The 243,537-nt window shown below is 41.8% G+C and overlaps 10 protein-coding genes across 16 annotated transcripts; 3 read left to right on the forward strand and 7 right to left on the reverse strand.

The window, feature by feature from the left end:
- The first annotated feature begins 240 nt into the window (after positions 1 to 240).
- Positions 241 to 15,488, forward strand: LOC139211661 (synaptosomal-associated protein 23-like). 2 transcript variants are annotated; one of them, XM_070841983.1, is made up of 8 exons: positions 241 to 374; positions 5,261 to 5,375; positions 9,445 to 9,486; positions 10,018 to 10,066; positions 10,908 to 11,025; positions 12,383 to 12,556; positions 12,722 to 12,866; positions 13,152 to 15,488. In XM_070841983.1, the coding sequence occupies exons 2-8, from the start codon at positions 5,319 to 5,321 to the stop codon at positions 13,212 to 13,214; spliced, it is 648 nt and encodes a 215-aa protein (XP_070698084.1). In that variant the 5' UTR covers positions 241 to 374; positions 5,261 to 5,318; the 3' UTR covers positions 13,215 to 15,488. The 2 variants fall into 2 exon arrangements, with proteins under 2 accessions (XP_070698084.1, XP_070698083.1); XM_070841982.1 differs by lacking the exon at positions 241 to 374 and adding an exon at positions 442 to 581.
- Positions 15,489 to 15,615: 127 nt separating this feature from the next.
- Positions 15,616 to 60,083, reverse strand: sptb (spectrin, beta, erythrocytic). Of its 5 annotated transcripts, XM_070841977.1 has the most exons (38): positions 59,796 to 60,083; positions 58,426 to 58,497; positions 54,128 to 54,399; positions 43,556 to 43,707; positions 43,286 to 43,459; positions 41,502 to 41,599; positions 40,237 to 40,317; positions 39,959 to 40,074; positions 39,707 to 39,819; positions 39,443 to 39,630; positions 38,595 to 38,712; positions 37,605 to 37,763; positions 36,562 to 36,864; positions 36,329 to 36,479; positions 34,916 to 35,786; positions 34,599 to 34,736; positions 33,279 to 34,038; positions 32,845 to 33,047; positions 31,800 to 31,890; positions 31,209 to 31,355; positions 30,160 to 30,426; positions 29,529 to 29,753; positions 28,874 to 28,963; positions 28,210 to 28,500; positions 27,709 to 27,839; positions 27,267 to 27,471; positions 26,391 to 26,614; positions 26,043 to 26,193; positions 24,800 to 25,044; positions 23,862 to 24,000; positions 23,417 to 23,501; positions 22,240 to 22,436; positions 22,030 to 22,112; positions 21,741 to 21,807; positions 21,093 to 21,349; positions 20,006 to 20,179; positions 19,291 to 19,333; positions 15,616 to 18,835 (listed from the first exon to the last, which is right to left on the reverse strand). In XM_070841977.1, the coding sequence occupies exons 3-38, from the start codon at positions 54,273 to 54,275 to the stop codon at positions 18,644 to 18,646; spliced, it is 7,077 nt and encodes a 2,358-aa protein (XP_070698078.1). In that variant the 5' UTR covers positions 54,276 to 54,399; positions 58,426 to 58,497; positions 59,796 to 60,083; the 3' UTR covers positions 15,616 to 18,643. The 5 variants fall into 5 exon arrangements, with proteins under 5 accessions (XP_070698078.1, XP_070698079.1, XP_070698077.1 ...); XM_070841978.1 differs by lacking the exon at positions 58,426 to 58,497 and having other exon boundaries at positions 21,741 to 21,804; XM_070841976.1 differs by lacking the exon at positions 58,426 to 58,497.
- A 3,233-nt stretch (positions 60,084 to 63,316) lies between these two features.
- On the reverse strand, positions 63,317 to 101,702 carry stard9 (StAR-related lipid transfer (START) domain containing 9). Its single transcript, XM_070842432.1, has 33 exons — positions 101,656 to 101,702; positions 98,688 to 98,757; positions 96,149 to 96,265; positions 85,386 to 85,502; positions 85,130 to 85,162; positions 84,954 to 85,015; positions 84,211 to 84,323; positions 82,314 to 82,456; positions 82,066 to 82,133; positions 81,778 to 81,875; positions 81,339 to 81,563; positions 80,768 to 80,865; positions 80,601 to 80,678; positions 80,236 to 80,313; positions 79,250 to 79,429; positions 78,212 to 78,263; positions 77,768 to 77,893; positions 76,972 to 77,054; positions 76,642 to 76,703; positions 76,051 to 76,244; positions 75,391 to 75,847; positions 72,559 to 75,200; positions 68,400 to 71,658; positions 67,915 to 68,118; positions 67,508 to 67,691; positions 66,979 to 67,125; positions 66,699 to 66,798; positions 66,272 to 66,438; positions 66,088 to 66,152; positions 65,723 to 65,925; positions 64,802 to 64,881; positions 64,201 to 64,359; positions 63,317 to 63,769 (listed from the first exon to the last, which is right to left on the reverse strand). The coding sequence occupies exons 1-33, from the start codon at positions 101,700 to 101,702 to the stop codon at positions 63,668 to 63,670; spliced, it is 9,813 nt and encodes a 3,270-aa protein (XP_070698533.1). The 3' UTR covers positions 63,317 to 63,667.
- Positions 101,703 to 102,163: 461 nt separating this feature from the next.
- cdan1 (codanin 1) lies at positions 102,164 to 113,937 on the reverse strand. Its single transcript, XM_070842801.1, has 28 exons — positions 113,860 to 113,937; positions 112,641 to 113,374; positions 112,339 to 112,539; positions 111,860 to 112,050; positions 111,520 to 111,636; positions 111,332 to 111,410; positions 111,068 to 111,188; positions 110,488 to 110,597; positions 110,195 to 110,284; positions 109,992 to 110,067; positions 109,599 to 109,804; positions 109,116 to 109,248; positions 108,709 to 108,852; positions 108,335 to 108,501; positions 107,871 to 107,952; positions 107,676 to 107,765; positions 107,528 to 107,582; positions 107,181 to 107,317; positions 106,982 to 107,085; positions 106,422 to 106,571; positions 106,173 to 106,236; positions 105,907 to 105,985; positions 104,794 to 105,020; positions 104,398 to 104,505; positions 104,246 to 104,309; positions 103,895 to 104,106; positions 103,285 to 103,392; positions 102,164 to 103,174 (listed from the first exon to the last, which is right to left on the reverse strand). Exons 1-28 carry the CDS (start codon positions 113,935 to 113,937, stop codon positions 103,052 to 103,054), a joined length of 4,050 nt encoding a protein of 1,349 aa, XP_070698902.1. The 3' UTR covers positions 102,164 to 103,051.
- Positions 113,938 to 118,526: 4,589 nt separating this feature from the next.
- On the reverse strand, positions 118,527 to 130,460 carry ttbk2a (tau tubulin kinase 2a). The gene is made up of 15 exons (XM_070842768.1): positions 130,392 to 130,460; positions 128,409 to 128,556; positions 126,933 to 127,006; positions 125,240 to 125,380; positions 124,697 to 124,801; positions 124,491 to 124,556; positions 124,246 to 124,338; positions 124,011 to 124,136; positions 123,726 to 123,883; positions 123,378 to 123,585; positions 123,030 to 123,253; positions 122,394 to 122,940; positions 121,193 to 121,531; positions 119,418 to 120,397; positions 118,527 to 119,110 (listed from the first exon to the last, which is right to left on the reverse strand). The coding sequence occupies exons 1-15, from the start codon at positions 130,458 to 130,460 to the stop codon at positions 118,666 to 118,668; spliced, it is 3,723 nt and encodes a 1,240-aa protein (XP_070698869.1). The 3' UTR covers positions 118,527 to 118,665.
- A 6,227-nt stretch (positions 130,461 to 136,687) lies between these two features.
- On the forward strand, positions 136,688 to 143,748 carry tmem62 (transmembrane protein 62). The gene is made up of 13 exons (XM_070842136.1): positions 136,688 to 137,219; positions 137,630 to 137,741; positions 137,838 to 137,975; positions 138,525 to 138,570; positions 139,059 to 139,200; positions 139,295 to 139,419; positions 139,640 to 139,762; positions 139,983 to 140,138; positions 140,349 to 140,508; positions 140,685 to 140,883; positions 141,088 to 141,183; positions 141,441 to 141,559; positions 142,570 to 143,748. The coding sequence occupies exons 1-13, from the start codon at positions 137,019 to 137,021 to the stop codon at positions 142,888 to 142,890; spliced, it is 1,938 nt and encodes a 645-aa protein (XP_070698237.1). The 5' UTR covers positions 136,688 to 137,018; the 3' UTR covers positions 142,891 to 143,748.
- Positions 143,749 to 145,185: 1,437 nt separating this feature from the next.
- On the reverse strand, positions 145,186 to 148,558 carry ptgr2 (prostaglandin reductase 2). Its single transcript, XM_070842137.1, has 8 exons — positions 148,346 to 148,558; positions 148,126 to 148,244; positions 147,642 to 147,833; positions 147,342 to 147,512; positions 146,880 to 147,089; positions 146,417 to 146,626; positions 146,279 to 146,318; positions 145,186 to 146,183 (listed from the first exon to the last, which is right to left on the reverse strand). Exons 1-8 carry the CDS (start codon positions 148,380 to 148,382, stop codon positions 146,119 to 146,121), a joined length of 1,044 nt encoding a protein of 347 aa, XP_070698238.1. The 5' UTR covers positions 148,383 to 148,558; the 3' UTR covers positions 145,186 to 146,118.
- Positions 148,559 to 151,000: 2,442 nt separating this feature from the next.
- On the forward strand, positions 151,001 to 173,666 carry mideasb (mitotic deacetylase associated SANT domain protein b). Of its 2 annotated transcripts, none has more exons than XM_070842090.1 (13): positions 151,001 to 151,040; positions 153,630 to 155,494; positions 157,561 to 157,827; positions 158,421 to 158,760; positions 159,104 to 159,170; positions 161,194 to 161,336; positions 161,866 to 161,969; positions 165,325 to 165,400; positions 166,373 to 166,461; positions 167,198 to 167,341; positions 167,916 to 168,035; positions 168,994 to 169,184; positions 170,194 to 173,666. In XM_070842090.1, exons 2-13 carry the CDS (start codon positions 153,905 to 153,907, stop codon positions 170,429 to 170,431), a joined length of 3,369 nt encoding a protein of 1,122 aa, XP_070698191.1. In that variant the 5' UTR covers positions 151,001 to 151,040; positions 153,630 to 153,904; the 3' UTR covers positions 170,432 to 173,666. The 2 variants fall into 2 exon arrangements, with proteins under 2 accessions (XP_070698191.1, XP_070698190.1); XM_070842089.1 differs by lacking the exon at positions 151,001 to 151,040 and adding an exon at positions 151,197 to 151,446.
- A 9,819-nt stretch (positions 173,667 to 183,485) lies between these two features.
- Positions 183,486 to 188,796, reverse strand: crip1 (cysteine-rich protein 1). The gene is made up of 5 exons (XM_070842871.1): positions 188,634 to 188,796; positions 185,181 to 185,275; positions 184,247 to 184,304; positions 183,877 to 183,921; positions 183,486 to 183,729 (listed from the first exon to the last, which is right to left on the reverse strand). The coding sequence occupies exons 1-4, from the start codon at positions 188,671 to 188,673 to the stop codon at positions 183,881 to 183,883; spliced, it is 234 nt and encodes a 77-aa protein (XP_070698972.1). The 5' UTR covers positions 188,674 to 188,796; the 3' UTR covers positions 183,486 to 183,729; positions 183,877 to 183,880.
- A 23,903-nt stretch (positions 188,797 to 212,699) lies between these two features.
- On the reverse strand, positions 212,700 to 234,873 carry crip2 (cysteine-rich protein 2). Its single transcript, XM_070842544.1, has 8 exons — positions 234,739 to 234,873; positions 222,420 to 222,514; positions 217,560 to 217,617; positions 216,956 to 217,087; positions 216,034 to 216,102; positions 215,828 to 215,922; positions 214,399 to 214,456; positions 212,700 to 214,130 (listed from the first exon to the last, which is right to left on the reverse strand). The coding sequence occupies exons 1-8, from the start codon at positions 234,779 to 234,781 to the stop codon at positions 214,063 to 214,065; spliced, it is 618 nt and encodes a 205-aa protein (XP_070698645.1). The 5' UTR covers positions 234,782 to 234,873; the 3' UTR covers positions 212,700 to 214,062.
- Between the last annotated feature and the right edge of the window lie 8,664 nt (positions 234,874 to 243,537).

The following is a 243,537-nucleotide window of genomic DNA, read 5'->3' on the forward strand; positions in this document are numbered from 1 at the left end:
ATAAAACAGGATACATGAAAGTAACCAAAATCACATACAGTTGTCGTTTCACCACAATATGAACTTGCACTAAAATGAACTACTCATAATAATCCAACAATACAATACATACTTATTCTATCTCTGAATGGAGCCACCTTGCTTTTACTTTTTAAGAAAATGCATCAGTCCTTTTGCCCACAAACTAGTTTTTATTAGCTGATGCTTTGGAATTGCGATATTTCCGACAGCACTTAAAGGCACCAACCGACACACTCCGGACAGCCAGACGGTGGAAACAGTGAAGGAATCCAGAAGTTAGCAGATCCAAGTTCACATACCGCAAAGAAGGAGGAGTAACGAGGTCTTTTTTTTCAAAACAAGGAGGGTTAGCTGTAAGTATCGACTCCCTTGATAAATATCTCTCTGCCGTTTCTTTTCGACATAGTTGTTTGAGCGGTGGCGTGAGGTAGTTTGACAGGAAAGCGGAACTAGCTGTTAGCTAACTAGCGAGCTAGCAGCACATTAGCTCGGTTAACGAGCCTCCCCTGGATCCTGCCCTGTTTACCAAACTTGAGCTCAACAACAACTTTTCAGACAATGTAAGCACACTTCAGTGTACTTTCACAGCCATATCACACTGTTCTCTCTCTTTTTTAAATTGTTCACTTCAGTTTTGTTTTGTTTTGTTTTGTTTTGGGGAGCTGACAGCCACAACTTTTGTATCATGGGTGTGGGAAACTAGCAATCTTTTTTTTTTTTTTTTTAATACTTTTTGTTCATGTTTCTCAGCCTCACGTCTCCTGTTTATCAAGTGACTCTCGTTAAGCGGCTGCTCAGCACTTCACTTTATCCCTCTGTTTGTGATAACCAGGGTCAGGTGTGTGGGCACAGCATCGCAGCTATTTAAATCTAACAACGGAAATGATTAACCATCTGTCGTGTTTTGTCCAGTGTCTTCAGTGAGGATTGGCGGCTGTAGTGAAAACTGTTGACACTTGTTTTTATACCCTATAAATCATGCTCTGAAAGCAATAAAAGCAATGGTTAAGGTTTTGTCTGTGCAGCATAATGTCATTGCCCCCTTTTGGTGTTTGTTTTGGTCAGCATTTTTAGTCACTTTACATTTAACCAAACGAAATGTGGCCTCACCTTTGAGGACAGATCGTGGGCAAAATTGTTGAGAAAAGAAATATCCCCTATATTTGAATGTAAGTGGAGACCAAGGAGGAGGATATGAACACAACATGATGAAAATAAGACAAGACTTGAGTGTGTGGTGCAGGCAGATCTGGAGGAACAGGTTTGGGTAGAGGAACGAGAAATGCGTTTCCCTGTGGGAGCTTATTGTGTTAGACTCTTACTGTTGCTGCTGTGAAGAAGCTAGGACATGAACGGGTATGTCCTTTAGGCTTGTTAATTTAGTCTGCTTGTGGCTGCAAACACATGTATTATGGTGTCGCAGTCTTGTGTTGTTAACAAGGGTGAGGTGTGAAAATGTGCTGCTGACTGTTATGTGATGTTAGGCTCAAATTGCACAGGGAACAGAAAAATCTAGCTTGTGCTGCTTAAGTGTAACATCCTCATCATGGAGTTGTGAAGTTAAATCAATATCCAGCTATACAGAAGTCCGTTCTACTGGCACATGTAATTGATCTTATGGTGTTGACATGTTCATTTGCTCTTGTCGTGGCTTGGTATTTCAGAAGAGCACCACATGTGTGAATGAGTCCTCTCTCGGTGTTACAGTCGTGATCAGGGTCTTGCCAACTCCAATGATCAGCTAGAAAAAAGCAGTCAAGCCTGTGTGAACCAAGTGCCCTCTTTCTGGAAAAAAAAAAATTGCAGAGTCAACAACATTAAATCCTCTGAACTGTCTGCCAAGGCTATCTATTTTCCCTGGCCCTTGTTTTTCCTCAGGATGTTAAGTTGCTGCAGGTTTGAAAAGGAACCTTAAATTCGGAGGTTATTTGAAAACAATAAAATGTCACTTGAACTTTAAAGGGAAAGAGGAAAAAGGGAATAAAGCCGTGTTTCCTGGTCCCAGTGTTGGTATCTGTGAAAAGTCTGGACTTGGAATAGAGACAGAGCATTGTGTTCCTGGTTAACTTGCTCTGTCCTTGAAAGCACAGGCTTTCTGCATCACAGAAAACAAGCTTAAGTCTGTGTTTATGATGATCTTAATCTCATGTTACTTGTGCACCAAATCTTGTTAGAGGCTGACAGTACACCAGTCATTTCAGTGCATCCTGTGATGCTGGACTGCATGAAGGTCACTTGATGCACAAATCCCAATTTTTTTTATTTTTTTTTGATTGGATTTGTATCTGCTAAACCGTTCCCAGCTCATGTTGTGATCAGAATGTATCTCCAAACGGATTACCTTGAAAAACACAGTAAAACCACACCCATTACTCAGCTCTGCCTGCCTTTGCCTGTCAGTGTGGTTGTAGTCATGACAAACCAGCATCATTTACAACATATCCTGTGGAAAGTACTTCATGGATTACTCTTTTGCAATATTTCTCATACAATCCTGCTTTCACCTTCCTCTAACACATAGTGGCATTTAATTCTGATCCACTTCTTTAATGCCATGCTTTATCTTAACTCTAATGAAGTCCATTCCTCCTCTTGAAATGTTTGCAAATAAACTGAAAGCACAGTATAGTGTTCAATTTCACAACGAGCGGCCAACCACGATCAGCACTTCCTGCAGACAGTTCACAGTAAAAACTTCTTTGCCTCATGTCCGTCCTGTTGTTGTACATATTGCGCAAGATCACAAAATCAAAAGTTCAATCTGAACTCTGAGCCTGCATGGAGTTGTAAAATGTGGTGGTCCATTTTCAGAAGAAATACAAGATCAATAATTGAAATGTAGTATCTGTTCCTTTTTTAAAGTGAAGCTCTAATTGTTTTTTTTGTGATTTATTAACAGACACTGATACTTCTTCAGCACCCAGTCTTTACCATTACGGAACCAAAGCTGAACAGCAACATTTTTAGAGCTAACAACAGTGTATTTGCAAACCGTCCACCATAATTTCAGTCGATTAAGTAGGTGTTACGCATCACCTCTGCTGTAAGGCAGTCTCTATATCCAGTCCATAAAGATACTTGTTAGCAAGCTCTGTTATTGTGGTTGCATAAATATTCAAAACAGTTATCAATCAGTACTGATCCCGGTTAAGTCCTTATCATAAAGCCTTTGTTTTATAGGAAATTCCACATTTTCTGCCTAGTTCCTTTACTGCATGTCAATGAAGTAAAATGATATTTTGAGGATGAGTTTGGTGCTTTCAGGTAATATTTACATGCAAGAAAATTCTGAACAAGAGCATGAGTAGTGTTGATGATGTGATAAGTAGAGGCATTCACTGTTCATTTCACTCAATTAAAACAGTCAGGTTAGTTCATACATGTGCATAGCTAAACTGGTGAAGAGGCCTATCTTTTTAACAGTAAAGTAAGTGATACACTTGTTATGTTTTGTTTTTTGAATTTTGATAACTTAATTTAACTTTTAGAATTTCACCACTCTGCTAGTTTTTATGTCAAATTTGTCTTGTAGTAAACCTTGCTAATGTTGTGTACTACTGCCAGTCACCGATATCCAATCTTATGATTGAAATGTTCCTATCACAGCCTCGTTATCTCTGTTCCCTCATCATTAGCATATATTCTGCAAGCCACACCACAGCTAGGCTTTACATCAACATGGAACTGCTTTAGGCTCACTAGAAGTTTTGCTTCATCACTGAAATAGATTTTTGTTTCCTTTATCAGCAGGCCTGCTGTATGTGTTCAGACTCACACTCCTTCAGGGGCAGGAAAACAGCCTGATTTGTTTAGGTTTTGCATCTCCTCCTTATATGAGTGACATGAACATACACGGATATACTCATGCAGTTAAATGTTGGCTCCTTAAATGCATTCTTCATATATATGATTATACTCTGAAGAAACACCGCATTGAAAAAAGTATCAGAGCCTAATGTCTTAAATACTGAATTTATCATTATTTGAGATGGGGAAAAAAAAAAAAATCTCATAATTCAGAATCTGTAACCAGAAAATGTCTGACCTGGTAAACGTCTTTGAAGCGGCTATAGTCAATATTTCTATAACGGTATATGAAATGATAATGTTAAAACAGTGTGACAGAGTGAAAGGGGTTCCTCGTAGTGATTAACCCATAGAGATTTTTCACCAGAATCTGCATCGCTTCTCAGCTTTAACGTCCTATTGATTTTCACCTCATTGTTTAACTGTCCAACTGCAACCTTGCTGTACTGTCTTTGGTTCACTTTCACCACTCTCATAGTATTGTTTTTTTGTCATTTGTTTTCAGTGAAAAACCTCTAAAAACCAACTTTACATTTAGCTGCTAAAGGGACAGATATATCCCTCAGGATTTGGTAGAGACCAACAACAGCATAAAGCAAAACTCACAGAGAGGGCAGATAAAGAGACGGACAGGGCCTGTAAAACTTTATGGATTTTTTTCGTTGTGGTCCACCTCGGTCCACTGATGCAGCAGTCCACCAGGATTTGACAGAGTGTGTCCCTATTACAAATGATTTTAGAAGCTGTTTTTTTTTAGTTAAGGTACATAATGCTTCTTTAAAGAGAGAATCTCTTTGGTCTTTGAGTCATCAGGTGGCCAGAAATACATCATAACATAATGTTACTCCATATCTGCTGAATGCAGCAACTTTTTGCCATAGCACTTAAAAGTTGGTTATGTGAATGTTGTGAGTTCACAACTTCTCTCCACTGCTCCTAAGTGGCAAAAAAAGAGTTCACAAGTTCAGTATTTAACTGATTACGAAAACATTATTATTTTTACCAAGAATCTGCTGTACAGAAATCATCCGGTACATTTGAGGTCATTCAGAAATAGTGTCACAGTTTGTCATCAAATAGAGAGCACTGGCGAGTCAACCCTCAACTGTAAAATGCCTAATTCAGTTCAGATCTTGTTGACATTTTTAAATAATTAAACTTAAATTTATAAATGTATTTATAAAGGTATGTCATTTTTTTCTCTGTTGGTCTCAAACAGAGTATGTGTCCTTGACTGGTTAGCTAATGTGTTATTCAACTAATTTTTGCAGTGTATCTTTGTTTTTGGTTTTGTATGATCATAGAATATTTCTAATAGTGACCTAGAATAAAAATCTAGGTCTTTAGATTTGCCAGTCACAGAGCTTTATGATGATTGATGCCCTCTGATGTGACTTCAGTGTGTGACCTCTGAAATCTGCCCCTCCTCTAGGCCACAGAATATCGAGCTCGGTGCCACGGGGGGAGCCTCCAAACAGGACAGCAGCATAATGGAAGACATGAGTGTTGAACAGATCACCATGAGGGCCAACCAAGTGACTGACGAGGTATCACACACACACACACATAATGCCTCTCTCCTCCACTCACTAATACTCTTTCTCTCTGAGTGAGCATGAAACTTGCTAAAAGTTTAATTTTAAATTTTAATTTTTTTTAGTATTAAATACAAAACTGCAAGCAACAGACAGAAGCTGATGAAACAAGGAGTGTTTGGAACAAACTGAGCATACAGAAAAAAAGTGGGGTAGTGGATAATGTTGCAACTTTACAGCCACCTTTCAAACATGCAGGGAATGAGTATTTGATACTGAAAATGGAGATTTTGGGTGGAGTATCACTTTATTTCACGACAAAAAGGCCCTTACATAGATGCTAATTATCCACAAACAAGCAATCAGGACAAGAGGTTTCTCAGATGCAAAACTGCAGTCGTTCAAATTGAAATGTAGCCAAGCAACTGCTTAAAGGAATAGTTTGACATTTTGCTTATTTGCTTATTTCCCAGCTGAATTTGGGCGAGAGGTGGGGTACACCCTGGACTGTTATAGAGTCCAGGGTACATAGAGACAGACAACCTATAACACTAACTCCTATTGGCAATTTAGAGTCACCAGTGAACCTAACCTGCATGTCTTTGGACTGTGGGAGAGGGCTGGAGTACCCTGAGAACAACACCTGTGTGTAAACTCCACATAGAAAGACCCCAGGTCCAAACCTGGATTTGACTGGAACCTTCTTGCTGTGAGGCATCACCACACCACCGTGATGCCCAGCGTACACATGAGAGTGCTAGCGCATCTAATTCTCACCAAGAAAGCAAATCAGTGCGTTTCTCAAAATGTCAAACTTTTACTTGTAATGTCCAAAGCAGAAACACTCAAAACGGTAACAGTGTAGATAATCAAATGGCTGCTCAGGTTCATTGTGTAATTTGTGTCAGAATATCATTGAAATGTATGTTAACTTGATTGTAGCCATAACCATTGAAGATGGCACACTCTGGCTTAGTGGGAAAAGCATCAGTAGAGGGAAAAAATAACATCCTGGGGTCTCTTCAGCATTGCAAGAGCAGGGGGTGGGTAATTGGATTCATTGCATTCACAGTTGATTATCAAGCTAGGAATTAATAGGAAGTGCGAGAGGCTTTACGCCTAATTTAGCCTGATAGTTCGCTTATCCCACTGCGGTTTTGACAGTTTGAATGTTGTCAGCTATATCTTAGCATTTTATTATCCAGGAGATAATTGTTTAATCAGCACTCCAGGGCATCATATGATCAGCCATTTGATTCAGATGGAGGCTGTAGGGATGCTTTTCTATGGCTTCTCGTAATGAAGAGAGGACACCAAGATTCATTCAAGAGGTTTATGTAGGTTTTACGAGCTCGGAGTCTAACATCCCAAGCATAGATGAGACTAAAGAATACAGAGTAAAGCTTCCACATATATAGGATTCTGCAAGCAATATCTGGTTTCAGGTAAGTAGGGGGTACCCCAAAGATGGATTTCCATGGACCGGCCAGGAAAATAGAATGCTGACTTAAGGGTGACATATATACCATCTATGGTACATGTTCCTGCAACATGTTACATAAGAAAGACCTTAAAAAACAGAGGCAAATTAACTTAGTCTAGCCGAGCTTCTAGCTGTACATTTCACCTTACTGTAATTGTGACTGCACTAATTGACTGTTTTCTCTCTGTGTGTGCTTTCTAACTCTACCTGTGATTTTTCTCTTTTTCTCTTCTTTATGCTGCCGTCTGGTTTATTTAGCAGCTCATAGAAGGGACAGGGCATGGGAGGGTCCTTCTGCTAATGCTACTTGTCACTCTGACTTTAGGTAACCACTCATACCTGACTACCTGGCTGGTAATGTATCAGGGCAACATCGGAATTTGTTATATAAGAAAAAGGTTGTTTGCAGGAAGTCTAACACGAGCTGTCTTCATAGCTGTTTCTCATGTTTTCAACATTGTGTCACAGTTATTTAAGCCCATTATTTGAACGCTACTGTCCAGTCATCCTAGTATATTGCAGCCAATAAATACTTGTCATGTGTTTTTAATGCTTTTTGTGGTAGAAAACACTTGAGTTTTATGTTTTAAAGCCTTGCATGTTGTTTGCTGGAACCTGCATGTACCCTGCCTATCTGTGTTTCCATTTAAGCCATCTCAAACAAATGATAAAAATACCTCTCCGTTGTCTGTATCTCAAAGATTTGTCACAGCAACCCAATCTGGAAAATTTGGCAATGATAACAATTTCGGGCTTAATTAGCCAAGTTCAAGGATTTTTGGAGGTGTAGTAATGTAATGTTTATCCACCGGAGTGATGTTCTGGCTAAGCCAACAGAAACGTGGCTGAGCTCAACACAACCCTCTCGCCAATTCTGTGTTTGTCTTCTTCTCAACTCACTGATTAATGTATTCAGAGCAAATATAACACAGAGAGAAAGAGGAATTGGGTCCCCACTCTCTCTTGTTAACAGTTCATTAGTGATGGTAACAATGGAGTCATGCCCTGAGTCGCTTCCGTGCTTCGCTCCTTTGGATGCCCTCGTCCCTTTTTGGACTATTAATAGAGACACAAAAGCATAACTCACCTGAACTGACTGCATTCCCGTTTGTCGTCAACACTTGCCTCTGAAACTTGTGTGTTTCTGTCTGTCCTGCTCTATGGAGATCGTTAACTTTTGTGTCAGCTGTACTCATGCCACTCGATCAGGGAGGGTTTAGACACAGGGAAAGTGTAGCTGTGTCCCAAATCCACACCCCATGCTAATTCTAAGGAAGTTTTGGTATGTAGTGTGTTCACACTGCAGAAGTGACAAAATCAAGTATACTCAAACCTGACATTATGCATACTAAATAGAGATTTTTGAGAGTGTTCTCATGGGCTGAAACTGAAGATTATTTCAGAAAATGGTAAACTCTGAAACATTTATCACATAAGGCTTAGAAGAATAGCAAATGCTCACAGTCGACAGGCTGAAACTAGGGAATATTTTGCCTTTCGATCTTGAAAAATAACTCAGAAAATGAATAGTCCACTATTCTAATAACTTATTCATCATTAGTCAGTCAATTAATCGATTGACTGACTAATCTTTTCAGGTCTAGTTTTAAGGGCAAAAAATGTGGCAGTTATTTTGTCTATAGGAGGTATCAAATAGTGAAAAATACTGAACACAATTGCAGTTGTTTTATTTGATAGGAAGCCAAACTCCATAATTACATCCATAATTAAAATAATAGACATTTGTGTTACATAATTGTACTGCAACCTCTAAGCTTATATGGGCCACAACTAGTTAAGACCAGGAAATCAAAGTAAACCTGAATTATGATTTTATAATAATGTAAATGTATAATCGGATGATATCTATTGTTCTACTGTTGATGTTTCGTTGATGTGTCGCTCATCCATAGAGGACAGGCAGAGGATGCAGGGAAAGACACAAATGTAAATGTAAACGGAGCCAGAGACGATGCTTTATGTAACGGCAGATTTTAAGACTGAGTGCAGACATATAATGGATCTTACAGCTTTACACTCACACAGAAATGGTTTCATAAATATGTTGCCATCTCTTTTCATAACCTTCTGAATATTAATGGTGTAGCTTCCTCCATGTTTTATCACATGTATCTTTTATTCCCCCCATCCCTCTTATCTTGCCATCTTTGTAATTGTCTCATTGATTGATTCCTCCCGTCTGTTGCTCTGCTCTCTTCCACTCTGCCTGTCTCTCTACATCTACACCATCAGTTTTGTTCATGTTAACTACAAGAACCTGAAAGATGTAAAAATCTGGTCCATCTGTACCAGCACAAACAGTGTCCCAACTCTTGGAATAATCTTAGACACTTCCTGTCAGAATATGAGTTTCTAAAATCCTGTTTTAAAAAAACCAAAATAAAACAACCTGACACTTGAGTCAGCTTGTGTTTGGTTACATCTGGGCAGTTGGCGCCTGAAGGAGCCCAACACAAAAATGAATCAACGCTGAGGTCTGAATTCACTCTAGTCAGCCTTTGTCTTTCAAACTGCTGTTAGATAGGAAACTTGTTCACCTCTTTTTATCCAATAACGCCTCCTGTTTCGCCCCCACAGTCACTGGAAAGCACACGGAGGATGCTGCAGATGGCAGAGGAGGTGAGACTTTGACAATCTGCAGCTGCTGCTAACACAAAACCATCATATCATCTTACATGTAACTGCTTTTTGATGATCAGAAAGAGAGTGGACGTTGGTTTATAACAACGTGCACGACGATTTCAGCGATTTAGTCTTATTTAAGGATTTGGTAATAAATTAAGCAGTCTTTGAATGCTTGAGATTAGATTAGAGAAGAATTTTACATTAATGGAAGAAAGTATTGATGCAGTTTTAGTACCACTGTTAATAAAAAAAACGGTTCATGTTAATGTAAGAGTTTGACAGTAATATCATATTTTGAGAGAAGAGTCCATTTGAGAAGTCATAGTATTAATGAGAAAAGGTTGCTTCAGTTATTAATTTTTAAACATTTTTGTATTAGCCCCTCAGCTTTCAAATTCTGAACAAAATCGATATCCTAATGAACTCTTAAATGTATTCAACCCTGATTATTCTAATTCTTTATAATGCATAAATCTGTCTGTAATCTTTTCAATTGTTCTGAATTTGTGACTCTTGTATTTTCAGAGCAGACAAACCGGTGTCAACACCATGGTGATGTTGGACCAGCAAGGAGGTAGATAAAACATGACCACTGCTAGTTTTTTTTTTTTGTTTTTTTTAAAAGATGTTTCCACCTCTTTTTTCCCAGCTTACTAACCAAGTTTTATTTTATTAATTTGTTGCTGCTTTTTGTCGAAAAGAGTGAATGCAAATGGTTATGTTTATCTGTTGTTATGTTCTTCATTTGTTTTGAAAGAAACTAGTAATGACGTATACCACCCTAATGCTATTAGTCTAAATGTTTTTTTGTTTGGTTTTTTTGCAAGTTTTAGTTGCAGCTAAAATCAATAAGATGTCATTGTGCCACATTACAAATGTCATGCAAATGTTTTTCCCTTGAGGCAGTCAGGATCAAACAGGGAGGCGATGATAACTTATTGTAGAAAAACAGCAACGCTTCCCTGACAGGATGTGGTATCGAGTATGATTTTAAACATCAGTGTTTGTGTGTGTGCAGGATTGGTCACAGTGATCATGGAAATAATTTCAGGAATGTGAATCCCAAAATATCAGTGTGCCAAACTAGTGTTACTTCATCAATGGTCTTCAGGTTTTCTCAGGACGACTTTTGTCTATATTTGACCTGCAATGATATATTTTTATTGCCTGTAATCTAAAAAGTGAGTGCTGTACAAGATATACGTTCCCTGTAAAAATAGCAACTGAAATCATTTGTTGTACCACCTACAGTATGTTATTGATTTAGGATTTAGTTTAATTTAATCTATTCAAAAAGTGGATCAATGAAGGTCATAAACAAATGAAGTAAAAGGAAAATTCCTTGTGTATAAAATGTACCAAGATACCGAGAAGGCATGGTGTGACATGGTGTGGTGTGCCTGTCTGTATTTCAGAGCAGCTCAAGCGTGTGGATGAGGGCTTGGACCAGATCAACCAGGACATGAGACAGGCTGAGAAAAACCTGACTGACCTCTCCAAGTGCTGCGGCCTCTGTGTCTGCCCCTGTGACAGGTACACGGTACACTCAGAGCTACCGAAGCCTCCAAATCACTGTTGTGTGTCATGCTTTTCTCTACAGTTTTTTTTTTTTTCTTTGGTTTTTTTTGCTGTGCTTGTATGTATTTTGATAATTAACGGAACAGTTTCGTGGCTGGCTTTTAACAAACATTCGAGTAGGCAGGCAAGGAACCTTTCTAGAAAAACTGAAGTTTCTGATCACAAACATATTTTTCTTTGATATTTTTGCTTTTTATATCCTATATGGTTGCAAAACAGAGTTATTTCACATACATTTTTTCCACAATCAATGTTAAGTGACTCACATTTCGGGCACTTCTATCACTTGGTAGACATGAAACTGTCCTGGCTTAAATCATCAGGACAAGAGTTGATCCGCTGTTTTTGAAAACATTAGATTCTTTGATTTAAAAAGTTGACGATACTGTTTTGTGTAGTTTAAAAAGTAATTTTGGTTTAAAATTCTCTTAAAATCACTTCTAAGAGCTGTTGGAAGGTAACGGTGTTGTTAAAACTCCTAATACTCTATGCAACTTAATTCACAATACCCATTGGCACTGATGCCATTGGCTATTGTCCACCATGATTTCCCAGTAACAAAGGAGAAATAATTAAAATTGTCTGCAATTCCATTAAACTAAAGGATTGTTCCATTATCCTGTGTTCCTACTGTATGTTAAGTAACATTGATGATAATGTTACAAGAAAAAAATTGACACAGCAATACAAAATTGGGAAAACGTTTCCAGGAACCACCTGCCTGTACCTCTTCACAACTCTATTACCATGCGCCTCCATGACACTACTCTGATTCGTCAGGGTGATTTTACACAAACACAGCATGAACTCATAATATCAAAGTGTGACATGGAGAGAATAAAATACAAATTTGCATGTCAAATGTGAGTTCTATGGTCAAAGGATTGCTGCTACAATTTGTGAGCGTTCCCATCGGTTTATGAATGGATAGGGAATGTGACCGTGTTCTTACAGAGTCTCAAACATGACCGGTCCACTGCTCTGTACTGAGCACACTTGAAACTCTCTCCATCAAACCATATCGATATGCAGTGCCAGTGTGTGTGCATAGTAACATATCTAGTTCTACATATCTAAATGTGGCAAAATCTCCCCAAAATGCTTTCACTTTGGAGAAGAGGATTCTTTGATGAGTACCATAAGATAAGGTAGGGAATCTTTTTAACTTCTTTACGACTTTGTCACTGTAGTAATTTAGAGGACCATGTAGATGCATTTAAGTTAACATGCTGACATTGTATTTAAACACCTCTGGACGTCCTTGTTTGTAGTGAATCTTCATTTTTTATTTTTATTTTTTTTCTTTCTCCAGAGTGTCGTCAATCGAGCACGACTCACGATACAAGCGTACCTGGGGACTTGGAGGGCGTGATGGCGAAGGTGAAGCCAATGGGGCAAATGTAGTCTCAAGGCAGCCCTCTGGTGTTCGCAATGGCCAGGCTGCCCAGGTGAGCGCTTCGGCGCCCTCAGGCCCCTACATCAAGAGGTGGGTCCTGGTCATTTTGCTTCCCTCAAAATCTCTTAACCATAATGTTGTTAATTTGGAAACCACATATGATCTTCAATTGTGCCAGTCACAGATGAATTGTTAAGGCTCATTTGACAGAGCTGTTGTGGATAAATCAAACTTTTTTTTACATCTGCGGTGCAGGGTAACAAACGACGCCCGTGAGGATGAGATGGAGGAGAATCTGGAAGCAGTAGGCAGCATCATTGGCAACCTGAAAACGATGGCTATGGACATGGGCCATGAGATAGACAAGCAGAACGTACATATTGACAACATCACTGAGAAGGTAAGAGTCTGAGATTAATGACGTTTTAGTTCAGTTTGGTTTGTTTCGATCACACTAGTAAAAAAAAAAAAAAAAAAAAAATGTAAAAATCAGTTTTACAAATGTTTTACGAGGAAGGAAAAGCATTCAGCACATCACATTAATGTGAGAATGAATATCTCTGTAATTGTCTCTGTAAGAGCACATTATGTTGTTATATTTTGTGCAACTTCCTCTTTCCTTTTTAGATAGTGAATGCATTTAAGAGCATTCGATTTAAGTAATAACAACTTTTCTTTCTTTTAGGCGGAAATGAACAAAATTCGTATTGATGAGGCAAACCAGAGGGCCAACAAGCTCATCAACTAGACGTGGAAACCTGCTTCTGCCAGTTTTATCCATTAACCTTGAGCCTCTGTCACCTCATCCACCCACCGACACATACATACGCCGCATACCTACGTACATGCGCAAACACATGTTCTTTGACATAAAAACAGAAATTCAGTCAGGAAGAATGTTTCTGCCAGCAGTGTGCTAACCTTTTCTGCCCTAAGATGTAGATGCACAGTAGAGCATTTATATATTTTAGAAATTGACCACCAACAGTATACCTTTAGACTCATGCTGGACCTCAAGAAGCAGGAAGGGCATCAGAAACTGCACCAAAGAGGAAGTGACTTACTGCCTATCACTGCTGTTTGTTTCATACCAAATGTGCACCAGGCCTGTTGTATCATATCCCAACATTGACGGGAAGGAGCACTGGTTAGTGGCTTTTCTAATTTTTCCTGTTTTGCCTTTTCACTTGACATGATGTATGAACAGTCTCTCTTTGTGTTTTCAACTCTGGTTTGCACCAGTGAGGTCCCAAAGACAGCTGATGAGTTTGGATTTAAGTGATATACAGCACGGCGCTAATTTATTCATCACCTCCTGTTGGTCTTCTTTTGATACAGTTACGCATAGTTTAATCATAAATCCTTGACTTTGGTTCTAATCAAATCCTTATTGGCTCAATGTGTAATTATGTTTATTTGTATCATGTGTTATGTCGAGATGCTATGCTTATTTAATTATTCCTTATCAAGCAGAAATGGCTTGTGAATAAAGTTGTGTTTTTTAACACTTTGTTCTCATGTCATTTATGCCATTTCAGATGTTAAAGCTATTTCAAAAAATATCACATGTTGTGCTTTGGAGTGGGTCATGACAAATCCTTTCATGCTGGAATTCAAAGCACCTACTCCTGAATGATAGCAATTTAATATTGTTTTTTTTAATTTTCTGACTGCTGAGAAGTCAAGGTTGTTGTAACTAGCTGTAGGAACATTGTAAGGCACTCACTTGGTGTGAAGAAATGTAATATATAGCAATCACCTGCCCTTCAAATGTGAAGGAGGGTCTGTAAGCATCATGAGGAATGTTCAGCATTACCTACTTCAAAGCATCTGATGTAGTTTATAATAACATTGAATAATGGAAACATAAGAGTGGTTGAGTAATAGTAATTTTGTCTTCAGTGGACTGCTGTACCTGTCTTTTGAGGTTTTTCACTCGGACTACTGTGTTGGTGTAAATACTGAAACACATAGTAGCTGTTTCATTGCCTATAGTCATTCTGTTAATCTAATATCATTTGTCTTTCTTCATCACCTCCTCGTTAACAGATTTATAGCACCCAAGAGGAGATCGAATGGCCTATGCAGGGTTCCTACACAAGTCTGGTGTAGCAGAAATGTGCGGAAATTAAATTTCCCCAAATTTTGATAATTGGTCAGTATGGAAACATGTTCAGTTCTGAAACGTACGGCTGTGCAGTGTTTAATCCACTATCATTTCTCATATTGGCTCACTAGGTCATTGTCGTCATGGCACATGCAGCAGTTTTGTCATAATGAAAACAACCTAGAATAAATTAAATGCCCTTTTTATAGGTGATCCACAGTTGTGTTGTAACAGCTATTGTATCACAAACAGCTCCTCTTGTCTCTCTGTATTTGTACATAGCCAGTTTTCACAGCAGAGCTACAGTAAAGTGATAATATCGGATAATGGAAAGCATAATTTGTTTTGTCGAAGCCGTAGCCGGGCTGAGAAATAACCGCCAACAGCAAAATGCAAAAGTATACATGTAAAGGAATGATGTTTAAGTGGTAAATGTAGAATCAGAACAACCCCTGGCGGGCTCTGGTAAGGACTCGCTGTGGAAAATTGGTTAATGATAAAGTAACACAGTATGCTGAAAGTATCTCTCATGTGCATCTTGTTGAAAAATTATAATTCGTATGCTCTGCTGCAGGCATACACCTATTGAGTTTGTAAAGATTGAAATGAACTTTTATTCAGGGCTTTGTATTGCTGTAAGTGATCATCCTCAGCCCGTTACTTGTCAGCTGCGATCTAATTAGTTTAGCCTAAGACTGCCTCGCTGTCTTGAGGCTGTTTATTCATTGTTGTACCAACAGCCACTGGAATGTAAATCTCACCATTGTGTCCATTTTGAATATGTTCATATGCAGCGTGTCTTATCTGAAATTAGCTCTGTTAACGGATTACTGTTCAGCAAAGTAAAAATGCCTTTTGTTTCACGTCTGCCTTTTGTTTAATTGTTTGTACTCAATAAATGTATTCTGAAATTCATCTTATTGCACCTCTTTGATGTGTAATGAAGCCAGTGTTCAATCAAAATCGGCAAAGGTAAAACTGCGGATGTGAATTTTATTTGTTAGCAAAGCAGGAAAAAAAACAGCAAAAAATAAACCTAAACTGTATAGTTTCAGGACTTTATTTTAAAGTTTATTCTCTCAAAATGTATTTGATATTTCTTGTCAACACTTTTGGATATTTTACATAGCTAGAGAGTATAAAATGCAGATTAAAAACCACTGAACAGAAAAGCCCGGTAGGAAGGAGTGGAGGAATAAACAAAGGTGATGGAGGTGACAGAATCTGAGATACTGTAGATATAGTGACCAGTAAAAACAAGACTTGAGTACATGTGATGCAAGTTTCTCAAACCATTTCGAGGTGCGTTTATAACGGAGAAATTGGACAACTGGTACTCCTACCACAGACGTGACGTTCTTCTGGCCCTCTGCACACAGATATATCTGTATTTCTTGTTCAGACGGCCACAGGAAAATCATAATTTAATAACTATTTGTAATAACTTTGTTGTAAATCTAGACTGTGATCATCACAATGCTACCACGTTTCCTCTTGAGCTGAACAGTCTCATATCTTTCTACACCTGACTTCCATAATTTCAATGAGGTCACTAGAGTTGAATTGCAGTTCAGGGACGAAGCCCGCAGTACAAGGCAAGACGGCAGTGGGATAGTGTATGTGTGAGCCACCATCCTTGTGACAAAGTATCATCTAGAAATTCAGTTCCATATACTGTACACACTCTGTATTTCCTGTATGCGTGTATCAATTTAAATGTCTTACTCTATAATGGCTTTATTATTTAAATTCATACTTCCGTCCTTTCTTCCCCTACATTCATATTATAGACACATTCCCTCAGCTCCATACCGCTACTGTATGATCCTCGCCTTACATGCCTGGTCCTGTTGTGTGGTTTGGAAAAGCAGTCCAGATTCGTCCGACCCACGGCTTGTCCTAGACTTTGGCTGGCACTGTAAAACTCTCTGAATAAAGGTCCAGGCTCTTTTTCTGCTTTTATAAGAGCACCTGGTCTAAATTCTAGTTGGCTATAATTCAACACTTAACATTTCTTGTGAATAAAAAGTCTAGTTTGAGAGACCAGAGGGGTGTTTCATAAAGATTACCAGTTAAACCAGGCGTATTTTAGCAAGGCAGGCCTATGTCTTCATAAATAAGGTTTAAATAAGTCCTTGTCCTCCCAGAATAGCCTGGTCTTGGTCAGGTTAGTGTTGTACTCTTCACTTTGAGCTGAACCAGTCCATCTCTTGAAGGTTCCTCTTTACTGCTGCTCTGTGAACATGACTCGGGCAGAAAGAAAAGCAGCTGGCCTGTGCTACCTGAGTCATACTTACAGAGCAACACTAATAACAAACCTATGACTCTGTCCATGTTAAATTTAACACATGTCCCACTTTTGCGTACTTCAAATTTGAACTCCTATCTTTTCCAGTCTACATGTAAAATGTGCTGCAATTAAAATAAAGCAAAAAACAACTTCACTATGACAGTAGCATCATAGTAAGCAGCATTTTCACCATTTGTTCGCTCTTTAAATATCAATCATAGAAACAGACGGGGGCAGGCAGCCAGTCTTAAGATATTTTAACTGTTGTTAAAGATCATTTAACACTTGTCCAAACTAAGTTGTAAAATCATACTAATAGTTTCTAAAAATGCTAATTACCTTATTGTTGTGCTATAAAATAGCTGGACTCTTATTGTATATTTAAATGTTTAAATGTATTAAATGTACATTTTAGCTCTTATTATACAAAGAAAGTTTATATTAATCACAAGATGCATAAATTCATGATTACACAGTCTGATCTTTTCTACATTCTGTCAAGGATTTTTTTTTAATGGTGGTAGTTAATTTTTTCTGTAAAATTTACACTATGTGCTGCTTTGTGGCTAAAAATCTCAGTTTTGTCTTTCCATGTCAAATGTATTCATTAAAATTAGAATTGACTTTAGGGGACAGATTAATCCTGGTTCATTTTGATTTTAGTTTTAATAGTGAAAAGCCTAATTTTAAATCAGGCTCTTCACAATCTGACCTCCTTTTCTGAGCCACCTTTACAAAACACCCCTCAGGTATATGCTAACGGAATACATTTTCACATGTGTGTCACAACAAGCCAAAGTTGAAGACAAATAAGGCAGGTCAAGTTGGTCTTAATTGAAGGTTCAAGAATATCACAATAGCACCATATCAAACTTAAACGTAAAACATACTTCATGCATCTGCAGATATATAAACTGTATATGTATATATGTTAATGAATAGATATGAAATTTAGGGTTCAAGACACAAGTGTTGAATATATTTCAAGTTCACAGAAATAACTACTGCCACAGTTCAGTTGAGAAAACAGCCTGATTAGATCCATTTTCAAAACTGACTGATTGTGGTGTCTCATGACTGTGTGTCATCAGTTACCAATTTAAAATCTCAACAGTCAAACCCTTCACAGTGCATAGAGCATTTGGTTTGCATGCCTGCAATTACACTTGATGTGTGTGCACTGTACAGCACTGCACAACGGTTTACTCATCAGCAAGTCTTTACGCCGCATTTACAAAGCTTTTTAAAGCCTTTTAAATTCACTCTGGTTCTATAAGTAGCATTTAGCTCTCCAAATTCAAGCAGCACAGTATTACAGTTCACAACCATTGTATAAGGCAGATTAATAAAAGTACTCTTTAGTACTCTTGACTCACCCTATGTTCATTACAGGCCTTCATATCCTACATAACTATATCAAAGCATGCCAGACCAAAATTAAAAAATGCAGCAAAACAAACAAAAAGGTTTTAGAAACATTCTTTGGTTGAGTGTGAAAGAAGCATTCCTGTGCTTTAATTTGATGCTTTGAATTTGGCATTTGTTAAAAAGAACACAAAGAAAAAAAAAAAGTGGACCTTTACAATGATGCCCTGGCTTAAATACAAGCAAAACAGTGATGGCTTTAACCTACACTACAATATTTATGTTCATTCTTGGAAAATAATATTTAAAAAATCTAGTGATAAAAAGCTTGCTCTGACTGATTGTACACAAATACTACTTTCTCTTCCCAGGTTGCCAAGGCAACCCCCCCTCCCAATGGCCTTCCCATCTCTTTTCACTTCTTCTTGGCAAAACGACTGAACTTCTTCTCCTTGTCTTTCTTGGCAGAGCTGGGCTCAGGGAGGGCAGTTGAGGAGGAGGGAGCGGGCAGGCTGTGGGTTTTGGCTCCTGAGGGCCCCGACGCCTCCTCCGCTGCCAGGGGCTGAACGGCCTTCTCCATGGCCTGGCTCCAACGCTGGAGCTCCTCCTGAAATTAAACACAAAGACACAAGCACACCACAGCGGCTTACAAAGGGAAGTCCACCTCCAGAGGAGCAGTGTGTGTTTTCGCCTCTTAGTCACTTTGAGCGGAGGTGGTCACACATTTAACAATGAAACTTTACATAAGGTGCTTGTGAGGCTAAAACTCAGGACTATAGATGAAAACAAACAATTGTGTTTTATAAAATTACATGGATGAATTATTGAATGATAGGATAAATCTCTCGCTAGCTGAAGAAATATGACTGACATGTCAAAGTTTAACATCTTAAAAATTATAAATATATGGACAGCATTACATTCAGTGATTACTGAATTACTTTACATAAGGTCAAAGATTACACAACTGCTGGCTAAGTCCAGAACATTCAGTCCCATGTGATTCATGCAAAGCTGTTAAAAGTAAATGGTTGTTTATCTCTCAGTGGTTTAAAAACTCACCTCGTCTTTACACTGGAACAGATATTCACTGCCGTCTCCAAGACTGTCAGAGGGGAAGGAGAGGTTAAAATTTATTGTGTGGAGAAATACAAAAGGAACAAGTGGTTGTTTTATACTAACCATTAAAGTAAAATAAAGAGTAAACTAGTTTCCCCAAAAGTGATTTTTCAGTAATCTAAGCAACTGAGCTTGAACTAACTTTTTACACATATGAAAAAGATGCAATTATTTGCTAAGTGAGTGCAATTAGGGCTACTAACGTTACTGAGACATCTGTGGGTTTGCTTAGTTTAGCTTAAAAAAAAAGATCTACCTACTAAAGCTCACTATTTAACACAAGATTTCTCAACAATTTACTCCATATATAAAAAATAAAAAAAAGACTGGATGTGGTTCTACAGGAGGTTTATGTGTGGGACTATTTCTTGGCTGGGAGCAGTGACTTTCTGGCAGCCCCAGAAACTAGGAACTCCATAGAAATGACAAAATGTCATGAAGTCACTCCACCCGGTCAAAAGGATGATAATAAACTTTATTTATATAGCACTTCTCCGACACAAAATAAAAGAAATATTGCGACACATAATCTCCCATTGAGTTCCACGGTTAATCTTCTCATGGAGCTCTTGGCAAGAAAGTATATTTCCCAAATTGCTGAACTATTCCTTTCAAAGTAGGACAATTACCAAAGCATGACGTTGGATAGGATTCTTACCGCAGTTTGGCGACATGCTTCTTTTTCTTGTAGTTGGTGAGGATCTCCCAACTGGCGTTACTGAGGGACAGGGGGTCCTCGCCGTGGTACGTCACCCCATGACCAAAACTTTTGGCATCCTTATACGCCGAGAGCTGGCCTGGCTTCAGCACACAGTACAGGTTGTTCCATGACCTGAGAGGAAGAAGAGGATTTAAATATTGATCATTTCAGGTAGCTAATTTCTGGAAATAATGCAAAATCTATTTAATTTAAACCCAATTAGGAGAGCCACAACAACATCACCACTCCATTAAGACTTAATTCATATAATTAGAAATAAGGAGTGTAGTTGGCGCAGCTCACTGCTCTGTAACAACTGTAAATAGTTTTTTTTTCCAGCCAGATCTTTTGTAAAACAGCAGTCAGGTGGTAGGGAAAAACAAAACTTTGTGAGATGCTTGTGTATTAACAAACTGACTTGACTTTTAATTTATTTTTAAAACTCACAGCTGTCAAACATGTAACTTTTACTCATTTTGTACTTTTTTCATCCACACCATGCCAACACCTGCTGGACCATACCATGTGTGTGTGTGTGTGTGTGTGTGTGTGAGCTCGAGCTCCATAAAAACAGACAATATATGGTGTATAACATGCATAACATATCGAGTTGTGAATGGATGCTATGCAGTTGTAGATTTCTAGAAGTGATTTTACTTCCATTCAAGGCAGCCACTTGATTCTTTTCACTTAATTACAACATGAAAATAAATTAGAAGCCTCTTGAAATTAGCTTGAGTTGTTTAATCCATCACAGAGAAAATGAACTCTGCATTCAATTTTGTGCCATGGTCCTGCTGTTTAGATTGATTTGATTTTGAAGTCTGAGTGCAAAATGTGAGGGACCTTGAAAATGAATGCCGGCTTGATGTTCACTCTGATGGATGAAAGAGGGTAAGCTAATTGATTTTCCTAGCATACAGATATTAATGGTAGCAAATGAATGTCGGGAATGGGTAGCAGAGTGATGCAAAGACTACATTACATGTGGTAAATGGGCTAAAATGTGCAAAAACATAACTGGGGTCCTTTATCTTTTACCTACCTATTTGAAGTCTTCTTTCCAGAGCCCTCCACATCGTGTTTGCGGCCCAGCACGCCCTCCTGCAGCACAGCCTGGGCCCTGAGGGGCTCCATGGGCATGGTGGCAGCCCTCTCTGGTTCTTTCGGGGTCACCATAGAGACAGAGGGCTCCAGCTCCAGAGACACGCTCTCTCTCATTTCTGATACTACGGGCACCGTGGAGTCACCGGCTGTCTCCGCCAGAAGACGTGAGCTGGGCTCAACTGCACCAGAACCAGACTGGAAGAGGAAAAATAGAGAAAGAAGCATCGAAGGAGAAATAGAATAAAAAAACAGGTAAATCAACAAATCAAGCTGCACATTTGGAAGAGATAGGAGGGCAGATGACCCTGATTTATGCATCTGTGATTATTATTTAAGTGCCCAAACTGGGTAATTTATTTTTTAAATTATTAATTATTATTTTAAATTATTTATTTAGATTAAAAGTAAGAAAAGAGTTTTAGGTCAAGAAAGTCAAGGAGCTCTTTTCAATGCAGGAATTGGTAAGAAACTAGCACAGAAGAGAGGGTGATTTTCTTTTTTTTTTTTTTGGTTGTAGCATTCTTAAACAGAGGTCACAGGATGATAAAGTACAGAGGACATGAACTGAGTGAGTGGAGGTACTAACCAGAGTCTGTTCCTCAATAGTGTAAAGCTGTGAGGATTCCTCTACAAAGCCAGTGTCGTCTCTCCTGCTGGAAAAAGGGCAGCATGAGGTCTGCATAAGCGACTTTAAAGAGCAGCAGGGTGGAGAACAATGTGTGTGTAGAGAGCGCAGCAAAGTTTAAAGGACAAGGCTCCCAGTGTTATCTACTTCTGTTACTGTCAACAAATCCCATGAAAAGACAAAACATTGCAACTTTTGAGATGATCGTCACTGAATAATTCTGTTTGTAGGTGTTATGGTGTGTGTGTACCTGCTGTCCTTATCTGAGCGTTGCTCATCTTTAATGAACTGCTCCATCTCCTGTTGCTGCTTCCTCAGCTCCAGCAACTCCAGCTGCAACACAGTAGTGAACAATTATTTGCTTCAACTTAGAAACAATATGTGACGCATTACTTTTTCTTAGTCAATATTTCTGACAAGACTGCAGTGTTTATTGGATGTTTTTCAGCAGCTATAATACCGTAGTGAGGCGCTCCAGTGCGGAGAAACGCTCTTCCCAAGTGGCGGTGGATTTCTCGAAGGCCTCGTGCCTCTTGAGGAGTTTCTCGACCTCGTCCACAGTGTAGCCCAGGTCTTTACTGGTCACATAAGGCTCCTGAGCGATCAGCCAGGCCTCCGCCACCGAGGCGTCCCGCGCAAACTGGCACACCTCCAGCACTGGAGGTGGTAAAGACAAGGGTTACAATGTAGTTGTTAACTTACAGTATGACCATTTGAAAAGTTCCTTCATAAATATTACTTCATACTTCTTCTGTAGTTCAAATTACTGCTGGGTATTATTTGAACTACACTGTTCAGTCAGATTACAGGGACACACCTCCCATTTGTTAACAAAAGAGCTAAGACTTGGCTTTATGGTTAGATTTAGGTAACAAAGTGAGAACATTTGAGGCCATTTTTTGGAAAGTTGTTTGAAAAATTCTAGAAAATGTAGACATTATTACAAAGTGGGACCATTTCAGGAAAGGGGGGCTATTTTGGGCAGGTTATGAGTTTTTTTAGAAAGTACAGACATGTTTGGAGGTGAGGTCATTTTGAAAATTTAGGATTTTTTTTGGGATGGGGGAGCATTTTTAAAAAAAAAAGACATAGAGTTTTGGAAAGGGAGGACTTTTAAGGCAACTACATTTTTTGGAAAGTGGAGACATTCTGGAAACTAGACATAGTAGTGACATGATATATTTTCACAAAGTTAGGATTTTACATACATAGTGAGTTTTTTTTTTATTGAGGAAAATTGATAAAGTGATAACATGTTAGGTGGTCAGAACATTTTCCAAAGTGCTGACATTTTTTGGAATTTTGATTTTTAGAAAATAATTTATATTTTTATAAATAAAAATTTTTAAGCCAAAAATCGAGGATTATAAAACAGAGAGTTTAATTGGAGAAATAGGTTGGTGTAAAACACGGACATTTTTTGTCGTACGGAAATATTATCAGAGAACATCTTTGTTTTTTGTCTCAGATAGGTTTTTAATTTGCAACAAAAGATGCTTATTGGGGTCTTGGAGGCGCTTTGATAATCTAAAGCCACGGTGATCTTTTGTGTGCAACAGTTTGAACTGCTGTTTGTGACAGCATAATGTATGTACGGGATTTGTTTTTAGGTTGGAGGTTAGTGTGGTTTTACTCACGGAGTCTGAGCCAGTCCCATCTGTCGTCCCACTTGAACATCATCTCCTTCCTTTTCTCCGTCAGTTGCACCAGCTTCTCCTTGATCTGACAAGCAGTTATACAGTGGCAGTTACATATCAGCATTATTAAACAACTCCGCCCCAAAACCGGCTATTATCCTCCACAAATTAGTATTGTGAGGTAATTAACCGCACGTTAAATTCAGGCCAGGGTCAACTGCTCATTTAAATTCTTTTGGCTTTTCCATTTCTAATTAGTGTTTGCTTTATAGTCTCCCTGATGAGTGTAAGATGAGTGGAATTTTTTCTTTCGTGGCGATCCAATTGGTTCCATTGTGTCAGACAAGAACAATCACTCCCAGAAAAGTAATTAAATCTAATGAAAGCAGCAATTTGAGGCCCAGTTGAGGATGAAAAGAAGCTGTCTCTGCTGCCGAGGCCTTACCTCAGCAGAGTCTCTGTGCTTCCGTGTCAGCAGGGCCTTGCCGAGGTCCATGCAGTCGGTGAATTTCACTCCCCTGGCTTCGATCTCTGAGCGGATCCCCTGGTGGTACTTCTGCAGGAGCTCCACGGATGAAACATCCCTAATGTGGAGGAGGAGATATAAAGTGATGAACAGGTAATGCAAGAAGTTTATCTACCTCTGTTGGTAGGGATTGGAACTGCAACAGTAATGACCAGGATTACATTTTAGGATGAATTAAAGCTTTTGTTTGCTAGAATGGCACAAAAAAAATCACTTACATTGTTTAATAACCTGAATATTTCTAATTAAGGTTTTTATGATTTTCATGTCACATCTAAGTACTATTTAACACAAATCAGTGAAGACCAACCTCTGAACAATAAGTGTGAGAACAATAGCTACAATGACGAATTAATATCTTTGTTCATGGAGTGCCTTGACAGCCGAATGGTCACAGCGGATGCCACATGCTTGCAACTACCTGCGGTTTGATTCCAACTTGCAACCTTTGTTGCATGTCATACCCCTCATCTCTCCCATTTCGTAACTCTTCAATATGGCTATCCAATTAAGACAGACAAGGCCAGAAATGTTCACGTTTATCACTCTAATTATACAGTATATAATGTGAAAGATAGTTTATTTATTCAAGCCTACGTTTTACTACCTTGTTGAGAATATTCACACCGCCAAAAAGAAAAGAACACATTTTAGTGACTGTTAACATGGATGTGAATAAAAAGTAAAAGTAAAGCAGGAGCAAGGGCAAGGTTTCAGAATTGTCTTTCAGAGGTCTGAATCAGATTCAGGAAAAAAGCCTCTCACAGTTTGGACTTTGCACAGATCAATGTTGATTCTATGTTGAAATTTACTGAATGGATATCAAACTGTGAAGTTCTTGTTCGAGATGTGCTCACCTGGGTTTCTCCTGAGTCTCTATCTGCTGGATGATGCTCTCCATCCAAGCCATCAGGTCTCGCACCATGGTGAAAAAGCGGAACTTCTCAGCTGTGTCCACCAGTTGCGCCCGGCGGCCGTCACAGGCGTCCAGAAGGCCCTTCCAGGCTTCCATCACCTCTCGCTCTGTGGCCTGGATGCAGTCCGCACTGCTCCCTGCATACTGGGCATGAAGCCGTGACGCCGTCTCCTGGAACTGTTGAACCTGGAGGACGGAGAATCAAGAGTCAAAATGCTGATCTAAATTACAAAAAAGACGAGTCTTCCTCCATTCAAAAATATGTCTTATTGTTTACATGGATGTAAGGACGGATGACCTTCACTGTGCAGAATAATTACGTGCCAAGTTTTGACATTAGATGGCTGTTTTCACATTCATCTTCTGAAGGAGGAAAGTTTCTCTGAGCTCACCACAAATTAAAAGAGTTTAAGGTGTGTAGGTGTGCAGGATTTAGACACATCAAACTAGTGTGGCAGCCAGTTGTGGTCAAATACGCAACTTGCACAACTGTCACAAGAGAAAATATGAAGCCCCCAGTGCACACACACAGAAAATAGACATTCAGTGAACTAGGAGACATTTTTGTCCTCTATTTAAACTTCCAGGTAATTTGTGGGAAAGCCATATAAGACAAGGAGAGTATTAAATTCTGTCTGTTGGGGATTTTTGATTGGTTACATCATGAAATCAGAACATGACTTTGATTGCGAGCATTTCTCTCACTTACAGGTATTTCCAAGACATATTATCTGGGAACTGCGTCTTTGACCCTTGTTTTCAAATTACGAAACAAATGTAATTTTATGTGGTAAATATCTTAAAGAGAAGCTCCACTTATTGGACTAAAGTTCATGCGCCCTGATTTTTTAGGACAAGCTCTAAATACAGCAGTGACATATTTTTACATTATCAAGTTATCATAGCAAATGTGTTAGCTAACAAATGCATGTTTACTCATCCAGCAGACACTGAGCAACATTGGCATTTCCTTAGAGTAATGCTGTATGTCTGCTACAAATATAAAAATCCCCCTGCCACCCCACCACCAGTTATGGGTTCTCAGCCTTTGAGGAAATTTTTGACAGATGCCATAATATTGCAGCACACTCTCCCTCCTCTAGATATGAATCATCAAAGTTTGCCTCTTGGTCGCTGCCTGCTGTGTTCCCTCAGAGTAAAAGGGCTGATCCCCTGTGTTGTACCTGTTTGCCTAGAGCAGTGATGTCTCTCTCAAAGGCGGCGTGCATTCTGTGGAAGGACTCGGCTTTGCTGAAGTCCTCTCCCACGTCATCGGGCAGCTCTTTCTGCTTCTCCTGGATCTGTGCCACTAGCTCCTTCCCATCATCAAAGTACCTTAAAAAGAGAGATGTATTTCTTTGGCTCTGTGTGTATTATCCTTCCAACTATAATCAAGATATCAATATCATTTGCACTTGTTTGGACATGATATGTTGCATTACAAGATTAGACGTGAAGTCCTAACAGCATCAGTCCAGATAACTGGCTGTCTTTCAGCTCGTGGGCTGGTACATCAATACTGTTTGCCTTACTTCAGAAGTTCGTAAGATGTTGTGAGGAGCTGAGCACGAGTGTCAATGAGCTCCAGCAGATCAGCCCAGCTCTCATTGATGCCGTCCTTCCACTCCGCCATGGTGGCTGCCTCGGAGTGGCCGGCTTCGATCAGCTCGTCTATCGTCTGGTTGACCATGTCCACTCGCTCCTGACCCACCATCCCCGTCTCCCGCGCGAACTCTCGGAACTTATCCCTCAGAAGCTGATGGGAGAAAGAAAGATATGCTTTTAAAAAAATTGGAAACAACAGAGCGAAAACATGTATGTTTTGTATGGACGCTGGAATTGCATTTGAATTGAATTCTCACAGGATAACGTGCGAGTTGGGAGCCCATAGAAAACTAAAATAACCAAAAAATAGTGCAGTGTGATATTCGTAAACTACGCACATCGAGTGTTTATCAAAATCACATGGTCTGTGATCACTTTACACCAAAAGAAGCAAAAAGATAAAAGCGAAAGCATAAAATCTGCAATCTACCATCTGGTGGTTTTCTCCTGTTCATCACTATGATTTACATCCTTTATTCAATTTTTCAGTTCTGTTAAACGTATAAATTGTAGTGAGTAAGCATAATTATCATGTCTAAACTTCACCTCCAAAAAAACTCACATAAAAATCTTGCCACATGTAGCTAGTGGATATTTGAGCCCCTTCATTTCATACAGGTTAGCACATTACAAAGTGCTTTACTGACTGATCAGTTGATATTAAGACATTACAAATGTAAACAGTTTGATACCAACGAACCAAAAACAAATTAAATTTTGTGGCTAGCCTCTCTGTATTCTGCTGTAATGTTAATGTTTTTCTTATTATCACGTGTGTGTGCATGTTTTTGTGTCGATCATACCGTGACGTGGTCAAGGTCCTGGCCCATCTCCTGAGAGGAGGCCACCACATCTCTCTCTGCAATCCAGTGCTCCAGGTCCTCCACCTCTCGGCTCAGCAGGAAGTGGTGGTAGGTGTGGTCCAGCTTCTTCCTCCTGTCCTCCGCCAGCTCCTTCAGCCCAGCGTACTGCTTATCCACCTGGCCCTGTCGCCTGATGATCTCCTCACTGCAAACAAGGTAAGGGCACAGGATGGCAGGAAATGAGAAAAATGAGAAGAGATTGGATTTAGGTTTACTCTAGATGAGGTGCTTGATTAGGATTCAGGACTTATGACTTTTCATGCTTGCCTCGCTTATCACCCTAAACCACAACTGACTGAGACAACATGATTGAATTAGCATCCTTCCAAGGAGTTCAGGTGTAATTTTTTCAGTGTGTACATAAAATTATCAAAGCACAAACCCATCAGGATGGTCCTCGGCAAACATCTTTTGGGCACGGTCGGCCAGCTTCTGAATCGAGTCAAAATAGTCATCCACGGCTTGCTTAAGGATCATGTGGCGCTTCAGCATCAGCATGGCACTCTGCTCATCCTGGAGCGATGGAAGAAGAGGAAGAAGAGGAAGAAGAGGAAGAATAATGAGGAGGCAGAAGTAAAACAGCTAAAAAAAAAAAATATGCAAAAAGGGGACTGGAGTTTACACAGCAAAGCAAAACAAAATACTCCAAATGAGCGTTCAATAGAGGGTGCCGGTTATAAAACCCGTGTCAACTTAATTGAAGTAAACCCTGACCATGTAATCATGTTAATGCATGCAGTGCCACTTGTTATTTCGCACAACATGATATGCCTTGGTTTGATTTAGATAATAAGATCTGTGTGTCAGACATCTGCGGCCACTTCCCTGAGCTAATCAACCTGCTTCCTTGTCCGTCACACTCCGCGCTTGCTCTGCTCCTCACCTTTGCCTTTTCATCAGCAATCATGTAGAGCTCCTGCTCCCCTATCCAGGCCTCGGCCTCGTCCGCGTCGTTTAAGTACTGCTGGGCCAAGTCGGAGCCGTTCAGCCTCTCCCTGCGCTTGGCCATCTCATCCTGCAGCCGGGCCCACGCCTCCTCCAGCTCCTTCAGCTGGTCCATGATACGCTCCGCCTCTGGTCTGCCCTCTGCGCTGGCAGCCGCCGCCATTCTCCTCCCTCGTTCTAGTACCTCTTCAACGCGAGGCTGGTGGCCCTCAATCTCCCTCTGCAGCGTCTGATGGACAGAGAAGGAGACAGTGCTGCATCACCGGAGAGACAATATGAAGCTCTCCCTCTGCAACTGCTTTTTAAAAGAAGTTCATCAACTCATATTTACTTTTGTAGTATACAGAATCATAAAAAACGTATCCTTATGGTTAACAAGAAATGACTACTGTCTCCAGTCATTTTTCAAGCAAAAATAGTGAAAAAATACCAGCTTGTGGTATTTTGTGAGAGGCATTTTTCACTATTTTCTGATATTTTATAGAACGTAATTAAAACAATTAATCAAGAACATAGTGTCGGATTAATCAATGCAGAAACAATTGTTAGATGCAGCCCCACAAGTAGAGATTTTACAGTGCAGCTAACCACAACTCTCTCACCTGGTTCTTGTTCAGCAGCATTTGCACAGTCTGAAGATTGTGGCCATGCTCTTGTGACATTGCCAACGGCATCCTCTCCTCAATCCAGAGCTGAAAGAGAGAAGACAGAGCAGATGAAGAAAAAAAAAGATGATGACAAAGGAAAGAGAAAATAGTAGGGACTGATTTTTGTCAAGAAATAGATGTAGAGAAAGAAAGCATCTGTCTACTGATTTTTACCCCTTTAAAAAATGTCTCTAATAGTAAAAACCTTTCTCTAAGCTGTCTCCTCCAGCTGACTTAAGTGGATTATAGGCAGTGAAACCAATAAAGGATTAAAGCTTTTTACCAAGATTCACCTGGAGAGTCAATTTCATGGCGAGAGCTGGTGGTTTTATTATCTTGCATACGAAGTGCACATACTGTAATTGAAAACTTAATTTCTGAATTAATAACTTATCATTTTGGGGGGAAAAACACCCTCTGAAGTTCAGGTTTCAATATTTCTAAAGTGTAAGTCCCAAAAGGTGTTATCTTGCTGTCATTCAAAAGACGACATTAATCCAGCACCTTTAAAATCTAACATTCTTTATTCTAATTTTGTGCTATCAATCATTTTGTGAGAGCAGGGACTTTCGACACTTTAATTTTGCTCCGAAATTGGATCCATGCTTACAAGCTCATCCGCTAGGTCTCTGCAGAACTGATGGACAGCCTTGGCGGCCTCCAGCTTGCCCTTGCGCTGGGCCAGTGGTGTGAGGAGCCGCTGGAAGTCCCCCTGCAGGGCCTGCTGCTCGGCCTCTAGCTCCGGCTGGTCCTCCCTGCCTCCGCCGTGCTTCCTGACGGCCTCCTGGAGCTCCTCCAGCTCCCGCTCCCGGTCACGCACCTGGTTCTCTGTCATCTGGCGCGGGGAGATACGATTAGGAAAAAAGATGAATAGCCTTTCAAGAGACTAATCAGGATGTAGTGGAGGTTAAACCCACCAAAAGTTAGTTTGTCTTCTTGCTGATGTTCAAAACTAAGTTTCACAATGCAGCACAGGCTGTAATATAATTTAGGATACTTATGGCGTTCTCGTTATTCTTTACAATAAATAATATTTCAGATGAAGATTTAGACACAGATGTGCAACGACTCAAAGTTAATCCAAAGAAAGCACATAAGCTAAAGCTAAAACTATAATGTATTTACTGCCATGGTGAGTTTAAGTACATATGATTTAAAAGGTCCATGTATCCAAAGGAACTGCAGACTCAATAAGCATGCAGATCTAAAGTATGTACAGTATATGCTACAAAGACACAGACCTGATGCTTCTTGAGCAGGATGTTGGCATTAGTCAGGTCTTTGACCTCCTCGTCTCCACTCTGTAGCTGCTGCTGCAGCTCACTGAGCCACTTCCTCATATCAGTCAGGCTCTGGTCGAAAAGCTCAGAGCGGTTGGCATCAAACAGCAGCCGGGCTTTCTCCTGGGTTGTAGACTCCAGCTTGTCCCACAGCTCGTGGAGTTTGGCCAGGCGCTCCTTAACGATGGGCTCAAACTCAGGCTTAGACTCTATGAGCTCCTGACCCTCCTTTATCCACAAAAACACAGAGAGAAGACAAAAAATTTAAACTAAAACCTGATTTTTGCAGCTTTACTTCAATAAGTCAATAGAAGGTAAAGAAACAGTAGCTAAGAGTGACAAATGCATTATTAGTGTGAATGCTGCTGATTTGTTTAAATCTTGTTCTGACAATCTTTTAGAAAGAGAACAAAGAAACACTTCATTTTTGCTCCTTTAAAGGCACAGAAGTTAAAAAATAAATTTTCCAAATTATCTTGCGTCTCTGTGTTAACTTTCTCTTATTATATGCTAATTATGAAAAGAGAAAGTTATTATATGATTTGAGTATTTTCATAGAAACATCCCTGTGTTTCCTCTTAAAATATTTTTGATCTTGAACTTGGGGTGTATACTTATATGTATCCAGTCAAATGATTTGGGGAAACTGGCTACCCCACCAATCGGCATAAAACAGCTCTTCACTGCTTTTGGATTGGATCGGATTGTTAAAATGTCATTCAGAAAAAACTTTGGTTTACATTTCTCAAAGATCACTCTGTATTCACTAAGGCATGTCCTCTAAGCTATCCACTGAAAAATAAAGAATTTGACCAAAAGCTGCTGTTTTGTAAGCTAAAGAAACTATTTTTTAGTTATTTCCAAAAGCTAATATGAATAGAATAGTAGCTCTTTAGATATCGTAATGATTTGTAGTTGTTATTAAGATGCCACTATGCCCCTCTCTAACATATTAAACCACTTGACAGACATACACAGGTGGACATAGACACATACACAGCGTTACCAACCTGATCTACTTTGTTGAGCCAGTCCTTGTTGGAGGCCAGCTCAGCCATGAAGGCCTGATGTTTCAGCCATTTGCTGTGAAGGTTCCTGGCCTCATCGTAGGAAGTGTCCTGAGCCGTCAGCATCTTCTCGTTGATCCACAGAGTCAGCTGAAGCATGGGGACGAAGGGTGAATATTAGGGATTAGAGAAAAAGATTCAAATCACCAACTAAGACTCAAGCACGCATGGTTACAAAACTTGGAAAAGTCAAGGAAACATCAGCATTTTAAATTTGTGCAGAGGTGACTTTCTGTGAGCAGGATTTACTTCTTTATCTTTTGAAAACAGAGCATTTAGCAATTAGCCAAATGGGACCTCTATCCCCAATAGGGAAGATACAAAATTTAGTCTGAGAAAGTTTCATCAAGTACCACTGTGTTACAGTAAACAGAGCAGAGTGTGTTTGGCAAATTGACTACAATAATCAAGAAATAAAAAGAGGAAAAATACTGTGATGTCAAGTCTCAGTGTGGGAATAATTAAGCTAATAATTAAGGTACTAATTGATGTTACACAGTGATTACATGAACAGTAAGCTGACGGTGAACTCACATCCTGGGTGTTTTGCAGGAAATGCTGCAGGTCGCGGTTGTCTCTGAGCTTTTCTGACACCTCCTGGGCTCTTCTTTTATTCTTGTTATGCCTGACGGTCAAACACACAACCAAGAAAATACATTAAAAATACAACTCTACGCCGAGCTCCACCGTTTCATTCAAAACGTCTCTCAGTCACATAACAGGATGTGTCGCTGAACGGCCCGGATCATTATGAGCTCCTCTTCCACACAGGAAAAAGACCTGAGACAGTAACCCAAAACGGTCGTCTGTCACTCTGCTACACCGTGAAGAATAGCTCTCACTTAAAAATCAATACCCATTATTGCGGGCTCCTGTCTACCAAGCTGAATTGTGGGAGTTAATGGGAAAAGCTCTCATGCCCTCTCCACTGCTTTTTGTTGACACTAATGATACAGTGATAAGAAAGCTGTTTCACTGCTGAGTCGGTTGAAACTCTGAAGAAGAGTAAGTTAGAAAGAAGATCTATTTTCTGTACAAGATGAAAGCCGGTGTGGTATTCATCAAACTGCTCAAAGTTGTTTTTTCATTGAAGAAACACACAACTCAATGTAACTTCCCAGTGGCTGAAAAGAATGACCTTCTACTTTGCTTTTGAGAGGATAAGCTCTTTCACAAAAACAAAATGGATGGCATAATGAACTGATCTGACTGCAAATTGGGCTCATTGTTTTGGTCTTTTTTTATGTCTGTGGTGATTGCAATGCTCTCTGTTGCATGCGTGATGATGTTATTTATTGCTTTGTCTTCTTTCTTGTAAAAGACAATAAAGAGATGTTGCCAAAAGGGATAAAAGTAACATTTTGTAATTAAGTGAGAGTTTAGTTGGTTCAGAGTAGATACTCAGTGACTGCAGTAGAGAAACAGAGATGAGCATCTTCTGTGACATGATTGAACAATGTATCATTGATTATGGTGAGTAATCATATTATGTTATATATCTATTTTCTATTCAATAGCCTTTTTTTGACGACACATCATTGAAATCATACTGAGCGTAAACCACCACCAAACAACAGACCTGTCCTGGATTGAGTCCATTTTCTCCTGAACTTTCCCAGAGTAAAGGTTGTTGCTGTCTACCAGTCGCTGTCCGACCTGCAGAGCGCCGTCAACCTTGTCCTCGTTGGCCTCCATGGTGCTCACAAAGTCCTCGTGCTTCTTCAGAGCTTTCTCGGCCCCCGCCAAGGTGTCGGGCTTGTCTATGTGAGCCAAGGTGTACTCCTGCGACAAAGCGGAGAGAAAATTAACAAAGAAAAGACAGACAACCCTGAAGACACACAACCAGCTGACTACATTATATGACAAACATGCGGTGTGGTAACTAACCGCGCTGCATTCTTCCGTACCACATTCTTGGAAATACCTGCAGCATCACTAACCTCTTCATTAAGCTAACCCTAATTCTATGGTGGATGAAGACTCTTCCATTTAAAGACAGACAATGTTGAGTACCTGGTTGTTGAGGATGGCCTGTACAGCCTTTCCGTCCCTCATGAACTGCTGGAAGCCCAGACCCTGGTCCAGGAGGTTCTTGCGGCTATCCCACATCTTCTGCAGTTCATACCAACCACGATCCAGCCCGTTCAGCCTCTGCTCCAGCTGCTGGTACTGAGGATCATCCTCCTGACCCTGGGTGACCTGGGCACCGGTGTCTCTCACACGGTGATAGTCCTCCTCGTGGTTGTTTATGTCTTCACGCACAGCGTCATGAAGGCTGAGCTGCTGCTCGGCCTCTGGCAGCATGGCGGGCATTTCCTCTGACGCCACTGCCTTCTGGGTCTTGAAAAGCCAGGACTGGAAGTCATCCAAGTCTTGGAGGAAGGTCTGTAACTTGCTGACCTCGCCCAAAGAGTCCTCTCTGTCTTTCAGGGTCTTTCTTAGCGTGTCCCAGGCCGCGTCCAGCTGCCCTCTGCGGGCCAAGATGTCATCTGCGTTCTCCGGATGGTCCTTAGCCAGCTGGTCGGCCTCTTTCCTCAGGAAGGTAAGCTTGGTGTCGATGGCGGCCAAATCTCTCTCCATGCCAAACAGTTTCCTCTGGATGGTCATGACGGCTGCCAGGTCATTGCCCAGGTCCTGTGTAGACTCAATCACCCGTGTCTTGTCTCTGATCCAGGCCTCTGTCTCATCACACTCCAGCCCGTAGTTGTTTAGACTAACAGCAGAATCCACTTTCCTCTTCTTGTCCTCCACCATGGCTTTAAAGGCCTCCCACCTGAAAGAGAATAATATTCATTTAATGTTTAAATCACTATAATATCACCTGAGGGTGTGTTTTACCCAACCACGAGCCCTCAATATGTTTTTCAAACTTCAGATCTGTTAGTTCCCAATAATGTCCTGAGGCTTTCTGGAGAGAAGCATGTCATTTCATAATAATTATAGGGGAAGCAGTAATTTCTTTGGAAGAGCCTGTTCATGTACTGCAAATTCAAGTATATGTATTCATTGCATTTACTATTCAGTTATGATTGGAAACTTCAAACTTGTCCATATCCGTTGAACTGTACACTTCCCTGTGGATAAAGTTTACATTATTGTGTTGTGCTGTGCTGACCTGCTGCTTGCAATATACTGGAAATAATTGGAAGTGTACACCAATTGAAAATTTGACCAATAATTAGTGCTAAATTATGGACTTCTTTCCAGGAAATTTCTTGGAAATTATTAGGAAATTACAGACCTGTAAAATAAAGCATCACCAAAACATTTGATTCAAAATGTTGATGTGCAAAAAAACATGTACATAATAAATATAGAAAATATTCAAAGCACCTCTTATTCAGTCGCGTCTGACGTTCTTTTCCCTCTTTGGTGCGAGGGTGTCTGCTGTCCTCGAGCTGTTTCACGGCTCTATTGACATCATCAACCCTCGACTGCATATTTGCCATATCTTGTGCTAGAATACTCAACCTGAAAACAAGAAAAATGCTAGTTGAAAGAAAACCAGTACAAGATGCATAAACACATGAGTACTAGACCTGGAAAAAATAGTGCTACTTCAGGGAGATTAAAGCTTTTTAATATTAATTTGGTAGCACGATCGTCTCCAGATTTTTGATAATTATGATAACAAAATATGTCCTGTGTACCTATTCTGTACTACTTCCAGATCCTCCAGCTTGTCAGGCACCTCTAAACCCACCAGCCACGTCTCCTTCTGTCCCATCCAGAGCTCACAGGCATCTGTCTCACTGAAGATGGTGTACAGGGCCATAGTGTCATCTAGCTTCTTCTGTCTCAGGTCAGCCAGAGACATGAGCTCCATGTACAGGTCCTTGATGTCTTTCAGACGTCTCTGGATATCAGGGGTGTTTTGCAGCTCCTCTGGCAGCGCATTGGCCTGTTTGGATAGCGAATCTATGGTGGCTCCATTCTTGATTGCTTCATTCTTCAGGTTGTTGTGCTTTTTCAGTAGTCGCTGGGTGGTGTACTCGTCTTGGCCCACGTCATCGCTGCTCATCTGCCTCTTGGCGTCCAGCAGCCAGGCTTTGAGTTCATCGGCATCTCCCTGAAACTGGAAGAACCTCTGGGTGTCCTGGAGGTTCTGTTTCCGAAACGCAGCCAGCTCCTCCAGCTGCTGCCACTGCCTCCTGATGCTGTCCATGCCTTCTTGAACCTTCGGGGAGCCGAAGTGCTTGGACTGGATCATCTTTTCTCCCTCAGCCAAAACCTGTTCGAGGTGGGCACGACGGGCTCCAAGCTCATCCTCGAAGGCGCTGTGTTTGCTCTGGAGCACCAGCACGTTCGTCAGGTCCTTGCCATAATCCAGGGAGGAGAAAATGTGCTCTTTCTCCCTAATCCAGCTCTCCAGCTCCGCCACCTCCCACAGGAAGTTCCAGAAGTGGCGGGACTGCTCCAAGCGAGCCCTTCGCTGGGCCGCCAGGGCACAAACCTCCTGGTAGCACAAGTCAAGGTGCTGCACCCTGTCGCGGATCACCTGGGGATCACATGGCTTGTAGCCTGCGGGAAAAATGAAGGACAATATAATCGGTACACATATTTACTCATTTCACTTTCTCTGCTTGCTTAATTCTTCTCAGGGTTTTAAGATGCTGGTGTCTATTTCAGCGTAAACTTGGTAGAGGGCAGGGCATTATCATAGAACTAACACATGCAAACACTCACATTAAACTCTATGACCAATATCTGCAATGGGAGAAAATCTAAGCGAAGATGGGGGGGAGTAAATTCCACATAAAGGACCAGATTATGTGTTTATTGTGAGGTTACAGTTGTAACTACAGCTCATTAGATTTAGTACCTTGATTAAAATGAAACTGAAAATTAATTGAACTTAGTGTATTTTGGTGTAAATAGGTGTAAATAACGTTATTTTATCTTATGAAACACAAGACAAAATGTTTGATGATAACTTTCAGCCTTTTTGGACTTTTTCCATATTTAAAGCTACACACACATTTGGTAGGTGTTCAAAAAGTCGGCCCTCGTCAACGTCCATGGCGTGCACTCCATTCAGTGTCATTCCCACCCACTGCACTTACTATCTCCATTGGCAAACTTGAGAGCGGCAGCACTGGCGTTCTGCACTCTCTCAGCCTGCAGAGCGATGTCGTTCTCTAACAGAGCATGTTTCTGTAACAAGTCCTCCACTTCCAGCAAGTGTTTCCCAAAGTCAGGAGAGAGAAGTCGTGCCTAAAGAGAGGAGGCAACAATCTGATCAGTGTCTGAAGAATAAATGTTATTAGCTGATGAATGAATGCCCCCTGTGCTGCACCTTCATGTCATCTATCCAGCTGATGATGTACAGCATTTCCTGGAAGATCCTCTGCAGGGTCAGGTTCTTATCCAGACGCCCCCCGCGAGCCTTCAGCAGCTCCTGCAAGTAGTCCCAAAGACGCAGGATGTTGTCTTTCTGCACGTCGATCCGTTTGGCGTCATGGTATCGCTCAGACTCCAGCTCCTTTGAGATGTTCACCAAGGCTTGAACACGTTCTTCGTATGCAGAAATGTCTGTCTCAATGGCATCGTGCTTTTTCTTCGCTGCCTCCACTGCAGGCAGGTCGTAGCCAAAGTTATCCTGGGAAGGAAAGTAGAGAAGCACACATTCTTACTTTTTAGATTTTAAGAACATAAGTTAATTTTGCTAATGACACACATGAATGCACTTTTCTTGTAGTGCAGTATTTACGGTGTGCTCCTCGTAAATCATTTACAAGTCTGGTTTTTAAATATTTCAAATCCAGCATTGTTTACTTCCACATGTAATAGCTAGCAGTTTTCTTCTTCCCTGCCTTTGCTGGTGCACTGCACCATATGTTGGTGCATTACCACCACCTGTGGGTGTCAGGGGGACAACAAAACAAGGAGCCAGTCATACAAAAACAGTCATACAGAGCTACTGCTACACTCCACAGGGAGCCTTTAAGTAAAGAATTCTTTTCTGCTCATTTCAACATCTATTTTTGCTAATGAACACATGCATGTTTCTTTTCCTCTACCCAACTTCTTCTTCTTCTAAAAACAGATGCTATTTTTTACATGCAATAGACACATTTTAGTTGACTTTTTTCATGGCTCTCCATGTTTCTGCTGTTATAATAATCATGTGTACAAACGACACGCTGCAAATACTGTAAAAATCTGTACTTTTTAATGTAATTTCATTTCATTAGGTGGTGTAATTGCGACACCTCAGAATAGGTAACAGATAATCACATCATATGATGTCCATAATTTTGTTGTTGTTTCAGCATTTTTGGACCTTTTTCCATATTTAAAGCTACAGACACGTTTGGTAGGTGTTCAGAAAGTCTTTACCTGAGCCACTAGCCTCTGGTTCTCTATGAGCCAGGTCTTCCTCATGGCAGCCTTCCTGTCGAATCTTCTCGCCATCTGTTCCAGCTTCTCCTGTCTGATTAGCTCGTCTCTCAGGACGCGCTCCCGCTCGTGCTCCGCCCTCTCCAGGCGCTCCCAGGCCTGCATATTGATGATGAGATGGATGAGGGGTATGTAGTTTTTGGTACTTGGAAGGGGAGTTGTAGCAATCTGGTGCTTTTCATTTCAAATTTAGGGGTTCTTTGCTTGATGTCCACAAACAAATCAGAGGTCAAGGTCGACTACAGATTATCTTCTAAAGTTGTCTAAAGGTATTTAGTATTACATTCAAGGACGCTGTAGAGGAGATGTCTGCTGATTAATTGTTTCCTATTAATTCTGTTGATCTACTTATAGATTAATGAACCAATCTACTTACAATACCTGTGAATATGTTTCTCCGTCATACACCTTTCCTGTGCTAGTGACATGTCAGTGTTAATGTTCTTTCTTTTGAGCGACACATTTTTCTTGCTCCTGCAGTGCTGTCAGACCTTTATTTTCCTCAAGAGGTGCTTTTATCGTACAGTTTATTCAATTGCACTATAGTATTACCAGTATAATTGAATTTATTAGTGGTTTAATTGTTGCCTCGGGATTGTGCTTTGCTACATTAATGGATTTTGTCCATTTAACTGAGCTGAAAGTCAGAGCTTCAAACACAGTTTTCTTGTGTTGGTCAAAAGAGAGATTATCTTTACATTGAAAAAAAAAAACAAAGTAAAACATTATCTAAATGAAAACTGCAGCTTTTGGACTCCTGGTTAAACAATACAACCTATCTGAAGACATCACCCTGGGATTTTGCCAATTTTAATGCACGTTTTTTGTTATTTTCTGACATTTTATAGACTAAATGATGAATCAATCCATCATAATAGTAATAAAAAATAATATGAAGATTAATCGATAAGGGAAAAGGATCCTTCTCACCCTGTTGATATCCGCGACCAGAGCTCCCTCTTTAGGCGTGTAGACTCTCTGGTTGTTGGCCCTCATACGACTCTGGATGGTGAACAGCAGCACCTCCAGGTTTCCTTTCTCCTGGAACCTGACAGAAAACAAACATAAGAAATGGTAAAAATGGTACAAATAACTGTACATTTACTGCAGTTATGGGATCAGTTGGCATCAGAAATTCAAACCAATGTTGACATTTTGTAGCATTTATAACTTATGAATTAGAGACATCCTTCTCTACTTTACTCTTGCATGTATTCAATGGCAACCTTTTTTTTACCGACTGTATGTGGACGATCTCTGTCTTTTTACAATCCCTGAGTGATTCCCACACTAAGGTGTGAACCACATCCACCTCCACGCACATATATAGTCCAACTGGTTTCATTTGAAGACCTGTGTGTTTGCTAATCATTTCTTTTTATCTTTTACCACCATATTTATCAGTGCATTCTAAATAATAATTATTACAAGTTCCTCTTTTATATGTTGTTTTGCTTGTGTTCCAAGACGCTTTATCATGAGGTTGTTAACATGCATTTATTAAAACTGAAAACAGTGTCTGATTTGAATTACTTTAAACTATATGTTTGAACTTAAATAAAACAGACTGAATTTGGCTGGACAGACACTCATCATACAAGAAAACACACATCACACATTAGAACACTTACAAACCTTAACTTGATAATAACGTATGTTGTTATATACATATATTTTAATTTATTTTAATCTATTTAATCTAAATTATAAAAGAAAAACACTGGAAAAAGAGAACAAATTAGAACAGAGACTAATGTAATGCTATTGGCACGACTCACTTGGGCGGCTTCTCTACAGTGCGGTAGGTGTTGAAGGCCTGAAGCTGCTGCTGAACTCCAGTCAGAGAGTTGGCAAGTTTCCTATTGTTCAGCACGATGATGGTCTGCTCGATCCACGTCAGCAGGTCTGACGCCAGCGTCTCGTACTTATCAATCATCTTCTCCGTCTCGATGGCATGATCCAGAACCTGAGGAAGGAGGTCAAAGTCAGGCAAGCGGGCTCAACACATGAGTGCATATGCGTGCGTCATCTTTCCATCTCACCTTTCCAACTCTCTTGCCCTCGACAGCGAGCTGCTTCATCTTTGAGAAGTAGTGGTAAAATGCCACGACGTAGGTGATGATGGACTTCTCATCCGGGTTCTCTGTGAACACATCTGCAAAACAAGATGGCAAATAAGTCAGTCGCAGCCAAGCCAGAGACATCTCTGGTCCCAACGTCTTTTTTTTCCACCAGGCTTAAAGCTCATAAACATTTATTTCTACAGGAAGGCACAGCCTCCAACGGTCACTCGCCTTCTGGGTCTAACAGTTTGGTCACACCAAGCTTCTGCTCCGCTACGTTGAAGGCGTTCTGGAGGTTGTGGGTTGGGTTGGACCTCTTCAGATTGCCGTACTCCACTAGATCTGGCCTGTGAGAGAAAGATGGAGAAAGTAAGAGAGCAAAGTCAAAAAAAAAAGTGAGACGGTGAAAGAGATGAAGGAGAACGAGGAGGAGAGACACTGAGCAGACGGGTTTCGTGTGTTTACATTTCAGAGCTGCTGAGAGTGGATTTGGACATTCATCTCCTTACCGGTGTTTGTGTATGAGAGCGTTGAAGGCCATGCCGTCTTTCCAGCTGGTGGTGAAGTTTGTGATGTTGACATTGGGATACCTGCAAAACAACAGCCAGGGGATGTCATTGACTGTACGTGAGGGACATTAAGTTCCTGTTTTAAATCAGTGTCTGGGAAATGTTCTGCTCCTCAACACGTATAATTATGAAGCACTTATTCCTGCAGCTTCAGGCCTGAGCAGATGAAGTGTCTTCCCAGAATATTGGCATTTTGTGATTTGCTCCAAAGGTCACAAAAGACTTGGACATTTCAGAATCCAATTAAATGCCAGCAAATTTAAATCACTTTAAATTTAAAGAATAGTTCAATATTTTGGGAAATTTTCTTATTCACTTTCTTGCCAAGACTGGAATAAGTAAATTGATTTCACTCTCATCTGTACATTAATAAATATGACATTGCAGCCAGAAGCCAGTTAGCATAGCTTAGCATGAAGAAAAAGGGGAAACGGCTGGCACGACTCTGTCTAAAGGTAACTAAATTCACCTGCCAGCACCGCTAAACTAATTATAGGAATACTTTTTGGGGGGAAATACGTTTTTATTGTCTTTGTTTGTGACAGAGCCAGTCTAGCTGTTTTCCCACGTGTCCTTATGCTAATCTAAGACAACTGTCTCCTTCAACATCAGGCAACTTCATATTTAGCATGCAGACATGAGAGTGGTATCAATCTTACCACTTTACTCTCTGCAGGAGAGTGAAAAACAACATTTCCAAAAATATCAAATTAAAGAAAATAAACAACAAATAAACATAGTCTGTAAAGGGTAACGCAAACTGTGAGCATAATTTTGGCTGAACATTTACATAAAATTACTTCTTAATATCAAAGTAAAAACTAGACATTGCTTTATTATTTGCACAATGTATTTTTTGTAATTAAACATTGTGATAAAATTGAAAACTGGTGACAAACCATAAAGTTGAAATAATAAAATTAGTCATTGGTTTCATTTATAGAGCACTATTTAAGATATTCAATAATGTTTTACATAACAAGATAACTATGTTAAAAACCTAGAAAATTAAAACTATAAATTCAGAGTAGCGCAGAGTTTTAAGAGTTTTTTCAAAGTCAGTTTTGAACTGCACAAAAACACAGCCAAAAAATATTTTACCCACTAAAACATTTACAGCTGTGAATAGGAGTCGACTTTCATACCAATTCCCAAAGGATATTTACAACAGCTTGGTGATGCTAAAGGTCGCAAACCCCTCTTACCCTGCAGTTTTCATCTGACACCACAGAAGAAGAGCGTCCTTGGCTGAGCGCGTCTCCTTCTGGTCCGCCTGGCCCGTTTCCACAATAATGTCCTGGATCTGATGGAGAACAACAAGCACAGCTGGATGGTAAATAATGAAACTTAACTAATGACTGTGAGGTTTTCAATCAAACAAGAACAATTCACGATGGAGAACAAAAACCTAACTGATAGTAACAAGTCGCCCATTGGATGTAGCTAGACGGGAACATTGTGGCACAAATCCCTCTTTGAAATACATCATGCATTACTGCTTCCAGAAACATTAGGTTTTATTTGTGTACAACAAAACTAATCTCAAGTGATGCATCATCAGGGTTATTAGTCGACTGGATTCTCACAAATCTAAACCAGTTGATAGACCAGGGTCCAGTTGATAGACGGAGAGGTGGTAATTATTGAAGTTCTTATTTTCCCACACAGTGGGCCAGTAATTAGAGCAGCGATGTGATCTGAGAGACAGGTCCTGAGAGAGGGCTAAATTTAGCCAGCTTTGCTTCTCCTTGCTTTATGCAGACAGAAAAGATAGAGACAGGACCAAGTCAACTTCTTTCTTCCCAGTCTCTCTTTTTTAAATTCTTTTTTGAAAAGGCTGAATAATGCAGGAGGCCGTATTGTTTGAAGTAGCGTGTCTAAAAATAACGGTGATGCTGTCAAATTAAAAATAAATATATGCCCCCACCAGGAAGATAAAAGAGTCAAACAGACATGTTCTGATGTTCTGGATGTGCTTCTAACAGCAGATAATAATGGCTGGAACCTGAAGGCATCACGTTCGAGGAAAAAGAAGTCAAGTCAAAGACATCCCAAGGCTGCATGTTGAAAATGTTTCTGTGCTACATGCTCACACAACCAAGTGAGAATAATCACTTAATCAGAGACTACTTGTCCATCAAACACAGCTGGTTGTATACAATATAAAATATCATGTAGTTTTCAGACCGGAAGAGTAATGGTGACATTTTCAGATCTAAGAAAATCTACAGGAATGATGAAAAAGATTGTCTCTGGTTGTCCACTCTTTTCTTCAGGTGGTTTAAGTTTCACTACAAATGCGCCACTACTGCGTGGGTAGTGTTGTGGTGTTATGGGATGATTTAAATAGCTGAACTCACATTCATGTCATGTCACATTATGTACAACACATAAACTACTTCAGAATGACTCTTAACAGTAAGGCCTACATAAAGCTTGCAGAGGTTATTATATTTGCACAGCTTCGTGTACAAAGCACGATTTTCATTATTACTGCTTTAAATAGTTCTGTTTCTCTTCAGACTGATTCATGAACTGTTGTAACATGAATTCACAACATTTATTTTCTGCTTTATTTCGTAGAGAGAGACAGGAAAGGCAGGGACAGAGAAGGGATGACATGCAGCACATGCAGCAAAGGGCTGGACTCTCACCCAGGCCGCTGTGGTGACGACCCACCCTAAATAAATGGAACGCTCTCCTCCAGGCGACCTACTTCTCTCTTAGTAATTTATATTTAATTGTCCAATGTTTTTTAGCAGTCATTAAAGTAGAAACACTAAGATATACTTCAGAGGCTGTGCTTGTGCTTTTTTGTGCATCACATGAAATCACTTGCAAAACAGTAAATACTAAGTTTTGCTTTAACATCTTCAGCCTTTGATTGTGTATAATTAATATAAAAAAATGAAAGGGAAAAGTGATTCAAATCAAAACAAGTAAATAAAGGTCAATATGAGCTTTGAATGTAGCCAAAGACTACATTTACCTGGAAGCGAAGGATGATGGTCCAGATGAGACCAAGGATGAGGCGATGGTTGCCGTCGACGATGTCGTGGGAACCCATGTTCTCCAGGTGGACCCTCTGCTCTTTGAGGAACTGCAGAGCCTTGTCCACGTTCTCCAAACAGTGGATACGCATCCGGCCCTTAGTGGGTTTTGGCTAAAGACAGAAATAAGAAAGAAAGGCTGAACATATACAGGGGAAGTTATAAGAGAAAAACCTAAACATGTGAGGTTTGGTGAGGGAGCTTCTTACCAGGCGTTCACCGGAAAGCACCTCCAGCAGTTTGATGAGCATGCGTCCGTCCCGCAGGTCCAGGTAGAGGTCAGAGATGCGACAGCCGACCCGGGACAGGATCGAGTTGACCCATTTAGTGAAGGTCTTCTTCTGAACCGCCTCACGCTCATCTGATGGGAGAACAAAGTTAAGAGAGAAAGAACATGAGCTCTATGAATAATGAAATAACTTCAGATCTAAAGAACAGCACCATTGACTCTGGTGGGGATCAACTTCTGATAGATGGAGGACCCTGGTGAGAACTGAAGAAACAGTGAAATCTTGCAGGCTAAATTAATCCAATATACCCAGTTATCCTCATTAGCTAGTCAGCTTTGTCTGCAGCACATATGGACTCAAAAATGATTTTTTTTTTACGTCACTAATTTGATCCAACTCTCATATTAATAGTATTTCTAACCTTGCATCTGGTCTGCCTCCGACAAATATGATTTCCATAACCATGCATGGGCCAATTATGAGACAAAGCCCCCCCATATTGATATTTTGAAGGTTTACCAGAACTCTCTGGTGCTGCTGTTCAAAAACTGCACCTTAACTTAAGTATTTAGTTCATGCTGACGATGATAAGAGGCTGTCTGACTCCTGTCCAAAGCTTCCTGCCACAGCAGGTCCACACTGACACTCCTCTGCCCAGATATTAAGCAAATTACTACAGCACACTAAACAAAATGTTTAGTGGAAAACATCCAAGGGAACATGGGATGAGGGAAGTTCTATTTTCATAAGCAGAGCTTTTCTGCTGTTCTGATTTACCAATTTTACTGAAATTTCACTGTAGCCTCAGTGTGCCGTGGAGGCGTAATATGAGGGGAAAAAATAAACAAAAACAAATCTTGGATTGGATTTGTTTGGCAGATATTCAGCGTTAAAAGACTCTGATCCGGAGCAAAAAAATGTGATCACCACTAGTTTTAGCTGAGCTCTGCAAGTGTCCAACAAGAAACAGTATCAGTCACTTCAAACAGGGGCCGTAGGGCCGCTGAGACTCCCTGGTCTGTGCCCGTCAGTAATGCATCCATGTCTATGACTAAAACTTCAATTAGCCATTTAAATGGTCAAACTTAGCACAGTGCTGCCCTGCTGGCAAAGACAGCCTCGCTGTGACACTGTCACTGTGGTGTCAAATGAGGACATGTTAAAATGTGGCTGCTTTAAAAGAACTGGACCACATTATGTCCGCTATATACTTTTACTGTGCGTTAATTTGAATTACAGCAGTAAGTCAATCGATGATTTTACCCTAGTGGCACCATCACCTTGTTAAAATGGCAGTTTTGACCTTTTTGCTCAGCCTTTGGAGCAGGAGCGAGCTCTCCTTGGTCACTCCTGCTTCGGTTATTAAACAGCCGCCATGCTTGACAAGATTACTGACATGACTTTTTGTAGACAGGCCTCCTTTAAATTTGACAGACACCACCAAAATGGAGACTGCCAAGGAACCCATCTATGTCTCCTCATCCTCCCAGCAGAGCAGCTAGAGAAGTGCTGCTGCATAATAACATCACATGCATAAAAAGCAAACACTTTGCATAGTTAAGCGTAGGTGTACAGCACTTATGCTGAAATTCCTCGACTGCAGCTTTGCCTGAAAACTCAGGAATGACTGGGTGGAGAGATGCACAGAGTACGAACGTCAGACTTGGAGAGGGTTTTTGGGAGGAAGAGCGGTGCCCACATGGTGACACATCTTGCCGGGCTCATGCTCACACTTTAAATGATATTTTAATCCACGGCAGATGTGCCTCCCACTCAGCAGCAGAAAATAAAACAAATTTTGAAGGGACCATATGTCGGCATGACCCAATGTTCTATACTCTGTTTATTTTGTTTGCGGACACACTCGATGTGAATGGGAACGGGGGAGGTGTGAGTGGGTGTATACTTGTGACTGGGGTTGTATTTGCATTTTGTAAGCAAGCAAATGGCCAAAATCTACCAGTGTGATTTCAACTTTCTCTTTCTGCATGCCCAGTCAAGCACAGAATACAGTGAAGAATTAGAATAGTATAAGGTATGTACTGAGTCAATAGAATCGAGTTGTCATTGCTTTCACTGTTTCTGTTCTCAATATATTCATTTTACAGATGATCCAAAAGCTTGGGAACATCTTTAAAATCAATGCCACAATATTAACAAACACATAATAAACATATAATATGAACATTATAAAATCCTATAAAATGCTTGAATAGTTTCACATTTTGCATCAGAGAAGGAAAAAAAAGGCTTTTTTAAGTGGAAGAACAGTTCAAGTGTTAAATGAAAACATGGCTCATTTTGTTTGTACGTTTCATTACTTAATCATTCATTGAGCTCTCAATTAGTTTATTTAACAGAACAATACACGGGAAAAAGAAATGCAGCAGATGTGACGCATCTTGCTAAAAATAACTGGCAGTTTTATTTCAAATTAGCTGAGAATCATTCATTTGAACTGTAGAGTTTTATGAAACATTAACATCATAATTTGATGATATTTGATATGACTTAATGCCAGTAAAGGATCCTATTAAACTTTTTCAAATGTGAATACTTTTGATTTTTGTGAGCTTTTTAGGACTTCTTGGACTATTGGAAACTCATCGACATTTTTTACTATTTACTTACAATTTGTAGACCAAACAATTGATCTAATCATCAAGTGATTAATCTATAATGAACCTAATTAGCCCCAGTAGAGATGTAGTTTTTGAATGTCCAGGTGGGGTATATTAGAATAATCTGGCACTTGGACTGCACCCAAAACTCCCAGCAGCTCTTTACAGTTTAAAGAGACATTTTCCCCTCAGTCATCCCACCTTGAGACACGTGACTTCCCCTCAGTCTGCCTGCTAGAGTTTGCCCTGTTTATTCCTGAACCCAAATATGACTGCAAACCACAGAGTGCAAAGGACTGCATCCTTAATGACTCGTGTAATAAATGATTCAGACCCTGGGGCTGTGGAGAACAAGCAAGGAACAGCTTAAGAGGAGGAACAGGAGAAGAAGAGGGGGGAAAGAAAGGAAATGGGGGTAAAGAGAAGAAGTTAAAGATATTGGATTAAAGGTTAAGACTGAGACAGTAAAAGAGAAGGAGACAGAGAGACTGGAGCGAAGGTAAACCAGGGAAGAGGAGGAAGAGAAAAAGAGGGCAGACAATGGAGGACAAGGCAGATCAGACAGAAAGTAATGGGGAGAGTGACTGACTGGCTTGCAAGTTTAATCTACAGAGACCCACCCAGGAAAATAGAGCAAGATAAATTACCTACAGTATCTCCCCCTACTGCTCAAAATGACCCAGTAAGCACCAAAAAAGCTCCAGCTCCATTCTTTGCGTCATCAAGGAGCAGAAATCAGGGGTTATTGTATGTAAAACACATGGCGCAGCAGAGTACAGTAAATAAATCATGCTTTATTCTTCTCCCCTCAGCAGAACAACAGCACGCTCTGCTCCGCTACATCAACGCGAATAACCGCACCATGAAAAAGTAATGGAAATTAAACATGCAAATAACTCAAAGCTCCAATAAGCAGCGTTGATTTAGCACAAACTGTCACATCATTATCTGTCGGCAAACAGAGACAAAAAAGCATGAAAAATATGGCCCTGTGTGCAATAGATCCTGTGGCAAATGCTGCTGTCTCCACTATTTGGGGTGCGGCCTACAGAGGACTTTACACTGGAGGCAGAAAGAGGACAATTAAAGTGCATCCCTGAAACGCGCCCGCGGTTCTCCTGTATCGTCTCGCATCACGAGACCTTGAGAGGAGACAGAGTGCACACTGATGCTCCTGGCCATTTAGGAAGCATTGGACAGCAGAGTGGGAGGAGTGGGAGGAGGAAGGAGCATTGTTGCTCGCGTGCATCCCGCTGAGACGTCCCCAGATGAGTAGTTCAACAAGCTCGAAGTGACAACAAGACCTCTGTACGCTCGCTACTCAACAAAGCCCACAGCACTCGTCTGAAAACCCCCAAAATTTCCAGTGGAGGTTTTGTAGAGCTGGGCAGAAAAACAATCTCAAGCATCAGAGTGATCAGTGATATAAGATTTAACATCATCTGCAGTATGTTAGATGTCTTTAAGGCTGTGTTACAGGTTAATGATTACTTATTTATCACAATGCCACAACAAATCACCTTCCAAACCAGCCATTCCAACATTATATCTTTACATATTCATAGAGGCATGTGTTTTAAAGAATCACTATTTTGGTTCGTTTCCTATCACTAATTCACAGTTATTCCCTGTAAACTGTTTCTCAACTGAATTTCATAAAAATGTATGTATGATATGATGCCTTCAGTATATTATATTGAAATAAGGATAACTTCTATTAGACAGTGGGCACAAGCAGGAAAATACAGAATAATGATTCATTTGATTTTCCTTCATTTACAGGGATTCTCTTTAGTCAGTTTCATTAAAGATATCAAAATAACCCAGAAACCACTCGGGACCGCAAGCAGGAATTGGCACACATGCCTCCCGGAGAGGTACGTTGTGTTGTACTCAAATGTTTATGCATGTAAAACCATGGTGGAACAGCAAGAATCATTAAGTCTGCAAACATTTAAAGTTTGCTAACTTTATCTAACAGTACTGGTCCAACCAGACCAAGTAAAACTGCAGCAGCAAAAGCCCTCATTGTATGAAAATGAGCAGGGGTCCGTTTTATTGCTGATGAAGTAAAATGTTCTTTCATTTTATTTGAATGTGTCTTATCCTAAAGGTTTCTTAACAACGTTGGAGCACACGGAGGATTTTTCATCCAGAACTTCAAACTTCTTAAATAAATGTATATGAAAGCTACAACTTTCTCCCACTGCAGGACTTCCACTTCAATAATGTCAGAAGTGTGGTTGAAAAGGAGGCTTGGCTTTTTCAAAACAGTTGTGCATTTTGGTTCATGAAAAGGAAAGTGAACTGAGCACAACTTTACTGTATATTTAATGTTTGGTTGTCCTTAGCAACTCTGCGACAGAGGCTGCCACTGTCAAACTGTCTTTTTACATGAATTAAATATTTTGGAGCAAGTGCAGCAGTCATAGTAGTCACTATCCAACTTTTTTTTCCCATTTTCTGACAGCTTTTCCACACTGTGACTGGACTGCTGCAGCGGCTCGTCACTGCTGCCCCGCGTTCCTTTTCTAACTTCCCGGCTTCCTCATCCTGCATATCAGTACAAGCTTTACTAAACATTCCTCTGTTTCACATGCTTTTACTCTGTAGTCTCCCATCCACTCTTTGACTTAGCCCCATGACTTATTTATGCTGATGGATTTTCCCTGTATACAGCTTGATCTGTCTTTTTCCACAGTCAGCTCTTACTGGATGGGGCCCAGTGGTCCCACAGCCCCCTGCTACATGCCTGAGTCATGCCACTGCCAATGCTACCTGCCCTGCAGCCATGATACCATGTCTTTCTAAACGGGGCTGTCCAGGAGTTTAGATGAAACATCTCCTCTGTTAGCTTTGTTTACACGCTTCTTTAAGGCATATTTTCTGTCTAAGATGAGCTGTCTCAGCATTTGCTAAATGGATTCACATTCTGCAACTGCTGAACATCAGATTAGAGCGCATTACAGGCTGTCAAGGTTTCTTGATATTGTAAAGAGTAAAACAGACCAGTATTTTGACTCAAGAGGATTAAAGGGGTATGCTGTGAAAGTCTGTTTACAGGTGTTGGAAAGGACTAATGCAAATGTAAAAAAAATCTTGTAGAAAGCCTTAAGTGACATCACTTGAGTCAGCATTGGTTGGGGCTGAAGACTTGTGAAGTTTGTGTTAAGCAGAACTCTGTAGCCCACTCTCTGGTTAAACTGAAAAAAGACTCGAGGCTACATCGGCTCCTACTAGCATACCACGCCTGAATCAGAAACAAACCATCAGCAATCGAGTTGAATTGTAGGTAATGCAGGCGCCAGGTTTGGACCAAGAGGGAGAATGCATGGACTGAAAAGTGATGATGTAGAGACAGAGCAGGTATTCACAGTAATTAGTCCGTCAAACACATGGGTGAGATCGTATTTTTGAATGCAACCAGGAGAAGATTTAGGACCCAAAAATAATGGGGAAGATGTGCAGACAGAGCTGAGAAAAGCCGAAATGTTAAAGGTTAATGCGTCACAAAAAACAACTGGACGAGGTGGAATAAACAGCAGCAGAAACACCACTGAGCATGTGTCAAATTCCAAGAGAGACATAAGAACATGGATGAACAGTTGAAATCAATAACCCAAAACACTGACTGTTTTCCCTTTCTTCCTCTATTCATTACTAATGTTTTTCTGTTATTGTTGTTCTGTCCAACTTGATTCTACCGCCGTCTTGACCATATCTCTCTAATAACAGTTAAATTAGTAGTTAATGAAATTTCATGAAATCCAAGTGGTGGATCAATACACTTCTCTCCGTACAAGCTTCAAAAGTTTGCCGCTTCATGTATCACTTCCCTCTGCAGTCCTCAGAATTCGTCAATACTTGAAATCCAGCAGAGGCAGGAAAAAAAAAAAGTGTTTCCCTCTCTGTTCCTGCATCGTCTCCTCCATTTTCTTCCTCTCACTAATGCACTCCTGCCATCAGGGAGTTGGATTGCATAGTGCATAGCTAACAAAAATCCACAGTGACGGCAAACTGCTCTCTTAAAACCTTAATAACACACGCAGAGAAAAGTTAAACAGTCAGAGAAAATGACTGAACATTTTTTTTTAATGCCAGCAATGAAATCATTCTGGGAAAAAAAGGAGGTTGGGATCAAAACACATGAAAGCTTTGATCTTTGGAACAGTTTGTGAAGGGTTAGGGCCATATGGGGAAGAGGTGACAACGTAAAATGATTAATGTGTTTGTGATTTTAAAGAAAAAAAGCTCATAAGAGTGCACAACACAAGCTACCGATGAATGGCTTTGGTGGGAAAAACATCACAACCTTTTTAGGAGTTTTCTTATGAATTATTCAAAGCCAAGTCAGTGAACAATTGGGGCAGAACCACAGCTTCCTGAAAATAAATAAATGACTACCCTATACGTTTAATAAAAGGTCCACCGCTGTGGATTTCTTTGCTGCTGCCTTGTTCCAGTAGTCACAATGGAGTGACAAACTAACCAAACACTTTCTCACATCACAGCCCAACCTCCCCTGTGATTCCATCCTGGCCTAAACACAAACACAAGTTGGGGAAGGGAGGGAGTGTGATTGGAAAAGTCTCGCTCAGCTGTGAGGCAGAAGAGGATCTCTCTCAAACACACACAGACGCACAAACACACACGGCTCCTCCATCAGGACCCTGTACCTTGCAACTGCCTGAAGCGTCCATCCAGGATGGAGTTGAAACAGATGTTGGAGGTGCTGTAACTCAGCCAGCGTGCCCGCTTCATACTTTTCGCTGATGAGGAAGAGGAGGAGGAGTGGAGGGCGGGTGGAGGGTGAGGGTGAGGGTGAGAGACCCGCTGACGTCTGGGGGTGCAGGAGGAGGACGAGGAAGAGGACGAAGAGAAGGAGGAGAGTCCCACGGGGGCCACGGCGAGCGGGACATGCAGAAGAGTGCCGTTCTTCTCCAGGTGGTGTTCAGGCTCCTGGTGCTTCCCGCTGCTGCTGCTTCCCCTCGCCGTCTTCCTGCTTTCGGGTCTCTGGGCCCGGTGGACCGGCGGGGTGCTCCTGCTCCGGCTGCCGCTCGTGCTGACCCGAACGGGGGCCTCCTTCTCCGCATAGGGCCGGCTGGCTGCCTCCTTAGCCCCTCCGCCGCCGCTCCGGATGGCTGTGGTCTCTCTGCTGCTGGCCTTCAGGCTGATCTTGACCTCTCTGAGCCGGGGTTGGCTCATGGGGGCAGCGCGCAGCAGGCACGGGCTGCTCATCTTGACCCCCAAATGGCAACAACAACAACAACACGCAGCCTGGAGCCGGCTGAGGAGCTTGGCACTCCACGTCTCTCCTCTTCTCTGTCTCTTGGCTCTCTGTCCTCCTTTCCAGATCCCTCTTGTGCTCACTCCTGCTCCCTCACTCCCTCCCTCTCTCCCTCCCTCCTTCTTCTTCTTCTTCTTCCTTTCTCAGTCTCTCCTCACTGCTGCCGTGATGATGCTATGCCTCCACTCTCAGGCAGCACAAGGGCTCAGGCAGCCTTCAGTTCAGTTCAGAGTGGTTTCTCTAGCTTATCCATGCATACAATATGTCTCGACGAGTCCACATGCTCACACGATTCCCTCCCTCTGCCCAACACTCCCACAGAGTCGTGTCATCGCTGAATGCGAAATGTATGGTCGTGATTTCCTGTGCCTATAATCCAACATAAAACCATCTATCTCAAAGGAATGTGTCTTATTTTGGGTTTATGTGAGGATCAGTGTAAATGGGTGGAGACTCAAGACGTTCTGCATGTGCTTTGAAGGCAATCTGGGTGCATGTTTCTGAGTTGACAAGCAGCGGTCATCATTCAGAGCCTCTCTCATCTCCTGCCTCTCTCTTCACGTTCCACTCTCTCCCTTACCACTCTCTTTTTCTCTCTCTCTCTCTATCTCTCTCTCTTTCTCTGACAGGAAACACTGATTGCATTACAGAAACATCAGTGCAGCAGCACTCTAACACAATATCACCAACACCCACACAGAAGCCTCCATCACTTAAAGAGACAGAAAGAGACAGCGAGAAAAGTGGTGAGAGCACGGCCAGATAAACGGTCTGGACACGACTTTAAACATTTTGGCCACCCAGGTGTGGGAGGCCAAAAACACTGAAAACACTAGACTGAAAACTGGATGTTCAGACCAGTTTTTGATTGTAACTTGTAATGATTTTCATTATATTACATTTTTAACAACATCCATTCAGTGTGTTTGCACTCTGAAATTGCCTCTCTATTTCAGTCATCGCCACTTAAATCAAGATCATCTATAGGAAACGGTTATAAAGTTAGTATTAGTGGAAGAACCGCTCTGTTCTTTGAGGGAGAACAAACCTTAGATCTGAGTTAAGTCAACGATGCTTAAAACTCAGCACACAAAGGGAAAGTTGGGATGGGTGAGTGAGATGCAGCGGTAATAAAACACCTTTAAGATGATAACTGGATGGTACTAGTCGGCTGGTAGCCAAGCAACTGATGAATGAGGCAATGGCTGTGAAGCATGAATGAAGCAGCAGATGCCAATCAGCTAAAATAAGATATTCCTTTATTAGTCCCACGACGGGGAAATGTATAATGCAAGTGACATCAGTGGCCTGTACCTGAACTAATTTAATTCAATTAAACAATTCTTTATATGAAAGTTTTCATTGTTACTTGAGAAGCAAATATATAGTTAAATATTTAATATTTAAAGGACTCAATAACTCACTAAAACAGCTGGGCACTGTAGTTTTTAGCAAACATTACTCAAACAGCAGTAAATAACGTTTTTGTTGGGGACTATTTTCAGCTGTGGATTAATACATATCTGATGCTATACTAGTATTTACGGCAGCAGAATGGTGCATCTGTGACTGACTCAAAACAAACGTCACTGTGTGTGTGTGTGTATGTGTGACATTAATGTGTTTTTAATTATTTCCGGACAACAGTGAAGATCAGTGACACAAAGGAATAAACTATAAATGGTTTTGGTTATTTAGGTAATATTTGCTGGTGGGATCAAGTCATTTCTGGTTTTGGTCTTTTCATGTGACCTGTTAACAAGAATAATATAGAATATATAGAACATTACCAGACTTATCCTGTGAGGACTATCACTCATATAAATAGTTTGCTAAATTTGACCTTTTTTTACTCAGGAAATGTTCTTGTATAGCTGAAATAGCTAAATACAAAATGGTTAGTAGAAAAACATGTCAAGTAAAGTATCAAAAAAAGTTTCCATGTAAAAATTCAGGCATCATATCTGCACTAGTATCAAATGATTTTTAATGATACCCAGTGTTTCCCAGAAGTCCCTCCCCTACAGAGCAGCATTCATGTTTTACCACCTTGTCGCTGACCTCTCTTTTGTCTACGGCTTTACAGAAATGAACATTGTGTGACCCTCCGCTCCCCTTTTCTATTACGCTTCCTTCAACCACAGAAACACCGCTATTTTAAAACCCCAGGCAGCCGCCCCACAGGTGGGTCACAGCTTACCAGCTTAGCCAGTAATGCCAGAGATCTGTGCTATGGGAGGCTGACGGACGGGGCAGCTGTCCAGATCGGTCAGACAGTGGACATTCTGGGAATGTGCAAGTGATCCCAGTTACTTGCAGAGGGTGTGGAGCGGTGTCAGGGCTCAGCTGCTGGGGGTGTGTGACACTACGAGAACCATGCGCACACAAACACACATACACAACACAGGCTGCAGAGTTCTAGCTGAGAGCGTTGGAGTAAAATTAAAGATCACCTGCAGTGTGATTTTGTACTTTTTTGACTGAGTATAAGTGAAGGTCAGTGCCTGCCAAAGTTAAAGAGACTTCCATTATAGCCCATCCTTTCTACCCTTCCAACACTCTAAAAGAGGCACTGTCATCTCAAAAATCTGTCACATAAATGCCTCAGAAAGGACACAGCCTGTTTACTATGCATGCACTCACCTGCGAGGGCCTTGATGCGCGAGCGCTCAAACAGCCTGGCAGAGCTGTTGTCATTGTCTAGTTCCTCGTCACAAAGGTCGAAGCGGGTGTTGATGTGGCTGTACTGCTGTGTGATCTCCGCATTGTCAAAGTCCGTGGTGGAAGTCATGGCGGTAGCCAGCGTGGCAAGCAGGTGAGGGGACGGCCGTCAGCGTCCTCAGGTGGTCTGGGTGTGTAGGGAAATGAGTGGAGGAGACAAAATGGCAGGATGGACCTGGTTTTCTAGAGGTAGTCTGAAACAGAGGGGGAAGACAGGTTGGAGGTGTTACTATGATTGATTGTGACGATTAACTGGGATTCAACAAGTACAAGACTGAAACTGATACTTTTACAACATTATACCTGAATTCTACATATAAGCTGATGATATTTGAAGGGTCCCTTCTGCTCAGAAATGTGATTTGCTTATTATTATTTCACTTGGATGATTGAACCTCATTATGTGCAGAGATTGACTCTTGAAGGCATCTGTCACATTCATGTGCAGCAGGGGGAAAGGTTTTCTGTACTCACCTTAAATCTGACTGTACTGTACAAGATGATTTTATATCATAACAGTGGTCCAATATGTGATTTACATATTCATAGATTCTAAGAATATGAAGAGACGGAGAAGGAGTAGATATAACTTTAAGAATTTATAAAATAATAATTTAATTTTTTTGTGTAAAGACCTTTTCAGACACAAATTATTATTTCAAGCAGAGTATTTTAACGTCCTAAAACATGGAGGGGGGCTTTAAGTATAAACATATACTGCTCTCTCATTGATTCTCCATGCAACAATTAGTCAGTTAATCAATTGCTATCGTTACTATTATCTAATTTAATTTAATCTAATTTAATTCAATCTAATTTAATTTAGCTATTCAATGAATCACTTGTCAACGTTCTAGTTAAGAAAGTTGTAAGAATTTCACCTTTGCTTGATCTACATGACAGTAAACTTGACTGTTTGACATTACTTTGGTGTCAAGGACATTGTTGTAATTGACATTTGTAACTGTTTTCTGGTGTTTTATGGACAAATACAGAAAATAGTTTGTCGTAGTCCTACTGTTGGGACAAAACAGGAAAATGATGCTGAATCCAGCTTTCTCTGTCAGGAAAACTCTCTCGATGCAGTTTAGTTTGCATTTCTGTGTTAACTTTCAATTTATTAGTCTCATTGGGGAGGGGCTGTCTGTCATGAGAATGTCAGTTTGGCAATTTGAAGAATCTATGTGGTCTCAGATGTGGTGCTCAGGTATATTTTTTCACAGAAATCTCTCTTATCATAGCTTTCATATTGGCCCCACAAGCTCCTCTGGCCCTCACAATCTCCATTTTGTGAGTGTCACTTTGCTCAACTGTCACCCTGCAATGTGTCTGTGTATTCTTTGTGTGGAATGGCGGGTGAAGGGTAACCGCTCAGATAGCTCTATCTGGGTGCAGCATAGCTCTCTTATCATGCTTCACAGGGGGGAGGGCAACCCCTCTGTACTGCAGAAAATGACGAAAGCACCTTCTTTTGAATGATGCAGCTCACGTAGTTTGAACTGCGAGTTTGCATGTGTGTGTGTGTGGTTGCACGTTTCCATTAGTGAGTATTTGTGAGAAAATAAGCCCGTGGGGCGAAGAGAGGCGGGTCATCCAACTTGTGCTGATAATGTAGCGCATAAAGAGGAGAGAAAAAAGAACCTGACAGTGTCCTCCTGTGGCACTGACTAAGAATGCATACAACAATTGTTGAATATTTTTCATGTCAAAGAATTAAGTGATGACATTAATCCTAAAATTAGAGATAAAGCAAACAATCTGCATTTATTATACTGTTAAAGTATAATTCTACAGTGATGGAAAGTAACAAGGTACATTTACTCAATCACTCTACTTAATGTAAACGATTCTGCAGTCAGATAGAAAATATAATGAAAATATAATGTAGTTGAATAGAAATATAAAATAACATAAACGGGGGAAACGTAAGTATAGGTCCCTCAAAAATGTACTCAAGTAAGTTCATTTCCATCACTGCTGACATGCCTTCACAGTGTGCCCACAGATGATGTTCCTCCGGTGCGTTCAGAGAAGAGGCCCTCAGTGATGCACAGTGATGGCATCCTACAGGTCTCCCTCCTCCTCCAGCTCAGTATCAGCCCTCTGCAGACGGCTGTTATCGGCCGGGGGATGCTCCACCCACCACTGGGGATCCCCTTATCGCCTCACACACAACCTGGACGGGACTGCTACACAGCGCATTCTCACTGCACAAACCCTCTTTACAAACTGTACAAGCACGTACCCACAAACTGTCAGCTGTATACAAAACCTATAAGACTCTAATCGTATCAGAGGACTGACTGACTGACTATTTGACTTAGCTACCAAACACTAACCGCGGCAAATTAAGTGTGTGAGCTGGGACTTATGCTCTGTGATATTGTATTGGGCCCTGTTTAGGGCCTCCTGCTTATAGACAGGGCCATGACAGAAAGTTCACTGCCTGCCACAGCAAGTGTATGTGTCTGTCGATAGTGAGGTGTCCTCTTGTGGTGTCCTTGTGCAAGAGGCAGAAGTCTTACACACCTGCTCACTCACAGCAGGTCACCCTGTCAGCTTTAAGTTCCTCTAATGCAGAGTTAAAGTCTAAAAATGCCCAGTAAGATGCAGTCAGTGATAGAAAGCGCTGAGCGGGGCTATCAGTGAGCTGAAGCAGGGCCTGTGCATGCTTGTAGCTGTGAGGTGTTTCTTAAAAATTCATGATATTTCACATTTTGGCTGAAAACTGACTCATTACACTGTAAGTGGATGCTTGGTTCAGAACCAGACCTTTAAAAGAGGACTGTCCAGAATCATTACCGAAGGCCACTCCGTATCCACTAAGGCTACAACTGTTTATCAGCTAATGTTTTAATCATTTTCACGACGACTACACTCATAATTTAGTCTTTGAACTGCTGAACTGCTAAATTATGAAAAGCAAGACTGAGAGTCTACAGCCAAGCTAGCAGCTCCGTCAAGGCTGCACAACGGTGGTCTGAGCTAAATGCTAATGAACAAAAAAGTAATATGGAACATATCTCAGTGTCAGTTTTCATTGGACACTGAGTCTCTGTGTCTGTGCACAGAATCTCTAACGAAAACCGGAAACAACAACCAGACAACTCAGATCCACGAGCATCAATAAACCAAACACACACAGTCCTTCTTCATGTGCTGGTGTAGGCATTTATATACTGACAACAGCTGCTAATGGTGATTGTGTAACAAAGAAATGCTACTGCACGATAGCTAATGTTAAGTATGTATGATGTTTACGATCCATCATCATCATCTTAGTTTAGTTTCTCAACATGCTAACATTAGCGCTTAACACAAAGCGCAGCTGAGGCTGATGGGAAAGTCTTGCAAGTGTGGGACAAATTGAGCCAGCAGACAAACCAGCGCTGGCATCCTTAAGAGCTGTTTCTCCAGCGAGGAGCGAGTCCACATTCTTGAAATTGAATGTTATGTCCAAATAGCTGCCGAAAAACTCAAAAGGTTACTGATAAGACAAATGATATTTGGCACCTTTTGTATTTCTTTCTATGGCCTGCAGTAGATGAAGTCCTCAGCACATGGTCCAGTAAATCTAACACTGTTATAGCTGCACATTGTGAGCTGGTGAGCAAAAAGTGTTGGATAATTTCTCAAACGTTGTACAAATGTCAAGAGGGATAATTAAAATGTCGGCTGGAATTTCTCCAGATATCCAAGTGCTGCTTGACCTCTGAAACAAAGCATTACGTTTTCTTCGTCAAAACTCATGTTGCATTACAATAACGCGACATGACTTCAGATTTCTGTGAATGCAGCATTGTACGCAAGGTTTTGGAAATATGATTAAAAGGTGTGAATGAGATTTTTACTTTACTTTTTGCTGAGTTACAATATAAACAAAATCATTTCTTGTTTCTGAGGTGTGAAAAAAAAAAACTTTTCTTTGACGATAAGCTTTCCGCTGCTTGTGCTTTTAATTACTGCACACATTTCCTTCCTTTGCTGTTCCTGTAGAACATCGTAAACAAATACGTATGATGTAAAACCTCAAATCAGCACCTGAGTTGAATGATAAATTTAAAAACAAAGCTCCCAGCTGAAAATTCGCTCCTTGTTGATGCACTCTGAGGAGCACAACACATTAGCTGGCTGGTGAGCACATTATTCTGAGCAGCACAGAGTCAGATGGAGGGAGTGAAAGAAGAGATGGGTGCGGCCGAGATGTGTGTGTGACCTACAGTGTGTGTGAAACTGTAGCAGCAGCAACTGGACAGAGGAGAGGGAGGCCTGTGGTCCAGCAGACAGTAAATCTGAGACATAAACACAAAGTGGATAGAGATCAATATGGGAGGAGAAGGGGAGGGCTGACAGTTACTGGATTGAGAGACAAAGTCTGCAGATTTAACTCAAACAGCCAAAGCCAACGTCAGACTAACTACTACTTGTGTACTTTAACAAGATAAAAGGGAAAACACAGTGGAAACTGAGCGTGAAAGCACTCTGTGTACCATTACCCGTACTGGACATTGATTATGCACACGAGCTGTGAAAACAGTCCCTTTGTTGAGGTCAATATTGTTTTGACTGCAACAACACTGAGCCTGATCTTTTGAGAGATTGTGAGGAATCGATAGTAAACTATTCCTGGAGTGTGTTTACACAAAAGTTCCTGCTCGTCCAGACATGGCGACACACTTGTCCATTTAAGGGGAATGAGGGGGGACGTCTCCTCTGCTCTGGGAACATTTTATTTCTTTGTTATTTCAGAAGCCGCCACGCTGCTCTCAATCAGAGGGATGGACTAAGCATTGTTGGACGCTTTGAGAGGGAAAAATAGAAAACATGCAGCTGTGGAAAGCATTTTGGCTTAGTTTAACATCAATGGTGGAGTGTCAGTAAGCACATTTACTCACGTACTGTATTTAAGAACAAATCTGAGGCACCTCTACATGAGTATTTCCATTTTTATACTTCCTATCCACTATATCTCATTGGGAAATATTGTAAGTATAAAGTACTTAAGAATGCACAAAACATGCAAATAACCTTGACCAACCACAACATCATCAGCAACTAAATAATAATAATAATAATAATAATAAGTGGCATCTTCTATTCTTTTAGATATACTGTAGCATTTTGGTAGTAGCAGTAATAATACTTGTACTTCAGTAAATGATCTGAAAACTTTCTCAGCCTTAGAAACAACTTTTGGAAAGCGACGCACATACACGCGCACTGACGTCATTGTGCGCACTTTCAACGACCTGCTCACAGTTAAAGATAACAAACCGATAACTCAAGAATTCACCAAGATGTGGCTACATTTATTTTTCTTTTCTTTTTTTAAATGCCGACTTTTTTAGCGGAGAACATTTGTTTAAAATAAATAATTAGTCTGAAAGCTTTTGAAAACCACGTCATTATTTAAAATGGCAGCTCTAACAGGTGGTTTGGAGGAAACTTTAACTCCATTACAAACAAAGACAAACACCAGTAGTCCAAATGGAATGAGCCAGAAGTGACCGGTGACAGGAACTATTTGGCCAAAGATCAATAATTTCATATAGCAATGGCGCAATTAGCTGTGCCTTCAATTTACACTCACTTGCTTCTGGATGTTGTCCTGTCCCAAAGTGTTTATCTTGAGTCTTCTCCCTGCCAATAAACCAATTATAATCCCATTGAAGCAGCGGGGTCCTGGTCAGAGCGCACGGAGGTCTCCACAGCGCGAGGAGGGCACGGTCCTGCAGGGGGGGCGAGGGAAAGGGGCTGAAGGCGCCGCGCGCTCCACGGTCATTCCCGAAAGCCAGCGACTGACCCACCCTGCCGGGTTAAAAATAAAGTGGGCGCATCCAGTACATGATCTGTGCGCGCAGGGGACGGACATTCCTGACAAGAGCCGGTGACTCTAAATGGCAGAGACACTTCTGATCTCCTGTGTAACCCCCCACCCCCCCCCAAACTCCACCCCGCCCCGACCGGGCTCTAATCGCGCACACAACACCCACCCACCCGCCGAGACCCCTTCAGAAATGTCACCTCCACTGCTGCCTCTGCGTGCCATTTACATGCAGAGCAGAGAACAGAGGTCTGCACATGAGTCCTGCAGAGAGATCCTCACATTACAAAGGCAGCCCATCAGTCACACCCAGAGAGAAGAACACCTGTCAGATGATGTGATGGACAGGAAGTAAGACTTATACTCCACTGAATTCAGTAGAAAATATGGTACATTTTAGTGCACTGGTAAACTGCTTGCAGAATAAGACTAAAGCTAAATTAAAAGCAGTGTTAAAAATAAACCAGTGACTTCCCTTCGCATCAGATGGTTTCATTTAAATTACTGTTCAAGGACCGGTGAGGTAAAATCCATGCAGTATTTCACAAAGAAGCAAAGACCAAATAAAAGTTAAAAAAAATAAATAAAAAATGAATACAAATTTGTGCAGCAGAACATCTGCAGCAGTCTTTTCTTCTTTCCAGCCACATTAATCATCTCATGACCATCACGGAGCAGCTGGACGAGACCAGCTGCATAGAAAAGTACTTAAAACTGGCTCCACCACAACCAGCTACAACAGCAAAATGCAGCTTAAGACATTGATGCATTAGTATTTTCAGTCTAATAGTGTAATCTTATCATTTTACTTTTGGTACATTTTGCTGGTAATACTTAATAGGAGTTTGATGCAGTTCTTCATTGTATTGATACTCTGACTTAAATAAAAGATCCGAGCACTTTGTCCACCACTGCCTGTCAGCTAATTTGACACACTATGATGTGACAGTTTCCACTTGTTTGAGGATTTTCTGCGGAACAAGCGTCAGTCATTTAGGATCACAGCACTGCATTGTCTGCAAAACAATAATTAACTCTCCACTGAATCATTTTAAGGAACTACGGCAATGAAACAGATCTGCTGTTACATTTCTGTTATTTGAGTGTCTGTTTTAGAAGTTACACAAAGTACCACTGCATTGAAGTGTGTCGTTTGACTTTTTCCAATAATAATAATAATGCTGATACCATAACCTGGTTTACGATACCAAAATAAAAAGAGGTACATTTTTCCATACGTTGCTTTGGAGAACAGTTTTTTTTTCCCCATTTAACAAATGTTAACAAACTTCTCAAATATGAAATGTTGTCAAAATAAAAAACATATATATAAAACATTAAACATTAAAATAGGTGGATTTGAATGTAAGCAAACAGTCAATATCTTCTTTCGGTACTTGACAGTGTTCGATACTCAGAGCTAAAGACACATTTCAAATAGTATCACAGATACAAAGGTTCAATACCCAGACCTACTGAGACTTAATAACTCTGAGAACAGGCCTTCACACCAAGGGATGATCAAAAAAAATGGAAAAACAGCAATTCAATTAAAATATGGATTGTATTTATTGAAAATGGCCAAACACACAGGCCAAATAACATCTTATTAGCAACAGAAAGCAGAGTCTATAATGAAATACATTTTACAACACGGTCAAAATATAAATAATGTTTTTTACACAAGTTAAAAATCTGTAGATACATAAAAAAAAGAAATCAGTACAAGAAGTGTACTGTCACTGTGTTCCTTCACTACGTGTCTTCAGTATTTTCGTCTCTTTCTCTTTGGTTCCCCCGGGAACGTCTTTAGACCCAAACTGAGCGCTGCAGCTGCAGAGCCAAAACAGACCCGAACCTTCAACTACTGTAAATAATATGGCTTCATATCTGGATAGAGCTGACCCAGCTCTGACCGAGAACAGTCCTGGCTTTCGATCGGCTTCTGCATAGTTTCAACACTGTACAAACAAAAACAAAATCACTGTTTAACACGTAACATTAATAAATGCATCAACAGTTTTGTGCAAGCAGCTGCAAACACAGCACCGTGCTTTGCTCTTTAAAAAAAAACCCATCACAACTATAAAACACATTCAACACAGCATTTCAAACAGAAGGCAACAAAATAAATACGACAGACTTCAGAAAACAGGTGAGTAGAACAGGCCTTCAGACTAAGCTTATGCAGATTTGGGGTACCGTAGTGTGTTCATACCTTACCGCCACAGGGGCTCGAACCAGAGAGCTTTGGTTGATAATTTATGTGCCTACTGGCCCTTCAACTTTTTATATCCAAAAGGTTCTCACCATCTCCCTGTTTTGCTACATAACTGTTTTTGGACTTGCAGAGAATGTTCTGCTGAGTGGTTTCAAATTGGCAGTGTCCTCACAGACGAAAACACACATTACAAATAATTTCTGAAAGGTAACTAAATAACTGTCAGCATTCCTTCAGGAGAAAACCTGACTATCCAACACATATCTTAGGGACTGTAAGAAAAGTATTGGGGTAGAAAAAAAACTAAAGGGCCTCCCCAAACATTTAACAAGTTGCCTTTTTATTGTAACTATGTGTGTGTTGTATGTAACTATTATGCAAAGGAAGGCTGAAACAGAATAGTAATTTAGGACAGGAAAAAATATAAGACCATCCCCCACTCTACCAAAAAAAGCCAGACAATCCGACCTCCAGCCGAAGTTGGAGGACATTTGAAGTTCATTTTCTGCAGAATTCAGGTCTTTGAGTGGTTAAAATGTTCAGTGCCTGAGGAAATAAGTACATGCACGCACACTACGAATCAGTATTTGCAAATATCAATCAGCTTTTCGTTTCATCGTCATATCTAGCAAATGCCCCTCATTATCCAAGTAAGCTAAAACTAAGCATTTAAGTATTTGCAAAAACTGCTTGACCCAGATCTGGAACAAAGTGATGCTGCCTTCTGTACATCTAAAAGATTGTTGGCCTTGTAGCTACAAAGCTGAGTGTATCCATCTATCAGAAATAGATAGAACGTAAACATTGGGGAAAATGCACATATGTAGTAAGTATACATAAAATCAGTGTAACCTTGGATTATCTGTTTACCAGTTCTGCTACTAGGTTCTAAACTAAGGTTCTCTAGTTATCAAATTGACCTTCTTCACTAACATATTTGGCTGCCCTCGTTACAATACGGTGGAGATTAATTGACATCATATTGCTAACAGACAATTTCAGGGCTAAATTAACATGTTTCACCAAATGAATGAATCGATTAGGTGGGGGAACTTTGTAGCTTTGTTGCCTTGGATGATTAATCATCAAACTGTCTAAACTTAAATGTAAGACACTAAACGCTTCATGCCAAGTCATTTCCTTAGACTTAGAATCAGTCTTTGGTAAAATAGGATTACGATTGTTACAAGCATTCATGTACATTACAAATACAAAAATACAGTTTCAATATTTTATAAAAAAAATCTCTTCATATAAAAGAAGCTGCTTCAACTGGGAATCAATAAAACAGTGCTCAAAGAATAAAAAAAATAGTCAAGTAAATAAACTTCAGGTGCAAATTCAAAAGACAGACTAACTCCGTGCTGGAGCAGCTCAGTCCAAGTGCTCACTGCTAATATGTCTTCATGCTGTGGATTTACGAAGTGAGGAAAACGTCAAGATCGGCAATAACAGCTGCCTGTCTTCTGGCAACAGTGTTCAACAGTCGGTGAGGAAAGGACGGGGTTCCTAGGTCCACCTGGAGGGGCACAGAGCGCAGACAACAAACATAGTTCAAATATATCCTGGCTACCATTATCTCTACAGTTAGAAGTAGAAGTAGAAGGCGAATGACTATTACATTACCATTAATGACAAAAAGCATATCCAGGAGATCCCATTACGTGTTAAAAATGCCATTAAAATAAAGGTTATAATCTAAAAAAACTTTTAAGTAAAACAGTTTTAATAGATAGCTAGGCGTCTTTTTTACCTGCAAACCACCAACTGCTGTGTTTTTAATAGCTGCTCCAACAATAAACTTAAACTTTGGAAAGTAAAATGGGAAACAAGCCTCTGATGAAGTCAATTTCACATAGATTGCATGGTCTGCCACTGGTGAGCTGTAAAGTCGTCCTGCTACACAGCACATGTCAGTCATTGAATTAGTTTACAGCAACCATCTCTCACCTGTAGTAGGTAGGTGACTCTGGTGACTTCTTGCCCACTACGTCTTACTGGCTGCAGGACCCAGCAACTGGGCATCATCTCCCCTCGGACAGCATCCACACTGGGACGAGGCAGAGACTCCTCAAACACAGACTGCATTGCCAGCACGCACAGGCCGGCCTGAGGCAGACAGCGAAGAAAAAAAAAAACATCAATAAAACAGGCAGTGCAGCCTTTGATCAGCCAAGAGGCAACTATACCCTGACACTGATAACTAACAGCTGACACGGCGTCTTCCACACCCACTGCCTCTGGGTCAGGGTTGTTTTCACTCACTGTTGTTTCTGTGTGCATGACTGGTGTCTGAAAAGCGTGTTCTACATTTTTGTGGGTGAAAAACTCAATGTCACGCTGTTTATCATGATTTGGCTTTAATTGCAAAAGACGACGCCGTCTGATCCTGGTTTCCTGTCAGGCTAATGTGACAGTAAATGAAATTTTCTCTTTCAAACTTGAGCGTGACGTTGTGTGCAACTATGCAGCAAATGCTAAGGGGACCTTCCACAAGGGCAACTAGCAGTTAGCATCAGGACCGGCTGAATGATTTTGCAGCTGTGCTTACCTGCTTGGACTCAGTGCTGATGCAGCAGAAGTCCCGTGGCTGGCTGAGGTGGCAGGTGGACGGATCTGTTAGAATGTAAACTGAACAGAGATACAAGGATAATGGGTAAGATAGGCAAAAATGGTTGATGAAAAAATATTATAATAAACTATATCAGTGTTTAGACACAAATAAAATAAAACTTTTGATGGGAACAGAGTGGATGAAGTAAAGAGGACAACGTTAAATGTTAAAAAAGGTACTAAATGTGACAAGCTGCAGGTGAGAGAGAACGGAGTTGGTCGTGCAACACAATAAGCTAGTCAGTGATGAATGGGACTCTGTACTGTACTGTACTGTACTGTACTGTACTATACATAGCTAATGGATGCAGACGCATCATTTGAAGCAAATACGTTTGCAGGGTCCACAAACTCAATGCTCAACGAAAAAATATAAATAGTTTTGCAGCAAAAACAGAAGCATAAATATTTTTCTATATTTATTTTCTTGCAAATAGTATTTGCAAGGTAAACTCTTCTATCACATGAGGCTCATATTGCAAACAACTAGTAGTTATCAGCATCTTTTCTACTCCAACTTTCCTTAATGAATGTCTTCTCCTAATGTTTCTGCTGCTGGCTTACTATGACAATAAACTGGGATTTCAGAACATTTACTTTAACACTTAAGATATTTAAGATTTAAGATATAGCCTATAACAAACCTGTATCAACCAGTGGTGGAGAACATATTCAGATCCTTTAATTAAGTCAGGAAGTACACAGTAATATACCTCTGAATTGTATTTGAGTGTGAAGTGACACAAAAATGGAGTACAGTATGGCTCTTGACTGAATTTACTCTGTTGCATTTCACCACTGGTATCATAATATAAAGAAACCATGTGATGACATAAACTAAGCAGGCATGTTAGCTCACCCAGCTGAGTGCTGTCATCTAGTGGTCGTGTCCAGACAGAACGGACCGACTGATTATACACGTGGCTCCTGGACAGCTGGCAGATTATGTTCCACAGACTGTCCAGGGGTCTGTCCAGCTCCCCTGCCCCCAGGAAACCATGGACAGATGGGCTGGAGGAGGGCTTGTAGTAACACTGGATACCTCGTTCTTCTCCCTGGTGCCTAAATATACACAGACGTGATGCATTAATTAGGAAATTAATGATACTTGTGCTTTTGAGGGACTTAAGTTAAGCCTTCACTTTGCAGCTGATTAATCTCATCTAATCATACAGGATCAACCTAAAGATAGATGATTTTGGTAAAGAGAATGACTGAGCTCACCTCCAGCCTGCTGTGGCCTTGCCCATTAGCAGGTTGCTCAAATCCCCAGAAGAAGCTAATCGCACCTGTGGAAAGTAAAATTTACAATTGAACCAGATACAAATGTCTGAAAGTCACTCATGTTTGTACTGAAAAACAAAAGCAGTCTGCACAGAGATTTTCCCTAAACTTAGGTATGTGTTACCTCAGCCAGAGCTCGACCAAGGAGGCTAGATGTGATGTCCTGATAGGTTGTGGATATGGAAGAGGAGGAGCCGAAGGAGGCGGTGCGTTGACGTGTACAAGTTGGGGGTGATGGAGATGAAGTCATCATGGGCTCAAACATGGTGACAGGAGGCTCAAGGCGGACATCTAGCAAAGCACAAGGATGGAATTTCAGCACAGAGAATAGAGAGGGGGATGAAGTGCCACACCAGTGAAGGACTTCAGCAAAACTACTTTGGAAACTATGTTCAGGGGGAATCATATATGTTTATGAGTTTTTAAATTTAAAGAGATATCAATGGTTCTTTGCATTTCAATATTTTCCATTAAATAAAATTTGAGCATTCTTTCAAAGCCTGTTTTGCCCATGTCTGTTTGGTTTTTGTGAATCACAGTTCGGTCCTTACCGTGGGCAGACAGCCAGACTCTCTGTGTCTTCACACTTTGAGGACCACATATTGGAGGACGTGTCCTGACCTTCAGCCCTTCATCCTGGAACCCTGTGATCTGACCAAAAGCAGCAACGACGACAGTTATTCTTTGTGTTTCTCATTCAAAAAGAAAAATAACAAAAGAAATACATATAAACTATAAAATATGAATAAATATAAAGATAAACTATTTGCACTATAAAAATAATCCAAACAATCCTTGGATTCAGCTATTGAATTCTAGTAGTTGACAAACCTGTCCGGTCAGAAGTGGTCTGCTGCCGTGCTGTAGCTGGGTAGCGTTACCGCTGTTGTACCCTGACGTTGGTCCAGAGGAGAGACTCAGACTGGATCCTGTGCACAAGGTGCTGTTACTGATTCTTGTCCGATGCCTCAGGTCATCCTGCCCCACACAGAGATTGAGATACCAGTGAAATTATTTGCATTAGTGCGGTCTGTATATTAGCCTTGGCCCTAAAAATAACTTATTTTGTACTAATCAATAAGTCAATTATTAAGGAAAAAAAGCTGAATCTTTGGTTTTTTTAAATGTTGGTCCGACAGAACAATCAATTTCACAAAGTCACCTTGGACTCACAGAACTAATAATAGATTTTTCTACTATTTATAGATCAAATGATTAACTGATTAATTCACAATAATCACAAAAATGATCAATAATGCAAATAATAGTTAGTTGCAACCCTTATTTGTTCTGTCTGACACAGGTCTGAACTAAAACTTCACGCTGAGACACTTAAATTAGTTATGACACAAACACGGACCTTGGCTTCCTGAGACAGGGCCTGCTGCTGAAGCCTCCTCTTCTCCTGCTCAGTCCTTTCTCGCAGTCGTTCTCGTGCCTTTGCAATCTCTGTCCTGGCCTCCTCCCGGGCTCGGCCGTAGTCCCGTAACAGCTGCTCGATGTCAGACGGATACTGGCCCTCTCCTCGTGGGGGGTCTGGGACTCTGCCATTTAAATAAATCAGTGAGAACCCTGAACCTGAATACATTTGTGTATTACAGGGCAACTTGGCCGATTTTCAGCTGGCTCTGTGTCATCACCACGTGGGTAGTACATGCAAAGGAACAATGCAACTTTCCTCCAGGTGAAATACTTAATATTTAATACTTAAATTTAAGTGGTAATATGGCCATTTTGTTTTACCCCTTTGAGGAACCAATGTCTTACCTGCTGCTGTCTATCACCTCTTGGCGGAGCTGCTGTAGGTACTCTTTACGCCGACTAGGCATTGCGGCGGACACATTGGAGGAGGACACTGCCTCTTGTGAAGAGGAGCGAGGATGTTTGCTGGGACTCAAACTGCGAGCTCTTCTGTATGTTCGGAGACGTTCCTCCCTCTCCTGCCTCAAACCCTCAATGCTCCTGCGGTGTCTGAGAGAAAAGATTTACAGGAGAAGAAATTACATGAAAACCAATGAGCAATTTCTTAACACATTTAGGTAATTCAGCACTGAACCTCAGTACCTTTTCACTTAGAAGCCAAGTGTCTGTAGTCTGACTGTCAGGTATTGAAAGCTGGCATCAAAAGTGTGTTAAGGTAAGATTGTAGTCTTGTTTACTTAGTTATTCAACAGATATTTCCTGATCTAAGTTAGGAAACTGTTGTTGTATCATGTCAAACCAAAGCGTGTTTGGGTCATTTGTATCCTTACCTATCATACAGCTGCTGTTTGGTAGGTGCAGAGGTCGGCGGCTGCAGCTCTTCTCTGGACCTCGGGGACAGCATCTTTAACAGTGTGTCTGTCTCTCCAAGGCCGTAATGCAGCTTGGCCTCTGTCAGCTCCACGGTCAGCGGTGTCGGGTTCATGTTGAGACTGACAGTCGCCATCACCTGCTCTCTCTCCTGTCGCAGCCTTTCTATCTCTCTCGCCCTTCTGTCGCTCTGCACCACTGAATCTACATTCGAGCCGTAACTCTCCATCTCACCCAACTCAGCGCAATCTCTGCTCTTGTCTTTGGTAAGAAGTGTGGCCGGTTTGTTAGAGGGCTTTGATTGCTGATTGCGGATGCCCGACCAGTTGGTGAACTTGTTGTGCATGGGCAGGTCCTCTGGGTGTGTATGTTGGTCTTGACTGAGGGGCACGCTGGTGATAGGTTTAATGTTCACAAGGACGTCCGTGTTGCACTCACTGGGTGCCAGTGACACCATGTCGTCCTCTTGGAGTTGAACAGTTGGGTTGCTGACTGGAGATGGATTGTATGAATCAACACAAAATTCTACAGAGTCAACTGCAGGTCTTGTGTAGCTTGATGTTTTTCCACGTCTAGCTTTAGCCTCCACATCAGTCGGTCTTAATATGGGAGAGATGTGGTTCTGCATAGTTAAAGCTTTTGTTGAAGTCGAATTCCTCCACTGCTGAGAGGTCATCTGCCATTTGGAGCCCTTGTCTTTACAGGTAGCATTTCTCCTGTCGGTGTCCATATACCTATCCAGTGATGAACGGCTTACAGAGCACTTATCAGAGCCTTTAGGGCTTGAGCAACTCATTTCACTCACCTTCTCAAGTGATAATGATTCACAGGAGGAAACATCACAATCCTGTCTGGGCATTTGATCATCCTCTGAAACAGTCGTGCATGGCGATTGTTTACTAGAAGGCTCAGAAGGCACAGTAAAGGTGTCTTTCCCAGAATTATGGTTTTTATTTCTATCCTGATGTTTTGGAGCACATAGTGTTGATTGGTTTCCTTTCTGCTTCATGCGTAATCTTGCTCCCACAGTCAGTATGGGAGATGATGCACGGTCTATGAACGTAGCTTGTTTCTTTAAAGGAAGGGATGGGTCTTTTCTTAAGGAGGAACTTTGACTTTCTTGGTAGCCATTTTTTGACGACCTGCAGGTGATTTCAGGTGCCGCCACACTTCTGTGGCTATGTGTCTCGTGAGTGCTTCGCTTTGAGCCTCTAGAAGAAGCAGATCTTACTCGTCTTTGACCGTCACCTGCGGTCGTTAGAGGTGTTTTTAGAGGGCCATTCTCTAATTGTGAGGCAGACCTTTGGGCTACAGCAGAGGTGTTAAACCTCAGCTCAGGCATGCTCTGCATCTTATCATCTGCCTTAGTCTTCACCACGCAATGCACATTCTTGTCTTCAGACACACTGACAACCTCAGAACCAATCACTTTGACGATCACATTGACTTCATGAGATTTGGACCTTTCACTGGGTGTTTGGTGAACAGTGACCTCCTTCTCTACCGCTGTTGAAGTCCTCTCTGTCTGGATCCCAACATCTACAGCTGTTTGAGTTGAGCAGTCTTTCTTGGTGCAGTCATTAGAATCACTATGAAAAATGCTGATATTTGACAAGTTGACACTCCTCCTCAGACTGGAGCTGAGGCCTTCACTTGTTCTCATTCCCTGGACGTCCACCAGCAGGTCTGAGGTGCTGTCAATCAGCTTTGAGAGGTGAACCGACATGCTTTCCATACTGGCCCACGTCGGAGATTCTTTAACATCAGCTTTGGTTTTCTGCCTCACAGGTACATCAGTGTTACTCCTTTTGTGTCGCTCTTTCCTCTTTGGAGCACTTCTACTATTTACAGTCTGAGAGAGATGCTCAGTTTGAGTGCCATGTTCACATGTCCTCCTTTTTTGGGATGGTGCTTTGCTTGGCTGGGACTCGGAGTCAGACGAGTAAACAAACATAATTTCATCCACCTGATTGGAGTTGTTACCAAAAACACCGGGAGTGTCATGACCTGAAGAACTGCTGGTCACTGTCAGGTTAGCAAGGTTATTTTGAATATCAACAGATGCCTGTTCACATGGCATGAGCGGAGATGTTTTGTTCACTTGCTCTTTATAATCCTCCATACTGCTGAGCGTACTGGAGAGCCCTTTATTGGTAGCATAAGTGCTCAGATGGGAATTGAAAGGCGAGTTCTGCCCATTCAAACCATTGTCAACACTACAGCATCTTGTTATACGTTTCTCAGCGCTGTGCAACAGTGGAGACTTACAAGATAGGTCTGCGGCGCTTCCAAATGCTGGGTTTTTATAACAGTGCTGGTTTGAGTCATCGCCTTGCCACTGGTGAACAAAAGGGTTGATGTCACTGGAGGGAAAATGCATCGGGGTGTCCTGCGACTTCAGTGTGTGTTGTGGTTCACTTTTCTTTGCATATGGAATGATTTTTTCCACATTTGTCTTTTGTGTTACAGCTTGAGGGGATACAGAGTGTCTTTTTTGAGCGTAATCTCTACTAACTTTAACTTCACTTTTACCTGAAGCTCCTGCAGAGGAAGTCTTCATTTTAGATTTGTTCGCTGATGCTGCAGTAGAAATATCTGCATCGTTACTTCTGGCCAGCCGGACTTCTTGTTTGCCATTACTCTGAGTGCAAAGCTTTACCCATTTAGATGAGAGCCGACTGTGATGTACTCTGGTGGTTTTGTCATCTTCCTCCTCATCTGATGAGTTAAAAGAGGATCCTGAGGAAGAAGTGGGATGAGTCTGGATCTTAGACCTTCGGAACCTCTTGGACTTGACCTTTTTACACATAAGAGTAGCATTATCGTGTTGATCACTGGATGTGCTTAGCTCAGCCTGTTTGGGCAGCACAGATCCACTTCCATTTCTATTTCTGATGGCCTCTGCATGTGATATTCTGTGCTGTGGCTGACCAGAGCCAGAAATGCTTGCTTCATATTTTGACTCCACGGAGATCGCTGAAACATGCGCTTTAAATCGACTGGTCAACTCTTTGTCATTTTTCATTACACGGTCTTGTTTGCTGTCAAATTGAGTGTCTTTATCAAATTGGCACAGTGAATTTGACACATTTTGGCATTTGTTGTCCATATTGACCACACAAGTCTGAGCTTTGTTTGATTGAGTCTGTGGACAGCTGGACTGATCCTGTGCTCTAATACACGGTTTAGTTCCTGTTGTGTTTCCATCACAACCAAACCCTTTTAAAGAGACATTCTCATCAGTGTTGTGGTTACATATGATGTTTGTTTTGAATTGAAGAGTTCCTCCATCAGATAATTTTATGGCTCCAGATGTGTCAGGGCTTTTTTGGTACAAGTGACTGTCTTTATCTTCAACTCTGAATGTTGCTTCCATACTGACATCCTTTACATGACTAAAGCTGTTTTTGATTGCATCGCTCATTGTGGAAAATGTTTCATGGTGTATTTGATGAAGTTCTGGGCAATCAGGATTCACAGTATGGGCATTGTCCACAATGTTTCCATGAGAATCAATAGGTTTTCTTAGTGAAGAGGTATCACTCATTGATGACAAACAAATTGGCTGCAAAGTGGGGTTGCCTGTGTGCTCGCCAGTGTGCTCAGACTCTCCGAGGCAATTAAATGTCAGATTTGGCTGGATGATGTTTTTGGGAGAGGGGTTTTGGAAAACACAATGATCATTTACTGGCTTGCTTGATGTCGCATCAGAAGAGTTAAGAGCATTGTCAATCTTCTGTGTTACTTCCATAGGTCGATGCATGTTGTTCTCATGGCTAGTCTTCCATTCACTTGACAGATCTGATCCCACATGCTCACTTTCCTCCGCCATGTTTTCACTCCTCACTCTCTCCAGTGAAAAGTGTCCACAAAGGATGGCTCCTTCTTTTGCCTGATCACTCATTTCATCTCTCAGTTCTCTTTCTGTCCATCTATTTTCATCACCATCGCAGCCAAAACGACATGCAGATGATGACAAGGCATTCATGCTTTGACTCCTGCTCTTCTTTTCATCATCACTGCCAATCAATGACAATCTCATGTGATCTTTCACCACTTCTGAGATTCTCAGGTCAATGGCACTACAAATTGCATCTGACTTGCATGTGTGTTTCCCACTCTCTTGATGTTTTCGAGGGGTATCAGTTTGATATCCCCCCCCTTTCCCCGCCCTTTCTACAGCTACCTCCTTTATTGTTACATCTTCGTTTTCAGTTACCTTTGTCTCTCCTAAAGAGGTACCAGTCTGGGGACTATTGTTATCACATTCAGAGACAGGGCTGTCAGATCGTTGAGGACTAAGTTTTCTGCTCATGGGATCAGAAACTGGCGATGCTACTGAAGTCACTGTGTCTTTGCTAATGCTGCCATCAACACAAACAGAATCAAATCCGGGGCTGTCAGCTTCCACTGAAGACTGTTCCCCTTTTGAGTCACTGGTGTTATTATTGTCATCAGGCTCAATATGTCCCTGGCTGCCAAATGGTGCAGAACAAAAAGTTACAGACTCTCTGCTGTTGCTCCTTTTTGGAATTTTCAGGCTGCCCATGAAAGCTTCCTGTTGGTCTTTGTTCCTTTTCCTGGAATTTTTACAAGCTGATTTAACAAGATCCTCCTGTAGTGCAATGAACTGCTCAGTAGCTTTGTTTTCAACCTCATCTAATGTTTTGTCCCCTGTAAAAGGCACATATTTGGTATTCCCAAACTCATATTGTTGGATATTTTTCAACTTTTCTGTTGCACCATCTAGATTGCATAGCACTTCATCTCCAGTAGATATTTTAATGGGACATCCAGCATCAGAAATCTTGCTCAATACTTGACCGTTAGTAGGGCTTGTAGAGAAACTCATTGCTGATTGATAACCTGGCATACATGTTTCAGTGTCAGAGGACATTGTAATGTCAGCAGCCACTGTGTCAGGTGCCACTGTGGACACCTGAAGCAATTGTGATGCTTGTTTAGTGTCATTGATCTTAGTGGGTGCCACACAAGCAGTTTGAGCAAAGGTTGGTAAGGATGCTGGACTTTTCTTACTGTTGTTGTCTTGAGTATCTGTAACTGCCTTGCCCACATTTTCCATTTGTTGTTCTGATGGTTTTACGTATCCTGTGCTCTTCAGGGCTTCCTCTGGTGTGCTTGGAATCAGACAGTCTTGAAAATCGAATGCTTCTGATGTGCCACTTGAAATGTGAACACAGTGTTCCTGCACTGTTGCATTTACACCCTCAGTACTGGTGGACGTTGAGCTATAGCTTCTAGATCTGCTCTGAGAGTCTGAGAGGTTCATACTGGTTGGACTGGGACTGCTGCTGCTGTCTACACCAGTGAACATCATTCTTCTTTGGAAAGGCAGAGAATCCCTGAAAACTCTGGGACTGTCTGCTGCATCAGTGGAGGACCACGCATCGGTGAGTGCCAGCATGTTTTCTGGCTCCCTCACACTGCAACTGCTCAGGGAGCGTGGGCTGCTGGTCAGAGTGGTCTGCATGTTACCAAAGTCTTCAATCAACTTGTGTACAGTGTCTCTGCATCTGGAATCTGCTACTAATTGGTTGTGGGAAGGAGGCTTCCTTGTTGCACAACTACTCTGTTTTGATTGCGAGGAGCCTTGCTGGCTCAAATGCGCCTCTGCTGAGATTACCTGAGGTTTCTGACAACTGCCCCTGTCTAAACTGATCTCTGCTGTTGTATTATGCTGCATGGAAGAATGGGAGCAATCAGTCATCAGTGGATAAGTTGGCACCACTGTCTGGCAAAGCCTCTCCACTGTTGAGTTTTTCCCACAGCTATCCACAGTCAAGGAGTCTTTAGACATCTGACTGTCTTCGCTCTCTGCTTCACTCTGAGCTGCTTCCTCGTGTCTTAGCTGCTCTGCTAAGGCTGTGGCATAGGCAGAGGACAGGGAATCAAGAGAGAAAAGGCTCTCACAGTCTGATGTTGCTTCATCCCTGTCTTCTTGCTCTTCCTCCCATCCAATCAATCCCTGCTGTCTCTCCACCCATCTGCCCGTTTTGTCCATCAGAGCTTCTGTACTATGCCACCGCCTCTGTCTAACGTTCTCAAATGTCCTTTGGTCAAGCTCCTCACATGAGACTGCTGTTTTAACAGTACATTTGCTTCGGCTCATCTTGGTATCTTTGAGGCTCCTGTCTCTTCTTTGTCTCCAGTGAAATTTGCTTGCTATCCTCCCCAGAGGTTTCGGGCCTCGTCCTCCATTTGCACCTAAAGGTGGTTTCCTGAACACTTTGGACAGAGCTGTTTTTAACCGGGGCCCCACAGAACGAGAGAAAGTCTTCCTGATAGTTTCTAGTCCAATGTTACCTGCACAGGGTTGAGTTACCTCATTCATGCGAGGGAAAATCTGAGAACTGGGTTTGTGTGTTGTGTGTTGTTGTTTATTTTCTTTGCTGGCTGGCTGCAAAGTAGTTCCAATAGGTGACTTCAGTGTAACCGCTGACTTCTGAACCGATCTGTTCTTAAAAGACAGGTCTCGGTTTGGCAGCAGAGGTTTTCTTTCTGGTCGTTCCTGAGAGGGCAGGGATTGAGGCTCCTCTTTGGCAGCCTGTCTGACGTTTTCAGAGGACCTTCCTCTACTCCTGCAGGCTTGACTTTGTCCTGAGAAGGACGAACTGGAACAACTCTGGGTCCTTTCCCGAGGAAGACACTCCTCTGAAACCCACTTCCTGCTGCCAATGGAATCAGAGGTTTTGGAGGAATTTGAGGTCAGTTCTGTGGATCTGTTTCTCTTGAGAAAGTGTCTGTCAAGGAAAGGAAAATAAAGACTAATTTAAGATCTAGATTTAGGAAAGTATTAATATATAGGCAATACCAGCAACACCCAGCAAGAAATAACAGCTGAAAGATGTTGTACTTTATTAGCCCCTGTTGGTTAAGCAAAGAGGACTGCTTCCTGCCTTACTTACAGGTTTTATGACTCTATGGACTTACCTGAAGATAGGGGTGTTCTGTGGGTAGAGTCGGGACAGAAGATCTGCTGAGAATGAGTGTCTACGAGAAACAAATGGTCTTCCCCTGAGCTTTGTGGGGGATCCCAGATCAGGAGACTCAGGACTGTCTGATCCTGAAGGCAGGGCTCTTTCCAGCCGCTGCAATTCCCTCTTAGCTTCCAACAGATGCCTCTTGCGGGCGATTCTCTCTAATTGGTAATGCAACTTTTTCCGACGGATGCGGCTCTCGGTACGGCAAAGGGCGTGATGCTTCAGTAGCTCCTCCTGCACAGTCTTCTTTCTGGCCCTTACCATCTGGGATGGACAATCCACTGTCTGACTTATCAGCCGCTCCAGGAAGGGCAAGGGGATGTGGTCTGTTTGAACGCCGGACTCTTGGGTGACTCTCTGCTCTACAGCTGCAAGGTGCTGTTTCTCCTGCAAAATCCACTGCTGGACTGTAAAGATTTGCAGAAGGGGATCATAAGGGGTGGATATGTTATGCCTGCATAACATTTATCAATATAATAAATATACTATGTTGTTATCCACTTTGCTATAAACTATCTAGAATTATGGCTAAGAGTTAGAACAAGTTGACAGGTATCTGCATGAGCAATAACCCTTTTTCTTGATGCGAGTGTGTGGAAAGACTACTCACTCTCACTGTGCTGCTGTCGGAGGTGGGCCTGTTCCCTCTCCAGTTCTCTCTCAGCCCGTCTCTGTTCAGCCTGAATCTCCTGTCGCAAACTCTCTACATAGCAGTGCTGCTCCTCCACACACTGCCTAGCAGTAGGCTCCTCACCGGGGGAGAGACAGGCACCCAGCTGCCCTTGGAGCTCCACTTCTTCGACACTTGAAGACACACAGATCCGGGATAAAATACAGTGTGAGTAACTTTGATGGGAAAAAGTAAAGACACAACCAGAAAAGGTAGACTTAATAATTAAACCTCTCGTTGGTACAGTTTTATGTCTAGAGTTTGGCGGTGGCAAGTTTAAAGTAAAAGCTGCTGTTGTTAGTTTTCAGGTCAGCGTCTCACCAGTAACCAAGCAACATCTGAGCTTGTCTGTAAACAGCTAACTGGGACTATTCACAAGGGCAGAGGGTGATGGAAACACATGCCATCTGCACCGGCCGTACTGAAACACGCATTAAGCATTGTCCTATTTCTTCAGCATGAACACTGGTGTTCACTGGTGTGTGTACCCCACACATATACACAGACCATTGAGTATTATGAATTTTTTACCTGTGGTCAGGGGTCGAAGGGCAAAGGTCAATGTAGGTGCAGGTCATGCTAACTTCACTGGCCTACGAAGAGTGAAGAAAAGATCAACTGTAATATTAACCAGAAATAACAAAGAAGCTACTACCACTATCTGTACTTTAAACAGATATAGCGTTTATTGTGAAAGTAAATCAGACAGAAAGCATCAAGCATCATTTATTCACTTGTGCTTATCACTAGCATAACAGTATATCAAACACAGCACCCCAGTCATCTGCACATCATGGACATTATCATGATTTCCATCATAAGCAATAGCATCATTTTCATTTTCAGCTGAGCAGCACCTACCCGTCTGCGTTCCCGGAGGACAGCTGCTTCTGCTGGGTGGTTGAAGCGGAACTTGCGCACTCCTCCCAAGGTGATTACCATCCCTGGAGACAGAGAGACACATCCTTCATCACAAGCTGTGCTCATCCTGTACCACTGTGTTGCTGTAACCTGAGGGCAGCAGGTGCTGCTGCTGCAGTGTATGAGGTGTTTGTCTATATGTTTTAAATCTATCTGTGCATCTTTTAAATGTGCATGCACATATTATTGTACATTAACCCATATGCATCCACATCCATCTTTTTATCTACAATTACAACACAAATTGCTGACAGTATACAGTACAGTAAAGTATACATTTTTTTCTGCTGTAGTCTATATATATATGACTCTTATTAGTTACTTCTCTATGTAGTAGTTTGCATTGTCAGTATCACATTGACTGGTAGATGAGTTAGTTTGAATGGGACTCTGGGACTTGTATTATTAAGATGTTTTTACCGTCTTAATAATAACAAGTAATGAAAAGTGCCGGCAAATCAACCACTACTTAAATCTTATGGATCATAACTTTCTCTTTCTACTCTCTCACAAGTGTCATGAAGGTAACAATAGCTGCTTACTAATAACAATCACTATTAGTATTTATCAGTCAAGTAAAATTGATATGTACATCCATGAGGCTCAGATCAGATATTTAAAAACATGCTACAACTTTCTTTTCAAGGTTCACTTTGACTACAAAATATCCAACCTGTGTCACATGCATGTAAAAAAATCCAGTGGGAACGAGACAATGTGAACAACATGAGCTGACCTTGAGCCAGTCTGCAGGAATCTGTGACCTCTCTGTCGTTGAGCAGGCAGACACAGCCCGGCAGTGGTCTGAGCGTTACCACACCTCTGTGGTTTTCGATCTCACAGCTGGCACTGCCCTGCAGAACTGCAAGCAGCATGCAGAAACACAATCACACATACATTTAGAAAGCTGTGCTGATGCAGCTACTGTATTGCTAAATATATTCAGCGCCTAATGCAGCGAACAGTCCACTTTAAGATATGTTTGACTCTGCGTTCTCATTTAATATAACTGTATAACTTCTGCCATGTTCCAAGTTTTCTGCTGCATGTTTTGTCTAAAGTTGCTGTACTTCTGTAACAATGCTGGTTTGTGAGATGCTTTGAAGATTTCCACTGTTATAATGTACAACACCTGAAAAAAAGTCTTGATGAGAAACCATGGAGAACAAATAAATAATACCTATGTGCGGTTCTTCAAACTGTTCCTGAGGTCCAATGTGGGTAACTCCTTCCTGTAAGCAAAAAAACATTACGTAAACATAACAGCTATATTTGAAATCTACATTAACAAAACTATCGAAAGAAACAGCCACTGTACATAATAGACATTAGCTGGTTGTGCTCAAAACACAAGCAATAGTAGATATAATGAACACAATTTTACACAGTGATCTTCAGAGAACTATTGTCCTTTCATTTCTAATCCTCCTCTTAGCTGACACAAAAAATATCATTTGTTTGCTCTGAAGTTATATTTAATGGGATTAAAGGCTTTCTTATATGGTGTCAAGACCACATGTGCTCCCAGGTGGCCTCAGCTCTTCACATGCAGGAAACAGTGTAATTGTCAGGCCTAAGGGTATGCTTGTCATTGTCAGAATCAGGACAGCTTAAGCTCCCCTGAGCCCTAGCCTCAGAACTAAGAGCCTCTTATCCAACCGAGCTTCATGCATTGTGGAAGACGCACACACACACACATACATACATAAATAAATACATACATACAGAGATGGGAGATCGACAGGACAGTGAAAAGGGTAGAGTGAAAAAGAAAAGAAAGTAGAAACGCACCTTTTCTCAAGAGTTTTTCTAGCAGAACAGAGAGATACAGTAGGAAGAGGAAGAAGAATCTAGTAGAAAAAAAGATTTTTTTCAGTCAAGCTGATATTTTTTGCATTTGCTCTACTTTTTTACAACTCTGAAGTTACTGATTTGTCAGTTAGTGGGAGTTTGCATCATGTTTGCTATTTTCAGTGTCACAGCATGTTAGCAAATGAGTGATGGTCTCTAGGGATGAAAAGAAACGAACAAAGAAAGAGACAGCATGTTAGTACACACTTAATACCATCCAATAAAACTAGCATGTATCCTATACTCCTATACTTATGCTAGTAACGAAGAAAATACCTCATCAAGGCAGACAATTAAGAAATACCAAAATAAAACAACATTGCTGTTTATGGACACTACATGCCCATTTGCCTTTTCGTCATCATACCCTGAGGTGATAGAAGACGACCCCGGTGCTGAGAACATCTCTATCGAGAGTAACCAGGTGTGGTTGGAGGGAGTTAATGAGGAATCCGGCCCGGTCTCTGTTGATGTCCACGCTGTACTGCTCCAGCAGCTCTTTCTTGTCTCTCCAGCTCTCTGACCAGTCCTTGGTGAGCTGCTCCACCTGAGGAGGATGGAGTAAGGTAATAAAGAGAGGGCAATGAAACTAGAGTGGTAAATATCTGCCGTCAGGGAGAAGATGATGGCAACAATAGCTGCCACAACCACTACTACTACCACTGCTACTACAAATACTACAACCACTGCCACAAATATATTAAGTAATAGAACATTTTTTACTATATTCAGCTGTGTTACACAGTATATTTGTAAATGTCAACAGTTTAAACCCCAATGTTTCCCTTAAATTTCCTATCTTTCTTTTATGAAAGACTTCAAGGAAACATTTTTTTCTATTTTCTATTAGAATAGTCCCTCTGCAGAAGTTGACAATCTCAAAATATGCAGAAATGAACCTCATCTTAATACAGTAAGGAGAGAGTTTAAAAAAATGTTTAAGATAACATGGGTGAACTGATCCTTGAGCTGTATACAGTGTGCATTTACATATAAATCACCATGACATATTTCTATCTTTCTATCTTTTCTAAAACCTTTTGACCTGACTAGAGTTTAAAATTCAAGACCTGTCAGTTTGAATAATGCTTGGCCATATACGCAAGGGAATGTCAATTCATCAGCCAGTGAGGTTAAAGATGTCAAAGGGGTGGTTTTTGTAGAGTAGGGCTTTATGTGGCTCGATAGGTCCCCAGTCTTCTGATTATAAGCTGCCCTGTATTTCTTTATAGTGACGTTTTTGACAAACTGATGAAAAACATTCAACTGAACACGAAAGGACACTGGCTCGATGTGTCAAGGACTACAGTATCGGTCAAGTAGATGCAACCATGGGTGTCGACCATGTCTTACCTTTAATTCATTCTGTAGCACGATGTCGGAGAGATTTCCATCTCTCTCATCGCTCAGGGATGGACTGGGATTACGTTGCTGTCAGTCAAGAGGGTAAAAAAAAGAAAAAAAAAAAGATCAGTTAATATACTGTGCAAAACGAAAATGTCACATTTGTTACAATGCAATTCAGTCCCAGTGCCACCCAGGGGATTAAAAGTGTCACAAAGACACAAAGCACTGTATTAAGCCTTTTCTACACACACTCGTAATATGGGAATCTCTTAGATTCAAAGCCTTACAGTACTAAGAGGTGTTTTAGGGGGCAAGTCCCGCGGGATGTATCCCTTGGAGCACTATGCTATAATGATAAAAGGTCACCATACCATCTCAAAGCTGAGCAGCATGCTCTTCAGCCTGTCAATCTCCTCCCTCAGTTCTCTGATCAGCCGAACGTTGGCATCCTGCACAGAAATCAAAGCACACATGAACCCACTAAAAACATTTATATCAAATATAAAATCTTGTCATCAGACTCTAAACAGCCACTGACCTCATTAACCCGAGGCTTGTTGACAATATTTCTGGCATGAGCAGCATAGCGCAGGGTGCTTAGGGTCTCATTGTAACTGCTGGCAGACGGTGAGACCGCTACAATGCAAACACACAAGCAAAGACACACACACACGCACTGCAATTACCACTCATGTCATAAGAAATAAGTATATAAGTTTCACAAGTGAGACTTAAGGGACCAGTGGTTTTGCCAATGTGGTCTTATTACTGCAAAACATTTTCCAAAGCACAACCACTGCTTTTTAAATGTAATTTCCGATTGTCAAGCCAGCCATTAGGTAAGAAAAAAACAACTTGCAGACAAATTAGAGCTGCTTGAGATATTGTCAATACATTTCTTTTTTTTTTTTAAGTAAAAAAGAAAAAAATGGCAATGTTGTGACACTGATACAAAACAGATTACACGACTGCAATGACATTCAGCAACCAACTCTACTCACTCACCCAACCAACTTTCAGTAGAAATATGCTTTTTATTATTCGTGAAACAGCATGAGGCAAGATCACCACCGTGGTCCTTTCACAATACTGACATCTCTTACACTTACTTGCAATCATTATGGTCTTGGAGTTGCCACCCAGGCTGTCTTTCAGCAGCCAGGTTAGGACCGAGTCTCTGTAGGGGATGAAGCAGTGCCTCCTCCCACCTCCTCCTCCTCCTCCTCCTCCCCCTCCAGACAGGGAGCTGCTGTGGCTACCCACCGTGCTGCTATCGCCCTCAGAGGCCATGCTGTTGATACTCTGACAGCTGCTGGACATCTGGGAGTTCTGGGCTGTGCAGGCAATGGGAAGAAGAGGTGCAACAGTTGAGGGATTTATGGAGATCTTTTCCAAACATGACTCAATACTGTACAAATAGAGGACATGTGGAAAGAAAAATAGAAGTTTGTGGAGGTCTGTGCTAGATTTAATTGGAAATGAAAACAGCTCTCTTAGACATCATCACTTGAACTTCAAAACTGAATCATCAACAGTATCTTCACTTACCAAGAGCAGATATCACGATGCCCAAAGTGACCAACGACTTGTTGATGTTAGAGCCCTCTGTCAGTCTGTCCCTGCAGTAGTGAGGGTCTGCTCGCTCGCTGTCACACACAACATCGACACAACATGACGTGATTTGCAATGATAAAACCTAATTAAAAATGTGGAATCAAGAGAACTTGTAAAATCTCTAGGCAGTAGACAAGATCCACTAGGGGGCAGGTTTGTCAATGACTTTAACTCAAAGGATGTTGAGAAAAAACACACAACAGAAGGAAATATTAGTTTCACCTCCCAGCCAAGTCCACCAGGTTAATCTTGCTCACAGTCTCTGAAGGACGGTTATTTTCCAGGATTGCCTGTGGAGAAAAGCCAAGAGTAATCAGACAGGAATCTGCAAATAATGATAAATGTACCACCTGAAAATAGATACTAACGATTACTAGCAAAAACCTGAAGAGGAACATTAGCAGATTGACTCATTAACAGATGGATGTAGCTGTACACAAGCTGGCTGGAGTGCTCAGAGAGGTGATAACCTGTGTGTACTGGATGGTGAAGATGGCATGGGATCTGCTGCTGGCATCATGGTTGTGGGTTGCTGCAGTGATGCGGTTGGCAATGCCTTCCTCTAAAAGGCCCAGGGCCTGTTTACAGTCTAAGACGACATGCTGTGACAAGTCTAGTTAGAGAGAAACAGACACAGAAAACACAGAGAAAACTCAGCACATACTCTACGTTATTGTTTTATATTAACCTCAAAATGTTCATTAGGTAAATTCTCACAATGGAAGTAATTCATGACTTGGAGTGGGAAACTCCTGTGCTTTCTACTGTTGGGTATCAAGATGCATATTTTATGATTGTTGGAAACTGAAAAAACACCTAATTTTACAGAATCATCCAAAAAACACAAGCAAAAGAATGAAAATCAAAGAGTAATACAGATCAAGATTTACATTTTCAGGTTAGGGTTGTGCATGGCTGCCTTGGGAATAAGGTTACACTGATAAATTGAGTAAAATTTCATAAAACTGCACTGTTTAATGGTTTCTGAAAACATTTTGGAGGGTTTAAAATGTTAACACACAGTTAACGGATGACACTGCAGCAAACTAGAAAAAGACGTTCAGAAAGATGAAGAAAAGAAGCAGAGAGATTGAGATGTAAAATAATAATAAACAGGAAATAAGTCTCATCTACACTTCTCACACTTAATCTGTAATATTTTCCAACTGCACTTAGCAACAAAAAACCTCAAACAATGTCCTACTTGCAGACATGAATCACATATCCTCAGAGGCTGTAAAAGACAATCACACACATATATTACTACAAAACCTCTTGGTGTTGTAGTCTGTGGTTGCTTATTGCTTGTTTTGAAAATTACTTCAGGAGTCACAGTGAAACACTGTTTGGAGGGCACATGTTGATGGACAAAAAAGCTGGGAGTCCTAAATGTGCTCCTGTATGTGCGCTGACGCGTTCTCCTTGGAACCACAAGGAAATGACTTCACTTCCTCTGTCCAACTGGGATTTCTCCTGATACAGACAATGAGTGGATGTGGGGCTTTAAACATAGAGGCGGGTGGATGAGACGGAGGGAACGAAAGAGGAGGAAAGGATGAGGAGACGGACAGAGAAAGGGAAAGAGAGAGAGAAAGTAAAACAAGCTAAAAGAGGACTCTGGATTAGCGCCAGGACAGCAGATTCTGGACTAAATCAAAAGCTTTACAACAGAACAAAATTCCACCACTGGCCACATACCGCAGTGACTTGTAAACTAAACTTACAAGACACAAGCATTACTCAAAATACTGCGAGGATTTAACCTTCCACTCTCATCTTCACTCTCTTTATACCAAATGTTTCAGGCAGATTCTTTACTATATGATCATCTCCTGAATGTTTGTATACATCTGTTTGCAAAAAGGCTGTATGTCAGAGAAATAAGGTTCCTGCGAGGTTATTTCGAAGAATGTTTTTCCTGTGCACAGATTTGGTATCTTGGTGAAATTCTCCTAGTAGTGTAATGAGAATTTGCAGCCTTTGGACCCCTAGTTATATATTTAAACAGTAAGAAAGATATAATGAGACAATGACAAAGAGCAGAAATGATCTATTAATTTTTTAGCTCAACATTTTGTGTAATTACACCTGGAACTGTGGGGTCCTGTTTGAATATTCCCCTTAAATTACAATTCTTTTAATACCTTTTAGGATAGGTCGCTGTAGTGTATATAATATTATACATATACATATATGATTGTCTCCATGTATTTGTGATCTCGTTGACAATTAGCATCTTATGTATCCTGTTCTTGCTGAAATGGCAAAGGATGGTTTTCAAATGTAAAATGAGCTTAGCCCTGGGAGGTACAGTTCATGCTGTCTGCCACTTTACAAAGTGTAGATACAGGTGCCTCGAACACTCACCTTGTACATAGGGTCCTTTCTCAGGGTGTTCTCGAACTCTCAGAGACGCCCTCTTCTTCTGCTCTCCTCCTCTCAGCAGGTCTCGCACACGCTCGTTATAGATCTCCAGGAAGCTGCAGGAACAGAGGAACAAGACAACATCATGCTATGTGGACACGCACTGTAGTGCCAGAACTGGATCATTCAATGACCTTTTTATCCATATCCTCACCAAGATGTATACTACAGTCCTACATATAGGTCCATTACATATAATGAAAGTTGTTTTATATCAGTTCATCATGTGCATTTTCCCCAACATGATCTTTAACTTACCTTTCTGGCATTTTGCCTTTACTGAAAAGATGACAGTACAGAGAGACAAAGGGAGGGGGTGACATGTGACAATGGCTGTATTTGAACCGGGTCGTAGTCATGGTTACACGGTTTGCGTTTAGCTAAACGACCCAGAAACACAATCTACGCTATGGAAAAATATAATCTTCAAACCACAAAAAGCCACATTTTTCCTTGAGAATGAGTGGCAGGGAGAACCCAGAAAGAATAACATCTGCTTTGTCACATTAGAATTCCCTTCAGGAAGTTAGAGGATGCCTCCAACACGGACAAGAAAATCCAGTTTGTATTGCCTGCAGTTTTGCAGCATAGTTGTTCAATAAGTATCCCTCTAATCTTATTGAATTTCAACATCAGTAAAAGGCCCAACTGCACCATTTAAAAAGGGAAAGACAATCACACAGTACCTGATCTCTACTCTGCTTGAGTTTTGCTCATCAGGAAAAGTGTCTTCAGACCTAAAGAGACCCTGTAAGGAAAGGAAAAATGCCACTTACTTCATACTGTATTACAACACTCTACACTCCTGTGGCTGAGTTATCAGTGTGCTCAGTGCTATGAATTTTACAATCCACTGACGTACCTGGCAGATCCGAGGGGTCAAGCCAATGGAGTCCTGACAAATAAAACAGAGAGTGAGTGTATAGTAGTATCATTTTGCCAATTGCCACGTAGAATTGGGTCACAGCTAATTGCTTTTCTGAACACGGTGTTCACATTTGCATATTTTCAGTGCAACACGGTTTGGGTTTATACTATTATCAGTTGCATTGCCTCCAATGTGCCTGGTGAGATCAGTTGAGGCCTGAAATATGTATGACATGCATTGTTCTCCTCACCGGTGTCCCCATCATGGTGTACGTCTTTCCAGATCCTGTTTGGCCATAAGCAAATAGACACACATTGTAGCCCTCAGAGGCTCCGGACAGCACCGACACACCCAGGTCCTGGAACACCTGAGGAACATTAATACGCACACCCTAAATCACAAATACACAACGAAAGGCTGACTAAGACAAGTCTATGAATAACTGGGCGGAGTCAGACTTTCCCTCCCTATTTTTTCAAAATGGTTAGATAATTAAGTGGGATATTGATTCAGGGAGGAAATCAGTTCAACTATACATGTTAATGATGGAGTCCTTTAAATAAGAATGACAATGCTCGCCAATACACCTGAAAACATTTTTGCTCTTGTGGGCTGATGAGGTGTTTACAGTGTAAGCCGACGATCTTAATCACATTGTGTTTTTGCAAGCGTAGATTTACACCAAGGTTTCACGATCACAATGCTGTGGCACTAGGCCAGTGGTAGGGAGGTAGCACTGCTTCCTGCTGAGGTGTTTGGGTAAGGAGCAGGGAGGTCAGCTAATACTCTGGGTAAACAACTTTGCAGAATGTGTATGTGAGAGAAACAAATGAGAGGGTAAAAACACTTTGAAAAGAGATTGGGTGAGGAAAATAAATCTGGCCTGAAAGTGCACTTGTGAGATGGGATCTGGGAGAGTCACACTCAAAACAATCAACTGAGGCCTTTTTTTTGCCTTATCTGTGTGTCTAAGAGCCCAAGTCTAAAGATTATGGCAAAAAAAGTTTTGCAAATTACAATATAAATAGTTCATGCCTACACTCAAATAGCTAATAATCTAATAACATACACCTATACTGAAACATACAGTCATTGAGTGTGCCTAGCTAAAACTAATGCAGTCTAATACCTGCAATAAAGTAAGTTTATCGGTTAAGTTCATAATTTTCCATTTTATTAAAACCATTTTAGAGGTATTGACTGAACTGTTTGATAATTTTGGTCGCTGCAGTTCGGGGTGCTGTTGATTTATCGTTTCAGTTCTACATGTGGCACCAGCGTCAAACGGTGTACCATATCAAAGAACCAATTACAGGCCACTTCCACTGGTCGGCAAAACTGGTGCCAGGGGAAAGAAAGCAGACTTAATTCACTTTTTAGAGCTGCCAAACAGCTATTAGACCCCCTGTGTAAATGTGGCAGCAGACCTGTTTTTCCATGGCATCACAGAAACACAGTATGTGCAGATACATATTTTCAAATGGGTTTCAAAGTTGTGATAAGAGCGAATAATTAATGGAACACCTTACTGCACATGAAACATTGTGAATTGTGAGCAACGTGGGTGTTTTCCACTCATTTAACATAGGTCAGCAGTATAGCACTAATAGTGCTAATGGTTAGAGGGAGAGTAAATGAAACAATTAGTCTCCTCTACTATTATCTTTCCTTTGTTCGTTACTGATAAGCAAAATGAAACTCCATCAGAATGTGTTACTGAGGACATGTGGCCTCATTGGCAAGTCCAAAAGCTCAGTCCAAAAGCAACACATGCCTTGGGGGGGCAGCAACCTGATCTAGACCAGACCTGAGACACAGCACATTCCCCCCCAGAACCATAACACACCCTGGAGATCACTGAGGGGTCCCCTCCCCTGGCCCCTGGCCCCAGGCCTGGGCTACAGATACTGGTGGCTAAGTACATAGAGGTGAGCGCCTACCACGATCTTCGAGGATCAAACACAGGAATAATGTCAACATACCTCCCATGTTTGTGAGTGTGTGTGACTACCAACCACGGTCACAAGGGATAACCTGGAGCTAAGCCTGTGTATACTCCAGCCTTACAAAACGGTGGGAATAAGTTTAGGTTGGATGTTGTTGAAAGCTCTTACGAAAGGCCCGGGCCTTGTGAAAGCACCCTGAAAAGATTCAGTGGTCCTCTGGTTGTTCTTAGAAGTGTGTGAATCTGGTGTGTTAATATTTAATAGTCTAGGGTTTTCTCTGAGAAAAGTAAAATGTTCAACACTGACATGGTGGAGTGAAGCTCACAGAGAGACCAACGTCAGTAACCAACTGATAAAAATGCAGAGCAAACCAACTCCAAGGTTAGGACAGAGACAATTCAAGTCCAAGGGGCAGTCCTCAAATAAGATGTCCAAAACCCAAAGATATTCAATTCAATATCATAGGAAACTGAGAAAATCAGCAAATACAGACTAACTTTTTTTGTTAATGGAGTGATTGAATTATTGATTCATCCTTTTAGCTCTCGTCCATTTTAAAAGCATAAAACTGCGACTTTGTTACTCTGATTTTTACTTACATGCAAGTATTTTTTCTTACATTTAGATGACTTAAAAAACATTTTACTTTTCATCTGTTTCTTCACAACCCTGCAATACTAGTAATGACAAGGATTACCAATAATTCAATTAAAAGAAAATTAGATTTGATAATAGAGTTAGCATTTACGTCATATATAAAAAGCAAAAATAACAAACACTCTCTGGTTCCAGCTTCTCAAATGCGAGGATTTGCTGCTTTTATTTCATTGTAAATGGAATATCTTTGTCTTTTGGACTGTTGGATGGACAAAACAAAATTAGAAGATACAGTTTGGACTCTACAGACTAGATTGTTTATCAAAAAAGAACTGTGCAGATTAATCAATACATAAAAAAAGAAAACAACTATTAGAGGCAGCTCTAAACCCTCCAAAGACAATATTTCATTTTAATCCGTTACGCTGTAGCCTAGCCAACCATGTGCAGACAACAGCCACGTGTAAGTGGTAAAAGTGTTGCCACAATGGCTGTTACTCAATGACCTTATAAATCACCCAACAGGCACTGTGGTAGACTCATCGAACACAGTGCACATCTAATACATCATTCCCATACATAGCAATCCATTTAACAGTAAGTATAGACAGCTTTTTGATCTTACTACGGCTAATTATTATTTTCATTGTCGATTAACCCACAGGTTATTTTCTTGAATAATCAATTCATTGTTTTATCTAATAGAAATGTCAGACAATTGTGGAAAATGCTTTTATACTGAATAAGACAACATGACTTATTCAGATATTCAATTTACCAGCATATGCTTCAAAGAGCTGCATAATATCCTCACATTTAAGGACATGAAAACAGAGAATGTTTGGTGTTTTTGCTTTAAAAAATGAATGAAGCAATAAATTAGTTATCAAAATAGTTACTGATTAATTTTCTGTCAATTGACTAACCAATTAATAGACTTATTGCCTTAGCAGCATTTGTGACAGAAATTTAACCAACATTATGCACATAAACCTGTGCAGAGGGAAAAACACCTGAATTTGTGCCAGCAAAGTGGAATCTATTATCTAAATTTTATTCTATGCTAAGAAAAACAATTGAAACCTTGAGTTCCTTATGTAACTGTTGCCCACTGAATAATAATGTGACAAGAAATGTCAAAGTGTGCAGTCCCCTGGAGTCCAGACCACCAACTGTTGCCCCCTGTCTCTTGGCTGAATGGAGGCTTAAACATGAAGACAAAAAGCAGTGCCGCCTCTGTCTTGTCCTCATCCTACTATTCAAAAACAGGCACAGACACCCTCTCCTCCCTCAAACACAGAGAATCAATACAGCCCTTGTTAAAGTTGACCCTCTTAAATTCACTGTATGGGGGCTACAACAAGGCTGAGGGTCCCTCCAGGCTCAGCACAAAGAGCAGGAACTTCACTTCAATTGTGCGTCTCTGAACTCGACTCTCTCTTTTTTCTCACCGCTTCTTTAGTTTTCTCTGTTTCCATCAGGTTGTGTGTGTTTGTTTTTTATTAAAAAGCCTTCAAATGACCACCGAACAAAACCACTAGAGGAAGCACGAACTTATTTCAACCTCTTAAGAGAATTATACTGTATGAGTTTGTCTAGACAGGCCATATTAGGCAACATTAAAACGACCCTATTGTTTGTCATCATCACTGTCAAACCAAATTTAATCAGTAGATTGTCATATGTGCCATTGTCTTTTGGCTGTTTTGATGGACGTAAAAGCCCTTTGCCACAGCCTACTTACAGTTTGCAGCGCACTGCAGCATTGGAAGGTATTTTTGGACAAACAATGGAGTTGAGGTAAGAGACAGGTTGCATTGTAGCAATGGAAATGTACTCCAGGATCAAATGAAGCAAGAAAAAGACAGCCTGAAGATGAAGTGACCAGGCCACAAAAATAGTAAGTGTGCAGGCCAGTCGGACGCCTCAAAACACACAGGGGACAGACTAAACACTTCCAATGACAGGAAGACGGTTGTCATCAGCAGTCCGCTGCACGTGCATGTGTGTATGTGCATGTGTGTTGCTGAGGAAACAGCATCTACAACACAAACAAAAGCCTCAGAGTTTGCTTCCCTTTCTGAGAAAAAAAATGCGCAAACAATCCAACAATGAAAGAGGAAAAGCAGAGTATAGTTTTCATTCTTCTATAAGAAATGCAGGTCAAATTCATCAGTTCAAAACTGGGAGCAAGGAAGGAAGTACAAAACAAGGCTTTGGGGTTAGAAAAGGGCTCCAGACCTAGCAAAAGACCAAGAAAATGAACATCTGCTTTGGCCAAGACGATGACATATACTGTAGTGTGTATACATGAATTGCAGATAATAAAAGTAAAAGTAACCCACTTGCTCCATCTTTGCCTCTCTCCAATACAAACACTCAGAGGAAAGAGGTGTCTCTTTATGTCACCGGCTACTGCTACATTCAGAGCATCTTTTCATTTCATTTTTCATCCGGTCAGGCAGGGATGCACTAACTGCATAGTCTGCAAACGGCTACCTCCAATTAAAATGTCAATCTCATAAGATGGAAAGAGACAGCAAGTTAGTGTACACACAGCTTTAAAATAATACCAAACCCATGATGTGCATGACAGCCATTTTTGAATAGAGTGGTGACATACTGAGAGATGTTATCAGTCAAAATCCTACTCTGGTGACAGCTCAGAAAAAGGAAAGTGCAAACGTCACGTGGGTGTCTATGTTGGGCCAGACCTCTCTGAGGAAAATGAGGTCTCCCGAAAAACAAGGAACCAGCTGGGCTCCATGCCAGAGATCCAGACTACGATAAAAACAGTGTTCCATGTTGGTTTTGAAACATGGGAACCAATTTTTTTCCAAAGAGGTAGCTTAGTTTGTGGCCTGCTAACACAGAAAAAAATGGAGGAGGGCAGCAAAGTGGGTGAGAAATGTTAAGAAAGAGTGGCAAGAGTGAGAGAGAAAGACAGAATGATAAAGACAGGCTGACAAGAGAAGGCAATGGTGTAATGCCTCTGTAATGAGTTAAGTCTTGTAATCACAGGCTGTGGAAAATGCCAATTGCTGGTCTGTTTTTATGTGGCCTGCTCCACACTAAACCCTGGAGAAGTATTTATGTATCGTGTGCACATGTGTGTGTTTGTGAATGTGTGCAAGATGTCGTCAAGGGTGATGGCAAAAGGCCAGACAAGTAAAGTGAAACTTTAGCTTCTCAATGCTTTTGCCAGGTTTGACGCAATCAGAGGGCCAGGATTAATTTTCCCTCCACAACCTCTCTCACCAGAAGGACATCTCTGAGCTCAATGCAAAGACATGAGAATACAAGCAGAAAAATCATTGCAAAAGGAGATGCAACTTTCTTCCAAATTCTCCATGTCCAGGACTGGACAGCTGCAGAGGAGGCGAGGGTCCCTTGGTTACCATCCCAGTTTCCAACTGGGTTACACAAACACAACAGCTGGCCCCTGAGTAAAAGTTAAATGCTTTTGTTTAGACACGGGAAAAGAAATGTCACTGGAGATCCTTGTCTGGACTTCCTGCTATGAATCTGAGTTAAAGAATCAGAGGTTAAAGAGAGAGAAATGTGAAGAGGGGACCACTGTGCGCGAAGGAGGACACAGACTGGGAGACAGAATCTCATGCAGCAAAAGGAGACAGTGAGGAAGCTGTTTGGCCCGAGTTCAACAACGCTCTCGTTTGTTAGAATTTGTAGGTCAAATTAGCAGGGAACGCAGAGAGGCTGCAAGAGAGGGAGGTGGGGGAGGCAGAGATGTGCAGGCCAAAGAGATAGACTGCTCTTCATTACTCAGGCCTCCCTACACATCGGAAAGGAGGACAGTGGAGAAAAACAGGAGCAGAGGACAGGAAAGTGGAAAAACAAAATGAAGGCAGGGGGCACTCTGGCAGCGCATTCCATTTTTCAGTGCACACTCTTGTTGCATCTGACACTAGGGCAAAGGCTAGACTTAAAACAAATAAATAAAACCATATCTGGAGAGAGTTTGGGGATTTGCCGCTCCTCCCCTGATCCTTGTTAAAGGGGCCAAGCACAACGCTGTAGAGTGTGGAGCTGCATCTCACTCTTTATGGCGGGCTGGAAATGACTTCTCCAGCCTTTAGACTGATGGGAGCCTTGTGTGATATTCACAGAGTACAGTGGTACAGTATAGGTGCCTTTGCTGGGAAATAAACGGGTGCAATATCAATACAGTTTGAACTTGTATTTGTATTCTATTTGATATAATTTGAGTGACTGATTTGAGAACCTACACCCATTAGTTGATAAATATTAAAACTAGGGCTGAATGGAGAAAACACATGTTGGATATTGACCAAATGCAGTTAGACTTAGCCAACAGTGCATTTCTTTCTTTTAGGACTCCATCACTTCTTTTGTGTTACTGACATACGTTTCCATTTCCATTGACAGGTGACAACACAACTCCAAAAGCACATGCATCCCTCTAAGCCTGCAAAAACATCCTTTGATAGAGCTTTTAAACAATATGAACAATACTGCTTCTGAATGTGCATGAAAATGGAGAATGATAGAATACACATGCCAAAAGCATTGTAAGGTTTAATTGAACTGAGGGTCACAAAATTAAAGCAAAAAAAGCCAAGGTGTTTTTGGACCCTGAGTTCACCTAAGTAGTCACCTGATAGTGGAGCGATAAGTGCAGCATTACAATACAAGAACACAAACACAGACCAGAGGTGATAGAAAGGTGGTTTCTTATCGCTGATGTGCAAAGAAAGCGTTTACCCTGCTAATATAAAGTGAACACACAGTGTTTTAATAAAAGGTTTATCCTCCTGCTGTCTCATCGTTGTCTTTACAGATCACATTCGCGGGATAAAACAAGCACTTTGAATACATCATGGCAGACCAAGGGCATTCTTGACTTCTTCATACTGAATAGACAAAATTATTAATTGAAAGAATAATTGGCAAATAATGACATTGATAATGAAAATATTGCTATTTTCAGCCCTACAAAAGCATTTGCAATGAAAATTAATTAAACAAAGAATGACTTACTTATACCAGATATTCGCACACTACTGTAGACTGCAGCATACCTGACCACTTGATTTTTCTAATATAACTAGCTATGGAGCTATGACTCCAATGACACTGAGATAGCTGTCTCTTCTTCAGTCAGTGATCAAAAAGGTGCAACTTTGGGCCAAAGATTGCCAACTGCACCTTTCGGGGTGTGCATTTATCCAACTACTCTCATTTTCTCTTGTTACGACTCCTCTTATCCTCTGCCTTCACGGACAGAAAGCAGCAAGTCAAAACATAAAACACAGGTGCTTGTCCCGTATCCATATGAAGTAGATCTCATGTTTCTTGCTTGACAGCATGTGGTTTATTTGGTGTCCTGTTTGTAGTTAATTCAAACCAGGCTGAACTGGACTGGACTGTGTGGAGGGGGAGTAAATGCTCACGTGTGTGTGTGAAGGACTCTTCTCATACACAGAGCGGCTATTCTTTCCCCAGTCTATAGCACCACTGACACACAGACCTAGAAACACTGCGAGCATAATCAAATCACCAACTGCATCGAAAGAGGCACAGCAAGAGAAGAAGAGGAGGAGGAGGAGGAGGAGAGGGAAAAACCCCAGCAAGTCGACTCCTTTTGGCAATAAAAAACAGCATTGTGCTCTGAGACGAATCCTCTGCAGTGACGTCTTTGCGCTGAAATTTAACTGCAAAGAATTACTTAGTGAGGCAGCTGTGAGTTTGGCAAGTGAGAGCGCAGTGGACCCCCTGCCCATTTCCCCTCCTGTCCTCCCCTCCTCCTGCTCCTCGTCTACCCGAGGAATTCACATTACCACTTTCTCTTGGTCTCTGATCACTCTCTGTTGCTATTCGCTGCCTCAGTCCTCTCATTCTTTTTCACTTTCCTCTCACATGTTTCTTATTGTCAGAAGCTATACACAAACAGAGGGGCTTGTGTTATTAAATAGTGGAAAAAACTATTTATTAGCTAAATATCTAGGCCCAAAACAAAGGCAGCGTTTAGACCCAAATCTCTCTTGGAGTAAGTCAACAGCTGGCTCCCATTATGGATTATGGTGCTCTTTCACAAACCTTCTCACAAATTTCTTCTCACCTGGCAGAGCCCTTCTCATTCCTCTTGGCTCAAACTTCTTCAAGAATTTGTTTTTGCCCAAAGACACAACTAAAAACTGAGCTTCCATCCTGTAAGACAAGCTGTTTTCTTGAGGGCATTCCTCAGGGGCAAGAATGCAACCATGTCTGCGCCCCAAAATATAGTTTAAGATACCACATGTCTGTCTCCATTGTAACAGTGTGTGAGAATGGAAACCTCCATAAGCAGCTGGTGTAAACTATCAGCGATGCATGAACGTGTACAGTAGACGGCACAGCGCGGTAGTGGGGAGGAAAGAGTAGGGGCTGGGCGGCCAGTCTCTGGGGGGCGATGGGAGTGGTGGGATAGCGTTGGACTGGAAAAGCAGGACTTAAAATCATCTTTGTCCTTGTCTCATTCCACTACTGGGGCAGATTATCTCAGTCTCATGGGGACTGCAGAGCAAGACGAATTCAGAGCAAGTCCCTGTTTCTGCTCTGAAAAAAGAAACATGTGCTAAAATATATTTTCAAAGCAGAAACCATGAGAAAATCCAATGCTTCCTAAAACAGCATCAACTGTGTTAAAAGTATGTGGTTGGATACAAGATAAGACAGAAACTGAATCCATACTGCCACTAAGTGAAATGAGGAGACACAAACGTGTGGGAAATTAACACCCAGTCCCAAAATTGTTGTAAAATACTGGTTGTGGATAAAAAAAAATCTGGCTGCTCAATCGGCCACTTAGACAAGCTCTTCAATGTTCTAAAAAAAAGGAATTTGTCTGGTAAAGTAGTTAGAGCAGCTCTTGAATTATAGAGTCCACCTGCTACTGTGCTCTGTTAATCCGTCTTGCAGACATACAACACAAAAACGATATTTTCTGCATTTTACTTCAGGCATTGTGTCTTTATATCGCCAGACAAATGTCTAACTCAAATATTTTCAACTGTGATGTGATCAGTAAACGGCTGACGTGGTCATCTATAAGAATCTTTGTTAAAAGAGACAATTCTTTGGATTCTAATGCAAGAAAGAGATGTCAGATTTAAATCCAGCAGCTCTGTCCTTCGCTGGTGTCCTTTCGCCCACCCTGGGTCAACAGAGGAATGCCTTGTGGCACCCAGGCCACTGTGACTGGACACAATTCTGCTGAGGATAGCGGCAGCCAAAGCCAGAGCCAGAGGGAGGGAAAAAAAGAAGAGAGGAAGAAGTGCTGTGTTGTCTGATACTCAGCATAGTGCGTAGGCAATCATCACAGCCCCGTCTTTCTGAACACACACAAAGGCAGCTCTGACAAGAGGAGAGACAGCCAGAGGAGAGAGCATCCTTGGAAAAAGACAAAAAAAGTGACTAAAGTAACGGTGCAGCCATTGAGCTGAACAATGGAAACTCAATGGAAATTCAAATTAATAACAAGACAAATCATCTAAAAAAAGAACTCTATATGAATAGGTTTTGGAGAGACTTCCTGAAATGGAGCTAGGCACCACTTCCTCTTGATCTGGAGCCCATCTCAGGTTCCAGCAACACCCTCCAATCAAAGCAGCACAAAGATATCTAATCAGCCAATCAAAGCCAGGACATGAAAAGCAAGCTGACTCTAGCCATGCCATGTCTGAGGCAAAGAGACTTCAGGGTAACAGATTGAGCTGATATCATATCCCCTGAGTAGCCATTTGTGCAACAACATTCAACACAACATACACACCCCTCTAGTTGTGGTTTCTCTACAAGGACACCGTTTCCTCTGGGCTCTTTTTTGGTAAAGAGGTTGTGTTTGCCCAGTGTCAATTTGTGGCTTAAGCCTGGATCAACCTCACTTGATCCCCACCCAAAGAGGGGCATATAACAAAACTAGCAGAATCTTAGATAGTGCTGCACAAACGGCTAGATGTCAAACCAGATGACATTTATTCATAAAGAAACACTTGACTAATCTCACTTACTATAGTAATGTTGACTACTAATATCATCATTAAACAGATGTGGTGATTTTTTTTGTCCCCCTAAAGAACCTCCTTTTGACCAGGTCCTCTTTCAAAATCTGCCCTTGTGTATCTGGAAGACAATCTGTCTAAACACTGTTTATTTTTCCATAATTCCACTGAGATAACCACTGGGATGAACCACAGCAGCAACATCAGAGAAAAGCTGGCATTGAGTCTGAACGCTGGATGTAAACTCTGCTGCTGTAATGTATTGCGGAGGGGCCTCTTCAGTTATTTTACGGGCTATGCCCCATAAAACGTAAATGGAAAAATTGTGGGAAGATTGTAATATTTAAGCGAGCAACCCAATTAGAAAGCTACCATTGGAAGACTGTTATTTAGAGTGAGGTTGAGAGCTGGATATTCCTGGATAGTCAGATAGGGAGTTGGGTCATTACCTCCTCCTGCGAAGCATACTGAGGGTCTGCAGGGTCCACCGACCAGTAGCAGTAGTCAAAACAAAACTCCAGAAGCTTGTCCCTCGAATCTATGGCACCATCTGTACGTCCATCCAGCTTCAGGGAGAAAAACAGAAGAGTAAAGCACACACAGATTGTTTTTTACACCTTTTTTATTTGATATGAGCTGCAATAGCAGTCAACATCATATTATAACATGGCAAGAAACATAAGGCAGTATAATTTAAAAGTAATAAAGATAACACATGCTTACATTTAACAACATACGGTTGAGCAAAAAGAAACAGGAGCTTTATAGAAAAATTCCCATTGATAAAAGCACTGATAAAAGTACTATAGCTTTTGTTTATGAGACAGCAGTAGTGTGGAACTGCAAGTTAGCTGTTTCCATTCATTAGAAACGCATTCACTCCTCCACCCGTCCTTTAGTCGCCTCACTGCATCAACACTAAACACCTTTCTGCTTACTGTGAGTGAATCCTGAACTGAGGAAAGACAGCACAGCAGCATTTGGACTTGTCCAGGCACAACACTTGCACTGGAAAACAGTACAGGGTGTAAACATTGTTTTCAGACTGAAGAATTAATTTGTTTTCCCTAAGAGCACCTGATTTGGAGGGAAAGTAGGTCCTCTCATACTTATGTTGTTATCTTCAACTTGTGGCATTCAATGTACTCTAGGAGTGTTTCTTTTTGATACATGTTTGTAAATCTCTTCAGGTGTACCCACTCCATCTATTTGTAGATACTGTACTTGTTTTAAGTGTATACCATCACATTATTAGCGTCAAAGTATTGAGTCACATAATTTAAAAGCGCCATGAATTGTTACCCTTGAGCCCTCTCTCTTTAGTTCTGCAGACTTGACACCTAACATACTCCATTCTAATTGCACTGGAAACATTTTGAGGTAATGTGAGGGTACTGTGTTTACATTTGGTGATTGTAGGTTCAGATTGCAAAAAAGCCATCGTTGGAGGTGGTAAGAGTTAAATTGCTTGCTCAAGGATGCTTCAGAGGTAGATTCATGCCAAGGGGAGGGCAGGGAAAGAGGTCCTTTAGACAATGTGATACTTCAAACTATGCAGTCAATAATCCAAATAATTATCAAAAAAGATGAATCCAGTCAACCATCAGAGTAAACAGCCTTTGCTATCTCTAACTAGAGCATTAGGCGACACTAAGCTCTGGGTATCAGTTTTGTTCACAGCAATTGGTTTGCCTGAAAGCACGACTGGTTAACCCCTCAGCACTTTGAACGCATGCAACAATGACCATGTAGTGGGGGGATTAGCTTAGAGCAACACCGGCCAACTGAGCTCCAACCTTTGATAAAAGCTCATGTTCTACAGCAAATCAAATCAGGGAAAACCAGCTGTAAAACATTACCTTTTATCTTTTTCTTGTTTCCCTCTTTAATTTAGTTCAGTGGGTCTTTATAGCTTGTACTACTTACTGTTTGTTAATAAGAAAAGTTTATTGTCCTTTAAAATCCACTCTTTTTACTTCTAAGATCTTCCAAAACTGTCCCACTTTCCATAAATAATTATTCGCAAGAGCCTTGGAGTCTTGATCCTTTTCCACTGCAGAGGGAGGCCATATGTGGTTTGTCTCTGTCACATCATTTGTAACAGATTCTCTCCTCCCCCACCCAAATTCTCTCTGTATGTCAGCATTTAGAAATCCAAATGTGTGACAAGGTTGTAGCTAAATGTGAGTTATGGAATTAGTTCCATGCTAAGTTTCTTTGCATCATTTTTACACATTGAAGATGGACAATTTGATATGATTCTTAGCAAGGCTTTAGCATCTACAAGCTATAACCTTAAAAATCATAGTTTTATCAACTAAACATTAACTACCACAAACATTAACAAAAAAAATGAAAAATATAAATGTAGCATGTTGCACTGTGAAACAGTAGAAGCAGCACATGCACTCTGAAAGCAATGTAGCTCGAACAATCGGACAAGTCTACTCAGCCATCTGACACAGCAGGTTGGTAACTTGGTGAAAGACTGTGTAGCTCACAGAATAATGATTTCCAAATGTGCAGAATCTGAAACCTAAACTAATACTAAAACAAAAGCAAACCAAATATGATCATTTCAGTCAACATACAGTATACAGTATAAACTATACTCCTTGTCTTGCAAACAGGACTATTACAAATAAGGCCTGGAGACAGATTCCCTGTTAAAAAACACCAAAGCTATTGTATTTTATTTTACTATGGTTTATTTTGGGGAGTTTGTGCACAGAGTGCATGTGTTTGACAGGAAGGGTCTGTCAATCTGTGCGTATGTGTGAGCTCAACACATATGATAAACAACAGTGACATCAAGCAGGAAAAGCCTGATCCAAGGCTGTAAACATCCTGTTGCTGTGATAAATACCCTCTAGATGCTATTCACAATTCACCCAGTCCTACCAACTGGCGACACACAAACACAGATTCCATATTGGGTATCATTGTGCACCGGTTGGGCTAGTTTCACACCTAGACCTTTGTACTCACCTTTACATTTCGGATCTTCACAAACTTGTCCTCCACCTGAACCGCTAGCCTTCCTCCATCCGCACTCTCCCTGTGAGCAAGACGAGAACACTCACTTTAGTCAACTGTGTCAACAACCATATATGGAAGTGTAAAGAAATGTGATGACTGGGTATGAGATGTGAGAGACATCAGATCAGGGAAAACATTAACTCAAGCTTCCAAAAGAGAAGAGAAGATTTAAAGGACACCATCGGTGTTGATCAGTGTCTCCCACTGCAAAGCAAACCGGACAGAGCTTTAACAAAGGTTTCACTTTGGATTGAACACCCTACAAACGGACTCAAATAGGCTTAAAATCCTCTTTTTGCTGATGCAGATATAATTGAGAGGATGTCCAGATAGATTTAGGCTAGTTCTTGACTTGAGGCCATCACATGACAGTTAACACAATGAATCTTTGTGTTTATGTGTGTGTGTGTGTGCGCACGTGTGTTCTTTCCATGAAATCGCCACCACTTTCAGATTCAAACGAAAGCAGGCCCTCACACACTCCAGAGACTTCCCCGGCGAAGCAGCTTCGGCTATTTCGACAAAGCAGAGAGCATGCACAAGTGTTGTGTGTGTGTGTGTGTGTGTGTGTATAATCAGTGTGTGTACAACAAGGTCAACTCGGCTATGTGCGCCTCAGCAGCTGGACCGAGCACATCTGATGCAACACATGCGAAAGTGGAGGCAATCGCAACACGGAGCAGGGAGAATTTTGATCTCCAGGAGCGATAATGACGCCGAATGCTGCCTGTAGTACAAACCCTCCATCTCTGCGGTGGGTTAGGGGCAGATGAGGGGGCTGTTGTAATCGTCAGCTCTCCCTGTGCTTCACCACGTGGGACTCATTTTGCCAACCCCAGCAGTGGCCCAACCCAAAACCACCAACCTTCAATCTCAGGCTCTAACTAGCATGGGGGAAAGAAGGTTGGGGGTGGAAAATAGTAAACCTCATAAAAACGGTGTTTTCGACACCAACCAAAGACGAGAAACTTCACGAATGGGCTGACATGTTTTTTGCACATGTGAGAGGCTGCTTGAATCCTATTGGTCAGCTTAAACAAAGAGCAGCACACTACCTTCACTTAACACACTGGCCAAATGAGGAACGCAGTTAACCAGGCTGGTGTAATGTCATCACTACCACACCAGGTAATAAGTCCTTCATGTTAAAAAAAAAAAAAGAGCAGAGGACAGAGAAACTGTCAGAACCAGAAATCAGGAAGCACAGATTTGCATGACAGTGAACAGTATGTATTAAAAATCCTTTTGTTATGCAAACTACCAGGAAGACTGGTTGAAAGAATCATTGTCCAGCCCTTCATAGCCTGAGTAATGCTTTGTTATGGTACTGTAGTGGATTGAGATTGAGCACCCCTGCAAAAGATCCTGCAGGAGTTAAATGTAATTCAGCATACTACTATAGACCTTGTGCGTACTATATCCCTGGACCCTGAAGACTTTTTATTCAACATGTTGTAGCAATTTGCCTGTAAATGTAAAGGGGTGCTAAAGTAGAGCAAAGCAGCTTTACAACCTCCCTGTGTTGCTTTGCTACTTCAACAGTGAATTTCACAGCGCTGTAAAACCGAGGGGAAACTTTTTTCCAATAATGCCTCTCACTAAAGGAGAAGAAAAACTTAAAATTAACAAATGAGAAGTTTGTTTTGCCATTTTTTTAAAGAAATGGGGGAGAAGAGGATTGATTATTTAATCAACAGTAAAATATATGAAGTAAATACAGGCCTAAACAACATTAGCTGACCTCTGTCCTCGTTTCATATCAAGAAATTAACCTCTTACACTCCACTATTACACCTGTGGGCCTGTCATTGCAAATTTTTTGTTTACAAGATACCAATAAGATACCAGTGCCATGCTGAATTTTCAAGAAATGTCTATAAAATTATGCACAAGACATATAGAGGGCTGAATATGAGAGTTAACATCATATTCCTTCAATGAAGAGCTGGAACAGGCTGATACAAAATGTGCTACCAAAAGATACAGTAGGACAATGTGGAGTAGGGCTGCAACTGACATTTACTTTTAATGCCGATTAACATTTTGTCTGTACAAACAAATTCCAAGTGGGCATTTTCAAATGGTTTGTTTTGTCTGACCTACCATACAAAACCCAAAGATATTCAGTTTACTATTGTATAGAGGCAGGAAAAACAACAGATCATGGCATGTGAGAAGCAGATGTTCAGCATTTATATCTGATAAATGACTCAAGTAGTTAAACAATCAGCAAAAATGGGGTCATCAACAATGTGTTGCCTGATAAACCTACTAATAATTTCAGCTGTAATGATATTTTTCAAACATTAAGCTACAGAAATAACAAAACACAAGGCTCTGGTACCTTGTGATTGTGTGTTTCCATTATTTCTTAACAGGGTTACTTGATGGTCTAAAAAACATTTAATGTGCTTCATCCCAGGTGATTGGCTATCATTTCTAATTACACACCCTCTAACTTACACCATTAAGCCAAATGGTTGGTGTGTTAAGATAATTGGTTGCAGTGAGATACTTAAAACCTGATGTGGCTCCAAATGTTTGTGCATTACTTCGCACCACACTCAAGATGCTTAGTCAGACAAACACTACTGACAGCCACAGTTGTCATTATTCACCATGTGCACCACTGCACTGAGTGTTTTCTTTAGCTAACGTTAGCTAACCACCTAGCTTAACGTTCACTTCGTTCATAAAGCAAATTGGAGAATAAAGCGCTGATACAGACATGAAAGGCAAAATGTTTTGGGTGTAATTAGCATCAAGCAGCAGACAAAGTCTCATGGCTGGCGACAACAGCTCTGACATGAAGCAAATATGGAGGTAAAAACAATAAAGCAGCCGTAAAAACGTCCATTTATAAGTCGTTTAATTAAGCTAGCGAAGGTAATTAACGCTAGCTAACAGTAGAACTCACCTTGCGCTGAGAGGACGGACTCGAATGGCAACTTTAACATTAGCCATGATGCCTTGCGAGGATTTTTACACACAACTCAGCAGTTGACTGGTGTAAAATAACATTTCTCCTGTGAGCATGTTGAGGCTTTCTTGATTTTTACTCCGACGTAACTTAAGAGCGGGAGGAAACCGTCCAGCCATCCGCTGTTCGAGTCACCTCCGCCGGCTGGTCGCGGGTTCAACCGCCCGCCGCGTCTCTCCAGAACTCTCAGCGGAGGGAGTGAAACTTCCTGCCGGACAGAGAGGGAGGAGAGGGCGGGGAGGGGAGATGCTGCTAGATACTCCTCCTACTACGCCATATTCAAATCTTTTTTTTTGCATGTCTGTTATTATTCAAATCCCCCCTAATTTAAAGTAGGGGGTGATAAATTACACCTAGATCCTGGATTTTAACCACTATGCGACTATGATTCTTGCCATTATGAAGCTGTGAAATCTGCCCAACAATGACGATAACACACATTAAGCACTTAAAACTGAATGCATCTTTATTGTAATATATTTTCAATTTTGTGGCAACATAAAAATATTTCATTTTAAAAGCAGCAGGGATTACAGACGTCGTTCAACATGAACAAAAACAATCACAAATGCAGGTTTGCATTCATGAAATAAACACACGATCACTAGTAGTGGCGGTCAAAGGCAGTGTGTGAAAGTGCTATACTAAAATTAAGACATCTATTTTCCTCTGGAGAGTCTAAAAACCAACAAGTACATTTTAAATTTTCAGTTGATTTTTAGTAGCTGGCTGAACAAAAGTCCCTTGACATACTATGGCTTATTTGAAGGAACCTTACATTTACATATAAGGACAATAATTGTGTGTGATTTAGGGTGAAGCTGATGTTACTCATTTTGAGTCATCGGCTGCAAAAACCTACAAATGCACATTTTGATGCAGACCCTTCTGTCTTTGCCAATTCTCTGCTATGGTCTTGAGTGTTAAAAATGCTTGATTTACTACTATTTTCCCTTGTGACAAAACCGTAAACAAGGTTTGCTTGCATGAACGTTCAAGATCTAAAGGTGTGATAGTTTGGTCCCTAGTTACTTCTCACTGGCAGGACGCTCTTGATCTCAAAGGTGCCTTAGCAAAAGAGCAGAGGGATTCAAAAAATGCTGCTGACACTTCACAGGCGGAGAACAAAAGTCTGAAGCGTGTATGTATGTGTGCAGAGGCTGACTGTAGAAACAACTTTGACAGGCTGTGCAGTGGCGACTTGAAAATGGTCAACAACAACACATCACCCAGACCGGTCTCTTTCTTGAACAACACACTGACAGATGTGACATCAAACACTGCGGAGATCACAGAAAGACGCTGTGGGATACGAATTATAGTATTGTTGTTGTTATGTAGCTCCCTCTACTGTCTGTTGAGAGACCTGCAGCATTTCCATGCGGCTTTGCAACTCGGCCAGAGGTAAGGGAGATTTAATATTCTGTGACTGCAGCTGAAAATTCTCCACCAGCTCCTAAAATAACACAGAAAGGAAAGAACAGAGTGAGCAAGAGATATAGGAAGACTCAAAAGAGGTCAAATAACTAGAAAGAGAAATAATTCCTATATGCATTGAACCCTCACCGCAGGCAAGGCCAAGTTTGTTAGCTTCTTCCAATGAGTTATGACCTCATTCTCGCTCAAGACTCCTCTGTCAACCAGCTTTCTAACTACGAACAGATAGTTGTTCCACTGAAATGACAAAGAAAATGTATTACAAAAGGTTAGAGATTACAGAGTGCAAGAACTTTCAAAGTAATGAGCAGTCAAAGACAAGTTGAAATTCAACAAAAAGTGTCATTAGACATCAGTGCCTCCTTTCCAGTCCGTTTCTAGTATCAGGTGTCGAAGTGAGATAAAGAATGCTCGAAAAAGTTAGCATTATAAAGAATGTAAAATATCAGCAGTAGGAAATAAACAAAAACCTAAAGAACTTGTAATCATGAAACAATGTAAAACTAGAAATATACAGATACAGGAGAAAAACACTGTAAATTAAATCTAGTGTAAACATACCATAACCATGTCATAAGCATTCAAGGTCATCTAATTCATATATTATTATTATTTACAGGGTCTATAGAGGGCCAAGCACAAACAGTGTAGTGAGGTATTTCAGGGGAATATCCTATCAGCACATTGGCATAAAGGTAAATGTGGTTGTAGTATCAGTATTAAGCAGTGGTAGATGTACCTCGGTGTCACTGGCCTTCAGCACTGCAGTGACGGTGAGTGGTGTGAAGAGCAGGTGGAGGGGGGCAGAAGAACAGCAGTCTCCTTCCCACAGCTCAACAAGCTGCTCCAGCAGCGCTCTGACAGGAGGCTCTGACCCTGAACCAGGACCCACAACAACCCCATCACCTCCACTGCACCCTGGCAGAGGCAATACTGGCAGCTCTGCAGACACTGAGCAGATACACACAACAGGCGATCAGGTCTGCCACACAGAACATCGACTAGACTTTATGTTGCTTCCCTTTTCAGCAGCGCAGGGCGATTTAAATAACAAATAAAGTGTCATCATTCACAGCCTGGACACGCTTACCCAGTTTGCAAGCCAGTAGGACAGTAGAGTTCAGCAGCATCTGCTCTGACACAGCAGTTGTGAACTAAGTGAAGAGATACGAACAAGAGTGTGATGAACACTGGCAAAAATCTGTAAAAACCCACCACAAATGCTTTGTTACACTTGTGTACCTTTCTGCAGGCCAGTGTGTCTCCCACTCGCCGCAGCAGCAGTTTGATCTGAGAGCCAGTCGGCAGCTCCTCGTCAGTCCTGGGGCCGACTGCAATGCTTAGCAACTCCTGTATGAAAAGTTTAAATTGAGAGGAAGCTCAGACAGGAGTTCACTGCTACTTCAGTAAAAGGAAGGTTTTAGTCTTTTCAATTTCCTCTCCAAAATGTCACAATAACACCAAAATGCATAAGGAACAGCAGCAAAGTATTGTGCAATAAGATGCAATATTCCTTTATTAGTCCCACAATGGGGAAATTCTCAGTGTTACAGCAGCGAGCAAAAGTAAAAGAATAGCAGAAACAGGATTCCCCTACATGTATTTGAGGCAGCTACATTTCCTCTCACGCAGGCGTACCTTGATTTCAATGAGGATGTCAGAAGGCAGTGGAGCACTGTGGTTGCATTGTGGAGGGCAGGATGTCACTCTTTCACTTCCTAGTTTCCTCTTGGGCGTGGTTGCCTGCTCCTGGGTGACCAGCTCATCCACAGCCCCCTCCGCACCCCCCGAGTCTGAAGTCGCTGGGCCAACGGCAGCCTTCATCACGCGGTCATACCTGCTCTTCCATTCTCGTCTTATCAGGGCTGATGGAGAGTAAAACAGACAGAAAATCTTACATGGATGTCCTTAGGGAAAAAGTCACAGCAGTGTGTTCTTCGTTTTCATCTACAATAGTAAGGAAATTCTGTAAAATGATCCCTGCAGCACTGAGAGCTTTGAGGTTCAGCCCCACCACTCACTAAGAACAGTATATTATCTATCCTTGCATAGTTTTAGTGAAGAGAAAAATAGAATCTCTTGCATAATTTAATCAGTCCAGAAAAACAGGCTTGCAAACATAAAAACTATAGTCTTATCAGTACCAAGGCCTGTAACAGTGTTTAACTGAGGGTTTTTCCTGCCTTCAGGGAAGCCAGAAGCCACATTCAATGTGACATGTAAAGTTAGCTTGAAGCATAATTAAAATACAAATCCACTGATCCGATCAATGCCTGGCCTTGTGTTGCCTCATGTATAAATGGGTTCAAATTAAATGTATGAAAGAGAGCACTGGTATCAGAGAACTACTTGGTTTCTCAGACATTCTGTGTTAAAGAGTAAGAATCGGAGGGAAAAAAAAACTGTACTGGTGTGTCTCTACATTAAAGTTGATGACATACATAATTCATCATGCTGATGAATACAGTATATCTGGTTCCAAATTATAAGCTAATTGGAGAAAGAATGTAAAGCACATGCAAGCAACATTGGCAACAGCTAATTGGTTACACATCTTGAGCATTTTTTAATATCCGAATGGGATGAGGAAAAAAACAAGCCGAGTAGAAGGAGAAAGCAGGAAAAACACATTTAAAAAAAATCCATAAATCTGCAGCCTGCATGGCAAAGAATCAATTAAGAGTGTGCATGCTTTGTATTCAAAACAATAAAAGTGTGAAACAACACAAGCACAGTACATTAACTAGCTACCTGTGATGTTGGTGGAGAGCCAGCTACAGGCTTTTTCTGTTGCAAGACGTTTGGTGATGTTTTCAGATGTAGTCAGGACCTGAAGAGACAGTGAGCACAAATCGTAGTAGCAACACACACACATACACGTGTCTAGTGTGTTTGTTTTGCATTTGTTGTTTGCATCTATAGACTTGGTTTGCTCTGTAAAGTAATCCGTGTCTGGGTGACATTTATGATATGGTCGTATCATATTGTTGTTGCATGATGATGTTTACAGGACTTACAGCAGGTGAGGTCTCCTCAGGGAGCAGAATTCTTATAGCCTCAGGACTCTTCTCACAGCAAAATCTGCAAAACCACATAAAAACAATATTACAATAAACAGTTTACAAAACAGAAGTCAAATGTTAATGGTGTTAGATGAGGAACCTGGAACAGCATGTTTATTTTAGCTAAAAAAACAAAGAAATCGGGGAGACTGGTACTAATACCCTATTGAATCTATGGACTGCTTGTAAAAGAAGCGGTTGTACCTGGTGGCTTTTGCCAGGGCCTCCAATCCAGCGACACACAGCTGAGCACAGATGGATTCATTCAGTTTTGAAGAATTTGAGTTTGCAGACTCCAGTCCATCTCTCAGCATCTTCTCACCTCGCTCCACCAACTCACTCACTAATGTTGCCCTGTTGGCGACCCCCAAACAGATGAGAACACACAAACACACACACACACAGGCAAAAATCCCATACTTTAAGTACAGTTCAGTTTTGATTATGCCAACAATAGACTTTTGATATGCACATTTATAAAATACATCAACATCAGGAGGCAAATTCACAGCAGCCACCACTTAAATGCTTGTAAATTTAGACTGTGGAACAGTCACTACCCGCTTAGGTAGGCAACCAACCAAAGCAGCAGGCTGACTTCTATTCTGAAAGTCCTTTTCAATTCTCCAACGTAATTTGGTGGAGGGCAGGTGAAAGTAAATTAAAGTAATGTGAAAGATACAGTTGATTTAGAAATTCAGACATCCATGACTTCTTATGTGCCGTTCTCAGGCCAAACCACTCCACAGCTCTGTGATACTAACTTCATATGCTTGACGGCGTTGGATCCAACTCTCTCAGCAACAAACTCCACAGTGCGACGCAGAGACGGAGGCTGGTTGTGAAAGAAGGCTTGCTCCAAGTCCACCTGTCACATTTAAGTGATTGGTTCAAATATTCACACACAGTCAAGTCAGTGATGTAATTCCATTTTTCGCTTCACGGCGTCTCTTTTTGACTCACCTGTAGTTTCTGCTGCGATCTGTTGGCAGTTGGCGTATCCCTGAGCTCAGCAGAAGTGGGAGTAATCTTGCGGATTATTCCTCCACTCTTGGCTGTGCTTCCGGACACAAAAGCAGCGAGGAGCTTACGGAACTCACCTAACCAGCCAAAATAGAGCAGCAAATCAATCCAGGGCAACAAAAACAGTGAATAAAAAGTGACTGAAGCTCCTGATTACAAGCCTTTTACCCCTTCTAGATAGAACACTACAACTACACAGTACGCCTACAGAATATACATGTAAAAAACATAAATGTGCTCTTACTCTCTGAGGTAACATAAAAGATTTTTGGCATTGTTCCACTCACCAAGAAATGGACAACATGTATAGAGAAGCTGCTGATTCACCAGGAGAATACAGTCCTACATATGACAACAGAAACCGCAGTATAAATAAAAAAAGCAACAGGGGTCATTTTATGGACAAATAGCTACTTCAATGAATATTTCACTTACAAGCCCTGCAGCACTCGTGCTGCTGTCCTCAAGCCTGGCCACCTCAGTGAACTGATTGGTGAAGAAAATGTCCTCAGGAATCACTGGGATCTTCACAAGTTAAGCACACCAAGTCAAATGACATACAACTGTATGTATGTAAACATGATCTGTGTTCACTATATACCACTATGTACAAAAACAAATAAGACCCACCTGGAAAAGCCAACCTAACACAGACACCATGAGTAGCTTGTTCAGGTAACAGATTTCACCACATCTGCCCAGCACCATTCTCCTACAAAGACCACAAAAATAATATTGAACCTAGTTTTCATAGAGGGGAACACAAGGTCAAACATCTACAAAAAAGAAAAGAAAAGTTTGTTTGTCTAAGGTTCTTCTGACACATGTTTCTGATTTTTAAAATAGTTTTAGAGATGTTTCCAGGTTGCTTATTTTCAGTGTGCAAGCCCTATATTTTCACATTTTAAAGGTAAAAAGCACCACCTGAACTGTTTAAGTGGAGCTAAGATAATGGCAAAACACAATTAAATCAAAGTAGATGCATAGGAGAGTATCAGTGGAGTTCTTTTGTATGTGAATTAATTGTTATACCATCAGAAGTATATTTATTTGACACATTTCTATGGAATAAGTGTCCAGAAATGGAGACAGACCTGTACAGGAGAAGCAGTGTGCCCAATGCAGTTCTATAACAGAGCAGCAGAGGACCAACGAAGTCCAGCATGGACAGGAACTCCACCAGCCAGGGCACAGTCAGGACGGTGCGCCTGTTTTTTATACTGTTACTCAGCACAGCACAAACATCCAGCACTGGAGCACTCTGAGGGAACAAGAGATTCTGTCATGAAATTAAATCTCAGCAGCAAACATGCGCTTATATCTGCACCAGTGCCTGTCTGGACTAAAGCTTCCCCCATGAGATACAGCTCACCCATCTGGAGTAAAATAGCCCTTAAGTTTGTGTGTACCTGCTCCATTTTACAGAGGCCACAAGAACTTATTTAAGAACATTGTTTTTTTTCCTCACCTTGGTGCGCAGGGCTATAGCCGTCTTCTGTATCTCCCTGGATGGTCTTTCAGATGTTTGGTAAGGCAGAAAGGAGATGAATCCCAGAAACTTAGCCAGCAGACGAGCAAGGAGCAACACTGAGGTGAATCGCTGCTTCTCATCCTGATGAGGTGAATAGCGAGACAAAAGGTTTATATGATAAATAGCGGCGTGTCAGTCAGGTTTATAACCTAGGTTGTGAACCTAGCATAATAATTTGTAATTTTATGTACTATATTTTTCTCACGTTCTGTAAAAAAAAAGCTCAAAAGAAAAAAAAAAAAAAAAACTGATTGTAAAATTAGATTCACCCAAACTGACAGGGCATTTGAAGCAAAAACCAGTGGCATTTCATTAATATCAAGTTGTCTGACTCTATTAGTTACCTGCTGCTCCATGTCCCCATCTCCCTCCTCCTCTCCCTCCCCGATGGAAGCAGGAGTGCTCAGAATGGACACCTCATCCAGCTGGAGGAGCTGCTGACAGAGGCTGTCCTGCAAGTGCTGGTTTAGCTGGCAGCTGGTGCACAACATGTAAAACATGTTAGTTCCCAAAGAGACAACAGAAAGTGTAGCACTGTCATTTAGCTTTTGCCAAATTGTTTAGGAAACGTTTTATGTTGATAGACATCTGCCAAATGAAAAGTACTTGTTCAGAAAATAAAATTACTGATGAAAAGCTCAGAATTGTTCATTATTAATGCAAATCTTGAATTATTGGTAAATAGGGGATAAAAACATGGACCCTAACTGGTCTGTAAGGTTACGTAGCTCTAAAATTAATTAAACGCTTGAATGCTAAGTGGCAGTTTTCTATTTTTGATATGATCTAGTGTAATTGGTGGTATTCGCTTGAACGTTTTGCCTTACCAGCTAGCTGTCCGCAGGAAGTCTCTGAAGAACTCCTGGTGACCAGGGAAAGATGGAGGAGGGCAGGGGCCAACGACTCCATGAGGCTGAATGAGACGCTCCTCGAGACGTTTCAGACGCCCCAGACCGTCAGCTCCCAGCATACCTAGCAGGTCAGCATCAGGAGTATCCCCAGGAGAGCTGTTCACACGGGGGCCTTTACACATCTAAAACAGAAATTGGTCAAGTTATTGTGCAAACTGTGTGCAATAAGCCACACTTCTGTTTAACGGAGAAAAGTCTTGCGAAGGGGAAGATAACGTCAGGAAACTGTTGAGGTCTTATTTGTATTTGAAATAAAAGTACATTTAAGAAAAATAAAGAAAATAGTGTGCTAGTGGTCTCACAGTGTACCTGAACGAGCTGCTTCAGGAACAGACGGGCAAAATGGGAATGGTTTCCGGCAGAGGTCAGTTGACTCATAATCCCTCTGAAATGCACAGAGCAAAAGTAGATCACACAGATGGATTAGACAGAAACTACTTTTCAATTCTTAAATTACACTTGGTCCATCAGCTTAAAAAAAAAAAAAAAGAGTAAAATCTCCCTGGACTTGCCTTATCCGACTCCCAAGAGCAGCATCAAAGTTCCACCCCGGTTCCTTGTGAAAGTCTTCCCACTCTCGTAAAACCTCATAAAAAATATCTCTGAGATGAGAGCAAAAAAAATCAAATGCAAAACTGTAACTGTTGACACCAATTCAGCAGTTTCTTGAAGTTCTCAGCCTGCTTGTAATGATTAAACTCTCCAAGTCAAGGCCTGAGCTGCTACAGACTTCACACATGTAGTTTTTAACTGGACAAAAACCAAGAGGGCAACTTCACAAGAGAACAAAGAAGCTGTGATGTACCTCTGTTTTTTAAAGGTGTGGAAGGCCTTGTCACTATTGAAGTTGGACCGGTTGTCGGTGGCAGGCTGAAATGGGACTGAGTGGATGAAAGTGGAAACTGACGGAGAGAGCTGGAACAGATAAGGAGAAATAAAAACTATCAACAAAACAAGTTAAGGAAGTGGCATCTGAAATATATGTATTAAATATATATGTATTGGCCTACAAAGCATTAAGAAAAAGCTTGTGAATGCCAGTGATAGATTTAGCAGAGCTCAGGGTGACCTCATTTGATGCCTTGTTTCTTTCAACTTACTATAATGCAACTCAAAGAAAAGTAGCCAATTCTCCCATTTGAGAAGAATGAAGTCAAATTTTTGGTATTTTTGCTTGAAAAATGACTAAATGATTATCAAAATAGTTGCCAATTTAATGTTGATACACCAAGCCCTAAAAATTAATTACACAATCTAATAAAATATATACATATTTCAAAAGAGCATAGTGTACTGGGGCCAATATTTAATTAGATTCAATAACAGTCAATGAATATTAAGCAATAATAGATGCACGATACACTATGTATTATGCAGTGTGTTACCTTGGCTGTACTTCCTTCCTGAGCCAGAGTCAGACGGTCCTTGAGATCCGGAGAGAAAGACGCCACTCTTTCATTTTCTGCCAGCAAACGCAAGGTACACTTGTCCAAATGAGATACCAACCTGACAAGAATGCACAGCTCAGAATCAACTCAGGGAGACATGAGTAGCACTATCACTTAATAAAAATGTATGCCGATATATTTCTGTCAGTGAAGAGGAGACACATTTCTGACACATGTATATATTAAAAAAAAAAAACTCACTGAAACTGATTCTCCAGAACCTTCACTGCAAAATACACACAGTTGTGTACTTGTCTCAGGTAACATCTCTCCAGAACATCTGAATACACAAAAAAGGGCACAATTTTAACTTGGATTTGAAAAAAAGTTGAAAAATCCTAATATTTTTGTGTTATAGGCCTAGAGTAACATAAAGACCAATTACAAACCTGAATTCACTGCACACAAACTTTCCTGTTCATCATCGTCATGAGTATGAGGCGACTGAGACGTTAGCAACTGCATCACGAAGAAAAGCTCCAGGAAAATGTTTGGCACCAGGTTTTCTATAAAGGCACAAAAACTTCAGACTACATCTTTAAAATCACTTTAGAAATCAAGGTATTTATTAAATTATCATAGATAGTTATATGGTGTTTTATCTATCTTTGATTTACTCTCTATGAACAGCCTCAATTCATTTCAGATGTGACATAAATAAAAAGATATTTAAAACCTTTTCCTCCAAAGTCTCACTTAGAGCATTAATGCCGCCTTGTGGTCACTCACCAGCGATGCAGGTACAGTAGAGCTCTGCCAGGAGATCCAGTTCTACAGAGAAGGTGACTTTGGATGGTTCAGGACATGGTGTCTGTAGATCTGGTGTAACTTTAGATCCCGTCTTAAGCCCTGACTTGGTGGGAGTGCAAGGGTCCAGAGAGGACGGTGGAGGAGAGCTGACCTGCTGGGCACGCTTTGTCCTTAAAAACAAGAAATTTCTGATTATGAACCAGCAGAGATAAACTGGGATGAAGAGCAAAGGCTAATAGTAATTAGTACCATAAGGAGTCTATAGTATATTATTTTCAAAGTCTAGTTTCGATTTCTACAAATCCTTTTGGAATACCGCAAGGCATTACCGATGTATACAGTAGAGGTAGAACTGGCCAGGTCAAACGTATAAACACATGCAACCGTGTCTCCTTTTCTTCTTATAAAAGGTCAGCTTTCATGTAAGAATAAGTACAATCTTCTGCATGTGCACTTACTTTTCCCTCTTAAGTAGTTCCCTCTCTTCCTGCAGGCTCAGAGGACTTCCCGCTGTCATTGACCCCTCAAGTGCATCTGCAACTAATGAGGGACTAGTAGATTTACTGAATGGAGTAGAGGTGAAGCAGGTCTTTGGTTTGGAGTTTGGCCGCTCTGCACTGACTGGTGTTGGGTTTATTCTTCTAGATGGTTTGGATGCCCTGAAGGATAATGTAAACTGTTAGCCACATCTGAAAATCAGTGATGGAGTCAGAGTAGACATTGTGTTGGCAGTGTTTAACTGAGAGTTGTGTGGACTTACGCAGGTGAGATGGGTGATGACCCAACAGGAGGGAAGTCCTCCAAGTTGTTAAAGTTGAGCTGCCCCACAGATGGAGGTGAAACCTGCTCGCTTATCCGACTGTACCCTCCTCCTCCTCCTCCTCCTCCTCCTCTACCTGACCCCCTTCCCCCAACATCCCAACGTCCAGTCTCATCGCTGTGATGTCCTCCACGCCCTCCTCCATGTTTCCCTTGTCCCCCCACTGGCATGCTGCCACCACTTCTCCTGCGGCCCTTCTGTGACTGGAAGTTGGGGCTGTGCTGAAGGTCAGTAGGAGAAACCATGTAGTCCCCCAGACTGATCCTCTGGCCAGACCGGCGCTCAGAGCCCGAAGGCCTGGAGGCGGGGCTCCATGCTGGCGTAAAGGTGGGGCTGCTGAAGGTGTTGGCCCCACTCAGACAATGGGACGGTGACCGATTAGGAGCATCACACTCAGTTCCAGGTGACACAGAGGGGGCAGGAGAAAACAGCTGGACTCTGCTGGCACCCCGAGAACCAGCTCCACCACCTGCAGACCTGCAACCCCTTCTGTCAGTGAACCCCTGCGTCTGTGCGGCAGGCCTGTGGCGGCTGGGGGTCTTGGCAGGCGTGGCAGGGCCATGGGTTAGTGCTTGACTGCTCTGATCTCTCAGGAAGTTTAGAAGACATGTGACTAATTCTTGTTTGTGAACTGTCACTCCTGGTTCACCGAATGCCAGACTTTCACCCTCCTGCTGAAGAGAGAGACAGAACTGTTGCAAAACGGACTGTGACAAATATAGCATTTATAAATCTGAAGTCTCACAGATTATCAACGCTGTTTAATCCATTATGAACCCAAAACAGAGAATGACTGAGCCAATAAACGTTTTGCTGGATAGCTTCAGGACATTTCTGCAAAAAATAGCCAGTTGACCTAGCTAACAATGCGTTGACTAACATCTGCATAACCGCACATCCCTCTTCCAATAGTAATGGCAATAATAGGAAGCAGTTATGTTAAATAAAGTATGGTCTGCTTCAAAAAAAATCCTTTGGACGACGTAGCCTTGAGACTGTCATCCCATCCAGGCTACCGCTAACCTAGCTCGGTAGCTCTCCAGCTAAAAGTTTTGTTTACAATCAGTTGTGCGCTATGTCATCTCATAAAACAAGCTATACAAGAACAAGCGCGTATAAGATGTGTGGCCGATGCGGCTCTGAATCATTTCGGACCAACCTGAATATTCTTCAGCCAGTTCACGACCGTATTAATATCCGCTTTCTCCAAGAGGACAGATTCCAAAAGAGCCGCCATTTCTGGCCAGGAGCTGCGCGGCTAAAGGACTGAGGGGAGGGGGGCGGGCTCAGCGTCTACGTAGACGCGTAATGCGTGTGACGTATAAGACACGTGTGCAGCTGACAGCACATCACATGGTCCTTATCATGGACAGAAATAAATAGACTGACATAAGTAAGGCAATGAAAACAGAAGAAATTGTAAAACTTTAAATATTTTTCTTTGATGTCTTTGTTTATTGTTACACGATAGTCGTATGTATTCATTTTTGTCTTTTCCTGTTTTTTTTCTTTTTTGTTTTTGCAGAATTGTTTACCTATGTACCCGGACCTTATTGATTTGTAAAAATTCAGCTAATAGTTCATCACTTGAATACAAAAATAGTGAGATAGTCCAGACTTTTTCCAGTGATTTCTCCTTCTCTTCCTCTTACCTGAGATGTTACTTTATATGTTTAGTAGAGTAATGTCGCTGAAGTCGTATTCTTGAAGAATGGTTGCTGAAGAGTGTTTATAGTGAAGAGTAGCAGCTAGTTAAACGCTGAATGTGGGATAAAAATGTACTTTTATGCTTTATTGTGATTGCTTAATGATTTATAAGAAACCACTAATCAAAGTGGGAATGATGAAATTGGTTTGTCCAGGTCCAGATCTGGTGAGGTTCCACCAAACAATTAAGTTACAAAGACATTGTTGCTTACTTTGATTGTCGTCTTTGTTACACTCCATTCATTATCCTTAAAAGCAGAAATGTATAAAACAGAGTCTGAAATATATGCAAATTGTAACATCTTTGTAGCATTTTATTCATCTATGTAGTTTTTACTTTTTTGCCGTTTTGGTGATATTTTGGTTGTCTTATCTCCCACCTTGTGTTCAATCTGTGATGTCTGATTGTTACAAATTGGTTACTTCAATAAAGATGCTAAAACATTTCAGGATTAAAGACAGACACCTTCCACAAGATTATATCTGCATGCTGAATGAGTATTTTATTTATAACCAGTTTATAAAAATAAAATACAAAATAATTTTAAAACAAAAAGAAAAAAACACTGTACAAGGCATTGATATGATACAAATGATAGAATAAACATAAATAATTACAGTTATATACAATGCAAAACTCCCACTTGTTACATTCTTACCTTGAGACTGTACAATTACATTGCAAAACCATGACGTACATTGCAACACAAAAATATCAACTATTAAAAAATCAATTAAACAATTTAAGTTAAAACAGTGGATGGGCAAATTAGCAAATGTCACAATAAATCATTTCTGTCAAGTATTTATAAGTTATTGACAAGTAATCCAATGTTATGACATGACAAGTGTACCAACGCACACCAAAGCTTTCATTAGTTTCCATCTCACCTTTCAAAATAAGAGCTGGATTTGTTCTGTTGGCTGATGGGTATCTGTAACCACAAATACCAGCAAGCTACAGTAAATATGACACCTTTCTATGACTAGGCCTCTTTAAAAAGAGACAAAGAAAATCTCATCTGGAAAGCATTACTAGTACTACGACTACACACCACTTATGTGCAATAAAAAAAAAAAAAACGTGAGAAGAAATTTGATTATCTTTTAAAACCAGCAGCACTGTTAAGTGTCTATTCCTCCCTTTCACTGAAGCCTGTTAGCATATAAGTTATGGGTTTTACAATAATTATTTTATTTAAATAATTACTTTGAATATTTTACAGGTATATATTAAAAGTCTGCACAACAGCGTTCTGAACTTTGAAAGCTTTGAAATATCTGGAAATCTGTGAGCCTGAAATAGAGAGTTGAATGAGGGAGAATTCAAAGACCGATTGCTGGCGACACGTAGAAATTGCACGCCCCTCTTTGAGAGCATACAGTTATCACATTATCAAACACACCTCGAATGCTGCACCCTGAAATTTTTCCATCTCCAACAGTCCATTGATAAATGGCTCACACACTCTCACAGAAAAGCAGGGAGCTCTCCAGTAGAAGCACAGCTTTGTAAGCACAAGAGTCTGACAGCACTGATTTCCGTGGTGATGCACTAAGCGCGCTGACTCTGCATGGTAGCACACGCCATTTACATACAAGAGATAAGTGACAGGAAGGCTTGGCTTGGCCCACTAGTGGAATGATCTCCAACACAGACAAGGCTCAGTCATCCCTCGCTATGCACAGAGGGGCAGAGAGGAGATATTAAGGCGACTGACTGACTGAACGCTGTCTGCCTTCAGGATGAGTCATCATAGCTGCTCTGTGAGGCTAGCGTAGCGATCTGCATGAGTCAAACAAAACAGCACATTTTACATCTACAAAGCGATGCGCCCATTCAATCTCTATACACACCCATATTTATCAAGTCAAATCACATCTGCAAAATTTATCAAAATATTTGGCAATGTGATTCTTTTTTTCTTTTTTTTTTTCTTTGTCCATGTGTGCAGCCGTATCTTGTAGACTGCCATTAATCTTTCAACTCACATGTTATTTCCTATAATGCAAGTGCTTAAAACACAGCAAAGTCTATTCTGCTTTTTTTTTTTTTTTAAATAATTTTTCTGGCAGTTCTTTTGTGCAGCATGTCAGCTAGTTGCACTGATTAAAAAATACAGTCTATCATATTCCAGCAGCACAATCATCCCATGTCAGTGCAGTAAGCGCAGAAAACTAGTCGTACATCAGGCGGGAGGAGGAAGAGTGAAAATAGTGTTGAGATGGGTCAGAGAAGATATACAAATCCACAGAAATTAAAACTGCTCACCCAGCAGGTGGATTAAAATCTTCACTAGATGCTGTGATGGGAAGTGGTATACAGCTTTTTATTCAGTAGTTGATTGAGATTATTTTTCTGTTTTTTTACTGCATGCAAAGAGTAGCACTGGGGGGGAAGCTGGAGTTACTTTACAGTATCTTACAAGCAGAGGAATGGGAGGAGGTTGTGGAGTTTCAGTGAGGAATCCTAAACTAAATCAAACACAAACAATACTCTGATTCCTTTGCCTTGTGCACAAACATACTGTGTGTAATTATATAAAGACATTCTCCGGCACAGGAGGAACCAAAAAAAACATTCTTGCACATGGAAGCATGGAACAATATTTTGGTGTGAGAAATATATGTACATATGGCCTCCATTTTCAATAACATTTGACAAAATGTTGTTTGAGGTCTGAAATTCACATTTTTTTCAAAATATTATCTCCAACACTGACCTGGTATATACAGGACAGTTATGTCGAGTTACACTTGAAATGTCCTTTTTGTCATTATAAATAATAACCACTCTGTCCTCAAGTAAACTGTTGCTCAAATTGTGTTTGATTCACAAACATTTGTGTTGCTACCTTTTCTACATAAAATAATACTGGTGAAAAGGGTCGTCTTATAACCGCTGGCACAAGTTTTTGGCTCCTTTTGTTTCTAATTACAAACAAACCAAAAAAGTGAATCCTCAAGCTGCCCAAAGTGCCAAGGCACACGCTGAGACAAACATCTGTGTCTGAACATTACTCATCAGTAATGTACCTTGTGTTGTTTAAGCGTACTACTGCTACTACAACTACCACTACTGGGAACACATGTTCCATTAACGCCTTCAGATCTAATATTCTAACTTGTAATCCCTTCAGTCAGTGTGACATTTTGATTCCCTCTTAGCAACACAGTAGGCACAAAAAGGTGTGTGACCTCACGCACTTTACATGATTGATTGTATAAAAGGGTCACTTTGGAGTAATCCCTTTGATTAAACATTTAAAACTAATGTGAGTGACACAAAACTATACATCCACTATCACACAGAGGAGGGTAGGAGTCGTAAGCATCGCTAAGCATCAAAATAAATATCTCAATAAATACAACTGTACACAAATTCTGGCTTTATGCATTCACTTATAGCATAAAGCAAATATTAGACCCTGCCTGCAGTCTCCAAATACAGAGAAGAAAATGGAGACAACCCCAGGCTATACTGATATTCCATCAGTACGATCCAAGTGCATTAATACTGGGGATAAATAAGTTACGCTATACTGTGGTCAGAGTGGATGAAGATGAATAACCAGGAAACTGATTTATTTATGTGCCCACTGGCCCAACTAGCTATTGATTTATGTATTATAGTACTGTCTGCATTGGGAACTTTTGAAGCTATATTATTTTGCTCTACAACATGGTAATATAAATAAATGAGGAACAGTGTTTGTCCGCTAGGTCATAAAGGAGCACTCCACTGATTTTACACACAAAAAGTTCAGTTTACTCATCATGAGGGGGTGGGGCACTATTCAGCCTGTGTTGTATAAGTCTTCTGTGACTCTGAAGGGAGACTGAAGTTTGAAAAAATAACCCTGATGATATCAGATTGGCCTTAGGACTCAAAATGTTTAACAGAATGCCGTCGTTACAAACCAGAAGTGTGGGCTTTGAAAGAAGTGGGATTTTTGGAGCTGAGCCGACTCAATTCAGGGCGATGTGGCTTCTGCCACACAGATTTCGACCATTCTCTTTAAAATCTTTCTCTCCAAAAGTCCAAAACCTTTTGGAAGTGAAATACCAAATCAGTGGAGTACCCCTTGGGATACATAATGAATGAAGGAGTGAAGAGAATACAACAAGTGGAGGGTAAAGATTGACAACGAAAAAAAAGGACACAAGATTTTTCTAATAATACAGGAAGACTACGGTCTACCCTACCATAACTGGAATCTTCCCGTCATTTGCTGTGGCAGCACAACCTGGTGGGCAACTATCTGCTCAGCTTGCTGGAGCACTTGCCCTCTCGGCTACAGCCTTTTCCCCTGGACAGGTGGAATGGGCCCGTGCGGGCCTGGCGGCTGCAGCAAGTCTCCTGGTGGTGAGGGTAGAAGCGGCGGGGAGGTGGCGAGCTGGAGAAGCTGGGAGGTGAGCGGCTGCGGCCAAGGCAACCCCCTCCCCCGCCACGGTGCTCGTGGCGGGAGGGCGAGGAGCTGACAGAGCGCTGCAAGGAGGAGGAGCTGCGCGGGGATGCGCTAGAGCTGCGGTGGTGGTGCGGAGAACTCGTTAGGCTGCAGATGCCCATCCTGGAGCCTCCATGCTGGACTGAGGAGCGGTGGTGAAGGGGGGAGCCTCGGGAACCATGCATCAGCTGAGCAAGACATGTCAGGAGGTCTGAGTCACTGGTGCTGCCAGCTCGGATGCGGTAGCGTCTAAGCCTAGGTGGGTACAAAGAGCAGGGCAGCTTATGAATGACAACCAAGTCATACGATTCAAAGCAAACCAGGAAACATAGATTAATCAAATTTCTTGCGGAGTCTTTTTCCCCAAAATGTCCAATAATTCCTTTAATCGCAAGAATTAATCAGCAAAGCAATTTAAGGTGTAATACATTTTTAATTAGGTTTCCTATGTTTTTTTCATGTCTTCATGCTCTTCCTTTCATGCTACTCATCATAAATGCTTTGATAACAATAATGGCTTGGTTAATTATTCAATTTTTGATTCATGAAAGCATCAGGTTACCTGCCCTCCACTGTTGGGCGACTAGGTGGCTTCCCAGGGGGCGGGCGCGGCAGGAATTGGGCAGCCAGCTGCTCAGCAGAAGAAGCTGAATGAACGGGACGAGGGATCCTGCTCTTGCGTGACAGAGGGCTGGAGGAAGAGGAGAGGGAGGGAGCGTCGTCTCCCTGGCGGTCAGATCGAGAGCCCATAAGAGAGTCCTCGTCCTGAGAGCGGTCGGAGGTGGAGGACAACGGGTCCCTAGCAAGGGAAGCCATGATGGGGCCACGCCGATCAGAGAGGGATGGTGAGGCAGTGGGAGAGGGCACTGGGCCATGGTGGCTAGCTTTCTTCTGCAGGAGTTTCTCTTTAGCAGACCCTGGAGGAGGTAGCTCCAGCAGGCTGGAGGGCTCCAGAACTGGGATGCGACTTTGCCTCCGACTGGGGTCCTTACGGGGAACAGCCGGGGAGGAGGCTGGGCGTGTGGTCTGATCTGGCACATCATTCACTTCTCTGCTCTCCTTCCCCCTTAGCTGAGGCTCTGTGGCACAGGGAGTGTGGCTATAATCATTCTCAGGGTCTTTCAGCTTGGGGAATGCTCCATTACTTAAATCCCTTTGGCCATTAACAGGAGAGGAGAGGTGGCCATTGGCAAACACTGGGCTGCGAGGGGAGCGAGGAGAGCGAGGGGAGCATGGAGAGGAAGGCGAGCGTGGCGGAGGCGAGTGTGGCGAGCGGGGGGAGCGAGGCGAAGACACGCGGCTAGGCGCAGGGCTTTGAGCTTTGGTGTAGTTGTTTCCATTGACCAGTGTCTCAGCTAGGGGGTCTGTGGGTGTCCCTGGATGGGTGAGCACATGGTCCTGGGGGGAGCTGATGTCCGCTGTGTGCTCCTGGACCTGCTGAACCTCAGCTTCAGCTTCACCGCGCCTCTCCAGCAGGAGACACTGTGGGGCACTGTCTGATCCTGACTGGGAGGACAGCCCAGAAGGACGCTGAGCTGTCAACTGGAGGGGAGGGGAAGGTGGAGATGGAAGGGAAGAGAAGGACACACAGGTTTTATTCAAAATATAAACCACAGTAAAAATGGGAATAATATTCTAATTGTCAAAGGCCTGTTGCTGATAGACTACAACATGTCGAGTTGTGCTGTAGGTCTGTAGCAAGAGCCTGATGCAGATGTGTGAAAAGAGAAGAATTTTACAATATGGGGTAATACATGGTGATTAGTTTGGCAACAGCATGCAATACCATAGCTACCATTATCAGACCGAAACACACAAGTGCTATGGCAGTGTCAGTCAAGCTGTGAGTACTAAACCGGCAAGTAGGACAGGAAACGTTCACGCAACTTCGCAGGGGGCTTCAGCGAAGAGAGGGTGAGGAACAAATACAGGGAGAGAGAGAGAAAGAGAAAGATAGAGAGGACAAAGACGATCTGAAACAAAAGAGACCATGCAACCTGTAGTCATGACTCGACATTCCAAACACACATGCCACAATCAGACAAACACACATCCCTATTCAGATCACAAGAACACATATCCAGACACAAGGACACATCTGACCCATGCTCTGTCTGGCCTGCACAATGGCCCTCATGGTTTCTGGAGAGAGCTGCCTGACAACAACACAAAAAGCAAGCCGACTGAACAAAGAAGCAAAAACGAGCAACTTAAACAAAAAAAGAAAGAAAGAAAGAAAGAAAGAACAAAAATGTTGACAGCCGGGGTATTGCTACTGATGTAGAGGAGGCTGAATGGAGGTTTGCTTTTCACGGGATTGGATGGGCTCATCATCACCTGCTGAAGCTGGGCACGGGTGATGCGTATGATAGAGGGAAACTTGGTGTTGGCAGCACCAGCCGGGATGGCCGGCAGTTTCCTGCGACTGGGCGAGCGGGTGCCGGGGGCAGGGTTTGTTGGTAGTGGTAGGGAGGCGTAACAGGAGGAGGAAGAAGAGGGGCGCTCCTGCTGATGCTGGTCAACGGACTGGCTGCGCGTCATGCCCAGTGGCTGGCGCTGGTGCAGTGGGTCCGACAGGGTGGTCAGGAGAGTGTGAGGGCTGGGAGAACGCAGAGGGATGGGGCTGGATGTCCGGGCGACAAGCTCCTCAGGCAGGGATGGAGGAGAGGTGGGGAGCTAAGAGACGGGAGGGAGAGAAGTGGGAGGTGGAGAGAGGAGGGGTTGTGAGATTGGTGAGGGAGTGAGAAGATGGAGGAAGTATGGAGGAAGTACTGTGAGGTCGGACAAGCAAGCTGCACCGGTGGGGAGCACGACGCAGAGTTGTTTGGAACAGGTAAAGCGATGGGAGGACTATAAAGATAAGGAGTTGATCTTAGGCTAGGGAGGGGAGAAAGAGGCGAGGTAGGTAGATTTTTGGACGGCAGTTTGCATTTTTAACTTGGAGGCAGTTCTGGTTGTAGGAGAGAGTGAGGGGACAGTTATTCCTCTTGTAGTGCTTGTACTGCTTTACAATTTGAGTAAAACATTGAACATGATTTGGGAATTTGACTTGGTGGGCTGGTTGGAGGCAATAAATAGCAATGGAGCAAAAAAGCAATTTAAACTACGCAAACCAAAGCATATTTTGGAAATAAATCATTACAGATGCAAAGTAAATAAAACCGATACATTGCAAATATCAGAAAGTAAGGTGAAATTATGTGTAATATATAACGCAAATCAAAGTGCATTTCGATGCCATGAGCTCTCTTCTTCCCCATGCTGTGATCTGATAAAAAGCTATGCAGTTGTGACACAAATATTTTTTTTCTAACAAATAAACACAAGCGCAGAAGTGATACAACATAAAGCAGTAACATTTAGCTTCACACTACAGCAAGATGCAGCTGGTGGAAATCTGACTGTTGTATGACATTAGCATTGAGGTTCAATAGCTAGAACTCTGACTCTGTGCAGCTTTTTAACTTTGTAAAATGCTGACTACAGTCAGTATCTTTTATGCCATGTAGTGAGATGGCCTTCAAATGAAAGGGATTACCTGAGTGAGAACTCCCTCAGCCAGAGCCTCAGCTGGGCTGGTTGGAGTGACGGGGGGCAGAGCCCCTGCAGGGCCCACACTGAGCTCCAACTTGTCCACTTTTGCACTTCCCTTGGAGGAAGCCATGCTTTCCTGTTTAGGTTTGTCAGGGCTTGGGCTGCCCTTTTCCCACCCAGGAGACTGTTCCCCTGGCTGGATCACATCCGGTTCCTCGTCATCCTCCAAAGGACTGGTGGTGACCTTGGCTCCGGGAGAGCCACTGGCCCGCTCCACCATTACCCACTCCCTTGAGTCAATGTCCTGCCTCCCAGAGCTCAGATTGAGGGCCACAAAGCCCCCGCTACTGGCTGCCCCCTCTCCCTGCTCCAGAGAACCAGAGGATGCTGGCTTAGGAGAAACGCCACCCAGCCGGAACTCCTCATCATAGTGCCAGACCCTATCCGGACGCTCCCCGGCAGGTACAGCTTCACCCTGAGTTACTGGGATGACTGCAGCCCCATCAGTCTCCTTCTCCTGGTGCTGGGTGCCAAGCTGATGCTTTGTTGAGCTTAACAGGTACAAGAGAGATGCAAATAATCAACTCTCTACTCTATGTTTAGGAAAACTGATAACTTAGATGATACTTGATAAACATACCAGGCCTCCAGGAAGCGCTCTGGACTGGGCTTGGACTCTAGGCCAAGCCTCCTCTCCAGCTCAAAACTGTGAATGTTGCGGAGCTTCCTCAGCAGAGGGCCGTCACGGTCTGAGGCCACCACCTCAGAGTGCAGTTTGACTGGGGAGCCCAGGCTTGGCCCAGGATAGGGGCTCTGGTGTCCTTGGTTACCCTGGTTGTTGCTGTGTTCCTCTTCGGTTGCCGCCTGTGGACCCCGGTCAGTTTTGTTAGTGACTGATTAGTGATTAACTAAAAAAAACAGGTGGATGTCAACTGAGGAGTCAATTCTCTGAGAGCTTTTGAGGTAATAAAACTATTCTATAGTCTACCTTCCAGACTGCAGTCCTTATGCGGTTACGGTTGCGGTCCAGCTCCTCCCAAACGTCAGCCTCCTGGTTGCGGTGTGGGTGGATGGGAGAGCCCGTCAGGCGCTCCGGAGCAGGGTTATTCTCCACATCGCTGAGCTGCTCATCCTGCAGAACCTCATCTGTGTTTTCCCTCAGCAGGTCGCCAGGGATCAGAGAGGCATTCGCCATACTGGGCAAACAAAAGGTGTAAACATTACTTCATGTTTGAGGGTATAAAACACAGTGAAGGTAACCAACATGTGCAGTGTTTGATAAATATAACTCCTGAATTAACTCTTCTAAAAATGTATTTATTTCTACTGAACGCACCCCATGTGTGCCGGAGTGAGGCGGGTGTGATGTTGTGGCGTTGTGGCAGAGGCGCTGATTGTCAACGTGCCATCTGTGCCGGTCCGCTCCCAGTCATAGGGGTCATTCTCCACAACATTGTAGGTTTTCATGCTGTTGTCAAACACTGACATAAGCAGCTGTAACAACACACAGAAACATAAACAACTTTTTTTTATTAAGGTTTCACTTGTGATGCTGCACATTCTAGTTTTTGAACAGGAGAAATGTCAATTCCTTGCCATCCAAATTAGACCCATGTGTTACCTGGTAGTCAGGCTTAGTGAAGTAGTCAAGGCTGGAAATGTGTTCCAAGAAAACACCAAACTCTGCCGGCAGGTGTTTGAGCATCAGACGATGGTCATAAGTATCCTTCAGCTTCCCAACATGTTCCTGGAGACAAACAAACACACACACACACCGGTCACATCTCATCACTAACAGCTACCTGGGCAGGGCTGTTTAGTTTTCATGAAGGCTAATAATTATCGACTGTCCTTACTTTGTCCTTAATCTTCCTCCACGGCAACTGACCAACCAAAAACTCCACCAGCATGTAGAAGAGAGACCACAGGTCGTCATGACGACCCATCTCCTGCAGAATTGCACCAGGGTTGAGTCAACATTGATCAATAATGTATGATCACAGACAATTCATGGGAAAAAAAATATATAGTTAACAGACATTGTGTGGGACAGCATCACAGTTTACACAAGAGCTCGAGCGCAGGAGAGACAGATACTGACCTTATTCTTGTGTGCGTTGACAGATGCGTAGCGGACTGTTCCCCTGAACCCTGCCACTGGACGGGGCTGACAAACAAAGACAGGCACAGGCATTAAATGCTGATATAAATGTAATTTAGTTATAGATATATATAAATAAATATAAAAATATTCATGAGTGCGTCTTTAGGCTCAGTTTATAGTCAGTGACAGAGGAGGACACTTACAGGTCGGACCTCCTGGCAAGAGTTGGTGAACTGGCGAGCTAAACCAAAGTCCAGCATGTAGCAGGTTCGACAGGTACTCGGGAAGCGGCCCATGGCAAAATTGGACTGAAGCAGAAAAACATGGGTACTGGTTAACAGCACAATAAAATAAATTGTGTGTGAATGCAGTTAAAATAAAATGTAATGTCTATTTAAATTCATGTAGCCTCATGGGGATAAATGTGTTCAAATGGTGGAATATAGTTTCATACAGCAGCTCAGAGGACAGAAGACATTTAAATTTCTGCTGCATTTTGGGCATTTAGCCAACCCTCACAGTGAGCCAACTTACTGTAAGTGCAACAATCAAAAAGGCAAAATAATGAATCAGCAACAAGATACGTAGCCAGTACTAAAAAGTGCAAGGGTCACAAACACCACCCAGACAATGGAAAAAAAAATTCCTATGTGTCGGAAATATACAGAAAGAGCATGAGTGCTAAGTAATGAAATAAGAGCCAAGTAAAAAATATTCTCTGCTGCACCCAGCAATGTATGACTCACCGGTTTGATGTCACGATGCAGGAAGCCGACAGAGTGGATGCTCTCTATGGCCTCCAGGATCTGGCGGCCCAGACGCAGGGTTGTACTGATGCTGAAGGTTCCCCGGGTCATGCTCCTCCTGAGGTCAGCTAGGTTACGACCCTGAGAGAGATGAGATCGGTTAGCAAAGATGGAAACTAAATAGAGTCTGATGAATTAACCCTTTAAGAACACAGCATGACCTCAGTCTGTCTTTACAAGCATGTCAAAAAATAAAGAGATAGACACTACGTATATCTATCAAGTTCTGTTGACAAAAGCAACACATAATAACTGTAAAAATGGTTACATTAAAGAAAAATAAAGTCATTATTAAAAGCCACATATGTTAAGGGGGACAAAAAAAACAAACAAACTGTGAGAAAAAAATCTAAATTCAGCTGCACGGACCATCTATAATTAAACACACGGTGCGGTCGGGAGTCAGTGCGGTACAGGAAAATATACCATTCCTGTGGGTGAGGTTGTCTAAGCCTGAACCAGACCACACACCACCAAAACACTCAAAGCTCAACAATCATCAAATTCAGAGAATGTATTTGTGAATTTGTGAACATGATTTGGGTATCACACCCTCATGTGCTGGATGCAGTGATTCAGACTAATTTGATGCCTCTGTAGATCAGAGCAGGTGGTGTAGAGTCTGCACAGTCTGCAGTAGTGCTGCCTGAATCTCTCCAGGAGGATTATTGTTGCTTTAATGATGTAGTCATTCTGCCAGCCTGGGATGGAAAAGTCAGTCTGTCTTTTAGTCAGTCTACCACTCTGGTTCACACTGAAATTTCTCAGCAACTATCACGTGGATTGGCATGAAATTTTATACAGACAGTCACGGTTCTGAGATGATGAATCTTAATGGCAATGATGATTCTCAAACGTTTGCACAGTATGTTAGTAGCTAATTTATTCTTGCTATTATGTAGCAATTTTGGGGGAATTTTCTAATGATTTATTTAACAATGCAATCATTCATGGTGTGGTTTCTTGTAACCAAAAATAACAAAAGAAACAACAATCCAAAGTTCAGAGCTATGAGTCTACATGGTTTGACGGAGGATTGTGACAGTTAACATTGAAAATGCTTGCATTAGCAATTGAAAATGCTTAAACATAGTGTAACAGCAGGATAAGTGAAGCAGAGTCACATAGTCAGCAAACTGAATCAGTCACACAGTATCAATGTGACATTTGCTTACATTAGCGAACACCATCCACCATAAACCACAGCTAGCTGGCATGCCAGAACAAGTAAGGCTGCAGCAGCAAAACCTCTGAATGTATAGAAATGAGCAAGAATGCATTTTATTGCCTATGAAATCAACTTTTCATCTGGAAGAGGAAGAATGTGTTATTACGTCTTTTGAAAGTTGCACAGTCTCGCTTTATTTGTTCAATGATTTGCTGATTAATAAACAAGCTCATAAAATGTCACAATTTTACAGAGCCTTTGGTAACATTTTAGAACTGCTTCTTTTGAACGACTAACACTAAATCCCCAAAATATTGCTTTTCCAGTGATAAAACAGAGAAACACAGGGAATCCTCATTATAGAAACTAGAACCAGCAAATGTTTGATTTGATTAATAAATAACAATATATCAATGATCAAATTGTTGATGATAATTTATTTGAGAGTCAAGAACTTAGACCAACCTGCAGCTCCATCACCACGTAGTTAAAGCGGTCGTTGCGGCCGCATCCCACAAAGCGACACACGTGGTCTTTACCTGAGACATAAAGGAGCACAAGAAAGTTTCAGGGTACTTTTGGAGGAGAAGATTAGGTCACTTCACAGTCACCTAACGTCAGCTGCATCATTTGATCGTAAGATGCATGCTGCGTGAATCACAATGATGTGAGCGCCCATATATTTCCCTGCCCTTCCCTCTCCAGTCGCTACAGCTCGCTGCCCCTCCATCGTCAGCTACCTGGTATGACTACCCTGCTGATTTATGGGCAATAGCACACGACACGCATGTGTGTTTCACGTGTGCATGGATGCCTGTGTGTTTGTTCAGATGTGTGTGTGTGAGCAAAAGTGCGTGTGCTCTAGTCTCAAAGGACATTGCTGCAATGGCAGCTCGACTGCGGCCACACCCCAAACCCTCCAGCACACAGTAAATACAAACAGCTTCTAACAAAACCTCCATGTTTAAACACTAGTTTTTAGATTGTATGCTTTCCCCAAATTCTTTTACAAAAAATCTAAATTATACAATTAAAATATCCAAATCAAACACCTCACAGGCTATTATTAGCTCAATATGACCCATTAGTTTTCTAATATTGGGTCGATGTTTACTCTGGTCAGCAATGTCAGGGGGGGGGTGATTGGAGTTCAGCCTGTCTCAAGTTACATGCTGGTTCCCTCAGGAAGCAACAGACCCATGATGCCCCAGGCCGCAGCCATTAGACAGCAAACATGATCCCAGCCCATTGATTTTCCTCTCAGAGGGGAGACAGAAAAAAGGCAGCGGTTAAAAGGCAGGAAGGAGGGGAGAGAAAGACACAGTTAAAAAAAGAGAGAAAGATGTAAAACTATACAGGCCCCCTGAAGGGGCTCTGTTGTCTTGATCCTGTGTATCTGCTGTGAGACGTTGGGAGTGTCCCGGCACACAAAAGTGTTCTTCCTCTCCTGCTAGTCACTTCTGTTCCTGTCAGCTAAAACGTTGGCATTAAAACTCCCACAATTAAAGCACGAGATGTGCAAATGCAGAAGGATTTATCTGCTGTTCCTGCTGAATGAGTGTGTGTTTTGCACTGCAGAGACTGAGGCCAACTGAGCTGAACCCTGGGCCAAATTGTGCTATCAGATGAGTCAGATGATCTATACCTTGTCTCAGAGAGAGAGAATATTATATTCTGCAATCAATGACAGAGGCCGTCCCTGTATTTTCTACTAACGTGACATTTCCTGGATTGGTCCTCTTCTTCCCATGTTTTTTTTTTTTTGCTCTATCAATTCAGGAGAAATTGACGGACAATGTGTCACTTTGCCTAGGCGTTTGTTTTTCCGCCAAGAAATGATACACACAGTATCCTCTTTTAGGGTGACTCAATAAGTCATCGTGCCAAAGATCAATCAATTCCACAAATGTAACCAAATCCAGCGAATCCATTTCGACTCACCCTGGAGCTTCTTGAGCACGGCGACCTCCATTTTGAGCACCTGTTTGGGCTGCTGGGCCGACTCCACCTTCAGCGCCACACTGACCCGAGTCAGAAGGTCCAACGCCTCGTAGATCTCCCCAAACCCACCACCCCCGATCTTCTTCACCTAGATTAGGATGAAACACTGCATAAGAACTTCACATGAAAAAATACTACTTTTACAGTCTGTAACGTGCCCTGGCAGTGAGGTACACATTTATGAAATGTGGGAAGATTAACAAAATGAATTTGTTGCTCTCTCCTGAGGAAGATCAGGGGTCATCGTCAGCAACAGAACATCCGCCATTAAGTTTATGAGCTCAAAGAAATCTCAGCAAGGGAGAAAATCTGTCATGAAAAGGCTTTAAACTGTCAATAATGTAAAAATTTTTATTTTTCCCACTTTTCTCCCCATTGAGGTTTCAGTGAGGTTAGACATTAATATTAATATAAAATCAGATGGTTTCCTTTGGTAACATCATTGTCATCATTCAAATGGGGGAACGAAAGGTAAAAATAATCGTAATCGTATCTTCGTACTATAGACAAAAAAAATATCATGTTTATGGATGTAAGTATGAACTTTTAAATCCTGCACCATACACTACTGTATGTACTGATAGATAAAAATCTTGTCTTCAGTCATGCTCTTAACTTTCAAAGTGACAATACACAACTGAAAACTTAAAAACAGAGTGTGTCCCAGTCTTCAAAGCTGGCGGTCCAGCAGTGTAATAAATCTGTCAATGCAGTGAATGAGACAATCAAAGGCCACAGTTGAGCTGTGTAGTTGAGTTCAGGGGGGAGCTACTCAAGTAAGAAACAGAATAGGAAACAAAGAAAAGGCTTGCTGAAAAGAAAAAACTCTGGATCCATTTAAAACATACACGTTTTGAATAAATAAAGGAATTTTCAGTTGGTTTAGTTTTTTAGGTGCATGGCAGGACCTTTCTTCAGTTTTCATCAAACATAATCAAGCAAACTGCATTTAATCGTATCCCCAAAAGGGGAGAGAGAGCTGGAGGGTCAAGAGCACGGGTGAAATCTAGAAAAAATTCTTGCACTTTCTGACTGATAACTGAAATATTGTAAGAAGCTTTTGCGACGGAGGCCGAGTGGATAAAATACCTCAGCACCGTTTTGCTTTTTTAAAAACACAATGACCCAAATGAATAAAGGCTGAAGGAATGAAGGTGTGTGTCACAGGCAGCCAGCTGTGTATGAAATAATATGCATCGTCTTAGGTTAAGAATATCTTGGTGGGTATAATTTGACAATTTTCTCAATGAATCATTTGGACTATAAAATATAAAATATATATCAAAATAGAGTTTCCTAACCCCGAGCTAGTACACATGACACTGACAAGTATGTGATTCATTTCACCATGTTCTCTCCTTTAATTCACTCTCCAACAGTTCTACCGTTTCACTCTCACCTCTCAGTTGCAGTTAGAGCTTTAATTTCTCTTAAGTTCCCACGTGTCCTTGCCTGTCCTCCCCGCACAGAGACTTGTGTCGCACTAGGAGCTAAAGTCATGGGATTAGCTGCAGCATTCTTATGTAACTCAGCTCCTTCGAAGACAGGAAGTGGTGCCAGGCTGCTGGATAGGACTAACAGCCTCACATGGCACCCAGGCTGGCACAGCAGTGAGAGACACTGGCCCTCGGGGGAACGCTGCTGCTGCTGCCTATAGCACACTGCACTGCCACTAATAGCTATATGTGTTATTTTTGGATCGCCCATACTGCAGCAGCCCTACCTGGACAGAGAGACATGACCCCAAACTGTCCAAGCCACAGGTTAGATACTAGAGGAGAGCAGAAGGACTCGTAGGCTGGGGAAAGCTTTGTTTGATGAACAAAGAGTTGTTGTTTGGGAGACAAAGGGTGAGCTAGGAACAAGCAGTGATGGGGCTGGACGACACACTGCCTATTGTCGCCGAACAACAACATCACTTACCACTTTCCATCGTTCCTTGACCAGGGAGAGCACGCTTAGGATGTCAGTTTGCTCCGCTCCCCCGCTCATCCCGTCTGTGGACCTGGGACACTGTCCTCACTGCTTCCCCCTCGTCCAGCGGCCTCAGACCGGGCCGGGCATTTGGACCTTGATGGAGAACCCTACAGATGCCCAAAAAACAAGAAAACTGTGAGAATCTGAGGAATAAATCCCAAAGAAATCAGGAAACCTGGTTACTTAGGCTAATGTGCACCACCTGATAATCTCAGTATCTTGAACTCATGTTCTTGGGAGGTTTCATAATGTCAAATGTGCTAAAGGCCTGGTCTTTGAGGCCTGGTTGTGAGCTACATGTGAAAGTTTGAAGTCTCCCTAGTTGAGAGACAAAGTTAAACCCCTGGCTTAATGACTGGAGCCTTCTGATACACCACCATCGCTGCAGCTGCCACACCTGCTGCCAGCAGCTGTCTTTCTAGACAAACTCCTCACCCCGCCGCCAACATCGCAGGCTAAAGCCCTACATCTTAAATTACAACAAGGCTTCAACTTAGTATCGCTTTTCCAAGTCATTTATCTTTTGTGTAAGACGGCCAAGGAGCAGGTCTTGTGAAGAAAGTCTCATCAGATGGGAGACTGTTTAATCTGCCTCATTTTACATTGGGTCGATCGGCCCTGGCTGTGTAATATGGCAGACAAAATGTGGATAATGATAATCAGAATGCATTACTTTAAAATAAAACAATATCGTCTCACACTCTCCAGCATACATTTTACATGACTACATATTAGTGGTTGCTAAATAATTTACTAATGCTTTATAGATCAGTAATACATTATCAAAAACAGCCTCCCTCAATCCTATCCTTTCCATTTGGTAGTAATAAATTACTGTTAAACATATTAATAAACTGTTCAATTAATTTTGTCAACTGACTGAGTTTTCTTATTTATAACTTGTAAAAAATGTATTTATAAGGCATGAGGAAATTATTCACTAATAAAACCATTAGTTGCAACTTACAAACTGTTTATAAAAGGGTGAGTTATTAGAAAGTGGGACCATTAAATTGATTGCCATGTAGCACAAGCTGCCTTTACATAAAAAGCAGGTTTTCTGTAGTACACAGATTTCCGGTGGATAAGCTGTGCATATACTCCTGTGTTATACAACATAGTCAGAGATAAGCGTTCCTCCGGGGAGCACACGCTGGAAACTTCCTTCAGTCTGGCTTCAAACACTCAAAGCAAACCCCACTTCGATTCATCATTCTGCACACGAAGCGCAGGCATCTACGGTTATGCAACCAGCCTTCAAAACACTATTTGGTTACAGGGCATGATCTCGGCATCAAGGAGGCAATCAATCCCATAATGCATCAGGATGAGGTTGGGAGATGGAAGAGGGCAAAGTGTGGTTAGACTAGATAACTGTGACATGGAGAACATGGTCTGAAACACAGATGACAGGAGAGTTGATGAGATGTCTCCGGATTATAAATCTCTTCTTTAAACATACTTTATTACTTTAATAGCCTTTAAACTGTATTCCATCAGTATTTAGTCATTATTCATTACAGCTGTTTATCTGGGTTTTTGTAAATTACTATGAACACTGACAGCCCAATTAATTTAATCTTAACGTTAATATATATCTACATGGCATACATTCTATACTTGTGTTTTCATAGATGATCAAATGGTTCCTTCTTTGTGGAACACTTTGTAACTTTATTAAGAAACTATAAGGTGAATTAAGGTTATTATAGGGAAGCTTCAGATGTGTCCTTGAGAACAGCAAATCTTTCATGAACCAACATGACACTATGAGAGTTATACAGAACAAAATTCCTTCAGAGTCTACTGAAGATTGTATTCTTGAAAATAAATAAATAAATAAATAAATTTTAAAAAATCAACTAAACTAAGCATCTACAGTTATTCTCTGTTAGGCTACTCAGTCACAACACAGTGTTTTGAGCCAAATGCTAACGTCAACATGCTAATATGCTCGAAATAACAAAGCTAGCATAAAGTACAACATAAAGTACAGCTGAGGCTGATGGGAAAATCATTAATGTTGCAGGTATTCGGGCAAATTTTTGTTTTGACCTGACTTAACATAAGAAGTTGAAGGGGAGCATGGAGGCATGGACCACATCTCATACCGCAGCAGTCCGTACAATAGTTTGATTCAAAAATGACATGGTGGAAGAGAGGAAAAGTCATAAGGATTCATCCTCTGGGGATCACGAACTGCAGAATACTAAATGACTATACCTTAACTACTGTGGCTGTTGAGATATTTCATTCTGGACCAAAGCGGTGCACTGACTGCCAGACAAACCAACACTGAGGAAACAACAGGAATAGAAGCTGAAATGAAAGAAGCATACAGGCCAAAGCCGAGCCGAACTTCTGCTAAAGTCTCTTTTTGGTGAGAATTTATGTCAACGTCAGGCTCTACAACCTGTATTCTTATTCATATGTGCAGCTTCTGGGGGTCTGCAAATGTGCGCACACAGCAAATGAGAGCTGCCTTGTTAAAAATCAGTACAGTTCATCCCATTTGGGAAATGACGGCCCAAAAACACAGAGGAAAGCCATCAAAACCGAAGAAGAAACACGCTGCATGAAACCCTTTTAACCCCGAGGGAGGAGAGATGGTCACTTTAGACCCTGGTTAGATAACCTCTGCTGAGTGCTGTGTGACTACTTCAAGGTCAATCACTGTTTCCCTACTCTGATGGGAAGAAATACTTTCTGTCTCATCTCCATGTCACCTCCTTTCTGAACAAGTGAGTAATTTGTTTGTAATTCGTCAGGAGAGAGACGGCTGCTGTCTGCTTCATTCAACTTCTACAGCTGTGGGTGCAAACATGGGAAAAACACAAGCTTTTGATAGAAAACTGGATGTACATAGAAGAGAGGAGGTATTTGTAACCGAAGCTACACTTTAAGGTCAAGAGTCTGGATAAATCTAAGCCACCATGTTGCTTTTCATCCATCAAATATTGGGACGCTAACCGCCACGGACTGCATATGGCAAGCTTAAGCCACATCTCCGGCACACATGCACCCAAACACAAGCTCGTACACACACACACACACATTGCATTAGTACACACACACCTTGCACAAGTCGGACTGCCTCACACTGTGACTAATCTAACACCTCACACAGAGACACAGCTCCGCTCTTCTTCCTCCTCCTCCTCCTCCTCCTCCATACCATCAATGGAAAAAAAAAAGATAATAACAGCCCAGGAGGAGCAGACCTTGAACTAAAAATTAAACCAATCTATGACAGCCAGCTCCCGTCTCATCATGAATCACGCATCCTGACCCCCGCATCTCCATGGCGACGATGGTGCAGTGCCATTTTCATTCACTGACTGCAGCTTGTCGTCGCCTCTGCCCTTTCGGTCTGCTGGAAGCTCCAAGTTCACAGCTACGTGGAGCATCATGAAACGCCACTGACTGATCCCACCCCAGAGGACTCCTCCTGCTCCACCACTTACACCTCAACTCTGGAGATGTTTTGGATCAGTAAATATTTATTTTTAAAAAAAGCCAGCTATGCATGCATATGCACTAGCAAGGACAAGATGGGGAGACTTGTCGGCCTGCTGCTGGATGGAATTAGCGTCTGGACTGACTGCTCTGTGTGCTCTGCGAGTCCTGGAGAGGAGCCAGCGTGGGGAGGCCCTCCACACGCTGGTCTGTCTCAAGTCACAGCATGGATGCAACTGATCCAGACTGAAGAAACTGTGAGGGATGAGGCACCAGTGTGTGTGTTTATATGGCATACCCAGCTCCACTGAAACCCTCACCATAAAGGATGCAGTCACCTTAAGATCAGCACATATTTGGGGTTATCAATCTAAAAGAACAGCACCTTAAATCATACATTTTAAGAGCCATGCGTGCAAAACAAACAAACACAAATACCCTCTGGTGAGCTGTGACAGCCACCAAGCTGCAGCAATGTCACAATACGTTTTCCAAGCTAGCTGCCATGCTGGTCTGCAAAATCAAAGCAGCCATCCTCCCCGCAGCGGACTGCCTGGCTTTGCTGTGGTGAGCTGTTGCATAGCGAGTTGGTTGCCACAGCAGATTTACTCAGGCGCGTCCACGCACACACACCAGCCGTCCACAGGGCCACGCAACCTCATCCCGCCTGGCGGTGTGAGCCCTGGCGACATGCGGGGAAAACAAACGCGGTGCATGCAGCTGCAGGCGGCGATGACGGGGGCGGTTATGGTGGGAGCGAGGAAGGGGGATAGAGAGGGAGGAAGCGTAGCACGGCCTCCGGATTGTGGATCCTTACCGCGGGTCTTCGCTGCCAATCGCTGATCCCAAAGAAGAGCCGGGTGTGGTTACAAGAAGCCCTCTACGTTTGGAGGCGGCGGGGACGACGTCGAGCAGCGGGATCCCATAGCGAGGAGGTGGAGGCTGTTAGAGGCGGTTAGAGGTCCAGCAGAGCCGGGGAAGAGGGGGTTATATGTCTGAGTGCGGTCGTCCCTTGTCTCCTTCTGCCTGTCACCTCAGCATCTCTGCGGATCCACGACGTGACGGCTCCGTGGTGGCGATCAGCAGCAGCAGCAGCAGCAGCCAGCCTGCGTGCGCGGCCTCGATCCGATCGCCCCTCGCAACAGCTCGGCCGCGCGCACAGGCTCTTTAAAGCTCGTTCGCGCGCTGTTCACAACCATTTTTGAACAAATTTATTTGTATATTATATTATAAGATTTACACGACATTCAATTCAAGATATGAATGTTTTAGACGTCAAATGAAGGTAAAGAGAAATAAAAAAATAAAATAATCTCTGTAGTGTTTGAGGATACAAGATAATTAGTTTGGAACGCAGCCACAGGAAACAAAAAAAAAAAGCTTTTTCGCAAAGGCCGCTGGGAGGCGGCATTCAGCCAAAGATGGCGCGTTTAAGTGATTTACACAGCACAGGTCTGCTAAGTCAACAATTTCTGTTCCCCAATCCATTAAAAACACTAATTTTCCTGCTTCTATTTTTCTGCACTGCTGTCAGCAGCTTATTTTGACATGTCTGGAAAATAAAGATTTGATAAAAAAAACCCTATGAGTGTTCAAGTTGATTCAATTGTAGTTTTGCACATTTTAGATATAAGTATAAAATATAATATATGATATAAATATATTCTATAGATATAAATATATTCTTCATAGTCTAAATAAATGTCAATTAGCACCAAGACATTAATATTTTTTAAGCAATCAAATGAGCAAACAGGCTATTATGGTTATGATATTACTTAAAATAGGCTGTTGTAATCCCTGGATATGTTGTGAATTCACCCTTAAAAGAATACAAGATTGCACTTGTTGTATGTTGATCAATAATTAGACAATGTTGATGTCTGTAGAAATATCACATTGCTACATATGCAGACAACATGCAACGCAATAAAACTGGGGATACTGATGTTAATGAAAATATACATAAGGTAATTGACATACATTAAATTACATTATAATGCGCATTCTTATTTCACCATGCAGTCAGTGCACATTGTACTCATTTTAAATCTAGATCTTTTCATATGGCCTTGTGTTTCTTTGATATCTTGTGTGAATGTCTTTTACTTGGCTGTGAGGGTTATATGTATATATATTTTTTGCCTTTGTTCAGTTTGGTAACATGTATGCAATATTTTACATGGTCCCTTAGCCAACAAATAAAATAAATGATAAACAATACAGCCATGTAACTTGATTAATGAAGGACACTTAATTAAAGAATGTATTTCATTTCACTGCAACATTGAATAAGTAATAAGATAATTGATGATGAAAATGAAATCTCTGGGGATGACAGGTGCAGTAGGATTGTGGTAGCCTGAAAACAGTGTCAGAGTGGGACCTCTTACTGCACACACACGCTCTTTTCATGAAGGACACTTAATTAAATAATATATTTCTTGCTATTGCAACATCAAATAATCAATGAAATAATGAATAATCAAATAAAAATGAAATCTCTAGAGATGACAGGTGCAGTAGGATTGCGGTAGCAGGAAAACAGTGTCAGAGTGGGACCTCTTCTTGTACACACGCTCTTTTCATAAAGGACACAAAGAATATATTTCATTTTATTGCAACATCAAATAATTAATAAAACAATCAATAATCATATAAAAAATGAAATCTCTGGGGATGACAGGTGCAGTAGGATTGCGGTAGCCGGAAAACAGTGTCAGAGTGGGACCTCTTCTTGCACACACGCTCTTTCCATCCGGCGGTGACGTCGCCCGTTCCAACCGGTCAGTGTGCCGAGCTGGTAGCTGGTGCTAAGCTAGCTGCTAGCTAACCTGCTGAGCTACCTCCTCCGCCTCTGAAGGCAGCTGAACGGAGCCGTGAATGAACCCCCTCCTCCCCACCCCACCCCCCGCACATCAATGCATCTCCCGTGGCCGCGATGGCAGCGACAGAAACGGTCTGACATCTTAGCCATGTAGCTAAATGGTCCACCATATCTGTAGTTAATGTTAGTGTGATTCGTGCCCTTAGCTGTTTCCAGCAGTAGCTAGCTTTTTTTTTCCCTGTCCGGGACAGACGGCGGCAGCTAGCCCCCTCTCTCGTCACTACAGGAGGATGCTGAAGCTGTTCGGTGCGCTGGTTATCCTCGGACTGGCCCTGGCGTGCATCACCTCCTGGGTGCTGGACAGCTATGACACGGCTTGGCACCCCAAACGGAGCGTCCAGCACCGGACTGCGGCTGATGGAGATGGACCTAAGAGGAGTCCTCCACCATTTCCCGGCGACGAGTTGAACAATATATTCTGGTTTATACAGGTGGGCTTTATTCCGTCTTGCTAGCTAGGCTTGTTCGGTCTTGCAAGCCATTTACCTCAGATTTAATGATGCCGTATAAAGTCATCCTGTATCATGTTATATACGCTTACATTTAACATGAACAGATTGTCAACACTTGGCTTTGCAGTGTTGTTATAGGACTTAGCTTTGCTAGTTCACCCACTGAACTCTCTCTGAATGTGACAGAAAGAGGTCACTGACCACAGAAGTGTGTCATTGTTAGTTGAAAAGGTGGTTCAGCAACACAGTAAGTTGTAGTTAGACTTTGCACCTTTTGTGCTTTACGACCCTCATGCTGCTGTGCCAGAGAAGGCACCAGAGGCACATCTATAAGACTATTTTTAATCTCCTTTTTGATCCCTGATTGTGGTTTTTATGTCTGTTTCAAGGTGTCTGACATTCACATTAGCCGATTTCATGATCCAAGACGCATTCCAGATTTTGAAAAGTTCTGCACTGACACAGTTGAAGTGATCAAACCAGCTCTAGTGCTTGCAACAGGTACAGCAATCCGCCCCACCCGTCTAAATAGCAAAAGATATTTTTGAAGTGCGGCTGACTGGGTGTGGCCCTCATTATTCTTCTTCCACTCCACAGGGGATCTGACAGATGCTAAAACGGAGAGTAAGGTGGGTTCCCTCCAGCATGAGGTGGAGTGGCAGGCATACCACAACATCCTGAAGAGGTCACGGGTGATGGAGCGAACTAGGTGGATAGACATCCGTGGAAATCATGGTGATCAACCGTAGCGCTTTCTTATCTCAATGTCCTCCTTAAACTCCCTGGTTCAATTGAAACATCCCAGAGTAGTTAGTGTACAATCATGATTTCCCCAAGAATCCATTAACTGTAGTGCATTTTAGTGGTGCATCACACAGGAAGTCATCCTACCCCTCCTCTTCAATGCTGCTTCTCCCTCTTATTGGATCGTGAGCTATTAGATGTGAAACAAGATATCCTTACTTTGTGACTGTCATAAAAAAGAAGGGCTAGTACTTGGAGTTTGTCTGGCAGCTATTCTTCTGTCATTGATCACAGCTGATGTGATGTGAATCCTGTCATCTTCTGTCTTTGCGTTCAATGGTAACAACAGATTTTATTCGATATCTTGCTGTAACACGAGGAAACCTGATTTCTGGTTTAAATATGTGTCGTTCTGGGAGGAATTTTTTCATTAGGCATTCTGGCTCTTAACAGTAAATCTTAAAGCTGTCGTCATGTCAATGACGTCTTCTTTAGTTTATGTTCTGCTAAATCTCACCATTATTTCATTTCTTCTGACAGATGCCTTCAATATTATTTCGCTGGACAGCGTCAACAATTATTACCGGTCAGTATGAAATGATCAACACTACAGTAGATGCCTGATTTCTATCATGTCTTAGTCTGCTCCTGCATGTCTCATAGCAGCAAGCTGAGTGTGAAGTCGATCAAGGCCACGTAGCAACTCCAGTGCCTCTGAAACACGAGTAGCTGCAGACCTATTTATTGACAATAATCCAAGTTGTCTGATCTTCCTGAGGACCAAAATAGAAACAGAATCTACATGAACAGATGGACTCTCTTGTCTTTTGACAGAAATTATGTTTTATGCGACATTGCTGCTTCTGTTTATGCTAATTGATCGGTTTATCTCCCTAATATTCTTAATGTTGCGGTCGTCCTCTGCCAGACAAAGTCTGTCTCCTATGCAAGCCTAATTTATTTATTCAAAATGCATTAAATTACCACAGGACTTCATTAGGATTGGAGCTGCTGGCTCCGTCTCAGACCACAAGATCTTGCTGCTCACGTTGACTTTTTTTCAATTTTCTCCAGGAAATACTCAGCTAATCAGAAAGTTGGCTCTTTCCATTATGTTCACAAAACTCCTTTTGGCAACTACTCTTTTGTGTGCGCGGATGCCACCCTGACTCCAGGACCCAAGAGGCCGTACAATTTCTTTGGTATTCTCAACCAGGTACATTTGTGTCTGTCTAGCACTTTCTCTTGACAGAACATAAACATTTGGAATATATATCTAGTTCTGATGTATTTTTCTCAATGAATGACAGACTCAAATGGACTTGCTGGACACGTTCAGAGCTGAGAGTCTGAAAAGCAACCAGTCGATCTGGTTTGGCCACTACACCACCTCCACTGTCGTCTCCCCTTCTCCAGGAGTTCGGGACATGATGAGGTGAGAAAAAACTGTCAGAAACTAAACCAGCCTTTAAATTAGATGTATAAATTCATATTTTCCATCAAGTCACTGTGCAGACATTCAGTAGCCTGCTCTTTGAGGTTAGCAGTATTTGATTGGCAGCTGGTTTTAATTCCATCCTGTTAAATGTATTAAAATCCAAGTGTCGACATGTTATGACAGTGTTGATATGGTATTTACATTTGGTCGTTCTTAGATCCGCAGTTGCGTATCTGTGTGGCCACTTGCACACACTGGGCGGCCTGATGCCCGTCCTCCACAGCCGACATCCCCAAGGCACCCTGGAGCTGGAGCTCGGTGACTGGATGGACAACCGCAGGTATGGAAAACAACAGGAGCATAAAGGAGCAGTGTTTTTTATTTTAACTCCTCTTATTATTGATTTTTATTGTGATTTCCTGTCAGGATGTACTGAAAAAAGTGTCATAATAATCAATAAGTCTTGGCCATATCTTGGTTTTCCATTTTATTTTCATAATGTATCCATAAATACTGTACTTGGTGACCTCTGCAGAAAACCTGCCTACATCTGTCTCCAGGTACAGGGTTCTGGCCTTCGACCACGACCTGCTCAGTTTCTCTGACCTGAAGTTTGAGCAGTGGCCAGCAGTGCTCATCACCAACCCCAAGGACGCGCAGTACCTGCACCCAGGAGTGGAGCCGCTGGGTCGAATACGGAGATCAACGCACATCAGGTGTCTGTTCTGTGTCTTTTGACTTTCTGTTGACCCACAAACCCTGACCCACAGGCTCTACTATGCGGTGCACACTTATATTTACATGTTTTGAACAGAGCACCTGCCCCTGATATGTGATCGTTTTTCACCTGACAATAAGAAAGCACGATAACCGTCCCTTTATGTGATATTCAATATTAAAACATTAATGTTCTTGGTTCCCAATAGGATCTTGGCCTTCTCAGAGGCAAAAATCACAGCAGTGCACGTGAGCGTAGATGGGGAACCTCTGGGGAAAGGCCACTCCGCTGGAGGTCCTCTCTATATTCTGCTGTGGGATCCGTCTCTCTACCTCACTGGACTGCACACCATCAGAGTTAAAGTGGAGGTCAGCACAGCACTCATTCTTCTTCCACTTTTAATATTTCATTACGTTTGGTAGGTTTGTTTGCACGACTTGAATTATGATTCAGTCAGTCGGTCTGCTGTCTGGATTTTAATTTGTGCTTTTGCTTCTTATCTTTGCTCTCCTGTGGTCTTTTTGTGTGTTTGTGTGTGAGTCAGGACTCGGCAGGCCGGTCGTCAGTGCGGGAGCAGCACTTTACTCTGGAGGACGACCTGACTCCCAGCTTTGGTTTCGTGCAGTCCTTCATCCTCCTCACAGACCACTACATCCTGGGCCGAGTGGCCTTCATATTCATGATGCTGCTGAATGTCGGTGTGCTGCTGGCTTTCCGCTTCCTGCGTGTTCCCTCTGGGAGAGGTGATCTGCTGCTGACCGCCCTTCAAATAAACACATCATCAGTTTTAGTCAGACTGAAGGTTTACAGTGAACAATGCAGACTACATGTAAACGTACCAAATTAAAGATTTGCATTGTCATATAAATAGGTTTAAATAATTATTTTGATAACAATAATTGTTTTTTTATGCATTATTTCGTTTTTGTTTTGTCTGTCACCTACAGGATTGACCTCTCAAGTGTGTATGTCGCTCCATCTGGTCAGTACAATGGACACCTTCTACTACTCTCTGCTACTGTTCAACCTGTGCACAGCCTTAGGTGGGTCAGCCGCTTTGTTTTCTTCCCTCTTTGTTTTGTGCTTTCAGCTGAACATGCCTCTGCTTTCAAAGAAGTCATGATATAGCAGATCTGTGAATTAAAAACTGAAATCTACTACATAATATTGTCCTTTTTGTTTGTCACACTAGCAGTAAAATAAATATAGGTAAAAATAAGGAATAAAATAATCCTTGTCATTTTTGCATCCGTTCCTGTATAAAACACACCCTGTGCTGTTTCCACCTCTCTTCCCTCAGGACCGTGGTTCATAGGAGAGCTGATAGATGGCCATAGTGGCGCCTGCTTTGCCTTTGGCGTGTTCATCGATGGACATTTCCTGGAGGGCAGTCTCACTTATGTTGTTGGAGTTGTTCAAGTAAGAATATTAATGTTATTCAAAACATCTACCTCTGAGTGATGTCTGTACGTGAGCGAGGCAGATAGACTTTGTCTGTGTTATACTTGCCTGTATAGGCTATAACTTCACCTGTGTTGACATTTGTATACTTTTTACTGACTTAAAGCGATATTAGCAAAAGGTCACATGACTATGAAAGAGGTCGCTTGTAGTGATGAACCCCGAGAGAATTATTTCCTGTTGCTCTATGGAATGACTTCCTTTATACTGACTTGTAGTTTGCTGGCTCACTACCTTACTATTCTGGTTCACTCTCACTGTTCTTGTAGTGTTTTCAGCTACAGCTGGGAGCTACTTTCATTATGAAAGCTCAAAAAAACCAACTGCACCCCACTTGCCCAGCATCAAATGGAAGACAGACACAGTTAGCAACTAGCTGGAGAAGATAGTGCTGCATTTAGAAGCTAAAGATCCAGATATTTCCCTCGGGAGTTGGTGCAGGTCATCATCAGGTAGCCAGAAGCAAATCAGCTTAAAAGTTGGTAGCAGGTCAGTGTTGTGCTCACAGATTGTTTCCGTCACCCCCAAGTGGCCAAAAAATCTTCTTCTTGCAGGATTAATGTTTTGATTTATTGGCATGTTGCCTCAAGGCATCCCAAAGTAAAATAAGGGGGTCACAAGATAATTAAGTAAAAAAAAAAAAAGAATATTTGTTACAGAAAAATCTGTATATTTATGAAAATTATTCTTATTATTATTATTTTTTAAAGAAAAAAAAATCATCGTTCAGCTCACAAGACATGTTCGCTCTAACCTGTCATGAGGGGTCACAGGTATATATTTAATTGAAGGGGACACTCACCAAACAGGTAGCAAACCATAGTCTTACACTTCCAATCAATCAAATTTGCTGTACTTAACATCATCTCTAACCCTTTTTACTGTGGAAGAGCCCACAGTGATTATCAAGTTTTCGTCTTATATTAGGAACAAATCACATTTAACTGGACTCATTTCCTCTCTGCCAGTTGCTGTTCTTCAACATGCCCCTCACCTCTTATCTCTGCTGGAGCGTCCACCAACGTTGCCGCGGCAACACCTTCCGATCCCACTTCCTGCGGCCGGGCTGCCGCTGGCGGACTCTGGCGGTTCACCTCTTCATGCTGCTGCTGCTCACCTGGCAGGCCCACTCCTGCTACTTTCTCCTGGAGACCTACGGCCCCATGGCCTTTTTCCTGTCTCCTGTCCGCACGTGGGCGCTGGTGCTCAGTCTGCTATTGGTCTACCGCGCCTGGACAGGCCCCGCCCCTCTCATTCGCAACAACAGCAAGAGCGTCTCCTCCTCTTGACAGTAATTGCACTGTACCACCACCATCACCACTACCACCACCATCACCACCACGATTTCCCTCGAGCTTGACTCACAGATATATTTTGCTGTCTCTATCCACCCTGGAAGACTCAATTTTCCCTCCTTTTCTTTCTCTCCTTCCAAAGCGACTTCACCGTACATCACTCACTATCCTGTTTCTAGATGGTATTGTTTACTTAATATGCATGTTATTGTGAAGCACTGGTGAGCACATTTCTGGCCATATTCATAGCAATGTGTACAGTGTACAAAAAAAACAAACTTGGATACCTTGAGGGTACAATAGCGTATTTGATCTATATGGACTGGTCCATGTGTGCTGCAGTTGACGGTACACTTAAAAAAAAGAGCTGTATTATGCTGTGGTTTAAGCTGATGCATTTACTAGAGCTTTAGCACTTTTTGGAAGTGTTGCCTTGGCCCAATGCTACTTCACCACTGCCAAAGGATGAATATGAAAGATTTCACCTTTTATTCTTCCCTCTGCAAATCATTTTCATTCACTAATGAAGGCTGGACGTGCCAAACCCACCCTCACGTTTACCACCCGACACACAAATCACATGGGTAAGAGAGATGTACGCCTCGTTTTATACACTGTAAGCTTTTCCTAACTTCCCATGGCCAACAGAGCGTGGTAGCCGCAGCAACTCTGGCGAAGGCGACGCAGGTAATTTAACCGAGACGATCATGTTTTTCAAGTTTATTCCACACACAACTGCAGGAAATCAAAGGAGGGATGTTACAAAACAATCAAATACTCTAGTTGGTCGGTGTAAAAGTAGTTAATGATTGAAAGTGTTTTTTAAAATCAAATTAATTCCATTGCGTACAACTGCCACAAAAAAAAAACCTTCTCAATATTTGCATTGAATGGTCATATCAAAAGCTTCAATGCCAGTTTTGAATGAAACACAACAACAAGCCGGCCTGACTCTTCATGCTCCTTCAAACGTGACTACAGAACGCAGCTGTTTGTTTCTCAGGAATGTGAGCACTTGAACAATAGGCTGGTCCCAGTAGTATTTCAGGACAATGTTTTTATACTCCATGGTAGCTCAGTGAACTAAAACCAACAATCGAGATGTGTGGTGGCTAAAAAAAACAAAATGAATGTGTTATAGATGTGAAATGAGATGAACCAGTACTATGCTGTTTTTATTTATTCCTTTTGATTGTATTGAGTGATTTATTTTTTATTCTCCCCTCATGTTGTATGTCTGCACTGGAAATGGACATTCGTCACCTCTCCTCATGTTCGGTGTGGTTAGGACGATAGATTCCCTGCGTTGGAAGTTAATTTGACAGCTTTGTGTGCGACAACATGTTTGTCCGTATCGCTCAGAGTGTTCATTCCTTATTTGTGAAGGTGTGAGAGCGGTTAAGTGTGTCTGCTGCAATCGTTTCTAGTCGGTAGTAGCAGGTGCTGGAATCCACCGCTGGTGTAAAAAAAAAAAAAGGAGACAAATTGGGTGAAGACCACATTCATCAAGTCTTTTAATAGAAGCAATGATCCAGTAGAGGGTTTTTTTTTTTCAAACCATACCCAGCTTGAGTGCAGAATAATTGCTCAGCGCTGTGATAAGACATGTAGTTTAATATTAGAACAGCTGCTAGACACTGAGAAAATTAAATTATGTGCACTCTTGCTGGGAATGGCTTAATCACTTTTCATCCCTCTCTGGATAGACATGTTTTTCATTTGTATGGGAGCATCACCAAGTGTATAAATCCAGCATATAGATAGATATTTAAAATTGATGGACTTTTGTAATTGGAGAGCTCCTCTATAAAGTTGCTCAGTACCTTTTACAGGCTAATCTGTCCACAAGGAGGCAGTGTTGCATGGATTTGGGGGGTTACGAGAGATGACTGTTTCACTTCCACCTCCAAATTATGCATGGGACTGTTACTCTCTTTTTTTTTTTTCCTTTTTGCAGAAAAGCACCAACATCTTGTCTTGATGGGACCGTTTTTATAGTTAACTGATGCTCACTGATTATGTTTAAGTATGAATCTGGTTGTGATTGTTCTGTACTGTACGCTGATTTCGGCTGACGTCGACTCTACCACCACCAAGGAATATCCCCTAAGTGATGTGATACTGGTGTTCACTTGACTTATTCTGCATCCCCTCCTATGTTCAAAAACTAAAGTATATGAATGACTAGATGATGATGATGATTTTACACCTGCCACATATTTTTCTTGTGACAACTGAAATTAGAGCCAACCACAATTTTATTTTGTTAATGGTTTATAGTGCTGTGGAATAAAATGTTCATTACAGTAAATCATATACTTTGTGTTTGTCTTCACGTCATTGTCACAAGATGTGACGGGAGCGAACAAGAACATGGAGTCGAAAAATGTAACTGATCTTGTCAAATAATACTTTAAATTTGAATAATTAAAATGGAGTGTAAAAAGAAATATAAAGCTTTATATTTTTTCTTTACCCTCAATCAGTTTAGTACACATTTGTTCATTTTTCTACTTTCCATTTTAGCTCACATTTCTCATTTTCCTCACCACATTTCCAATGTCCTCATGCTAATGTCATAATGAAAGAGGGCAAGAATCTGTGGAAAATATTATAAAGATTGAGGCATCTTCAAGTGTAGTAGTGTTCGCTTCCTAACTTGTTTAGCTCGCCAGCCTTTTGCTGCTCTTACAAGCAGTACAGTGTATAGATAATTAACATTACATGCACTAGTTGGTGTAGTTTTGACGAAAGTTAGTAGCTAACTAGCTGATAAGGCTGGTGCTTTGTGTGTAAGTGAGCTACACACACTATTTTCTGTGTTTTCTGTTATGTTTGGTTGTAAGAGGACACAATTATCCTCTTTAGATTTGTAAACACACAGTTTTATGTCTTTTGTCACTGGGGTTCCATTTAAGGTGATGTGTAATACAGGTTAATATGATGAGACAGCACTGCAGTCCTCTTCTCTAAGTTTATCTATTTAAATGCAACACTTATCTAACCTCTACTCATTCAAAATTTCATTTTATTTTTCAATTTCAAAGAACACTGATTTTTAATCTATGGTTCATAAAAAAAAAAACTGGCATCTAATCAAGGCAATATCTTACTGCAGTTCATTAAGTTGGTGTTAATGGCGGTGAGAGAAAGGCAACTGTTGGTTAATTTCCCAAGGCGTCAGGTGAGAGCGGACTCTGCTTCCTGCTACAGTCATTTTCTTCACTCTGATATCTTTATAATTTGCTTGCCAATGTTTCCCCCTTTCATCATAGAGCAAAACGCATCTGCAAGAAAATGAAAGAATGATTCAACTCCTGCCAAGTTATCAAAAATAAAAGTCATACAGTAAAGAAAAATGCTAGATTTAAAGCCCACGTACCTCCCATATTTTCGATGCCTTTCACCACAGTTTCCAGCACCTGCAGAGTGGAGGCAAAATGACAAGATGAGGAAGAGGCCTGCATTCTGCAAACGAACAAGGACAGTCAACCACGCAGCATCGTCACTTTCTCCTTACCTTGATTTGGCCTGATTTAACCCACTGGCTGAGCTCATAAAGGGCGGCGTCTGCTTTGTTCATGTAGTTGAGCACTGTAAATCGCTCCCTGGTGATGTTCTTACTTCGCAGAGTTTCCTGTATCTCTTCGCTCAGTGGCGGAGGATACGGCACGTCCTTGTTGTACTGTGAGATCTGCCCACACAGGATCACATGGCCACCGTTGTTCATCTGGAGGTAAGGAGAGGGTTGGAGGTCAATGTGTGTGAAATATAAGACACGCTCGCTCTTGAAGATCAGGAAGTACTTCAGAGTCTACGGACGCTATTTTTAAACTTCGCAAATGTTGGCAGAACAATTAGAGAAAGATGAGCCAAATAGCACTTCAGAATTCACACATTTTCCAGCCAAAAAACAACAACAAATGAAAGTAAATCATCCACTAGATAATACTTCGTACACATAGACATAACTCAAGCAGTACCTGAGCGATAACAGTATCACTGATGGCACCTCCCACGTTGTCAAAGTAAACATCTATCCCATCAGCGCAGCACTCCTTGAGCCTCGTAGCGACGTCCTCTTGGCGGTAGTTGATGGCTGCAGAAAAGCCCAGGTCTTCCACTAAAACTCTGCACTTCTCATCAGAACCGCAGAGCCCAGCCACTCTCACGCAACCATCCAGCCTGCCAATCTGGAAAAACAGGATTTCACTTTTACGGGCATCTGTGGTTAGCTACATTATATCCGCTACCCCTGAGCACGGTTTCTGAAATATAACAATTATTGTTCCCATCAGCTAAAGTCTGAAATATTTTACTGAACTACAAGATAACCGAAAACTGAGTATGAGGGAGAATAAATGTGTAGAAACTCTAAGCTTTTAAGAACACTGGTGTCTGTGCATTTTGCTAGTATCTCAGACAGCTAGATTTGCTGTATTTACCTGTCCAGCTATGGAGCCACAGGCCCCTGCCGCGCCACTCACCACCATGGTCTGATTGGCCCCTTTGGTCACATTACCCTTCTCCCTTACGCCCAGCAGTGCAGTGAGGCCCGTTATGCCAATTGCACCCAAAAGGTAGGACAAGTGCCCGTCAGCCAACTGTGAATCAACCTGAAAAATACAGGAGGTAATATTACAAATCCTATGTGGCAGTCCATGCATACATTTTAAAGGCACTCTCCTTTCTGCTAGTGGATATATAACCAATCACGATGGGCTGTATCCCAATGCTTGACACACCTTCCGTAAGCCACCGCCTCTCATAACAGCACAGGTCTGCCAAGGCCAGTTGAATGAGGTGACCACATCTCCCTGTGCGCAAGTATGGCAGCGGCTGGACTCGACCACGCCGACACCTCCACCGTCCACACACTCAGACAGCTGCCATGGAGTCAAGTAATCAGCCCCGGTGTCTTCATTCATTCGGCATCGCTGCAAAGCAAAAGCAGACAGATGAACAGAAGGGATGCAGAAGGGATCTTTCACATCAGCTGCCTTAACCTTTCTGTAGATGACACAGGTGGACTATCTCACAGTGTGATGTAACTTTGCAGTGACATTAAGTACCAGCAGTCATTCTTTCTCTACTGAGCTAAAACTTCCATATTATGAACTGAAGCCTTTTGTTTTGTAACATTTATTTATACCACACAGTCTGTAATCTTAATAAGCACAAGCAGCTACTATAACTTAAAGTGTATGTCCATTCTGACTGTATCAATACCATGTAAGGGTCGACAGAGAGGTAAAGAGTCCGAACAAGAACTTCCCCATCTTTAAGGTCAGGTGCTAAAGTCGTCTCCTCCAGACGGAAATTTCCAGGAACTGGCACCCCGTTTTTACCTTAATGTAAATAAGTAGTTTAAGTAAACAGCCACACGGGTGCAGTAATGTTACAGCTCAGGACACAAGGAAATAGGTCATCTTCTGTAAGTGTTTCCTACCTGGTCGTGAGTTAAGAACGACTCTCTGCACCTGCATCCTTGACAAGTTAGCCTTGACAGCTACGCTAACTGGCAACCAAACCTGGCAGCAAATGTCACGCTTTTACGTGCGCTAAGGTCACAGGGTGTAAAAACTGACCAGCTAATGGCCACCTATTTGCAAAAGCTATTGTAAACACTGCGTGTGCATTGTTTCTTTGAGTTAAATCCGTAAGCTAGCAAAAAATAGTCAACAGACCAAAGTGAAAGTGTCACTCAGTGTAAAGCCAGAGGATTCCCTGTTACCGACTTCCGTCTTCGCTTTTATCCCGTTAAGCAGTTGGATCATACAGTCAATGACTTGGACCTTTATTTTATTTTATTTTCAGCTGGAAGTCAATTTGCACATACTATTTGATTCTGTGTCTATTTAAAAAAAAAAAAAAAAAAACACGTTGAATGAAATAGTCGCTAAGTCGACGCTAAGTGTCAATATCTCTAAAAATGATTGTGTTTAACATGCAGCCGTTTGATTTGGCGCATGCGTATTATAACGAATTAATGCATTATCTGACATTAGCTTATTATATGTGATTTTTAAAATAATCCAACTGCCATTTATGAGGAAATTATTAAAAAGTGCGACATTATTTCGACGATGTTCTGGTGTAGTGGAAGTGTACTATCTTGGCAGTCATGGGTGCAGTTAAGCCGTTAAGGCAGCTACGTCAAAACAGAAACGGAATGCGTCCTCATGAATCTACTTTATCATTACAGCTCATCAATACTGCAGCCATCGAACACATTCAGCCGTGAATTCAACCACATTTGATAAAATATTTGATTTGATAATCGGTCCGTTCCCCATCAAAGACTATAAACGCGGGTAGGACCCACAGACAGTTTGCAGTGTGGCTAGCTAGCTAAAAGTGTTTCAGAGCGCAACTGGGAAGTGACGCCTTGTGGAGGAATCTGGAAAAAAAAAAAAAGTTTCTGGGGTTTCATCAGTAAGTCGCTGCCGTTACATTAGCTTAACGTCAACCTTAGCCTGCAGCAGGGCACCGTCCAAACGGGGAAATGGAGACTCATGTGCCGCGGAGGGACGGAGTTGATGCTGTAAGTACTGCAAAGGTGCTCGCTTCTGCATGCCAACACGGGCTACACCGGGTGTTTAGATTACAGGGGAGATTAATGGTTTGATAGCTGTGCTGGTACTCGCCACATTAATGCGTTTGTTTCTACACAGCTAGTTAGCCGCAAGGAGCTGCTGGAGCTAACTAGCCCATCACCTCACACACACACACACACACACACACACACACACGAAATGTCAAAATCCCTGAAAGTCCCAGAGGAAAGCCCCCAATATTCTTGCTGTACCACCTGTAGCTAACGCTTGCATGAAATATCCCTGCTCTTACTTTCACTGTGTCATCAACACGATCAGCAAAGCACAATAGTGGTGTGCTGAGTTTGACATGTCATCCCTGAAAGCCAGTGTCAGTATTGGTTCACTGTTATTTTACTGCAAGTCAATGGTGACATTTAATCCCTAATCCTGCTGTGCACTTTCATAGAAAAATATTATTTTCAGTATAAGTACAAGGAGCTGCAACTATCAAATATTTATCAAATTCTACATAAAATAAACATTTCAGAGCTGGTGGTTTCCATATTGTTGCAGCCAAGAGAAGAGGTTGTCAGTCACACACACACACACACACACACACACACACACACACACACACTCACACAATTCCCAGTGCAGTGACACTGTCATCAGTCAGACATGTCAGTCTGACTCGACTTCTTGTCAGCTGCATCTGTGAATGTTTTCAGGCTTTGCACGTTATTTTAAGGGCCATAGAGAGAGAGAGAGAGAGAGAGACTGACTGCAGCCCTGCAGAGTGTGGCTGACACATAATTGGTCATTTCCACTGCCATGATGTTGCAACTCCATTATCATTAACCAGCAGACAAGTTGGAGTTCCTATAAAAACAGAGACTTTTCACTGCATAAATTGAATAACCTTTGGTTGGTTGACAAATTAATTAATCAGCAGATTGTTTCAGGACTGTTTTACACAGATGGGTGTTTGCCTCATGGGGATCAGAGTCACATTTTATCCCAGCTATTGTTTTATTTGCCTGAGATAATCCTGCAACATTAAGCGTGGTTAACAATTCACCAGGTATTAATTCACCCACAAACATGGTTCATATGTGATGAATTTGTAATTATACTTCACGTTTTTAGACTTTTCTACAATTACATTACATCATCTCCAATAGAAACAAAAATGCTCTTGATATATTTTTTGCTCCCACACTCTGCGCAGCTTCCATAAATAAACATGTGCACACGCCACACATGCATTTCAGGGAGAATTTCACCAGTAGAAAGTTTGTTTCTTTTTCCCATAAGAAGAAGCGTGTGAATTGGAAAGGAAAGTCGATGTGAGGCGCTGTGCAGCCGGGGTGTGCCCTTCCCCTCCATCTCCGCGGTCCTCCCATGTGTGTTGGAATTTCCCGCATGGACCGAGAGGGATCTTGCTCCGTAAATTACAGCGCCTTGCGTGTCAGAGGAAGGCCTTTTATGGGCACGGAAGTAGGTGTGGCCAGCGAGCTGGTGGCTGCGGAGGGAAGGGAGGGGGGGTCACAAGACAAGCAGAGACACGGAGAGACACGATGTACAGCAAAAGGCCGCATTGGCAGTGTGAGTTTTTTTTTTTCTCCCCGTGCAATCGTAGTGCAATAATGTGCAACAGACTGTGGCGGCATTGCGCCCGCGTTTCTGCAGATTAGCGCTCCGCTTCTGACCGGAAAGGACTCTGTTTACGCACAGACGTCGACCCCCTTTTTTTTTTTTTTTTTTTTTTACCCCCCTCTTGACTTTAAAGCAGGCTAAGGGGGGTGACGGTGAGGGAGAGGGAGGGAAAAAAGTACCAGTGCGTGAGGTCAGCAGCATAGCATGAGTCAACCTTGGGGATGTATGCAGTCACCACCGCGGGTCTGTACTGTGCGGGCCTCCTGCCGCCGCCGCTGGCCGCGCAGAGCTGCGAGTGTGCGATCCTATCCTGCGGGCTGGGCTGCCGCTAGTAGCAGCTTTCATGACAAACACAGTAAGTATGAGGACGGACACTGGGGGCCCGAGCTGCCGTGTCGATGACTGTGGCGTTGCCGTGCGTGTTATTGTGGCCGCAGCTTGCTGACAAAGTTTTGTTTACCTCGCTGAGACGAGCTGGGCGCGCTGCTGCTGCTGCTGCTGCTGCTGCTGCTGATCATCATCAGCCCTCCTCAGTGCGGGCTCGTCTGTAGGATGTTTTTAATGTGTCGAGCACAGAAAGAGACATGTGACGCGTTAACCTTGTTGACAAGTTGAACCGAGCCACAGTGTTTGTTTATTAGCCACTGCTGCGCTCTCTGCTCGGTTTGTTGCAGCAGGACATGGCATTAGTGACTGGATAATCCGTTTCCTGCAACAAAGGGTTTCTCGTAAATAGCGCTGAGCTGGCTGGACATAGAAAGTGATGTGAAGAAAGGAGGGGGGGGGGCGGTCTAGGAAGAGTCCTGTCGTGGGGGAACTCAGCATGTCTGTCTTGTATTTCCTTTGGTTTGGCGTCTGTTGCGCGCTGCAGGCCTTGTGTGCCCGCTGCTGTGCGAGCTGTGCCATACGGGCCGATTTAAATTAGGAAACAGCGATGGATTAGTGCGGCTAATAGTGTTTGACAGTTATTTTAAGCCAATGTAACGTGTTGCTCTGTTTATTGGGCTAACCCCCAGGCTTGTGTAAGGTTGCACTTGTGATGCGTCACAATGATCCCTCACCTCGGATGGAGTGCGCGTTTTGCTCAATGCACACAGAGCGCTCACACAGCGTGGTCGCTCAGGGACCAGCAGTTGTGTTTCTGCTCCAAATCTGCAAGGAAGTGGTGATTTACGGTGTGTGCACCTTTTTTGTTGTTTTGCAGGGAGGGTGTTTCATAGGGTTTGGCAACATGGCTACAGGCATGTGTAACATCACATGGCGCTGCTGGTGCACAGACACTGTTTGTTCGCCACACTGCATGGTCATACAGCTTCCTCAGTCAGTGGTGCCCCAGAGCCAGTGCAGGATCTGAACAGCTGCAGCCGTCTATTTTAAGAAGCTTGTGTTTTACTAGGCCACCAGGGTAAACGGTGACAATTGCCAGTCACTTCCTAGGTTGTCAGACGGCCTAGCCAAGTCCATGTTCTAGAGATTCTAGTATTAATTTATGTAATCAGCTCAGCAAATAGTTTTTTCTAACATGAGTCCTGCAGCAGGCGCGGGGTTAGGGGTAGTGCTTTGATTATGGATTCTTGCAGTGATTTAAAAAGTCTTGATAGATTTCAGTTTGGATGGAGTGACAAGGTTTTTTTTGTTTTTTTTGGATCGAAACTTAAACAGAAACAGCCGGGATCTGTGTGCATCTTGAAATTTGGCAGAGCACACTGTGTCAAAATCTGCTCCAAAACCTTGCCGTCACATATTATTTTTAATAATCATCACAGGTTGCCATGGCGATTGTCAAGATCCCCGTTAAGCCACCAAAGCCCGCAAGGCCATTTTGACTTTTTCCCTGCTCTCTTGTTCCCTCGTGTAGATCGTGTCATCATGACTCATGCTGCCTGCTCACTTTCAGTTGCCCTTCCCTTTTTTGAATCTGCAGCCACGGTTCAAGGGGCACAGGCTCCTTTTTTTTTTTGTTTTACCCCTGATGAGTCACACAGTTGTAAAATGAGCGGTTTCTGTCACATTCAACCTGCTGTCTGTTCTGGTAGTTTGGCGGGAAAGAGAGCTTCCTTTCTGTTGCTGATGACTCAAGCCGTGAGGGGTTTGTGCTGTAAGCTGCAAGTGAGCTTCAGTCATAGCCATTTTTTAATCAGTGCGTGCATGTCCTTCAGCACTGATGACATTGTCCATCATTAAATGTGGTGCAGTAATATCCCGTAATGACATTTCCAGCAACTATTGATTTTAGCTATCTCTATTAACAACCTTCTTATGGTTCCCATAGTATAGGCAGGTCTGGTATACATGTTTGCATGCATGCAGGACCTTATCCCTGTGTCATGTGAGCTTGGCGAATAATGACACAGTGTAGACCTACCCCTCCCCTCTGCTATTCCACCACCCGATACCTTTCAGTGGGGTTCTATTGTTGAAAAAGCAAACAGCAGGTTTTTACATGGCTGAGGCGATGATGATAATGGGACCTCCCTGTGGGGACCCCTTTAGTCTGTTGGCTCAATGCTTGACCTCTCTCTCATTTTCTCTGTACAGGGTGTTGCCTATGAATGACAAAAACACACAGACGACTTCTTCAGATCAGCTCACCCCAGGCCGCCGACCTCTGACTGGGTCACAAAGAACTTCAGAGGGGAGGAGAAGATTATCTTGGTTGGCCTTGCTGCTGGTCACGCTGATGTCAATGTAGTTTTGCAGCTTTATTTTACTGTCGGTACGCTTGGATTTTTTGGACTGATATATTCAAGTGACACCGGCTGGAACATTAATAGCTGGTTTGGTTGCTAATATTCACCTGGCTTGGCTTATTCATGCCAGTCATGAGTGTACCAGCCCAGCAGAAACCCAACGCCAAAAGAACAGGCAAACGCATCACATTTTTTAACGAACAAAGCGTAGTAATGAAGGAGACTTCTCAGCACCCAGAGGGGTCCTACTACGTCCCAGGTGGCACTGCCTCAGACCCCGGACAGAGCGAGGCTGCAAGTACTGTGACCTCCAACCCAGAGGGCCCTCACATGTATCTCAATTCTGTCATATTCAGCCCAGATAAGGGTGACCAGAGCAGGGGTCATTATCAGCAGACTGTACCTATGAAGTGGGCCCACCAGGAGCCCAGTCAGCAGCAGCCATCTCTGTCCCAGCAGCAGAGAGCCGCCTCCTGGAATACCATGACTAACTGGGGACAAAACATTGCTAATTACATCGGAGGAGTTAACGTAACAGACTCAAGGACCCAGAATGCATTTGTGAAGTCGATTCATGAGACTTCTGGCTTGCAGCCACATCAACAGCCCCCTAACAGAGCTGCAGAGAAGCAGCCTCTGGGGCCTAACCCTGCAGTTGAAGCGTACAGGGATGCAGTTAAGGCTCGGGGGCTGGATTGGGAGCAGCAGCAGCAGCAGTCCTTTCAGGAGACCTTGAAACCTGGGGCACTGAACACCCAGCAGCACACCTCGTCCCACCCAGGAGGGAGCTCAGTTTTGCAGCCCTTCCAGTTGGCCTTTGGTCAGCCCAAGCAGCACCTGCCAGCCTACTACCAGACATTTCAAGGCAACAGGACAACCTTACCCAATCCACCTATCTACTCAACACAAGCAAAACCCCCACACCAGTTGCAGCAGCTGCAGAAGCAAGAGCAAATACAGCGCCAGCAACAGCAACAGCAACAGCAACAGCAACAGCAACAGCAACATCACATAATCCAGCAGCAAATTCAACAGCAGCACCATCAACAAATGCAGCAACAACAAATCATTCAGCATCAACAGCACGTTCAGCAACAGCTACAGCAGCAGCAACAAATACACCACGAGCAGCAGCAACAAAAGATACAGCAGCAGCAGCAACAACAGCAGCAGCAACAGCTCCAAATTCAGCAGCAAATGCAACATCAGCAGTTGCAACAACAAAACCCTCATGTGCTTGACTATTACCCCGCTGCACAAAATGCACACCCTCACCCACATCCACAGCCCGTGGTGGTACACTCCCAGGAGTCCTCTGTTCCAGCTCCCCCAAAGATTGAAGAACCAATCATCCAGGACATCACCCCAGAACCCCAGCAGCCTTCAGATCCGCTGCAGCCCCCTCTCCAGTCTGAGTCCCTGTCCCAGTCACAACCCCAGACACAACTTCAATCGCAAACACAGCTTCGCAGATCACGGCGGCTCTCTAAGGAAGGCGGGGCACCGTCCGACAACCCTTTTCTCACCGTCTCCTCGGATCAGGCTGCCCCAGGGCCGCAGGGCTCCCAGAACGGGGCCCGCGACATCCAGGCAGCCCCGACAGGCGTCATTCAGAGCACGCGCAGGAAACGCAGGGTGTCCCAGGAGGTCAACCTGGAGACGCTTGCTCAGAAGGCCTCGGAAATGGAGTCTCTACCATCACACGTTGTAAAGGTGAGTGCTGAGTTCAGTTTTGAGTCTGTCAAAATGTTCGATCATTTGTCTTCCTTTGTCTTGCTTTTTTTTCCTTTTCAATGTGTTTCTGTTTTCCTTGTTTCCTTCCTGTTTTCTCATCTGCTTCTCAGCTGCTTCCTCTCAAGCAAAAGAACCACAGAAATAACCTTTAGCAGAAAAGGACTGAGTGTTCTGAATCTTGTTTATTGCACTGCAGCGTAAGTCTTAACTCGTCGCTTCTAGCTGGAAGCCTTTATGGCTAATATCTCAGCAAGAGCCACAGATCTTAGATTTTTCTAGTGTTATCCCAGGGTATAATTGCAGTGGGACTTTAGCTCCCCGAACAAGAGCGGGAACTGGAACAAACGGCCTAAAGCAACTGCCAGGAAAACTGAGCCAAAACTTGTGTTGTTTGTGATTAACGTGTTGCTGGAAGAGATGCTGAATGTAATCGACGCCCAACGAAGTATACACCACAGAACTGAGCTGCTCAGCTCTGCCTTGTGGGGAGAAATCTGTACAGCAAGACTTTGCGTTGTGAATATTGTCTCAGGGTAAACGCAGATACTTCACAAACAGCTTCGTATGTGACTTTCTCATTTTCATCAGACGATCCAGGGAACAAAACCTTATCAAACCAGACTAACATGTGACATCATACCACTTATCTACGTTTATGTGCTGAATGTCTTGATTGTGCAACAATATCTGTTGCCAAACAGCTCTGAGTCAGTATGTCTAGTTCTGCGCGGCTGTGCCATGGACTTGCCTCACGAGCAGTGGATCATACTGACAGTGTGTTTGGTTACATGCCTGCACACCTCCCCCCACCCCATCAAAGGAGAGAAACTCCAGCCTGGCCTCGCCTGCCCTCCCCCCTCTCTCTATACAGGGAGGGGTGCAGGGTTGCTGTGCCTGCAGTGCTCAGCAGAATCTCTCTCCACCACTTCGGTGTAGGGGCTGGAGTTTTCCACCAGCAATAATGAGCACGGATCCAGCGCAGCCACACTGCTGCATGCCGCTCTGCCCATGAAGATGCAGCGTGCAGCGACAGAATGCATCTGTCCTCAACTGGCCTATGATGTGGTGTTTTAGACAGCTTTGAAGTTGCTCCAGAGTTGATCGAAAGCACACAGGCTGCACATGCCCACTCATTATGGTTTCTCAAAGGAAAAAAATGTGAAGAATGCTCTTGGGGACGGTTCCTTTGACTTATATGTAAGATCTGTCACTCAACTGCTGCAAGTAACGGCACCGTATGAAGGTGCAGATGAACAAAATGCTTGTTTTGTATGGCTTTCATTGAAACATCCGAGACATGGTCATATTTTAAATTCTGTCCTCAGTTTTTCTTAAATGCTTGAATGTTTCACTGCTTAATTTTTTGTGGAATAGATCTCAGGCTTGTGTGATGCTGTATTGACCTATTTATTAATACTCCATTTGAGTATTGACTTAATTATTGACATAATTTCCCCTTTTTTTGTGCGGGTTAAGTATCAAGGCTTTAGGGTTCCCCGTTTGCTGTATTGATTATAATTTGGCAGCCTTCCCAGGCGAATTAGCAGCCGCCCAAGTAACTTTTGGTTGAAGTTTTATTGTGCAGTGGTGTACTAAGCTGGAAAGCTAAGCTACAGTTATGCACTTGAGTTGTCAGGGGGGTCGATTCTGCACACTGGTTGTGTAATGCACTGTATCAGCTACATAATTTGATTTTACCAGTTGGTGTATTGGAAAATGTATCACCTGAAAGTCTTGATGTGATGATCATGTGAGCTGCAATTTCACATTCTGCATAGCAAGTAATAAGATGAAGCTGTCACAGCAGCACACTTTTAGGGGTCACCACCTTATCGATGTTTAATGTTTTAGCATTGATTAACCTTAAGTGTTTGGTCCATTAAAATTTCCTTAAATCCTAGTTGGCATATTCAAATGGCTTGTTTTGTCTGACCAACACTCTAAAGCCCAAAGGTTTTCCATTTTCAAACATAGAAGACAGCAAATAAATAAGCTGCTGATGCAATGTCTGTGCATTGTAACGGGTCATCCACCATCTTTATCAGGAGCCCCACAGGCCGTGGAGTCCCACCGAGGGTCTGCACACCAAGCGGCCTCGAGACGACAGCCTCCTTCCACTTGTCATCCCCGTGTCTGTTCCGGTGCGAAGGCAGGAACCCTCATCTCCTGATAGAGATGAAGCAACCCTGGCCTCCGGCTGGCCCCCCAGGCCCTCAAACCTCCAGGACCCCGGCCGCACCGACCACAAGCCCTCAGTCATTGTCACTCGGAGACGCTCACTCAGGAACTCCTTGTCAGAGAGCTCAGATCAGGTGGGTACATATTAATTCCTTGCTGCTTTTGGGGTTTTTTTTGCTGCTGTTTGATGCCATTTTTTAAAAAATTGGTACATTTCTGTACCATAGCACATGGTACATGTTACTTGTTAAACTGTCTGAATTAATCTACAAAGAATGATGAGGTAGAAGGGTGGTCTTCCTCTATCTTCCTCAGTCTGTTTCCAGTTTGTCTAAACTCCAGCTATTAAATCCTTGCATTTGTGCCACATCGCCCCGCCAAACCCATACTCCCTTCCCCCCACCATGCTTCATGCATCCCCTGCCCCCATTTCAGTCATCCACACTTTTCTCCCTTTCCTTGTTTCATTTGGGGGGGATGTGGTGAACTGGCTGCCCTGTCCCAGATCATACAGATTATCAGGATTTAACACTGCCATACTGTACAGGATGTTCTATACAGTTGAGGATTGGGGTGCCTTGTTCTTTCTCTGTAGGATTTCTCTGGATAAATGCACAAAAATTCAACTGTAAGAACAAAAAGTTGTTGAGTCTCTTGGGGAAAAAAAATATGACAGTGCACACAGAGAATCTTGTGATAAATCTCCCTCTATTGTTTTCCTCATCAGAATGGAGGAACTGAAGGGGAGAAAGATGATGACGGCAAAAAGTCCAAACGGCGTCCCCGGCCTGAGCCTCTTTTCATCCCGCCGCCTAAACCTGGTTTATTCATCGCCCCTCCTGTCTACTCCAGCATCACACCTTTCCAGAGTCACCTCCGCTCCCCTGTTCGCCTCGCAGACAATCCCCTCACCATGCCTCCCTACACGCCTCCGCCGATCCTCAGCCCTGTTCGCGAGGGCTCCGGCCTCTACTTCTCCACTTTCCTGTCCTCCGCTGTTGCCAGCAGCCAGGGCCTGCCGCCTCCTGCAACCCCCAAGTCAGCAACACGCAGCCTGTTGCGCTCCAGTAAGTAAAAAAAATAAACAATAAAGAAGCTCTGAAGACCTCCCTGTTGAAACTAAACTTCAATCATGAACACTGAACACTTATTGTAAGCATCTGGCAGTAATTTACCATACATAGTCTAATGTACTGAATCTATGATTCTGAAGTGAATTATGAGTTTCTGTATGAATATTAGAATTAAGCCTGACTGACCCTTTGGGTATTCAGTATTCTTCTTTTTAACCTACAACATAGACTTCTGTCTAACTCTTGCACTGCATATTAACATCTATCACCCTTGATCAAAGCTGAAACCTTTTTTGATAATATCACTGAGTGGCTTTTGTGTTGCTGCTACTTTTAGACAGCTGCGACATCACACCGCCAGTTCTGTCCGCTATGAGCGAGGCCACCCCGGTCAGCATAGAGCCGTGAGTATTTCTCTCCCAGCATCCCCAAATCATCTTCTTTCGTCACGGAAAGAGTGGGTTTGGAGGGTTTGTGTCATTTTCAGAGAAATTATACAGAGACCCAAAAGCATGCATTTGTTGTTATAGTAGTAGTAGTTCTGCAATGTATTATTCAAACCATAACACTGGGCTGAATCATGCAACATCTTGAAAGCAAGCACAGACTTCTTGAAATTCTAAACCCCTCCTCGAAAGCGGCCCTCCTCTCCGCCACTGTTACCACTGGAATCTTTTGCCCTGTCATCCTCAGCCAGTCTTCGCTTTCTGTTCTAACCATCCAGTCTAATGTCTCCCAATAAAAGTGCATCCTGTCATAACAAGTGAAAGCCTTAAAACCCTTTGAAAACTAATGGCAGTAAGTGCATCAGAGGCCTTAGTCTGTGCCCTTTAATATTTACATACAAGCAAAGCTAATACTGTAATATAACTGGAAATGTGTTTGGACTTTTTTTGATAGGGTTGATATTCAAATTTTAATTACACAATAGTGGTCACTGTGGTAATGGTTTATAATGCAGCCAAACATACTTGCATTGTTTTAATAAGGAAGTCGGTCAATAATAACTGCAACTACATCCTGTTACGTGTTGAGACATCCTGCCGAGGAGTTGGGATGGAGAATAAAAAAAAAAAAAAAAGATCCGCTGTCAACAAAATGTAGATGCATTTGTGATAATGCTTAGCACTAGCCTCACTGAAAATGTGCTACATCTCCTTTGGCTGCCTCACAATAAAAGTCACCCTTTGCGTCTCAAGTTCAACACTTTTAACGTGAAGCAGCGGCAATGGGATGTTCTGTGTGCCTCCACAGTATCGTAATGCAGCTCTGACACTGAAACAGAGAGTAAACAGTGAGGCTGATATCAACGAGATATAATTTCGCTTGATTACATGCTGTATTGTCTCCTGTTAATCCCTCATACATAAGCAGCTAGGCAACAGCAATAACAGAGACCTAATTACTGAATCTAGACACATAGAATGCTTACCATAAATAATATCAAAAGTGGTGTTGGATTTCATCAAAATGTTATAAAATTATAACTTCAAACTTGTCACAGAGCTGCATGCAGACAACTAGAACCAAATAAGACTTTCAGTACAACAGCCAAGTTACTCTATGAATGTAAACAGAGCCATTGATAGCTTGAGTGTTCATGAAAATTAAAACAACGCTTTAAGGGCACTGAGACTCCATGTAGTTCAACCCTAGTTTTTTTTTTTTCCCGTAGTTGCATTGAGCGTGAGGTGCATTGTGCGAGCTCTTCAGCAGTTCGTCAGGGGCGAGCCAGTGTAGCTTCGCATAAATCATGCTTTCAGTTGAGCCTGGTGTGCTCCCAAACACACCAGAGCCATCGCAGTTCACCGGTTAGCAGCCCACCTTCCCAGGGGGAGGCTGCCAGAACACAAACACACACACACACACACACACACAAACACACACATTCAGCTGGAAATACTGCAGGCCCACTGGAAATGCAGGGGAGGGAGGGGGCATGCTTGAACAGAACTGCGTTGATACAACAGAGCATGATTTTGCACAACTATAGTTATGTTGGATTTTGAGATGTTTCTTTCCACTTGAACATGACCTTTGTCCCACATCAGTTTGAAAATCCATTTTTCTTTCAGTTTGGTGAATTTAAGACTTGTACTCTGTTCATAATATACATTTTGAAAGGCATTTGCATTTAATTTGTTATGCTGAGAGCGTAAGAGAGATGCATAATAGGCTTGAATTCAAAACGGTGCAAGAATTGTGGTGCTGCGAGCCTGAGTGCCTCAATAATCTTCCTGTGACTATTTAAAGATCATGATGGAGAGAAATGCCAAGAAATCAAAATATGATCTCAGAAATAAGAGCTTTACTCTCAAAATAAATCTGATAATGATGCATGACGTCTTGACTGAAACATTTAAGAGTGGATAGATGGCTCTTAACAGCAAGGTCACTGAGGCACTCACACTGATGTCCTGTTCCCAGACGGATAAACATTGGGTCACGATACCAGGCGGAGGTGCCAGAGCTGAGGCAACGGTTGGCCGTCGAGCTGGATCATCATCGAGCGGACCTGGTCTGGGCTCCACTAAATGAACTGGAGGAAAAACCTGCCTTTCAGGAAAAAGGTAAGAAAAGTACCAAATGCAGCATTTCACAGCTGTTACATCACCTGAAACTGAAGACATAGATACTGGCAGACACAGCCTAACAAGTAGAAACATTTATTGTAAAGCTAATTTTGTTATGATCTTGTGTGCAAATCACCAGGGAGACTGACTTACTCATTTTTATTGAGTCAGAAGTAGCTTTCTGTGATGCGTTTAATGATTAACCATCAAGCTTTTGCAATTAAGGAAGTCTCGAGCAGCAAAATATTTCTTGATTCTTCCTATATTACATTTCGATACTTGAATTTTTAGTGAGAAGATGCAAGCAGTTTTAGTCCGTACTGTGTGTGTTGCAATTTGATATGGTAAAATATACTTATCACTGTGAGGTGGTTTGTTTTGGACTCTGAGTACTGCTGATCCTGCAGAATTTTTACAAAAATACAATGAAACTACACACACTGTCCTCACCGTATGCAAGATTATAACAATAAAATCATGTAGTTTTTCTCTGTTGCTCACAATCACTGTCTCATTTTTCATTCAGTGGAAGACCTCATGCACCTGGCCTGTTCCAGTGTTTTTTGTGGAGGCGGCACCAACCAGGAGTTAGCGCACCATTGTCTGTACGAGTGCAAAGGGGACATAATGGTGAGCACAACAGAACAATCCGTATTCACTGACAACGCAGGGATTTCTGTGATTAATAGGAAAAAATGACTGGGGGCTGTGTTCTGCACTATGCAAATAAACCAGTTTTCGCTTTTAAAGATTTCAGTAGTACATAAAAAGCACTTTTCCTTTTGAATTATGTAGTTTCACCAATTGGATTGTTTATATGCACCACTAACTGGGTTTTTGTGGGCTTTTTGCACTAACCTGATCTCATCATATGACTGAGAATCCCAGTTTCCTTAATCTGGGTAAGGACTTAAAAAAAACCTGACTAACAGCTTTTTCTGGCAGTGAAACTTGATTTCCCATAATCTTATCCTAACAGGGGTTTTACATACATTTAAAGAGCCCTGATAGTTATTGTTGTGACAGTAGTGAGGTGGGATGAAAGAAAAAGATAATTATTCAAAGCAGTGTGTCCTTGCATCCAAAATAATCGAATGCAGAGTCCAACCAGGACAAAGGATGCCAAGGTGTATCTCACTAACACACTGCAAATATGCCAGGCTTAATTGAAAAACACAGCATGTAGGAGAGTAAAAATGTGATTACTGACCAGCTGCATGTAAACATGAGGTTTAAAGGAATCATTTTGTTGCAGTGCACGTACTCATGTCCTCTGACTTCCTGCCTTAACTCGAGATCTTCCACAAGCCTGGTTTGTTGAGTGCATGTAATGTAGTGATTGAATGCCTTCATCTGAGCTCTCGATAGCTGAGCGGAAGTGACTGATCTGTAGACTGTCAGTATGCTATGTACTGAAACTCTGTGGTGGCCCGAGATGACTGAGATAGTTAAACAGTTTGGATTTCCAATCCAATTTAATAATTTGTCCATCACATTTATCAGCAACAGCAGTTGGCCCAAAGTGCTGTACAGTCAGGATCGCAAAAACCATAATAAAAAACAGCAGAAGCACAGTAGGTTAAACAGCTTTAAAAACAGGAGGGCAAAACAACGATAGCAGCAACGGGACAATAAGACGAACACAAGTTCTCATAATGCGTTTAAAAACTAAGGAATAAAAATGTGTTTTTAAGTGGGATTTAAACCCAGGCAGTGGAAGGGCCAGCCTCACATGCGGAGGCAACTCATTAGCTCATTACTGTGTCAGAGGCAGACTGGTGCCGCTGTGTAAAGCAGAGGGGGACTGCACATGCCGTCAGTGAGGTGTGATGCACAGGGTTAACTGTAGAGCTGATTAGCCATTTAAGTGAATAGTCAATTCACAGAAAAACAAACGGCAACTAATTTGATAATTGATTCATTTTTCAAGCCCATCTTCGTAATTATGAGGCTTTTCTTTGTGTTATGTGACAATAAACTTTATTGTCTTAGTATCTTTTGTTCTTGAGCTGATTGTCAGACAAAACAAGACCTTGGAAGATGTTGCTGCAGACTTTAGGAAACAGTGACGGGCACTTTTTGCTATTTTCTGACAGTTTGTCGACCAAAAGTCAAATCAATTAACCAGCAGATCAATCAATAATGAAAATAATCGTTACTGGCAGCCTTAGTTGGGCGGTATAGTGTTGTAACCATGTTCCACCTCGTTTCATCTAGAAATATTCGTTAGGTTTTCACTCACTATGACGGAGGGGGAAAGATTTCTACCTTCAGGAAATGTACAGCATTGTACAGCGTACTGTCATTGTTGTTGTGCACGTTTTTACATAGTTCTTAACCAGAAATCAGGGAAAACATTCGTTTCATGAATATGTCAGAGGAGGGTCAGAAAAATTCACACACATTCACTGTCACCAAGGAATCTAATTGGTCAGATGGTTGCTCCGCCTATACTGCAGCAATGACACATCCTGCGTCTCATACCTATTGGGTCACTGTCAGACCACTAATTACATCAGAGCTCGTCATCAAGGCTCGTCAGCTTACACTGCAGATAACCAACAGTGTTGTCCCTCGAGCACAACTGGAGCTCCTCCATGATCGATTTGTAAAACGGTCATTTCAAGCACTTTGCAATGCTCAAATAAAACACACCATGCGATTATAAATCTGCCGTGCCGCTGGTTAAATTTAACGAAAAAAAGGACAGCGTGCTCCTTGCTGGTTGTCTTAATGAGGCCAAATAGCGGTCACTGTTAAATGTTATGTGGCAGCATCTCAAGTGGCTCTTTCCTGGTAACGTAACCCTAAATAGAAAATTCCACCAGAAGAGGATGCATTCAAATTTATTAATAGGGGGAGGAGGGTTGGTAGCTACAAGTGGACTCTGGGTTATTGAAAAGGAAAAATTAAAGCTAAGCATCTCAAAATATCCTTGCTGCATGTGACCAACTTGTATATTAATTGTTAGTGAAGCTTCTCGATTAATCGTTTGGTGCATAGAACATCAAAAAAAAAAAACTTTAAAGTAAACAACCCTCCACTGAGCCCAAGGAGATGTCTTCAAACATCCTGTTTTCAGTCCAAAGCCAAAAATATTCAATGTTAACATAAGAAATGAGAGCAAATTGTCACGTTTGAGAAGCGGAGTCTATCGAATGTTTGACTTTTTTGCTTAAAAATGTAAATAGTTGCAGCTTTACCTTCTGCCAATCACTTAAGTAATAGATTCTACTTATAGAGGATGTTTCTAAACAAAGGTTACAAAGCTTATACATGATACCAAAAAACATAATTGCATATACATGTTTGGATATCTGTGGCACCTAAATTTTCTGAATATTAGGTTTGAAACAATTAAGGCACATTTTTAAGTTGTATTACGAGAATACTTGTTTTTAAACAAGAAATCACAGAAGAGTTGACCCCGAAGAAGAAGAGGCACTTTGTCTTTGCAGTGACTTAAATATCCCGAAGCGGAATATCCTGAAATACCTCCGTTTCTGAAGACGTAGAAGCCGGAGTTGATGTGCAGCCTGATGCCGAGTCGTAGTGTTTTGCGGCGGTTCTGGTGGAGATTTCAGGCCCTAGCGACCAGCGCTGGTCCAACGTTGTCAAGGAAACTACGAGGGGCGGGGGGGGTTGTCGAAGCGCCCACTCTCTGCAGCAGTCAGGCTCAAACTGCCGTCTTTGAACATTCATGCACAATCAGATGGTTTCCTCTCAAAGAGCACAAAGTTGATTCTGCTTTCGGCACCCCAGAGTACAATCATGACATAATGCACTCAGCTACTTGATACACGCAGGAGAGAACGATGGTTATCTCACTTCCTGGTTACCTGTAAGCAACTGTTGTTTGGCTTGGTACACTTTTACGGGTTTATAAAGCTCAAGTGGAGCATGTAACGGAGCAGGAGTCTGCTTGCTTGGCAGGAGTGATCTGCTGTAGAAAGTCTCATAACAATGTGCCTTGTTTATTTCTCAGGCTGCACTGTCCCTCCTGATGCTGAAGAACCCCATTTTCTCTAAATCTCATCATTTGTCGAACTACCACTACTCAGGTAAGTTGCATATAAATAGCTTTTACTCTATTTCTTTACCTACCATAATAAGTGGCTGTCATTTGCTTAGAGTTGAAACAATTAGTTTATTAGTTAATTGACAGAAAGTCAACTATTTTGTTGTTTTCTGACCAGAATACATTTCCAACTTTGCAGTTGCGAGAATTTGCAGCTTTTCTCAGACTATTGTGATAGTTAATTGATTTGGAATGATTGATTTGTGGGATTTTAGACTATTGATCAGATAAAACAAACTATTTGAAGATATCAACGTGAGTTTCAGGAAACAATCAATAGTTGGTTATTTTTCACTTTTTCAGGAACCAAACCAATTTATTGATTAATAAATTAAAATTAATTTAATGAACATAAGCCCTAGATTTACTACAACAACATGGTTCTTTCATACAAACTTGATTACATTGATTCTGAATTGTCACACTTTTCTGGCGCCCACTTCTGCCTTGTCAGATAAAACTGGTATTCAGACGCTCAAAGCAACCGCTCACGATTAGTTGAAAATGCTGATTTCCTTCCCCCATTTCTTTTTACCGTCTGACAGTGACTTTCTGAGGCCCCTGGCTTGCCTCGAAGCGAAGCAGTGGCAGCTGCAGTAGTGAGAGTGTCAGGCTTGTGGTGGTGGGGGTAGCGGGAGACTGTGGAGGATTGTCAGGGTCAACGTGATGAGGGAAGGAGGGGAGAAGGGAGGGGCTTTACAGCATGTGGTTAATCCCAAGCAGAGGACAGGAGAGCCATTGTTTATCGAGTGATTTGTGTGTCTGTGTGTGTGTGTGTTTTTAAGGGTGGGGGGTGCCATTGAACTTGTCTCCACACATTCAGAAAATAGTCTGTAAGCAGATACTTGTTGAGTGTTAAAGTGTTTTTAAACTGGTCATTTACATGCTTTTTAAATCTCTCTCTCTCTATCCATCTTCCCATGTCTCTCTATCTGCTGAACCCCCCCCCCCTCAGGATCAGACAGCTGGACTGCAGCTGAGAGACGCCAGTTCAACAAAGGCATCACAGCGTACAAGAAGGACTTCTTCATGGTGCAGAAACAGGTATGTTGTGGGTTCAAACATGAGAGCAGGACAATAAAAAATCCTTAACCCAAACACGCTGTGGGCTTTCTGATTTGATTTCCTCTGCCAGTTTACAAACTGTTCCCAAAAACACAATGTTTCCGCTGACTATGAGTGGGCGTGGAAAGGGAAATCCAGTCACCCTGAAACAATGTTTCCTTCTCGTTTAGTTATTTGCAGTGTCGCAGTTAATTATTGCATTTCCACAAGACTGCAAATTTATTCCTTGTCTTAACCACTTCTGGGATCACGTTTGAGGCCAAATTATTTGTTTTAGAGTTTTTAAGTGTTCATAGGCCAAACCACCAGATTAAAGGCTTTTTAAGTTTGATTTATGATGAGCTTTAGGCCTTTGTGATGCTTGATACAATGAAGCTTTTCAAGCCAAATCTAACTCAGCTTTTCATATCCAAAGAAGGGCATTATTCATCAGAAAATACAGGAAATTCTATGAAAAGTACTGAATAAAAACAGACAATTCATTAAAATGCACATTACCTGAGGATGCTGTCTTCTGTATTCCCTCTCCACAATGTGCGCTTTTCAACAGTGTAAGACTGGCTCCAATTAGCAGCTCCAAAATGCCCTGAAAAAATGACCTTATGTGCTGAATAACTTGTTGTAACATTTGAAAACTCCATTAAAAGGATTTTTGTGTGTGTGTGTGTGTGTGTGTGTGTGTGTGTGTGTGTGTGTGTGTGTGTGTGGTTCCCAGGTGACCACTAAGACAGTGGCGCAGTGTGTGGAGTTTTACTACACGTACAAGAAACACGTCAAGATTGGCCGCAACGGGACGCTGATGTACGGCGAGGTAGAGCCACTGGAGAGCAGGACCACTGAGGAGGAGATGGATCACAAGGTCTGTTACTCTCCATGTCTGCACTGTAGAAACACATGTTTTTGTTCCTTTTTTTTTTAGCAAATTAAAGCCTCCACAGGGAGAATCAGATCAGGACTCTGTCACAGGTTTGTTCTGCTTCGTATCAAACGTCTGTGCCTCAGAAACAACCACAGCACACAAAATATTGATTTTTTTTTTTTTTTTAATGATTTCACTGAAAGCTAAACAGTTTACAAGGTCGTGTGTCTCAAGTTAATCTGGTTAGAAATCAACTGCTGTTCCATGTTTTAATCATATCATCTTGCATTCAGCAGATTTTTTTCAAGATGTGAAACTGCTGAGTGTCAAAAAAATAATGCAGCTCAGAATATTTTCGTTAACAAATGACTGTTAAAGCCAACTATGTCACCATATTGTCCTAAAAGTAGTTATTTTATCCATGGACATGTTGCAGGTACAGTTGTGGGGGTTGTTATAAGCTACATGTGTATGTGCACCTACACTACAGAGCCTTCTAAAGTAGCATTCAGCTGCACACGTCTCTCCTTGAGGCTTGTTTCTCATGCACTCTCTCTCTTCTTTGGGCCAGCAGGGCTCTCACAGATTGGAGCCACAGCGGGAGGAGGACAGCAGGAAGTGGGAAGGGTCAGCTGACAGGAAACAGGATGTGTGCCCCACCAGGGTCACACAGACGCTGCAGTCCACTGAGAATGTAAGTGCATGTTGTCTTACATGTGGGTCATTATGGTGTCGCTGATTTAGAAAAAAAAAAACCAAAACAAAACACAACCATGTCAAATCATGACAAACCATTAAAGTAGGTCAGCACTTGCATGGATGGATGGATGGATGGATGGATGGCAAACATCACAATTACTCTCATTGTTGTGTGTGTTAATTAGTCCTGTGGTGGTTTTATGCTAATTATCTTGCTGTATGTTGTCTTATGTATGCAAGCGTGAAATATCTCAAAGCCGTGAAGTTTTATCATTGGAATAACCTTTTTTTCTACGTTTGTTTGCACATTGAAAATACAGCTATTGTTAAGAATATAACAAGTACACAAAGATATTCATGCACATGCATACATACATAAAAGGCTGTGCAGGAGATATAGGAAGTTAGGAGGACCTCTCCTCCTAAAAACTCCAAATAGAGCATGTGTAACGAGATTAAATTTAAAATTGAGTTATTTTGGAATAACCCTCCACATCGTCCTGGTTAGAAACCTCAGTTGGCCTCAGCGGACTTGCCAGTTGTCCTTTTGAACTCCTGGTGTACGGTTGATTTGCTGCCCCCTGCTGGATATTTTAGAGGTGATAACTTGGCTGGCGTCCACCTCTCTGGATTGTGTAACCCCATTATGTCTGTCAGCAAACAATGACTCAACAAGAAACTTTTATCCTCATTATTCGCGTTGCATTTCACCGTTTAGCACACATAATAAGTTTGTCATTAAAGTGCCAGGCTGTTGTTTTTGTTTTCTTAAACTGTGTGTGTGCACATGTTGGCGTGCCGCAGTAACACAATCCTACATGAAAGGTGCTCATAAAGTAGCTTCAGCCTCATTATGTTCTTCCCTAATTGCTCTCAGGAGCTGTGTGAAAAGTGTTTTTGGAGCTTTCATGTTAACAGCACCTCTCACTTTTTGTTTTTTATTGCTGGTGCAGCCGGGGACCGTCCTGATCATGAAAGGCCAGGAGGACGCGGGGAGGGACCATCCTCAGTCCCGCGTCATTCAGCCGCCCGCTCCCAGCTCCAAAACGCGCTACGACGGAAACACGCGCAGGACCAGCCCTTCGACGGGCGGCAAAGGCGCAGCTGGTCAGGAGGGAGAGTTCCCCTGCAAGAAATGTGGCAGGTCGGTGATCAGAAATGTGACATCAGACGCTGGCTTTGCCCTTATGTAAAGCTGACAGCAGCAGTCACTTGAGTTACATAACTGGCCTTGGACTGAACTAGCAAGATATGAAATACAGCATTTCTGCAGGAAATATTGCTGCTGCTACTGCCCACTTGGAATGTGCATTGGTAAATAGAGGCAAGTGTCTCATGGCGTCTGAGAGAACCAAACCATCCTGTCTCAGTTTGGTTAAATAACAGTCCGTCCTCTGGCAACACCGGGCCTGTTATTGCCAACTGTGTCCTAGCAACTGCAACACAGAGTAGATACGGCACATTGCGCCTCTTGTCAGTGCTATTTGACAAGAGCTTCACTCACCCTGTAAATACTTCCCGAGCTCAAAGTGTGCTCATTATAAATTGGCCTGCACCACAGTGTGATAATACATGTAACTGGAAATCCAACCTGGCTTATTTACCACTGACAGTCATTGAAAGATGTGGAAAATGGCATGAGTTTTCAGGGCTTGTTTCTGCAGCGACAGATCCACTGCTGTGCCCCATACAGTGATATTCATTGTTCTGATACAGCCTGTCATTACTCAGCCCTTCTTTTCATGCATCATATTGAACTTTGACCACAGTCTTTGTGAAGAGAGGCCAAGAGAGTAATCACTGTTATTATAAAAGCACTGACTTAAGCAGCAGAAAATGTGTAACAATCCTGCACATATAGTGTCAGACTACAAACATGTTTTAGCACCCAGTTTGGCCCTGAGTATCATTGCAACATATCATAAATAAACATGATGCTGGGGCTCCCAGTTAGTGTCTTCTTCTTGGAAACACTAAATAAAGTCGCCCAGTCAAACCTTCTGCTCACCTGTGGTGCGGCTTCCTCTGTCACCAGCTGACAAATATGGCGAGAGCATTGTGGCTTTTCTTCATAAGAGTGTAATAATGTAACGGATACGTGTCTCTGTGTCTGAAGAGGACTTCAATAATAAAGTCTTCCATCTTTCCCGCAGGATTTTCTACAAGGTGAAGAGCCGCAGCGCCCACATGAAGAGCCACGCCGAGCAGGAGAAGAAGGCTGCAGCGCTGCGGCAGAAGGAGGCAGAGGAACGAGCGGCGGCAAAAGCAGCCGCCGAGGCCGCAGCCATCGTCGCTGCACGGCAGCAGAACGGGACGCGACAGGTGGGCGGGGACAGCACCAACGACGACTCGTCGGATGGGGAGGATGAGGACGATGAGGACTGGCAGTAAGAGGAAGGCCGCACACGCTGACTGCACCCCCGCAGCGTGGTTTACGCTCTGTGGTGGGAGGGAGAAATCCCACCTGTGAACCTCCTGTGTATATTTTGGTGGAAGAAAAAGACTTCTGTTGCTTGGCACATTCAGGGACAGATTTACTCCTGTGTGTGTGTGTGTATGCGTGCGTGTGTGTGTGTGTGTGTGCGTGCGTGCGTGCGTGTGCTTTCCAAAACTCACCAACGCCCCTTTACTCAGCTTGAAAAGCTTTTCAAGAGTTACCTCTCTTGGTCACAGGGCTCGGTAAAATCAAAGCCATGCCGCCTCTCTCGGCGCTGTCCTGCTGTCCACGCCAGGCGCCGGCCTTCCTCAGCGCTTCGAGTCTCATCCTGCTTTGTTTTGACAGGCGTGGAACTTGTCAGATCTTCTTTTTTTTCCTTCTCTCTCTCTCTCACAATGAGCCACAGCACGCACTTGCTTAGGTGAAATCCCAACTGGATGAAGTTTTGGGGATGTGAACATTGAAATCTGACAGCTGGAGGAATGCGGCGAGGCGAACGGATGGAGTTCCTCTGCTCTATGACGGACAGATGGGCAGATGGATGGACGGACGGCATGTGCAGACTGTTGCCTTTGTTTCACCGCTCTTCTGCACTCAAGGCTGCCAAAAGCTTTCTCAGACGCATGATGTGCACCAAATGGGTTCCCGCTCTTTGCGAGTGTTGTTCATTTGGGCTTTAGTTCTGTGAATCCCCCTTCAGCCCTTGTCACTTTTTACAGTTCCTAATTTGTTCTCACTGTTGATGCCTTGGATGTTTTGATGCTTTTTATCTTGAAATGACAATCAATTTTACACTGTTGTTGTTTTTTTGTTTGTTTTTGGTTTTTTATATATATATATATAAATATATATATACAGGTAACCGTTACTTTTTCTGCCTGTGTAGCTATGTATGGTCATTGTTGTTGCTTTTGTGAATATTCTTGTTGATGTTGTTATTATTATTATTATTATTACTATTATTATTATTATATCCTGGTTTTGGCTGCAATTTTAATTGAGCGCTTTTCTGTATTTGTCCATAGTTTTTTTTTTTTTTTTTTTTTTTTTTTTCTTAATTTAAACAAAAAACAAAAATAATGCTACTTGCTGCCTGTTTATAACTGTGAGATGTTTTTGGAAGCCAGAAATGAAGAAAAGGCAGAAACGTATGTGCAATAGAACAAGCTGACCCCCTGTTACCGGAGCGTCCAAGGCCCCCCACCCCCACCCACCTCGCTCCCTCCCCCACTCTGTAATGCTTACGACTGGCTGCTCTGGATGCCTCGCTGTCAACCCTGTAACCGATAGGAGGTACTGACTCAGACTGTTGAAACTGCAGATCTCTATAGATACACATGATGAAGTGGGAAAGACAGCAAACAGCACAAATGAAATTAGGACACGTTTGAAACATATCAATGTTTATTACATGCCGACCACCCTGAAATATTAGCCAGAATTCACTTAAGCGCCGTTCTCTTGATAATGGTTAATAATGTGCTAATACAACAGTTAAAAGAGAAGCAGAAGAATTCTTCACTGCTAACCAAACTTAACCCAGATTTCGCTGGTTTTAAGAGGTGATTTTGAATGCAGACATGAGATTCGCACAACCAGATATCAGCATCTGTAACTTAGGCCCACTACTCAGCAACAGTGTGTGAAAAGAAAACTCTAGCTGATATGAATTGTTTACTTGCCAATAACAGAATGGAAACATTCTCACGCGTTAACCATCCTTAACCCAGACGTAGCGGGTTTTAACAAGATCTTTGGGATGTAGACATGCGGCGTACATTTTCCTTGCATTTATGACATCAATAGCATAAGTTCTTTACTTATACATTTCAGCCAGAGGTTACCTTCTACACATCCCACAGACTGTAAACATGTCACTCAATCATTGAGAGGGACAGAAACGTTCTTCACTGTAAACCAAATTTAACATAACATTTTACAGGTTTATACAGGGTGTCGTGAATGATCCTACGAGACTTGTATTTTCCCCTCTTAAGTCTCCTTTTTGCTCATATTTGGTGGCTTCAAATAATCATATTATGCCAGAAAATTTGGAGGAATGGATTCTGTCTTTTGCCAGCATGAAAAAGTGCCTCAAACAGTGTTTAGGTCATTGTGACACTAATACAGTGGCTCAGTGGAAACCTTGACTGAGTGGGTCAGCAGTTACTGAGCGGCAGCCTGGCACAGCTAACAAATGCATAGAGAAAATTATTTAGTCATTTAATTTAATAAATATAATAAAATTTAAATGCAGATCTGACCGTTTGCTAACATCTAGCAGTTGTTATGGAAGGATCCACTCCAGCTGCCTGGCTGTTATTACAGGCTCAATATTTTCATCTGTCTAACCCTGACATGTGTATCTATGGCTGACTGTTTTGTGTTTACCTTGTTGCTGATAGCAGGCACTGAATTGGACTGTGGAAACGGCATGTTTTGATCTGTCTATCTCTACATATCTCTATGTTAAGCCCTTTGGCCGGAGCCAGCTTCTGTTGCCACAGCAACAAATGGGTTAAAGGGTTATTTTCCTTTAAAGGACAAACCACAGTGGGGAGTCGGGGAGAAACGGCTCCAATTACCAGTTACTCCACTAGTTAAACCTGGGTCTATGCACAGACTGTGTGAGTGTGTGAGAGTGTGTATGGAGACACTGTTAAAACTGTGTGTTTGTGTGTGTGTGTGTGAGAGTACTTTGAGGTCAAATGTTAAACTGTATGCCAGTCGATGGGGGAAAAAAAGGAAAAAAAAAGTTTTGCAGACTGTTCACATGTTTGGTATGTTAATTTATATTTCCTTCTTATTTGGGCTTGTCTCGAGGTTCTCACGGAGGGGAGGTTGTTTTCAAGCTGTTTTAACATAGAATTGGGGATGAAATCGAGGAGGCCACGACACAAACACACAGCTGTAAACTTTCCTCATTTCATCCAGTTGGTTAAGGGAATTTTAAGGGGACAAAAGGTTTATTTAGCTAAAGATTAGAAAATATATATGAACGAAATTCTATGTTTGCATACTTTCTATGCTATTTTCATATGGGGTTCACACTAATGGTGAAAACAGAAAGGAATCTCAAGTGCTTTTTACTACAGTGTAACTTATTTGTTTCGATTTGATTTTTACCACCCGTGTTTTTAGTAATGATTTATGAACCACTGTATATTAAAGTTTTAAAATATTCGTGAAGCTTTCGTGCGTGTCATTTTTATTTCTAACGTGTCCTCTGACGCCGTCCTCTCCAAAACATAGAGGTTATGGTGGGGTTGTTTTGGTTTTGTTTTCTTCAGAGAAGAAGCTGCACAAGGGGGCAGCATTGCTGCAGCAAATCATGCATTCAAGTACTGACAAAGAGCAGAGGAGGGCATCGTCGTAACGCCAGCTGAGAGCCAAGCTGTGCTGTGTTGCATAAGCGTCTGATGGCCATAACCTCATCGTGTTCAGACTGTTTGCTGGAGACTCTTTGATTCTATAGAGGACTGATGGGTTGTAGGTGTCAAGTGAACTTTATTTAGTACAAGATCAGGAGCTTCTCTCAGAGGGATTTACAATCTGTACAACATACAGTGAGTCACTGTGTTACTGCACTTCTGATCCCTAAAGTCCTGATAAAGGCTGGTTTTGGAGTTACCATTGTACTCCTTTACATCTTCAATGCTTTAGTTTGATTCATGGCTAATGAATAGGTTTTGCCCTTATGGTGGCCATGCTTCTGTTCCATTACATTTTTAATTCATGAGAGCAGCACTCCATAATCAATATTTCTGTTAATTCTGCCAATATTAGGCTGCAAGCTAATTTTCTTATGTAGTTACTTTCTTTAATGACTTTGTTGTGGCCCTCATGCAAATCATTAAGGCAAGATTTTAACCCATTTAACCCATCAGATCCGCTTAAATCACAATCTGGAGCTGCAAAAGAGAAAAGCATGTCGCCTGCCATGTTGAGACCTGAGATCTGCTCTTTTTCATTCAATATCACCATTAATCATGTTATCATTGAACAAAATTCAATGTTTTGCACGCTGAGATAAGCATACGTGTTGCCTGATGAAATGATATTTGCACACAGATCATTGTAGTGAACATCAAGTTGATTAGTTTATGGGACATAACATGTTTTTTTGCCATATTTAGTGATGTATAAATGCTGGAAAAGCCCATCCTATAGTTTATATCTCACTGCACTGAGAAGGGGAGACACCTAAACTTTAGTCTCCTAAATTTATGCCATATCTTTTGCCTCTTTTCTCAACTTGGTACCCGCTTAAAGCTCAATGCATTCATTAGATATATGGTTTATTCCAAATAGACATGCAGTGTATAGATAGATACATACTTCCCGTTCAAATAGAAGCATACACGCAAAGTCAGCCAGTGCACCTTTGAAATAAGCATCACATTTGTTAATGGCAGGATTATAAGGAGCCACAGTGAGTGTTTAAGTCTTCTCCTATGCTGTATGCGCTATACTCTGCATTCCTACTGTAAAATTATTCTGTAACTCTCACCATATGTTGTTCTCCCTTGTGTTTTACCTCCGTGGTGAACAGAAAAACTGCAGGTACAGTGTGGAAAATGTAAAAATTGGGGCCGTGACCGTGTATGTGTATGACTGTGGGTGTGTGGGATGGTTAAGAGATAACTGTAGCACAGTGGGATCTGACAGTGGAGATAAAATGATGAGGGGAACTGCCAAGTCCCACCAGCACCATGGCGAGCAGCAGGGCAATCTGGGAAAGGCAAACAAGAACAGCATGCGGCTCAGATGTGTCCTCACGTACTCTTTTTGCTCGTTCCAAACTGTGGGAGGAGGCAGACAAATGTGAGGGATAGGAGTCCAACGAGGAAGGAGAGAAATCTTGAGTGCAAGAGCACAAGTTTATGTGAGTATCTTACAGCTGGAGAACATTAGAGATCAGAGCGAGGTCTGAGAGGATTTCAATGGGAAACACTGAATCACAAAGTTGCACGAAAGCTTCTTCGCATCAATCTCTCATTGTCGTTTGAGTTTGAAAAATTGCTCATCTTTTACATTTAAAAACACACTTCTGAGAAATCCCTCCCACTTAATCATAACTTATATTTCCACTGGCACTGCAGAGCATCCATCACATGGACACAGAGAGACCACAGGTTATCTATCACAGCTCCTCGTACAATCAATGTGTCTCCAAACCCCTGCGAACGTGAGCAGATGCTCTCCCTGAGTGAGAACAAGAGTCTGCGAAGAAGTTAGAAAGAGGAAATGAATGTTGGGATTTTTTTTCATGTCCTCACTCTCTTCAACTCATGCAAAAACACCCTCACCCTCCCCTGTGTTATGCTCAGCCTTGATAGGATACCGTATAGGCTCATCCATCAGAGCTCACCCATCAGAAGGTGTGATATGACGACGCTTAGTCTGGGTCCAAGAACCTGCCAAATCCTGGATTCATCTGCCACAAAGGAGTTCAGTCTGTGAAATGTAAGAAAACAGTGAACAAAATCTAAAACAACTTCCCAGAACTTTTTTAAAAATAAAAAAAACATTTTGGCCACCTAATTGAAAAAAGGTAACAGAGAGGGATTCAGTCTAAAAATATAAACACAGTTGTGTAACCTTGTCTCTCTGACATTGCCATGATGTGTCTGATGTGTTAAAAACAACAAAAACTACTGATTTTGCTTAAAAAGCAGAAAAAACTCACATTTGAGAATCTGCAACACAGTAAAATTGGACATTTTTAGCCGTGCAGTGGAAATGACGCCAACATCAATCTCTTTGACAGTCCACCTCCTTGATCCACAGTAAAATATCTCAACAAATATTGAACAAATTGTAAAGCAATTTGGTTCATATATTCACCACAGGATGAAATACCATAACTTTGGCGATCACCATCCAGTTAACGTTTTACTTTGTCCAATACTTTAGTTTATAACCAAATACCTAATACCATAATTAACGATATTCCCATCACCCAGAATTCCCACATTTCATGGCAGCTTATCCAAGTGTTGTTGGGGCATTTCAATCAGAACAGTTTTATCTCACTAGAGGCTCAAGAGGCTGCTCAAGGAGATTTATTGACGATACAAGGTAGTGATGAACAGTATGAATACGGGTACAAATGAAGGAGAAAGGATACTCCAGACACTAGTGGAGTTGATGAGGGTTGAAGAGAAAGCTAAGAACAGAAAGATGAAGAGCAGGCGTCTGATGAATGCAGTGAGGGCTGCTGAATGAGGAGGCGATCGGCGGATTGTGGATGTAACTGGAGGTGGAGGAGGGTCACGTTGATGTGCTCGAAACGACAGCTGACATGGCAGAGGGAGAGGGACAGTTTTAAACTCTTCCAGCTACGAAATCACGAAGGTTAGATGTTTGATTGGTCAAGGTTGAAAAAAACTCCCGCCATCTGCTGAAGAGTCAGAGTCAGAAGCAGGAAGACAGTGAGAGAGGGAGGGAGAGAGAGAGAGAGAGTGGACATGATGAGTGATATGACTGGCCAATCTTTGTGGTTGAACTTAGGCAAAGCTTCATTTCACTCAAAACCACCACAACGTCCACGTCATGGGGGCGCTAGAGGAAAAGACAGGGGATCAGCAAAGGATTCATCCTCTGAGAACTATGAATGTCTGTTGAACAGTACAGAGAAGAGAATATGTTGAGCATTTGTGTATAATGCTGTGTGTGCATGTGTGGATGTTTGTACGAGTGGCGCTGAAATCTGTGTTTATTGATTCTTATGGAGTAAGGAGTGTGATCTATGTGGTGGGGAGAAATATATAATGTTACCATTATCATTAAAAATGACAGTAATAAAAACAACAACATCAAGAAGAATGTTATAATGATCGTTGTATACATTAGAATAGGATGTAAGAATATTTGGCTCAATGATGTGCATGTACATGTGATTTCTATCAGATTAAAACTGTTATTGGTATATATGTCTATTAGATTTCTATTGATCCACTAGTTCACAGAAATACTGTAATTACATGGTTCTTATAGACGCAGGCAGAGGAGGGTGCACACAAGAGGGTGTTCACAACAGCCTAAATGTTGTTGTCCAAGGTTTAATTGCACTCTAATAGGCAGAGTCTCGTTACTGAGGCTGCTGGAAGCCTAATTGGAGGAGATGAGTGTTTGCCAGACTCTTACCCTTTGGCATAAACAGGGGAAAAAACATGACTGATGCACCAAGATGTTTTTTCAGAGATCCATGCCCTGGCTCAGAGGCCTGGCCCCCTCATTATCTACCCCTGCACAGAGGCTTCCTCCTGGGCTTGGACCCGCTGATGAATCCCCTCTCTGTGTGCGGTTAGGAGGAGCTGGCTGCCATGCAAATGCTGATGGCAGCAGCTCGTCTTTTCTGCACACACACACACACACACACACACACACACATACACGCACGCACACAGACGCTGGATCCTTATTAGCAATTACAACGCCAGAGGGCCTATTTATACACATCTGCTGAAATGGGGCGCTGCAGTGGAAGCAGATACATCCAGCAGCAATAATCAACTCCAGCCGAGTCCTGGTAAATGAGATGAGAGGGAGGTGGGGAGTAGTGTAAGGAGAGAAGGAGGGAATACAAAAACAAAGGAGGAATTAGGTTGAGAGGGATCGAAGGAAGGAATTAAGGAGTTGAACAGGAAAATGGATGATGGGAAGGAGTGTCTGAGACAGCCAATGCATATTCAGTTAAAGAAACAAGGACCAGATTTCTGGACAGTAACGCCACACTGGTCATCTCCTGCAAATGAAGGTGTGCTGGAGCCTCTGGATTGATACGTTCAGCCTGACACCGACAGGACGCTGGCGGCTGCTCCACAGGGCTGAAGGTGCTCCCTGAGATACCATTTGTCCAGACATGAGGTTGTGCGGAGCGTGAATTTTATTTTGGGCCTGAGATGATGACAGGAGGCGGTTGGGTTACAGCAGGGGAAAGCATGAAGATGTTAATAAAAACTGTAAAATCAAATATCGTTATGGTGGTGTGGTTTGATGCCATTTTTATGATAAATGAGTTTGTTATCGATCCTCTCATCTAACTCTTATAAGGATATTTCCCAAAAGGTTGAGCAAGTTCTTGGCTTGTGTCCCCTAAAAGCAAAACAATATGTACTCCCAGGTTTATTATGTCTGTGAGTCTTCAGCAGTGTAATTCCCATCACAAATTATTTCCATTAAATATTCTTTAAAGGCGGAAAAGGCAAGAACTATCTACGTATTATATGAATTATTAGAGAAAAGTTTTTAAAAGTAACACAATTTCATATATTTCTTATCCTATTAATCATCTTATGACCCTTTAGATTTATGCTGTGGCCCTTTTAAGAGGGCACCATTGCAGTATCCCTTTCAGGCATTGAAGTAATTGTGTGTTTTGATATAGAAAATTATAAACTTAGGCTGAATTACAACCATCACAACCACACTGATGTTAAAAAAAGTGAAGGAATGACTCTGACACATGTTGTAATAATTGTTTTTGAATCGTTTTACAGGATAGTCTTTAAGTAAGTGAAAAGTATACAGTGGATTATTTGTTCACATCTTTTTTTAATGCTTTTTAAGAGTGGAAACTCTGAGGACCACGTGTTCACAGACTGCTGACTGTACAGGCTGTTTTGACAGAGAAACTTTATTATTTTGACTTTAAAAAGTTCAATCGTGAAGGAAAGACAGATGTTCCAAATAATATTAGCATGTTGGCAGAAGCATGTGTGTGTTCGTTGGTCCGTATTAAAAGCGGTCGGCCTGATTTTATGACTTCCATGGTTTAACACATCTGATACAGTTTAAAGCATTACTGTTATGCTCAAAGATATGAAGTATTCTTCCTTTTTTCCACTCGTCATGGGTATTTGAGTCTTAGATCCATCCCTATTTAAAGCCTCTATGTTATAAAGTATTTAGTGATTCTGATGCAAAAAGTTCTTGGCTTTTACTTACGTGACATTTTCAATGCAGGACTTTTATGTGTGATGGAGTACTTTTACAGTTCGATATTAATGCTTTTTCAGTCTACCACCGTACACCTTCTTTTTAAAACTACCACTAGGAGGCATCAAAGTCAGAAAGTGTCAAATCCTACAGAGAAGAGGTTTAAACAGAAGAGGAAATTGTGGTTTATGGGAAAACTAGGAGTCATTTATACTCCTTGTAATTTGTTTTATTCTGTGGTGGAAAAAGTACTATAAAAAAAAAGTAAAAGTAGCAATACCACTGTATCAATAAAAGACTCCAAGTACAAAAAGTACAAAACTATAAGAAATTAAAGTTAAAATTTAAAATTTAGTTATATTGTCTATAAGGGTGAGGCTAATTTTAATTGCTTGATATACAGCGTGGTAGCTTAATCTGATTTAATGCACCCTAATCTATTTCTTGATAATATTCTGTATTACAGTAATGATCTAAATCTGTTAAGTAACTATTAAGTAAATTCATCAAGTAAATTTAGTGCAGTAAAAACCACAGTATTTGCCTCTGAGATGTGACTGAAGTTCCTTGAGATTGTACTCACGTATGATTCTTGTTACTTTCCACCACTGGTTTTATTCATTGTTGTTTGTCTGACCTGATTTTAATTTCTTTTATAATAAACTAGATAATTATGTACTCAGTGGCTTGCTGGTTGATTACTTCAATGTCACAACAAAAATAGATCTTGAAATTAATCTTAATCATTTTTCTTATGTGCGTTATTTTACTCTGCCCTCTCAAAATGTAAAATAAAGTGAATTAAGCTAAACTTAAGCTCATTTACAGCCTGACGTCCACACCCGTCCTTATCTTACTTAGACTTAACAGTCCACTGGACTGCTTCAATTAATCTATTTCTTAAGCTGAATAATTATGCCCACCCAGTTCTGCATGTATTCATGAGTTATGATAGCTGTGCTATAACTTTCGTGCTTATTTCCTGCCTTTAATAAGTTTATGCGTTAAATTTTACAGGTTTATGACTGAGGGCCTGTGATTCACGCTGACACAGCAGGTCTTCATTGGCTTCCCTCTCCTCCTCCTTGACAGACAAAAGGAAACCGGTAACACTTCACTTTAAGTGTGCTGTAAGTCAACATAATTGCTTTATAAATGTGCTTTCTGCCTGCATGATGCTTTTATTATGATCATGTCAGGAAATGATCCTCAGCTTAATGCATTAGGCCTCGACATCACGACTCAACTATGTGCTGTGAGCTTTGCAGGAGCCAGGAATGTATTTGGTGCATAAAATTGCTTCTCCACGTCAAACTGTGTGAACTTGACTAATGCTGCAGGTTTCACACAAACATCCGGATGCATCACCATGACAACAAAGATATTGGTATTTCCTGTGCGAAAAAAGCTCCAGAGATATTTGCATTCTTCATATGAGAGCTGTTATTATCAGAGGAGGAATCTGACCACACCATGTCAAAACAGTGAAACCGTACACATCTCTCCCTTTGAGCAGAGAATATTCAGACAGGGAGCATCAACCCCCTCAGGCCTGATATTTTCACCTATCACAAGGACATTTCCTACTTTGTGGTATCATTCTTCCATGTAGAAACAAGGCTAAATCAACTATTATCACGTTTACAAAGCGTCCCATTGTCACCTTGCTGTGTGGCAGCGTGTCCTAGACACTTTATCAGAGTTTATTGTCATGTTAGCAGTTTTCTCCTGCTGATAATTGAATTTTAAGTTTCCCAAACACTTAAACACACTCCGTCCTGAAGGTCTGTTCTCTTGTGATGTTGAAAATGAAAATATTCTGTTTCAAAAATAGAAATTCAAGTATGTAAACTTCACAGCCAAGAAACACCAAGGACCAAAAAGCTCAATACAAGAGGAATACTGTTCGTTTATTTCCAAGGATCATTAACAGGGGAAGATGCTCATTTTAACAGTAACTAAGGGGACAAGTTAATTAACTTCCCCATTTTTGGTTGTTCACATGTAGATCTACATTTTATGCTCATATTCTTTTAATTTTAAAGTCCTTTTAACAGTTTGGTCATTGTATTTTAATTGAATAGACCCTTTTCTACCTTAAAGTCTCCGTTTTGTAGGATGATTCAAAACTGAGATATAGTCAAGTTCTTAAACAGTCATAGAATAATCAGTAGATATCAGATGACATGATGAAAAGATGCAGGCTGAAGCCACAACATAGCATTTGAAAAAGAAAAAGCACGAACAAGCTACATGTGTATTTCATTTCACAGCCAATTTAAAGAAGAAGCTGAAAAATTCTTCACTGCCAAACATCCTCTGCATGTTTTCATGAGTTGCCACAGTGTCTGTGGCCTTGGTCGAGATTTTTCCCGTGACAGTGAGTGTCTTTGTTGCAGAGAGAAGGGTGACAGCCAGACGGACGGGCACACTGGCCGTCTGTTGGGTCTTGTTTGTGTCTGTTGCCGTAGAAACTGTCAGGCTGCGATGGCAGAGGCACGGTGGAGGTGGCGGCTGCTACGTGATTCATGGACAGTCAGGGCGGTCGGGCAGAGCAAAAGTTTTGGCAACGGAGCCCAAAAGAACCAAAGAGGAAGCATCTGGTGGGTCTGCAAAGACTCATGTCGTCCTCAGCCGCTCCGGATGCTACCCACAATGCACCAACATGGGCAGGATTGAGGTTTTGATTCCTCTAAACCTGTAATATGTTTTGTGCAGCATGGACCAAATTAAACATTAACAGCACTGACGTTACAGGTTTATTCCTTGGAAACCTTGGAAATATTTAGCAAAACACCACAAGGTCTATTTAGTAGTCTTTTGGAGCTTTCAATCAATTCACACAATCTTCATCACCACATGTCCACTTGTCACGGAACCATAGATGTTAAAATTTCCGTTTGTTTTGAGCACTGCTTCCAGGGACAAGAATAAACTGAACAGTCTCCATCTGAACCAGAACCTGTGTGTGTGAATGTGAACTGCCTCAAGTTAATGATGAGCTCTTTTTATTTAGTGTGAAGTTGACAAAAACAGGAGGTTAACTTAGTGCTTATTTTAGAGTAACGAGACGGGTTATTAACAACATTTTTACTTGAGCTATTAATCTGCATTTATTGTATGGGGCTATTTTGGTTTAGTTTACCCTGATGCAGTTTTGGTTTTAAGATTAAATTGCTTAAATTCTTATCACTGAGTGACATGACATCCTGTGGATTGGTGTGATTTCATTAATGAATAAAAAATGTTTTTTTAAATACCAATTACCTTGAGTGTGATCATCCCCTCACTCATTTCTGTCTCTCCTAATAGTTGCTGTTTTTTACATTCTTACACATTTATTGATAGCCAACAGCAGCGAGACAACAGGAAATTAAGTGGGAAAAGTTGGAAAACATCCAATAAAGGTACAGCTGGACACAAACTGTGGACGCCTTGACCCCTAATACCTCTTACACCTACATCATACTTAAAATAAGTGAAACAAATCTTTAAAAAAAAGAACTTTCGATCTCAGTGGATGAAAATACCTCAGAAAAATTTAAATTTGAACAAGTACAAATCCATCAGAGATGGATGGACAACTCCATCTTCTGAAGAAGATCATGTGATATAACTAAAAGCTCCAGAACATGGACCACGCAGTGAGATTTCTTTCCCATTTAGTATTACACTATATTGCTTATGGTTAAGCGAAAAACTTTTATTCTCCTCTATGTTGAAAAAGTTTCATAGTTGTTGAAGAATTTGTGAGTGAAAGTGAGTGTACCGCTCCACAAAATATATATATAAATATATATATATATATATGGTCACCATATAAATAATGCAGTTTTGACCCAGCAAAATGTATGTTATCCACAGTTACATGACAATACCGAAATATCATCATCTGTCATTTCATTTAATCTACTGTGATAACGTATAAAAGAGTTTGTAGCCATTCAACATAAGAGAACCACACAAAGTGAGTGGACACATTAGTAGCAAATGCAAATGATTTCAATGCCGTCAGCACCTCTAATTCATGTGTTCAGAGACTCAAATTAAAAACAAAGAGTGACACAAATTTAAAAAGAGTTTAATGAGAATGTCCACAGGACGAGACTAGAGGACAACCACTTCCTTACTATATCATGGAAATCATCTTCAGAAAATAGAGACCAAAAACACGCAATAAAAACACGTGCACAAAATGCTTCTTCTGAATGAGAACACAGTTTGTTTGCTGGTTTTTATTGGGACTTGTGAGCATGCTGGCTTCTTCGATCTATTTTCCAGGAAACATTTTTATTGCGGGGGCCTGAACCTGATGATGAAGCAGAGAAAACACACATCAGCCAGTGCAAAGTACAAGAATGCATTTGCTTAGCATCAAGGTCTGTGTTTAACTTAACAAATGACATGATAATGCCAGAGATAAACAAATGATGGATGGTGCATGTGCGCACAATACCTGCTTATTTATATTGGTGGCTCTCGGCTCCACCGCGTCCAAATCCTGAGAGGACAGAGAAAGGAAGCCTTACTTATCATCGCTCACACACAGCAGTGAGTTCAACGGAATGGTACCAATTATGAAATGACTGGTTTATCGAGTGTTTGACCCAATCAGGTGACAGTATTTGCTTTCATGGGACCATTTGAAGCCTCAACACAATCAGCTACAAGCACAAGCTAAGCTCTCGCAGCTTAGCTTGTGCTTGTAGCTGATTGGGTGACGCTATCACGGCTGATGTTTAGCTAAAAGTTTAGATGTTGCTTCCATAAGGTGTCAGTGAGCTCATTCATTGTGTAAAAGGATTATTTGTGAAGAACATGTTTACCTTTAGGTCCAAACATTGCACTGTAGCAGGGGTTGTTACAATATGGCTTGCCATCATGCTGTAAGAAGCAGAGTTGTATCAGCACAGATGTATAAAAAATTACAAAAACATAAAAATAGGAAGTTAATGAGCATTGATATAATATAGAATTGATATAATACTGTTTAGTCTTGTAGAGGCTTCTCATCTCTACATTAACTGCACATTATTCTCCAAGGGAATATTGTGTCTCTCCTCTTTTAGGTAACTTTTTTTGTGAATATTGCATTTTGTTTTATTATTTGTCAAAACATCAGACATGCATATCATCATTGCATCAACTGTACAATTAAAGACAGTGAAATAAAAAGCTTTAATGCCGTATCCCTGTTTTAATTGTTCAATTATCTCTTGTTTTATGAGTCCAAATAAAAGGTTCATATCAGATTCCCTGTTTATCTCCTCTTGTAAACCTGCAGAATATTTTTGATGAATCATCTTGGATTCAGGGCCTATACGTAAGTCAATCTAATCAAATATGATTTGTGGCAATATGCCTACCCTCCCATCATGTCGGACTAAAGTTAGCCTCATGAGTCATAGTAGCAGGCAGAGTATTTAGTACTTTTAATATGCAGTTGTCAATTTCTATTAATTTTCTTTAATAACCATCCAGTTTAGTGCCTGAAACTTGCAACACTCTACCCATGAATGAAGAACAAATCATTTAGGCAGTAATAGCTAAGTAAGAAATTAGTTTTAGTTCTTTGAATGTCAATGTTTGAGGCTTGAATATGAATTTTTGTAGAAAGTTGAACATTAATACTGTAAAATTGATAACAGAGATACGATGAAACTGTCTTAAATCCCAAAAAGTGTGTGCATTATTAAAGATTACAGGATATTGTTGTGTGTATGTATGTATGTATGTATGTATGTATTTCCTCTGTCTCACCTCTGCATGTGAGCCTGGTGACAGCGTCTTGCTGCATTTCTCACACTTCAGACATGGCCTGTGCCAGTCCTTGCCCAGCGATGTCACCCTCTCAGCTGCCAACACACCAAAAAAATCCTCAAAATTAATAACTACAAGCTTGAGTTTCCACCACAAAGAGAGCTCCTGTAGTCTGCAGAGGAGATGGAAATGTCACAGGGTCACACATGGGTCAAGTCTGTAGGTCAGTTAGTGAGTCTCAGGCCAAAGCGTGAGCTCAATAGCGCTAAAATATTAGACCAACAAGATCATGTCTTTGGAGATAACTTCCAGAACATTGCTTGGGCGTGGTACTTGATGGGAAAAGAGGACTGAGTGTCCCTAAGGAATCTGTCCTCCTCCTGCCTCATAAACTCTGATAAAGACCGTCTTTATCTGCAGGGCTGATCTGCACAAACACCCACCAGGAGGGCCGTAAAAGTGGGGAGGAAGTTTCACATTTTTAATGGAGGACCTGGACAAGAGTTCAGATGACTTTTGAGACCTGTGACATGCTTATGAGTGTGACGCTGGCCGAGAATATGCAAAGACGAAAAACTAACTGAGCGAAAGCATTGAAACTGCAAGTCAAAGAGGGCAAGCACAGGAAATGTTGAAAATAGAGAAGTGCTTACATGAAGTGAGGCGGTTTCTACGAAGTATATGTTGTAACTGAGGAGCACAAAACATCTGCAGATTTTGTGAAAGCATCAAAGAAAGTCAGGACGGGCAGCAGATGTGTTAGACAAATGATTTCAGGTGAAGCTACTGGTCTACAAACCGCCCCCCAATATTAGGACATGACATAGTTCCTACCTAAAAATAGCCTGATGCTGCATGAGATTATGCAACAGGCAGCGGAAACAGAGAAAGTGCTCCCAGGCGAGGTCAGCGTCTCTAGCCAGTGGCATGAAAACATTTCAGCGAAAAGTGTTGGGGTTTGGAACGAAAGCCTGACCCAAAATAATTACTGTAGTTAGCTTTAAATAACAAAGTCATGGACTGAACAAACAGTGGCCTCTTGCCTGTCCAAACAGTAACGGAGTAATGGAGGGGAGTCTCACAATTAAAGCAGAGCCCAGAGTCCATCCCAATCAGCTGCAGAGACGGCCGTGTATGCTGTTTTACTCTTGATTGTATACGGATCTGATAAAACACACTTTTGTGCAGAAGCTATTTATTTAACCTGACCGTTTGACAAGAAATGGGGTGCAACAGACAGAAGAATAATCCAATCTGCTCTCTGCATCAACAAGTGCTGACTGGAGCATTGTGGAGACGGTCCAATATACACAAACAGGCACAAACCTGAATGGAAAAACACGCTGTGAGAAAGGCCAACTATTCGCTTCATTCCACCCCAAAAAAGATTCATGGAGAGGTTGCATAACACTTAGCCGAGCTAAAAAAAGAGGCTAAGAATGCAGTCCGAATCATTCAGAGTTGAGTGAATGACCTTAAATGCTGTAGCACCATTTAAGGCGCAAAAATCAAGTTAGGATTAAAATTTTAAAGGAGCAGTTAGGAAATATTATCCCTCTGGCCAACATTTAGATGAGAAGATCAATACCACTCCCAAATATGCAAAGGTAGACACAGGTGCAGCGTAGCTTTGCATAAAGGCAGGAAACAGGGGGAAACAGCTAGTCCAGAGGAAATGCATATCCTCCTACCACAACCTCTAAAGCTCTCTAATTAAAAATGTTATATCTAATTCTGTATATACAACATAAAACATGTTATTTAGTTAGTTAAGCTTATTTAAAGGCAGTGATCCTGCAGTGAGCGCCTGCAGAGTGTGTTAATTTATTTTCTTTTTATTGTCTTTTGGTTTTTGTGTGTATCTGGAACTAGATCACGTTCTCCCTCATCATTCAGTGGAGCAGCGGTAGCCTGATTGTTTCCATCTGAGAGCTTAGAAACATTAAGACAGATGAGCAGCACAAGAGAAGGGGGTGGGGGGTGTGGAGGGGGTTGGAGCAGCGAGGTGTGATGGAGGCCATCGCAGACTGCAGAGTGCAGGGATGAGACAAGGGGAAAGTTTGTAGGGGAAGTTTGATGCAGACAGTTCAGGACAATGATGAGACTGTGCTCTCGCAGAAGGAATATAAATCTTTCAGGCTACTAGTTTAGAAGAAACAGATTGGTCTGCTTGTTCTGGGCGAAAAAAGATTGGGTTTGCTTGTTTTGGCCAGAAGGGGATGGTTTATCCGTAAAAAGGAAGAATGGGAAGCATGAGTCCCCAGCCTCACGCTAAATTCATCTGACTGACAGTCCAAAGACTTGGCTTTGTATTCCGTATTGGCTGCATCTCTCCGGAGAAGATTTACTCTGCTGCACTACTGAGCTGCAATGTGGTAAATGGATTAAGACACGAATAAAATGGAGCTGTCCCCCTCCTCCCAGGGTGCAGTAACTGCTCCCTGCTTTGATGGTGTCCTCATGAGACAGACCTACAAGATCGCTCTGGGACGACGGATATTTCAGGCCAGAAGAAACCTGCCTCCTCCGCTGCATCATGTCATTATTCATTTAGCTCATCAGTCCACCCAGTTTCTAGAGGGACCACAGATCTTCAACTCCCAAGTAACTTGATGAAAAAAAAAAAAAGAGCCTGGCAGCTAAACAGAGTGAAGAAGTAAGCAGGTAGTCACAAAACTCCAGTGATGAAAAGTGTCTCAGTATATATAATAAAAGCAAATACGTATTATCAGGAAAAAGTACTTTACACGCTCATTGTGCAGAACGGCCCCTGTCAGTGTTGTAGAAGTATATTTTTGGATCTGCATTTTTAGTGTTGAAAATTCTGAGGTACTTTACATGAGTATTTCAAATGTCTGCTTCTTTCTTCGTATACTACAGTAAACTTTTCATTGGGAAATATTGTACTTTTGACTGCACTGCATGTATTTGACAACGACACTTAATGAGTTTTACATACAAAACATGTATGTATATATGTATATATGCATTACTCATCAAACTGCCTTTGTGTACTTTTGACACAAAGCAGTTCAAATCAGCTTCAATACGACCAACTACAACATAAAGTTCATTAGTGGCAGGAGCCATTCTGAACTACAGTGCTTGATACATTCACTTGTTTGACTCACATGTGCATTTTTGTAACGTGGTACGGCGACTTTTATGATTTATGTATGATCTGAATAGTTTTTCCATCACTGTAAAACAACAAAAATCCTAAAATACATAATTCATTATCAATTTTTCAAACAGGTTATTGGATATCTTATTTGAATAATGCATAGATAAAAAAAAATAAAAACGTGCTTGCAGGCATGTGCAGTCTTCCTGTTTCCTCATGTGTGCAGAGCAGAGCTGCAACTTCTCACTAACCAGGAAACATTCTCATGCTAAGAAAAAAAAAAAAAACCTCATTATAGGGAGATTTAAAATGAGGAGAACAAATCTTACCGAAGTAAACTTCCTTCTGGCACTTCGGGCACTTTGGCATGTTGCTGCAGCAGTTTGTGTGACTGTAGAGGAGAGAGAAGAAGAAGCGGCAGGTATCCTGTGGGTGAAGTGTGAGTGCAGCTGGAGCGGCCGTCCCACCTGTCGGCTCTGTCTGACCACGCCTCGCTCTGAAGTGCAGATGTGCGCTCAGTCCTGTATTTATAGCGCCGAGGAAATAGTTCGGCTGAAACTTTTCTCTTTTTTTTTTTTTTTCTGACAGTGGGAGAGGCCTGCGTCGAGGTTGTGTGAGTGCACACAGCATCACGTGGTGGTACTGAAATGAAAGAATTAGGCTAAAGCACTTAAACTAAAGTCCCCTTCTCTTCAGCATTTATAGCAACACACTTCGTTTCACTAATTTCCTTTTTATTGGCATTAGGTGTTGCGACCATTGCAGTAAAAGTTCACTGTTTCCAAGGAGGTTGGTATGATTCAGTGAGGATCAAAAATGTGTAGTAATCAGTTTAGTCTTCTTACTGTGAAATGTGCTACTCTGAGACTTTCTCCTCCACTCAAAAAGATGTTATGGTTATTTTTATTTAACTTGGATGTTTGAGCTTTAACATAGTGAACTCTGTTTCCTCGGTTAGAAGAACCGGCCCCCTTCTGGAGCCAGATTTGGGAGCTGAGCTGGCCCATGAAGGTCTGGTGACCGGGCATCATAGCAACATTTTAATCCTCAGCTTGGTGCTTGAATTTGGTGCCAGTTCTACTGAAGTCTATGGGAGATGCATGTAGTAACACACTAAAACCCAACATATCTAAAATGATTTGACCTTTGATGAAGAAATGCCTCGACCAAAAGAAATAACACAGAGAATAGATAAATGGCCGATTTTTCCAAATGTGCATTTTTATTCAGGCATGATTATAAGCGTACTTTTCAGAGTCAAACTTTAAACTGCGGCACCAACGCACGTTCATCTCCTATACAGAGATGTGATGTGATGACCCATCCTTTTTTAGTTCACAAGGAAACCAACAGCAGATAAATAAATAAATTTGCACACTTGGAAAAATCAGTTAGTGTTCTGTGTTCTGAAGTGTGCTCTTTTATTGGCCGAGGCATCTCTTCATCAAAGGTCAAACCATGTAGACGTGTTTTAGTGTGTTTCTACGTGCATCTCCCATAGACTTCAGCACAACTGACACCAAAGTCTGGCACCAAGAAGATCATGTCATTACTCTTCCTTCTTTTTTAGTTTCCTTTCTTGAAGGTGGGAAATGAATACTATACAATAGACTAAAAATACAATAATGTTTGGTTTCTAAAAGCCATGTTTGAGTCAGCATGGCAACATCACGTAATCAGGTAATCACTGGGATCAATGGATAATCACTTGTTCTTCACAACTCCTGCAGAACACCTCTGTGGAATAAAGAGTAAATTATTAATTCTCTATTTAAAAGCCTTTTCTTTTGTTCTTCTATTCAAGCCCCTTTGGCAATTTAATTTCATACCTTCCCAGAGTTCAATGGAGAGCTGCTGCAGAGCAGTTATATGATATTCTCATACATGATCATAGGGGCAGCTCTCATCTTGTAATTTCACTTCTGTAACATACAGGTGTGTTTGTTTTGTTCATCTTGAATTTCACGATTAAATACACCTAACAAATCTAAATGAATAAAGTACAAATGTTCAAGGTTCATTTTATTCATCTTTTGAGTTATGGAAATTACAGTTCTCCCATCCAAATCACCCAACACTGATTACAGAGCCTAGAAAATACCTTAGAAAAAATATAGATTCAAACTGTTAAAACTTTCCAAACTCAAGATGCTGAGCTGCCATGTTCTGATCCTTAATTATTTTCTTTCTGCTTGTGGACCTCCCTGCTGCTCACTCATAATCTTTTTGATATGTGACCCACTTGATGAATAATCCAAGTCAAGGTTAATAAGCAAACCAGATAGTGACACACACACACACACACCGACCAGAGGTGCTTGTGCCTCAGGGTGTACTTGAACTTGAACTTGAACTTGAACTTGAACTTGAACTTACTGAGTAACTCAACTAATGTGAAAAAAACAGAAATTACATTTTGGTTTTAACACAATGATGACACACACAACTAGTTAGCAAGTGAACAGAGAACTTCAACAAAGTTAGTGAAAAGTGGCAGAAGTAAAAAAAAATGAACAGTTCAAACAATTAGCTGTAACTAGTGGATGAACAAAATAATATAGGTGGTTTAAAGGTGAACGCTAAAAGTGGCTGAAATTGCTAAAAGTAATGAGGGTACATGGTTGAAACATCCAAAGTCTGTCACTTCGAGTTGTATAGGAACAAATGCTAACTTGGCCAAACCAAGCCAACACTGAACTGGTTGTTCAGTTAAAATCTATTCACGTGAACACAGGTCCTAAATCCAGCAGACTAGTAGCCACATAGCTGCTAGCTTGTTGTTGTTTTTTGGTAACCCAGTGCAGCAGATTGGCTTACGATTGCGCCATGATGATGATGATGGTGATGATGATGATGATGATGATGATGATGATGATGTTGATGTCAGACATCTGTCTGGTTCGGACTTGAGCTCACAGAGATCATGGTGTAATCTTAACAAGGAGAGCAGATCACGCCCAGCTCCAGGGCAACTTTTGACCTCATTAGAAGGTTTGAAACCTTTCCAATCTTTATCTCTACACGTGTCAGTGTGTGTGTGTATGTGAGTGCGTGTGTAGGTGTGTGTGTAGGTGTGTGCGTGTGTATTGGAGTGCGTTATGTCCTTTCTTACTTTTATAAGGGAGACATTATATGCATGCTGCAGATACAGACACACCTCTCAGAGTATTGCATGTTTCTGTCTGTTTTCCGCCACAGTTGAGTGACTTTTAGAAGTAACCAAACCCTCAGAGGATCTCTGTAATTAAATCTCCATGGCAACCAAACAAAAAGCTGATCTTGTCTGTCCAACACAAACCTTTGGTACTGTTTTTTGAGCTCAGTTGGGGAAGTGGTGAGGTCGCCTGGTTGAGCTAATCAAGATGACAGCGTCATAGAGGTAAATTTCCATTTTTCTAGTCACTATCTATCTTTGATTGGATGAAGATTAAATCACAATAAACACACAGTTTAACCTATTTTCATGTAATTATAACATACTGGGAAACATGAAAGGATTCACTATCATGCTGAAACAAAGAAGGACTAAGAGAAAACCGCTGTAACCAAGCTAACATCCTGACTGCAGGTACAGTTATTCCACAGCAGTGACCCACTTAAATAACAAAGATTCAGCGTAATAATAATATAATCAAATCCTCTTTCAGATCTGGTTTACACTGGCAGATTTACCTGCAGGTTTTGCAGATTGAGATGAATCCCCAGAGCCCTTGGGATGAGAGGGACGCCTTGTTATTTTCTTCGTGGGATGGTTTCCATTAAATCAGGGATGCCAAGCAGGAGCCCAGCAGATTAATCAGAGAGCTAATCTCTCCCAGCCACCCAGGTAGCCAAGGGTGACGCCTCAGCGGCCTGCGTTCAGCTCCCGGGCTGCTCGGGCACTGGTCCAGCCGGTGAGGTTGGCTCCTGATGTGTCTCTGTTACTGCCTTGTAATTATATATCTCAGTGATCGGCCCTCCTCCCTTAAATTAGACAAGATTAACACGGAGGTTTCAGGTTCTACAGGGGATGCACACAAACTGCTGCCACATGAAGACACTGATGTGCACAGTGCACAGTATATTATGGCTTACTTAATCGAGCCATACAGACAGATAGGAGCTTTAATTTGAGCTGTGCACAGATAGAGCTGCTTATGGTGGGAGAAGTGGTTGACCGAACCAGGGTACCAGATGTCTTTGACGACTTCACATTCAACAATTAAAACCTTACATACAGTGAGTGACTTTGTCAGCAGTTTCCTGAAGTTTTACAAATGTTTGTCCAATAAATAAAGATGAGGTCTGTCTTTTTCGACTTGATTCATTCCAGGCAGCATAGAGGGGGGCCTTGAAACATCATTTCATTCTTTTTTTGTTTACTGAGAATATGATTGAACATTTAATTAAATTAAATGAACTAAATTAAAGCAGCTAGTTTTCAGCTTCACGACCATCTGGATCTAGGCTATCCAAAGAGCTGCAGTTTGAGATCTCTTACAGAAGTCAATTCAAATATCTTAACAATTTTACGATTGAAAACTGGGGCTGGATCTGGTAACTGAAATATTGGGACTGAAATATTATGTCATGTTTTCCTCGAAGAGGACAGTCACACTTCTTTACATGTTCCATTGAAGTCATCACAAACACATCAAGACTGTGCGGTGGCCTTTGACCGGTGATTTCATATGATCCAAAAGTGAGCTGCTCTTTGTGAACACAGAGGAGCTACTGTGAGCTACTGTCAGATAAACTGTGTTTTACTTTTGGGAGTCATAAATTCTGTGGCATGACATCATATCCTGCTACATCCATATTTGTGGGGAGAAAATCTGCTCTCGGTCAGTTCATCAGAGGAAGAAGAATAAAGAAAAAAAAACAGTTCATTTGAGGTCTAAATTTCATGAGCATTACGTTGGAAATTTGAGAGGACTCTCAATTTGCTGGAAGATTAATAGGAGAAAGTCTGAAATTACTTGCAGAGCAGCAAAATGAGCTTCATAATTTTTTTGTCGTGGATCTCAAAACAAGCCCTGTTCTGCTTGTTGTAATTGCACCAATATTTTCTGGATTTTGCTGAATTTATGTGAGCGGCACTGTAATTATACACAGTAATGAATCAGCGCCTATGCAGAGCACAACACAAGCAAACATGGCCTGTTTTTAGGAAATCAGGGAGTGAAGTAAAACAAGCCGAGGCAGGGTGTCGGCCATCACTCCTACAGATATGTCAGATGGAGACCCAGAGGAGGGAGACGAGGCTGGGAAGAACATGAAGCCAGGAAGCACCACAGCCTGTTGGAGGAGGACACTGTGTCCATTCAGCGAAGCACATGCTGTCAGAGCGGCTGAGTCATGGAGGGAAGTGCTTCAGTTTCACATGCATCTGATGCTGTGATTTCAGATATGAAATCGTGGACACATAAAACACAGAGAATATCAGGCTGAACTGAAGTATATTTACAACGGCTCCCATGATTACTTACTTATTCATAGTGACAAACCCATAGAAAATTAAGAATCACTTGACTCTGCGGTTCCTCTCATTTCTAAGAGGAATTTTTGCGTCTTTCAGCTCATAATTTTGCTTTTACACCCAAAACTTTACTGTTCTAGTTCACTCTCACCTTGTAGTCCAGCTGCAGCAACTAGCTACTGTAGCTGTTCTTAGCTTTTCTAGCTAGTCAACGTAATAGCCAGACATTAAGTTGAGCAGCTTCATAGTTACATATTTCCTTCAGGACTATGGTGGAGACCAAAAGGAGAGTGAATATTGTGGATTCGTCAGGGCGCCCGAAACAGGACTGCAAATAGATGTTCATGTTGCTCCATATTTCCATCTCTGGATGTGTACACAGTCAACTATTTGCTCAAATGTCTTCTTAAATCAACTGTAAATCAAGATTTTAGTGCAATTTTGAGCTACAACTTTACTTGAGTGTTTCCATTTTTGACACTTGTACTGAACTGTCTTTGCATTTACAAGTGCTCCACAAAGTGCAGATTGTACAGAAGTACCGATCTCTATGAAACTTCATTTTTGATGGTGAAAACAGTAGTTGAAACCTCCTGCTCTGTTCCTGTTGTGGAGCTTTGAGTCTTAATCAGAAGTCTCATACATAGTTGGTGCAAAATTTTAAACTTAAGGTATATACACTGAACAAAAATATAAACACAACACTTTTGTTTTTGCTCCCATTTTTCATGAGCTGAACTCAAAGATCTAAAACATTTTCTATATACAAAAAAAACCCATTTCTCTCCAACATTGTTCACAAATCTGTCTAAATCTGTGTTAGTGAGCACTTCTCCTTTACCGAGATAATCCATCCCACCTCACAGGTGTGGCATATCAAGATGCTGATTAGACAGCATGAATGTTGCACAGGTGTGCCTTAGGCTGGTCGTATACGCCGATCCAGAGCATCCCAAACATGCTCAATGGGTGACATGTCCGGTGACTATGCTGGCCATGCAAGAACTGGGATGTTTTCAGCTTCCAGGAATTGTGTACAGATCCTTGCAACATGGGGCCGTGCATTATCATGCTGCAACATGAGGTGATGGTCGTGGATGAATGGCACAACAATGGGCCTCAGGATCTCGTCACGGTATCTCTGTGCACACCACACACGCTGTCTGCCATCTGCCCTGAACAGGGAAAACCGGGATTCATCCGTGAAGAGAACACCTCTCCAACGTGCCAGACACCATCGAAGGTGAGCATTTGCCCACTCAAATCGGTTACGACAACAAACTGAAATCAGGTCGAGACCCCGATGAGGACGACGAGCATGCAGATGAGCTTCCCTGAGACGGTTTCTGAGAGTTTGTGCAGAAATTCTTTGGTTATGCAAACCGATTGTTGCAGCAGCTGTCCGGGTGGCTGGTCTCAGACGATCTTGGAAGTGAACATGCTGGATGTAGAGGTCCTGGGCTGGTATGGTTACACGTGGTCTGCGGTTGTGAGGCCGGTTGGAGGTACTGCCAAATAGTCTGAAACGCCTTTGGAGATGGCTTATGGTAGAGAACTGAACATTCAATTCACGGGCAACAGCTCTGCAGGACATTCCTGCAGTCAGCATGCCAATTGCACACTCCCTCATCACACTCGACATCTTTGCAAGTTTTGGCATTGTGTTTTGGCATTGTGCTGTGTGATAAAACTGAACATTTCAGAGTGGCCTTTTATTGTGGCCAGCCTAAGGCACACCTGTGAGGTGGGATGGATTACCTTGGTAAAGGAGAAGTGCTCACTAACACAGATTTAGACAGATTTGTGAACAATATTTGAGAGAAATGGTTTTTTTTTGTATATAGAAAATGTTTTAGATCTCTTTGAGTTCAGCTCATGAAAAATGGGAGCAAAAACAAAAGTGTTGCATTTATATTTTTGTTCAGTGTACTTGAACTTTATACTTATATACTTGAAGGAATTGAAGACACAACAGTCTCAATCAAAGGTCAGTTTATTAGCTATTCTGGAATCTGAACATCTTAAAATCCACGAGAGCTGGACGACTCAACATACCAAAGAATATTGATTGAGTGCTTTATAAATGTAGTAATACCGAAGTGACTCGAAGTGCATTCCCACCAGAGTCCCTCTCAGCTCTCAGAAACCACTCCAGGTTTTTCCAAGGCCACTGTATGAAATCTCAGCTCGCCTTTGATGCTCTCATTACCTCATGCTGCTGTGATTTGAGGGACACAGTGGAGCATCTGTGCTTTGTTGTGGCTGCTGGGGTGATTAGTCATCTTTGGATTGATTACTTATCCCCACATCAGAGGCAAAAGGCTTAAATTGCTCCTGCGCTGTAGGCAACTGTTGTCAATGAGGACTGCAATGATACGTTTACAATCAGAGGAAGAAAACTCTCTTCCAGGAAGACTTAATGATCTCTGCCAGTGAAATGAGGTACTGCAAAGGTGACTTGAAACCTGAACGCTTTTTTCCTTGTAACTCTTTTTTTGAGGATGTAACGTATGCTTTACAAATTGTATGTGTAATATTGATACTCTCCATGCCACTACAACACTGTACGTACTTTTTCTCAGCTGCCCTAAACATCACCCTCACTCAGCTCTCTGCCATGTTTGTGGAGTCATTTGTCTTGCGTCACATCATCTTGGAGGCGTTCTCTCTCTTTCATCATGTTGTTTGCCCTCTGCTGAGTTATACTTATCTTGTTTGAACGTGCTTACCAGCTTTTGCTGTTGTAGGATTCGCAGACAGATCCCTTTAACCTCTGGTTACTGGTTTGGACGAGATGAGTGAATGCTATAAGTGCTGTAATGCGAGTGAATCCTGGTGTCACGATAACCACAGGGAAGAGTTTCTGGGCTTGCTGGCCTGTTGGCGCTGTACATATGCTGCCATGTGTGGCTACAATCTCCTGCTGGGCAGCTCTGTTGGCTGATTGAACGACTATAATGGTGTATTTACATGTTTGGCTAAAAAGCTGTAGCTTATTCAGGGTGCTGCTGGAAGGAAGTGGCTCACATCACTCCAGTCCTCAAGTCGTTGCACTGATTTTCTGTGTGTTAAAGAATTTACACATCAGTTGGGAGTACCTTGGTATGCTGAATGGTTACAGAGCATATTGCATGCCACATGGCCACAGTGTTGCTGGTTTGCGATCTTGGTTGCATGTCATACCCCCTTCTTGCTCCCTGTTTCCTGTCTGCTCATCATTGTCAACTGTCCAATAAAGAAGTACTAAATTTTGTTCATGATATAAAGCTGAATTTGCTTTATTTCCTGTGGATATGAAGACAATTGAAATTCAGCACAGGAATCACATAATCTGTCACAAACAATGAAAAAACTAACATAAAAGAAATTATAATATAAATACTTTGAGTTGCTACATCTTAAGAAATGTTGCTCATAATCACTGTTAAAAATTGACTTTGATTTCATTATTCTTTTTAATGTAAAGCACTTTGAGTTCTCTTGTTGTTGTAAGGTGCCATACACATAAACTCTTAATTGTCTCGAACACCTTTCTAAAGAGCTTGTAGAGCATGTTTCTGATTTGAACTAGCGACCTTCTGGTCATGACTTTGCGCCCAGGTTTTGTGTACTTTGAGTCTCCTTCTCTTCCCATGGTCACAAAGTGTCATCAAAATGTTCCAGAGCCTCAGTGTAAGAAGTCAGACATGGAAGACAAGGTCGAGCCATGTTTGACTTGGACGTCTTTCAGTTGTGGCTTCTCGACCAAAGCAAATACTCTGATGTGCACACACACACTTAATACAGATGCATGTACAAGAAGGGGCAAGAACAGGTCAAGCATTTGGATCTTCATGGGAACTACCAAGGGAGGAAAGCCAAAATTGGGCACCATTGCAAGAAAAAAAGATGGAACAGGAAAAAGGAACCCGTGAAAACCAGTCAGATTGAACCAATTCAAAACAGCTATTTAAACCCACTGCACTACGGTAAACCATTGCCACTAAGACTCATTTAAAGCTGGGACCTGGCACGAGCACAACTATTTTGAGAGATAAAAAAGGTCAAACAAATAAACACTGTGGTGAGCGGCAATTTCCTTGGCAACTGGTAATTGTTTATCGGGGGGGTTGTGTCCACTGCTATGGCAACCGTGAGTTCCTCAATAACAGGAAGTGAAGAGGCTGCATGTTTCTAAAGATACTGTGAGATCATTTCCTTTTAAAGACATGAAAGAAAATTCGCTGTCGAGTCATTTCAAGTCAAGCACACATTTGTTATTTGATAAGAAAACAGATATTGATTAAGACAGAGAGAGAGAGAGAGAGAGCGCATGTTGAAGTTTACGCTCAAGCAACCGGAAGCTAACATTAACTGTTGTTGAATTATAGACACCTCAGTCTCTATCCGAAATCCTTTATTCTTGTTACATTAAAAATGAAATGCACTGTTACTTAAGTATTAAAGCTAACGCTAGTCACCCTAACAGGGTTTGGTTAGACTGAAATGAGTTTGAGATTTAACCTTAACAATACTTATTAGTAATACTATATTATTACTAATACTTTAGTCCTTGGAATACAAGCAATTCAGTTTATTTTCTTTTTTGTGATATGAAGCTTTATTCTTGGCCTTTTGGCCCAATATCATGTACATAGCCATGAAGGGAATATTTAAGACCTTTTTACAGGCGTCTCATTTTGAAGCAAAGATGCTTGAAACAATAAAAAGTCACCCTGCGACTGCATTTTAACCAACTCACAGACGTTCTGCTGGCCAAAGTTGTCATTTTATAAGGTTGCAGAAATCAAGGACCCATTATTTTAAAGATTTGGAAAATTTCAAGCGGTAAATCTGCCTGTTATCAGTATAGACTGTGTATGTACTGTTGGACAGTGGAAATCTTGACAGGCGTAGCAGCAGTGAGGAGGGCTGGTCTGCGGGAACAGTCAATTTATAAACGCCAAATCCAGACTTGGGAGGAAATCCAAGTAAAATTTCAAAGTGTAGTTACACTTATTATCGACCATAAATCTGTGAATTTAAAAATTGGACATGTGCTCAAATAAAACAAGTTGCTTGCTGCTTGGTTGCTTTAGATAATATATTTTACTCAGGAGTGCTTCTATATCATCAACATCTGGTTTTGCCACTGCAGTATTTAGCCTCACAGTTTCCCCCTGAGCCCCATTTTGTGCCTTGAGATTTGTTACACATACTTGCCCATTGACTGCAGTGTAACTTGCTTCACATAATTTGTTTTCTGACTGCGAGAGAAACATCATATTTCACTCTTAACTATGCACGTCTGTTTTCTGGATTGCAGCAGCACCTCCACGTTCAGGTCTCTCTCACATGGTCTGATATTTTGGTTGTTGACAGAAAGAGCCTGGTGATAATCTGCCTTTATGCTCTGTGTCAACATACTCCTGTCAACCAGGCATTGTTTGTGATGCTTCGGTTCAGACAAGATGGTGAGGACAGACCTCTGCTCCATCTCCATCTCCACTACTCCAAACTTGTTTTTTTGTTCATCTGAAAACCACAGTCTTACAATATCACCTCGAATTTACAGCCAAAAAGCCGCTTTGCTGGAACTCATTAGCTGAATGGTAACCAGCAGAGAGGCATGCTGGATCGAATTTAGGGGTGTTTTATTCTAAAGAGCATGACTCCAATTTTCCACAATCAGACAACTGTTTTATGTGAATGGCAGTATTATTTTGAATGAAGGCACAGCATAGATCAGTTCAAGCTGAGTAAAACTGTGGAGCAATACTACATGTTTTAATGGCTTTTAGTGCTAGTATTTAGTGTTTCCTGCAGAATTCTTTAAATGTATGCCTTTCTCTTCTTATGTTATTTTTATTTTCACTGCTCTGTACTGTATTTCTCGACCAAGAGGTCATGGCCATGGGCCATTGCAAGGTTGTATATCATGTTTTCTTAAAGCTGTATTAATCAATATTTTTAGATTATCAATGGATCAAATTACAAACTGTGATGTGGCAGGTATTGATCGTAGTGACAAACCCACAGAAAATGAGCGCCTGAGGCATTGAGGCATTGACGCAACTCTACAAAGCATTTCAACATCTTTCAGCTCATTTTTTGGACTTTTTTAGTCTCACCTATCTCATATCATCTCATTTGTTTTCAGCCATAGTTCAGCACCAGACAACAAAGTTAGCTTGTAACGTGCCAGATATTTCCATCATGAGCTGGTGGAGACCAAAAACAGAGCTAAAACAGAGTGAGTGTTGGACTTAAATTCACCAGATAGACACAAACACGACTCCAAATGAATGATAATGTCGGTCAGTATCTGCTGATTGTGCAAACAGGCAAATGTTTGCTAACACATTCACTTTAACAACTTCACAAGGTGATAAATTCTCAATGTTGTGTTTGCAGCTTGTTGCGCAGCACCAAAGGAGACAATTAAATCAATTAATGTAGCTTAAACAACCTGTCTGGTTATACAAGTCAGAGATACAGCCAAAGAAAAATACCAATTACTTTAACAGCCTGCTTTGTGGCCTTTTACTCTGCCTACTTTTTTCAATGCAATTCAGTGCATACAGTGGGTTTCCACTTGCATCAATGAATAAGAAAGTAGACTGCAGAAATATGTCCAACACTGTTGGCTAAATATTTACACTTTGTTTGGCTTGGAATGGATTTCCTCTCCAAGCTCAATAAGTGATCAAATGATACAATCCCCTCTTTGTTCTGTGGCCTCCACAACTTCTGCTATGTACTGTCCATAAATCAAGTTTCTCCCTACTGCAGCCTTGAAGGCGTCTCCCATTCACCAGCAGACCAGCGTTCTTCCATAAACCTCTATCCTCACTGTAGATCAAACCACTTTTCACTGAAAGGTGTCAAATATCTCTTGACCACAGCCCTTTAATTTAGCACCTGTTGACAGACTCTCAGCTGTGAAAGTGTTAAGATTTCTGCTCATTAGGGCCTTATTTGGCTGTTATGCAAACTCATACAGCTTTATTGTAGCACCATTGGGCCTATTAAAGGCAAGAGAAGGTCCACAGAGAGAATTTTATATTTTGGACATAAATGGTAACACATTAATGCAAACATGGGATTTACAGTTGGTCATTTGTTACTCATTTGTCAGTTTTTAGGAACTCTCTGGGTCTTGTCTCACCTCATTGTAGATTTGGCACGCAGTCAGAACAATCATGAGTCTAAAGCCATTTCCTGCTGTGCAGTTACATGAGTGCTTTCTTTTCTTGGCCTTTTTAAAGTTTACAGTAGGTGGACACAGTTTGGACTGCTTCACCGGGCTTTGGCTCAGACTAAAGATGGCTCATAAATCTGTCTTGTGCAACACTTGGTGACAATTTCTATGTCAAAGATCTGTTATGGCGCCAAGTTGGGCATTGACTTGGCTTCAGGACCAGAGGACATCAGGCTTCTGGTATCTTCCATTTTGTTTGTCAAGTTTGAGTAAAACCTGTGTTGATACTGTCTTCTGCCAGCTGCTGAAGATCTTTATCTTGCATCTTTGCTTTTAAAAGACAAGTTTAATATTTCTGGTGAATCATTAGCTTACCTGTTGAGAATTAGATGAGAGGATCAATACCACAAAAGCACATTAAACTGCATTAAACTGGAGCCACAAGGCAGTTGGCATAGCTTAGCATAAGGACCGGAAACAAGGGAAAACAGCTAGCCTAGCTGTACATATCAAGAGCAGAAGTTGTGATTTTATGGGAAGTCATAGTGACAAAAAATCCCAGAAAGTCATTTAGTCATTTCTGTTTGTGTACAAATTAAGGAAATGAGGTTGAAACAAAATGTTTATGTGTGAGCTGTGTGAACGAAATGCCTACAGTGATTTGCTTGTGTCTTTATGCTAAGCTAAGCTAATTTCCACTTCCGCTTCATTTCAGTAGTTACAGTCATGCAATGGATTTTCATGTGAAAGCAATTTCATGTAAGTCTGCAAGACAGTAAATCAATGTGTTTGCCAAAATGTTGAACTGTAGCTGAATCTGCTTCAAAAGCAGGTGGCTACTGGAGGAAATAATGATATTAAGTGAGAATCAAAGTTGCCTCATCAATAGTTTATTCGGCTTTAAGGAGGGGTAACCACACACACTTTTACAAGGTTAAACAGGTCTCCAGAGCAGGTCTGGAAATTGCTCCTGCAGAAACCCACCAATCCGAGCGGCTCGCCTCATTCACCGCTCCTAACAGGCAATTTTCATCACACAGCGGTTTTCTTTTGATTCTTTTAAAAGCTCCATGGTTGGTTTCCATCTCAGCTGAAACTGCACTAAAACCCTGAACACTGTGAGCAATCATTGACCAAAAAGCTTTGATTAGTTACATTTTTATCCTGTAAGTGCCATATAAATCCCACTTCAGATCAATCACCAGACTAATGATTCACGAAATCCATGAAATTACATGCTTGTGCTCTCCTTCTCCTCGTAAGTCATGTTAAGGAGAAGCAGCAGGAACAGTGACCAGTGATGGCCTATAAACTTACCTCGCTTTGTGGTCATTCAATAACTGAGTTAGTTTACTGGGATGATAAAAAAAATAATGTTAAAATTTATTAAGCTCATAGAAAGTTCACAGAAATACGGTTCATATCGCAGACATTGGCGAATACTCAGCAGGATGGATTTAGATAAACACATGAAGTAATAAATCCTTTTGTTTTGATTCTGATCTGAAATTAAAGCAGTATGGATGTATTCACAGCCTAATGAACCAGCTGTGTGTGCAGTAACACCCATAATTAAAGCCATTAATGGTACTTAAATCAATCAAATCTCACTCAAAAGATTCAGAACAGTCTTATTATCCGCTCTCTCACACTTTCCCACATGCTGTTTTTAGTAGAGCATTAGAGGGCAAAAATGACTGAATGCTGGGTTTTGGAAAATAACCACTGTACAGTATGCTCTGTGCAACTGGAGAGTTCACGGAGTGGATGGAAACAAAATATATCTCATGATATTTATGCCTCAACACTGCCGGAAAACCAATTGGCCTTTTCTTTAGACAGAATCTGTGAATGCCAGTGAGTGTCAAATCACAGTCAGAGAGCCATTAATCATCTGATTTGCATGGATGTTTGTCTGTATTTCCATAAGCCCTCTTAATGTTGGTTCAACGGCTCAGAAATATTATACTGTAGAGAGCGAGCCAGAGTTAGAGGTAAAGGTTGCATCATATAAAAAGTTACATAAACATAATGGAAACACAGGCAATTTTATTTTGACTGTCTTTTAATCGTTTTCTGTCCCCTGTGCATCAACTAATGTGAAACCCATAAAAAATTATCCTATTGTGGCAGATTTACAATCCTAATGAAATGCGCATACATTCAAAGAATTTATGATAACCTGACATTTGACCAAGTATGTCGAGTTGCCACCTTAGGTGGTCTTCTCCTTACGATCACTGTTGTTCTCTTCAACCCATTACATGCGTTGGCAAAGACCATAAAATGAAGGGAAGTTAAGAACTGTGTGATGTATTACAGTAATTCAAAACATACACATGAGGATCTCAGTTTTGCATTAAAAATCCCAGAGTGTGTTTACTTGGTCGTCATGGCTCGAGCTTGTAGTCTTTGGTCTGACAGTACGCAGACCAGTAAGGCTCACCTCCAGACACCCTCTCAGACTCTGTTTCATTCAGCTCTTTTTGGATAAAGATAGCCCCATTTCCAAATCGGTGCTGTAGATTTTGCAATTGCCCCCCTTGTGATGTGGTGCACCTCTGGCAGCTCAGCGAGGCCCCTGTGTGAGCTGTGTCTCAGAGAGAGATCTGGATGCTGCATTGAACAGAGCTCCAGATACCGAGATGTTTTTTGAAGTGGGCGTAGATGTAAATGAATTCTGACAAAGCCTAACATTGCAAATGGATCCATTGTGGTGTGTTTTCGGCCTTTACTTGTCCAGGAAAGTTTGACTGTGCATGTGTGCTCTTTTTCACCAATGACATGGTCATACACATTTACATCTGGGAGCTCTTTTTTTTAATCTTTTTGAACCACTGTTTTTTATTTGAGCTGCTGCACTGGAGGATTTGGTGATACAATGCTTTGCTTAAGGGAACATTGTTGACAACTGTTGAGGGAAAAGAGTGTTTCTTTCCTGCCCATTAACATTCTTGCACAATCATATGGGTCACAGATTTTCCACTTGAAATCTTTAGTAATTTCTGAAACAATGGTTCCCTGATTTCAGACAAAGGCAGACAAAAGCTTCTCAAGCAGCAACCATCAATTTTGCCAGCTTAACAACAACTGTATAACTGTATTACTGTATTACTGTGCGCTCCTTGGCTTCGGAAGTATCATTATTTAGTGGGAATGCTTGAGGCTTACGTTAGAGCAGATAAAGACACAGTTTAATCTATTCCTTACACCCTTGCTCTTTTATTTTTGGTTTTGGAAAGGCTAAAAAAAAGGGCACCACATCCAAACTCTTTATACTCTTGTATTGCTGCCCCGAGCTGTAGCATGTGGAGAAACCCAACGCTTGGCAGCATTTAAAATGTTCTGCTGCTTCCCAGCTACAACACACAATAAAATAACGTATTAAACACACATATGTATAACATGACAATTACAGAGGAACGGATCGGCCACGCTCATCACACACCCTCTAAAAGACATTTTCCTAAACATTTCAGAGTGTCGTTTTTTAAATAAAACCGCACTCCACCTCTCATTCCTGTTGGCGGGAACCATAAAAATCTCGTGGCTTTCCTTGATCAATCTCTACTTCGACCAAATCAAATAAAGGTTCTTGTGGCCGGGGGGATTTTGGAGCCACATATCTGGAAGCGCTACCAAGTCTGTCCAACCACAGACCAGTGAATAATAAGCAGTAATAATGTGTTATTCCTATAAGAAGTATGAATCTTCAGACATGTATGCATCTGGTTACATTTGTGTCTGATCTCTCGTCCTTACTAAATTTCCTCCAACACCACTGAGGAAGAAATAGAGTCATTTTTAAACTCTAATTTCCGCTGAAAGATATGTTATAACAGTAAAGGCTCTACAAATCATACAAGAAGTGACAGATGTTCGAAATAACTTGGAAGGCTGCTTGTCTGAGAAACTCGGTTGTCCTTGGCAACCGTCTCCCCATAACACAAACAGGCCTCGATTTCCTCGCCAGGCAAATAAAAGGCGAACAGAGAAAATGTTTTCCCAAGTGATAGGCTGTGGAGGGTCCCTGTGGTGGGCTTTCACTATGTGGGAACGCTCTGTGACCACTGAAGAAGTCTGTGAAATAAAATCAGAGGAACAGCTGGGGTCTTTGCAGGCTAAGTGTGCAGAATTGAGATCCTGTCGGTGCCCACTTTTTTGGAGGTTTTCTCTGGTTTATTTTCCATCTGGTGCCGTGCATTTGTAGTCCGACTGGCAGATGTAAAACAGCAGACTTCTAAATCACAGCAAAAATGCAAGCAGAATACAAGGAACTGAAGCAATATAGTTTTTTAATCTAAGCTAAAACTGCAACTATCTTTTATAATTTTCCATTTTTCAAAACCTTTCTCGGAACAGTGGGCGTTTTCTAAGTGGGCGTTTCCTGTGTAGTGTTTTACTGACTGGCATCGCTAGGACGCACGTCAATATCTGACTTAAACTATATGTTGATTTCATTGAAAAAGCACAGCTTTAAGAGCACCCTGTGTCAAGAGGAGTGAGTCTCATGTGTCAATCTTTGTTTTTCTTGACCTCTCATCCTACACATCACCTCATCTCATTGACATCACTCATCCTCCACCACTAATAACTACAAACTGCTTGCAGCACTTTAGCTCAGCGCCTCTCCTCGCTTGTTTTCCATCTGACTCTGGCAGTGTTCACACTGGGTCCATTGTACACAGAAAGGCTCACCGGATACTTGACAATGAGGCAAGCAGCGGGTGTGGCCTCGGATGCACGCAGACACCCTCTCTGTATGACATACTGTATTTATTTAAGACATGAACGGAAAATATCAAAATGTACAGTAAGCCTTGAAGCCACCAGGTGAATCAGATTGATATTCAACACATTAGCAGATAAATGTGTAAACTCTTTCTAAGCACCATTTTCTAAGCATGTTTGCTTGCACAGTGGCTCCAGGCAAAGTATTAGCTCATTGTTTTTATATCTGAGCTCAATTAAAGATAAGAATCAGGTGGAGTTACTCATGACTGCTGCTGCATTCACAGACATTCAATCATGCATTGTTCAGAATTACTTACTGGACAATTTTCATCAGTATTTGTCAATTCTCACGCACCGGTATAAAGTGTTTTGTGGGTCAAGGGTCAAACAGTTTATTGCAATCACATCATATGAAGTTAGCGCAAAAATTGCCACATGTTGGCTACTTCCTACAACAGTGTTGACACATCTGGGAACAGCTTCTTAGTCTGATAGCAACAGCACACACATTAGTCCCTAACAGGCTGTAGTGGGTTATAAGCTGTTTTAGGAAATAGTTGCAGGTTTGCACATCCAGCAGAACCTAAGCGACATTTATGATCATTTGGAATCATGTTTCTGTCCTCTTGGTGAGTTTAAGTCCAATATTTACTGTCCTTTAGTTTAGTTTTTGGCCTCCTGAAGGAAACATCTGGCTCTTAAACTGCTAAATGATCCTATGTGTTCACAGCTGTCCTCAGATGATCCTCAGGCAGATTTACAGTGGGTTGATCAGATTTTTTGCTCTGTTACAAAGCATTAAAGCTGTAGACTGTGAAGCCAAAACAATGAGCTAAAATAGACTAAAAATCTTCATGGAGCAGCAGAACTGGTGATAATTTTCTGTAGGTTTATCACTAGTAGCATGACACATAATAATTTCACTTTGTTGTCTATAAAAAAACACAAAACTATGTCAGCGCACTTGAAGAGAAACTGGTTTGGGATGGTAGGGAAGGGCTTTAGCTGTTTGCTAAGATCTAAATTGACTTCTGGTCTTAGAGTAAGTGTGCAAGCATTTTAAGTGTCTCAGATGTATTTCCTCCTCATTGCTCAAACCTTGTCTTTTCAGCGAACATTTCACATAAGGATGACGGATCTGAGTGCAGCAGCCCACCTACAGCCCACCAGGCTTTCCAGCTGGTGTAACAGAATTAGACAAAATATTAAAAGCTGAACTGACTGCCAACTCTCCTGTAAAAACTGAAGCCACTAAATTTTCCAAATTAATCTCTTTCCGTCATTCACCTTTGGCCCTCACACTCCTGTAGATCCTGTAGGTATGCATGCTGAACTAAATATGCACACTGTGGAAAGCTGCTGTAAAAAGCAGAAAAACAGGAAAGGGTGACAAAAGAGGGAAAAGACTTTGGACAGACGCGATGATGAGGAGCCCGCCGTTCCATGTGATCGGTTTAACAGCTGCTTCCCGCCCGTCTGAAGGGTGTGGCTGGACATTATGTAATTGATCTGACATCAGTAAAATTTCAGGGCAGTGCATCTGACTTTGGTGCTTATATTTGCCTCTAATTCCACACTAATGCAGAAAAGACAGCATGTAACATGATGAATTTAAGCATAAACATTGAGTCAGAGCTTGAAAAGCATCCATTGTATACCAGAGTAAACTAAATCTCCAAATCCTGCAGCAGCAATGTTTTTATTATCTCACTCTTAGTTTTATCTGTTCTTGTCCATTTCAACAGATAAATGACAGCAGAAAGCCCCGCTGTTGCTCTTGGATTAGCAACCAAAGGGACTATCTTTGTATACTTTGTTAATTTATCTATGAGATGTTTTGGCTGCTTCCAACATGGGCGAGCCAAAACAAAGCTGTTCCCTACTGTCTTTGCCTCCAGTTGCCTCCTGTCATGTGGTATCACAGGCACAGATATTATAGGTGAGAGAGAACCTGGAAAGGCAGCTTTGAGACACCGATATCTGTGCTCAAAAACAGCTCCCTTTACCAAAAGTGTGATAAAAATCCCCTCCATCGAGGGCTGGGCAGGGCCCGAGGGACCGGTGGGAGAGGGATATAGAGGATTCAGAGCGTAGGAGACAAGAAGGAGGGAAGGTCTTGGCTTCAGGCCCGGACAGTGGCAGCCTGCCATGGTTTCATGTCCCTCTGCTGCTGTTCTCATCAATGTGAAACAGCACACGACCCACCTGTGCTGAGTGACTGTTCATGTGGGGTAGACGGAGAAAAAGTTTTAGTTTGGACTGTCAGGGTAGCAAGGAGGCTCTGGGATTCAGCTTTTCTACCTTTTTTTTTTTTTTTTTGAAAATCGTTGCAACATTATCCTCATCACATTTTAAATGCGGGTCCATCTGGCTGTGTTCAGGCGCGCCCAAGCTGTCGCAGCCACAGGGAGGATGTTATGAGGAGAAGGAGGGAGAGGCTGACTGGCTGTTCTGTGATTCAATTTTCACATCTGCTTCTCCCTGATAACATCACCGACCCTAGATGCAGATAACCGCCTCATAAGACGTGTAAAACTCATGCTGGAGTTTTTGTAGCTTTGGAAAAACCCATCAGGGGTGGTGGAAGGATGTGGCTACAGATGGCATTGTCACTGTGATGATCGGGACAATGCTTATAAAGCCCCTGACGCCTTTTACTAATAGGCAGGATCTGATGCAACTATACTGCTAAACCAGACATATGCAAAAGCCAGGCTTGTGACACCACAGGTGTGATTTATGTTATTAAGTAGGAACCTCCCATCAGATGTTTGGCCGAATTAGACTCCTGACTGTGGCGATGGCTATTGGAAAAATCATAATCATAACTGCAATGTGAATTTCTTCTAATCTGCTACTCCCTATAATCACTGCAGATCAATCCGCAATCTAAAATGTGCAATCTAATTACCAGCAGGCGCCTCAATAATTCATTCAGCCTGGTTAATTTAATGGGAAACCAAGCAATGATTCCCTGGCAGGCTGTCACCCACCTGGCTGGGGCTGAAGTTAAGCTAACATGGGTGAGATCCAGAGTAAAGAGAGCTCTGCAGAGCTGCTTTACAGCATCGGTAACATGGCTTCTTCTTATAAGTGTGTATCGTATATGTTGAGGCACAGTCGCACAGTTTATTTAAAGGTCCCGAATCTGTGAGAGATGTAATTCTACATGAATACAATGTTTTCTGCCCAATTCTGCATTTTTGTTTCTTTGCACTGAGAGATGTGTGAGCTCCTTTAACTGGTTTAAAAAGTGATGTCACATGTGTCTGTGCACCAATTAGGATTCAGAAATACTTCAACTAAAATCTGATGACAGTTGGTGTGTTGTTTGCTCCTGTTGATAAATCTGATGTTTTGTGTGTAATGGTGTAATGCCCCATTTAACCCTTTTTTGGAAAATATATGTAACGCCGTCCACAGCGAGAAATAAATTATTTTTCAATCCTGTTTGAATTGTTCCATAAGTTACACGTATAATATTTGTCAGTTTAAAATCTATTTTCACAAGGCAAGAAAGTCGGAGTTTGTCATAAAGATAGTAAGGTACCATTTAGTTTCGTATGAAAGTGCTCAGTGAACTATATCTCACCTGCCAGCTACGTAACTCAGCACAAATGTAACGTCATCTTACCTAATGTGTTTTATCCATTGACTCCTGGTCCTTTTGTCAACCGGGAAGCAAAAGCATCATAGCTTGTAACTTGTGGTGTGTAGCCTTTTTAATTACACACTTTCACAGTCTTATTCTTTAACAGTTTTACAACAAACTGCAACTTTCTTTACAAAATGATCTCTTGGCAAATATAATACATGTAACTCACGGCACAATTCAAATGGGATCAAAAAAAATGATGTCACTTATTCCCCATTAAATACAGTATGGATTTTTTCCAAAATAGTCCCTGTAGTGATCCACCAGAAGAGGACGGACTTTGACACTACAGGAGTTATTCTTATTACAAATGTTTGATTCGTAGATTGTGTCAAAGTCAACATCCAAGTCACAATTATGAATGGGAAAGTCTAATATGGTGCCTGAAAACAAAACAAATATGGACACCTCACACCAGCCAAATCCATTGAGCCAAACTATTGAAGGATATACAGAAATATATTTAAGATTTGCAAGTCTTCAGGGGCTGTAAGGGGCATAACTCTGGCCACCCATAAATGTTCCTCAGCAGTTTGCTTTTAATTAAAAGCCAAACTTGAAAGCAAACCATATTTGGACATGGGAAGTTTGCTGCATTGTGTTCGCCAACCTAGCCAGGGAAAGTGACAAAGAGACCCCCCAGAGACCTGTCCTGGTTCCACTACAGTGACACTACACTCCCTCTCTCAGTGCAGTTGCTTTGGTCACTTCACTGAAGCTTTCGGACATCTGGTAGATGGGTTGAGTCCATGGAACGTTCACAGCCCCAGTATGCAATTTCTATTTAGGGAATAACTGTAGATGGTGGAAATATTGTTTTATGATGTGAGACAAAGTCTCGCTCTCTTCAATGAAGAGGAAATGGTCCAAAGGAAAAGAAAGACACAGGGAAGAATTGATATCCCCTTATTGGAAAAGCAGTTATGAGACACATTACATAAAGAGCAGATATTTCCATATCTGACACCTCCAATGCAGAATCACCTCATTTGCTGTGTGTTTGAGTCGTCCCCATCTTCAGACTGTGATTTTAGTGGGTTTCTTTTCTTAGTGTTTAAGCTAACACATAACATCTGACATTTTTAGCTTTATCTCCTCATGTTTGTTAACTCTTTTAGTGTGAACATGACAAACAAGGCTAAGAGTGCACAGCCACACCCCATATAGTTGTACTGAGGCCCACTGCTGCTTTGAGTCAGCAAACTAACATGCTCACACTAATATTAATATGCTAATGTTTAGCTGGTAGGCTAATGTTTACCATGACCACTATTTTAGTTTATTGCCATTTACAGTGTATTTTGGGAGAAACATGAATGTTTATAGAAGATTTCATGACACTCCACCCTATATTTATCAAAATATTTCTGGAGCCACGTCACCTAGTGTTTTTACTTTTTCCTTATTGGGAGTCTCGCAACAGTTACCTAAATACTAAATACTACCTCATGTCCTCGCTAGCCTTTAGCTTCTTTATCTAATCTTTAACCCTTATTGAAAACAGAAAACATCCTAGGGGTTTCTGTCTATAGTTTAACCTAAGTTTAAAAAATATGTTTCTTATCCATTTGCATGCTAGTTGTTGCATGCCAATGACCCGGTGCTTAAACTTTCTAGCAAGTTTTCCAGTAGATGCCCATTGAGTTAGCGCTAAAAATTGACATAAACTTTAAGAAATATGTTTCTGGCTTTCAGAAAGACTTATGGAAAAAGTATGAGGAACCCAACGACATGCGACCTGGTAGCACGGATGAGGCAGTTATTGTAATGGCACTGATCCAAAGCTGAGTAAAGAATTTACGAGTGTATATTCAGTATAAAAACTAAAAACAAAAACACTGTTGACTCTTGCTTCCTGAAGCGAACACATCCTACAGGTGGTCACAACTGTATTCTCTATAAGTCCTGTGTGTCTAATTGTGCTTGCAACAGATGGTTTTGTTTGGCAGTCTCCATCACAAAGCCACAGTCAGTCCAAGGTGTGTGTGAGTCTGTCGTGACTGATGTGAAAACAATAAAGAGTTCACATGTAGGCGGCCATGTATACTGACATCTGTTTGGTAACCAGGCAACATAATGCACAGTGTCCCGGGCGCGGCTCAGTTCGACGGTACTGAGATGTTTCCACAGTCAAATCGAAAATGACTAAATGTGGGGGAAAAAACGGCAGTTCATATCTAGATTTTAAGACTATAATGATGACATAATGTGCAACTGTGAAGCCTGTGTATGTACGAGCAATGCTACCGTACCGGTACCACACAGAAACCTTTATAAAAGTGACGTAAGACTGAAACCGTGAAGGCATTCTTCCTTCTGTTATGTTTGGATGTGTGTGTGAAGTTAGAAACAGTGAGCCAAGTGTTGCCTCAGTTTACAGTAACTGACAACTTCCAATTCATTACACAGTTATTCTTCCTTTAGGAATGTCAAACCGTCAAACGAAGCAAGCTAATCCCATTTTAAAGACTATATGCTACTAGTTTTACCCTCTCTGCAGCGCATGAGGACCACAACTATGTTTACAGCCCCAGAAACGTCCTCAGAGCTCAATTGCCATCTTTGCAGACAGCCACAAAAACAAATACCAACATTTATTTTGTGTCCTATAGTACTATAAAGTTTTTGTAGTGCTAGTGTAATTTTCTACAGGGGAAACAGACTCCAATGATTTGCTGGTCAAACGTTTTAGTCAGTAAACAGAACATCAGCCAAACATTAAAAACTGTGGAAATTGTCTTTCTTTATAAGCTGCAGCTCTACTTTCGAAGAAATTCATCTGGAAATAAACAGCTATGGGCTACTTCAATCCCCCCTATTTAGGATTTATGAACAGTGTATAAACATTTAATAAATGTCTTATGGTACGCTGTAATAATGAATAAAGACAGTTTAAATAGTTTGAAATGGTTGAAAGAGAAGCACTGAAAGGGGCTGAACTGACAAAGGAAATAGATTGCAATCAGCTATGAAACAGCAGTTTAGACTTGACTAAAATATTAAGGAACAGCTCATATAACTATGAAGCTTTCCCACATGCAGCTCAGATTATACAACGGTGCTTTTCTGCCTCATTAAACATGCTGCATTTCAGTTATGACAGTCAAGCCTGACCTGAGATGAATGAGCCCAGTGATTCATTCAGGGAAAGCTTGCTTGCTTCTGTAATGACGCTTCACATTCATTGCTGTGTACTGTTGACCAGAGCAACCACTACATTTCTCCTGATATCATTTGTTGGTCAGACTGGGAGTGAACACAGGGCAAGTGCATGCAAGAAGAGACCCATAATCCTCAGTGTGGCTCTCATAATGCTTCTCATTCATGTACAGAAAATCTGTCCAAAAAACACAGAGGAGTTTCTGAAATATTTATTGGAGGGATTAAAAAGACAAATGCAGCAGGGCTGAAGTGCAGCGTTTCGGTTCTACAAACAGGGAGCCCTGCAGTGTGCCCTACAAAGTACAACAGGTATTAAACAAACACGGTAACAGTCATACAATAATACTAGGCTGCACATTCTTACAGAATGACTTGTCTGCAGTGTCTTTGTTTCTACAAGCTATGCTGCTGCTTCTACTAAAATGCTAAAAAATATACTTCCAATAGCACGTCATCTCTCAGAAAATAACAGCAAGGTTATTTATTTGAAAATAACAATATAAATCTTGATCGTAGAGATTTATACAGCTTACATTGCCTTGTTTTTACCTTCATGTTCAGTCCCATAAAGGGTAGTAGTACAATGTCTAATGAAATGAAAGACCTTGAATTAAAGCAATAAATACATATTTCTCCCCTGGCAAATCATAGCCCTCCCTCACCAAAACTTCCCCCATATTCCGCTTCACTTTAAAAATAGTATTATATATAACAACTGGGACGAGACCTTTGTGTTATTTATTAGCACGTCATATCTTATTATCCACATTTTGACGTAAAAACAGGTTATTAAAAGTAAAATAAATTCATTTTGACTCGATACAGCCTCGTGGATGCGTTGGAAATCATGTTGCCTGAAGATCCACGTTCCCACCTTTTTACAAGATGTTGGGACTTTTTTTTCCCCCACTGAAGGAATGCTGTCAGGCAGCCGAACTGTAAATATGGCATTTGTAAAATACAGATTTATTGGCAACGTGCTCCTGAGCACCAGCTGTGCATGCGGCAGTCTCCGAGGTTAAATTCCTGCGGCTGTCAACACGTCACAGTCAATGAGTTGCACCTCTAACCGCAACGCACCTCTCCACACCTGAGAATCTCTCTCCGTGCCATTCTTTTTAAACTAAATCATCTAAAAACAGACTCAATCAAAAAAGTTTTCAGGGTACAAAATTGAAATATAAGACCTTTAGATTTTTCTGTGGTGACATTTAATGTGTTCAAATACATTTGTAAATGTGTAAACATGGCAAAAATGGTTGAAAATTATTTAAATGGTGTTTAATAACCTATAGCAATCATGTGGGAATGCTGGATGTGGTTGTGCTGAGTGCTCTCCTGGAGCAAATACATATAACACATGTCTAGGCAGTTTGAAATCATTCCTTGTGGTGCCAAATCTGCTGGAAGCAGGTCAGAATAAAGGAGAAAAAGGATCTGGAGCAGACGGCCGGTTGTCTCAGGTATGGACGCACCGGTGGGGAAGAGAAAAAAGGGCTACAAATAATACTGTGGCTGATGGTCAGTGTTGTGTAGAGAGGAGGGATGAGGCTGAGGGGGGACAAAGGTTCATGGCTGGGTCACTGCACTGGGCTCCTTGTCATAGATGTAGCTGCCCACGCCACCAGTGTTCACGCCTGGAAGAACCACAGGGACAGCAGAGGGTGTCAGGGGTTTACAGGGAGGGCAAGAGAAGGTGCAGTGTGAGCAGGAGAGGCTGCAAAACATTTCCTGTGCAGGCTCAAGAAGCTGCTGTGTTGCAGACAGCGTTAATGATGAAATGACTCTTGAGCAACACTTGATGTGTGCAACATGTGCGGCAAAGGATCAAGTGCTTGGACATACGACATTCTGTTTCAAGTGTAGCTGATAATTGGTGGGTTGACAGCACCCCCTAGCGGTTACCTTTGGGCCCAAAGAGAACAGCATAGCATGGCTTGTGGCAGTAGGGCTGTCCGTCATGCTGGAACATAAGAAAAGGCAAATATTTACACAATAAAAGCATCCGGAAAGGTCAAGGCACGTTCCAACCTTTTTTATCTCCATCATTTACCACATTTTTCCTCTGTTATCCCCTTGTTTTCTTTGTTTCATTTATCTCTCTTCTCTTTGTCTTTTTTCAATTATTCCCTTTATGTTTCCTTTCATTTTTAGTTTCTTTCTTTCTCTGTCTGGGAGTGGGTTCATTCACTGGTACTAGTGACACATGATTTCTATACTATTATCTGTGACATAGCGTTTATTCATTTATTCAAGTACTAATATTACAGATCTAATGAGGGAGTTAGATGTAGCTGTAAAAAATTAAGCTTGTACTTAATTCACTTGTCTGAAGTGTGATTGTTTGACCCTGAAGAGGACTGATGTGTTGTGGTGGTCTTTTTTTTTTTTTTTGGAGGCTTTTTTAACTTAAGCTCTGCATCAGAAGCACAAGATTTCTGTCACATTGTCGAATGCAAGAAACAATTTGTTTTCTGTTGAGCATTATACACTCAAATGCTGCTTTATCAGGTTCACCAGTACAATCTGATGCAGTTCAGTGCCATGGCACCTATCATTACGATGCTTGTAGTGTTGTAATGTGTCAGAAATGTGTAAATCCAATTGTCACTGTTAAATGATAACTCTGGCATTTTTAAACCATGTCTCTATCTTCACATACTTTGGGGTTGAAATAACTGATAGGTAGAAAAGGTTTTAGAACTGGCCCAGTAGATCGCCTCAGCTGGCAGCTGTAAACAGGCTTCAGTGACTGTAACCTAATCCTTCGGGGCAACCATACCAGTCAAAGCATGTCCACTAAAAGTGCTTGTTTTTGCCACTGATGGGCTCAGGATGTTATTTGAAATGTCTGACAACCTTGCGGAAAGGATCCCGACAAAGACAAACCTGTAAGATTCTTTTTGTTTAGCCAGAAACAGTCATTACGTCAGACTCCACAGACACCAGACTCCATTGACAAAAACAGTAATTCTACCTCACAGAGTACGGGAGTTCCTGGTCTACCGCTGCCTCGATCAAATGGTTTGTTTGTGTTATCGTGTGGCTAAAGAGATAGTTTGGATCCAAACAAGCATGTGAAAACACAGTCTTAAATAAAGTCACAGCAACCAGACTAGCAACTCCTGTGTTCTGTGAGGCGAAATTACTGTTTTTTCCATTTTCTTTATATTGGGAGGTGTTTCTGATTTTTTGTCATGGGGAGTCACATTTCTGTCAGGGCATTTCTTTTACATAACTGTCTTTCTTTACTGTCTCTTCTGTAAGTTTCCTTCTGTCTTTTTTTCCTTCACATGTTAATACTTGCTTCATTTCAGCACTTCAAACTTCTCACCTCTGCATGGCTGCCAGGAGCCAGAGTCTTGCTGCACCTCTCACAGCGCAGGCAGGGTCGATGCCAGTCTTTGCCCAGTGATGTCACCTTCTCAGCTGTTTTAACACACACACACACACACACACACCTGTGAGACACTGTGGCAGCTACTTTGCAGGTTCACACCTTTTCCTCACCTTATTTCCTGGAAGTGTGGAATCACTCACCAAAATACACCTTCTTGTTGCATCGGGGACATAAGTTGGCCTCTCCGGAAAAAGTGGTGATGCTGCCGGCTGTCAACACATCACAGACATGTTACTGTATTGGAAAGGAAATAAGCACTACAAGTGAAACGGTTCAATAAATGACCACTAATCTAAACCAGTTAGGTGTGTAATCCAGTGCACTAATAATGTAGGCGTATAGAAATAAAATGGAGCCATGCACTAAACAGCTTTACCATGTTTCAAGAGGGGCTAAAGAGGGCAGTCCTGCCAAATTTAAATATTCTGGTTGCCAAGTCAAAACGCTTCAATCCCTCTTACACCTGCCAACCATGGTGGCTGATGGATGTTTGGTGTGCATGTAATGCCATGCTGGTAACTGCAGGTGGCACCAAAACGCAAAGACCACATTTGGTTTTTATTCTGGCATGAAACAACCAACATGTTCTCAAAAAATGATAACAACAAAAGCTCACAGATTCAATCCTACGTAAAGCAAGAACATGAAGAAACTGTATGAAAAAGAAAGTGTGCATAAAGCCAAAGCATGAAACAGGATAAACACACTGAAATAACTTGTTTCTATCTTGGTCCTGCTACTCTACCGACTAACAGTTGTGGATGTAATATCACGCATTAAAATGAACCCTAACCCTAACTGCACAACAGAGATAAATCAATGAAAAACACCCGTTTAAATGATTTTGTTCCTGCTGAGAAGGAGGAACATGAACCCTATCTCATGTCCCAAAAGACTTCTGTGTATTGATGTTCTTATCATTGAGTCCTTCTGACCCACAGCTTATTCAAAACCTCAGAATCTTAAGGCCTCTATAGCATAGGGAGGTTTTTTCCAGACAACACACAGATCCACACTTGACAGTGCATGCAGTATGGATACGTGCTCATCTTTGTCGGCTACCTTTTGATGGTGCCTTTGGAGCGTACACTCGCTTCTCCTCAGCTTTGGTGGCTGAATCCACACTGGTGGGAGATGGGTTGTTGTTGGCTGGAGTATCATAAACATAAGAGCCGGCTCCACCAATGTTCACACCTGAAAAAAAAAAAGTAAAAGAGAGGAAAAATCAGTCACTGCAAAAAAAGAGGAGGAACTGTTAATTTGACATATGGCCACAACTGACTCTGCTGATGTCTGAATAATCTGAAACCTCCAACTCTATGGAAGACTAGAATAAATACATAAGTGAATAAATATATAAACAGCTGCTGAACTACATACACAAATAGAATTTCTTTCAATGAAATAATTAGAATAACTAAATTAACACAGTTGCGAAATAAAGGTATTTCAGGTAGCTATGATGCTATGAATGTAGAAAAGAGTTAATACATTTTATTTGTTTGTGTCCTGATGAATTAACATTTATTCATTCATTCTATCTATTTTTATTTCATTATTAAAGCTAAGACCACAGTCATATTTTACAATAACAGAATACATTCAGCATTTTGTTTCTAATAATGTGAATTTGACAGTTTGTTAAATAAGATGACATGTACTTCACCTTTTGGCCCAAAGAGGGCAGCATAGCACGGTTTGTGGCAGTAGGGCCTCCCATCATGCTGTGGGGGAGACAGAAAAACAACATGAGACACAGATAAAACTAAATGTCTTAATAAGCATTTAAGGATGAAAAAACCCTGATGACGCAAATAGGAGAATGAACCAATAACGTGTATGAGATGCCATAATTTTTACGCATTTTTCTGACATGTGTTTTGGTTTTGACATTTTTCCTCTTGAGGGAGAGGAGATGGAGAGATTGTGCCCAAAAACGGAGACAAGCCTTTTTTCCATCTCACCACATAATGATGACAAGAAAAGAAACAGGACGGTGTTGATGAACTCAGCGCCACACTTGAGTGCAGCCTACGAGTCAGTAGACCCGTGAAGTTTCTGCCACTTGAGGGAAAGCGAGGCCAGTCTAAAGACATACATGGCCTGCTGCTGATGCATGCTGGGAATGTGGCGGCCACTGCAGGAGCATGTGATCAGCTTGGGTTGAGGATCAGGGCTGAGGGCCAGGGTGGCCACTGGTCCAGAGCCCAATGCCCACAGAAGAGAAGAACCGATGCAAGGTGCCAATCCCTGTGTGGTGAGGGAGACGGCGACAAACTACCCACAATACCTTCTGCTTTGGCCACATGAGCCCCGTTTCCTCAGAAGACGGTGTGGCAGATAAAAGGATTGTCCTCTCATCTTTAATTATGCATCGACCGTGACAGTATCGGCTACTGTTAAAGCAGCCGCGCACTCCTTTCACACTTCCTCTTTGACATTTATGAGATCCATGAAGGTCTGGGCGCCGATGCCAAGCTGTGACTAAGCACCGATGACTTTCTCAGGACAGGACACACTGGGCTGCATTGTCGAGTGAACTGAGGAGTCTGTTAACAGTCTGCTGTACAGTACCGCCGTGGCTCTTGCTGTGAAGGCAGAGGGCTCCCAAAAAATGGATTATCCATCGCTGCACGGCCCACTCTCTTCCCAGCAGTCAGCTTCCCACATCCTGACGCTGAAATCTGTCTTCTCCATCTATCCGTCTCATTTTTTCTTTTCTTTCCTGACCTGCTCCTCTCCTCATCCTGCTCTTAAGCTCTGCGCCCCATTGCTTCAAACCCTACTCACTGCTTTGCTGGGATTCAAGACCAGAATAAAGGTGGATTAACTCTGAACACTTGGCTGTTTCGGTTCAGCTTTTTTTATTTCCTATATTTACAAGCTTATGGCAAAGTCACTGCACATGTATTAGCTGGTAGTTCTCTTCAGGCTATTCAGAGATGCTGTATGTGTGTGGTAAAGCACATGTTCATGACCTTTTTGGCTTGTGACCCGTTTAAACAAAGGAATCTTTACTTGTGACATGACATTAGGCTGAGAAGTTCAACCTAAGAGTGTTTTTTTCCTTTGTATCATTAAACAAACCATGTATGTGACCTGAGGCAACGTCAGTTGGAGCTGACGAGTTCAAGTTTGATGATCTTGAAAAATCTGTTAGCATGGAGTTCATAAGAAGTGAGTTTATGTGGCCTTTGTAAACCGCTCATCATCTCTGCTTGAGGCTACAAGCTGCTACTAGCATAACACAGAAATGTATGACTGAACTGTGCAGGCTGAGTTGAATTGTGGGTAACGTAACGCCAGGTTCTGACAAGGAGAAAAAAAATTGGTTCAGCTGCATTTATTTGGATTCTTTTCTATAAACAAAACTGTCCATCATGAGTCCGACTCTTGTCATCATCTTGCTGAGTGAGCAGAAACTAGGAGCCCAGCTGACGTGGGCTTTAAGTCAAGATTGTTTTGTTTTCTTGTTTTAGGTGAAAAAAAGTCTCTTTATAATAATATATTTTTTGTTTACGCATTAAGTTCCCATTAAGCTTTGAGTGACAGACCGTGAGTTACTGTTGCTGTAAGTTACACCTGAGCCCTGTTTTTTCCCCACCTATAATTGTTTAGTTTTTGACAAGTCTGCATCATGTAAAGTCATTCTGCATTAGTTATCACTGCTGTTGTACTGAGATACAGCACATCAATCATATTACTTTTAATAAGAATAAATTGTCTAAATGTGACGACCATGTGGCAACAGTTTAAGCCACGAGGAACACCTTCTCTAAGTGTATTTATACATACATACACTCAAAGCTCATTCTTGACCTTGGAAACAACAAACAGTCTCACCTCAAGGTCCATTTAATGGCTGTTCTGAAGCTTTCAGCCACATCACATTTGCTTCATGAGCTTCAGGTCACACGACCCTGTCACTGAAGACTTGTCACCTTGCTCTCCTTGCTACCTGCCTCCAGCCTAAAGAGGCAGCTGCCCTCCTTTGGCCCAACACAGATGACGGGCCACAGCGGACTTCATCCTGCCCGCGACTCCTTTTAAAGCAGCAGTAAGCATTGCTGTCAGGGTCAGAGCCTTTTGCATACCAGGTCTGGGAGGACATCAAACACCCTCTCCAACAAAACCACCGTCCCTTTACATGCTTTCATTTATTTTTATATGTGATGTCTCTCAGCCTCATTCTGTTTCCATGACGATGATGAAGTATTGAGCTTTTGCCTACTAAAGTCAGGCTAATGGTGTGGCACTGCAGCCCGGGGCGGGATTTGGATGCTGTCCATGGAGAGAGAGGATAAAGGGGGAGACGAGCATAGTGGGCCGAGAGAGAGAGAGAGAGAGAGAGAGAGCCTCAGAGAGATTGTGGGACTACATTACTGTAATCATGCAGAGATTAAACAGCAGAGAAGCATCCTTTGAGGTTTGCAGGGAAATTGCTTTTGTGTACAGAGACGCTGAGATCACATCCTTTTTGTGTTGAGAAAAGAGCAGGAGACCCAGAAAAGGTGTGTGTGTGTGTGTGTGTGGTATTCACCCACGTACACACTGAGCGAGAGGGTGAGAAGTGAATCGCTGGCTGGGTCGTGAAAGGCAAAAGAAAAAGGGCATGATAAGATAAACCCAAGGGTGAAGGTGGCCGATAGTGAGCAGGACACACAGTCGGGGGAATCTATGTTGAGATGCGATACCGCAGTGCGATTATGTAACAGAGAGAGGAAAAAGGCAACTCGTGCTGTAATCCTGAGAGGGTTAAAATTCCAAAAAGGACGACTTCTTTTGACAATCAATATGCAACCAGACACACAGCAGGCAGGAAAAGGGGATGGACGCAGCAATTTCCTGTACAAAATGCAAAAGTTCTGTGAAATTAAATGAAAGAACTTCATATCTCGACCCAGTGAAAAACACTTGAAAAGACCATCTCTAAAAGTCTAAAAGGTCCTGGTCACACCAGCTTTTAAAATTTCATCAGTGGATTCATTTAAATAAACTTTGTTGAAACTTGGCACACTATTTGCCACAGTTGACTTTAAAGTCTCTCAATTGTGCTTGGAAGACCCAAACAGCCCAAAATGGATGAAGCTATTTTAACTTCTTCTGTTGGAGTAAAAACTGTTCCACAACAGAGGAATGGCTTACAGGCAGTTATGAGACAAAAGCATGAAATAAATGAGCTAATTATTCATTGTTTACCGTTAGCATCGAGCTAACGAGGCTTTTTAGCTCAAGGGGCCACCCATCTTTTGCAAAAAAAACTCTTTATTGAATGAAATGATGCACAATCCTGAAATCAAACATGGGGAGAAAATGGAACAGTTCAGTCTGACTAATGCTGCCGTCAGTCTAATGGAGCTAGCATGTTAGCAGTTAGCTCAGCAGCTACAGCAGTTCATAAACTAACCCTGCATGTAGTCCCCACATCTCCAAGTGTCTAAAACCAAATATTTCGTGTCATGAATGTGCTTACATTGCACATACGTTGAGAGATTTGTAATAAAGATTTATACACTGAAACAAGCCAATGTTAAACAGTTTCCTAAAAGCATAAACATGCCGCATGGTTAGGATTTTTCATTGATCATCTGTCAATAAGTCAATACGTCAATATGTGTCAGTCCACCACCAGGCAGCACAGGCTTCCCCTTGTTAGATTTCACAACAGTCAATGAACTGTAAAGAAACGGCATTGAGTATGGTGGCCTTTGAGCCTGTTGTGATGGTTTATGAAGAAAAACCAACATTACTATTTAAAATAGAACTTGCATTAACAGAGAAAGGCCCATCGAGTGCGACACTGGCCGTTTGGTGGACACATTTGGCTGCACTGCTTCACAGCATCACCGAATGCATTTAATGACAGCATGAATGGCCTCAGTGGGAAGTGAACTCCTGCCCCAGGCGATGTTGGTGACGTGCTCCATGCACACAGCTATACATCCTACAAAGAGTCCATATCGCTGTCCCAGTTACACAGATAAAAACCATATCTTTTTTTTTTCTCTTTTAGAACTTCACCGTTAACTTTACATTGTTTAGAGGCAGACTTACATTAATTTAAGCATTTGAGCAAAAATCTGAACCTGTAAATTGAGTTTCAGACTATTGGTTGGACATTTGCCATTTGAAGATAATCGAGATCTTTTAACTAAGTAAAAAAATAATATTTCAAATCCAATCAGTGGTCTGGAATGTTATATTCATCATACATATATATCACTGGAATATTATTACTGATGCATTTATATACAGTGTAAGAAACATTTAACAAGTTTTCCATTTTTATAGGTAGTTTGATCTATAATCATAAATCCTTTTTATCTTAAACTTTAGGTGTAGTACAGTAGCAGTATAAAGGCAGCCTTACAGTTGAGTAGGTGTGCTGCGTTATTTTCCTCCAACATTATTTGCAGCTCTAGAGGAGACAGATTCCTCACTCAGTATATCAGATGTGTTTTTGTATCAGATACAATGATTTTAAGATGTGATGGGACAGTATTGTACTGTTACTAGTCGTACTGACCTCAGCGTGGCCTCCAGCGTTCAGGAGCTTGTTGCAGCGGTCACACTTGAGACACAACTTGTGCCAGTCCTTCCCCAGTGATGACACCTTTTCAGCTGCACATAAAAGACAAAAGACAAAGACAAAGAGGCTGGGGTTGAGCGCAGACATTCACATAAAGCAGCATTTATATAAATACGTGTGAACAATTGGGATTGTGTCGGGCTTTGCATGTGCAATAATGTGCCGTTCAATCACTCATCGCAGAGAGGAATGACGTCCCTCTTTGCTTCACTCTCCAGAATAACGATTAGCTTGTACTGTATCTCTGGTGATTGTTTTCCAAAGGGGGGAGGGGGGGGGGGGGGGGGGGGGGGGGGATACTGGGAATGCCTGTGTACCACACAGGATGCTGTGGTGATGTCATTGCGGTATAGACAGACAGTGGCGTGAGTCCCAGTCCAGCTGGAGCGGCAGGGGGGTGCCCGCATGTAACCCAGATCCTTTGTGTTACCCCTCCAAACATACACACACCCCTCCCCCAGTTTACAGTATACCCATCCTGCTGCAGACGGCCCTTCAACCCCATTTCCGTCCCCTTTTTCTCCCAGACCGACCGCCCCTCCAGACAACCAAGAGACCCTAATTATACCCTTTCCAATAATAAATCTCTGCTGTTTCCACACAATGGGCCCCAAGGAGTCATGCAGGCAGCAGAGGAAACACCTTCTCTTATCAAGGCAGGGCACAAATAGCCGGATACTGGGGTCTGTTTCCTACATACCCTCAGCCAAATACACACACTCACACAGGTTACACACACACATAGAGCATGTATGAGGACATACAGACGATTACTTCCTTCTATATTTCCTCTGACTAGCAGCTTTCCCACATGTACCATAACTTGTGATGATGCTGTCAAATTCCTTTGTCAGCGACATGTCAAATGAAATCAGACGCCAGAGATTTGAGTATAGGTTTTGAACAACATGGAATGCAAAGAAACATTCAGTCCATAAACAAGATAAGATAACAAAAACAAAACCGGAAGACAAAATAGAAGTGGACGTCAAAGGAAGTGATAACATCGATTTGATAGCTTCTTTAATTTAAAAATGTTTTATTCATACGTAGGGAAGTTCTCCGATTGCTCTAAAACAGGCTTCTCAATACACTTTAATCTTCAATACCAAACATTTTGAGAAACAGAAGCATTACTTAACTCTATGCTAACAGATGCTGCCCAAGACTTTTTATCCTAAGACACCTCAGTTAGGGTGAAGGTTGCAGTAAAGAAAGAGCAAACACACAGCACAAACATGACGATTTACAGCTTTTGTTGGGTAGAATTCCTTTTATAGATTGTGTATTTTTTCTTATTCTTTGACATACTTTCACCTTTAACCAAATGAAATTCCTTCTTTCGATATCAAAGTTGAGTTTCATTTGATTTGCTGTGAATGACAAAAACGACGACTATAATTGACTCCCGTCAATTACAACACGCAGACAAATGGCCAACAACAGGGCCCTGGAGGATAGCTGGGGATGGGGTGTGGGGAGACCTCCCGTCAACACTTGAGAGCAGAGGAACGCTGACTTGCACATAGCAAACTGCCGGAAACGTTAAATCACTCTTAAAGATACTGTTAGATAGAGAGAAATAAATAAATAAATAAATCACTCTTTAAATCAATATCGTGCTCTTTAATTAAAAGACGGCCACAAACCCTCCACACAACCACCAGAGTTAAAAGGAAACGGGATCAGTAGCATCTGTCTACCATTTAATACAACTGCTGTCATTGCTTACATACCAACTGTCACTTCAATTGTTAACAGTGTCATCTCTCTCTATTTCAATGGCAGTTCAACTACTTTCATCTCACACTTCAGCTCACGGTTCAACTGCTTTCATAGCTGTGAAACATACTGACATTTCAGTGTTCCTGCAGGAACTTAACTCAATATAACGTGAATTTTATTTTACTTTTTTTTAAATTAGAGACACAACTCTTACACAACACACACTTCAAACCCTTTCAGTGCTTCAACTACAACTAACACTTCAACTATTAACAGTGGACACAGTCTATTTTTCTGGTGCTTTAACTTCAACTCGAATTTCCGTTGTTTCATCATTTACAGTTGAACTGATATTTCGACTGCTTTCACAGTTCAGCTGCTTTTCTAGTTAACACATCTACCGACATTTCAGCTACATACTCCTAAAGTGTCAGTTCACTTGCTTCCAGGTCTTCAACTGTCAGGTCGACTACTTTCAATCTTTATATCTAAACTGATAATTCAACTTCCTATAATTTGAAGCAAAAATTTCAAATGCCATGAGCAATTACAATTAAACTGACTTCAACTGATTTCAGCTATAACACTTCAATAAACACTTCAATTATTAACAGTTTTGCTGATTTTAGTGTCTCTACTGATGAGATGATGGATGAGGTCCATTCCTGATTTAATGGGATTACTTAATTCTCGATTTCTAGTGGGTTTACAGAAAAAAAAAGGACTCTTAAGCAGATTTTCTTGAACAGCCCCATCATTTACATACAATCACAGGGGAATCCTTTGTTGTGTGCTTTTGAGTGAAGCAAATTGCAGGCTGTCGTGAGAGAAAACAGATTGGCTAAAAGGATTTGGCACATCCTCATCGATGTTGACAATGTAAATGTGAACATCCACTGAGACTTCCCTTTGAACAGGAGCTTGTTTGTTTATACAAGTGGGTGCATTTACCCTCAGGTTGTTGCCATAATGAGGTAGAGGAAGACACGGCAGCATCTCAGCCACCTCATTCGAGCCCACACATGACTATTTTGGGTGCATCTTTGATTCCATTGGTGCAGCAATTACAGAATTTTTATTCTTCAATTTGTTATTTGTTTTTTAGATGAATTTTAAGTTTTGCTTGTAAAACGTCGACCTAAATGCGTGTTCTCTGGCTTTGTTTCAGAGGTGGGGCTATATGAAGGATAATAAGGATAGAGGCTTGCTTGGAGCCGGGGGCATAAACATCTGGGCCAGAGGCAGATCCCCTCCACCTCCCCCACTCTATAACTCCCACAACACATAATACAGACTGACAGGCTCACCCCTCTTACAATAACAACTGTCCTTTAAAACGGGGAGCTGTTAAACAGTGGACTTTGTTGCTACACCCAGACAAAATCACACAGAGAGGGACGAGGATATACTGGCAAGGCTCTGACGTCGGTTTCCATTCATACGTCATGTCGACTTTTCAAATCCGTCTGGAGGTGTGTCTGCGTTTGTGAGTCAATGACACGAGCACTTACTGAAAAAGCAATACTGAGGACACACTGGCAATATTCTTAACATTATGGAGGTGTCAGGAGGTATATGGGTGTCCTCAGATTTAGGAGGAAATAAATTCCACACACCGACACACAGAGCAGACAGGTTAAGCCCCTGCTGTTCCCATTTACACTCTTTAAACATTGTCTGAAGGTGTCTAACTTCGGAGTCAGAGATGAAAGCAGCTGAAATATGAAAAAGTAGATGTGCAACCTATGAAAGCAGTAAAACTGTCAATTGAATTGTAACAATGAAAACTGAAATTTTACAGTGTTAATAGCTGAGGTGTTAGAGCTGAAAGCAGATGAAGCCAGTAGCTTCAACGCCAAGCACTGCGGGAAGCTGAATGGTCACTGAAAGTAGTCGAACTGACAGTTGAAGAGCTGAAAGCAAGTGAACTGTCAAGTTTACGAGCCGAAATGCCAGTAGATGTGTTAAACATAAAAGCAACTGAACTGTGTAAGCAATGAAAGCAGATGAAACGCCCGTTAAACTGTAAACGATGACACGTTTTGGAGAAGTTTGAGTTGAAGTTGAAGTGACAGGGGCACTTGAACTGTGTCCACTGTTAATAGTTGAAGTGTCAGTTGAAGCCGAAGCACTGAAGGGGCCTAATCTGTCTCTTGAAGTGTAAGAGCCGGAAGGAACTGAAGTCAGTTTATAGTAATTGCTTATAGCAATTTAAAACTTCTAAATTCAAACTTTCAAGTTTCTGTACAGTAGGCAGTTGAATTGTCAAGTTTGTAGGCACTGAAAGTAGTTGAACTGACCTGGTCTTGACAGCTAATGGAGTTAAGAAATAAAAATAAATGTCACGAAGCACTGACAATGTTACTGTAGGAACACTGAGCTTGGGCCGAGGATGGGAAATATTGTGGTGGTCAGAGGTCATCACCATAACCATATGATACCTGTGCTACTGTAAGCTGCTTAACTTCATTTGTAAATTCCTGGTCTAAGCTCTTCAGTCTGCAGTTGTACTCTGTGATTGCGTCGTCAATATGGTTTAAATCACAGAGACAGCCTGCTGCTGACTCCTCTTCTCTCTGATTTAGCCTCAGTGTTTACGAGTGCTTGGTTTCACTGATGTTGCTGAACATTAATCAAACGAAAGGAGGCAGAGCTTGACATACTTGAGCGTTTTTCTGATTTTGAAGAGGTCTGCGTGTGCACGGCAGTCGACTTCAGCCACGAAAATTGCTGAGAGCTTTAGTTCGTGATACGATGTGAAGAAACGCGAGCATCATTTCACGTACAAGATTGTACTTGAATTCTGGTATTTTATATATTGTTTATATTGTATACTAGTCTTATGTTATATTATTCTATTTTAGATTGTACATCTTTTATATTTTTCTCCTTTTTTACTATACTATTGTTTTTGTGCCTTAAGTGTTGGTTGTCTTGTGGTGGCTGTTTGTTGTCTTGTGGGGTGTAACAAAGCAATTTCCTGTGAAGGATTAATAAAGGCACTATTCCATTCTATGTAGAAATGAGAGCTGAAACTGTGAAACCGCCTCAGCCGTGGCAGTCCACCCACCTCAGCTAACAGTAAAGTTGATTTGGAGCCAAGAAATTACCAAACAGGCTCAAGTGCAAAAAAAAGCTGACTTGATGCCCAATGAAAATGGCATTACGACAGCATTAGCGCTACCACTGGCATTAAATTAAGGTGCAACATCTCAGCTGAACACAGTACTCAAAAGTCAAGGCAAGCGTTTTAAATGTTTGTACTTCAGTAAATGGAAAAAGCATTTAAATTGTGAATGGCTCATGTGTTCTGTTTTAATAAGGTCACACATATTCACACTGAGTTAAGCCATAATGAATTTCCTAGCTACAAACATACAGGCCTACTATGAACATCTGTAAAAGACCATGATGATGAGATGAGAGCACAGTTTGCCCTCACTCAATCACATCTTATTCTGAAAAAATTTGCTCCCTGCTCTCTCTGTTTCTAATGATATTATCCATAATATCAGCCCATAAGACATTTATCAGGATCCAACGCAAAAGCATGAGATGGGGCAGCCATGGCCTTTGATGAAGACAGGTCTTAAATTGGGCCTAACTTTATTCCTGGGAAATTGGAGTCATAAGACATCTAATGCAAAGGATAAAAACAGCAATTCGACATCAAACAGATTCAATATTATTGAAAATGAATGACTCATGTGATATTCCAGGGAGTAAGCGTATCTATTCTGCTTGAGACGATAGAAACACATCAGAGGACTTCAAGCAGGTTCTGATTCGATTTATTTTGTTTGTTCTGTTACATGATTCACTTACACTTCAGGTCATATTAGGAGTGAAACCAATTACACTCTGTGTACAGACGGTCGCGACGAGGAGCAGCATGGGAGCAGGCCTGCAGCTAATGGTCTAGAAACACGCTGTAATTGAACAGAACATTAAGCATCAGCAGAACTTTAACAAGGGGTCTTCAGAGGGAAAACATTAACGGGCCATTTCTCCAAATGACTTAATTACGGCTGCTTAGTCGTCGACATCGACAGCGCAGCTGCGCCCAAACATCAGGGCTGTCGCTGGACTGAGATTCACCCCGAGTCAGGAGGACATTCCTCCTTTCTGTCGGACTTAAAGCCTCAAAAGTCCCAACAGATAAACAAGCACGAGTACTCAACAACATTTGCACAGCTGAACTCCCAGCATGCAACGTGGCGGGATTGTCCACCAGGGGGATGGGCTGTGAAATCTCACATGGGTGCTCTCTTCTCACTCAATAATTCGATCAGGGTGCAACTTGGCGTCCTGCAGGAGACGAAACCAGCGGTAACTATAAAAGCTGTAGTTTCTGGTTGTTTAACGGCTTTAAGAGAAATGTCAGTAGATTTAGACTTTTTTGAGGAATGAGGGCAAACACACTAATCATCGAAGACCTGATTGCTGTAAAAAAATCTACAGTTTATAGCTATATTCTCAATCAGTCTGACGTTAGTGTATTTTCAACAGACATCAACTAACAAGCTGATGAACAAGGCTCCTCCATAATGTTCATGATGTAACCAATGTTATTGTAAATATCAATAAATCACGGTCGACTGTTCCGTTGCACCTTCTGGTTATGTGGACCCATCTGTTCAGCTCCTCCTATAATAAACCTGTGAAAAACACACCTCATAAACAGAAACACACACACACACATATAGCCTGCTCCATCTTCTTTCTCATCCGCCTCATCTATCAGGGACAGCTGAGTCCACGCGGGTGTTTTTCTTTTTAGGCTTTTGTCACAGCAGTGTGATAACTGCACGTCCCAATAAACACCACACACCTGACTGACTGAGTGGAGGCCTGAAAGGCAAAGCAGGACCCAAACATGGGAGGTACATTTAGTTAGAAAAACAAAAAAGCTCGTATCTCAAGAGAGAGATGTAAGAAAGGAAAAAACAAGCAGCCTGTGTTTCCTTCTCTGCATCCTCTTACTATTCTGTTCTCTGGAGCACAAAACACCCTCAAGGACTTGTGACCTTTTACTTAACTTGGAGACAATCGCCATTCAGTGGAGCACACAGGGGCAGTCAGCCTCAGCAGGGGAAGCGACTTTGAAGGAGTTTCAGGTTGTGCTTTGACCAAACTCATTCTTCACGTACTCAACGTTTTCACTGTGGGTTGCTTGTGCTCAGTTTCAAAACTCCCGATTCGCATCATCATCATGACCATGTCGCTTCCTATAACATCTGAGTAGCAGGTTTACATAATTACACCTAAGATGACAATCCCAATTATCTTAACCTATAAATTAATGCTTGTTTTCATTGCTGATTGATCTATTAACTATTTATGTTTTGCTGATTGCTAGAATTAAGACAAATACCTAGTTCCTAGGGTGCAAGGTGTCCTCCAATTTATTCTTCTGTACAAACAATGGTGCGAAAAAAAAGATTTTGTTTATAATATGAAAAGCAGCAAATTCTCGCATTAGAGAAACCTTCAGTGAAAATGTTGGTGTTTACATTAGATAAATTACTTGACAGCTGCAACTGTTGATTATTTTCATTGTTGTATAATCTGATGTTTATTTTCTTGAGACTTCATGTAATTGTTTAGTCTCTAAAATGTCAGAAAATCAAATTAAACTATCCTCCTCTGTCCAACCAAGTATCCAAAAGCCAAATATACTGTATTTATGATAATATAAATCCTCACAATGGAAAAGCTAGAACGTTCCACACAGTGATGATTAATAATCCATCTGCTCTTGTTATGTTGGTGGGTTTTTTTAAAGGCACATAAGTTGTGAAAAACTGATCATCTTGTGCTGGTTCTGAGGGAGCTGAAAGTTAGTTGACTGTGGCAGGGATGTGTTCAACATTAGAACTGATTTGTTCAGGGTAAATGCACACGTGCAGCTCTCTGTGGAGCTCACACCGATGCCAACTAGGAAACATACAGTTGGATCCGTGTCTCCCTGTGGCTGATGCAACCCTGTAGCAAAACTTAGCTCTGGAGGTCGTCTGTCGCCTCAGCCAAGGCGAGGTTTCCTCCCCAGGCTTTCTCCCTCTCTCCCTCTGCGAATAAAAGAGGCCGACCTCGTGAATCCTGCTGGCTGACGTAAATTGGCTGCAGTTAAGTCGCATCCTGTCTGCGCTGGTCAGCGGAGCTGCAGGCAAAGCGCTGCTCCACAGTCTCTGCCTCGGTGACTCGTTCGCCCTCCCTGATCCCCTGGGACTGCTTGCCCAATACTGCACCTCATCTCTAACCAGTCAGGACACTGTGTCCCGGCTACAGGGAACTTCAGGAAGATCTAGTGAGGATGACTAGATTACAGTGAAGTGGACCATGTCTTCAAAAGAGGAAGCAGGAGTGTATCACTAGAATGGCACGTTGGTGAAAGGACAATCAGCTCTTGAGGGGTGGACATCATATGACAGAGGCATCAAAGCTTGAAGTGCTTAAACTACTTTGAGTGAAATCATCTGAATCCTGTAAAGCTGCGCAATCAAAGTCAAACGAACTCCAATTCATTATGTCATTTTTCTCCTCTCGTCTCAGCACATGTATGGAGTCATGAAGCGGATTTGAAGGCTCAAGTTAAATACCTTCAACTTGCACGGAAACATCTTTGCCTCAGCTTGGTAACCTGGCTGAATCTGCGTCTTTACACTGACTTTAGAGGCAATTTCTGAATACGCAGAATTGTGTAACTCTACTCTCCGATCCTACAGGGACAAAAAAAAAAGTAAAGCATGGCAGAATATATTACGAGGGACGCGGATCCCCGGTGAAAAATTATAAGAAATACAATATATAGAGAGGAAAAACAGAATGCAAATACTGACAAAGTGCACAAATTATATCAAAAATGAGATTTGATACATTGGCAATCAATGGTCAGTTCATTTGGATGAACTATAGACAACCAACTTTGCTCCTCTGTGCCTCTGCTGTTATGTAACCAGTCAATCTGCTGCAAGGTGGAACGGTTTCACCTGTGTTTGGGGCCGGGGGGGGTTGACAGCCTGACTTTCAGCACCAAGCTTAATGCCATCTCCATTAGAGGATCATATTTGTGTCCCAAAAAGGCAGAGAAAAAGGACCCTCATTGACCGGCACACAGTAGCTGGCAGGTTATGCAATGGCAGCAACTCAAGAAATGATGTTACATAACGAGGCACATTCACACAGCCCACTGGGCAGCCAAGTGGAAAACAGGGTTCTCTAGCGTTGACAGAGAAGAGGGGAGGAAAATAAAGGTATTGTGCGGATGTTTGGGGTAAAAGCGGGATAAAAAAAAGAGGTGTGTGGGAAATATATCGCCAGGCTGAGAGGTTGAAGGTATTCTGCCTCATTGGGAAGGACAAACGTGCACGGGGACAGAAAGAGCTTTGTGTGAATAGAGATGTCGTTTCTCATTATAATGCATGAGGCACTTCGAGAGTCTCCGTTTAAATAAAGGCGAGCCATCTCACCCCATTTCCCCCAGTCTTTCTAGTTCGTAAAAAAGGAAATCGGGGGAAGAGGAATTCAGGGCCTGAGGCGAGAGCAAGTGATTGAAGAAGAGGAAAGAGGGCCAGAGTGAGAGGAATTGGTGAATGAAAGAGAGAGAAACTCACAGCAGAGCACCATTAGTCTCCATTAGGTTCTAGTTTATTCACTTAGCTGCACAAAGATGCATTGCTCCAATTTGTCATGCACAAGAGTTGAATTTGGGACTGGAGCTGGGAGATTTAGTGAGTCATGCTGTGTTGTGTCCTGCATGGACTCTATCGCACACTAACATTGTATTTCCACTGGGCCTGGTCACATGTTAGCCAATAGTCCCCAGTGTATTCTAAGCATCTCTGCACCACAGGAACTAACAGATGTGAGGCCACAATGTGGACGCCGGGAATTTGCTTTCAGCCATCCCAATAATTAAAAAGTAAAGTCTTCACATTCTTTTAAAACAAGCGACTGCTTCCTTTTTTTTTTGTTGCAGTTTATTTGGGTTGCACAAACTTCACAGGCAAGCAGAACGCCAGCGACGGTCAACGTTTGCCTTAAGTGGCGATGAAATTGAACCATCAAAACAGCTGTCCATTAAATGAACGAACGGAAAATAGTAATAAACCTTTCCTCGAAACCAAAAGAATTTCCATCCCAGACTGTGGCTCACCGCGGCCATGTGAAATGACGTTTGTGTTTTTTTGTTGTTTTTTTTTTTTTTATAGATATAAAGAGGAAGGGAGTCAAGTGTTGAGTGTCTTTGCCTGCTAAATCCAATATTGGCTGGAGGACCAGGTGGGTAACTGCAGGGTGGGCCAATCACCGCTCTATATAGCACACCACATGAGGAAAATGTAGGAGCAAAATGGGACGGGAAATAGACAATTTTCTCTATCAGTAACACATGTCCTGCTGTAGATCAGAAGCAGGGGATTTTTTTTTTCACTTTACACCCTCATTTGTGTGACTTTAACAGTTCTGCAGACCTGAAAAATTCACCAAAGCACTGGATTTCTTGCATGTCTAGAGAGCAAAGAGGCTGCGAGGAAGGAGGATGTACGTAGGTGGAGCTGCTGAGCTCATTCCACAGTATCTGAAATTCAGCACTGACATCATGCTGATGATTCGAGCTGTGGGCAGCAGCACAGGCCGAGCTTTTCTCCCACCCTGACCTCTCCCATGCCTTGTCATAGGTTTCATCTCCCCCCACTTGCAATGACTGAAACTTTAATTTTGTCATTAACACCTTCCCTCACTTTCTCCATCCTCCCTGGTTTGACGTGTGCAGCTGACTCCACCCGTGCTGGGTCCTAGTAGCCGTTCATCATCCTTACAGTTGACTCAGCCCCAGGCGTTCACCGCCCATTAAGATACGCCCCAACCAAAAATAAAGCCACTGGGACGGATCTCAGTATGTTATATAAAAACAAACATAAAAACAACAGAAATCACAGAGGAGCCCTGACTCACTTGCTGCAGGAAATTAAGGCTACGACACAAATGAACACTCAGACATGCATAAAATCTGTATTGGAGGAAATTAAATCTCATTTACACAGAAATTATTCCATGCCAGTGACTCTCGGGAACCCATAGGATGAGCAGCAGCTGTTAGGTTTGCTGCCGCCCCCGTTACATAAGAGGACTTCCATCCACTCACATAATTGATTTTGACCCCCGTGACAACTCTGATGTGTGTTGCAAAGTGTAGAAAAGATCAGCACAGAAGAACCCTTTTTTTTTTTTTGTTCCCTACATGCAGCCAAACATAAACACAGGATTACTCAGGGTTGAGCAGGACAGCGGCATGTTGTGGAAAAAAATAAACACAGCAGGGTGCATATTATGTGCAGCCTTCAGATACAAAGCAAAAATGTAAATTTTTGTTTGTCTTCGCGACCTGAGCTGCTTTTAATCCCCCGCTTTGCTTTTGTCACTGTACACTTCTTTCACTGTAAACGTCATTTATAGTAAATATAAGATGCCGTCATCCTCCCCGTGTGACTCAAAGCTGTGGCTGTTTTGTTCTTCCATCTTTGTTTACAAGGATGCAAAAAGATGCATGTTTGAAGGTTTTCTTCCCACTGACGCAGCATGATGTTGCCGTGCTTATCTGTGAGTGGGCAATCTCAGCATATGGCGTTTCTGCACTCTTGGCAAGGGCTTCCATTAGCAACCCTCCAAAGCCAACTGCCGAGCTTGGATGTTTACCAAACATAACAAATTAAAAACGGCCCAGATCAGTGTCAAAATAAGATAAATTATTTATCCAGTTTTGTGAATACAGTGCAGGAAGGGCATGTTTTCTTTCACGTACGTTACAAATATTTCATGTTCTGAAAGAAAACTATAAATCCATTGAAATGTTTGCCCTTATGGGTTTTGTTTACATTGACCCCAGACCCTCTCCAGCTTTTTGTTTTCCCAAAGTCTGTCTCTGTGAATCATTTACATTTCCAGCATCTCTTTCCCTAAAAAAATATCTAATCTAAGGAATGCTATGAACTGCTACATAATGGGAGAAATTCCTTAGGGAACTGTAGGACAGGTTTACATTTCCCTAAGGACATCTGCTTTGTCCCATTCCTGAACAAAAAGCCTGAAGCAATATTGAGCTTTATGGACCCAATATTAGGCTACTGTCAAACATATCCCACAAAAATATATTTAATATTCAACTGCATGTTGTAGATATTGCTCAAAACAGAGATGTAGCCAAAGGTGCATGTGCCTATTCAGAACTCCATTGGAAAAGAGAGCATTTTTAGCACATGTAAATTCTGTAACTCTACGTAGTTAAAGCGTAGTTGCGTGAAAAGTATATTTATTTCAATGAATGAATGAATGAGCAGCCGAACAGACCCTCTCTCCAGTAGCATGTCCAAATTAAGCAACTATAGCGTTACAAAAACTGTGGAACAAGTTGTCCCCAGAAAAAAATCGATCCCCTGTCAGGACTATCTTTTCGGCTATCGAGCGGGATCACCATCATGACCCCCAGAAGTAATTTCTAAAGCAGTGACCGAATAAAGCGGGCATCACTCACCGAAATACACCGTCTTTTCACACTTGGGGCACTTTGAAGCCATGCTGGGATGTTGGTGGGTCGAGTGAAAGTGATGTGTTTTGTTTGTCCGCAGCAGCGTCCACTTTCTCTGCGTCCTCCGGCTCCTCTCTGCACAGCAAGTGTCTCTTTCTGCTCACAGCGGCCGGGAGCATCTAGTCAGTGAACGGCTCCTCATTTGCATAACCCCGCCCCCGGCGGCGTGCTGCCTTCAGGTGTCATAGGAAATATTTCAACTGGTAGAAAGATTTACATTTTTACGGTCTGTGTGAACACATGCAAGGAATTTGACTTTGATTTTCCCACTGCTCTCGTGTACTTACACATAAACAGATAAAAAAGAGACAAGAACAACAAAGCTGAGCAAAGTAAGTCCATATTTAACTTAAGCATAAACATTTAACCTCTATGTACAATGTGATATGTAAAATATGTATGTAGGTGTATATGTAGAAACTATAACAAAGGATGGGAAGAAGACGACGCAAAGTGCAAAGATGCTGCAATATCTCTAGATGAATGTTCACATTTTCAGTGATTTGCCGACATGTAGCTCCTGTTTTAGCGTTTTCTCCTCATCCTGAATCTCTGGCACATTTTGGTTGTCATTTTATTCTCTTAGCAATGCAAAAGGCTACAACTCATGGGGTTGCAGATTCCCAAACCTCCAGACAAACCTCCTAGCTTACATGCCAGGCCTCTGGCAAGCATGATATTTCTCAAACCCTAATCAGATTGGCCTGGTGGGTGCAGGATTTGAACGTTAGTGACTTTTCATGTGCACAATTAAGCTCAACATTTTGAATGCCTTTGAGGCGAGATTGTCCAAATACGGGTGCCATTATCCCACTATCATTTGGAACAGCTATAAACTGGACACTTAAACCTGCAGACTTGGTTAGGTGACATGTACTATGACCTCCAGAATCCTCATAGCTGTATTCCAAGTTTTACAAGCAGCACTTGAAGGCAGCATTTCTTTCTCTATGGGCCAGCCTGTGGTCTGTCAGCCAGCCTTGGCCAGGCGGGAAAAGCTTTCGGGCAAGTGGTGGTGCAGTCCACAGAGGCACATGCACTCCCACTTCCTTTTTTCCCCTTTTCCACAAGAGGAGTAGGAGTAGTGTTTGGTTGGATCACAATGCTCTCTTTCAGAGTGAGTGACTTGTAGGAATTTGTTAGGGAAAGGAAGACGCTGAAACGTGGCTTGGGTGGATCAGCTTTCCCTTAAGAAGGCTGCTGGCTTCTTGACAAATTAGGCCTGCGGAGGGAGGCAGGCGGAGCTGAAAAACAGCTTCTGAATTTCTCGCAATCCTGAATGACAGGTCGTTGTTGCACTCACTTATGATGACTAATTAAAAGACTCACTGACAATACATTATCAGTTCTTCCAGCAGTGTGTCCGCCTTTTTCCTCTGGGTCTGTTGAGAGTGACTGAGGTCATCTCTTTCACACATTGGTGCTGTCTGGTCTGTCTGCCTGGTGACACAGTGCAGGTCCCGGTCCAGGAACAGACACTCCTATATTTCCCACATCTGTGTTTCAGCTGATTAGCACCCATCAGCATGTCTGTAACCGGTTCCTCCTTATCTCTGAGCTCACTGTTTTAAGCTAAACGCAGTCTCAACGGCCTCTTAAAGGCAAAAAACTGTACACAGAGCAATCCTGATCAGGAGATGCCAAAGGAGATGGTTCGCAGTGTTTCCTACCCGGTGCACGGCTGGAGTGGAGAGAGCCTTCCTGCTTCAGCGCTCACGGTTTGTGTTTCACAGAGGACATGAGTTCATTACCGTTCACCTCCACTTGCTTGCTGTGGTTGCAGGTTTGTTGTCAGTTCAGCTCTCAGAGGAGGAGGAGGTCAAATACACTGCAGAGCCAAACGGAGACAAAGAGGTAGGAGACTGAAAGGCCAATGTTCTCTGAAATCCTCTGCTCGCTTAACACATGCGATAAAGATATAAAGGAGGGTATATTATCACCACAATGTGTAACATAAAACAATGTATGTGAGGCTGAAAAGAGAATGTAGAATCTGAAAAATCCTCTTTTAAAAAGTAAAGTCAAAAAACTTTCAAAAAATATTTCAGCCATTGTCACAGGTGGGGATATATGGAGCATAAATTAACAGATGCTCCTGACAGGTTTGCTCTCCAAAGCACTGTGATTTGACGTTTCTGAGGAGTGGGTAATCCCGGGGAGTCTTAAACAGACGTATCCAGGCCACTACTTTTTATGTTAACTTGTTTCTGATCTGGTGCTTGGTTCAGAGAGTCCGCACTGTTTCTCCAGAGTAGATCAAGCATCCAGCCCCACGGGGAAAGACAGGAATAGACAGAGAGAGGGTAGAGAGAGGGGTGAGGTGGTCCTTAGGGCTTAAAAGCATGTTAGCGCTTTTGTAGATTTACAAATGCGGCAAACAAGGGTGGGAAAAGTACAAAATATGTAAAAATATGACATCTTTTCTTCATCAAAGTCGCACTCTAATGTATAAAGTCTTCTTTGGCTGTGGAGGGGCTTTCTAAAGCCTGAGAAAATCCTGATCATGTCATCTGGCAAAAATCCACACATAAAATGCGCATTAAAAAGTGAACATACATGGATAAACTGCTTAATTATATTAAGGACAGCTACCTGGATCTTTTTGTTAAGTTGCTCTTTCAAAAAATATGTCTTAAAATCTGCAGTTTAAAGTCCCTAAAAAGTTGACTTCAAATTTCAACAGTGAATATCTAAGACTAGCAAAAATCAAACTTAGTGAAATAAAAAAAATCATCCTTATGTATTATTCATTAAGAGTTTAACTCACGCTAATCTAGTTAATCAGAAATGTGCGGGTGGGATTTGATCAGACTTGACTGACAGTGCTTTCAACATATGCAAATGATGAAAACTGTTCTAAATTTGGCAAAGAGTAGTGTGTTAATATCTCATCACTCATAATAAGAAGCTGATTGAAAAAACTGGTTTTCAGGGCCTTTAATACGTTTTTTGATCACTAGCATGCACAGTCCCAGAGAGAAACAAACTCTCAAGTGCTGAAATGAAAGTGCTCAACCCCTCGCGGGACCACCAGGCCCTGAGCGGTGACCCAACCAGCAGCAGAAGGGTGTTTATGAGTTCTTGTTGCACACCTGTCCTAAACACCACACACCCCAACGCATAATTAAAAGCCCTGTTCCTCGAGGCCAAACAGGTGCCAAAGCTGCCTTTGGCTCCAGACAGTGACAATCCAGCGTCTCACCCTGAAGTTCCTTCCCAATTCCTTCCTGTTCATACTCCCCAAACACACACACGCACACACACAAACTCACACATTCAGGCTCCTCGGATGCAAATGCAGGCGTAATCCACATGAGCCACGTGACAAGTCGTTTGCTCACAGGAGCCCACAGAGCGGCGAGCCTGAGCCCTGCCCAAGACCACAGTAAGGCTGGTTCTCTCAGCAAGCGGGCACAAGTGCAGGAGAGAGGCAACCAGATGATTTAGGGCAGATTGAGGGGTTCTGAGGCCTCTATTTAAAGCGGACAAGCACATCATTTAAAAGACCTCAGACAGCTGTGGTATTTAAGAAAACGTAAGAACACAGTGTTTGTGTGGACGGCACGTGATGTGCTGGCTGAGCATGTGCCTGCCTTTGAGTAAGACAGAGAAAAAAGAGCCTGAATTAATTATTGAAATGTTCCCACAGTGCACACACTAGAGTGGTGATTATTTTAGAAACGGTTGCCTATGTTTAGCACTGCCAGGAGACAGGGGTAAGATTAAACATTCTCTGCAGATGATAAGCTATATGTTGAGCGACAGACAGACTGGGAGCCTGAGTGCTCGGTGAGATTTTAATGGACAGATACTCTATCTTTTGGATAAGCCTGAGAGGACAGCATGGGTCGGTTTTATCTTTCTCTGGGTCTCAAAATGTGACATCTCCTCCTCTTGTTGAGCCACGTGACAAACAAGTTGATAGAAAGTGTATAAATAATACACTATATAATCAGTGTAAACCAAGCGGCTGTGAAAATACATGTGTAATTCTCTCACATTTAAATTATTTATCAGTTATAAACCAGCAGTCCAACCCACTGCTGGTCAATTAAACTGTATTTAGTCACAGTGTTTCAGTGGGAAGACACCTTCATCAAGAAGGATTCAGCTGTTAAATGGCACCAGCAACATGATAAATACAATAAAATTGCAAATAACATGAAGAATATGTTATATATATTAAGACAATACAAATCAAGCATACACTGACAAATCAGTAAAGACATCTTTTTCCTCTTAAGGTGAGAAGTGTTACCTCATAGTCCAGCACCTCCATGTTCCCATTAAAGGATAACTTAAACATATTTTTTTCAAGTCTGTGTTAAAACAATGCTTCCATGTTTATATGTACAGGCCACAAAGCTGTCCTCCTCTAAAGCAATTCCACTGTGTGTCATTGGTGACAAAATAAAAAAAAAAAGCATTTGAAGGTTTAGTTTAGAAAAACCCAGTGGGTATCAAAGGTCTTTTCAGTCCAAATTATCTTCTTTGTTTCCACAGATAGTGACCAACAGTGCTTCCAGTGTTCCTATGGGCATGTGAGTATTATTTTAAGACAGACATGAAAAAATGTGAAACATTTAGATGAGTACTGTCGTATGCTGGAACACAATATAACTGTGTGCTTTGTGTTAGTTTGTGGTAATTTGATTTAATATTATTATATTTTGGAATATGCGCCATGTGAGCCAATGACAAACTGAAAGATTAGAGTTCTTACAAATTAGATTTCGGCACTGGACCTCTTCATAATACAGGATCAAAAACCAGCTATGATGCAGGACTTGCCTCAGCTAATATTGTTATTTATTGGTGCCAATCTCACAACCTTGTGATGTTTTATTGTTTTACCAGACTGGTAATTTAGCCTTCATTAAGCCTTTTATGGTGTGATAGAACTTTCTTGAAATAATTTATTGAATGTTCTTCGTATTTCAACTATCTGACTAAATGGGTGCCCCTGTTTGGAAGAGTACCCCTCCAGGTCTTCATATTTCCTCCAAATCTTTTAGTCTCACTGACGTCTTTACCCCTGACCCATCACAGACGTACTCACTGGGACTTTTGACCCAGCCCTGGGGTGGCTTTCACAGACGAGACTGCAGTCTGTACCATGTTTCTGAGTGCAAATGGGAGAGTGCTCCTGTGTTTTCTTTAGTAATGGACAGTCAGTATAAGTATTTCACTCCCACATGGACTGTGAGGGGTTTAGATGCCTCTGAATGCCATTTTTAGTGACGTGGGTGTATTGTTTTACTTGGCAAAAGTCTTCAGTGGTCACCGTTGGTTGAGGTTCCACTGTATGCACTTTTCATCGGCCCCTTGACTAATCTAGAAGCTTATTTTTAGCTGCTGCATACTTTATATATTCAATAAATCTGTCATTTCATTTTCTGCTTTGTGTTTGTTTACGATATGAAGTGAGGGTTTGAGGGGGGGCCACATGTGCTCTGCTGCTCCAACGGCTGTAACAGAGGCGTGGCACTCGTGCTGGATCCCAGTGAGGGCCCCTGTGGAGGGAGGGTGCGGTCGAGGCAGCTGGCAGAAGTTTTTGGAGGTTTTGATCTCTCAATCTACATGTCCTGTGATCCTCCCTCTCTCAGAGCTCCCTATCATTTCTGAGGGAATCTCCCAAGTGGCACGCTTGGGAGATAGACTTTAAATACAGACAACCTGCTGTCTTCATGTTCTTAATTAAGACATTATTATTAGAAGGATAATTAATAGATCAAATACCTGTTTGGGGGTGATTTTAAGGTGACTGAACCACAATTACTAGGCTATTCAAACCAACATTTTGATTTCCGCCCTTTGTTCAATCACATTTAAGAGTATGGTTCAATCAGTTGAATGTCTGACGAATCAATTTTTTTTTTCTGTTTGAGAGGCAGCATGTTCTTAAAGTGTAACTGATTAATGATCAATATGTCCTGAGCACTCAGCAGATGTATCAGTGGTCAATGTGCTGTGTGAGCTTCATTCATCAAGCATCAATCAGCGGAGGAGTCATTCAGTATCGACAGCTAGTCGGCTATATTGATCATGTAGTTTGCATATATAGTGTGTGCGAATTGTTTGACACGCCTATGTGCTTTCTTGTCAAGTTGGATGAGAAGATTGATGCCACTCATGTCTGTGCGTCTAACATTTTCTGGTAGTTTTAAAGATTACGATTTTGAATGGCAACAATTTGTGAGTAATGCCGTTATCCTACGTTAGCCATTCAAAAAGTCAGAAATATTTGAAATGATGCTGGAAATCCCTGGGAGGGACTGTGCACTCTCTCACATGTCCTCAAAGTGACAGGCACTCCCTTTCTAAGTCTGCACACAAACAATATCAGTCACTGTGACTGATAGGTCTTGCCTGCTCGGCCCCCTCGAGACCAAATTTCACTATAAAAAAACCCAGCACTGGAACATTTTCTTTACTTCAGCATTAAAACAAAGTCTGTCTGTTTCTTCCACGCAGCAGGGGCGTTTCACACGCAGCTGCCTCATACGCAGCTTTGGTCCAAGTCAAACTAACAGGTCACATTTAGCACATAAAAAGTTTTGTTCCAGTTGATGTAAAGAAACACGCTGTGCACTCTGAGTTGAGCTCTTGTGGTGTATAATTAGACCCTCTGAACACGGGTAATGTTGTAATGGAAAGCAAAGCATAGTCTACCAGATCCTATCCTGTTTTAGGGGCTTTTAATAGACAAACCTTGATTTTTTTTTACCTTTCTCTATTCTCTGCAGGATAAAAAAGGTTGAAAACATCTCTCTTCCTACTGCGATCCTAGCGTGGAGCTCATGGCTTCCCGGTGTCATGCGAGGTACACCAACCTTTCCCCTTAATGGATTTTCACATCAATCAACATCCCCACATGGTGGGATACCTGGATGTGTCAATCTCCAAGGGCATTTGCACTCACCCCATAAAGCAGTTTTTGATGCTTCAGAAGAGGCTTTCAGGTTATGTCACCAAACTTGTCGTAGTGCCATCATGGGGTCTACACAATAAAAGCTTCTGTGCAGAGATGACTCATGTTTAACAACCTGACAGGACAAAGAAATAAAAATGTAGTTGTTGGCACTGGATTCCTAATGTTCCAAATATTCAAAGCTGCTCATATATTCTAAAAAATAGTTGCGTTTAGACTTTTTAGCGAGCTAATGATGAATCTTCAGCAAAGCATTAGTACTTGTTAGACACAAACAGTCTACTTACAGTGAAGTCAGGAGATTGATGGTAAGCAGCCCATGCTCTGGTTAATCAGCCTGCATGCAAATTACCAAGCAATTATCTACATGTATAGAATGAGATCAGCAATTTTTGTGTTTGGTTAGACAAAACCCCCAGAGATACATCATTTGAGAGCCCTTTTTAAAGTCGTGTAAGTCACACTGCATACCTCTGTTTTGCCATTTACTTTAATGGTTTATACACCTATTTTTTTCCTGTCTGCTGCATGTCAGATGAAGAGCATTAAATGATGCATTTATAATCTGTTACAATAACACCTTTTTAAAAGAGGCAGTGTAGCACCTAGTTGTATTTTAAAATATGAAATAGCACCACTTTCTCCAATATTTGCTTTTAGCGGTCTGACTGACACACTGTATCGATTAGGTCATGTTTAAGTGGATGTATAAATGTGCGTGTGTGAGTTTACACATGTGTATTTTTGGTGGTAAAATATGTATCACGAGCTGCTGAATCTTTGCTCTTCAAGCGTGTTGACATCAGCTGGCGCAGCTCTGATGGTCTCGACCAATAAAATGACAAATATTCTTGCTGGAAAGAAATTCAATACATGACTTTCTGATGCCATTTGCCATTCCAGCAATTCCTTTTTCATGTCTGAGTGTGGCCGGTTTTCCCCACATGGCTCAGTCCTCTCACCAACTGCCAGTGCCTCTCTCTCTCTCTCTCTCTCTCTCTGAAGATGCAGGCACACTCAGCGGTGGACCAGCTGTTTCACGAAATAATGTCTTGCTCCCGTCTGGTGTCTCCTGGCATTTTAGCAAGTGGTGTTGCGGTAAAGGGTGGACACTCAGCAGCAGGATTCCCTAGCGAGGTTGGGCCAGGGCGTCTTTTTGGGTGCCACATATTCAACTGTCTGCCTCAGTGTCTGACAGTCTTTTATTCTCAGTGTCACAGATATTCCATTTTCATTCTGTGAAGGTCACAGTATCAATAACTCACAAGTGCAATATTGTTAATCCCTTTGGATTCAGGCCAAGGTTTTTTGTGAGACCTTCAAAGTATGGCTGAGTGTTTCCAGCCAAGCCATAACAGATGATAGGCTGAAAGATGACTTCCAAAAGCAACACACAATCCACATTGCACTCCAGCACTGGAGGCGCTGCCAGGGAGACAATAATGAGGGCATAATGACAATGTTTGATTTATGTTATGCTTCAGGTCTTCAGTCTACATCTTTTCATGTCACCCTGATGCTACTTTGTGGCATTGTCCCAAAATTCCTGTTTATTCATTGAGGTGTCATTTATGCTGTTAGGGATGTCTGTCTCTCTGACCCTTTTTTCTTCCCACTACATCACTGCTTTGTTTGGGAGCAACTAAGGATAATAGGATTGGCTCTGTGTGTATGTGATGACCCCTGCTGGTGGGAATAGGTAACTTGGAGCATCTTGTTTTTCAAATAGGCATCAGCACCAAGTAATTTTGCTGGTTTCGTAATGGTGCTGGAGCTTAAGTGTATGTTTTACGTGAGCCAGAGATTGCGGATAG

The sequence above is a fragment of the Pempheris klunzingeri genome, chromosome 13 (assembly GCF_042242105.1).
Source record: "Pempheris klunzingeri isolate RE-2024b chromosome 13, fPemKlu1.hap1, whole genome shotgun sequence".
Lineage (NCBI taxonomy): Eukaryota > Metazoa > Chordata > Actinopteri > Acropomatiformes > Pempheridae > Pempheris > Pempheris klunzingeri.

Excerpts from the sequence above, each read along its gene's own strand:
- cdan1 (XM_070842801.1), bottom strand. The coding sequence starts at position 113,937 with ATGGCGGCTCTTTTGGAATCTGTCCTCTTGGAGAAAGCGGATATTAAT. Across the intron at positions 107,766-107,870 it reads TGTTAGGTTGGCTTTTCCAG|ATCCCAGTGATTCCTGAGGA; the intron begins GTGGGTCTTATT and ends TAACTTGTGAAG. Across the intron at positions 104,506-104,793 it reads ACATCCTCATTGAAATCAAG|GAGTTGCTAAGCATTGCAGT; the intron begins GTACGCCTGCGT and ends CTTTTCATACAG.
- crip1 (XM_070842871.1), bottom strand. The coding sequence starts at position 188,673 with ATGCCAAAGTGCCCGAAGTGCCAGAAGGAAGTTTACTTCG. Across the intron at positions 184,305-185,180 it reads CACCAGGCTCACATGCAGAG|CATGATGGCAAGCCATATTG; the intron begins GTGAGACAGAGG and ends TGCTTCTTACAG. Across the intron at positions 183,922-184,246 it reads TGCAATGTTTGGACCTAAAG|GATTTGGACGCGGTGGAGCC; the intron begins GTAAACATGTTC and ends CTGTCCTCTCAG.
- ptgr2 (XM_070842137.1), bottom strand. The coding sequence starts at position 148,382 with ATGCAGGTGCAGAGAGTCGTTCTTAACTCACGACCAG. Across the intron at positions 148,245-148,345 it reads CGTTCTTAACTCACGACCAG|GTAAAAACGGGGTGCCAGTT; the intron begins GTAGGAAACACT and ends ATTTACATTAAG. Across the intron at positions 146,319-146,416 it reads TTAAATCAGGCCAAATCAAG|GTGCTGGAAACTGTGGTGAA; the intron begins GTAAGGAGAAAG and ends TCCACTCTGCAG.
- LOC139211661 (XM_070841982.1), top strand. Across the intron at positions 5,376-9,444 it reads CCAACCAAGTGACTGACGAG|TCACTGGAAAGCACACGGAG; the intron begins GTATCACACACA and ends TCGCCCCCACAG. Across the intron at positions 11,026-12,382 it reads TGTGTCTGCCCCTGTGACAG|AGTGTCGTCAATCGAGCACG; the intron begins GTACACGGTACA and ends TTCTTTCTCCAG.
- crip2 (XM_070842544.1), bottom strand. The coding sequence starts at position 234,781 with ATGGCTTCAAAGTGCCCCAAGTGTGAAAAGACGGTGTATTTCG. Across the intron at positions 222,515-234,738 it reads TGAAAAGACGGTGTATTTCG|CTGAAAAGGTGTCATCACTG; the intron begins GTGAGTGATGCC and ends TTTTATGTGCAG. Across the intron at positions 216,103-216,955 it reads TCCAAAGGCACCATCAAAAG|CCGGCAGCATCACCACTTTT; the intron begins GTAGCCGACAAA and ends ATGTGTTGACAG.
- stard9 (XM_070842432.1), bottom strand. The coding sequence starts at position 101,702 with ATGGCTAATGTTAAAGTTGCCATTCGAGTCCGTCCTCTCAGCGCAAG. Across the intron at positions 77,894-78,211 it reads GTTTGAAGAACCGCACATAG|TTCTGCAGGGCAGTGCCAGC; the intron begins GTATTATTTATT and ends TGCTGCTTGCAG. Across the intron at positions 66,439-66,698 it reads AGTCTGGCTGTCTGCCCACG|ATGTCCGCCTTGAGCCTCCT; the intron begins GTAAGGACCGAA and ends GTGCTTTGCTAG.
- tmem62 (XM_070842136.1), top strand. The coding sequence starts at position 137,019 with ATGCTGAAGCTGTTCGGTGCGCTGGTTATCCTCGGACTGGCCCTGGCG. Across the intron at positions 137,220-137,629 it reads ATATATTCTGGTTTATACAG|GTGTCTGACATTCACATTAG; the intron begins GTGGGCTTTATT and ends GTCTGTTTCAAG. Across the intron at positions 141,184-141,440 it reads CAACCTGTGCACAGCCTTAG|GACCGTGGTTCATAGGAGAG; the intron begins GTGGGTCAGCCG and ends CTCTTCCCTCAG.
- mideasb (XM_070842090.1), top strand. The coding sequence starts at position 153,905 with ATGCCAGTCATGAGTGTACCAGCCCAGCAGAAACCCAACGCCAAAAGA. Across the intron at positions 167,342-167,915 it reads AGGAGGAGATGGATCACAAG|GGCTCTCACAGATTGGAGCC; the intron begins GTCTGTTACTCT and ends TTGGGCCAGCAG. Across the intron at positions 168,036-168,993 it reads CGCTGCAGTCCACTGAGAAT|CCGGGGACCGTCCTGATCAT; the intron begins GTAAGTGCATGT and ends TTGCTGGTGCAG.
- sptb (XM_070841980.1), bottom strand. The coding sequence starts at position 51,435 with ATGAGCAGCCCGTGCCTGCTGCGCGCTGCCCCCATGAGCCAACCCCGG. Across the intron at positions 34,039-34,598 it reads CAGACGCGACTGAATAAGAG|GTGGGAGGCCTTTAAAGCCA; the intron begins GTGCTTTGAATA and ends ATTCTCTTTCAG. Across the intron at positions 26,194-26,390 it reads ACATCTTACGAACTTCTGAA|GTACTTTGATGATGGGAAGG; the intron begins GTAAGGCAAACA and ends TCTCTTTTTAAG.
- ttbk2a (XM_070842768.1), bottom strand. The coding sequence starts at position 130,460 with ATGAGCGGGGGAGCGGAGCAAACTGACATCCTAAGCGTGCTCTCCCTG. Across the intron at positions 124,557-124,696 it reads CTTGCCAGGAGGTCCGACCT|CCCCGTCCAGTGGCAGGGTT; the intron begins GTAAGTGTCCTC and ends TTTGTTTGTCAG. Across the intron at positions 119,111-119,417 it reads CGCCCAACAGTGGAGGGCAG|GCTTAGACGCTACCGCATCC; the intron begins GTAACCTGATGC and ends GTACCCACCTAG.